At 38.4% G+C, this 288,358-nt stretch overlaps 1 protein-coding gene across 3 annotated transcripts; it reads left to right on the top strand.

Annotated features, from left to right (window-relative positions):
• The first annotated feature begins 61,180 nt into the window (after positions 1–61,180).
• PRDM5 (PR/SET domain 5) lies at positions 61,181–222,694 on the top strand. 3 transcript variants are annotated; one of them, XM_040966830.1, is made up of 16 exons: positions 61,181–61,364; positions 77,425–77,508; positions 114,891–115,013; positions 139,477–139,645; positions 142,044–142,218; positions 143,471–143,563; positions 143,810–143,931; positions 148,811–148,890; positions 153,876–153,960; positions 155,458–155,615; positions 165,184–165,277; positions 168,258–168,418; positions 172,024–172,117; positions 187,904–187,989; positions 218,669–218,773; positions 222,194–222,694. In XM_040966830.1, the coding sequence occupies exons 1-16, from the start codon at positions 61,272–61,274 to the stop codon at positions 222,356–222,358; spliced, it is 1,887 nt and encodes a 628-aa protein (XP_040822764.1). In that variant the 5' UTR covers positions 61,181–61,271; the 3' UTR covers positions 222,359–222,694. The 3 variants fall into 3 exon arrangements, with proteins under 3 accessions (XP_040822764.1, XP_040822765.1, XP_040822766.1); XM_040966831.1 differs by lacking the exon at positions 143,471–143,563 and having other exon boundaries at positions 61,227–61,364; XM_040966832.1 differs by lacking the exons at positions 143,471–143,563; positions 218,669–218,773 and having other exon boundaries at positions 61,272–61,364; positions 222,194–222,471.
• Positions 222,695–288,358: the final 65,664 nt, after the last annotated feature.

Here is a 288,358-nt window from a genome sequence, read left to right as displayed (position 1 = left end):
ATACCTTATAACCATTTTTTAGGTTTATAGCAGCCAATTTCGTATATACTAAAATTGAGATGTCAATGAAGTAGTTACAGGATGTGGTTAAGGAGAATTTTCTAACATATTGGTCACTCAATAACCATGTTAATTAACTTTATAATGTTATAAATTTCCATGTTTTTTCCTGTTGTTGAAGTTGTGTAGTGGCTTTTCATTGGAGGGGATGATATCCTGCCAGCTCTACTTTCAGACCAAGGATGGTCTCCCAATGAAACTGTTGAATTTACCTGGACAATAAGATGCTGGACTCTGCATGGTCCATGCCCGCAATGAAGGAATCATGACTAGATACGAACTGCACCACTGTAACAATATGGAGGAATTCAATGTAAGGGGAGGGCTTAGGAAAGGGTTGGGGGAATCCCAGAGATTATGAAACTGTGTCATAAAATGAAATACTAAAATTTTTTTAAAAATCCAACTTCAGAATGACTGATCTTTGTGCTCCAGGTGGGAAAGAAGTAAACATCCAGCAGGATGCACTTGCTACCACTGGGGTCTAGAAGTTAGCCAATATGACTTTTTGGATTAAACTTTCCTAGACAATTTTAAGAAGGGGTGTAGGTCTTGCTGCCTTTCTTGCCCTTCCCCTTGTTGAGTTTTTCTAACTGTTAAAGTAATGTGTGTGTGTGTGTGTGTGTGTGTGTGTGTGTGTGTGTGTGTGTGTGTGTTTATTCAGTCCTATATGTAAGGGGATTCAAGAACTATGAGAACAGAATTAACGGTAAAGTCATGGGGCAAGAATACTTTGCAATGCATATATTTTATTGTAATATTAATCTTCCAAGAGCTTTTTAGATTCCTTATACATATAATTGTCAAAATTTTTGCAGCAAAATAAAGTCATCCTTAATTCCATTTCCATTAAAAAAAATTGCTATTTTGGGGGCCAACTCCATGGTGTAGTAGGCTAAATATCTTCTGCAATACCAGCATCCTAACTGGACATCAGTTCCAGTTCTGGCTGTTCCATTTATAAACCATATCCCTGCTCATAACCTGGGAAAGCAGAGAAGAATGGCTCAACCTTGAAAAGGTAGTGGAAAACCCGGAAAGAAGTTCCTGGTTACTGGTTTCAGATGGGCTCAACTCTAAAAGCAGATAAAAGATTCTGTCTCTCTCTCTCTCTCTCTCTCTCTCTCTGTGTGTGTGTGTGTGTGTGTGTGTGTGTGTGTCTTTCTCTCTGGCTTTCAAAAAAGATTTTTTTTTATATGAAGGATAGATGAGAAGAGATTTTTCATCAACTGGTTAATTTCTTGAATGCATACAACAGCTAGCACTGGACCAGGCTGAAGCCCAGAGCCCAGAACTTTATCCTGCTCTCCCAGGAATACATGTACTTCAGCCATCACTTAATGCCTCCCAAAGTTCACATTATCAAGAAGCTGGGATTAGAAGCTGGACACTTGGATATGGGATGCAGCTGTCCCAAACAGCATCCTAGCCACTGTACCATATACCTGCCCCTGCATGAACATTTTTGAAGTGCCCTTGTGTGTAAATTACATTAAATACGTATCATGAAATTTGAAACCAAATTCCTTTTTCCAAAGAAAATATTTTTTAAAATTCTACTTATATTTTATTTTTTACTTCATTGTACACAGAATATTGCATTTCATTTTTATCAAATAAAGAATTTCAGTTTTACAACTGGCTCTTTTCAGTGAACTTGGCATTCTGGTGCATATTCTGTGCCAGCATGGTTTCATTTTTCTCCCAAAGTACCAGTTCTTCCCAGACATTCTCCCCAGGTGTGTAGTGCTGTGTATCCTGATAGTACATACTAAAGGTCTGTGCCAGTAACATGTAGGAGCATCACCTGCCTCTCAGGTGTTCACAGTTGCATGTGAGCCTCTTCTCTCAAAAGTAGAACATTTGTGCAAAGTATAGGAATTACCTTCATCTTCGTTCGCTCACATATCTCTCAGGGGGTCAGGCTGTTCCCAGACAATATAGAATATTGCTTAGGGGTTAATAAACTCATAATTCTATGACTTGAATGTAAGTTTAAAGAAAATGTTTTTAAAGCCTAGTCTAAGTGATTTTTATATTAACATTTATATTGAACATTTTACAAGGTGACCTAGTGTTTATGGTCTGCACCAATCATATTGACACTTGGCAGGTGGGACTAACACTTTGGATAGAAATATCCCTTCAGTGCAAGCAGTTAACTGCTTGAATTCTCTTTTACTCCCTTCTCACAGATCTCTACTTCTCAAACACCTATTGAGACCAAGAAATAAAACATTTTGTCTTTTAAATCATTATTGTACTGTGGTAAACACATACATGAGGTATGCTCTTAACAGCAGTTGAAGGGTATAATACATTTTTGGCTAAAGGCACAATGCTATACAGTAGATCTCTAAAACTTACCCCTTCATCCTTATTGACAAGTAACTACCCATTTCCTCACCTACAACTCCTAACAACTATTATTCTACTCTTTCATTCTATGAATCTTAACATTTGAAATACTTATGTAAGTGGAATCGTCCAGTGGTTGACTTTCTGAGATGGATTTATTTTCCTTCACATAATATTCTCCAGACTTATTAGTATTATTGTCTATCACAGAATTTATTTCTGTTTTAAGGTTGAACAGTTTTCCACTGAAAATATGAGGGCACTTCAAAAAATATCACAGAAAAATAGAATCAAAGTATGATTTTGTTAAGTACAAGTTGTTTCCAATACATGCAGTTTTATCATGATATATATTTTTCATAAACCACACAATTGTACATAGTACATGTAAAACACATCTATGCAGAAAAATCTCTAAAATGGATTCATAGTTTCAACCTGATTTTCCATGAACTTCTTTTTAAAGACTTATTTTGTAGATTTGAAAAGCAGAGCTACAGGGAGGGAAAACAGGTTTCCCTCTTCACCTGTCACCCATACCCTGCTCAGAACACCTGTGCTCATCCAGGGTGAGGCAGAGTGCTTCCCTCATTAGAGATGGGATCGTTTCTCAGGTCTAATCATTGATGCTCCCTTGATTTCATAGTTTGTAAGACTTGGTGAGTTAAGAGTTTCTGTTCTTGTGTCTTACAAGGGCACCCAATTATCCACCTACATCCCAGGCACTAACCTGGGTGTTCTCACTTTCTCAACTCTTCCCACAAGGCATGTGTTACAGGGCTGTTGAGGCGAAAGGCCCAGAGGTCTAGAAGGTAGCTCTGAAGGTGGTGCCCAAGCTAAGTAGGATCTAGGAGGAGGGTGGAGCAGGCTCAGTGGCTGTCACAGTACAAGCATGGTCAGGATGAAGTTAGCTATGAATTGGATCCAGGAGGACTATCAGGAGCACAGTGCTGACCACCAACAAGTGGGACACAAAGAGGCATGTGCTGTTGCCATGCTTCATGATGGCTGACATGAGCAGACTGCCTAGTGCCTGACTCAGCACCTTGCATGTTGCCTAACCTAGGAAGCCCTCCAGAAAACCTGGGCTGGAGTAGACTCAGGAGCACATAATAGTAGAGCAGAAGAGGAGCTGACATGCCAGGGGCAGCTGCTATTGTTTCCTAAGTAGCTCTGTGAAAACAGATGACAAGCTCAAGTTGACCCAGGACAGGACTAGGAACAATTGTCCCAAATGGGTGATATACAGGCACATGGAGTTGGCAGCAGCTGCCCCAAGGGGCTCAGGAAGTATGTTCTCAGGGTTTTAAAAGGATTCATGTCATGTTGAAGATAGATCACTGGCTTGCGATTATCACTACAGAGCAGGGTTGTTGCAAAGCTGAGGAGGGCCAGGAAGGCACAAGACCATTTACATTACATGGTGCCAGCATTGCAACATAGGCGTCACACATGGGCAGGAGCAGCATCAGAGATCAGAGGGCCTGCCTGGGACAGCTCAGGCCTGGCATATCCCTGTCCTCCACATTCATGCCCATATCAAACATTGTGTGGCCATCAGACTTTGAGAAGCCAGCAGAGAATAGAAGAGATTGCAATATGTTTAGGAGATATCAAGTCATGGCACTGACTTACAGTGGGTAACATTTCCAGGGAGAATACTGTGGCTTAGAATCAGCAGTAGACTCCACTTCGAGGGCTGGGAGATGAACAGAGTGGTAGCCCTTGAAGCCAAAGTCTTGGAGACAGTAATATAGAGTTTAAAAGGGGAGAAGGAGTACAGGGTAAAGGCAAAAAGCCACTACCCATCCTCTACAGAAAGGGAAGTAAAGGTGAAAATTCAGGAATGTTGGAAAGAGCCAACAGCAACAAGCAAAGAATCTAGACAAAGTGTCCGTGATTGAAAGACCTCCACATGCAGGCTCCAGCTGCTCATGTGGCCTCCTTGTGGGACCCAGAAAATTTCTGTGGTCCCTTGTGCAGGGACCAAAAATGTCTTTTGCACATTGGGTACAGTATATTCCTGAGCTGTGTAAGTGCCACTGCAGGTGCCCATATCAAAGCTCAATGCTGCTGATGCCTCCAATTTGGCCAGCCAGCAATTCCTTGAGGAATGAGGAGAACTGGAGTGAGCCATTCTGTCTCAAGTTTTGTTGACCTGCATGTATCACTGTAGGATTTCCAGCTGGTTATCAATGAATGCCAGGTACTTTCATGTGGGTGGCAAATCCTTGTCATCTGTCTTCTTCAACTTCATTTTTACTTTTTGAGGAATTCCCATACTGCCTAGTGGCTGCACTGTGACACTCTCCTTACCAGTAATGTGCTTGAGCTCCATTTTCTCTACAGCCTCAACAACACTTGTCTATTTTACTTGTTGGTTGGTTTTTCATAATAGCCTAGTTGATCAGAATTCAAAGGAGAAACGTGGTTGTTACAGAGATGTCATTGTCCCAGGAAAAAAATTAATTTCTTCAGGAAATAAAGTTGTCTTTTTGGCTAAGCTCTAAATAAAATTGTATGTGAATGAGATCTGAAAGTGTCTCAAGCTCCCTTTTGTTTGTCAGGGCTGTTCACAGGATCTGATTAGCAGGCGTACTTTCAATTCATACCTCCTGTACGCAGGCAAAACAACAACAATGACAATAAAGAACGTATCACAGAGAACAATTTTCCCAATGGAGGAAAATTTTCTTTGAAAGGATTACATAAGTTATCATATTCCTCTAAATAAATATCCAAAATGTTCTTTTTTTCTGAATTGGCAAATCACATTCATTAAAATATTGTAAAACCATGTTGTCATCATTTTCAAACTTGCCACTTGCTTAGAGATGCAGATGGGATTTGTGGCTGTGAGAAGCGATGGCTCATTGGTTGTGCAGTTATCATACATTTTATTTTCAAGGAAGCATTTTGTCCAAATAGATCTCTAGTGCATTAGAATTAGGAAGTTGTCGGGGTTTTCTTTTCTTTCTTATCACATTTTGTTACCAATGGTGATTTTTGGGAAAGAACTAGAAGTGATACCTCCATTCCTATTTGCTGAAAAAGTTCCCATATGTGACTTCAAGTCTGCATACAGGCATGAGTGCCTGAGTTCAAGTCTGAACTCCACTCACAGTTCCAGATTCCTGTTAAGGTGCACGATGGGAAGCTCAGATAGATTGAGCCTTACCACTCACATGGAAACTTGGATTGAGTCCCTGGCTCCCCATTTCAGTGTGACTCAGACCAACTAATGGTGGGCAATTAGGAAGTTAACCAACAAATAGGAGCCACCCAAAATAAAAAAAGTTGTGTTATAATCCAAATTATAAATATTTATACGCCCATGCCTACATAAAGATATACATTAGTAAGTGGGGAGAAAGAGACAAATATTGAAAAAAAATTCCAATCATGTGTGTACCCACATAATACACATGTACATGTTGACTTTCTTTCACAGGGCACTAAACAGAAAAGAAGGAAAAGAGTGTTCTACTGTGGATAGGCTTAACAATCCTTGTCTAACAAGTGTTGAAGATCAACACCAACACTGCAGAGCAATCTTGATGGCAGATGCTGACACAGCAAGGGATGAAGAAACTGGACTTTATTTCTGCAGCCTTCCTGGGATCCAAAAACCTGTTTCCTCAATTTTATCACCAAAAAAAAAAAAAATCATCCGATATCTTCTAATAGGAGGGCCAGATAAAAGTCATCAAAAACCAAGATTATCTGCGCAATCAACACAGCCAAGAAGAATGCAAGAAATGTTATTATGAAATGGGGATACCCTCAGTGGGATGTTGGAATAGGAAATGGGCATTAGGGAATAGGCATTTGACTTAGACGTTATAATGCTGCCTAGGAGGCCCACACCCCATATAGGACTGCATAGATCGAAGTGTCAGCTTTCCTCCTTTTGCCACTTTCCTGTAATGCACACCCTGCGAGGAAGAAGGTGATCAGCCAACTACTTAGGTCCCTTTCTCCCAAGTGAGAGATCTGGGCTGAGTTCTAGACCCTTGACTCAGCTATTGATGGTATGAAAGGAGTGACCCAGGAAATCAAAGATCTCAAACTCTTTCTATCTTTCTCTCTCTCTGTATTTTTTCCCCTCTTCATAATTCTCTTGCTCTCCTTCCCAAGTGAATACAAATTAAATACTAATTTAAAAAATTAAATAAAAATCTAGAAAACCTCAGTAAAAGCAGGGTTATTGTTAATAATAATGTATTAATATTGGCTCATTAATCATAGCAAATACATCATACCAATATGCGATGCCAGTCATAAGAGACAACTGGTTATCATGTCTTTATAAATCTTCCATACATCTAGAGCTATCATAAATATCAAATTTATTAAAAGGAAGTACATATTGTCTTATAATCCTAAAAGAGTCTGAGAAATGCTACCAGCGCATTTTTAACACTAAAAAACACATTTTTTTTTAGTGAATCCAGCAGAATATTACAGATGTAAATACATCCTAAATATCTAGACAAATGTAGACACTGTTTCAGGTTGCTGAATATGAAACAAATAGTCAAGACTTGTGCAATCAACTCTGAGTTTAGTTTTGCAGTAGTCTCTTTACTCATTGCTTTATTCAGCAAATATTTACTGAATTCTCTCCAAGAGCTAAGCACCATATTGGGAAATGAGCGCATAATAGGAAAAAAATCAGATAGGGTCTCGACATTGTCAAAAAGTTAAGTCCAGTGAAAAATATTCTTTGTGGCAATTGAGTGGAGGCAAACACCTGTTGAGGTGACTCTTGGCTTCAGAACCGATAATGCATTGCCTTCAGAGAGAGGCGCAGGCATTCTCTGAGATTTTAGCATGGAAGGGAAGGCAGCAGCAGAAGATATCTAAGTCTTCAGAAACACTTGCTATCATTAAGACACAAATTTCAAACAAAATAAGGAAAGAGTAGGAAAAATTGCTGGAAGATAGTCCTGCTTTTCACAGACCTGAAGACCAGGACCACTGATTCCTGTTAGAATGTTTGTCTTTCCCTCAGCAGTGCGCCCATCAGCATTGACAGAGATGCAGCACCTGCTTGGACTCAGGCCACCAGGATACAGCCTTAGGACACTGGGTTGGTACCTAGAGTCATAGTATCTCAGAGCAATGTTGTCCTGAAGTAAGCAGCAGCCAGAATCTTGCAAAGCCATCAGAAGAAAGAACTGTCTAATGATGTTACAGCTGTTTAATTCTATCTAGATTGGCTCCATGTTAGATGTACAGTTTTACCAAGAAAGCAGAAATAAAAATGAACATTTTTAAAGCCAGGCAGCCTTTTGAGTCTAAACTCTTACTCATCCACCTGCCAATAAGACCTTGGATATGAAGCTTGGTTAAGCAAATCAAGGCACAGAATGGTTAAACAAACTTCCCAGATCGTACAGCTCAGCTAAACTTTGAAGTCAAGTTGGATTCCAGTTATCAGTCTCATTTCCTCAAGCTGACTTCGTGGTGAAAGCCCCAGGGACAGAACTGTGTCACATCTCATGGTCACTTGTCTATCTGCTTGTTGTCACAAAGAGATTCTCCAGAGTAAGTGAAATTGCACCAAACTTTGCTACACTTCTTTTGTAACTAAAATGCATATTTTCTTCCCTCAACAAGAGTGACTCTCCTTTCTTTTGCCATGTGTAATAGAACACTCAAGTTGTGGGTCTAATGTATCACACTATGTGTGCATAAGAAGTAAAAGATCATGATTACTGTCAAGTCACAAAAGATGAAAATACCTTTTATTGCTCTGCAGATGCTGTATTATTTCACTGCTTTGAACTCATTTGACATTACCTCCTGGTTGATTATCAGTGACACACTAGTATCTCAGGTCTCCATGGGTATATTTAAACTCCTCACTAGTAAACCAGTTGAAAAGGGCATACTTCAGGTAACTTAAGTTTATCTATAACATTTACACCAGAAGAGGGTCATGAAGAAAGCAAGATATAAGCCCTCCTAATGTGAAAAAAAAGACATTTAACATAACTGCATAAGATAGGTTGTATAACAAGAAAGAAATAAAGCATACCATTTTATTCCGACAGTGAGTCATGATATCAAGAAAACACTTTCATAAGCAGGGAAAACAAACTACGGCTTAGGAAGTCCGGTGCTAGACATCATCTTACATTCCAAGATCTCAACAATTCCAGGGAATGCTTTTTTTTTCCCATTTAATCTGTAATCAAGTAGCTACAAAATCTTGAGAATTCATATGCCAGAGAGAAGTCTGGAATCAGCACACTTAACCAAATTAAAGGCTCCATGTTTTCCCTTATGTGTTGCTGTTGATTACTTAGAAAGCCAGTATTTCCACCCCATTTACTTCAAATTCATTCCACTCCAAGGTGTTATTTTGCATGGCCAGCCCTCCTGTGTTATCCTGGCACAGTTGTTGATGTCTCTGTAATTAAAATCCATGTGGGGAGAGCAGAAAGCTGGCCTTTCACATCGTTTTCTCATTAGTTTGGGTTTTCATTCATATTGGATCATTGTTTAGGCTTGTCACAGGCAAGCTTTCATTAGTCTTTTGGCTGCAGTGTTGTTTTAACAGAGCAAATGGAATTTAGGAACCCAAACATCTCTTGATCATTTTTCATGGATAAAAGAAAGACGTTACCAAACAAAGTTGCCTTTCAGGATATTATTTCAGCTGTAATTAATATTTGATCTTCAAATTTAGTTAAAGTATCATTGAAGAAATTTTCTGAATGTTCAGTCAAAAATTTAAGGGTATCTCCTAGGTGCTTAATCTAACTGCCAGAAACTCAAGAATTTGGAAACCAATTCTGTGTTGGTGACTTTCTATTGGTGTAATGACTGTTAGCCTTAATTTCAAACTCAAGGAAACAACTGAAAACTTCTATTTGGAAGTATTGTAATCAGTGTGAATTTTTTTGTTTTGTTTTGTTTTGACCTTAGCCATTTTATTTTAAAGTTAACTCACAGGGGCCATATTTGAAGACTTATTTAGAAATATATGTGAATGTCTGAAATATATAAGTCAATGTAACTCCCTCTAAATTTTCCTCTTTTGTATCTTCCCAGTTCTCATTCTAACTAGACATATTGTTGCTAAGTCATACTAAGGAGAGTGAAGATAGCTGCTTCCTCTTATAAATGCAATCTGGTCTGACCTTTATCATTATAGCATTTAGGGATGCCTGGCACAGGGCTTCTCCACTAGGCGAGATTATACCACAGAGCCATAAATAAACTCAAGGTTACTGACACCATTGCAGACAGTGGGATCAAAAGAGGAAACTACACTGAAACTAAACCTGATTTCAGATAAAACGAAGCCTTATCCTTTCATTTTTTTGTTGTTTTGTTGACCTTGGCTTCACTCAAGTTTCCTCTTAACAGTGTCTTTGCCCGCTTATAAATCAGACTGAAGTTCCTGATAAACATGGTTTTAACAGAGTTCTGGAAAGCACATGCATTTTGAAGCTAAAAATTCAATGACTTCTCTTTGACTACATCACAAAACTACTGTGAAGCATTTTAGCACTTCAATAAAAGAAGGAAAAGTGTGTGTGTCAATAAGAACCTCTGCATCAGGAGCTGGCATGCCCTGCCCTTTAAATGCTTTATCCAAATATTACACTCGGCCATGGGTCAACTGAAAATGACTGCTTGCAATAGAGTGCAAATGCCCCTCTCTTGGGTCTGCTCAATGTTCTGACTTGAAAATCTATGATTAGTTTATTCAACACGTACCTGTTCTGAGATGCTTATATAATGACCCTGCTGCTTCAGGCCTAACATACTAAAAACACCCTGTGACCCTCCACATTTGCAATATAGATAATGCGGATGCCTTGACATGTGGACTGTAAATCCACAATGTTGTGAAACAGATGGATTCAAGTGGTGAGAAATAAGCAATAATACCAATTTAGAAACAAAATAGAAACAATCTCATTCCTCCAAATTCACAAATTTCTAACAAGTGGAAAAAAAAACCCCACAGAAATATAGACTATTCTAGATAATTAATCCTGGAACATCTCTCTGGAACATATTCACTATTGAAGAGACAGGCTCAGAGTGGAAAGGTAGATTGCTAAGGGTCACACAGCCAGTTTCATAGGCTAGCCTTAGATTCTACTCATAAATCTTTTTCTGGCTTATTTCCTTGTTTGGTCACTTTATTCACTGACACAATTTCAAGGTTAGTTAGCCAACTTTAACCTGATGGTCATAAATGTCTTTTCCAAGTATTTCCAGTTATCAATATACATACAAACGTAACGTTCAGATTTAAATGGCATAAGTGATGTCAGCAGTATATTTTTTTATCTTTTGCCATTTTCCAGGTTGCAATAATATTGATCATTGAAATTATACATTGGCCCTGCATGGTGGCCTAGCAGCTACAGTCCTTATCTTGAACTCACCAGGATCCCATATGGGTGCCAATTCTAATCCTGGCGGCCCCACTTCCCATCTAGCTCCCTGTTTGTGGCCTGGGAAAGCAGTTGAGGATGGCCCAAAGCCTAGGGATCCTGCACCCACATGCGAGACCTGGAGGAGGTTCCAGGCTCCTGGCTTCGGGTCGGTGCAGCACTGGCCATTGTGGTCAGTTGGTGAATGAGTCATCGAACGAAAGATCTTCCTCTCTGTCTCACCTCCTCTCTGTACCTCTGACTTTCTAGTAAAAATAAATAAATCTTTAAAAAGTTATACATGAAGTTTTGCTTTAGAATAGTATTTACTAAAACCTTAAAAATGAGAGATAGACATATAGAATAATTCTCCAGTTATTTGCACTTAGTAAAAACCATATCTAATCAAAACTCATTTTCTTATGGTAACAAGCCCCGACCAACACTTACACCTGGAGGTGTGGAAGAGCAGTGTCAGTAATAACTGCTATGACCTTTAGGATGTATCTGTTGTCACAGGCTTCTGGATGGAACTGAAAGCACCTCTTGCCAGAGCCTAAGGCAACAAGGACAAATAAAATCCAGAAACGGCGCATGAATAGTTTAGTATCCTTATATCATACAAAGTCAGAACATGTATGTCACAAACACCAAAAAAGCAAAAGTGAGCTCACCAGAGCAGATGCAGCTGATGGGTTTTGTTTTGCGTGAAATAACGCAAAGGCCTGTAAGAACAGCTAGCCATTGTAGAGCAGAGACAGACTGCAGCCAGCACAGTGCTCTATCAGAGACTCTGATCCTCCTAACCTACAAAAAGTATTAGGGGATTGATGAGAGGGGCCAGGGTTGGAGATTTACATCACTGTCAACAGGCAGAGAGCAGACACATGGTTATGTTGCTTGATTTGTTTTTCTTCCTTAAAGAGAAAGATTCTTTGGGGATTTCAAATAAATATAGGAGTCAGGGGTGGTCATTTAGCATAGCAGCTAAGAGATTCGTTTTCTGCAAAGCATCCTGCTTCAGCTCCTGACTGTGGTTTCCAGCTAGTGCAGACTTTGGGGGCCAGTGTTGGCTATTCAAGTGATCTAGTTCCTGCCACACACTTGGGAGACCTGGACTGAGTTCTGGCTCCTGGCACCAGCCTAAGCTAGTTCCAGCCATTGCAAGGCATTCGGAACTGGACCAGTGATTTGCAACTATGTCTTTCTGGGATTCTCTGTCTAAAGAAAAGAACGGTGAGTCGTAACAGAATCTCAGGCAAAAGCTAGACAACTGTAAAAGGTTAAAGTACAAAAGATATCCTTTTGTTCGTTCATGAACCAACTTATAAATCTAACATGAGTGGAGAAATTGAGGGTAAAAATGATGTTTGACTGCTCTGCTGGTAAATCCCAGAGCTTGAGTGTTACAAGGGAAACATTTGGGTGACAATTAATGGAACTTGGACCAAGATAAAAGGGAAAGAACACATTCAACACAGAAAAATTTGAAAATATTTAGCCATAGAAAGGTCATTTTTCTATGGAAAAAATAACACTAATGTCACCTTGTAATGTAACAATTAAGTTTTCATCTGTTGCATTACTATATGCATGTGGAGGGTCCACCAGAGTTTTCAAAGCAGCAGAAATGGTGGAGAGGCCTGATTCATTGTAATGAACACTAACTAGACTGGAAGGAGTCAAAAGCCAAGGGGTGTTCCCCGGCCACTGACTTCACTAGCCAGGGGTAAACACCATTTAGCTTTTCAGGTACTCCATTCCACACCTGTACAATAGGGATCGAGTTTAGAAGCCCTCATGCTCCTTCTAATAATAAAACTCTATGATTTATAATGTAAATAACCTTACACACTCTTTGCTTGAGTGAGATCATCAAAAATAGTATTTGGTGAAAATGACATAACAGAACAAAAATGCAACTGCTCATGCATTCAACAATATTGAAATCAAGAAGATAGCTTGAAGTTAAAAAATTGTAACACATTATACACAATTTGCAAAATGCATTTTCAGCAGTAGCAATACATGGATACCTATCCGTAATAATAAAAATTTTCACTGTGAACATCACTCAAAGACTATTTTTAATGGTAAATAATAGAGATCCTAGAACTCTTTTTTTTTTTTTTGAGCTCTTGGAACTTTTAAAGTCTGATATGCTCCTGATGTAAAAACACACTTTGCATTCTGGTAGTATTCCCCAAGATTACACAAGTGCAACAGAAAGGATTTACATAAAGCATCCTTTAGTACTTTCTATAGAGCAAAGTTTGTCATAGAAAATAACTTCATGAGGCTGGTGTTGTGGAACAGAGCATTAAGCCACCACCTGCAACACTGCCATGTCTTTGGGGTGCTGGTTCAAGTCCCAGCTACTCCACTTCTGATCCAGCTCCTTGCTAATGTGCCTTGGAAAGCAATGGAAGATGGACCAAGTGCTTGGACCTCTGCCACCCAATGAAAGAGCAGGATGAATCTCCTGGCTCTTGCCTTTGGCCTGGCATAGCCCGTACCATTGCAATCATTTGAGAAGTAAGCTAGTAGATACAAGATTGATGTCCTCTCTCTCGCTCATTTTGCCTTTCATATAAATGAATAAATATTCTTTAAAAACATTATGATATTATTCTTAACTTTAAAAAGTTCATATTTAAAGTAATAATTTACTTTAAAAAACAGAGATAGTGAGAGAGCAGGTAACAGGTAGCCAGAGAACTCTCATTCACTGTTTATCTCCCCCCCAAATGCTCAAGATGACTGGAGCCTTTCTGAGCCAATTAATGATGACCTTTTTACATTTCTTCAAGTTTTTCCACTTGAGTGGTTGTGGGTACAACAGTCCTAGAAAATGATGTTTGTTTAGGATTAGTGAACAATTAGATTATTATCATGGAACTTTGTTGCATTAAGTTTTCAATGAGCTTCTACTTTTAATATTGCTAAGAGTTCATTTCAATTTTCCAAAAAAGTCTTAATAAAGGTTAGCAAACATCTCTGATTCTAAAAATTATTATATCTCAGAACCACCCCAAATAATTAAGTTATAAATCTTGTTACTTTGCTGTCAGAAAAGTGATAAATTCATTCCTTTGAGTTATTTAACTTCTGGTAGAACCTCACATCTAATGATGAATTTAGGTTTGAGATAATTTAACATGTATAACTCTTTGCATTTCTTTTTAAAAGATATGTTTTGATTTATGTGTGCCAGCGACACAGGTATCTAGACTGCCTTCATGCTACATCCTCCCATAACAGGAAGCAGAGAGCAAGAGAGCAAACTGAACAAGCAACCTAGCAGGTACGCTTTGTCTTTTATAAGAACCTTAGTTCTCTTAGTGAGTGAGCCACTCTATTGTCCTAATTTCCTAATATTGCCCCACCTCCTAATATTACCACATTGGTTAACACCTGGAATTTGGAAAGGACATATTCAAACCATAGCAGGGATTACAAATTAGCTTTATTCTTTGAGGCTACAGATGTAATTCTGTTCTTTCCCTCCTTAAGTTTCTACAGCTTGCTATTCAGTAACTAACGCTACTCAAGTGTGTAAGACCAAGTACAAAAAATCAATAGTCAACTCATTTGTGTTATAATAATCTGTGTCTCACCAAGATGCCACTTCTCATGAGGGCAACGGATGTTTCATTATTGCCAAGTCATGTGTATGTACTGTAACAACTGTTGACTTTTGACCTAGAAATCTCAAAAATGGTTGAAAAAAAATAAACAGAGTACTGGGAAAACTCGTAAAATAACATCCGCTTACTTTCATGTGTAGTGTTATTCTAAAATAAGGCAGAGTTGAATTTAAAAATAAGGGATTAAATAAATGCCTAACCCAGAAATAGCTTATCTACATTTCAGGGGCTGTTGAGGTCTTTGTCAATACCAAGAATTGTCATAAATAAAAATGTAGCTCTTGATTTGTGCTGTCTAGATAAGGAACACTGTGTGCCACGGTTAACACTTTTTGTCATGCCAAGTAGAAACCAAATATAGTTGAGGAAAATTCCACCCGTCTGTCCAGAACAAACTGAGTTGTTTCTACAGTTCCAAATTTATGACCTACAACAATAATGTAGTTCCTTGACTTCTCAGGCATTCATAATGAGCAACAGTTATCTTGTTTCTTGTAATTAGCTGCAATGCAGTTAACTGGTGTCACATTTTGGGAATCTTACGTGTATTGGACAGACATAAGCATCAGAAGACATAAAAGCTCATTCTACAACAAAAGGTAAGGAATAACCTTCCTCTTTGAAAGTAGTACGTACCAACCTTCTTCCTTACTATTTTTTGGTTAATAATTATCTTCAGTTTCTTAACATGGAATAATTGTACTTTGGAATCAACTGTCTACAACATGAAAGCTTTTATTTTTGAAGCTCTAGCTCTGGTAAAAAAAAAAATGTGGTTAGAATGTAACCTAGCATGTGTATACATTTTTACAAAACTGAAAAGGAGTGCTGTGTAATAATGTTTAGAGTTAATGCACGGTGCATAGGGTATTTTCTGATATTTTATTCTATATTTCACTTATTTTGTGAAGGGCATGACGCGGTAGTCTAGTGGTTAAAGTCTTTCCCTTGTCCATATGGGTGCTGGTTCTGATCCTGGCAGCCCCGCTTCCCATCTAGCCTCCTTCTTGTAGCCTGGGAAAGCAGTCGAGGATGGCCCAAAGCCTTGGGACCGTGTACCTCTGTGGGAGGCATGGAAGAGGCTCCTGGCTCCTGGCTTCGGATTGGTGCAGCCCTGGCCATTGCGGCCACTTGGGGAGTGAATCATTGGACAGAAGATCTTCCTCTCTGTCTCTCCTCCTGTCTGTATATACCTTTCCAATAGAAATAAATAAATATTTTTAAAAATACTGGATGCAGCACAATGAATTGGTACTTCACTAAAGCCAGTGTTTAAATTGCAACATATTACCCCATGTAAAAGCCTTAGTCACATGTATTTAATTGCGCAAGATCTTTGTTTTAGAAATTTCGACTTCTCTGCTTCAAGCTACTACTGTCCTGAAAGCAGATCATGTGATACTTTTACAGTTCTCAGTTAGTGAAAGTTTAGATAGAGTCACTTGTTTGGGAAAACATCTGCTATCACAGGGATTCCTACAAAACAGCTGAGTGAGTTTATATGCCACAATAAACATAACCCTTGGGCCAGGTGGCCCCTGTCGCTCCAAATTCACCCCTGAGATGTCAGTACTCATAGGTAGAATGAGTTTATGGGGCTGCTTGAGGTGTTTACACTCTTCCAGCTAGGCAGCTAGCTCTACTGTATTCTTCCGTGTTAACATTTAGTATATCTGAGGCAGCATTTCAAGCCTAAAATTCAGAAAGGGCACAAGATTCATCTATTCTCCAATATTCCATTTTCTCTTGATTTTTTTTCCCCTGAACTCTCCAGACTTTAGCCCAGGATGAGTTAGTTCATGCCAAGACTAACTCATCCCGCTTTACTTCTGTTAGTTTAAGCGGTGATTAAAGTTTAAGAGAAAGACTTTTGATTAGGCAGTTTTATTACAGGAGATAGTCTGACAGAATCCTCCCTGACGGGGGACTGCATGAGACCACTCCCACACAGTGGGGTGGCCACGTGAGGGAAATGGCTACTCAGGGCATACAGCACTGGGTTTGTACATTTTTTAGGCACAGGGGATGGGAGAAGGCAGCAGCTCCTCAATTTGTGCATGTGTGTGACATGTTGCTCGGATTATCCATCATGGCAGGTGCAGACCTTCTTCACAGAGCAAAGATTAAGGTGACTTGGCATTCCAAGCATTCCTGGATGGGATGATCTGCTTGACTACTGCAGGGTGGTGGAGTCACATCTGTTCTGCCCATCCTAACAACTTCCTATTACTTTTTGTCTCATCCTAGCACTAGGGTAATTTTTGTTTTTTTTCCCCCCCTTCTCTTTTATTTTTCATTTTATGATACAATTTGATAGGGTCTAGGATTTCTCTTAACCCCTCTCCAAATTCCCTCCCCACTCCCAACTAATTTCCTCCATATTATTACAATAGTATAAGCAATTATAAGTCTATCAATCTGCTTTTCAAGTGTGTCCTGACATTGCTAGTATAGACAACGGCAGAGAGTCCAGCCTCCTACTGTAAAGATACATCTGACAGTTTCATTGAGAGTCCTTTGATTTGGAAGCAGATTTACGTACTGTAAATCTTCATATCTTCACATATCTTCACATCTCGATATAAAAATCTCTACCGTTACAATACATTCCATTAAATGAGAAGCCAACCTGGTGCAGTAGCCTAGTGGCTGAAGTCCTCACTTTGCAAACACCAAATCCCATATGGGTGCTAGTTCCTTTCCAGTTCCCTGCTTGTGGCCTGGGAAGGTAGCAGAGGGGTGCCAAAGCCTTGGGACCCTGCACCCACAAGGGAGACGTGGAGGATGCTCCTTGCTTAGATTTCATCGGAGTGGGGGGATCTAAATTTTACTTATTCTTACCAGAATGAAAGTTCTGAAAATGTATTTTAAATGTTTTTTTCTTGGTAAGAGCAAAACTTTTTATGATTGATCTGAGAGAGTGGCACTTAACATCCTCTCTCCTAACTCTGCCAGGGAACTCTTCCTGTCCTGACCGTCTTATAAAAGGGGTGTGCGTGCTGGTTTGAAGTTGCGGCCATCAGAAAGAGTCATGCAGACTTTGAAGGCCAGTGGGTCAGAACATGTCTGTCTTCTGGTCACACTTTCCTCTGGGAAGCACACTGCACTCTGAGATCTGCTGAGATGGCACTGTGAGGGCGGCAGGTCCATGCCCTTAGCTCCGAGCTCATTTGCTGCAATGTGCTTATGAAGCTGCAGCTCCTACTGGCAGTTTTCTGATTCCAGTTTTCCAGATTATCACGAGCAGAAACTCCTTTGGTGGCCAGGTACGCAGTTGTTCTGAAACACTTCTCTGGTTTTTCTTAAGATTTTAAAACAAATAAATCACTTTCTCTTTGTAACAATGAGCACAGTTTTACTTTTCTGTGCTTCAACCCTTTCTCACCCAAGAGGCACTTTCAAAATTATTGCAATCAAATAAACCTTAAGTGTGGGAAATGAAATACAGCCATACAAGGAAAAAGACTTTTTTTTCTATGTAATAATCCTGAGGTCACCCAGAAGAAAAGGTTGTTGAAGGTCAGGTTTGAGCAGGCTGAGTGGCTTTTTAATAGCAAGAATGTGAAGTACATGAACTTGAAGGTCGGTTGACTTTGATTTTTTAAATATCTAAGAAAAAAGAAAGTATAAGGCTTAGGGTTTTGATCTTTTATTTCACTTAAGGCACAGCGCCAGAAATCTTCTCTCAAAACTTGTAGCGACTGGTACAACTGAAAATCAGACGAAGGCTACAACTTTATCATGAAAGTTGAATTCATAGTATCCTTTGTTTCCTATGTGAAAATTAAATTAATGGTTGGTGAAGTAGGGTACTGAGACTCTGTATGGAGACACAAAGAGGGAATTACATTCATCTTATCACCCCAAGCCAAATCTCCACCAAAACTTACCTTTTTAAAACAGGGGTTCGGGCCCAGTGCAATAAACTAGTGGCTTAAGTCCTTGCCTTGCATGAGCCGGGATCCTATAAGGGCACCGGTGTTAGTTTGTGTCCTGGCTGCTCCACTTCTCTTCCAACTTCCTGCTTGCTTCCTGGGAAAGCAGTTGAGGACAGCCCCGAAGCCTTGGGACCCTGCACCCACATGGCAGACCTGGAAGAGGCTCTTGGCTCCTGGCTTTGGATCAGCTCAGCTCTGCCCATTGTAGCTACTTAGGGAGTGAATCAGCAGACAGAAGATCTTCCTCTTTGTCTCTCCTCTCTGCATATCTGAATTTACAATATAAATAAATAAATAAACAAAACAAAAACGGGGATTCTCCCCTCTGTAAAAAATGGTGGTATAAAACACTGCTGCTGAGACTGATTTTTGGTTGCAATGCAGATGATGGTGGCAAAGCTGAAGGGCAGCCATCAATAATCAGAACTAAGATGTGTGAAACTGTCACTGCGGCAGAGGAATGGTTAAGAACGGCCACCAGAATGGCTTGATCCATGGGAAATTCAAGCAATGGAGATCGGGTGAATGGCATCTTCAACCTGAAACAGAAGGGAGTTCATTTCCAAGTCCAAGAGATTGGCAAACACAGTAACTTCACTGACAATACAGAGGCATGGTTTCGCATCCAGTTCCTAGAGGTCCATTGTTGAAGGTGTTTTGAGGAAGAGTTCTGTGACAAAATTTAGGTTTTTTTCCTGTGCGTATTTAGAATGCATTTTACGGGAAGGATTCATGATAATTTGCTCAAGTCCTTCTATAGCTAGTCTTTCCAGGGTTTTTCGGGTTCTACTTTGATGTTAAGATCTCTGTTTAAATATTATTCTCACGCACTAATTATGGTTGAAGGTTAAGAAGCTCATATGATAAATGTAATGTTGTTCCAAAGATGTTTTATTGGGGATACAGTGGCTCCATGAACATAGCCTCTGTATTTCCCTCACTCATAAATACTTATTTTAAGTCGAAGTATTTGGCAATAGACTAAATGCTCACTCTGGCTCCCTAACTTGCTGGGTAAATATGATTTTGATAAAAGCATCAAAAGGCAGAAGCTGAAGATTCCTTTCCCTACCAAAAGTGTTAACAATGGCCCATCTCAAGGAGTTACAGATATTAGTGCCATCTTCAATGAGAACCAGAGGTCACATTTGCTATCATATTCCCTTTTAACTTGGTGTTTGGTCTTGAAGAATAAAAATAATTTTTCTCCCTGAAATTAATAAGTGATGACTCAAATAACGGCTGTTCCAGATGTGCTAAATTATAAAAACAAATCAACACCACCCCTAGCATATGGAATGCAGTCATTGGTTTGGAAAATGCTTTCATTGAACCAGCTGGAAAACTCCCAAGCTCAAGGCCAATCAAGGATGGCAGCTTAATGGCTTATCTGGCAGAGCAAATGTCTCTCTCTCTCTCTCTCTCTCTCTCTCTCTCTCTCTCTCTCTCTCTCTCTCTCTCTCTCTCTCTCACACACACACACACACACACACAAATGCCTGTTCTTACTAGTGATGGTGAAGTGTTACCAGTTAGACTCTATTTGAATGTAATATTCTGATATGCTTCAGACTCCAGAAAACAGCAATGATTCAGGCGGATTCTGTACTTTCTCAGATTATATCTCTTTCTGGAATATAACTCCTTGGTTAAAATGTTTATGCTATTCACTACTTTCTGCTCATTATGGTCTATCATTGTGTTCTTGTAGCAATTTCCTATCTTGAATAAGAAAAAACACTTTCCAGAATAACAGCCAGAAGTGAATGGCAATAATATTACCTTGCATTTAATGCTTGGCTCAAGAAGGATACCTACCCTGAAGAAAGACGGTAAGTGGGGTGTCACACAGTCCTTGAAGTTGAAAACATCACTTTCATTTTTTTTTCCTGTTCATGAGAAGTGAATTATCACACACACTTCAAACTCAAAGGGAGTGAACCAAGCTCCTCTCTTAGGAGCAGTAAAATTTGTGTATCTGTTCTAAAGCCAATATAGACGCCATTAAGAATATAGACATAAGGGCTTGGCTTAGTGGCTCAGTGGCTAAATCTTTGCCTTACAAACACTGGAATCCCCTATGAGCACCGGTGTGTATCCCAGCTGCTCCATTTTCCATCTAGCTCCCTGCTTAGGGCCTGTTAAAGCAGTAGAGGATCGCCAGCACTAGCATGAGAGATCCGGAATAGGTTTCTGACTCTTGGCTTTGGATCAGGTCAGCTATGGCTATTGTGGCCATTTGGGGAATAAACCAGTGGATGGAAGCTTTTTCTCTCTTTCTCTTTGTAAATTTGTTCTGCCTTTCTAATAAAAATTAATAAATCTAAAAAAAGAAAAAAATATTGACATACAAGGGATAAACATTGTGAGGTGGCAGGTGAACTGCAATGCACACACTCCATACGGATTATAGTCTGTGCCTAGGTTGTACCACTTGTATTCTGACTCCTTGCCAATGAACTTGGAAAAGCAATGAAGAATGGTCCATAGACTTGGACCCCTGACACCCATGTGGGAGACGGGGATGAAGCTCCTGACTCTTGCCTTTACTCTGGTCTAGCCTGGCTGTTGCCCCACCTTGGAAGTAGACAAGTCAATGGAAAATCTCCAACTCTCTGTCTCCATTACCCTACTCTATGTAACCCTTGGATTCAGATACACAAATAAATAAATAAAACAGTTTTAAAATGATAAAATTATTAGCTCAAAATCCTAGACCAATCATGAAGAAGTAAGTCCACAAGCTCATTTATAGAATGATATGTAGCCATGAAATGCCACACTGCACAGGACCTTGGCTTTCACTTGAAGAAACCCATAGAAACCACATGTGGTGGGAAGGAGCATCCCTGCTGCTAAAGATGAAGGGATAGGAGAAGCCATCAGTACCAACAAGGCCTGCTAAGCGTTGCCCACTCTGCTACTGTAGTTCATAATCCTTCTGTCCTAACACATTCATTCCCCGTCAACTGCCACCCTGAATCAAACCCAGTCAAAAAGCAACAACAACAACAAAACAAAACAAGAATAGACAACACTTGGCTGCTTCTTTGCATCTTCATTTCTGGTTCCACTTAAAGCTTAGACTTAATAATATCCATGCTTGTTTCTTGTTGAACTATCTTTTGTTAGTCTAATTCACAGGGTTCAGTGAGAGAATGAGAGGCTAAGAGAGGAAAAAAGTTTTTTCTTTTCTTATGAAAGTTTATGGAAGTTTTTAATGCCTGAGTATACAGCTAATGCATTTCCAGCTAGTATACTTCTAAAACCAGTTAATGCATCTGTAAATATGTAATATCATAATAGACAATGCTAATATTAGGATGCTATTAGATCTTTGAGAGAACAATGGGTTCTGAATAGAGCTAGTAACATTATGCCTGTAGAATATGAATAAAAATAATAGGCTAGGGCCCAGTGTGCCCGCTTAGTGGGTAAACTCCTCACCTTGCACGTGCCGGGATCCCATATGGGTGCTGGTCCTAATCCCGGCTGCCTTGCTTCCCATCCAGATCCCTGCTTGTGGAATGGGAAAGCAGTTAAGGATGGCCCAAAGCCTAGGGATCCTGCACCCACGTGGGAGACCTGGAGGAGGTTCCAGGTTCCTGGCTTTGAATAGGTGCCGCACCGGCTGTCGTCAAGACAGCATCAAATTAGGAGACCTGCTTCAAGAGAGGAGAAATAAGGTGAAATTCATGCACTTCCCACTTTACTCTTTTATCTCCAGCAACATTTATAAATTAAATTATATTTTAAAAGAATGTGCAGTAGTGTCCAGGTTAGAAAAAGAAAAAATCAGCAAGACCTCAAAAGTGCAGCATGAGTTCCTCCTCTGCCAACCCCAGATGGTGCTAGCAGGACAAAGCCTGGCTCTCTGGGACCCTGTGCCTGTCACCCACATGGACATCAGCCCCTGAGCTCTGTTGTTGATGCCAGTACTCTCCTCGCCCACTCTCCACCCATGTGATGTCCTCCAGACTTCCATAACTGCAAAGGAAATGTGAGCCTTGACTTGTGCTCCAATTTATTAATCTTGCTTTGAGTGTCTGAGAAGAATCTCGAAGCTCTTCTTGAATGCCATGAAAAGAAAGCTGACTTTCTAGGACACGACATTGTTAACGCTCTTAGAACTGGGCTGAAATCATTGCTGCAACACTTTTAGAAATAGTTGATGTTTTGAATAAAAGTCAAAATGGCATTTTATTCTCAGGTTCTGAGTGGCTGAAATTTGGGTGTCAGCAAGGCACTTGTGAAAATACAGCATGTTATTTTTAAGTGTGAGTACTAGAAGGCATGGCTTCCCAAGAGGAACCAGTGTTTATCATCAGCTAACTGGCTTTTCCTAAGTCATGGCACCTTTTCCCCCAGTAATCTAAGAGAATTTATTGAACAGTGCAGGCGGTTTCACAGTCAAATCAGATTTTCTTATTTTTTAATTTTTAAAAATGTTTATTTTAAAATATAATCTTGTAACTAATATTTAACGGACTCTATGTTTTGTAAGTACAATTCTAAAAAGATTCTGATCTTGAATATCATTTTATGTGAAAGAAAAGCAGAGGATTTTGTTTATTTAATGTTGGTTTGATTTCCACCAAGGAAGATTTCCATTAACTGTATTTATTGAAAAGGCTATGTGGTGTACTTTTAAAAAATTCTATCTAATTATATATTGATATAATATAATTTTATTTGAGACAAAGGGAGAGTACACGATCATTTACTGTCCATTATGCAAATGCCTATAATGGTTACAGTTATGCCTAGACCAAAGCTGGGAGCCCAAAAATCAGTCAAAATCTCCTACATATGTGTCACGGGGACCATCAGCTCTGCCTTCCATCTTGCACTGCTGGGACACTGGAGTCAGAAGCCAGAGCCAAGAATTGAACACAGACTCTGTGATGTAGGGCGAGGACCTATCAGCCAGAGGCTAAATGCTTTCTGCCAGGATGGCTGCTCTAACATAAACAAGATCTTCTGGGAACACTAATTTGTTTGATCAGCTTGTCAGTGAAATGGTTTGTAGCAACTGTGAAAATCAGGTCCGGTTTCTCAGCCTAAAGTCATCTAAGCTCTGTAAATCCTGAGCTATAAAGCGGTTTCTGGACCCAGCTAGGAGGCTAGTGTACTGAAAAAAGTGGGAAGAACCAGTGGAAGAAGTATAAACCATCTGGAATCCTCCCAGAATATACAGATTTACTTCCTATGAGGACCTGAGGAATGAAGATATCAAAGTTTTTTTAATTGTTGTTTGTTTGTTTCCGCATGCTAGGTATTGGCCTCAGGGAGTATCAACTGAAATTAGGAAAATACAAGAGGAGCCCACGGAGTTCTGTTAGTTCCAAAATCCAACAAATTTTTGTTAAATACTTACAATGATAGTTTTTTGTTTGTGCTTATTATCTTTTCAAAATTACAATTTAGAATATTTTAAATACAGTTATCAAATAGTTCAAAAGCATAACAATTGGGGAACATAAAGGGAACATGTGTTAAAGACATTATTTATCTTGTTAATAAATGGGGAACCTATTATGTTATAATTAGTTCAAAGAATATTTATAAAATTGCGAGCATATCTTATTTTTCTGTCTTCTACCTAGTGTATCTGTCATTTTTAAAAAGTTTTAAGATAACATTACTTAATTAAATTCTAAGCTGATTAGCATTTTATAGTGACTAACTTTGCAGTTATGCAGGCCACCAGACAAACACAGTTTTATTTAAGAGAGACAAATATGTTAATTTGGAGCAGGAACGTAGCCTAGGCATCAATTTGTGGGATTAGATGTGGACATTCGACTCTCATCTGTTTCCTAATTCCAACTTCCTACTAATGTAGAACCTGGGACTGGTGGTGATGGGTCAGGTAGTTGGATCCCTGTCATCCATCTAAGAAATTTGCACTGAATGCCTAATTTTTGACATTGATTGTATTTGAAGATCAGAGAATGGCAGTACTTGCTTGCTGTCTTGGTCTCTTGCTCCTAGTACCCATCTCTTCCGCCAACAAACACAAAAAGCAAAAGCCTATAAGTTAACCTTCACTTTTTACAAAGTTGTTGTATAACTCAAACAAGCAAACATCAAGCCTACCGGTGCACTGAAAAAACACCCAATAATCTCTGTTGCCTGTTTCAAGTTTCATATAATTTTTCTGTGAGGTGGATCATGTATTCTACCAATGCAGTACAAGTGGTTGTTCATTTCAGCATAACACATATTTTAGAAAATTCCATTTCTGTTTTGATTTCTATCACTTTCAGACGCAAGTAAGAGATAAAAGATATTGTGGACATTTATTATCAAGTGGAAAGTGAGTTTGAAATAGAATAAGAGTTAGAATGCTTCTTTCAGATTTTTAGTGTAAGGTTTCCATTTCTGGAATAGTCACACAAAATATGTTTTAAAGCTAAAAACCCAGCTTTTAGTACATAAACTGAGATTTGTGACTAGAATAAAAATACTCTGCTTCTGGGCCCGGAGGCGTGGCTTAGCGGCTAAAGTCCTCGCCTTGAGCGCCCCAGGGATCCCATATGGGCACCGGTTCTAATCCCGGCAGCTCCATTTCCCATCCAGCTCCCTGCTTGTGGCCTGGGAAAGCAGTCGAGGATGGCCCAATGCTTTGGGAACCTGCACCCGTGTGGGAAACCCGGAAGAAGTTCCTGGATCCTGGCTTCGGATCGGTATAGCATTGACCATTGCACTCACTTGGGGAATGAATCATTGGATGGAAGATCTTCCTCTCTGTCTCTCCTCCTCTCTGTATATCTGACTTTCCAATAAATAAATAAGTATTTTTTAAAAATACTCTGCTTCTTAAAATTTAGAACAAAATTAATGATGCTCTGCTACAGCCAAGAACATGACTTAAGTCATTTTCTTAATTATTTCATATAATCTTAATTATTTCATATAATCATTTTCTTAATTATTTCATATAATTATTTTCATATAATCTTGATATGCCTGTTTGGTAGCTTCACAGTTTCAGCATAATTTGCCATGCATTGAAAAAATGACCAGAGGTTTTTGAAAGCAGCTGATAAGATTTTCTGCTTTTGCCACCAACAGTTTAGCTCGTGCACTTAAGTTCTCATCTCATGCAAAATACCACTTACGGACAGATCCTCTCAAGGCACAAATCATGAAACACATATCATTAAGTATTTTAATACAAGATATTGGCTTTAAACTTTTACATTTTCTCCAAACATACCTTTTTGGGCAATGAGTGATTTGTTCTCACTTGCCAGCAGGAAGTCTGAGCCATGAGAAGCAAGCACCATTCCTGCGATGTTCCACTGGGCCATTGGGACACGCTACAAATGTGCTTTCCGAGCGAGTTGAAGGAAGTAATCCATGAGGCTATAGCATTGGCCTGGACTTTGGATTCCTGAAAATATATTTTGGTTGTCAAAACTAAAAATACTGAGATGAATAATTTTATAGAAAAATTCTAAAGCTCTTTTTTAATAGGTGTTGCTCATGACTAATGGAGTGTTCTATTGTGAACTTGGAAAAGGTAATCCCCAAGGCACTTTCTTAAAACAGGATGGGAAGGAAGCCATATCACTCTGCAGTATCAGAAAGGGAACTGCTCCCTGTGCTTGGATTTATCTGGCATTTACTAGTAAGTAAGCATGAAGGTCCAATTTGCTTTCCCTTTTTTGGGAAAACTAGTTGAAAAAGAATAATAAAATGACCATTTCTTACTAAATTCACATAGTTCTAGAAATAATTCAAACCTTCAAATCATTTCTTTGGCTTTCAGAATGTATATTGGTTCTCCCACTATGTTCATTGGGTTATAGGCAAAATCCCCTCTTGTTTTCCACTTGCTTTTCATAGAAACAAAATGGTGCACAGTTGTAGAGAAACCGTCCTGGACCAAAAAGGCAAATTGTCCAACAGCTTGTTCCTAGTCTCCCGTGTGTCCAAGTGATTAGGGCATTTTTTCCTCTGTGTGCGGGGGGGGGGGCGGCATCCATATGACCAGAATGTGGGGTAAATTCAGGGAAGTCATGGAAAACTTCAGGCAAGTCAACAAGTTGCTGTAGACTGTAAAATGCTGCAGAGCAGTGAGGGCCAAGGGAGTTATTCCTCTCTTTGCTCAAATTCCAAAGTGCTATGTCTTGGGGAGTGTGACCTGAACCTTGTCACTGGTCAGAGAACATAAGCTGAACATAAAATGGAACACTTTAGGAGAAATCAGAAGAAAAATAACATACACGGCACATTATTTCTTCTCAGAGCCCAAGACAAACCTTGGCACATAACAAGATGAGGCTCTTGGAGATGATTTGGACTCTTGCATCTTCTTTTTTTTGAAACAAAAAATTCATCTTTGAAGGCAAAATAACTGAGCTACAGAGACAGAAGAGAACGAGAAAGAGAAACAGAGAGAGCAAGAAAGCTGATTCATTTCCCAAATGCCTGCAAGTGTCAGGACCCGATCAAGTAGAAACCAGGATCATATAACTCCATCAGGTCTCCCACATTGGTAGCAGAGACCTAAACATTTGAGTCTTACTGCCACCTAGGATCCATTAGCAGGAAGCTAGAATGGTATTGGAACAGCCAGTGTTCCAGCTGGCAATCTGATATGGAATACTAGTGTTGAAAGCAGTGGCTCAACACTGTGTGCTGCAATGGCAGCCCTCCTTCATCTTCTTGCTACAAGAAAACTCATAGTGATACAGGAGGCTTATTTGCTATGTTATATTACTGTTCCTTCTGAAATAAATATTTGGCAATTTCTAACAGTCCTTAGGATGTTTTTGAGAACGGTAATGTAGTAAGAGAAGTAGAGAGGGTGATCAACTGTAGCGACTTAGAATAAGTAGATCCCTACACATTCAGTATCAATGACTTCTCACAATAGCACAAGGACCTTTTAACAATGAGGACTAAGGGGCCAGCATGCCCGTGAACATGCTACATGTATAAGAGCTAGCATCCTATATGGGGTCAGCTCACGTTCTAGCTGTTCCTCTTCTGATGCAGCTCCCTGCTTGTGATCTGGAAAAGCAAAGGCTAGCTTAAGGCCTTAGAATCCAGATACCCTTGTAGAAGACCTGAAGAAGCCCTTGGTTCCCAGCTTTGGAAAAGCTCAGCTCTGGCCATTGCAGCCACCTGAAGAGAGAACCAACAGATGAAAGAGCTCTCTCTGTATGTCTCTCTTTCTCAGTAAAAAACTCTACCTTTCTAATAATAAATAAATACATCTTTTTTAAAATGACAACTATTATTGTCTATATGAATTAACCATATTCTGGGACATTCGTAGTATTCTAATGAGTTAAAATTTTGACCCATTACCATAGAGAGAACTGAGAGAACCTGTTAAGTCACTGGACCTGAGCTCCCAAAGCTAATATACCTAGATATGCAGATAGAGACTCTAATGGCCAGTAAAATGTTTATTGCACTGAGATATTTCCAGTTGCTAAGACAATGCACTGTAAACAGCAAGGGTCCTTTCTGTTGGTTCCTCATCCACCTTGTCAGGGGTCATGTGTTGCTCTGCACCTCCCGCAAGAATAGGTTCTGCATGATGCTCTAATCAGAATGTAGCCTAATTTCAAACCTATTGCACTCTGTTTAAACTGGCTAAATGCCCTCTCTTGTTAATCCCTGTCTGCCTATTTCTCCCATCTTAGGGTTTAAGCCTGCTGGCAGGCCCCAAATCACTAAAGGTGAGACAAATGGTGTTTTTGGCCTTCAGTAAGAGCCGGGAGTCTTCCTGCAAACCCCTCCATCTTGACCTTCCAGTCATATTTCACGTGTATTCTCCTTACCCTTCTAGCCATGCTGAAAGTCATGCTCCACATATAGGCTTGGAAGCTGGGCCTCAAGCCACAAAGAGCTAAGCCGTAAGCCATGCCCACCAGGTAGCAGGCAGACTCAGGAGCAATTGCCCGCACTCCCATCCAAGTACTAACCAAGCCCGACCCTGCTTAGCTTCTGAGATCAGACGAGATTGGACGTGTTCAGGTTAGTATGACCAAAGAGCTTATCTTCCTATTTCTAAAAATGAAGTCTTTTTTACTTTATCTGCCTCTTTGCCTTCTTTGAAAGCTAAAATTCTAAAACCCAACAGAGTTAATTTTGTATGACATTTCTCATCCTATAAAGAAGACGACTATGAGGCATGGCTTAATTTGTTTACATGAAGTACATTCTTGGCTTGTTTTTACAATATATTGTTAATTATGAAAACACCCAGAATGTGTCCATTTTTATGTCAACTCAAACATTGCCTCCTTGGCGGTTAAATTGCATAAGTCTTAGTAATAACAAGTATCCTACGTGGTTATTCACCATCTTTCAAATAAAATTTAGTGAATTGTGAAACAATCCAGATTCTTAACACTTCATGTTAAACATTAGTCCATTAAAATGATGCCATTACAGAAGTTTCAGATCTAAAATAGAACACTGCTTTTATTGCAGAAATCTCCAACACAGAATTTAGGCTTTGTGTCCTGTTCAAAGTGTTACAAATACTTCAAACTCTTTAAAAGTTAGTTATGATTTTATTGTATAAGCAGATTTCCAAATTTCCAAAGTTAACTATAGAGAAAGCAGTTCTAAATTAGAATCTAATTTATGGGGTTTTCCAAACGACAACCTCTATGCTAGAAAAACTAAGCCAAGGCTTCAAAACCACACAGGAACCACTGGATCACTTGGTCAACCTTTTATGAAGTGGCTGACTTCTGAGACCCCCCAAGTCTGTAGGGCTCTTTCTGTAACTTCTGTCTCCGGGCTTGCATGTGCATTTGTGTTGTCTTTGGATGACATAGCAGACATGACTGCATGAAATTTGGACTTCTCTTTGTTTTCTTTTCTACTCAGTTTTGTTTGGTTTCAGTGATCCAGATGTAAACTAATGCCAACTTAATGTACCTTATTAATTCTTGGTATAACTGAAATTATAAGCTACCCACATATCGCTTCTAAATATTGATTTAGAATTGGAGTTATTTTTGAATATTCTCATCATGCTTGGATTGCAATGGGGACTGTTGCAGATTCTGCTAGGATACTAGCTTTCACATTTAGCTTTTAAAATGTGTTTTCATCCATTCATCGTGCATTTATCAAGTACTTCTTTAGGTCCCTGTGGGTTAGTCATTATGGATTTTATCATGATATAGATCACTGAGGAGCGTGCAGCTCAGCGTTCAACAATTCAAGCCAACGAAATGTAAAAGATACATTATTTTATTTCAGGTCAAACTAAAAGAGTATTCCGTTTCAATCTTTGCTTGGCACCCCTACATAGTTGTGTAAAAATTCTACAGTTTTATTGAAGCTCCAAAACACCAGAGGTCTTTTGAGACACACTGATCATTTTGCACAGTGGGTTCTGATGAAACACATAAGGTTTTAGCCTAACATCAGGACCAGCAATACTGATCTTGCTATACTACCCTGGGCACAGGTAATTTTGCCAATCTTTAGTGATTCAAACTTGTTTCACCCAGTGTACCGAGGAGCTACCCTTCCAGAGGCTTCCCCTCTGTGTAGATAACAGAGTCTTATTTTCCCACACCCCATGCATTCCCATCTCTTTCCCAGCCTAGAGGATCACTTTCTTCTCTACCCATCCAGGAGATTCTTTTCTGGCTCAAGCTTTAGAAAAAGGAAGCATTGAACAGTTAATTTGTGATTTTCTTTTTTGTCTTATGACTTCAATAATGACTCCAAAAGGGGGAGAAGGAGATGCCAAAATTCCTAGAAAATATCTTAACTCCCATATCTATTAGAACATTGTGGAAATAAGAATGCAAAGTGTGCAATAGTGCTTCTGCTCATGGTAAACACTCAGCTCAGTGTTTTGGGCTTCCTATTCAGTCACTGAGGGTTAAACCACAGTTTCAGCTCTTGTTAGGTTAGTGACCTATGGCAGGTTGCTTGTGATTTTGTAGTTTATTTACATGGAGGTAAATCTAATAATCACCTTATAGTGGGAAAATAAACAAAGCGCGGGAGGATTTGCCTTAAAGCCAAAGAAGCTTAAGAGTCTGCACATTTGCATATAACCTTCCACAGGCTTCTTGCAAAATCGTGAGGGACCCTAAAAAAATACTTCTAGTAGTTGGGTGTTTCTTTTTTGTTGCTGTTGAAGCAGCAATGTCTGGAGGTGAAACAACTGTAGCAACATTATTTTTCATTAGAAGAAAGGTTATTCCTTTTGCCCTGTACAATGACTGAACGCACAACCTTGGTGTTGTTACCACCGTGCTGAGCTAAACAGCCCCCAGTGCCAGCAACACCCCTGTCACCGTCACCGTGTATTCCTAGCCGAGCTGAGGGACTAGGGTTGAAGACAACACACACTGGGTCATTCGTGTAAGGAGAATGCCACTTATTGAAACTCCAGGTTGCATTTTTATACTCTGCCTAGTTCCTCTCAGTGTTTTTCCAATGCTCAAGCAGCTCCTAAGATCCCCCCGGGGCATAACTTGACAAAGGGGAAGCAGGGAAGCAGGAACTTATGATTAAGCCAGGGGCTAAATGTATCAGGCAAGATTGTGCATTCTGTTACTTCTTGAGAAACAAGCTAAGCTGTGGAGTTAACCCTTGGGAGACCTGGCCATGCACCCCAGTTATGTACTTGCTTCTCTCTCTCTCTCTCTCTCTCAAACCTTTATTTCTCTGTTGGGAAAGAAAATCAGATTCAAGGGAAGGAGAGACAAAGAGAAAGATCTTCCATCCACCTATTCTTTTCCCAAAGGGCCGCATGACCAGAACTGATCAAAGCTGAAGCCAGGAGCTTCTGCCGGGTCTCCCATGGGGTGCAGAGACCCAAGGCATTTGATCATCCTCCACTGCTTTTCCTGAAGCCAAGCAGGGAGCTGGATGGAAAGTAGAGTGACCAGGACACAAAGTGGTATGCATATGAGATCCCTGCACTTGCGAGGCAAGAATTTAGTCATTGAGCCATCGTGCCAGGCCCTACTTATGTGTTCTTATACAAAATTTTAAGTAGTAAGGTATTTTATTCACATTTGATTAAATGTATCTCCAACTTTCCCCCTAGATTGTTTGATGTTGAAATGGCCTTGGCATTTTGGAACATAGCCAGGAGAAAGTTAAGTTAGAGATTCACTTAGTGAAGACTTAAATGGAAAATTTTTTCACATTCATACTACTTGCTTGAGTAAGCCATTGCAGCTAAAATTATTTTAGAATTCAGTTACCTCTGTCTGTGCCATGACAAAACATAGCAAGGACTGAAACTACAGTATGAGTGCATCCTATAGTGTGTAGCAATGAAGTGTGTGGACAATGATGGAGATCACACTAGACATGTACAGAACTAAGAGGTCATACATGGGAAATTCTTTCCTATCAAAGGTCTACTCCAGAAGTAGGCATTGTGTTGCAGCAGACTAAGTTGTAGCATCTAAAACTGGCATTTCATACCAGATGTCAGTTCAAGTTCCAGGCACTCTGCTTCTGAGCAAAGCTCTATGTATTTATTTAAAGTAAAAATCGCTTTGTGTGACAACTGGTTCTAGTTGTTTCTAAAGTCATTTATTTCTTCATTTAAAAGACAGAAAGAACAAGGGAGATAAAGGGCCATTTTATCTATTTATCTGCTGATTCATTCCCTGAATGTCCCAACATCTGGGACCGGCACAAAACATACCCAGGTGCTTTAAACTCAATATAGACCTTTCACGGAAATGAAAGAGACCCATGTACCTGAGCTGTAATTGTTGCCTCCCAGGATGTACCTTACCAGAAAGCAGAGCCGCAAGTGGAATCAATACTTAAATCAGAAAAGCAGGCTTCCCAAGGTGCAACTTAATTACTGTGCCAAGTGCTTGTCTACTGGTCAAGTTTCCTTTGTCCCGTATTAAAAGCCTTAATTTTTCTTATTCCAAAATGCCACTTACAAACATTTCCCAAAGTCCTTCAGTTGCATTCTTGTTTCAATTCTGCCTATTTTGACACTTTGCATTTGCTATCATTTAAAGAAAAAGTCTGCTGACAATAAAATGTATTCACACGCATATGTATTTGTTTATTCACCTATCTACGTACATACGTACATATTCAGTAATACATCTTTCAGTGAAAAAAAATCACCTTACAAATCACAACACATATTCTCAAATTTGGTAAAAAAAAATTTATATTAATTTTAATAATGGTTGTCTCAAAATGTGGTTATTCTTTCATTGTTCACCTATTTGTGTACATTTTAAGTGTTCTACAATAAATATATTCAGGGAAAAAAATAAATATCTTCCATGCACCTGTTCGTAACCCAAATGGCGACGACATAGACATGTTGTACAGACATGGCACAGACAGAGGTAGTTGCATTCTAAAATCACTTTAGTTAGCATGCTTACTCAAACAAGTGGTGTGAACATTAAACATTAAATTAGACTTCTCAATGGGCCAGTCTTATGAATGCAGTCTGCTAATTGGAGCTTACAGGCAGGAACCTGACAATCCTGTGATCTGCTCCCAGAACCGGTATTAACTCATTCAATGGTCTTAAGCTTTTCACTTAACCTTTTAGCTCACTCTTTACTGAGAGAGGATAATAGCCATTCTTGGAGAGTTTATAATGGCAAATTAGCTTATTTTCTAAAGCATTCTAAAGATGAGTCTACAGTACTAAGTGCTGTTGTAATTTTTGGTTTATTAAAGGAAATAATGAGAATGATAAATAATTACTATTAATTATGCCATTAGGGTACTAGGTATCTAGGCATACAAGACAGAAGAAAACAAAACTTGCTTATAATGAGTATGATAATCTCGGAATAAGGGCCTAAAAGCCCCACAAATGAGAGCCTGAATATCTGAAATGAGTTAGGTGAAAGCAAGCAGAATGTGTGTTCTTCTCCCGGAACTCATGCTGTTGATACCTTTACAACTTCTATTTATTTGTTAGCTTGTTTGTTTATATTTTAGTTGGCTGAAGACTGGGGATTCTGAAACGAAAGGAAAATCAATGTGAGTAATATGGGAGAAAACACACTAGGGAACTGGCCAAAAACAACGCCTCTTCTATTGGAGGTAGGGAGCTGACAATGTGATGACACATGAGCAAAAATCTTTCTGCTGATCAGAAATGACATTTTAAGACTTGGCAAAATCCAAATCTAACTTAGTTGCGAGACTTGGGTAGTGGTATGACTATAATTTCTGAACTTCAGGAAAATAATTAATGAAAACGAAATATTGATTGAACTAATAGTTTTGAAATAAGTTTTAGAGGCAAGTATGAACTTTTGCCTTTATAAATAATTTACTTGTAGCAGATCAAAATATACTGGGAATAAAATGTATTTTTAAAATCATCAGAAGTATAGACAAAAAATCATAATAGAACTGGAAGTGGGTAAGTGGTAGCATTTTCCCTAAGGGCAGAAGTTCCTTCTTTAATGCTGACAAAAGATCTTTCTTAATTGTTTAAGAAACTAGATTATGTTATTGATTTCTTTTGAAGAACACAAAGTTTGAAATCAGTAGTGAACATGTGGTTTATGTTGAGTTCATGTCAGTGCAATTTGTTCCAGGTTTTGCATCCCAAACTTCCCTGTTTCTACCAACACCAGAATGTGAAGAGTAAAGAGAGTTTAAAGATTTGCTCTTTCAGAAACACAATGTAGTGTAAAGGACATAGCATGACCTTGTCTATGTCCTGTGGTGATACCACGTCTTTTGCCTTAATCCTTATCCTTCCTAATGTCCCTCACACTGTGTAATTGCAGTGGAAGTCCAAGAGCTGTCAAAAGCACGTTTTACATAATGGAGTGTCACCTTCCTACATCTATGTCCTGAGACCCAGCCAAACACTGGCTCAGTCTTTTCATGCACTTCACACATGAAAACCTTGCTGTCCTTTATAAATGCTTAGAAGAGGTGTACCTTGAAACTGTTGACTCCTTTCAGCATCAGCTTACACTTTCCAAAAGTTCCTACCAGTTTTTAAATTTTCATGACCTTACTCTACTTGCAATGAGTAGAAAAAAAAAATAGATTGCTGTTAGGGAACACTGTTCACATAATAGCAATACCCTTTCCGGAACTCTTTTGGATTGTGTCAACAAAAGAAAGCTACAGTTTTTCACAAGCCACAGACTGAAAGCTTTCCTTATGTTGTAAAAGAATCACATATCTTAGAGCCTTTGTTTCAAGAACATAAATCTGATATTCCATGTTGAGGTCAGTTTTGCAGTACAGAAAGTAAAGCTACCACTTGCCATGCCTACATCTCTTATACCTCCAGTTTGCCTGCGGAGCGCTTCACTTCTGAACCATCTCTCTACTTCATGGGCCCAGAAAAACAGTAGGAGATGGCCCTAGTGCTTGGCCCTCTGTACCCGCAGGAGAAATCCAGATGAAGCTCCATGTTCCTGACTTTGGCCTGGTCCAACCCTAGCCATTGTGATCATTTAAGGACTGAATGGATGCAAGCTCTCTGTGTGTGTGTATGTGTGTGTGTGTGTGTGTGTCTTTCTCTATGACTGTGTCTTTCAAATAAATCAGCAAATCTTTAAAGAAGTAAAACTTTCCACCAAGGAAAATGCCTATAAATTTAGAAAAAAAATATTTTTTTTCCTTCTTGTCAGCATTGCTCAAATCAGTAAAATATAAGCAAAAAGAAAAATGTAGAAGAAAAATTTGATTCTCATTATTTGTTGCTTGACTCAGTAGAGATTTTGGGCAAGTCAGCCAATAGGAAGAAATTATAGATGCTGGTGCAATGCTGTAGTGGGTAAGGCCGTGGCCTGTGACCCAGGCATCCCAGCTACTCCACTTCCAAACCTCCTCCCCTCTCTGGCAATGGCCTGTAGAAGTAGTGGAAGATGGTCAAAGTGTTTCATTTGATGAAAAAATGTTTTATTTGTAGAAATAGGAGTTAAAAGATAAATATGATAGAAAGAATTTTAAAATTCATACATGAGATATCTTTAAAATACTGTTTACTTAATTCCACAATGTATATTTTGAGTTAGATTACAAATTAATAGTTGTTTCTTTAAATTTTCCTATTTACATGAGACAGAAAGACAGAAACAGATATGTAAAGGGCAATCCTGTCCAATCATTCATTCCCCCAGTGTCAGTCACTGCAGAGTCTAGGTACCACCATGTCCAAGAAACAGAAATTCACTTCAGTTTCATCAGTTTGGTGGCAGAAATCCAAAACTTCCATCCCCCTCACTGCCTCCCAGGCTCTGCCTTACTGAGAAGCTGGAATCAGAAGAATTGAGTATTTACTCCAAGTGCCCCAATGTGCAATACAAGCATCTTAATCTCTTAATCACTAGGGAAAGCATCTGCTCCAGAAAAATGCAAGTTTTATGTATGTATGTGTATGTATGTGTATACATATATATGTATATATATATAAGCTGTCTATACATTTTTAAAATTTTGGACAAAAGTAAAATTATGTTTTAATTCAAATGTCCATGAAATTTCAGTGCTGTGTGTCTAGAATGTTATGTGTCATAAGGCCTTTTTTTTTTTTTTTTTGCATGTGACAAGTGAGATTTCTGGAAGCAAAGAAAAACACAACTCTCCTTAAAATTACACATATTTATTCCTGAGACCACCACACTGATTCTATCTGGGAAAAAAGCTGGGAGGTGTGATTACCCGCAGAAAGCCAAGGACAAATATAAAACCAGAGTTTTGCAGAAATTATTTGGTGCCCATGGTCCATGTAAAGAGTGACATGAGTTGCGCCAAATTTTGGATCTACTTATTGCTAAAACAAGTGAACACTAAATTCATGAATGCTATATCCCTCCAGAATTTAAACCACCGAAAGATCAATAAATAAAAGGGGATTGTTCTCTTTTTAAAAACTCCTAATACATATAAAATATAAATACTATAATATACCAATAATTCTATTTCTGGCATTAGTAAGTAAAGAATCAAGTTCAGCTCAAAGTAAGCTTCTCTTCAGAATTATTCTAACAATATTTTTTATTCATGGAAGATTGTGCAACATTAATATGACTAAAAAAACTTGTAATTAAAACATTGTTTATTCCTGGAAATGATGATCTGTAGCAGAATTAGAGCAGTGATATGAAGTTCTCATCTTAGAAGCTGTTTTTAATACTGAAGGATACTTGTATGAAGAGGAGAAAATGTGGGCTAGGGAAGAAGGAAATGTTCAAGATTGGAGCTGCAAAAGACAAATCAAAACTTCTAACTGAAGTATTTAGGTGAGCAAAGACAAAATGAAAAAAAAAGTTGTTGTGACTTTCAGGACATGCATCTTGGAAGGAAAATGAGAAGGAAATGTCAAATGTGCTATCGGGAACCAATCATAGGAAGGCCTTGCATCTTATCATATTAATGTCTGAATTCTTCAACATTATTTTTATTTACCACTATCATTGTAATAATATGATTGAATAAGGGAAAAATGAATGCTTGCCATTTGTAACGTTAAAAATATGGACATCTGGGCACGATAGCTGAGTGGCTAAATCCTCGCTTTGCATGCACCGGGATCCCATGTGGATGCCTGTTCAAATCCCACTTGTTTCACTTTGCACCCAGCTCCCTGCGTATGGCCTGGAAAAGCAGTGGAGGATGGCCTAAAACCTTAGGATCCTGCAACAAGAGGGAGCTTGTGGTTCCTGGTTTTGGATCAAGTCACCGTTGGCCATTGCTGTCCCTTAGGGAGTGAACCAGTGGACAGATCTTTCTGTCTGTCTCTTCTTTCTCTGTAAATCTGCCTTTCCAATAAAAATAAGTAAATATGTTTTTAAAGTAGACAAAAATAACTGAAGATAAAGGAAGTAAATTGCTCATTAGTTTGGGTGACTTAAACCAAACCAGATTTGACCAATTTTTATCACGTTGAAGCTAAATTCTCACTTATTTTCCCTCCTAGAAATAGGGAGAAATTTCAATAACTTCACTGCTTAATATATTTGCTTTTAAAAATCCATCCCAAGGGTTGGTAAGCTAAGCCAGCTCCTGAAGGACTTGCAACCCATATGGGTGCTGATTCAGCTGCTGGCCACTCATCTTGGCCTATCTTTCTTTCAATGTACCAGGTGTGTAGCAGGAGATAGTCCAAGGGCTTGGCTTACTGTATACACAGGGGCAACCTGGATTGAACTAGTTGAGATCATTTGGGAAGTTAACCAGCAGATGAAAGGGGTGTGTGTGTGTGTGTGTGTGTGTGTGTGTAAGATGGTCAATGTTATTGTTAACATGGTAAGATGGTAACTTTTACGAGTGGTGGGATTTGTACAATTTATTAATGAAATAAAATCTAGTCAAAGTCAATGCAGTCTAATGCATTTTGGCCATTAAAATAGTGTTTTAATTTTTACACTTGAAAAATCTGTAAGTGCTTGTTAATGAAACTGAAGTGCTGGAATGTGTATTCAACTGATCGTGTGGAGTGTATATTTCATTTTTGATAAAATTCTTTGAACCCCAGAGTGAATCACTTGAAACATTCTGAAGGAATGTTCAGAATGGTTCTTAACCAACCATTTCAAAAAGAGGAAAGAACACTGCTTGCATGCAGTTTGGACACAAAGCACCTTTATTTTCTGATTGAAAGTGATCAGCTGGCATAACCATGGGGTATGATGTATGGTGGGGATTAAGATTCAAGAAAAGAACAACTGAGACACAGATAATATTATGGAGGTAAGACCAGTAAACATCAACTTCTCTCACCAATTTGATCTGCTTTCTTCAGCCCCTCAAAATTCTTACAGAAATTTATTTCCAGATTCGCCATGCAAATAATGCAAATTTTCCCACTAAAATACTGCCATGTGTCCAAGCTTCAGAAAGTGTTGCATACGACTTCCTGATTTTGACATCAAAATGTGCTTATGTCCTTACAAACACTATAGACATGAGCATGAGTCTTGGCTTATTACTCAAGGTTTAGATTTAATGTGGATTTATGAAACCCACAAGCTTAGGATGAGCTTGACTGATTTAGAATAAAGCTGAAAGAGCAAAATCAGAGTGTTCTGAAAATCAGTTTATTAAAATCTATCAATGTTACACTTATTACCTAAAAAATGTACCTTGTGTTTGGTTTAAATCCATTCTCAAATTTTCATTACCGGATTAGCTTCACAAAGATATTGCATTTTAGAAATTCCAAGAGATTAAGAGAGCAAGCGGATTGGAGAAAGAAATGCATTATGATCTAACATTTGCATTCCATAGAGGACCAAATTTTCAAAGAAATATTTTAGGTGAAATATCATTAAATACGAACTTAATATCAGGGCCCATATTACTAGCCAAATTGGTATGGCTTGAACAAGTTAATGTCTTTGAAATGTGAACAGCCTTATTTATTGGTAAGGCCTAATAAATGGCCCTTAAACTGCTTTAAATTCTTTGTTATTACTTTGTTCCCACTCCATTCTTTTGAAGCAGGTGATTATAGCCAGCTGTCAATTATATTTAATGATAGTAGGAAACTGAAATCTTATAAAGTAGGTAAGGCCCTCAACTTAGTTATCGTGGTCACTGTATACTTCTAAAGCAAGACCATCCCCACGTCTAGTTACATGATTCTGGTTTCCAACATCATTGTAGAAAAGTCTTTACAAGATTATTGGATTATTGTAGATTAGAAAAAAATATATTCTTTTTTTCTCTTTCACTGACAATGACACAAGTGCTTAGGAGTTTATTTCTCAATTTGAAAAGACTTCCAGAGACATATGGTAATGTTTGATGAAGCAACTGAAATCAAGAAATACTATGAGGGCCCGCGCGATGGCGCAGTGGTTAAGGTCCTCGCCTTGCACACGCCAGGATCCCATATGGTAGCGGTTCTAGCCCCAGCAGCTCCACTTCCCATCCAGCTCCCTGCTTGTGGCCTGGGAAAGCAGTCAAGGACGGCCCAAAGTCTTGGGACCCTGCACCCGTGTGGGAGACCTGGAGGAGGCTCCTGGCTTCGGATAGGCTTAGCACCAGCCATTGTGGCCGCCTGGGGAGTGAATCATCGGACGGAAGATCTTCCTCTCTGTCTCTCCTCTCTGTATATTTGCCTTTCCAATAAGAATTTAAAATAATAATAATAAATACTACGAATAAAATGGTCAAAATAGGTGAGTGTGTCTGATACTCAGAGTAGGTAATAAGGCAATTTTCTGAAGTGTTCAAGGAAAACTTGAAGAACATATGAAGAAGCCAGGCTCATATGTGTGCATGTGCGGGAGGGGTAAAATGGAGGAGTTCTCTGTGTTTCTTCATTTGTGAGTTCAAGGCCAAGTCAAATCGGTGGAGAGAGTGGTGACAGGAGGCCATTTTTGCTGGGAAAAACAGCAGCTGCATGCTGGGTGGTGCAGCAACCCACAAGGCATGTGTGGAAAAGGTGAGTGAGCAATGCTGTCAGAAGGGGTTCTTAAGGAAGTTTAAAGCTAAATAAAACTGAAAAGATGGCAAAGGCCAGGCTGCCAAGAGTTAAAGGGAAGAAGGGACCTGCTGAACGGGTAGCGACATTTCCTTTGATTTGGGGCCCAGGTGTCCCATCTGTCAGAATTCATTACTTTTCTTCCCTGCAGGAGGTCTATACCCATAAGTAATTCAGACCTGATTATAACAGCATCTGGGAACTCCGATAATTTTTTTGGCCTGCTTTTAATTCCTCAAACCTGTTTGAGTGAAGGCATGCATGTTTATGCACATATACACAAGAGAGACAGATCCCCCTGGCCAAACCCCAAATTATTACCCTTTGGTTCTAAAAGCGTCAGCCTATTCTAGTTGAACACAGGCATGTGGGGCTTTAGTGTACTATGGAAACCACGAGAAAGGGAACTGTGATTTTTAATGCCATATGTTTTTTTGAAGCACTGCATTTGTTGTAACTTCCACTATTCCTCAAGGGTAGAAGTGATTCTTGGAGGAGATTATGTCTGCTTTTCCTCATACATCTCTCAGGGGAAAAAAAATTTTTTTAAAGTTTTACATTTTGCAAGCACTCAACAACTGCCATTTTTATGACACATGCAATAAAATTCTTGCAATTACACATAAATTGTATTCTTTGTAGAGTGTCCTTGCCAGCTCTTAGTACAAGCCATTGAGATCATATGGCAACAACTGCAGAATGATGGTGAGTTACTTTGTGATACACACACACACACACACACACACACACACACACGAACAAGAAGTGAAATGTTAATGATTGAATAGTACCATGAGCTACTGTGTGAAGAAAGTGACTATTTTTCAAATCAAGAGGTGCTCAATCTCAAGGTAAGGCTGTTAGAATTTACGTTTGTAAAAACTGCCTGTCTTGCCTCTTCGCTGCCCATTCAAATAATTAAGGATTTTATAAACATTAACTTCTCATTATTTTCAGACTGCTTATTTTTTTTTGTAATGATTCAAATGTTTGTAATGCTACCAGCCACGGTGGCCACCACCACAGAAACACACACACAGTTCCTGTGTTGCAATCCTGATCCCCAAGGTGATGATACAAGAGGTAGTGCCTATGGGAAACAAGTTTATTATGAGAGATTTATGCTCTTACAAAAGAGGCCCACGCGTATGTGAGGCCCCAGGTAGATGATGCCAGTGTGAATCTGCCATCACCAGGATCCTGGGTATTTTCAGCCTCTAGAACTGTGAAAAATAAATGTATTCTACTTAAAAGCTATTGAATTTATTGCATTTGGTTATAGCACCCTAAATGAACCAATCTAGCAAATTCAAATGGGTTAATATAAACAAAATCTCCAGCTTACAACATTAACTGCACTGGAACGTATGCTGGTTCCCTTTTGGGTCATATTTTTTTTTACATGGCCTTCATTGATACATGTGTACCACTATATCGTATTTGATTACTCTGTGGAATTATGTTTCTCATGTACTTGTACCTAATTCAAATTAAAGCAGCTCACAAATAACTTAGAATAAACTTAGTCCCACGTGTTTATTCCCTAACTTACAGATGTTTTCTTTCCTCATTTTTCTGCCTTAGATGCATTAGATTCCTTTTCAACTTTATAATCTGAGTTAAATAAATAAATGCTTCCATTGGGAAAATCATGGGCTTTCACCAGCTGCAGCCTTCACTGCATTGGCAAATTTATATTTATCCTTCAGTAAAACAATAATGCATGGCCCTGGCCTGTATTCACAGCTAGAATTAAACCTGTTTGATTGGGAAAGTTCAGGCTGGGGCTCTTCTTTCCTTCATAAAACTGTGTTCTAACATTTTACGATTCTAACAAGACTCCAAGAGTGAGTTACGGTTGGTGCTCAAGCTCGGAATATCCATGGGATTATTCAGAAAGTAATATTACAACTGGGGGCACTTTATCTTTTTACAATGGGATATTTAATTTTGCTGTGCCTAGAAATATTTGTCAGAGACAAAAAAATGTTTTTTACATCTTTTCTTTAGTTCCTAAGGTAATTAGAGTAATAATATTCCAGTCCCTTTAAGTAGAACATCAAGTATTTTAAAACTGTCAGATGAGTTCTAAAGATAAATAAAGGCTATCTAAGGCTACAGGTTAATTTGTCATGTGTGAAGAAATAGTTGGGGTTCTTTCTCATCCTCTTGTTTAAGTGTTTGTCACAGAGATGGAAATTAGACAGTCAACACACAAATTAGGCACATCCTCATTTAAGAAAACTTTAAACACAAGCATGCTTGGTCGGTTTGGCTAACAGCAATTCATTCAAGTCCGTATATATACAGACCTGTCTGTACCTATTAACACGTACATAAATGTTTTCGTATTTTATGCACAAGCAAACTGGTAAACCGCTGCATTCACTATTTTAGCAATATAGAAAGGAAGCTTCACTTTAATTCTACAAAATTGGGTAAGTAACACAAAAATTTCTTTGCCTAGTGAAAACCTGAAACATTGTGGGTAAAGCCAAGATTCCTTTAAAAGCCACCTCTGATCCCGATGTCCTCCTCTCTCTCCCTCATATAAATATTTTTTTCAGATATTTAAATTTTTGATCACATGCATGTTCCACTAAAATGTATAGCATATTTTAAGACATTACTTTTTCATGTTGGTTATATGTTATACAGGTAACTGTAAATGTAAATTTTATCATGCAACATTTTACTTTTGAGACCTACCCGTGTTAACAAATGTAGATCTGGTTCATTCATTTTAGCGTTTCTGACCATTTGTGACTATATCATGTCTTGTTTTTGCATTCTTCTACCGGGGGAATTTGTAATTGCAATTAAAATGAACACATGGCAATATTCTTGAACATACATGCTAGTGTTTCTGTGAGAGTAAGAAATTTCAGTAGAACTGATGGCTCAACAGAATGTGAATATATAGGCTTTGTAGATACTACTCTATTTCTCTCCAAAACAGTGTTCCAGTGTTTACTTGCACAAACCGTACATGAGAGCACCCTATTTCTCACCCCTCAGCAACTTTTGAGAGGTGTCCATCTTTAGGATCTTTTTCCTCCAAATAATAGGATTCAAAATGCTATTTCACCGCAGCTTCAATTTATCTTCCTCTGTTTACCACCAACTTCACAATTTACCAACATTCTTTCCAACAGCCATTTGCTTTTTTACTTTATTGTTTTTTCATTTTTATAATTTTTTCTTTCTGATACACAAATGATGCAGATATTTTTCTCCATCCATGGCTTATCTTTCAACATGTTAATGATTCCTTCAGCAGTTCAGATTTTTGAATTTGATGGGCTCTCTCCTGTCAAGCTTTCACATGTTTAAAATTATTTTCACCTTTGAAAAGGTTTTCTCTTCTACAAGGCCATGGCAATAGTCTTCTTTACTTTGTCCTAGTAATTGTAGAGATTTTTACTATTACACATTTTGATGTCTGAAGTGTTAATGGAATTCTTTTCCTGTTCCTTGAGGTTATCAAACAGTGCAAGGAGAATAGCACACGCAGAACTCTGTACAGAATAAAGCTCCTAATTTGCTGTGGCTAAGTCCAAGAGACTGTTGATGGCCTAAGTTTTTTAGTCTGACCCCAAATGCCAGTGAGATCAACCTGTACTGGCATCTTTTATAAATAGATATATGAGAGAGAATTAGGAAAGGCTCAGCAGTTGCTAGAAAATGTTCTATGTGTTTACAAGTAGCATTTTCTCGAACTCAAAAGTTGGGGGCAGTGAAGTATATATCTGGAATAAGGACTACTGTATTTGCTGTGAATTCACCTGGAAGAGAAAGACCAAGGCTATAGAACTTCCCAGGTGGTCTTCAGTTAAACCATATTTCTAGCATGGAAATCGTTCTTGAAAGACAACTCCAAATGAGTGCTGCAAGGAGCAGGCTTGCCCCTCCAGGGTGAAGGTGGGGTTTTGCTTGTGCCAGAGGCACTTCTGGGAAAGCTGAATTATTCCTTAGGCAAACTACATTCAAATCAGGCAAGTTAGGGCACAATTAAATGAAGAGAAATCCTTTCGCTTCTTCGCTCTACTTGTTATGCATAGAAAGACTAGCATTAGGATTCGAGTTGGGGGAGGACAAGCCATAGTAAAGTGTAAGAACACAGATCACATTTACTTTTTAACTTCCAGATGCCAGAGTTACAAATCCAGGAGCAAAGCAGTAGAGTCACCAGATTCAAATCCAGGAAGTTAGGCTTCCAGAGCACTTAATTGTGGTGCAGTGGCTTAAGCCACCATTTGGGAGGACCGTATCCCATACTAGAGAATCTGGGTTCATGACACACCCCCGCTTACAATCCAAACTCTTAATGTGCACACCAGACGATGGCTCAAGTACTTGGGTCCCTGATGCCTATACGGGAAACCCAGTGGTATTCTAGGATCCTGGCTTCAGCCTGGCCAGCCTCAATTAGCACAGACATTTAGGAAGCAAACCTGAGCTAGAAAATTTGTTTCTCTGTTGCTCCATCATATTCACAAATAAGCCAGGGAGGCAGGGGTAAGGTTAATTGCTATTGAAGAAGTGAGAGTATTTAGATAATAACATGGCTTTTGTGATTAATTTATTAATAGAGAAAATTTAAATGGTAGAGTTGCTAATACTGAATCAGCCTTGTGGCCTAATTTAAATCTGACATGTGAGTATGCGTTTCATTTTCATATATTGCTTGATTATATTGGTAATGTATTTATATAATATTTAGTAGTTTCCTGTTCATGTTCAAAATAATAGAACTATAATTTCATTTTCTTTCAGTGCCATTGCCAGTCTTTGTTATTGGGATATTGTAAGGCATGAGTCTTATTATTATATTTAATATAACTTTTGGGCATATTAACACAAAAAGGGAACTGTCTGTCCTTGATCTTCAAGCTCTCCTAGGTATAATGAATTTAGCATAGGTAGGTTACTAACAGCCTATGGAACTTATTCTACTGTTATTCTGTTTGGCTTTCTACTATTTTCCTGAATCAGTTTCTGTTTTTCTGGAAAAAAAATTATGTTTTTGTAGATAATATGTCCAAATTAATTGTTACAAAGCTGCTGATGATGCTAAAGTAGTAAAAACTCATAAAATGCTTTGAATCGGTAATGCTCCCCATTTTTCATTCTTTTGATCCATTCACATCAATGTTTCTCTTGATTGTAATTGCCCTAAATTTGTCTCATTCATTAATTTTCCTTTTTCAGATGCCACCATTTATCTTGATCAATTCTACTCATTTTTATTGTTTTCTGGTTTACTAATGATCATTCTTTTTCATACAGTACTGCTGGTTTCATTATAACATTCCTTGTCCTTTGCTTCCTAAAATAACACACACTTCACTTTTTCTTTAATAGTAAAGGCTTTATAATTTTCTAATTAATTAGCAATCTTGCATCCACACTTATAAATTTTGCTTTGTAGTATTATCAAATAAATAAGAGATTATAACTGATTTTGAATTTTATTGCTGTGGTACAATTTCAGGTTTTGCTTACTTTATGGTTAGTACACTCTTTGTTTTACTTCTGGCTCTTGTGATAGGGACACTGTTTTGTTTGACATCATTGTTTTATTTGTTTGGTTTTTAGATTTATTTTATTCCTATTTGAAAGGCAGAGCTACCCAGAAAGGAGAGGCAGAGATCTTCCATCTGCTGTTTCACTCCCCAAATGACAACAACAGTTGGAGCTGAGTGATCTGAAGCCAGGAGCCAGGTCTCCCATATGGGTACCAGAGCCCAAGAACCTGGACCATTTGCTGCTATTTTCCCTGTAAGCATGCAGAATGTAATCAGGGAGTTAAATCAGAAGTGGAGTAGTTGGGATAGGAACCAGTGCCCTTAGGAGATGCCAGTGATGCAAGCAGATACTTACGTGCTACCTTAAATTGCTGGGCCTGAAACCAGCTTTTTAGAGGTCCATGCTTGTGCGTTTGTTAAGATTTACTTATTATCATAATAAGCAATGGCGGAGGAAATAAGAAAAAACAGAGGTCTTCCACATGCTATTGGTTCACTGCATAAATGGTACAGCCAGTTAGAGATGTACTAGTCAGAAGCCAGAAGCCTAGAACTCCATATGAATCTCCTAAGTGAATGGCAGAGGTGCAGATACTTGGGCCATCTTTTAATGATTTCCTGGGTGTGTTAGCAGGGGGCTGCACCCAAATAGAAAACCTGGAACTCAAATAGGCACTCTGATATGAGATGTCACTGTCATAAATGGCATTTTAAAAAAGATTTATTTATTTTTATTGCACAGTCAGATACACAGAGAAAAGGAGAGAGAGAGGAAGATCTTCCGTCCAATGATTCACTCTCCAAGTGAGCACAACGGTCAGTGCTGCGCTGACCCAAAGCCAGAAGGCAGGAACTTCCTCCAGGTCTCCCATGCGGGTGCAGGGTCAAAAGGCTTTGGGCCATCCTTTTCCCAGGCCACAAGCAGGGAGCTGGATGGGAAGTGGAGCTGCTGGGATTAGAACTGGTACGTATATGGGATCCCTGGTGTGTCCAAGGCAAGGACTTTAGCCTCTAAGCCATTGTGCCAGGCCCATTTTAAACACTACTCCACAGTGGCTCTTTTCAGCTTTCCTTTCTTTCCTTCCTTCCTTTTTTCTTTCCTTCCTTCCTTCCTTCTTTCCTTCCTTTCCGTGGTATGGTTACATAACCTCAGGGATCCCTCCCTCCTCTCATTTCCCACTCACGCTGTTTTGCCCCATGCTATTAGAATAGTATAGTCCTTTAGCAACAGTCTCAAATACAACATTCTGCTATTGAAGTATATCATGGCATTTATTGTCGATAATGATAGAAAAACTACTATCCTATTGTCAAGATATACTTAATAGTTTCTTTGGAAGTTCTCATTTTATTCAGGAGTACAGGTGCATCCTGAAATGTATCTCAATTTTGTTAAGCTAATCTCCATCACACAGTTCCTCTAGAAAAATAAGTGTGTATACATGTGTGCCTATATATATCTATCAATCTTATATTTTGCATGAAGTCTTCTTTATATCAGAGAAAATATAGTATTTGTCCTTTTGAGATTCACTTATTTCACTGAGCATAATGATCTGTAGTTGGGATCAGATTGTTGCCAATGGTAGAATTTCATTCTTTGTAATGGCTGAGATTCCATGGAGTAGATATATCACAATTTCTTTATCAATTGATTTTTAGATGGGCATCAGGCTTGTTTCCCTGTTTTCACTATTGTGAATGGTGCTGATGTATATATGGGAGAACAGCTCAATTTCTCATGAGCAGGTTTCATTTCCTTTGGATATATTCCCAGCAGTAGAGTAGCTGGGTCATACAGCTGGTTTATTTCCAGTTGTCTTAGCCCTCCATACTGACTCTACAGTGGCTGTGCTTTTCTACATTCACGCCAACAGTGAAGTAGGGTAGCTTTCTCCCCATATCCAAACCAAAAAATATTGTTAGTAGATTTCTAAATGTAGGCCAGTCACACTGGAGTTAAGTGAATCCGCAATGAGAATTGTATTTGTATTTCCCTAATACTTGAGAATTCTGAGCCTTGTTTCATATGTCTAGTGCCCATTTGAATTTGTTCTTTTGAAAAATGCCTGCTCATTTCCTTTGCAGGAATTGTTTTTTTCTGAAGTTCTTTGTAAATCCTTGGTATTAGTACCTTATATGTTGTGTAGTATCCAAAGATTTTCTACCATTATATCAGTTAGCTCTTTGCTTTGTTAATCATTTCCTTTGCTATACAGAAGTTTCTTAATTTGGTGTAGTCTCATTTGTTTATTTTAGCTGTGGCTGCCTGTGTGTTTGCTGACTTTTCTATAAAATCTTTAATAATACCTGTGTCTTGTGAATGCTTCCTATGTTTTTCCCTAGTGGTTTGATGGTTTCTTGCTACAAATTTAGATCCTTGATCCATTTAGAGATAATTTTTGTGTAAAATGACAAATAGAGGTCTTAGTTCTTCTGCTGTCCAACTTTTCAACAGCAGCTGTCGAAGAGACCAACCTTTTTTCCTGGATTATTTTCAGTTCTCTTGCTGGGGATTAGTTGGCTGTACATGTGTGCTCCCTTCTGGGGTTTCTATTCTGTCCCATTGATCTTCTCTGTTTCTATACCAACAGCCGTTTGTTATGGTGACCACTGCCCTGTATTATGGCTTGAGGTCAAGAATTGTGACTTCTCCAGCTTGATTTTTATTCTTCAAGATAGCTTTGGTTATTTGTGATTTTTTGTGTTTCCAGATGAATTTTTGCATTATCTTCTCTATTACCGAGAAGAATGGGTTTGACATTTTGATTGGGTTCGTATTGAATCTGTGTATTACTTTTGTTAATGTAGACATTTTGATGAAGTTGATTCTACTGATCCCAGAACATGGCAAATTCTTTCATCTTTTAATGTCTTCTTCTATTTCTTTCTAAACATTTTGTAATTTTCATCATAGAGGTCTTCCACATCTTTGGTTAGGTTTTTTCCAAGGTATTTAAGATTCTCTGTTTTAAAGTTGACTGTTTACACGTTCTTTTTCAGCCATGGAGTTGCTTGTGTATTAGAGCCATCAAGTTATGTTCATTGCGTTTGTATCCTGCTGCCTGGCCAGTCTCAGATGAGTTCCAATAGTTTACTCATTGAGTCTTCTGGTTCTCCTATCAATACAATCCTTTATTTTTAAAAATTTAATCACTGAGTCTAGCTTTTATAGACTGCTAAATGATATATGATAAAATTTAATCATAGAGAACAAGAAAACATAAAATTTATCATCTTGACTGTTTTTAACTGTTCAGGGCAATGACATTACTAATATACACATTGATATATGATTATATTTAAAATTTTTAAATATTGCAACAGGAAGCTTCATATACATCAAATAGTCAGTCCACACTTGCCACTTCTCCAAAGCCTGGGAACTACCATTCTACTTTTTGTTCCTCTGAATCCTAGATTCAGAGAATCCAACTACTTCAAATATCATAAGTAAGTAGAATCAGTAAGTAGAATCCTGTAACATTTCTCTGTACATAATATTTTCAAAGCTCACTCATGTGACAGGATTTCCTTATCTTTTTTTTTTAAGATTTTTTTTCCTAATTATTGGAAAGGCGGATATACAGAGAGGAGAGACAGAGAGGAAGATCTTCCATCTGATGATTCTTTCCCCAGGCGGCCACAATGGCTGGAGCTAAGCCAATCCGAAGCCAAGAGACTCTTCCGGGTCTCCCACACGGGTGCAGGGTCCCAAGGCTTTGGGCTGTCCTTGACTGCTTTCCCGGGCCACAGGCGGGGAGCTGGAAGGGAAGCGGGGCTGCCGGGCTAGAACCGGCGCCCATATGGGATTCCAGGCTTGCAAGGCGAGGACCTTAACCACTGCGCCATCGCACTGGGCCCAGGATTTCCTTATCTTTTATGGTAGCTGTTTATACAACTTGCTTATCCACTTATCTTTTGATGAATATTTGCATTGATTATATGCATTACAGAATCACAAATGTTGATTGTAACTACTTGTTTTGAGTTTTTCCTGATGCTGTGTTTTCTCATTATTTTCTTTCCAAATTCCTTTCCTCTGTTTTTCCTTTTACAGGTTTCTTAAAATTTTAATATACATACACGTAAACTTTTTTCCCTGATAATTTCTAGAGCTAATCAATCAAATTAAGCTCCTAAATTTAGCACAGTATTATACATCTGTTTCTCTTTACATTCTCCACATATATGTTTATCATATGATTATCATTAATATCTATACTGTACTATTATATAATATATACTATTAAATTTTATCATATGTGTATATGTATATATAATATATACTTTATGTACATATATGCTATATGTATATGCTACATACAATAATTATATATAGTTCAATGCACATAGTGTTGGAGATTAGTTGGCTATACATGCAGTATATGTAATATATCAGTCTAGACTATTCATAAAAAAATCTTTGGCTGGTTGGCATTTGGGTTACCATTGAAAACTTTGGTTTAGATGCCCATGTCCCACATTAAGATTATCTGTGCCTGATGTTTTTGGTTGCAGACTGTTGGGAGGCAGTGGTGATGGCTAGTGTAACTGGGATCCTGTCTCTCACGTGAGGGACACAGATGGAAATCCTAGATCCTGTCTTCAGTGAGATTCAGCGCTGACCATGTTAGGCATTTGAGGAAGGAATCTGTTCAAACCACAATTATGTAATTTTACTTGATTTTTGCTATTATAGTTTATTATATTAGTGTGTAATTACAGTTCTGTTTTTTTCTGTATTATACCTATCAATTTTCTTTTTTTTTTTTTGTAATAAATGTTGTGAAATCATGTACTGGATATTAAAGTTATGTCATTGGACTTTAGGATTGGATGATAGTTCAGTTGGACATCAAATTGTAGGTTCTTCTTTATTTTCCATTATTGCAGATTGGTGTTGAGATTTTACTTTATTAGTTTACTGTGTCTGGCTTGCTCACAAATGAATCGTGCAAATCTGATTCTCTTTCTTTGTATCCTGAATGTTCTGATGCTGTTTTAGTACTCAAAACCATGTGATAGCTACTGTTAACTGCCAAATAAATGAATAGTCAACGCAATTAAGGCTATGTAGAAGCAGTAAACAGGTTCATGGAAAATATGAAACAGATTCAATTGTAAACAATGGCCATAGCTAAGTAAGGAGAAAATAACAAATAGCACATTTCAGGCTGGGAAAAAATACGAAGGCATAACATTCAAGCAGGTACAATAAAAGGAAGAGAGAATTAATGAGTTGGATAGAAGAATTACTCTAAAAAAAGTAATGGGAATTAAAGCTGGAAGAATAGTATGAGACCAGATGTGGACAGTCTCTTGACTGAGAGTATCAAGTTAGTCTGCGGATTTGTTCAAGTTATAAGGGAAGGGTACGTTGAGATGACATGTCTAGCAGTGATGGCTGTACTAACTGCATTCAAGCAAAAAGAAGCAGGATGTAAGGGGGGCAGATAAGCATTGTAACATACTTGGGGCTTGGGGATACAGATTAGTGGCAGCAAAGTGGGAAGAAGTAAGGTAAGACCAAATCTGGAATCAATATTTCAAGCACAGGTACTAACTATTTTATAGTAGGAAAATCAAAATGATTGCAACTGTTTAAGTTGTGTCACTAATGGTCTCTTATACATTTTTGGTTCTTGAAATAAGTGGGAAAAGTAAGTCAAATCATCTTCTTCAGCTACTTGTCTTTATCTTAAAATCAATATAAAATTTTATTTTTAAAAATTAGTTAATTAATTAATTAATTAATTAATTTAGAAAGCCATAGCAATACAAAGAGAAGGAGAAATTTGACATCCACTGGTTCACTCCTAATTGACCCCAACACCTAGGGCTGGTCCAGGCAAAAGCCTAGAGTCATTAGTTCCTTCCAGGTTTCCTACATCAGTGGAAGGGGTCTAAGTATTTGGGTCATCATTTGTTGCCAAAACTTGGGCCATTTACATCACAAGTGAACTTGAACTGGCACTCTGATATGGTATGTCAGCAGTGCAAATTGTGCCACTGAGGCACAACGTGTGTGTGTCAGGGTTAAGATCCTGTACTGGCAGTTAAATAGATAACTGGTTCACAGGTAACTGTGCTTTCAAAAAACACTTGGAGCATTTTTGTTTGTTTGTTTATTGTTTTTATTAGAAAGGCAGGCTTACAGAGACAAAGAGACTGAGAGAAAGTTCCTCCATCCATGGTTCACTCCCAAATGGCCACAACGGCTAGAGATGAGCCTATCTGTAGCCAGGAGCTTCTTCTGGGTCTCCCCCACAGGGGCAGGGTCCCAAGGCCTTGGGCCATTCTCCATTGCTTTCCCAGGCCACAAGCAGGGAGCTGATTGGGAAGTGAAACAGCTGGGACATGAAACTGGTTACCCATATGGGATCCTGGCACTGGCAAGGCAAGGATTTAGCCATTGAATCATCACGTCCGGCCCAGAGCATTTTAGGATTTTATTTAGTTTTATTGTAAAGTCAGATGTAGAAAGAGGAGGAGAAGGAGAGAGTAAGGAGTTAGATCCTCTGTCCGTTGATTCACTCCCCAAGCGGCCACAATAGCTGGAATTGTGCCAATCCAAAGCCAGGAGCCAGGCGCCTTTTCCAGGTCTTCCATGTGAGTGCAGGGTCCCAAGGCTATGGGCTGTCCTTGACTGCTTTCCCAGGCCACAAGCAGGGAGCTGGATGGATGGAAAGCAGGGCTGCGGGATTAGAACTGGCGCCCACATGGGATCCTGGTGCACAAGGTGAGGACCTTCTTTTTTCGCTTGTGATTTTGAGAGACAGAGGGAGATGAAGCTATAGTTATACACAGATGAAGAGAGAAACAGCTCCCATCCACTGAGTCATGCCCCAAATTCTCATAATAGCTTCGGCTGGGCTGAGTTCAACTCTGAGGCCAGGAATTCAAGAACCAATTTCTTGAGCCGTCATTGCTGTCTTCCAGGTTCTACATTTTCAGGAATCTGGAATCAGAGGCAAGAAGTGGAAACTGAACCCAGGTACTCTGGTACAGAAGATGGGTTGGTCTCTAACTTAGAGTCTTCTACTGGGACACCTAACTTTTGCCCCCAGGTTCTATATTGGAATTAATAATCATGCAAAATACTACTGGAACATTATACTTATTATTTAATAAAACTGATGTTGATGAGAATAAACATTTTTGTATGTATGAGTTAGTAATTCTTTACTAAAAATAATCTTCAAAATAAGTTAAAACTCTAAATTTACAAGTTTTAAAATTGAATTTTGGTATATTATAACTTTTATAATGTGTTCCTTTTGAAGGTTTCATGGCTATTATACAATCACTAGCAGGAGAAATATTTTACATACCCTACCTACTGTACAATCATTTTAAATTTCATGGGCCAAACTGTCTCTTCAGATTTATATTTTATAATTCCCACTGAGAGTTAGTGGAAATTTAATTAGCCTATCTAAGGGTAAAATTTAGAATCCTATTTGCAAAGTTATTGACTTTTCCTGATTCACATTTTATTGAGAAATTGCACATTTAAGTTGGCAAGGATTATCTGTAATAAAATATTTGAACCTGATGCCACTTAGGTTTGTGGGGAAAAGAAGAAAAATAATATTTTACTGCAAGTTGTTACTTTCAGATTTCAAATTTCATTTCCCATGGAAAAATATAAAACCAGAGAACTAAACACCTCCACAATTTTCCCTACTGAGCTCAAAAGTTAGAAAGCATTGCAGTTGTATGAGTAAAATATTTTTTATAGCATGTAATAACACTGGCACTCCAGGAGATGAGCAGGAAAAAGGAAAGGAAACAGAAGTGTTGGATATGGGAATATGTGCGAAATACTGTAACTATTAACTCAAAGTAAGTTAAGAGAAACAGAGAGAGAGAGAAACAGACAAACAGAATGCGCCCATTTATCTGTTTGGTCTTCAAATGCTCACAATGACTGGGACTTGGTTGGGTCAAAGCTGGGAGCCAGGAACTCAGCTCTGGTTTCTCATGCAGGAGAAAGAAATCCAAATACTTGAGTCATCACTATTGCCTCCTAACGTCCACAACAGAAAGGAGGAAAGTCAGGAATTGGGAGAATACTGAATCCAGGTACTCTAACATGGGATACAGGCATCTTAACCAGTGTGAATAGCTAACCTGAATGCCTATGTCTGTCCATTTTAAATCATTTCATTTGTATTTTTACTATTGAGTTGGTTGAGGTCCTTACACATTGTTAATATTAATCTTCTGTCAGATATATAGCTTGCCAATAGGTTTTCCTACTCTGTAGGTTGTCTCTAGGCTGATTATTTCCTTTGCTATGAGGCAACTTATTAGTTTAAAATAATTCTGTCATTTTTGCTTTTATTGTCTTTGTTTTGGGAAATTATAGCAAAAAAAAAAAAAAATTCGTTCAAGTGGCCTGAAGTATGACCCCTATGTTATCTTCTCCTAGTTTCATAGATCCAGGTCTGTTATCTAAGTCTTGACTCAGTTTACATTTGTTTTTATGTGATAAGAGGTAGGTTATGGTGTTATACTTCTGTATATGGCTATCCAGTTTCCCTGGAACTATTTATTTATTTAAACACAGAGTTAATATGTATATCAGGCCATCTGGCCATGTGAGGGTGGGGGTTCATGGGAGGGACAATGTGGCTGCTGGATGACTGTTGGGCTGGTCATAGGCACAGATGGATAAGTGTGTGAAGGTTCTGGTTATTGTTCAGCTTCATTGCTCTTTGACTCTCCTAGTTCCTTGAGGTCTGGGAAACTATACTGGTTTGGATGTTGGAGTTTTGACCTCCCGGCTAGGAGTAGGCACTGAGCAGCCAGGAATGAGTTGCTTCAAGCACCCACATGGTCATAGGAACACAAAAGCAGTCTCAAGGAATAGAGCTAGGCTGTGGCTGCAAGTACGAAGTCTCTGAGCAAACAAGCTCTAGCTGTATGCAATCCAAGATGGTTTGACAAAGTGGATACTTCCTTAGCTTTGGAAGAATACTATTTTGGTATCCTTACTCGCCTTGAGAGAAATTTACAGTTGATTCCATGAAGACATGATTTGAATGTATAAAATATTACATACTGTACGGGCCAAATTGTGGAAATTGTTTCATGCTTCCCTACCCCTTCTTACACTTGTGTCTCCTTCTCTTTATCTGTTTCATCTATTCTGTTCCTCAGAATTGTTCTTCAGATTCAGCTATCATCTACCTTCTGAAATTGGCTGCTAAATCTGAGCCTTTCCTTTTCCGCTCAACACAGGATGATGCTGCTGAATATTATCAATTGGTGTTTACAAAAAGCTTTGCTTGTTCGCAGTGAAGGATGTTTGCATTGTTGTGCAGGAGAGGAGGGCAGTTGTGCTCAGATTATTCCATGTCTGTGTTCCCTTACTGTCAGTAAGAATGCTCTAGTGACTGAAATGCTGTTAGAGCCTCTATGTTAGATGACATCGCTTGCCAACTGCTGTCCAAATTCATCCTGTCTTCAGTTGAGAAGTAAAACAGACTGCATGAAATATTCCTTGTAACACATTAAACAGACTCTCCTGCCTCTTTCCCCCACTCCAAAATAGGGCCAATTATGGGACTGTTCTCATATATTCCTATGTTTATGAAGTCTTCTAACTAGTGTTGCTTGTTTGTCCTTAGTACATAATTAAGAATTCTATAAATACTCAAGGGTAAATGTTATGATGACAAATGGGTTGTTTTTATATCCATACTATATAATTTAAAATCGAAGAATTTCTTATACAAAGTCTTATGTAGATTGAGCATGTAATTAAGAATTTCAAAATGACCAAGTACACTTAGCGTAATTTAACCCCTGGCAAGCTTATTTTCTCTCTTTTTGTAGAGACAAGTGATCTATTAGCCCAAAGCGGGAAAAAAAATTCATTAGAAGTTTTCATTGGAAAATTGTAAAATCCTGGCTATCACTAGTGGAGTGTGATTTTACTACAGACAGCACTGTACAGATGTTAAAGACATCACCATTGCTCTGGAAGAACGCCTGAGGGCTGCCACATGCTACAGTGCAAATAGACTCATTTCTTGTAATTATAGAAAAACACAGGTGTTTCAGTGGAGTACAGCTTGAAAACTTGGTTCTAATCTATAACAATAATGTCCATTTATTGTGAACCCATTGCATGCCTGGGGTTTTGCAAAACAGCCATCACCGTGTTCATTGTCCAGAAACAGGACACAGATTAGAGCTGTCATGTGATTTTTAACCTTTCCCATGGTATTGTGTTAACAACCTCAGAACTGTGATTCAAACCTCAAACTTGCTGATTCTGAAATTCTGGCTCCCTGTGATTTCTCACCACACTAACAGAGACTGGGAAACACTCTTCATACAGTGGACATATTCATGGTACAACCAATTAGAGCACTTGGGAGGTATTTGTGTATATAATCGATACATCAGCTCTGACTTTAATATTGTTTTTTTTAAGAAACCTTTTTGCTCCTTTGTGGTGCACATTTTAATGGCAAAATTTTGCAGAAAACTTTAGGACGAATCTTTTTAGTGCTCTGCTTGAAGCCATTTTTTTCTTCATAGCTTTATGATTATCTTTAGTAGAGACGTAAAATAACTGAAATTCATACACAATCTCATGGAAGACTGCCTAGTTGCAATTTGTGGAGCAAACATTTGACTCAATGGTGTAAGAGAGTCTTATTTTTTATTGTAGTTGATTAATTAGTTATTTTTTTGTGTGAAGTATCTTCTGTTCCAGCTAAAACACCTATCGCATGGCCGGAAGTCTTCTAAATTTTGGCTTTGTATACACTAACAAGGTATTTATAACCAAGGCCTTGAATTATCTATGGAGAAAATAGTATAACTTTCAATTTTGGTTTTCAATTCACTTACTTGTAAAATTCGAGACTACATTTCATAAATTAAGATTGGGTATAAGACCTTCAAGATATAGACTTATTTCAGGAAAAGAAGCTTTGTCACTGTATTAGAAATAAGTGACATTAACATAATGTTGCTTAATAATAGAGTGCTATATCACAGGAAAGCAATGTTATTGGACATTGTCATCCTAAACTCACCTATGAAGAAAAGTAAACCAATAGTATTTTTCATTCACATGTAAAACCATGCTCATATAGTGTTCAGTTAGTCAGAAGCAAGAGAGAAATTCCAAAATGAATTATATTTAAACATTAATTTTTCATTAATTTATACTGAGCACAGCAGGAGAGAGTTGGGAGCTTATGTTTCTGTTAATGAAATGCTACCCAAAACTTCAAGCTGCCAAATGTAAGTAGAGAAAAGTAGTTGGTAGAGAGAGAAGACCTCATGCTGTCTTAATTTAGTGCGGAATCACATCATGGGCTGTGTATGTCACCTGTTTCATTGAAGGTTCACTGAGACAACAGCACTCAACTACGATAACTATTTGGAATAACATTTTCTAAGAAGCTGCTTTCTGCCTCCATAAAAATAATGATGTTATTAACATGGTTACTAGTTCATCTACATAGATTCAGAGCTACAAAAGAGTCATCGCTGAAACTAAGAGTCCTCCTTATTGATTTGGAGTAAAGAAGGTCGTTTTAGTTTATTTCAAGTAGTTTAACTCCGAAGTTAATAGTCTCTTTTTAATAACGGAAGTCATCAGAAAAAAATTGAAATGATTCTACAAATAAAACAGTACTGGTACTGCTTTTTATGTTTTTGGATTTATTTATTTGAAAGGCAGGATGGCAGTGAAGAAGGAGATCTTCCTGGTTCACTTCCCGAATGGCCACAGCAGCTGAGGCTGGAACAGGATGAAGCCAAGAACTAGGAACTCCACCCAGGTCCACCATGTGGATCGTGGGGAATCAAGATTATTAAGGCATTTTTACCACTTCTCAGGTGTACTTTAGCAGGAGCAAAACTCAAGCAGAGCCAAGACTGAAGCCCAGGAACTCGGAAGCATCTTGGCTGTTACACCGAAAGCTCAGGCCTCGGTGTGTTTTAATGTGATTTCTGTGGATTAACAATTTGTAAATGGGGAGTTGGTAAGTGCTTAGCTTAGTAATTAAGGCACAAGTTAAGATGGCAGCACCCCAGATGAGCGTGCCTGTGTTCAATAGCTGACTCTGACTCCTCAATCCAGCTTCCTGTTAACGCAGACTCTAGAAAGCACGACGCCACAAAACTAACTGGGCTCCAACCCAGTGGGAAGGAAGCTTAGATAGAGTTCTGGCTCATGGCCATGGTTATCAGCCCTGCATATCTGCTCAGTGAGCCAAAGGAGAACTCTCAGTATCTGTTTTTTGAATGGACTGTGAGTGGGCTTAGCTATAAAGAAGGTTTGCCTCAAAAATTTTTTATTATAATGATTTTAGATTATCTTTAAAAATTAATGTATACACACATATGTATATACATAAATATATAAATATAATGATCACAATATCTGCTAAGTTCAGAGATAATTTCTCAAATAATATTTCACCATTGAGGAAGAACTGTTAGATAAGACCATTGGGTCATCTTTTTAAAGTAACATTGTTCCTTTTGTTTCTAACACTCTCTCTTTTTTCCTAATTAAAGGGCTTAGGTCTCTTCATTGCCGTTTTATGTAAGTGTATGAGCCCATCCTCTAAAAGCAAGAGAATAGGGAAAATTGAATGTCTGGACTTTTTGAGGTATTGGTGCTTTTTTTTGTGCCTGAGGGCTTCTGTACAAAAACCCAGCACTTCTGCTCTGGATTCTGTTTTTTTTTTTTTTTTTAAGATTTATTTTATTTTTATTGGAAAGGTAGATATACAGAGAGGAGAGACAGAGAGGAAGATCTTCCATCTGATGGTTCACTCCCCAAGTGACCACAACAGCTGGAGCTGAGCCAATCTGAAGCCAGGATCCAGGAGCTTTTCCATGTCTCCCATGCAGGGTCCCAAGGCTTTGGGCCGTTTTTGACTGCTTTCCCAGACCACAAGAAGGGAGCTGCCGGGAAGTAGGACCACCAGGATTAGAACTGGCACCTCCATATGGGATCCCGGGCGTGCAAGGTGAAGACTTTAACCACTAGGCTATCGCGCTGGGCCCTAGATTCTATTTTTAAGATTTTTCTTCTTTTTCTTTACAGTTCATTGCATTTTTAATTCTTTTCTGTCATGAAAATTTGGCTTTATATTCCTTCACTACAAAATCCATCTAACTCTAGGGAAACTAAAGAAAAATAAACCTCAGTGGTTGTTTTCATTTTTTTCATCAGCTTTTATTCTATCACTTGGAAACAGTCATTAATAACAAAGATACAATCAATGCAATGGTATGTGTGATGAAATAATTAATATAGAGTTATAAATCAAGTGTGCTCAGAAATGAGAAAATAAGACCAACACAAGTATAGTATTATAGATTTTAATATGAAAAGTTGCTTCAGGCATATCAATGAAAAAAAAAAAGATTACTTTAAGAGCAAATTTGAAATTAAGGAGAAACTTGTTTGGAGTCATTGCTCTTATGTCATGATAACCAAATATATTTTATAATAAGTTGAGTCAGATGCAGGAGAGTACTTGAATATCATTTTCTTATTTTTCTTATTTATTGTCCTAAGACTGGATTTAAACTTCTGAGGTAAAGCAGACTTTTAATTTCCCGTTTTTCAAAGATAATATTGAAAGGTCATTTTCTAGCTTTTAAAATTTTAAGAAATGACTCATTATAGTGTTACTGACTTACAGGCTTCAAAATCAAATTTCCGGTCAGTATTGTACATTTTGATTTGGCAGACACTTGTCCTTTTTTTAGTATGCTGTAATGGAACTTCTTGTTAAGGGTTATTTGTTTTTTTATTGCTGGTTTTCATGTTTTAGTTAGCTTTTCAGAATAACCCATCAAATAGATACAAAGAACACTGTATACCTTAATGAAATACCCTGTTTTGTTCAACTGTAGCAAAAATGACCATGATTCACAAGAACATTTGGGAAAGTTTCTCATGGTAATGACTTCAGATTCTCTTTAAAAACTAATATGTATGCATGGAAGTGTATGCATAAATATATTTCTCATTTCCTTATTGGTAGATTGGGTCATTGGTGCGGGAAGGTTGTGGTCACTTCAGATGCGCAATCGATTCTTTTCTCTGTAAGTGAGGGACAGCTGCAGGAACCAGTGTGCCCAAGGAGCCAGAACTGCCTGTTTGCCTGAGCGCCCCCATGGCTCGGGCCTTGCTGCAGGATAGTATGTGACAAAGCAATGAATGGGCTGGAAGCATGCCAGGGACACGCAGGGACTCTGGTCTGACTAGGCTTGGTTTCAGCTACGTTCCAAGGAACACTAGACCATATCCTTGTTAGAACAGCAAGGAGCAAAACTAACTCTAAACTCAACATAGATTACTTTGAGAATCTCTGGTGGCCGTAGACATGTTTTACACCCAAGAAATATTTAATTGAAGCCCTAATGTGCCTCAAGCACATCTAATTTCAAACTTGACTCGGATGTCTTCTTGACTCAGTTTCCCTAGAGAGGTCCGTAGAATCTTCAAAGCTGGATAATCTTCTACGGAAAGCCAAAGAGAGCAAAATTCAAGCAACTGAGGTATTGCTCCTCCTTCCTGTGGCAAGCTGTCTTTAATTTCCTAGAAAAAGGTTCCTTTATTCAATTCTTCAAAAATTTGCCAATAGTGTGCTTGTGTGATCTTTAAAAAGATCTTTTGTATACTTAAAATCTGCACTTAGGATCTGTTTGTGTCCTCTGGCTTTCCTAAATCTTTAAGCGGTAGGAATCATTTTCAGGTGTATGTGTGCGCTATTTAATGTTCTCCAAATTAAGTGTATGCATTTTTAATGGTGATTAAGAAAGAACAATTGGGGATATCTAGTGGTTTCCCTGAAAACAACCTTGCGTAGAAAGTTACAAAAACTCGTGGGCACATGAATGGAAGATTTGGGGTTTGGCTTGAAGGCCGAAATCGGCTCAAAGGCTTCATCTGACTAACAAGGAACAAGCTGTACTTCCTGATGACACTGGTTTTTATCTCCATGGTTTTCTTTCACCTTTGGAAATCCTTAATGGGTCTGATAATTTCCACCAAGTCAAGACACAAGACATGGTGCAGGTCGTGAAGTTAACTTCCCCAAGGGTGCGTTATGCTAAGAGAATGTTTCTGTGGCTTTATTAAATTGCTTAATACATTCAACTTGAAATGGATTGACTTCAGACTGTACACCCTTTGCTCTTTGTGATCTGCATAATATCTGAATTCCAACCTCTGAATTGAAGTAAACCTTGAAACAGACGAAAAACAAAAACAAACAAAAAACAAAACAAAAAACTAAATATGCGCAGACTCCACTAGGGAAGCAGGGGGCATCTCCCAGACGACAGGGTTAGGGTTAGGGCAAAAGCTCTCTGGGTGAAAGTTTTTTTGAAGGAGGGAACTTTGATAAAGTTGCTTAGAAAGGATGCCTCCAGCTAGGTCAAGGCCCATTTCCGTCTTCACTTAACAAGAGAACTCCGGGAACGGGAATAATATTCCTGTTGTAAAAAAACAGAGCCAGACAAAGGCGGGAAGGCAAACGGCCGCGCCGGGCTAGGGGCTCGGGCTTTGAGGCCCCGAGGTCGGCTTGGCTCCGGGCTCGGCGCCCGGGCGCGAGCCCCCAACTTGGGGCCAATCAGCGCGCGGCGTGCCGGCGCCCCCTGCGCCCCGACCCGCGCCCCCTGCGCCCCCGCGGCAGCAATGGCAGCGGCCGCGGCTCGGGGCCCGGCCAGACCCTGCACTAGGAGGGGCTGAGCCGCGGGGGATCCTGGAATCGGCGGGGAGGTGGGGATTCTGGGAGGAAAACTCCATTTCCTCCTTTCCCGCCGGCCTCTCCCCCTCTACCCCCGCGGCACCCCAAATTTCCCCGGGCGTAAAGGGCCGCTGGTGCTGAGGGGAGGCGGCCGAAGCCGCCACAGCCAGGAAAATGCTGGGCATGTACGTGCCGGACAGGTTCTCCCTGAAGTCGTCCCGGGTGCAGGACGGGATGGGGCTCTACACGGCCCGCCGAGTGAGAAAGGTGGGTGACTGGGGGAAGGGGTGCTGCCCGCACGCCCCTGCTCCTCCCGCTCGCTTCCCGCCGCAGGGCGAGGGGCCTGCGGAGCGTTTATACCACGCTCGTCCCGTGCGCGGCGCCGGCCCTGGCGTCCGGCGGGAAGGCTGGGGGACCCCGGGGCGCGGCGGGGTGGCCTCTCCACCGCGCGCCTCCCGGAGCGGGCAGCGCCACGTAGGTGTGGGCAAGGCGCGCTCCGCGGCCGGCTGGTCCAGGGGCGGAAGTGCCGGCGGCCTCCCTGCGGCAAGATGTCTTTCCTCTCCCTGCAGGAAGTGGGTCCGGAGGGAGCCTCCCTCTTCCTAGGTTAAGGGTGTGAGCGGCGCCTTGGCGTTGGTGAGGCGGCACGCGTAGGCGGGGGTGTGCGCCTACCCGCCGGCTCGCGCGCTGCCAACCTTGCCTTCCTCACAGAGGAGGAATCAGCGTGGGCAGATACCGCCAAGAGGAAGGGGCGGTGGAGAGTTCACTGGACATAGGCCTTAGCATCCTCCTCCCACCTTAGTTTGGTGGGTTACCAGAGGTTCTTGCCAGATCATCTTTGATTTTATGATCTTTTTCTCTCTGTTCCCCCCAGTCTTTTGTGACTTAGGATCTTGGAGCTTTGCTTCCAGAAATTTAGGGGAATGAGATCAGGGCAAGTGTATTGCGCACTTCTTGTATAGAAGGGCCTGGAAATGTTGGAAGGTGAAGGCCAAGGTTAGCCCAAGGGGTTCCTGGAACATTCCAGATCTTGGAGTTGCAGCTTCCGTGGAAGAACTCTGTTGTAGTGCGAAGGTCCTTTCGCAAATGTGAAGTTGGAGCCACCAAGGGGGCGGTGAGCACTGCTCGCTGAGACAGTGTGGGTGGGCCTGTACTTGGTTGTAAACCCACAGTGGCTAACCCACTGATCGGCGTCAGACCTCATGTAACTGGAGAACACGATGTGCGGGTTTCCCTTTCCTGCCCAGTTGGGCTTCAGAATCGGAAGCTCAGGCTTTTCTGCGCCTGTGGAACAGTGTTAGGAGCCCCTGTCGGTCCCTTTTGGCGCCTGATCCTGTTAGTGAGTAGCTTGAAAAATGGAGGTGTAGACTAGAACAGGCGTGTTCTGGTCAGGTGTGCCAGCTGTAGGCAGGGTGCTTTTCTTGAGCGTCACTCCTGTTCTCCAGCCTCTGACCTGAGGTGCCGGTGACGAGGGTTGGACAGTGCTGGTTACTGCAGAGAGGCTTCCACGGACAGCATCCTCCAGAGCCAAAGCAAACACCCGAATGGGAGTTTGGGAGAATGTACAAAATGTGAAAAACTGAAATGAACAGTCTGTCTAATTTGGAGACATCGAGTAGATATTGCCAAACGCTGAAGCCAACATTATTCCAAAGCCAAATAAATGACTTCTGTAGAAAACTGAGATTTTGATTTTAATTCATTATCAGGGCCATGTGAAAACCTCTCAAATAAACTTATTGTGATGGTCTCTGCTGGCGTACATACAATCACTTAAAAAAGCTAAACACAGTTCATTTAATGTTATGAATATAATCTGCAAACAGCCCTACAAAGATCAGAATTTTATTTAATCTGTTTTGTATTCAGATTTTTTAGAAATGGTTGACAAATATACCTTTGTATTTTTATTTCAACTTCTTTTCTATGTATTTGATTATTTGGAATGCCTAGTTTGGAGGCATTGAATGGACAGCTTGCTCATATATGATTGCAACATTTTCATATACAATGATAGGCACCTATTTTTCTTCATTAGTGTAATGTATAAAACAGATTTCCATTCAGTTCGCATCTAAACAGATCACTGAAAAGGATCTAGATGATTTAGTTTTTAGTGAACTGACTGGGTAGGTCTTGGTGTCATTTGCTTACAAATGAGCTGCACCATATCAGAAACTCGTGTGCTACGTGTAGGCTGTGTTGGTGAAAGAACATCTAAAGTGAGTGATGGAAATAGGCTACCACATTAAGCAATATTAACCAAATGAGCTACTTTTTCTTTACTGTGGGACTTAAAAGTTGTGCTGAAAATGTTAACAAATTATTAGTTATATAAAAATGACCAAGTTCCTGTTATACAAATGGATTGATTCAGCCAGGCACTGTACATATTTGATTACAGATAGTAAGTTAATCTTATGAGCAGGATCTGTGATAACCATTTTTCCCATGAGCTTATAAGGCAAAGAAAGGTTGGCCTGGATGACACAGAGAGTCTGACCCTACGTTGTGCTCGTGGTCAGTGTGGCTGTGGCTGATTGGTCTATAGTTTGAGTAAACTGGAGCAGCCTTTGAAGGGCCAAGGCTGGTGACAAAGTAGTTGCGTCAACATTTCCACTGAAGTGCCCTCTAGGTGAGGAGTCTGGGGCAGTCTCGCAGTATCTTGGGCACACATTTTCAAGCCTGGGATTTCTATTTGAAACACTTGAACATGTTTGATTTTATCATCGAACGGTCTTAATCAGTTAATTATTATCCCCAATTTGCAGATGGCAAACTTTCTCAATTATTACTTCTTGCTGGAATCTGGAATTCTTATGCTGACTTTTGAAAAATGCCTCTCCTCTTTTTGATACACTCTCCAGTAATGTGTGTTCAGATCTTCTGAACTAGGCAGACACTTCAGAAAGTTCATGGAAAAACTGAACAAAATGTTTATTTAGGTGCAAAAACTTTTGACATACTTGCATACATTTTTCACCGTATGTGCTTTTCATGAACTTTTTAGTACCAATCTCCTGTTTTTTTTTTTTTTTTTAATCTGGATAGCTAGAAGTGCTTGAAACTTGCATAGCAGTCTTTTGCATAGCAGAGCTATTTCATAACTGGGTTGGGATATTTTTCTTAAAAGAGCTGAGGACTAAAAGAAGGCTAAAGAAAAAGTAACAAGGAAATAGCCCATAATTGAAATAAAATATAAGTTTCTATTGGATTTCTAAATCCCTGAATCCAGCAGCAAAGAAACACTAAGGAGTATTGTGAAGACCCAGGCTTTTTTTTTTAAGATTTATTTATTTATATTAGAAAGTCAGAGGTACAGAGAGGAGGTGAAACAGAGGAGGATATTCTGTTCTATGATTCACTCCCCAATTGACCACAATGGCCAGTGCTGTACCAATTCGAAGCCAGGAGCCTGGAACCTCCTCCAGGAATCCCATGTGGGTGCAGGGTCCCAAGGCTATGGGCTGTCCTTGACTGCTTTCCCAGGCCATAAGCAGGGAGCTGGATGGGAAGTGGGACTACCAGGATTAGAATTGGCACCCATGTGGAATCCTGCTGCATGCAAGGCGAGGACTTTAGCCACTAAGGCTACTGCGCACTGGTGTGGCCCAGGCTTTTAAAATTTAAGCAAACACTAGCCATAGTGAATTGACTCCCCTGGGATAATTCACTCCTAGTTAACCTTTTTAACAAACAGATGCAGCTTCCTAGTTCACATTCTGAAGATACTCTGTGGTCTTATCCACAGCTGCTTGGTAGGGAAAAGTTACTGACATCCTTGAGTTTTTGTTGCTTCTGCCATAAAGACTTGTCACACACTTAGAGCTTCGATAACATACATGTGTTACTTATGGTTTTGGAGGTCCATAGTCTACAAAAAGTGGTAGTGGCTGATTCCTTCCAGGAATTTCTTTACCTGTTTGCATTTCTTGGGCTGGGGTGGGGGACTGTTGGAAGTCCTTGGTTTAGGATCTTTCATTATTTTAACTTTGCTTCTGTTGTAGCATTGCCCTCTGTCTCTGATCTTGTTCTGCTCTTTTGAAGACCATGATGATGAGATTGGATTTACCTGTTAGACCAGGACAGTCTCCCCATATCGATGTTTTTTACATAATTACATTGCAGAGTGCCTTTTACAATGTGGAGTAGCGTGGGATTCTGGAAGTCAGGGTGTGGATTTATTTGCTTGGCTGTTTTCAACCTGCCAGAGGAGACTGGATGACCCTGGGCGTTTTACAGTGATTAAATGAGATGACCCTGGGCGTTTTACAGTGATTAAATGAGATGAGTCTTCTGTACGCACTGGTTCTGCTAAAATGTGCCTGTTGCCAGAATACTATACCGATTGTATTCAGCTTGTTGGCAATACTGAGTGTGGTATAGTTCTATAGGGCTAGTCTACATGCAGTGAAGTGGTTCCATCAGAAAGAGGAAGAGAAAGTGTGTACAGGAACGCTGGGCTGGAGAATAGATTGATACTGCCCTGAATGATACTGTTTAAAAGAACTTTGCAAAGGGTTGGCATCACGATGTAATGGACCGTACCACTGATCTCACTCCTGGCATCCCATATCAACACTGGTTCAAGTCCTATTTACTCCATGTCCCAATCCAGATTCCTGCTAATGCCCCTGGAAAAGTGGCAAAAAATGTTCCAAGTAGTGGGGGTTCCTCACCTGCATGGGAAACCTTGGATGAAATTCTGGGATTGTGGCTTTAGTCCTGGCCAATGTGGCCAATTAGGGAGTGAACCGGGAAATGGAAGATCGCTGTCTCTCCCTTTCTGTAAGTTTGCCTTTTAAATAAGTCAATAAATCTTTAAAGATATATATATATATATATATATATTAAAAACACTTAGAGAGTAATCTCCTTGACACCTGAGCATTACACAGAGAGGACACGGAAGCCTGGGAGTTGGTGAGGACACCTCACACTCCCAGCTGCTTCCCAGGTGCCCGGGCCTTGGTAATCCTGCTTTTTAGCACAAAGGAGACAACCGGGTTATCACTGAGGAATTTGTGTCAGACATTTAGTGAAGGAAAATTCCGAGGTAAAACAACAACAGCAACAAATTCAAATAAAAATGTAAAGCTGAGTTTATATATATAAAAAAACGATTAATAAAATACAAATTGTACAGGGTTAGAACAGGAAAAAAGCAAAGTAAATCTATAAACAGAGGAAAAACTTACATAACAGTTTTGATAGGAGAAGAGTGAATTTATCGAATGTGGGGTTCTGTTTGATCAGTTTGGAAGGTGACTCTCCTAAAGAAACAATGGCTTTTTATCTGAGTGCTCAAATTCTGTAAGTTGGCTGTTGATTTATTTTCTGGTGGTTTATGATAACTAATCTGGGGATGTAATCAAAGGACTACTAATCCCTCATGCCTGCCATCCAGGTTATCTCTTTGTGTTCCTACAGCCACCCTCCTGTTGTCTCAGAGTAGCTTTGAATTTCCTGGTGTTACTATAGAATTAAAACAGTAGATAATCTGATTAATGCTTTTGCAGAAACTTTACATTCTGGTTGTTTTTCAATAATAACAGCTACCTGAACAGATAGATATTCAGGGACCAACTATCTTTACGAGGCACTGGCAGAAGGGGGGATGACCTTTTAGTCAGTTTCTTTTCTTTTTTTTTTTTTGAGCATATACTTTCTTTTCATTGCATTTAATTTTATAACAACATTTCATAGTCTCTGATGTTTGAATCTAGGCAGCATAAGAAGGCTACAGGTGGCGTTATTATCCTGGCTCTGTGAATGTGGGGAGTGATGTTGAGGAAGGCTGAATCAACGATGAGTGGATTAAGCAGCATTTGAAATGAGGCCATTCCAGACACAGCCTGAGAGTCCAAAGTTAAAAATGCTCCAAAATTATGCCTTTGTGAGTGCTGGCATGATACTACAGGTAGAAAATTCTACCCTTGACTTCATATGATGGGTCATAGTGAAAACGCAGATGCTGTAAGTATATTTATAAAATTAGCTGTAGCCTGTATGTAAAAAAGTGCATTTGAAATATGAATGACTTTAGTAAACTTAAGTCAAATCCACAATCAAAAAAGTTCAAACTTCTGAAAATCTAATCATTTTTGGTAATGGATATGCAACATGTATTACTTTCTCTAAAATAATAATAATAAAGAAAAACAGAATAGAATTCCCACCAATTTCTGTACTCAGAAATTTAAAAAGTATACACATATTTCAGAAATTATTACAACATTGGCTGATGCGTTGGCCTTGTGGCTGAATCCTCATCTTGAACGCACCAGGATTACATGTTGGTGCTGGTTTGTGTCCGGGCTGCTCTGCTTCTCTTCCAGCTTCCTGCTTGTGGCCTGTAAGCAGTTGAGGCTGGCCTAAAGCTTTAGGACCCTGCACCCACGTGGAAGACACAGAGGAAGCTCGTGGCTCCTGGCTTTGGATCAGCTTGGCTCCAGTCATTGTGGACACTTGAGGAGTTAACCAGCGAGTGGAAGCTCTTTCTCTCTGTCTCTCCTTATCTCCATAAATCTGCCTTTCCAGTAAAAAAAAAATTTTAAAAATAAAAATATCATAAGAATAAACTCACTTTGGCATTTGACATTTAATTTTTTTAAAGGACTTATTCATTACTTGCAATGCAGAACTAAAGAGAAAGCACCGGCACATGCAGAGACTTTTCCCTCTGCTGGTTCACCTCACAAATGGCTGCAACAGTCAGGATTGGACCAGGCCAAAGCTGGGAGTTCTATCCCTGTCTCCCTGTGAGTTCAGGGACCCAAGTAATTGAGCTACCTTCGCTGATTTCCTACTTGCATTGGCAGAATGCTGGATGGGAAGTTGAGCAGCCAGGACTCCATGGGCACACATATGGGATGTTGGTGTGTGCATTTAGTGGTTTTGCTGTGCCACACTGTTTGCTTCCTTTCTCCACATCACCCTTTCTTTTTTATTATTTTAAATTTTACTTATTGTTATTATTAGCATTTAATGATACAGTTCCATAGGCTCTGGGATTTCCCTTATTCCTTCCCCGATTCCCTCCTCCCTCACTGAGTTCCCCTATATCATTACTGTAGTATAGTTCTTCATACACAGTCATATATATGTCCATCATTATGTGCATGCACAATGGCAGAGAACCAGCATCCTGTTGTCAAGATATAGTAAACAGTTTCATTGGGAGTCCATCTTTGTCTAGAAGTAGAGATGCATACTGCATTGTATCCTCACATCTGGTTATAATAGTCTCCATCATGCAGTTACTATGCATTCCCTTTAATGAAAAGCCACAAAACAAAATCAACAACAGGAAGAAAAATAGAAATTTAGAATGCCATCAAGTTAAATAACATGCTGCTAGATATGATAGTCTCTACTACACAGTTACTAAACATCTCTTTAAATTAAAAGCCACCAAACAACAACAGGGAGAAAAAAGAAATTAACAACACCGTGAAGTTAAATAACATGCTACTGAATGACTAATGTGTCACTGAAGCAATGTAAAAGAAAATCAAGAACCTTCTTGACGAAAATGCTGCTACTGTATGATCTATGAGTAATTGAAGAATTTAATCAGAAGAAAGTGTTTTGAAGAAATGTAACAAAAAAAATCAGAATGCATGAGGTATAGTTTTTGCTGATCTTTGTTGGTGAAATGTGTCTCCTGTAGGTAACGAATAGATGGGTTTTCTACTCCACTCCCCCGGACCCTAGGTAGATGTTTCTAGAGCTTAAACTAAGTTTATTTCTGATGTCATAGGTCAGCTGACAGCGATTCTTCTCATGTTTTGCTGTCTCCTGGCGATGCATGCGTCCTCTCTCTGCAGTAGATGCGTGTGGTGTTGCTGCTGGATGCTTGGTTGGTTGATGGTGAGGGATGTGCGGAGAGCGATTTTTGTGCTCTTGTGTCAGTGTCCTGTTCATTTCTGCTGACCTTCCTCAGGGGAAACCAATGTTTTGCCTTTATGAGTGGTTGGTATTTTGTGGGAGAACCTCTGTGTTCCTTCCCCAGTGGAAGGAGTGCCTTGGTGGTTGGATCTAAACTGCTGGGTAAGTACTCTTTCCTGTGCTTCTTCCAGGAGCAGTGGGTCTTTGCCTTTGCTCTCAGGTGGCACTATTTGCTGCCCCCCTACTCCCTCCCCGCATCTAGTGCCTTTGTCCTTGTGTCAGGGCAGTTGTGTAGGGCATAGTGCCGTACTTAGAGCTGCTGCTTTTTCCCTCCTGGGACTGTATCACTGAAGGAGTCTGTTCTGCTAGTTTTCTACCTTTCTCAGATGGGGAGACCTTTAGAAAAGGGTCTATGAGTATCTGTGAGTTCATCTTGGGTCTGGATCTTGTGGTGCATCTAACCCTGCATCTTACAAGTTGGTAGAATGTTAACCAATTTCTTACCTGCTCTCAAGGTGGCCAACAACTTCTGCTTCTCCTACTTGCCACAGAGAATGCAATGCTTTTTCCTTTGTTTGTATTTAAAGGTTTGTTTATTATTTTTATTAGAAAGGCAGATATGCAAAGAGAAGGAAGACAGAGAGAAAGATCTGTCTGCTGATTCGCTCCCCAGGAGGCTGCAATGGTCATAGCTTAGGCGATCCAAAGCTAGGAGCCAGGAGCTTCTTCTAGGTATCCCACACGGGTGCAGGGTCCCAAGGCTTTGGGCCATTGTCTACTGTTTTCTCAGGCCATAAGCAGGAAGCTGGATAGGAAGTGGAGCAGCTGAGATTCACTGGCCCCTAGTGGATGCTGGCATTGCCAGCAGCAGCTTAATGTGCTATGCCACAGTGCTGGCCCCTCTTCTTTTTCTTTAATGATATGCTTACACTTCCACTCTTGTACAGTGAGATATGTAGGTTTTTATTATTTGGTAGCTGAAGTTTGATTATTTCCTTTATAAAAACAGTTTATCCACATGTTTCCCAGTTCACCTTTGTTCTCTCTTTTCCTCCACTTCTATACCCGTGCAGCTTACAGAATACATTTGCCTGCCTGTTTTCCATCCCTAACACCTCCTGGTGTGTTAACTAAAAGGTATATTCCTGTAGTTTTAAGGATTTTTACCCAGCTTATATTTCCCACATACCCAGGTTGTTGTAGCATGTAAGTAATGTATGAATATGTGCCAGTTATACATCTTTGATTTTTCATTCACTAAGGTGCTTTTTAAAGTTCTTCCTCTCATTAAATCATGTGAGTAATGTTGTTTCTGAATCTGCATAGATCATCAAATGAATTTTTTCCCTGTGCCTGTAAAGGGTTTCTTGAGTGGGTAAATAGTTCAAATGCTGTACATTTTGTTTGTAGTTAGCAGATGTTTTCCCACAATTTTGGCAAGTGTGAATCTTAATATTTTGTGAGTACTGTCTTACCTGTTCTCATCAAATATCTTATTCCTACTTAACAATTATATTTATTTTATTTATTTGAATTATGTATACATATGCACACACATTGAGAGAGCTAAAGAGAGAGAGGGAGAATCTTAGACCCATTGTTCACTCCCCAGGTACTCATATGCAGAGCAGTGTCTGGCAGAAGCCAGGCACCCTGAGCTTTGGCTCACTTACACGGGAGGCAGGACTCAAAGCATTTTCACCAACAGCTATTGCCTCCTAGGGTTCTAACTGGTGAAGCTGGGATGGGGAGTGGAGTAGGCACTCAAATCCAGGCCTCATCTATCCAAGGTGCCATATGTCTACCCTGTCTTTATTTTTAGAGTTTGGGAATTTTACTCAAAGATGCCAAAGTCGTTTTATTATCTTGCATGCCCATTTAGTCTTCAGAAATAATTATCTTTGGTTTAAGAACTTATCTTTCTTTACTGATCTCTTGGACCTGTTTTCTAATTACCTTATTTTTATTTCCCTATATTTCCTTTTTTTGGGGGGGTAATATTTCTGAGATTTGATTCTTATCTCTTTTTTGTTTCGGTTCATCCTCTATATAATATTTTCATCTACCTGAAAGAGGAGAGGGGAAGGAGAGAGAGGCAATTGTCTTCCATCTGCTAGTTTAGTCTCTAAAGTCTGCAATAGCCAGGGCTGGACCAGGCCAAAGCCAGGAGCCAAGAAATCCATCTAAGTTTCTGCCCTGGATGTCAGGGGCCTAAGGCCATGTTTCCCAGAAAACCTGAGCCTGAGGCTGGATTGAAGCAGAGTGATTGGGACTGGTAGTGTGGGTCATAATGCCTTCCCTGCCCCTACCTTAAAGTATATAATTAGAAAGTTATGGTTTTTAACACTCAAAGAGATTTTTTTTTTCTTTGTGCTACAATTGAATCACCTTACGTTATCCAAACATTCTCATTAACTAAAGTATTCTATCTGTCTGCTATGGAGGTACTACTTTATTGACTGTGGGTCTCATTTTTCTGCCTGTTTTCCCATCCTGTGGCCACTGGGATACTTTATATAGGCTGCTTCTCTTAGTTGACTCATTGACTCTTCCTCGTGGAGAATCTATTGTGGTATTAGTGCTGCGAGGGTAGAAGAGAAAGGGGTCCCTGTTCCATGGGCCTGTCCTGGCAGATAGCCTGTCACTTCTCTGTTGGCCAACTCTCTTCTCTCTTTTTACTTGCCGGGCATCAGGATGTGGGGACATTGTGGGCTGTGCTCCTACCTACCACTTGAAGTTCTTGCTGGCATTCCCTGGTTTCTTGTTGTTAGTCCTGCTTCTTGCTGCTGTGTAGTTAATTACACAACATTACTAGTTCTCTGTCGGTTCCTCAGACCTCACTTACACCCATTTGCCCAGAGAGGCTGACAGCAGTTGTTTTGCTGTAACTGGCTTAGGGTTGGGGTGGAAGAGAAAGATGCTACATGTAGGATGCCAAGCATCCCGTATTCTCCTTCATCACAACTCGCCTGTTTCCCATTGCATCATTTTATAACTGATGGCTTGTGCACCACTGTATTTTGTGATATTACTGTAATCAGCTGGCAGCAAGGAAAGCAACTACGGTTGGAAACATTTGGTATTTATCTTGTCCTTGTACCAGAAAGTTGACAGATGGACATTTATTATCTTAGCTTCAGTGCCTCAAAATGCCTGGGTGAAAGCCTTTGCAATTCTTTTAGCCCCAAAATAGCTGTGTCAGCTCCTGCTGTCATGCTTATATTCCAGGTGGGGTAAAAAAACGGAGTAATCAAAGCACATACTTTTCCATTTGACTTAGCTTCGCCTGAAAACTTTCATGGCAGTTCTGTATTATGATTTCCGTTATAGATCATTAGCTCTCATCTCCTCCAGGTTTTCATAGTTTTTCTATCTTGGACCCATCAGTGTGTGTGTGTGTGTGTGTGTGTGTGTGTGTGTGTGTATACACACATTTATATATTTATATATATGTATATAATCTCTCTCTTTCTATATATATATATTTTTTTTTGAGTCAGTCTTCTAACACAAAGGATAATGGACAATGGGAGACAGAGTCTCTGCCCTGGAATTCACAGTAGGAAAAGAAGATTGGGCAGTTTTCATAGTGAATATTTTAGACGCACATTTAAGGCCTGATTGTTGAAGGTCTGATTGCATTGCAAGAGCACAGATATGCTTTATTATTTTAAAAATGAAACGCTATTAAGTGCCAAATGGGAACTCTAGGCTCCTTCTGTGAAAAAAAAATCATGATTTCAAATATAAATGATTGAATTACAGATTGATTCACTTTAATATCATTTATTTCATCTATATGTATGTAGTTTTATTTGCTGAACAATTGCAAAGTAAATTACTCCATTATGACAATTCATTCCCACTTTATGCCTCAGCATAAAGACATTCTCTTAAATGGCTGTTAAAGCATTTTAACAGTAATTGTGATTTCCTAATGTTTGCTATGACTAGTTTATTCACATTGGTTAACTTTCCCCAGAAAATGTTTTCATAGCTTTTTATTTTTGCACTGTGTTCTATTAAGGGCCACACTTTGCATCATTAGATGTCATTCAATCTTTTAGAAGTTTTTCCTTCTTTACTCCCCTTTTCTATACAATAGCTTATTGAGGACATCACACGGTTGTTCCTAGAGTACAAGGCATCTGGAATTATTTGTCTTTTGTTTTTCAGGGCTTTAAAATAAAAAGCTCTTCTTCTCTCTGGAAGTTAAATACAGATATTTTTGCAGAAATGCATCACAAAGTGTTTGCTGATTTACATGGTGTTCCATTGTAGCAATTGGCATGTGATGCTTGACTTTCGTATACTTAGTGATGCCTGTAGTAGGTTAAGGTAATTTTTCCATTGTACAGGTACTGTTTCTCCTTCAGGCTTAATGAGTAATCTATGAGCTATTCCTGGATGGTTATCTTTTTCACCATTAGCCTATTACCTAATAATGGCGTTAGCTACCATTGATATTTCTGATTTAAGTTAGTTGTATTTCTTGGGGATTTCAAATGGTGATTTGCTAATGCAGATGTCATCCTTGATGAGTGTGGAACTGAGCATTCAACTTTCTGCCATCTGTTGCTGCAGTTTGGTTGTCCTGATCTGAGATTATTATTGAAAAGGCAAGACAAAATAGTCATATGTTTCTTTTCACGAATTTTCATGAATTTAAAGAATTTATAACTTAATAATTTAAATGACATTTTTTTGGTGATTTTAATAGTAATGAACAATAAATTGTGCTTTTCTTAATTCTGTTTTTTTCTTTCTGACAATCCTAATGGATTTAGGAATTTGTGGCTGTGTTTCAATCAACAATGCTCTTGTTCTCTTTGCTTTTAAAATTGTTCTAAATTTGGCCTGTGAAAGCATTTTTAAATGGAAACAAAGAGTTGGAAGCCACATTAGAATCAGCTAACCCAAATTTCAAAGTTTTATAGTTTGGGAAACACAAGTTTGGAAGCTTTGGTACCTCATCTCATGTGTCTTAGCTGACTAAAAGCAGCACAAGAACTGTGGTCCAAGTCTTCTGAGGGTTTAGCTACTCCTCTAAGATATCTTACTCTCAATCCTTTACTAATGATATTAAGCAAAGAGAGAGAGAGAGAATGGCCCACATTTTGCAATCATACACTTTTTGTTTACTAAAAGTTACAGTCTAGTCTAGTGAGTGGCATATTATATGGATTCATTATCAGCTTCCTTGAGAAATGCTTTGAATGGAAACAAAGTCTCATTGTAGGCTGGTCATGAGATCTGTCAGATGTATGAGTTTGAGTCCTATAGTTTGTTATGTGGAAGTTCAATTTACTGTAATGTCACATTCAACTTATTCCCCAGAGTTTTGAAAACTTGGAATTCATCACTGTTGTAGAGAAGTAGTGATTTCACATACAAATGTGAATTGTGGGTTTCTCCAAAAGCCTTGCAGATCCCTAGCACAATTGGCCCCACAATGTGATATGGCAACAAGTGATTAGAATGGGAAAACTTTTTAGGTATGCATACTGTTTCCAGATCTGGGCCCTTTCCAAGTGTGTCTTTTAGATGCATATAATTGGATTTCTGGGAATGGGCTGCCTTTTTACCTAGCTTAGAAGCTTTTGAGATGCTAAATCTTGAGATACAAGTAAAATTCTAGGAAAGTTCTTGAGAAGAAATTCCAGTTTAAGGTAGTGTCAATATTGCAGACACACATAAGCAGCCAGAAATTGGGAAGCCCAGAGTTTTTCTGCTGCTACGACACGATCTTTAGTAACTTTATTTCGAAAGGGAAAAATCAATGACCAGATGTCAACTAGACATTTTCGAGGCTCCCGGAAAGATTGTTTGGAAACTATGGGTTTCCTTCCTGTCTTGAATTATGAACCTCATGTCAATTTCATGTAAGTTAACCTAAGGAAGAAATAATGATATGTATGTGGTGTGTGGGGCTCTGATTTTTCTTGATGAGTGTGCTGCCCAAGCAATCCATTCCCTATGGAGATTCTCACCTAAGTATTCTAATCTAACTAGTCTTAATATGAGTTAGAATCTTCATAGGAAATGGTAAATTAACAGGATTTTATAACCATAATTTTAAGGAAATGCCATTTTTATAACAGGGAAAACACTGAGTAAAGTTAGAGAAGGATGTTTCACTACTTAGGAGAAGGCTTCCTTGTGAGAGAAGATCTAATATGTCTAAAGGCCAGTTTAGATTGTGCTTCAAATATCTGTATTGTTTATCACCACCAGTAGTATTAGTAAATTGAGAATATAATGTTTGAATTTTTGTATCCGGTAGCCAAAGCGACTTAAATTTATTTGATGAAATAAAAATTGTTATTTTATTTTTATTGTTGTTTACATAGTTCAGAGGGCTGCACACCTGTGGGGACTCTGATTACTGAGAGGACAGTCAGGTATGGAGGAAGGTGGGTGGGACAAATGTTTCAAGTTTTTTTTCTTTTGTGTCCCCAGGGGAGCAGGGTGAACTGGTTACTACTTGCTGTCAAACTATGGTAGCACCCAGGGATGGGGGACAGTCCTTTGATGGCGCCTATGTTAGCACCCAGGGATGGGCATGGTCCTCCAATGGCACTATATTAGCACCCAGGGATGGGGGACAGTCCTTTGATGGCGCCTATGTTAGCACCCAGGGATGGGCATGGTCCTCCGATGGCACTATATTAGCACCCAGGGATGGGGGACAGTCCTTCAGTGGCGCCTTGGGGACCTTGATGAGATGAGTGTTCTGAGGGTGTTACTTGAGTGGTTTTAATAGTTCTGAGAAGTTGTTAGTTTGGTATCTCTGGAGTTGAGAAAATCTTTTCAAGGTCTGTTGGTTGAGTCCATCTTAGTGCATCCATAGACACAGACCCAGGTTTAGTGGTAAACCTTAGCCAGATGAATTGTCCAACCTGTTCTGCATTCCTTCCTCTGAGGAGGCAGTTGACGTTCGCTGCAGGGACCAGCTGGCTGTTATGTCCCCATGTGCATCTGGCCATGCTGTCCACTGCACAGGCATCAGCAACTGAGGAGTTCCAGTTCTAGAACACATCCTGTGATTTTTCTCATGGCCAAGGTCTGCTCCAGCAGTTGGCGTGTCTCCCAGGAAGCCAGGGTTTGAGTTTCCTATTGTTCATTCAGTAATTTGTATTTTTTGAAACATGGTAGTGGAGGTTTTTCTGCCCCACCTCTGCCTCCAGGGACATTCATCTACTATTCCTCCAGGGATTTGGGATTTTCTTCTTCCAAACCCATGCTAAGGGTATGAGAAATGGTCTCTGGCAGGTTAGACGAAGATTCGAAAGCATAAGTGGATCCATGTACCCTCTGCCCGTATTTCTGCAGACTCTGGCTGGGTTAAAACTTAGCACTCCCTGTGTTATCTCTAGCTCTTGCTTTTGTCACCTTACGGAGAAGTGTGTCTCTTGCATGTTGATATGTGGCCTCCCAAGTCCTCGCAGAACTGACTGAGGGGCTAGCTCCTCACAGTTAACACGTGCAGGGTCTACTTCAGTGAGTCTGAGGTAGTTGCTGTTCAAAATGCAGCTGTCCAGGCCTGGCTTTGTGGCTTAATGTTTTAAGCCATTGCCTTCAAAGGTGGCATCCTTATGAGCACCGATTCAAGTACCAAATGTCCTGTTTCTTATCCAGCTTCTTGCTGGTGTGCCTGGGAAAGCAGTGAAAGATGGCCCAAGTGCTTGGGTCTCTGCCACCCATGTGGGAGAGCTGGATGAAGCTCCTGTTTTCTGGTTTCCACCTGGCCTATGCCTGCATGCAGAGACAATTGGAAAATAAAACGGTGGAAGAAAATCTCTATCTCTGTCTTTGTGTAAATCTTTCTTCCAAGTAAATGAAATAAATCTTTTTAAAAAATGCAGCTCCCGGTTTCTTTATTTGAGGTTTCTCATGCAGGTGGGGTTCAAAGCAAACCCTTTGGGAGACCCTCCTGCGCAGCGTGCACTGTTCGTTGTTGCAAAGATTGGCAGGTGAATTTAAACTTTATTTATGATTAGTCCTCCTCTGAGAATGGCAACCATACTTCTTTCTTGTGTATAATAGGGATGGATTTATGATTTTTATGGAAACCAGGTGATGTTCTGCCTGGTGGGCTCGTCTCTCAAGTCAGACAAAACTCAGTGATTTTCATTTTAAGATTGCTTGCCTGAGGCAATGAAAAGAATTGAAACATGTGAGGGACTGTGTTCAGGGTCTTGTCAGGAGCTGGAAAGTTAAGCAGTTTAACCTCCTTAGATTGGTTTCATTTATGTGTATTCAGATTCTTGGGATAAAACCAGATTAAATTGGATTTTAAATATATGAATCTTTGTGAAGATTTTCAAAGTTTTTCAAACATTGTTCATGCAGATTTAAAGAAAAAAAATCTGGAAGATTAAACATGGTTTAATCTTGATCACTGTGTTAATTCTTTTTCCATATAATCATTGCCTCTTAGGGTGAAAAGTTTGGACCATTTGCAGGAGAGAAGAGAATGCCCGAAGATTTGGATGAAAATATGGATTACAGGCTCATGTGGGAGGTAGGATTGGGACTGTTAGTTGAAGCATTAAAAATATGCTCTTATTTATGCTATTTAATATGTTTTAAGGATTTGATCATTGAAATCAGCTCCAGTGGAGTATTTATGTTTTGAAATGTTTTAATTTTTAAGAACCTGAACAACATGAAAGTATACCATTTTTAAAACAGGATGTTGAAATATCTTAGTTAACAAGCTCTTTTTTTTATTATTTGGAGTATAGAACTAATTATTGAATGAGACTTTCCATATATATGGATGTTTGAATTTTAAAGTAAGAATTCCCAAGACTTAGAATTGAGTTTTATCAATGAAACTTCACTTCAACTTATTTTTCCCTTGAAGTTCTGATTGTATGGAACCAATTCTGAGTTCCCGGAGTTGGGCTTATAGTGCTAGTGGTTCCGGTGGACCAGACCTGGATTGCCCTTTCCCATCAAAGAGCTTGGAGGCACTAGTCAGGTCACACCTGCTCTGTGTGTGTGTGTGTGAGAGAGAGAGAGAGAGAGAAACACCTCCATTAGCTGAGGGCATGACAGCAGTGACAGCAGGGAAGAGTGCCTCCTGGCATCCAAGTCAGTGTGGTTTTCAGCAGAGCAGTTTAGAGCCTGCAGGTGGCCCATGTTTCAGAGCACTCACTGACCAGCACCTCTTTATTCTTGAACTGGCCAGCAGGTCTTGAGCTCTGTGTGCAGAATGACTGAGACTTGTCTGTCTTTCATACTTCTTGATAGCCTCAGGTTTTTCCTTTAACATTACTTATTTTATCTCTTTGAAAGGCAGAAAGAAAAGAGAGAGATTGGGAGAGACAGAGAAAGCTGTATCTTGTACCTGCTGGTTCATTCCCCAATGTGCACAAAGACGGAGCTTGTCCAGGCTGAGCCAAGAGCCAAGGGCTCAGTTCAGGTTTCCCAGATAGGTGATGGGACCCAGGTACTTGAACACCACTGCTTAGGATGTGAAATATTAGGAAACTGGACTCAGAAGCAGTTTACACTTGAACTGGGGTTCTTCTGTGTGGGATGTGAGTGTCCCAAAGTGGTAACCTAACCATTGCACCAAATATTCATTCCTAAAATGCCTAGTTTTAAATTTTCTTCTTAAAATTAAATATATTAACAGAATTCTGGATTTCTCAGAGCCCAGATCAGGTGTAGAGTTTGGGGCTGGGATCGCATCTGACTGTAATTGCCTCTCATTGACTGGTGAAATGGGTTCTTTGTTGCATTCTCTTCTTCCCTTAACTATTGCCTGCTCTGCCTGGTGTTTTGGGGCTGAGCTAGCCTTTTCTTCACCCTCTGCTCCCTCAGATTCTCTCAAAGGCCAAAATCCATTTAAATCCTGTTGGTAACACTCTCAGTAATCCTGTGTTTTAAAATCTCCAAGATCTTCCCTTTTTGTAGTAATTTTTCAGGTATGTCATGCCACAGTATAAATTCCTTGTTTCCAGCACTGGCATAAGGCTTCCAACACATCTTTTGTGATGTGGCACCTGCAATTTAGTCACCTGAAGAATGCCGCCTTCTGTGTGTTCTTCTTGCCACCTGCTGTGGCCGTTATGCAGGTGTTCTATAGCAGCTGCTGGGGAATCCCTTATCTTATTTCTCCAGGCAGCTCAGCCCTGTTGGCTGTGCCTGTTCTCCACCTTTTTCAAAGTGGTCCTCTGGCAATGTAGAAATTGGCCTGGTCAGTTCTGAGTGAATGGTGTCATCTTGAGTAGGTCATTCAGTCTTCAACTTTGCACCTACTTTGAGATCACCTGGATATCTGTCTTCTCTCTCTCTCTTTCATGCTGTGACTGTGAATGCCTCATACTGTGAACAGTTTATTGACACTGCTGGGTGTTCAGTAGTGTGATGCATTGTAAGTGGAGCAAAACGATATGTCACAGTCCAGTGATGCTGGGTTAGGCCCCTTTGCACAAAAACCTCTTATTGTATAGCAGTTAATGCAGAGTTCCAAAGAAGCAGATGAAAACTGGAGATTCAAATGAAATGTCCTAATTCTGAGTGACATTTTTATAGGAAAATTCAAATGATTTTACTTTGATATAGATCAATAACCTCCTATTATATTATCTTTAACTCATGTGATAAGTAATTTATCTTTTGGAAGGAAAATTGGTAAAACAAATGAAACACATAGACCATAAGGTCTCTTTGTTGGAGCTGCAGATGTAAAAGTGCAAAGCAAAAGAATACTGTGAAAACAATCTTTCTTATTTCACGAGCCTAATAATAATAAAATGTTTTACACTGATTTGTTTTCCTAAATCCATACCCTTTAGGATTGATGAAAAATTATTGTTATTATTATTACATCTAAAGACAGCTATGTTATGAGAACAGATGAGAACAGTTAGTTATTGTCATCTATTAAATAGCTATGTATTAAAAAATGCAGCATATCAAATTTTCTTAATTTTGTTTATTATGTCATTAGAAAATATTTTATTCTTTTGGATAAAACATATGCAAAATATAACAATCAAAATGTATATTTTTTAAAAAATAATTATTATTTTCTTCTTTTTTGATTTATTTATTTTTGTTGGAAAGTCAGATATCCATGAGAAGGAGAGACAGAGAGGAAGATATTCCATCCAATGATTCACTCCCCAAGTGGTTGCAATGGCTGCAGTTGAACCAATCCTAAGCCAGGAGCCAGGAGCGCTCCCACGTGGGTTCAGGGTCCCACGGCTTTGGGCTGTCCTCTACTGCTTTCCCAGGCCACAAGTAGGGAGCTGGATGGGAAGCAGGACCACTGGGATTATAACTGGCGCCCATATGGGATCCCGGGTGTGCAAGGATGGGGCTATGCCAGGTTGAAGCCAGGATCTTGGGACTCCATGCCATCACTCATGTGGGTAGCCATCGCTCACGTGGGTAGCCATCGCTCACGTGGGTAGCTAGGGCTCAAGCAGTTTTCCAGGCACATTAGAGAAAGTGGGATCCCAAGTGGAGCAGCTAAAACTTGAACCTGTGTCCCTTAGGGATGCTGGCATTACAAGCAGTAGCTTTACCCACTCTACCACAGCACTGGCCCTGACAGCTTATATTTTTGTTTTTGTTTTTTAATTGGTGCAGTCACTTTTTAGAAACACTTTTGTGATTATCAATGTGCTTTTACTATGCTTACAAACATGAATGAATTTCAAAAACATGGCATACAGTGAAGTAGCTGGAGACAAAGGAGTATGATTGATTGCATATACAGTTCCCAAAGAGGTAAAGCTAATCTAGGAGATTGTAAATCTGGGTTGTGTTTGCCTTGTTGTGAGGGCAGTGATTACAAGTGGGAACCTGGGAATGCTTTCGGGGTGGTTTTTTGATCTGTGTACTAGTTTACTTAGAGTGTTTATTTTATGGTAATATATTGCACTGTATCTTTTAAGTTTCTGCACCTTTCTGTGATTATGACACTTCCACAGAACATTGCCCTACAAAAATGAATCGGAACAGTGAGATGCAAGGCCCTGAGTTCTGCTGTAGCTGAGCTGTCAGTTTGACTTGGAGCCAGCATGTCAAGAACACTTGGAATACAATACCAGATTGCAGCCCAGATGGCAATGAATGTGGTCTGTTGAATGTAAACAGGATGGAAAGCAAGCCAGGGAGGCTATCAAGTGTAGTATGACTAGGGGTTAGTAAGTGGAAGGGGCAATAGTAGTGGGTAGGATTAGAGAGATCGTTGTGGGTCAGATCTGGAGATGTACTCTGATGGCAAGAGGAAATCATTGATGGGTATAAGCAAGACAATGAAGACACACTGATGCCTTGAGAAGGTCACTGTGTCTGCCTTGTGGAGAACAGGTTGTAGGAAGGCATTAACAGGCAGGGAGACCAGTCGAGAGACTGTTGATGTGTGTGATTTCAGGGTGACCTGGACGTGGGCTTCAGTGATGCAGAGAAATGATTGGCTGCTGGTAGTGTGTTGTATGTAGGTCACACACTAGGAAGGGCTTGCTGACGGCTTGACTCTTGAAAGAGAGGAGTCAAGTATGGCTTTTAAATATCCTTCCTGAACCATATACATCCTAGGTGGTGATGTTTCTGAGAGGGCAGTTGGAGACTGAGGTTGAGAGAAATGGAAGGATGGAGCGTGTGCCACATTATAGACTGCTGGAGGGAATCTGGGCTTTGCTATTGCCTTATTGTTATTGCACAGCATCATTGAATAACTTCTATTTCATATTTAATATTCAAATAATTCTTGCTTAATAATATATTGACTGTGTTAACTTTTTAATCATTGCTATTAGAAAACATGTGAGTTGACAGTTAGAAGCAGAAACGACTTGCTGACTCCTTTAGCCACTTACTAGCTTGGGTTTGCCTACTTGGCAAACATTTTGCTTTTATGTTTCTTGAAGATGCAGATTTGACTGAAAGACAGTTTTTAAAGGCGCTCATGGGTTGATTATTAAACTAGACATTTTGTTTACATGTTTTTTTTTCTTTTTCTTTGCAGTTATTTGGTGATTGCAGCTGCTCTGTTGTTGGGAACTTGACTGAGTACCAGGTTTCCAATGTGTTTTAGTTTTGGGAAAAAATGTTTTCAATTGTTGAAAATCTTTTATTTTTCTTTGTTGTTTATGGAAGTCCTTTTAGGTGTTTGGAACAAAAACTTTTCTTCTCCAAATGTTTTTCTTTTACAGATGATAACGTTTTGTGTTCGTTCCAAATGGAACCATTTAATGTAGACATTAGTGGAAAAATACCACCTAAGAAGCCCTCTAGAAGGATGCCTGGACTCCAAAAACAAATGTCATCATCCGTTCTTTCTGATGCTAGCTCTCCAGTTAGGGAAAAAACAAAGCAAGCAAATGTGACTTTGTGACTTGTCTTCTGGAAGTTCTGCCTTTTGTGTGTGTGTGTGTGTGTGTGTGTGTGACTGTTCTTTATCTCTTGTAGAGTGCTTCCTGTATAACTGTGTCAGCCAAGCCTAAGGTATGATTAGCAGAGTGCTAGGAATTGGTCAGATAGTTGGACTTAAAAACAATATTTTCTGTCTTGTGAGAGCACTGTTACTATCTTTTGGGTTCTGATCACAACTTGTAGCACTCTAGGAATTTTATCACATAATGCTTAGTTGCAGTCCCATGTTGCCTGAGCAATAAGGAAGGACATTATGTTAAATGAGAGGAAGTTCAGTAGCATGGGCTTTGGGAAGCATTGATCAATGAGCTTAATGTTACCTAAGTTCTATCCACCTTGATAGTGGCTTAATCTTCAACTTGGTAAGCAGAGAACAGGTAGGTTTCAGACAGGCTCATGCCCCTGAGGAACAAAGAGCACCTTTTCAAGGACATTGTCACTCTCACAGATCTACCCTCACAAGTCAGAGGAAGGTGGCATCTCTCTTCCCCATTTGGCACGAGTAATGTGATTGTTCTGATCCAGTGATCATAACTTGGAGTGGGGGTAGTCAGCTTTATTTCAGACTTCACCAGAGAAGGTAGACATGTGAGCAGATGTGGTTTTCTTAGAGGATGGAGGATGGGCGGAATATCTCTTAGGCAGTATCCTCCATGAGAGTGGCTCTTGCTTGTCTTTAGCAAACCTAAAAGCTGGCTGTGTCCCAAGTGAAACAGTAGATGCTGAGTTTACCTACGTAGGCAAAACTAACCTGGTAGAGAAGATAAAACTTAACGGCTAGTAGCTGAGTCCCCGTACTTATAGCTTGCATTATTTCCAAGTTACATGGATATTTTCATTAGGGAGTACTGATAACACACTTAATGAAAGTGTTTTAGGTTAAAGGAAGTATTAAAGTAAGGAGTGTTTTTACATATGGCTAGAGGGTATAGGAAATGTTTCAAGAAGAGGGAAAATGTAAATGAAGTCAGGAAAAGTGTAAATGAATGGAGATGCATATAGCTATCAGGTTGTTATGTTTTAGAGATGTTTTCACAGCACCAATCTCAAGTGGTGTCCTAGCACCAAGTAATCACCTTAGTCCATTTTCTGTTGCTGTTACAGAATAGTTGGGCTTGGGAATTTAGGATGAAAGAGACTTTGTTTTTGGTTCTTGGTTCTGAAGGCTGGTAATGATGCTATGGCCAAAGAGCAGAAAGGAAATGAGAACTCACTCCCGCAAAGCACATGATGCTGTTAGACTGTTTCCTGAAGGCTCTGAATACTGCCCATGTGGCCACATCTCCCCGCACTACCGCATTGAGGAAATGAGCCTCCTTGTCTTACCTATGACAGGGATAAACCATATTTAAATTATGGAGCAATATCCAGGAAGTGAAAGCTGCAAATTGTTGTTGTCTGTAATGCCACTCTGATAATGTCTCTGTGCATTTTTGTGCATATGTAAAATGAAAGGGAATTTTATGAATTTTTTAAAGTATGCTTATCTGATATGCAATGGTGTCATTATTTGCTTATCTGATGAGGTCCTGGAGAAAGTTTGGACATAATTGCCAGAGACATTTGTGAATTTTTAATAGCAGCAATATCAGATAATATTCATATCCCGTAAAGCATACCCTTTTAAATGGACAGTGAGATAGTTTTCATTATAATCATATTATATGCAGTCATGACCACCATCTAATTTTAAGATATTTCATTACTCTAAAAAGAAAATTCTATAGCAATTAGCCATTATCTTTGAATGTTTTATATATCCATTAGTACAATGTACCCAATTTCATATGAAGAACAGTGTTTCTCAGAATAATTTTCTAAGCATGTTGTTTTAGTAAAAATTCAATCAACTCCTATTTAGGACCTATTGCTGAGACTCTATTGCAGATCCTCAGAAAGGAACTTTTTTTGGAAAGAAAAATAGCAGTGCAGGGAATTTTAATATGAATTGTTATTAGCTTTAGTATTTGCTGTATAAATAAAAATGAAAAGTAGTAATCAGGTTTTCTTTATTGGTAGATTTCTAATGCCCTGCTAGAAAATGAAAACAAAAGAAAATACATTTTTCAGAAAGTGCAGTGCTAGTGTAATTAGACTAACATTATTAATGGACCTTCTAATCCTGTCATAATTTTTAATTATATTCTATTTACACTGAGAGCATAAAAAAGGAAGACTGCTGGGGAGATTTGAAGTAATTCATTTGCACTCGAACATTCTGTTCTCTTTTGTAATAACGCTTTAGAAGGACTCCACTTGAACAAAATGCAGATAGCAGGAGTAATGTGGAGTGTTTCACAGCAATGCATTTTGTTATCTTCCAGAGAACTGGATGAGAGGAGTTGAGAATGTTCAGATATAGAGTAATGGTAAGGGAAGGCAAGTGCCGATTGCCCTGATTTGGTCTGTTTGTTATATTCTTATGTTGAAATACATCACATTGTATCCCACAAATATATATAATTATTACGTCTTAGTCAAAGTAATTGCATTTGAGGCTGGAACATCCTGTTTCGATGTGCCCGTTTGTGTTTGAGCTGCTCTGCTGCTGATCCACTCCCAGCTGCTGTGAGGCTGGGATGGATTTCTTGATCTTTGGCTTCAGCCTGGCGTAGGGCTGGCTGTTGGAGGCATTTGGAAAAGTTTTCTTCTTCATGTTTCTTCTGCTCTGTCATTCTTTTTCAAATGAATAAATAACTCTAAAAGAAAATCACCGTAATTGAATTTTGAGATGTTGTCATACCATATTATGTACAAAATGAACAAATATCACGTTTGTTGGAAAAACCCATTCAACCTAAGTGTACAGTTTATCACCATCTGGTAGGGTAGCAACTGGCTACTTGAGGTTCTTGAGTACTTGAAATTTTCTTAATAGTGAATTTAAATTTTACTTAGTTTTAATTACTCTCAGGGCATAAGCCCAGCTACTTGAACCATCACTACTGATTTCCAGGGTCTGCATTAGTAGGAAGTTGAAGTCAGAAGTTGGAGATGGGGAAGCAAACCCAGGCATTCCAAGATGTAATATAGGCATATTACTTGCTAAATGCCATCCCCTGCATTGTTTTTAATGCTGTAAAGTATCATAGAACTGGGTCAGTTGCTGTCAATAGGGTAATTCTACACACCGTGCAACACTGTCATACTTTTGATTTTTTAAAAATTAAAATAATGAGACTTTATTTGAAAGTGTTACAGAGTCAGGAGCAGAAATTTTTAAAATATTTTATGCAGGAAGCATTATTAGCAATGATACCTTTGTAGGTTTTACTTAGTAATTACATAGAAGTATCTGCTATAAATGTGCCTTCATAGTTAGTGTGTATTTTATGTATTATATGTTTCTTTCATTTTTCATTTTTAATTTTGCAAGGCTGAGAGAGTGAGAGAGGTAGAGGGACAGGTAGAGAGAGCTCTCATCTGCTACTTTCTAAAAGGTTTGCAGTAGCAAGGACTTGCTATGCTGAAACCAGAACGTGGACACTTAGTCTGAGTCTCCTGTACTGGTGGCAGGGATCCAAGCACTTGAGCAGTCCTGTGGCTTTGAAGGTGCATTTAGCAGGAAGCTGGAATCAGGAGCAGAGCTTGGGCTCGGGTCCAGGCCCTCTGATGTGGAATATAGGCATCCAAGCCATGTCTTAACTGCTGCGGCAAACGCCAGATTGTATGAAGAAAACGCATGTCTGATGCACAGTTAAGTAACGATGAGAAGTTGGTACAACAGGACAAGATGAACATAGAACTAGTTATGCCACATAGGTCACAACAATGTTTTCTGTGACAAAGTAAAACGAAGTGATATTTTTCTTATAACAATATAAAAAGGTGAGAATTTAAAGAGATACTTTATCTGAAAAAATGTGAAATTGGCCTCTGATAGGGAATAGAATATAATTATATTAAATTAAATGTGATTAATTTTAGTTATTTGCAATGCATTTATAAAAAGGAAATGCTTTATAAAAGCTACATTGCATGGGCATAGCATGGTAGCCTAGTGGCTAAAGTCCTTACTTGGGATGTACCAGGATCCCATATGGGCACCGGTTTGTGCCCTGGCAGCCCTGCTTCCCATCCAGCTCCCTGATTTTGGCTTGGGAAAACATTTGAGGATGGATCAAGGTCTTGGGACTCTGCACCCACATGTGAGGCCCGGAAGAGGCTCCTGGCTTTGGATCGGCTCAGCTTGGGCTGTTTTGGCCATTTGGGCAGTGAAATCAGCTGATGGAAGACTTTTCTATCTGTCTCTGTTTCTCTCTAAATATGACTTTCCAATAAAAATTAAACAAATCTTTAAAAAAGATATATTGCACAAAGTCAAAATACACTAACATTTAGTTTTATTAAAGGTCGAATTTACAATGTGTTTAGTTATCAGTCACTGTGCTCTTACTATCAAAGCAGTGAACAATTTTCATTACAATAAGAAAGATTTTTTGGTAGTTTATTTTAAACCCTCCTATTTGCTTTTGCCTAACAGTGAATTAAAAAGTTTTCATACTCATGAGACAGGGTGGCATAACTACAACTGCTAGAGGATAGAGGGCAGCAGGAAAGACTTTTCTTTTCAGGGTTTACCCCCTTACATTGTTACAGTTTTGCATCTTGTACAACTTTGTCCAATAATTAAACAATTAAAAACATTGCAGAGAGAAGGAGCTAAAACATATTTCAGTTTAAGATCAATGCCAGACTTCTAAATGGAAGCATACTAATCTGTATTTTTCACAACGCTTTTAAGAGATAATCAAATTAGCATGAATACAGAGAAATGTAGATTCACTCTTAAATGAAAATGCATTGCTTGCAACTGTGTGAGGAATAAAAAGACCATGGTATCTGTTTTTTTTATGTATGCTTACAATATCCGTGCTGAAAGCTATAGATCAAAATGTTGAAAGCAAATTGTCTGTGAAATAAGCATGTTCAGATTTGGTTTTTTTTTGTAATTATTCCCTGCATTATGAGTAATCTAGAGAGGATTTAAAGTATCCAGGATGATATACGCAGCATATATGTACATAGTACATCATTTTATACGAGGAAGTGGAGCATAGGGTTTTGTTTTCCCTGGAGGCTGTTAGCACCTGTTCCTCATGGGTCCGTCGGTCATCAGTGTGGAGAAGATAACTACGCTATGATAATGGAAGATACAGAGTTCATCTGAGTTAGAACTTCATCCAAAACACGCAGGGGCCACAAAGATGAGTCTTTTATTGTTATTATTATTATTGATTAACACACAACACTGTATATTCTCATCAATTTCAGGAAATGAGCTCATTTCAACCCATCATTTCAGCCAAACCGTCAACCAGAGGGCAGTTCATTCCCACAGGTTCTGTACAGTTTCTGTCTGAATGCGGGATGAACCTAAATAGGAATCACCAAGTTGTGTTTGTGACAGATGGGGAAAAAGGACTGCAGTACACATCTCACAACTAAAATATACAATAGAAACATAAGTCTGTGGGGGCAAATAGGGCTTTGAGTCTCCATCAGAATCAATTCTCTTTATGGGTACCAAGATGAGTCTCCACCTAGCATGGTGTGCCGGCAGATTCTCCATAGTGGTTGACAAAACTCACTCAACTGGTGTTTGGTGAGCAGACACTACCTCAAGCCTGTGCTTGCCAGATAGAGCCAGAAGCTGGGTAAATTCTTGATGGTGCTAGAACTTGAGGCAGTAGTTGCTGAGACTCTGACGGTGACGGGATGAAAGCAGTGATGACCTGTGCATTGCCTCCTGTGTACCATCACTCAAGACATTCCACTAACATCTCTTCCCTGACATTGTTACTTAATTCATGATAGACAGCTGAACACTTATGTTAAAGTTTATCCTTGGGAATGGGTTGAAGATCTCTGCAGGTAGCCTGGGACCTTGTCTGAGGATTTGAATTGCTTGTATCTGTGGGTGTGAATGTCAATCGTACCCATCTAATTATTGGAAGCACACAGACGGTGTGTATATTGGTTTCGGGGCTGGAATGGAGCTTCTGGCTGATGGCTTGCCTGGAGCTGGGATCCATGCCTTTGGCAGGGAATGGAGTATTTTTGGCTGTAATGGATAAAAGTGTTGTTGGACTGGTAGAAGGAAACTGGAAAGATGGGTTTTCTTGGTGTTTGTGATTCATTGTGGCTTAGTTTTCTAAGTAGAATGCTGCATTGCAGAGGGAGTTCTTCATAATGAGGTACAAATACTGCAGATAAAACCTGGTGCTATACTGTTAGTGGGATGAGTTGATATAACTTCTTTTTTGCTAAGATCCAAAAAAGAAATTTACAGATGTCTCATGGCTTTAACTCCTGATGACTGCCAAGTCAGGCTGACATCAAACACCACCTTAAGTCTCAACTGTGTGAAACTTGCAGGTGTCCATCTAACGACCTGGGAAAAGTGACACGTTTGTTTTGCTGCTTACAGATTACTCCACTTCCTACCTGGCATGTTTTTTTTTTCCCCTTTAGCTTTTTCACCAAACACCAACTGCCTTTTCTGCTCATATCTCCTGTTACCATCTTGTCTCCAGTTTAACATTCCCTTTACCCTGAAGGAGGGTAAGAACAAGCTGGCTATAGATGCTATTTGATACAAATCTTCAGAGGCTTTCCTGAAACTCAAAAGCCAGTGACTGTTGAGAAGAGATCATGGGTGAAAAGTCAGGTACAGGTTGTAAGCCAACAACACTAAAGGGAGAAATGATGGTTATCTTTGCACTTGCTACACGCTTCTGTTACTGGTTCCAGTCTGAAGGGTTGTGTGGGCAGGTTTTACTGATGCAGTTATTGAAAGTTCTCCTTAGTGCAACTTCATTAACAGCTCCTGTGCTGGACAAATGAATGGTGAGCTGAATGAGGGAGGATGTATGGGCCTGGAAACATGCCCAATGGGTTTTGTTCATGTCCACAAGGGACTCAAACTAAAAATGTGTCCAGAGTATAAGTGTGTAATTTTGGCCAGCTTGGTTTTTACTCCAAGAAAAATGCACTTTTTTGAATGGAGAGTTTATAAATTGATTATTGGAATTTTGTAGGAAAATTATAAGAAGACTGAAAGTAGAAGATCTAGCAATTGCCCATTCAATGCAGGACCTTTTGTGTTTTTTAAACAAAGCTCAGTTAAGTAAATTTTTCTCTGCTTTTTGTTGAGTTACATGACATGAGCCACCACTTAAGTAATTTCTTCCATACAATTAGTTTCAAAATTTTCTAAATGGACAAAGAAATGTTAATGCATGGCCCCAGCAAATGAATTTATAGTGTAGATTTTCAAAGAACTACTTACATGGTTAGTTTCTTCATTAAAGATTGTCTCCAATTATGCTAGGTTAAAAAAATCCAGATTTATGAAATTTTCAGAGTGTGAGATTGTTTCCTATATTGATTAGTTCCACTTTATGTACACATTGAAAATATCTGTGTTCAATTTTCTGAAGTAGACTCTTTGAAAAGTGCCATGGGTTCAGTTGTTAACTTCATTTATTTATGTACAAGTGACTTTAATCACTGCCAGTTTATTAAACTATTGAAAGTAATAGATGACAGTAAATTTAATGAATCTTATGCTCTGCCAGTTTTTCACAGTTGAGTTGTAGGAATTTTTTGTTTGTTTTTGTTTGTTTTTAAAGATTTTACTACATTGCTAACACCAAGAATTTCTTGACAAAGGAGTGCTTGGCAAATATTAATTCACATTTCTTCAGTAATATCACAGTGAATATAAATGAGGTAAATTCGACATTCTCAGGAAAGGAAAAACATTTTTATAAGTTGGTTTCTTGTTAAAATTTTTGGTAAAAATTTATGTCATACACATAAAAATGAGTAATATATAGTTGGTTTGAAGTGTAGTACATATTGCTAAACTAAGATTGAATATCCATATGAACAATTTGCTGACTACTTTGATGATAGTAAGTTTAGAGTTGCTTTTAAATTTATGTAATATCTCTTTGAATTTAACTTTATTAATAATTTGTTGACACTATAGTTAAAGAATTCATTTAACATGCATTGGTATAGTTTTGAAATTGATATGCATTTAAAGACAGGTCAGTTCTACAATGGATGAACCAATTTTGTCAGTGTACACATAGTCAAGAACCCTGGTTTTTTGACTCTTGAGTTAGTTAATGGGAAGTTATAGATGGCCTTGGAATAGTGTGACTTTATGAATTCTTTTTAATTGTGACTTTCATGAAAGCTAAAATGAGGTTAAAAATGTCTATAAAAATGGGCTGCCTGAATTGGTATATTATTAAATGCAGCATGATTTCAAGGATTATTAATTGATAACTTTTCTATTGGTTACATACTGGAGTGATATTTTTGTGAATATGTTTGGCTAAATGTATTATTAAAATCAGTATTATCTGTTTCTTTTTAACTCTGTTTAAGATTACTCTTGTAAGATTTCAGTTGTAGTTGACATCACATGTCTGACACACTGCTGATATGAACGGTTTTCAGGGCAGTTGAGTCCCACGTTGGTAACTAACTCATGACAGAATTTTAGAGAAAATAATGGAAAACACTTACGGAGAAAATGAACTTTTGTAATTTATCTTGTGTTTCTTTTACTTTTGTTTATGCTTTGGTTTATTTCTGTGTGTGTGCTGTGCTTTAGGTAAATACTCCTCCGAGTATTTTAGGTTTGCAGAGAAGTTGAACAGACATTAAAGAGAATTCCTGTGTCTGTCTTCGCCACTGTTTATATTTTCATTATCTTGCTTTAATATGGTACTTTTCTTAATCTTCCAACCCTCATCCCCCTCTACTATATTATAGTTTAGTCCCTTAACAAGAGTTACAAGTGTGTCATTCTACTAGTTAAGTGTATCTTGACATTGTATGTAGAGAGAATGGTATAAATGCCAGCATTCTAGTGACAAGATACATTTGACAGTTTCTTTGGGAGTCCATCTTTTACTCAGAAGTAGAGATTCACAGTGCAGTGTGGCACATTTGTGAACAACTGGTGGGCCAATGTTGACCCATTTTTACTGCAGAACCGGTGCCCAAATGGGATCTTGGCTCCTGCAAGGTGAGAGCTTTAGCCACTAGGCTACCATGCTGGGCCCGAGTTTTGACTTTAATAAAGCCCACTTGTCACTTTTTATTTCATGAATTGGTAATTACAGTGTTTAATCTAAAAAAGTCATTATCAAATCCAAGATTAAATTTCTCCTATTTTATGTTCTAGAAGTATAATAGTTTTGCAGTTTATATTTAGGTCTGTGCTTTATTTTGATGTTAATTTTAGGTCTCTGTCTATTTCTACAGTTTTTTTTTTTCTTGCATGTGAATGTTATGTTCATTTGTTCCAGCACTGCCTTTTTTCCCCATAGAATTGTTTTTGATTCTCTGCTAGCCAGCTTATTCTTTTTGCAGATTGGATTTTTTAGTCAGGTGGTAACCTCAAACTTCGCGGCAGTCTAGTGGCTGAAGTCATCTCCTTGCACGCGCCAGGATCTCATAGGAGCACTAGTTCTTGTCCAGGCAACACCTCTTCCCATCCAGCCCCCTGCCTGTGGCCTCTGAAAGCAGTAGAGGACGCCCAAAGCCTTGGGACCCTGAACCCATGTGGGAGACCCAAAAGATGCTTCTGGCTCCTGGCTTCGGATCAACTCAGCTCTAGCTGTTGCAGCCACTTGGGGAGTGAATCAGCAGATGCAAGATCTTCCTCTCTGTCTCTCCTCCTCATGGTATATCTGACTTTCCAATAACAAATAAGTAAATCTTAAAAATAAAAATGAAGACCGTATGGAAATTAAGGCTGTAGTCCTATTTATCGTTATGAACACACAATATTTCTTTGAGATTTTAAGTTTATTTGAATGAGTTAGTTAACATCCAATCTGAATCAAAATAGTCTGTTTTTTAATAGTCAAAAAAATTTGTTCTTTATTTTTACTCTTTTGCTTTGTTGTGGGGCCAGAAAACAAGAGATTGATTCTTACCACATTTTATGATTTCCTGGGTAGTAAACACTAAATTGGTCTAAAGATAAGTTCATTCTAATTGAAGTCATTCTTCAAATAGCCTGGAGTTAAAAATTGGTACCAGGAGTGGAAAAGCCACTGAATTATTAAAGTGGAAGATTAGTCCAGCAACATAATGTGGTTATCACAGCAGCTGGCCACATAAATGACTGCTATGCTAAACAAATGTTACCTTGATTAGCCACTTGAAATTCCAGCTTGAGTGATGTGGTACATGAAAGGGAGCTATGGTCAGAAATACAGTGTTTGAGGAGGAGGCCATTTGCTATTTGTAAAGGTCACTTGTATTTCAGGCACAAAGTCTAGTATTTATCCAAGACTGTAAAAACATATCTGAACTCCCCCTGTGTTGCTGTGTTGCTTGTTTAGCTATGATTTTGAACTGTGGCTTATTGAACCTACCTTGTGTCAAAATTACCACTGGGGTCCTTTTTTTTTTTTAATTCAGCAAGCTAATAATTCTCATCATGCAAAAGGCATCTTTCACATATAATAAATTATGGTTGAGGTTTCCCAAATTATATTTTTCTAGATAGGTTTTGGTGAGACAACTGATTTTCCAAGTAGATGGTTTCTAATAGTTTATTTTTGTTTGGGATTTTCCTTGATTTCATATGGTGTCATAATTTGTGTCAGCATTTGCTAAAGTTATATAAAACTTAACCCCCACACCCCGTTCTTACAACCATACAGAATGAAGGCAATTTGTATTTAAAAATATTTTTTTTTTTTGCATGGGTGTCATGGGGATTCCAGATACTGATTGTAAATGAACTCATCGTATTTTTCACTAAAGTATTTCCTATAAATAAAGCTGACAAAAGTTGTACTTTCACCCAGGAATGTACATCAGGTTTGGAATTAATTTCATGGTGTTAAATCTTTTCAACTTTTTAAATTTATAAGCTCTTTACGCTTTTAGATCTAATTTTCTTTAGCTGGTTGCACAGTCAGTTCTGTAGTAACATCATATCCATTTCTGAAAAATCATTGTGCTGTGTATAATTGTTCAATAAAAACAAGAATACTGATGGAAGAATAAGACTAGGAACAGAAGACAGCAAGCCTTCATTACTGACACGTAGGAAAAGATAGGAATCTACTGAAAATAATAGCACAGGTTTGCCTATGTGGAATGCTTAAGAAAATGACACTACTACAATCAATAGGCAATCTACTTTATTTTTTATTGTTTTTTGATACAATTTAGTTAGCCCTGGGTTCTCTCCTCCCCTCCCTTTGTTCTCCCCTCTAGGTTCACAATGAGTGTCCTTCGTGAATTTTCCCAAGTCCATCATGCTTCCACTGAAGTGTCTCCCAGCCATGTAGGAGATGGAGACTGTCATTTTGTTGTGGGTTCATTCTTGTATCCTGGGGCCAGTGAGGATTAAGTCTTCATTGTTTATGGGTAGTACCAATATCAATGATAAAGGGGACATTGACCATCTCAGGTGATTATAAACAATCAGCCTCTTATGGATGGTTGATTAATGAATTACATCACAAGTTCTTGTTACAGAAGGTACAGCTATGTTTGAAGTGACATAGAGTAAGATTCACGTATAGTATCTCTAGATTTGACATCATATTATCTTATATTAGAGCAAACATATGATATATGACCTTTTGTGATTGGCTCATTTCCCTTAGCATACTGGTTTCTAGTTTGACCCATTTGGCCACAATGTAAAGTATTTCGTTTTTTTTTAATTACTGAGTAGTATTCCATAGTGTAGATAAGCCACATTTTCTTTATCCATTCCTTGTTGATGGGTATTTTGGTTGCTTCCATGTTCTTGCGATTGTTGATTGTGCTGCAGTGAACATTGGGGTGCATATTGCTTTCTCATGTAACAGGTCTCTGGGATATATTACTAGAAGTGATATTGCTGGTCATATGGTAGGTGAATTTGTAATTGCCTAAGTGTTCTCCATGCTGACTTCCATAGTGGCTGCACTAGCCTGCATTCCCACCAGCGGTGCAGTAGGGGTTCCCTTTTCTCCTCAACCTCACCAGCAGGTGTTGTTGGTAGTTTTCTGTATATGGGCAATTCTTTCTGGTGTTAAGGGAACCTCAGTGTTTTTATTTGAATGGCCCTTATTAGGCAGTTTACTTTTAAAGAGAGTGTAGGTTTACTTGTTGAGGTGTTAATTTGAAGAGATGGGGTTTTTGTTTGTGAAATGGTGGAAGGAAGGTTATCTAAAGTGGGTGATAAGCCCTGCCTTGGATGTGCATGTCTCATAACATGTGGTGATCTGAAGAAGGTGGCAGATAGCTGAGATGTCTTTTTTTTTTGATTTTTTTGTTTTTCTTTTTGTATATTTCTGTGGCTCATCTCAGCTCTGTGAATTCATTCCCTATTTTGGGAAGACAAAGTTGGGCAGGGGTAAATAGCAGTTTGCAAGATCTCAAGTTCTCAACAAGATCAGTCATATGGGGACCAACTGTCATTTTGAAAATAAGCATTATAAAAGTAAACAAACTGCATACACTTTTGAAATACTGATGGCTGCATGGTTTTATAAACTAATGTTTTAAAAATGACTAGGCTTAAATTAGTTTTCTGCTCCAACGTGGTACCTAAGATTTAAGCATCTGTTCTCTGTGAAAATGAACTGTATGGAAGCAGTTTTCTCATTTAAGGGGTAGCTACCAAAATGTTGAAGATTTGTCTTTGGTCTTGTTCTTTCTACATGGTCAGTTTGCTTTTGGACACTTGGGTGATGCCCTTTCTAACTGGACTTGGCCAGCAAAAACAATTTGCTTTCCCAGCTTGCTCTGCCTCCTGGACACATAAGAACTACACTTTGGCAGTTACTCATCCTGTGAGGTTATTTGAATTTCTGTCACTGGCTGACGCTGGCTTCAAAAAAGAATGCTGCCTTATGCCTCAACGGGGTTATTGGTGCAGGTGCAGGGGCTGCGGGTTCCTGCTGCAGTCTCAGCCTCATCTCAGTACAGTGCTCTAGGTACACCACTCAGTCACATTTTGTGTGATCTGGGCTTATGGCTTTTAGGGTGGCATGGCCCAGGGCTCAGCATTAGTTAACAGTGTGCCTTGGATTATAAGATTTGGCCTGGTGGTCTGCTTCAGATATCATAGGAGGGCCAGGCCAATCTCTGTTTGGCATCACCACACATAGAAAACACTTTACACCTCATAGAGAAAGAAACTTGTTCCCAACCCAGAGCTATGGACAGCCAGGCAGCCCACACCTCAGAACTCACTGAGAAATGGGGCTTTCTCGCTGCGTCCTACAGGCACTGCCGTTTCTTCGGTGAGCCGTCAACTCTGGCCCTCGGAAGTACCTGCTTTTCCTCTCTGGATCAGAAATCCAGGTGCTTCAGAAAGACAGATGGAAGCCTGCCACCAGGTGCCAGCGTGCAAGGGCATGCAGTGCCAGTCAGTACCAGGCCGGAAGAAAAAGCTCCACTCCTCCCCCTCCCAACCCCTTTGGCTAGAACTTTTTAAAATAGTGTTAAATAATAATGGTAATAATTAGTAGTCTTCATTCATCCTGATATTAATGCCAGTGTTTCTACATTTCACCATTATGTTGGCTTTGATTTATACTGGCTGCTGTTTTCGTGTTAAAATGACCTTTGATTGCTAGTGAACTAAGACTTTTTATTCAGACTGTTGTGAGAAATTTTAGCCAGGCAAATGGAGTGAAGTCAGAGGATCTTTGATTTTCTTTAATCTTCTCTTGTGATTCTGAAGCAGAAATTCCATTTTAAATTCTATATTTTTAATTTAAAGTTTTTCATCTAGTAAGTAAACATATGAAAGAAAGAAAATAGTTTACTTTTCCTGCTTGCTCTTCCCATTCCTCCATGCCTTGCTAATCTGTGATTAAAATCATTATTACGGACTTCACATATTAATTTTCTTTCTTAGTAATACATTTTTTTCTGTTGAATTTTTGAGTTCCTGATTTTGATTACTTGGGCAATTGCATCTGAACAATTTTATTAATGAGAGTAATCTTCAAACTGCGTAAACATTTTATAAAGTGTACATAATGGTCCAAGATGCATAAGGAGCAAATGAAAAGCCCTTATTATGGTTAGCTTATGTCTCCAGTCCAGAAAAAATTAGACACTTATGTTGAAAGAAAATGATTGTTCTTACGGAAACTGCATTCTTTTTTTTTTTCTGGAAAAATTACTGCAACAAAGGCAAATACATTCTTACTGGAAGAAAAGATCGATTTTGGAAATCACTAAATTCTTCAGCGATACGATTTTGAAATGAAATATACACTTGGACAGTATTTAGGACAGTGGCAAACACTGGACGCCTGGATGGGGCACAGAATTCAGAGCAGGCTGGCCATGTTACTTAGTGCTTATGTAAGTCCACCAGAAGCCAAAAGACATCATGGCTTTAATTAGACTGCAAAGTTGGACTATGGCTATCCTGGTAGTTTTTGTGAGAGATTAAGAAATGTGACCTGTTTTGATGGTGTACTTAGAAGGACTGATGATGGATAGATGACTGCTTGGGTCAGAGCTGGTGAATTTCAATTCAGATGCAGGCTCTGCAGCTGGAGGTTTGGTGCAGCAGCTTAAGCTGTTCCCTGCAATACTGGTTGATGTGAATTGGAGCTCCTGGCTTTGATTTGGCCCAAATGTGGGCATTTGAAATCTGAATCAGTTTATGTAAGTTCTTTGTTTCTCTGTCTCTCCCTCTGTATCAACTGCCTTTCAAATCAGATCAAGTCAAGTCAAATTTTAAAAAAAAATCAAAAAAGCCAGCTCTGCTTGGCTCTTCCTGTTCAAAATTATGTGGGGGGAAAATGAAAATTAAAATTTACTATCTTAACTGCACTCACTCCACTTTAAGCACATAATTTTGTGATATTAGTATTTAAAGAAGTTTTTGAAAATAGAATGAGAAGACTTTATTAGTGCAAATATTGTTTGTTGGTACAGAATTTTTTTGAAATATGTAGATAATTTTACACATTTGCTGCAATCTTTTTTGAAACATTCTGTATTTGTACTTTTGTCAAGAGAGCAATCTCTTTTTCCACAACTTCTAGTAACTACAGTTCTACTTTCAAATTCTAAAAAATTGACTGCTTTTGATAATGTTAAAGGAACCTTTCTTGTGACCTGCCGAGTATATGTCGTAAGCTTCCACTGTGTTGTACCGTGTGGCATAATTTTCCTCCCTGATTCTATTGACAGTTGCAAGTAGTATAGTGAATGTGGTTCTGCAATTATCACTTCAAGATCCTGCTTCAGTTCTGTTGGGTTTCTACCCACATGGGGCGTTGCTGGATGATAAGGATAACATTTTTAAATTTTCAAGGAATCGCCACAGTGATTTCAATAGCAATCACACTGTTTCGTAATCCTTCCTACAGTGCATTGAAGTTTTAGCTCCTCTGCATGTTTATCCAACACTTACTATTTACGTACTTACTTATTATTTTACAAAGATTTATTTATTTTAAAATTCAGAGTTAAGGAAAGATATGTAGAGAGGTTTTTACTCTGCTGGTTCACACTCCGTATGGCTACAATGGTTCATACTCCATTTGGCCAGGCGAAAGCCAGGAAACAAGAATTTCTTCCCACATATTTAGCAGGGCCCAAATGCTTGCCCCATCTTCTGCTGCCTTTGCTGGGCTACTAACAGTGGGCTGAATCAGAATGGGAGCAGCCAGGGTGTGAGCTAGAACTCATAAAGGGTGCTGGTATTTCAGGCCATTTCTTTACACACTGTGATACGATGCCAGGCCTGATGCTTTATTATTTAATGGTATGCGCTATATCCCAAACTGAAACATTTTAGTCACTAGAGTGATATCTTAAATGTTTATTGACTTTAAAGGCAGAGTTCAGAGCGAGAAAAGAGAAAGAGAAAAAACATCTTTGATCAGTTAGTTCACTCCCCAAATGCCTGTGGTTCCAGGATAGGCTCTGAGTCTTACGTGGGTGACAGACCAAATTTTGAACTGCATTCCACTGGCTCCCAAGATGCATCAGCAGAAAGCGACATTGGAAGCCAAGTAACCAGGACACAAACCAGCACTTTGAGCTGGGATATGACCATCTGAAATGGCACCTTAACCCAACACATCATAATGCTGACCTCAGTCACTGGGTAATGGACAAAATGCAAATGTGATGAAAGCAAGGGTAGATGTCAATGTTGAGGTTACAGTGGGGGGTGTGACACTTGTTATGGACCCCTAATGCAAATATGTTAAGAGTTGACCTGCTCTGTATGGACACTTTGAGCAGCATATTATTTAGCAACTAGAACAAAAACTCAGGTTACAATAGAAAACAGTGATGTGTTTAGATTATTGGAGAACATGGTGTGACTTTATAGGTTAGACCAGGGCAGGGGTGTCCTGATGAAGGACTGGATGTGAGCCGCAGACCTGGGAAGCAGGAGCAATCCTCCCCAGAGTGGCTGCAGAAGCTGTGGGCTGTCTCTCAGTGAGCCAAGGACTCCTCCCCTGAAGGGCAGACATAGAGGTAGGAGTGGTCTTGCTGTGAGTGAAAAGTGTTGTCCTGTGGATGAGGGCTAAGGCTTTGCTTTGTTGTTTGAGGGAAACTAAGAAGGGGTGGAAAAATATGTGGAACTAGAGGGAAGCATATTTCTAATCAGTATGGGGAAAAGCTGGCAGGTACTTGGAAGGATCCTGCTGTGAAGCCTGCCACTTGAGATTCCAGAGCTCCCAGTGTGGGTGGCTAGGGTGGGGTCAGCATCCTCAAGATCTTCCTCACTGAATGGGAAACCTGGCCAGAAAAGCCCATGCAAAAGCTACCCTGCTGCTTCTTGGTGCGAGATGGTGTGAGAAGAAAGTCAAAAGGCAGTTCGGTCCACAGACAGCCTGAACTTTAGGGCTAGGGCCAATTTTTCCTGCCAGGATTAACCCTGTCCAATCTCAATCAATCCTCTCTCCCCCTTTAGGATGGTTCTGCAACTGTCTGAGACCTGACTCTCAGGACCCACTCAAACCAACACCAAGTGTCGTGGACAGCCCAAGGCTGCTGACCCTTCTCTGTACTCCTTCCTTATTCTTTCCTGATCAACTCTCCACTCTTTCATAGCTTTATGTTTAATTTACCCCTCCAAAGGGGCCTTGACCTTGTATTCTCCATTGTTGCCCCATCCTCTCCTCACTCCTCGCAGGCTGATCTGGGGCTGCTGCTTGCTGCCAGCTGAGAGCCGGGGCAGGTAAGGCAGGTCAGGTGGGCCACTGGGACCCCGCTTACTGTGCTGAAAGGGATGGGCCCCCTCTTTACTGGACTGTGAGCTCTTTCATAGCAATGCCAATGTGCATTGACTGGAAGGAAATGTGATTGTGGCCTTGTGCCTGGTACTTGAGCCCCGGATGCCAAGTGATTTTTGGAAAAAATGTGCAGGAGTTGAATGTACGTGTTTCTGTTTAGGTCATGAAATCATCATGGTTCTTAGAAACCCCAGGAAGTTTGGGATGTGCAACAGCCGGCCATCCTCTTTCTGCCTCACTACTTCTTCTCTCCTACTTTTCTTTGCTGTCTTCTGCCTTCCTCTCGTTTATCGTTTTCTTCCTTTCTGCCTCCTGTCTCTTGCTTATCTTCCTATTACTTCTGATTGTTCCCTCTTCCTCTGTCTTCCTCCCTTCTTCCTTTTTCTGCTCCTCTCCCCTCCACACTCTCCCTTCCTCTCACCTTCCCTCTTCTTTTTTCCCCTCCCCTCCTCTTGTCTCCTTTCATCTAATGAAATTTCCTTATGCCATGCTCTATAGAATTTGTAAGGCTTTTAAAGAGTCTGTAAGCCATGCATCAGTTAATGGAGATTGATTATTTCCTAGGCTCTCATCTGCGTCGGTCCTAACAGATTCAGATTCACCTCTGCAAAGAAGATCCAAAAACAACTTGTTTAATTTCTGTATATTTGCCTTTCTTATTGATTTGTCTTCTCATTTTTTGTGTGTGCCAGTCTTCTGATGTCCAGCCATCTGTTGATTCTTTAATGTTATAGTGAGCCAGGCTCTGCTTGTATTCAGGGTATTTTACATTTTTATACTGCCAAGGCATTCTCTTGTTTCTATGTAATAAAATAAATGTGAGAATAACAAAAAAGCTCGAGAGCTTTTCATGAGCTGCTTGATCTATTTGTATCTGAATATGTGAAGTGCTGTGATGCGATGTTACTTACTTTTTGGTTTGTTTTAGCAGTAAGTTGTGCTGTTCGTTTATGCTTCACATAAAAAAGTGAATTTAATAATTTTTTATTTAATGTCAGCGGTCATGTCTTCTGCAAGTCGGTAACACTAGTATACTTTGCACACAATGAAAGCTCTCCAAATAATGCTGGAAACTTGCATAAAATTCTGCTTCAAACGTTCTGTTTTCTTTTTATATAAAGAAGGTTAATGTTTGTTGACTTAAATAAATTCCCTTAATGACTTTGATTATAATTTCCTTGCTGTATGACAAATGACTGTACTCCAAACTAGTTTGTTCTCTGAAGAACTTTTAGGAGTGCTTAGAAAATGTTTTGTTGCAAATATTTGTTGCGTTTTAACTTTTGATTTATTGAATACTTTTTTTAAAAAAAAGTTTCCTTCTAGCATGCCCTTGAGATAAATTGAAATATATGTACATTCTGTTGTCTGCATTTAAGGTACTAGTTTTTTTTTTAAGATTTATTTATTTTTATTGGAAAGTCAGTTATGCATAGAGGAGAAAAAGAGAAGAAGATCTTCTGTCCGCCTATTCACTCTCCAAGTGGCTACAACAGCCAGAGCTTGGAGCCAGGAGCTTCCTCTGGATCTTCCATGTTGGTGCAGGGTCCCCAGGTTTTGGGTCATCCTGGACTGCTTTCCTAAGCCACAACATGGAGCTGGATGGGAAGTGGGGCCACAGGTACATGAACCAGCATCCATATGGGATCCTGGCACATACAAGGAGAAGACTTTAACCACTAGGCTGTTGTGTACTCTGGGCCCAAGATATTAGTTTTGCATTTTGTAAATCTCAAATATTTCAAAACCCAAAGCAGGGCTATGTTGACATTTGGCCCAGAGGGCAAATTATTTTCAATTTGCATATTAATAAGAAAATGCAGGCTACCTGAAAAAGAGTATGTTCTTAGGAATAGATCTTTAGATCTTGGTAGCCAATGTTTGTTTTTTTTAGCAGTAGTCCTCACTTCTAGGTAATGAGAGGGCGGGATTTGTTCTCTGCAAGAATGTTATCTCCTTTGTCCTGCATGGCAGTGCTATGAAGTACTCTGTTGCAGAGTTTCTGATAGTTTTGTCACCTTTACAGAGTTAGCCCATGGTGTTAGTTAGCGTTTTCTTACCATAATAGTTAAAAGTAGGTAGTTAGGAAGGAGAGAGGTTCATTTTAGTTCATAGATTTGTAGGTTCGCATAGCAAGATTGGACAAACCCCCTTTGTTCTGCTGTCTGATGAGGCCAGAGGAAGGCAATGACAGAGCACTTGTGAAAAAATGGTCCCTGGTGAACCTGCAAGCAGAGAGCAGCTAGAGCTTACATACTAACCCTGTTTGGAGAGCTGCCTTCCGTGGGTACACCCTGAGTGACCTAAAGACCCCTTCTGTCAGGGCCACTTGCCTACACCTTAATTGATTAAGTTGTCACCTTCTTAGAACCCTTAACTTGCGACTTGCACAGCTGAAAGTCTTCATGAATCTGGCAACCACATCCTATTCAAACTATAACAGAATCTTTGTTCCCAGGTAAGCCTTTTTTTTTTTTTTTTTGAGTTTTTGACTTTACCTTTTCCTCGGTGTCATTGCCATAACACCCATCATCATTCTGATAGTATATTTTCTTTCTGGAAAAAAAGGACTGTAAATAAATTCCAAGCACTCTGAACATTGGATTTTGGTTTTTTGAAAATTGCTTGCTCATTTGATGGCAAACTTTACTTGAACTCCTGTAAAGCTGTTTGCTATTTGTTATCTTTTGTTTTTACTTTCTTTGCGTTATGCTGTATGCATTCAGTTAGAGAAATATGGCTATGCTTAATTATTGGGTGGTATTATAAATGCTGCAAAAGTATTATATGAACTCAGTGTACCTATTTAAAATTGTTTTTAAGATCAGCTTTCCAAAACATCTGGTGAAGGAATTGTCTGGAATAGAATAGGAACATTTCCAATACTTATTTAGATTAGAAGACACAAGAATTATATATATTTCTGTAAGAGAGAACATTTAAAGACAAGCATAATAATATAATGGTAGTGAACAAATAAGACTTTAAGTCTATAAGGGATTGCTTATTAAGCAAAGTAAATACATAGTGCAATTTGTATAATAGAGTAGGATATTAACCATTGTGTATACAGAGAAAAGGAGAGACAAAGAGAAAGATGATCTGTCCAATGGTTCACTCACCAAGTGGCTGCAATGGCCTGAGCTGAGCCTAACCAAAGCCAGGAGCCGGGAGATTCCTCCAGGTCTATAGGCAAGTGCAGGGTCCTGAGGCCTTGGGCCATTCTAGACTGCTTTCCCAGACCAGAGTTAGGGATCTGGATGGGAATTGGAGCATTTGAGACACCCATATGGGATCCTGTACCCCTATAAGATCCTGCCGCATTCAAGGCGAGAACTTTAGCCACTAGGCTACCACATGGGGAATGGTAATAACCATTCTTCAAAGTTGTTCTGACTTGGAAGAGTTCATAGATAGCACCCCAAATTTTTTTCCATTTTAACCTGCTAAATGAACATGCTTGGAATGTGAAATTGTGGATCCAGTTTATTTATCATTAGAATTTAAGATTAGGGCCTTTGTAAGAGCATCTAGCTTTCTCTCTGTACATATATATGTATATACACATATGTGTGTATATATGTACTTTTTTGTGTATACATAAAATATATACATGTATGTATATTATATAAATAATGTATATATGTATATACAGTATATACAAGAGTATATATACACATACATATAAATATTGCTAAATATTGCAAGGTATTATGGGACAAGGAAGGTGTTTCTGACATGTTGCCATTGTAGATGAATTAGTTAAAGAGTAGTGTGCTAGAAAATTTTAAATAGTTTCTTGATAAAACCCTGGATTTGTAGGTTTTTCTAGATTTTATAAAACCTGAACTGAAATTATGTGGTGCATTTTAAGCGTCAGTTTTCCTGACTGACTCTCTTTATTATGTTCTAAATCTGTATTTTTAATGGCTTATTGTGTCTTTATGAGGTGAAAAAGCTATAGAAAATATTTATGGCCAATAGTTTCCTTATGCATTAAATTCTTGATACAAATTTGATATAGCTGTTTAATACACTGGTGAAAATATGCTCAGGCAAGTCTGTAACAAATTAAAGAGCAACCAGCGACACTTTAAGGCTTAGGGTTTAGAGCACATGAGGAAATGTGAAATATAAGAACATATAGAATAAACATTAACAATTAGAAGGAAGGTATAATTTTTTCTGTTCTTCCCCCTTCTGGCATTCAATGTAAAACTAAACTCCTTATATTAAGCAATGTTTATAATCATATTGAATGGCTTTTGCACCCTCTTTATATAACTAACAGTATCTGGAGGTTCTAGAACATCACTTACTATCTCCTTTAAAATGAAAGAAGTTAGGAAATGAGAAGCTGAGTCCTGCCTGGGTTTCCAAAGCCCGGCTGAACTGGGAAGCAGCGTGTTCCAGAGAAGCTTGTAGTCCCTGTGACCGCCAGGCTGAAGTCAGGAGTGGGTAGTGTTGAAGCTGCTGCGTTTGTACTAGTGCATTGTGTGAAATGGATGGCAGCAGTAGGAACCTACGAGCCAACTTGGGTATTGGCAACAGGCATTGTTTTTCTGTTGTTGCCTTACTAGTTGCCACACGTGTAGTCGCATAAAAGAGCACTTAAAACAATGATAGCTCTGTAAAGGTGGTAATAAGCGAGTACTTTGCTTCAGAGTCTTAGAGGTGTCAGCAGGGCTGGGTTCTTACCTGGATGCTTTGAGCATCAACAATCTTGGAAGGCCGTTTAGCTGCAGTCTGAGTTGTGTTCTCTGTGTGGTTTTCTTTCTTTTTAAAATTTATTTTTATTGCAAAGTCAGATATACAGAGAGGAGGTGAGACAGAGAGGAAGATCTTCTATCCAATGATTCACTCTCCAAGTGACCACAATGGCCGGTGCTGTGCCGATCCAAAGCCGGTAGCCAGCAACTTCCTCCAGGTCTCCCACGTGAGTGCAGAGTCCCAAGGCTTTGGGCCGTCCTTGACTGCCCTCCCAGGCCAAAGCTGGGAGCTGGATGGGAAGCAAGGTTGCCAGTATTAGAATTGGTGTCCTTATGGGATCTTGGCACATTCAAGGCGAAGACTTTAGCCACTAGGCCACCGTGCTGGGCCCTCTGTGTGGGTTTTCTTGCTGACTGATGTCTCAGAGACTGTGCTCTGTTCCTGGATCTCTCATTGCCTATTCTCTGGCCTCCTGGGGGCCTACTGATGTCAACATTGAAGGATCTTCCTCATGGCAGATCCCTTCCATGTTTCCAACTTTGTGACTTCTCTGTTCATCAGCACGAGAAAATTCTGCTTGCAAACAGCTCATGTGATTAGATTAGGCTCCGCCCATAAAGGTGCCATCCTTTTGATGATATAACTTGGTCATTGGAGTACTGCCTCATCATATAAACAGGAGCCACCCATACTCCTCTTCCTCCTTCTTGTTTAGTAAGTGGGAAAGGTGGGGAACTCCAGGCAGGAATATGCTACCCAGGCTTCCAGGTGGTGGTGTGGTGGGGGCGGGGTACGGCTTTCAAATAAATAAAAATAAATCAGTAGGGCCCAGCGTGGCAGCCTAGTGGCTAAAGTCCTTGCCATGAACATGCACCAGGATCCCGTATGGGTGCCTGTTCTAGTCCCGGCGGCCTGGCTTCCCATCCAGCTCCCTGCTTGTGTCCTGGGAAAGCAGTCGAGGACGGCCCAAAGCCTTGGGACTCTGCACCTGCATGGGAGACCTGGAAGAGGCTCCTGGCTTTGGATTGGTTCAGCTCAGGCCATTGTGGCTGCTTTGGGAGTGACTCATTGGACAGAAGATCTTCCTCTCTGTCTCTCCTCCTCTCTGTATATCTGTCATTCCAAGAGAAATAAATAAATCTTTTAAAAAGTAGATAATTAAAAATAACTATGAGCTGCCTTTATTGCTGTTGTTTGTTCTTTAGAGCAGAGTCCTTTTTATGTTTTGGTTTTCGTAGTATGAACTTGACTACAAAATGTAAAGCATGTGTTTAGAAGTAATGTGATGTTGACTGAGATAGGATCTTTCATTGCTATTAAATCTGAGTCACATAAAAATCTCTCAGAGGAAAATGCATGAAGCAGACTCCTCCTGCAGGCAGAGGTTGTGTGTTTTTACATGGCATGGGCCGTACTGTCTGTATGTGGGTATGCACCTGTGTTGCAGTGAAGTGTGAGAAGGTAGAGTGACCTGAGCTGAAATGACAAATCAGCGTGAGACGTCATCTTTGTTATATATGGGATTTGAACCATTGGCAAGCAGTGAGTGACTCTGAAATAGTCATTGTATGAAGAATCAGATGAATTACAAAGAAAACTGACAACATGGTTTAAAGAAATATTTTGAATAAGTGTAGGATATTGAATTATGAAAATGCTATTTATATTCCTGTGGTGGAATTTACTGGTTTTATAAATATAGAAATATGCCTACATATTTGTATGTTTACATATAAATATATAAAAATACTTGTAATTTATTTATATTCTAGTTGTCAGAACATGTCCCAAGTCCAAGAGCTTTTCTTGACATTGTCTTAAAAAAAAAACTGATGGAGATGCAGCCAGGTGAAACTGGGGGGAATTTAGGCCAAGAAATTTTGGCAGATATTCTTCATCAGAAAGATGTAGAGGATCTGAGTGACAAGCAGAACAAGGTGTGATGAGATTCGAGCTCGCAGGCAGCTGCCAATGTAGGAGATCAGTCTGTATGATCCATTCTGATTGCCTAAATCAGTGGACTCTCCTGCTGGTGGGTGGACCCAGCAGCACTGGCAGGCATTCAGCCCCAGGCAATTCCAGCTGCCCTTGACAGTGAGTCAGGCAGGATTGAGGAAATGGAATTCATAGAGTGACTACCATGATTTTAAAGAAAGCCATGCAGTAATCCAGTCACTTAAAGGTTGTGTTGGGAATGAGATGTCAGTTTGTTGCATGAGGAGAAGAAATGGAAAATGGAAGATGCCAGGGTTGGTGCAGGAGTGAGAGCAGGGCTGCCTCAGCAGCAGTCGAGACTGAATAATCTCAGCTGTCTGTCCATATTCTTAAACAGACAGTAGATTGGTTTCAGAGAGAGATTTGACAGTGAGCAATAAGTGTTCTGAACTGTGCAGTCAGGGTCCCCAGGCAGACTACTTAAGTGCCAGATCTCTGGAAAGGAAAACATTCTTAAGGATCCCACCGCAAATTAGAGTGGTCCAGATTCTTTTCTGAAAGGCTTCCCTGCAGAAGTTCTCATTTTCAATAGGTCCCTGAACTCAGGCATGTAAATGTCTACTGCAATAAAATCAGGTCTTGGGAGAAGCCCCAGTTTTCTTTATCAGAAAACATCCTCTGTGGCAATATTGGTATTCCAGGATTGGCTGGTATGCCTTGCTTTAGTTGCCAGAGTGGTTATTGATGCCAGACACAGTTCTGTTTGTGGCAGGAAGATAGTGCCATTGTGGGGATCCTTTCTCTTAGCAGCACAAGCCTTTTCACCACGTTAGGATGTGAACCACATAGAGAGGCGTCTGGTCATGGGGTGTGTGGCTTCTTCTGAGCTAGTCCTTGTGTTCTTATGAGGTTAGTAGGAAAAAGGCCTTAGTGGAATTTTGTATGAGGAACTCAAATCCTTTAGAGCAAGTAGAGATCAACTTCTTGGAGAGACTTCTCTTTCAAGTCATTTCTGAACTTGTGGATATTCTATAGATTTCTTTTTCTGAATGGTTTTGTGGCACTCAGGAGCCACTACATGATATGTGAAAGTTGTATGTCATCATCTTTCCACTTTATCCATTCACTGTTAGGATATGGAGAGTTAGGAACAATTGGCATATGTAACTGATGTGCTATATGTGTGGGAAGGGGATTTAGTAAGGATTTTATATTTGCATATTTATGTCATAGCTTTCATGTTCACTTTTATGATAACCTTTCATGTTCCTATCCTAATTTCATTTGCCTTGGGCACAAAATTTCTAAAGGATTGGTCTGTTTGATTTTCTTATTCAACAATGTACTTTTTGGGTATTGTTTTCCTGGCAAGTGGTATTACATTTTAGAATGCACAGAACTATGGTTCTTGGCTAGTGATGAAAAGTACCTTAGCAACGTGGACAACTTTTGGTACATTCTTATTCCAATATCATTGATTTGTTTCTGTTTAGTTAAACATACATGAAGATTTAAATGATGAAAATATAGTTGGATAAAAAGGTGCTGCATGGATTCAGTTTAACTAGCTGTTGAAACCTATGAGTTAAGGTGTCAACACTAACTGTGAGAACACTGAGAAAACACTAGCTGTGGCAGTGGAATCTGGGTAAAGAGGTCAGGGTCAGAGGGGACTTTTTTCTCCTTGAAGGCTATTTGTTGCTTTTTGTTGTTCAAGGTCCCCATAGCTTTAATTCTCTTCCCTGCCACCACCTTTATCTATCTATCTATCTATCTATCTATCTACCTATCTATCTATCTACCTATCTATATCTATTTTTGACAGGAAAAGGGAGTGAGAACCAGAATGCGTGCGTGTGTGTGTGTGTATGTGTGTGTGTGTGAGAGAGAGAGAGACAGAGACAGAGACAGAAAGAGAGAAAGAGAGAGAGAGAGAGAGAGAGAGAGAGAGAGAGAGAGAGAGAGAGAGAGAGAAGCAAAGGGCCAGGCTGAAGCAAGAACCAGGAGTTCCCTCCTGGTCTCCCATGTGGGTGACGGAGGCCCAGGACATACTATGCTGCCTTCCTAGGTGCATTAGCAGGGCGGTGGATCAGATGTGGAGCAATTGGCGTTTGAACTAGCACCCATATGGGGGGCTGGCATTAAAGGGTACAGCCTAATCCACTAAGCCACAGTACTATCCCCACCCGCCTTCATAACTTTTGCACAGAACTTTTGGATACAGAGCATTTTTAAAAAATCTCATTATGCTGTAATCTCCAGTTCATTTTTTAAAAATGTGGTTACTAACTCTTTCAAAGGATTTCCATCTGGTGATTAGAATTTAACCTCCGCAAATTGTTTCTTATCTTTGGTGCGTGATTGTTATGTTTGTAAGCTTTTAGTATGCCACAGGGAAAATGTTCAAAAGCTAGATGTCTGTAAAAATCTCAAACTTTCGTAAAAATTGAATGACACAAAGACCTTTGAAAACATTAGCTGGATTTGAAGTTTTGTGAATCTTTTCTGATGGATCCAGTAGATGCTGCCAAGCTGTCAAAATACTCACTGACTCTAATATAGTTTTCCAGTTCCTTTGGCAAAATAACACTTCACTTACTGAGAATTTACCCACGCTAGCATATTGCATTAAAAACTGAACAAAAATGTACAGGTGGCAAAAATAGAGGCAGCAGCACCCAAGCCCAAGAACCGGTATTTTCTGTACAGAAAACCCTAAAACTGCTGCTTTAATAAGATAATGTCAGCCACATACACTCTACTTATTATGCAGTTAAGAAAAAAAAAATACAAACTTGTGCCTTCAGAAATGTCACTGAAGCCTGAAGAGCTGGACACGTATGTAAAACTAAGGGAAGGAATAATGACTTTACTTTTAAGGCATTTGCATAAATGAGCTGTGGAAACTGATGCATTTCTTTGCAGTTCCCATCAGTGGTTTCATTGTTTTTTTTTTTAATTAGTCCAATTTATAAGTTCTTTGAAAGAACACAGAATACTTTCAAATCTCCCTTACTTCTTGTGAAAACATTTTGAATTTTTTAAAAGAAGTAGACAATGGCAATTAAATATGAACCCGTTCCCTGAGCTTTTAGGGAATAAGTAAGTATTGAGGCCACAATAAATAAAAGGATTCTGTCTCTCATGTTCAGTTGTCAAAGTATAAGATTTGTATAACAAATCTGATTGTATCAACATGATAAAGTTCCTTAGTTAAGTTTGTGTTTATGTGTCTGACAATATCGTAAATCCTCCTTTAAAACAGTTGAATTGATTATAAAAGCTACCTTTGCTAAATGTGAGATTTAGAAACTAAAACAGACAGGGCCAGATAAGGAGGTGCTTCATCTGTAATCTGCTGGTACACAATGGCTGGAGGTGGGTTGTGGCCATAGCCAGGTAGCCAGTAGCAGGGAACTCGATCCAGGTCTGTCACATTGGTGGTGGGAACCCAATTATTTGATCATGTCTGTCACCTTCCATGTTCTGTGTCAACAGGAAAACAGAGTCTAGAGATGGGGTCAGGAGCTACTCAAAAGTGTCACACATTAAATACCTGCTCTGCTGTGGTGACTTTTAGACTGCAGCAATAGCAATAGTCCCCCAATCATGTGTGCTGTGATCTGTGTGCTGTATCAGATCCTGTATGCTGTACTGGCTTCCATGTTAAGAGAATGTGGGCAAACTAGTGTATACTCAGAGGGGTACCGCTAGGCTAGAGAGGGGATTTAAAGTCACACTGGACAAACAAGGCACTACATGGCATCTGGATGTGCTGCTGCCTTACAAAGGTGGCATCACTGTTGCTTCCCATCTTCAGGCAGAGTTTGTGTGAATATGTGTTGGAATTTGAATCCTGCAGTAGTGTAAAGATATCATTTATGCTTTTTCCTTGAAAAAGCTGAGCTGACATGGCAGAAAAATGTTGCCTGTGGTTTTGGCTGAACCATTGAACAGAATGTTTGTCTTCAGACATCTCCTGGCCACGGTGGGCCTGGTGTCCTCATGTCATTGATGCCTTGTGATTGCAGAATACCCACTGATGGAACAGATGGTCTGCGTCCTACTCCATGTAAGGCTTGTACAGTTTGGATATTATTTCCCTATGTAGATAAAGAACTTTAACAGCCTGTGTTTTGTCGGTTTTCTCGTAATCAGGATTATCAGATGCTGATTGGTCGGGTGAGGGAGAAGGAGGGACATGTAAGTAGATAAGAGTGGCAGCGGTGGTGGTCTGTGTATGTATGTGTGTATTTATAAATATCAAAGCAAACATGAACTTTTTACAGAACCCTATGAAAAATTAATAAAAAAGTTCCTTTGCTTGGAAGTTGTAACTCATCACAGTTTCCTAGTGATGATGTTTGCTGATTTCTGAAAGTGTGTGTCTCTTGGTTTAAATCTGACAACATTGTGCTGTCCGAATTGATTACTCTCCTTGAACTGTGTGTGTGTGTGTGTGTGTGTACTCTTAAAGATATCTTGAAGTCTTGTTAAACACTGAAGGCAAGGCATATGGTGTTACTGCAGTTGAAAGCAATTGCAGGAAGAATGCCAGTCACTTAAGTATAAAAAGATGATGCTGTAAAACTGTCCATACTCTCAAATATTAGCTCAGAGTGAGATCTTTGATTTAAAAATTGCTAAATCAAAGTGAAATATAGTTTCAATAAATAAATCACATAACCTAACATATCGTAACTTCTCATTAAGGTCATTGTTGCTGTCTTTTTTGGAAACTGACTGTGTCTCACCACTGTACCATATGTGAAATAAAAATCTATCTCAGTTGCATTTTGTCACTTATGGGGGACAAATTTGGGAGTTACTTTGCCCTTTTGTCACCTATGGCTTGTATGTAGTGAGTAAAAAAAGAGGAAAAAAATCCTTTCAGACATTTATAATGATTGAAGCAGAATAAGAGAATAAGATAGTGGAGTAAGTTAGGTTGTGGAGCCCTGCCCTTTAAAAATCAGCCATTCAGATAATCAATGAGCCTTCCTGTCTGCAGCTGACCCTATTTAACAAAGGAAATACGTATATTTATGGAATGGAGATTTGTAGTCACTGCTTATTTCCAATATTTCTTTTGCATACACGTTGGGATTTTTTTTTTCTAATCAAGTCGGGCATTTTTGTGGTTTCTCCTGTGTTGTCCTGAGTTGGCAGACAAAGGCCATTTGGATTTTATATTCATGCTGATGTTTAACTTGGATCACGGTGCAGATTTCTGGTGGCAAAGACCAGCACTCTTGCTCACAGATACTTGAAAAGTGATGTCAGTAGCAGTTGATGGATGCCAGAACATGCCAAGTTCCCACACAGGAATACATTTCATTTAATGTAAAATGGTAAAATCCTAGCGATGTGAGCAGCTATACTGGAAGCATGAAGTTTTCATTTTTACATGAGAGTTTCTTTCCCTTTCCTGCTTAAACAAGTTTTTGTGTAACTTACATAGGAAGCTTGCTCATATGAAATAAATTTTGGAATTGAGATGGTTTTTACCATGAGAACATTGGCTTCATTATGTGCTGCAGGTATGCATAAAATGATCCCAAAGCTGGAAAGTAACCAATGTGCTTCATTTCTATGGACATTCCAATAAAAGAAGATGATATTTGGGAGACTCATTTTGGCAGAGAAAAATGTACATGTTGGGTGCAAAGGTTACCAAGATGCTGGAACGTGAACTGAGAGGAATTTTCATTCTTTATTCATCAGACTTCAAAAATGTTTGATGTATTACCTCAGGGCTCCATATCAAATTAAAATAGATAAATGAAGACTATAATAGTAGCCATCTGTCTGAAATTATTTTGCTGGCAAGAGGATGGATGGCTCAAGTTACCATTGGATGTCTCTGCTAGGTGACACAGTGTGGAGAAGACTGTGTGGAAGCTAGGAAGATGAGTCCTACGAGTAGGTTGTTCAAGAGCATTAGGGAAGTGATGTTGGTGGTAGAAAATGACAAGAAGTTGGAGAAAAACAGGCCATTGGGTGCAAAATTGTACCGGAACTGAACCATTGTTGCGTAAAAATGTTTGGAAAGTTAATGGAGTAAAATTATTTCCAGTGTGAGTATGTGAATAACATGTAACTAACTGCTGGCTGTAATAGTGTAGGTATGGTGATGTAATAATCAGTAAGTCAGAATTTGCTTGAATTGAAAGTGTCACATTTTAGAATAATTAATAGTAAATAATTAAACAGTGCATTTCTTTTTGCACGGTATATCATGTGAGAAGGTAAGGAATAATTAGAAAATGCATACATCTAATGACCTGAAAAGAAAAATGTGTTCCTAAGACTAATTGAACATGGTTGGAACCATAAGCCCTGGGAAAAAGGTGCAATACACAAAGAATGAAAAATACCTCGGGTAAAAACTCTAATGTTTGAGTAGAACCCTTTGTTATGTTTCACATCTTTGAAGAAAGAATTGCAGTTGGCAAATACAGCTGATATAGATTGTGCTTAATACTGGGTAACAAAATGTAGATCAAGAAGGGCCATGAATTGAGCAGTACTACCCCTTCAACTTGAAGCATGCCGTGGACAAACCCATTGGTGAGTTGGGTCATGTGGAGTTCAAGGATGACTTGTGACTTTGCATTTCTGTTCTCATTGTTACCTACTGAGGCTTCCTTTAGCTGTTTGTCAATGTAAACAGTTTTGCTACCTGCAGCTGTGCAAGTGGGTACCTGAAAGGAAAGGCTTTACAAATCTTTGAAATTGTTCACCCCTGGTGGGTGAGATACTCCATCATAGCAGTGTCTCTGGGTTTTTTTGTAGTTCTCGTGGATGGGAGTGGGGGTAGGGACTGTTCTCAGTCCAGGGTAAGCAGCGAGGCAAGGAGATTTGCAGTTGCTTCCCAAAGAGGATCTTTGCAGTGTGAGTTTGTTATTTGGTGGATGTGTTACAAATGCCCATAGCCTCACACCTAAGTGTATACAATTAAAATTTTGAAAATTAAACTGCTGCTTATTTGTGAGATGCTGGCATTTCTTTGGCGAGATTTTCAAAGGTTTGTTGGAGTTCTTGGGAACTTAAGAAAACAAAAATTGTTTGAGAGACAAGCAGCATGTGACATAGTAGGAACATGATAACTGAATTCTTTTTCCTGGACATTGTTGGGATTTTGAAATATCACTTTGTGGAGTCTAAGTGGCGGATGTTTTCTTAATAAGGTTTTACATAAAAATAACCACACAACGTTTAAATAGCTTCCTGGTCTGGGTGTCAGTACATGATCTGGTGTCTGTCACTCAGCTGTGTCACTTCCTCTTATTGCTCCTTGTGATGGAGTCCCATGACCTTCACCGTGTTATACAACACATCTGATTTGTTTTCTGCCTGCCTTTATTTGCCATTGCTTGTGCTCCTTTCCCAGTGCTTCACTGACCTATCCCTTCCTTCCCTTCAGAATTCTGGTTTGATCAAACCTATCAAAGAGGTTGTACCTGACCACCACATCAAGCTTAGCTCTCCTTGTTTTCTCCTACTCTGCTATAGTTGTCTTCACAGCACTCATCTTCACTTGCAATTGTATTCTCTGTTGGTTTCCTTTTAAGTGCTGTGAAGTTAAGTGCTATGTCAGCCTTGTTCATTGATATAATTCCAGTGCCTTCAGCACTCAGTTGAATGTATGAATGATTGTTCAAATGTATCGTTAAGATACGTGGTTTGTTAGACTGGAATTGGAAATCTACATTTTTTCCATCCTGAGTCTGCAAAGGTGCATTTTCAGTTATTATATTTGTTCCTCTGTGTTGGAATACTAATTCCTCATTTCTTGCCATTCTGTCTGAATCCCAACAGAATATAAACTGGAGTTGAAAGGCAGGTACCTGTAACTAATAATGCAGAAGTTTTCAATAAACTAGATTCTAAGCCAGTTAGATTAAAAAAATGTCTAATACACTGTTCACTCTGTTAGCAGTTGCTTCTCCTCTCTCCATCAGAATGTAGAGCTCAAACCAGCAAGGACTTGTGACATGAGACTAGATGCCAGAGATCACTCTTTTATGCCACCTCTGTGAGCAAGCCTTGAAAAGACTAAATGGAACTTGTTTTGTTCACCTATGAGTAAAGAATCGAAATTGTGTCCCATTGGATGTCACATTCCTACTAGCTTGATGTTCAAGTTCTCCCTTTATGCAGGTGATTCAGTAAAAAGAAGCAAAGAGAAATTGAAAGGATTTTTCCAGCCCCATATCCTCCCATTACCCAAATTGGGAATTATCTATTTCCTTGATGAAAATGCTGAAATATTGCATTTATGTTCAGCTGTTGAACACTTTTCTTGTGACACATACATTATAGTATACCTAAAAAGAAACACTTTGGCTAGAAAATGGCTATTAACACAGAATGTTTCTGAGAGTTGACTCTAATTGTGAACCATTTAGACATCCAGCAAATGAAATAGACTGTGTTTTCTGATATTTAAAGGAAAAACACGTTAGCCCAGAATCTATTAAATAGTTACCTTTAGAAAAATGTATACTTATAAAAAAATCATGACCTCCCATTGATATATTCAGTATGGCTCAGAGTGGCTTCCAGTATAACTCTGCAACCTTTTGCATTTCAGGTTCGTGGGAGTAAGGGAGAAGTTCTGTACATTTTGGATGCTACCAACCCACGGCACTCCAACTGGCTTCGCTTTGTCCATGAGGCACCGTCTCAAGAGCAGAAGAACTTGGCTGCCATTCAAGTGAGCTTCTTTGCTGCTTATTTGTACTGTGCACTGTGAGGGGAATGAATTAATTTATGACTCTGCTCGCTGTTTTAAAATTATTTTTCTGTGACTTGCTTCAAATGACAGTAACTAACTCATAAAAGCAGAGAAATCTCAACCAGTCATCATAGGCATGAAAGAGCAAGCCTAACTGCAAACTCACACCAGATCACTCACTTTATGAGAATTCTTCAGGGCAAGAATACTGCTATCAAATAATGTCTGTAGTGGATCTTGCTTTGAAGTCTTTTTGATTCTTTCAGTGGAACTTTGTTGATTGTTTTTCTAGATAGTTTCTTCAGTTCATAGTCATGTACTCCATGCTAATGTTAGGGAAAGGTATAGGAAGTTTGCTTCTGTAAATTCCCTATGAACAGATCTGGAACCTCTTCAGGATGGTGTGTCCGTGAGGGATTTCTGGGGAAAGGTAACCATGTGTGTGAGGTGATAGCAGGGCTGATTATAAGGAATCTATTTGTGTAATGATAGAGGCTGCTGAGTCCCAAATCTACAGAGCTGGTGTCCCTGTTTCAGTCCAGAGATTTGAAGCCTTTGTAGAACCTGGAAGAACTGAGTGCCATTTTGAAGTCCATCAGGCAGAAAGAGTGGATGTTCTGGTTTGAAGGCTGTGCAGAGGAATGCTGTCATATTTAGTGTGGGGTGTGTGTGGGGTGTCAGACTTGTGTTCTCCTCAGGCATTCACTGAATGGAGCAAACTCATCTTCAGTATGGGGAGGAGTCTGCTTTACCAAATCACTGTTTGAAATGTTAATGTTTCTGCTGAACTCCTCACAGAAACACCAAACATGATGTTTGATCAACTGTCTCGCAGGCCATGGCGCCCCAACAACTTGACATACAATTAAGCATTATAGGTGGAGCTGTATCTTATTGAATTCTGTTTCTCTGGATCACAGAATATCGCTTCACATGACACTGGGTTATGATCCTGGTGCCAGTTGATTACATGAGCCCTCAGTGGAAATTAAAGTAAGAGAAAAATGCAGGTTTCTGAGGGATCTCATAAGTCAAACTCATTAATCAGAGAATAAGGAGACATTTTGTGGCAGAGAATTGAATCCCTCCTGGATCCTAAACTATAAAAGAGAAGTAGACCTCAGGCTGGCAAAAACAAGAGGGAAAGCTAAAAGGATAGAGGAGCAAGCGGTGTTTGAGTGTCTAGTATGTACACTGTTCTAGAAGCCCACATGTATACCTTTGTTTATAGAGAATCTATTATTGGCAATTAGGCTGGTTTTTGCTTTGTCCTTAGTTTAACATCTATATTTGTAATGGAAATACATTCAAATTAATTTTTCAAGTAAACGCAACGGCCGATACTATGCCAATCCGAAGCCAGGAGCCTCTTCCGGGTCTCCCACGCGGGTGCAGGGTCCCAAAGCTTTGGGCCGTCCTCAACTGCTTTCCCGGGCCACAGGCAGGGAGCTGGAAGGGAAGCGGGGCTGCTGGGATAGAACCAGCGCCAGTATGGGATCCCGGGCGTGCAAGGCGAGGACCTCAACCACTGCGCCAACGCGCTGGCCCCGAATCAGTGTTTTCTTATCCTCCTTTCTTCTAACATTTGTTTATTTATTTGAAAAGCAGAGAAAGGGAAGAAGGGGAGGAGTAAAAGAGACAGAGAGGAGAGAGAGATCTTCCATCTGTTAGTTAGCTACTCAAATGGCCACAACAGCCAGGGCAGGCCCAGCCCAAAGCAAGGAGCCATAAACCCCATATGGGCCTCCCACAGGTTAGCAAGGACACAAGCACTTGGGCTGTCTTTCACATTGTTTTCTCATGACCAAAGAGCTGGATTGTAAATAGGGTAGCTAGTTCTCAAAATGGTACCCACATGGCCTGCTGATGTTGTAGGCAAAAGATTAATGCACCGTGTCACCACACCATTCCTATAACTGCGGTCTCTTTTTATATGATGCTTGGAAGATGACTGTTTCAAAACAGTTGAGTTGGAAAATAGACTCCAAAGATATTCAAGCTACTTTTCAGATTACTCATGACATGCATTGATCCGGTCATAAATTTAAACTGAGTTTTTATTTGTAGTCATTAATTTGGTTTTTGCTTTTGTTTTTCAAGTGTAATTTAATGACTTCCTAAAGCAAATTCATCTTAAAAGATTTTAGGTTATGTTATAACTTTAATTTATAGACTCCATTTGTTTTTTTGTCTGTGTTGCTACTATCATTTTAGGATTGCCTATAGAACCATAAAATTTGTTTAGTGGGAGTTCCCCTCAACTACCCGTTTGCCAATAAAGAGCCTTTCAATTAGTAGAAAGGTGTATTAGTAAGTGTTAATCTTGATGTCTTCCCTTCATGTTAGTTCTCTGCTGTGCTCTGTGTTTTATCATATCGTAGTCTGTTTGCTGTTTAGCAGCGATGGATTTGGTGCACATGGAGCCTATAATAACTTGTGTGGACTATCTACTGATGGTCAGTAGCCCACGTTTATTAGCAGCATCAGACTTCTAAAAAGAAGTTGTCATGTATGCATCAGGAAGAGGGGTTTGGAGAATTTACATTTCAACAGCAAGAGAATACGCAATTTGTTCCGCTAGCAGGTTCCTTTCCTCAGTCTGTTCATTCCTGTTCCCCTGCCTGGGGAAGGAAGCACCTCTCTTTGATCTATTATCTAAACCTGTGGACTAGGGAATTTCCTGACTATTCATTTCCATATTAATTGCTCCTGATAGCTCTGGCTCCAAATTGGCAAAGATTCAAAGTGTCTTCCCAACAGTAGTCACTAAGGCATTCTTCCCTTGTTTTTAGTGATTTTCCAAGACTTATACAGCTGCTGTCTGTTATACTCAGGATAATACTCTTCTTCTATGTCAGTTGTGTTTCTCGCATTGAGAGAAAGTAGAATCTGGGGCTAGTGCCAAGGTATAGCAGGTAAAGTCTATGTCTGTAGAATTGGCATCCCAAATAGTTGCTGAGTCTAGTTGTTGAGAATTGGCTGTTCTATTTCTGATTGCGCTCCCTTCTAATGGTCTGGTAAAGCAGAGGAGGGTGGCCCTAAGAGACCTGGAAGAAACACATGATTCCTGGCTTTGTACCTGCCCAGCTGTTACTGTTGAGTTCTTTGGGGAGTGAACCAGCAGATGGAAAATCTTTTCTCCATCTCTTCACTTTGTAACTCTGCCGTTCAAATAGAAATAAATAAACTTAATTTATTAAAAGATAAAAAAAAAGAAGGTAGGAAAATGAAAGAGTTGACAGTCCTTACTTTGGCTAAGATGTAATTACTGACTTGACAAGAGGGAAGCATGGGCTTAGATGGGGACTCACATGTCTAAGAGGCCCTGCCCAATTTCACTCTTGACTTTGGTTAGAATCTGTCCAGAGGCCCCTGGGGGGAGTGCTTCTGCTGCAGAAGCCTTGGCAGTAGCTTTCATTTCTTTGAGCACTGTTCTGCCCTTTCTAAACAAGGGAATTGAGTGTACACTTACCATGTTTTTTTTGTCAAGGAACACAAGGGATCTTTATTGACTCCCTTGAGGTAACATCTTTCTAACTGAAACTCAGCAGTAGCTGGAGTAGTGGATTGCTAAATGTTCAAAATCGCATCTAGGCTGGGGGAAGAGATCCTGGTAGTTGGGTCATGTGGCTGAGTGGGATGTCAGCCATCTAATTGGTTGGGGTGATCTCCTGAGGCTTGCATTCCAGAAGCATTAACTTAGTAAGAGAAGATCATAATGTTTCATACATAGCATGATTCCCAGCCCTGTCACTTGCATTCCAAATTGTATCTGAAATTTGGAGTATTCAGGAAATTATTTATTTCAGTTGTATGTCCTGGGAGTGGAGAAAATGAGAAACATTTGTGGCTATGTGGCTTGCTTGGTGGGAGACGTCAGTTCTTGGTCCAATGTTTTTCTGGCCAGGGGATTAAGAATTTGAAGTCTGTTTTGGCAGAGGGTTGGAACTCCTTCTTGGAGACTTGATTGTGTTCCTAGATTTGTAATTTATATGATTTTTGGAAAATGTGCTTTGGAAATAACGATTTAATTATATAAATTATTAAAGAAGCATCTAGTAGGCAATCGATTCTTCCCACTTGCATACTCCCTGGAGTGATCCTTGAAAAGTACAATCAAACTTCTGAAAGACACCCAGCTATGACTATAAAATTCTAAATATGAAAGCAATAGTCTAAAATGAAATATTTATAACTTCATAAGGAGGATGACTCTTGCTAAATGTCAGCTTTATTGCATTAATAAAAATGTATATGTAATACTTGAAAAAATATTTGATCTAGCCATTGCTTTTCAGATTTCTTAAATAGTCCAATCTTTTGATTGAAAACTAATTGTTTAAATAATAGATGTTGCCAAGTAAAGTTGAAAATTCATGAGAAATTCAGAGATACTGTTATATCTCATATTCTTCAGACTACATTTCCTGGCATCTGTTTCCAGGATAATAATTTATGTTATTTTATCAACATAAGAAGTGGGTTGGTGTTCTAAGAAACAGGAGTGTGTGGAAACACATTTGGGTGCTGGCCCAGGTCTTGTAGGTGTTAGCTTTGGGGCTGGTGTGAAGTCGTGCAGAGGCCCTGGGTGTTGAGCTGAGCTGTCAGCACAGCTCCACCCCCGTTCTGCTGTCAGTTAAGATTTCCCAGCACCAGAAGAGTTTTTTTTCTCTCCAATAATTTCCTTCCCCTCTTTTTGCCTTCCGCAAGGAATAGTGGTCATAAGCAGCGTAAGCAGTTTATTCCCAGGTGTTCTCTCTCTCTTTAAAGATTTATTTGTATTTTTATTGCCAAATCAGAAATACAGAGAGGAGCAGAGACAGAGAGGAAGATCTTCTGTCCGATGAGTCACTCCTCAAGTGACCACAATGGCCGGTGCTGAGCCTATCCAAAGCCAGGAGCCAGAAACTTCCTCCAGGTCTCCAACACGGGTGCAGGGTCCCAAGGCTTTGGGCTGTGCTGGACTACTTTCCCAGGCCACAAGCAGGGAGCTGGATGACAAGTGGAGCTGCCAGGGTTAGAACCATTGCCCATATGGGATCCTGGTGTATTCAAGGTGAGGAATTTTAGCCACTGTATGTAATACCTTGGAATGGAAGGATTTGAAAAAACCTTTCATGTTTTTGAATGTGCTATTAGAATTTTTGTTTAATTTATTGAAAAATGTGCGGGACATTTTAATTAAAGCAAAAAGAATTTCCAAGTTATTTATATTATGACTTTCTTGATCTTTTAAATTCCCAATTGCAGCTCCTTTCCGTAGCAGTCACACCTGGGCCGAGTTGACCCTGTCTATTCATTTAGTTCTAACTAATGTGTTAAAAGTGTTATAAAGTTAACATGTCGGTAGAGCTCCTAAAATTAGTAAGTGCAGAATTTCAGAGTCAGAGCATACAAAGCTGAGGATAAGGAGAATATTTGGATAGATGGGACTTTGTCCACTTACCCTCCTCCATTGTAGACAACCCTGCTTCCTAGTGTGCACATCCCAGCCAACAGTGGAACAGAATGTGTTCCAGTCCAGTCATGTATGAGTCCTGTGAATCCCCTTGATTTATAACCTGGCTTTTGGGTTATTTTTCAGAACCATGTTGATCAGTCTGGTCGTGACTGTGTGTCCATTTTTTGTGTGTGTGATTGTGTTCGTTCCGTATTGCTATGCTGCAGATTTAAGTTAAAATTCAACAGCTGTATTAGCAGCCATTTATCATTTCATATTGTTTCTAAGGGTTAGAAATTCAGAGTAGCCTTACTGGGTGGGTCTGACGTTCTGACCCAGGGGCACAAGCTGTAAGTAGTCAAGCAGTCAGCAGGGGCACAGTTGGCTGTGAAGACCAGGTTAGGCCTCCCAGGCTCACTGGTAATACTAGTGGCTTTAATTCTTCCTATGTGACTCTTAGAGCTGTTTCAGGACATGACATCTTGCTTCTGGCTGAGAGGTGATGAGAGAGTTTAAGAGTGAGAGAAGGAAGGATGTGGAAAGAGGGTGGAGAGAAAGACTCGTGCTGAAATCATTCCTAGCCTCACTTGTCTCTGCTGCTACTGGTCACGCAGCTGAGTCTCGTATAGTGCAACTGAGGACTGTAGTGGGATGGGATGTGAATATATCAGGAAGCAAGGCGTGCCTGTGTGCTGTTTTCAAGGTGAGCTAATGTCAGTGGTCATCAAGGAAAGTTTGCTTTATGGAAAGATGTGATAAGATAGACAGGTGGTAGAGAAAGCTAACACTTGGCATAGAAACAGAATAAATGCAGAAAGCAGTCTAGTTTGGGTATTGTTAGCAAAGTGGATTTTAAGAAGCGGAGAGAGCATGTGCTTTGTTGTTTGAAGTGCTTGAGGAGGTGCGTTCCAGGCTCTTACCTTCTCTGGCTGAGCAGTTTGCTTATGCATTCAACTTTTAGGTGCCGGGTATCCGCCACTGGAAATACCGAGCCCACCCCACCTCAATTTTCTGCTGCTGAGGTGTGTGTTTTGGCAAAGTGAGTTAAAGCATTGTTTGTTATGACTCTGTCCCAAGTCAGTGTGTGTGGTTGGAGTCCTGGCTGCACTTTTGAATGCAGCTTCATGCTGTTGTGCATGCCGGGACGTAGTAGGTGACTCAGCCTGGGAGTCCCCGACACTGACATGAGAGGCCTGAGTGGAGGAGGGCTTGTCTCCTGACTTTGGCCAGGTGCAGCCCAGGAAATTGGGAGCGTTTGGGGAATAAATTAACAAAAGGAAAGATTTTTCTCTTTCTAGTTTTCCTAGCAAATAAAATAAAATAATGAATAAACAATGAAAAGTTGATTAAGAGTTTCTTACCGAGTTTGTGAGAATTCAGTTAATTGTGATAACTTATGTTAAGCATCTGGTCCCTATATATGCCAATATATCTTAGCTATCATATTTATTTTCACTCTCAGTGGTAACTTTGTAGTTTTTCTCTTGATAGCTTTATATCGACATAAAGCAGAGTAAAATTTCGGGTCTTCCCAATGTATCCAGTATAATTGTGTATAGGTTAGTGACTTATCAATAAATATCATACAATTCAAGGCAACTATTTTGTGAAGTGACCAAATCCCCTCAAGTCTGCCCCAACTGTGGCCACAGCAACCTGTGTTCCTGTGTGGGGTTCCTCCCTTTACATGTGCAGGGAGGCAATAGTCTGGGCCACCCACCTGCTGTTTCCCATGAGACTGCATTTGCCTTGGCTGGGTGATCTGTCTTTGAAAAGATAATCAGGACTTCAAAAAGCTTGTGGAAAAAATGGAATTCAAAGATGTTTATTTTGCTGCAAAAACATTTTTGAAATGATACTTATGAAGACTCTTTGGAAAATATGCATTATGCAAAAACTATGTGTGGTTTCAAACTTTTTTGCATCAAAACAAATTTTTTTTTTTTTACTAAATTTCATTTTGAGACAGTTTTTGAAGTCTAGGAAAGAAGTGCCACATTTAAAATTTAATTTATTGATTTTAGATTCAATTACATTTAAATTTAAATCTTAAAATATTTAACATTGTTTAAAGTGCTCACAAGACTTGTGGAATAGAAGCTCAGACTACCTAAAGTATCTATTATTATCTTTGCTTAGCTATTTACTTCTTTTTTCACTAGTTTCTCAAGGACATTTGTGTCTGTCATGTTTGTTTTCCTGCTGTTCTGCCAAGAGGGCTCCGTGAGTACTTGTGGAAGCAGCTCTCTTTTTAGACTCTTGTCTCTTTCATGATGTAGCAATTTGAGAAAACTTATAACTGTTTCCTTTAAAATAAGAGAAAGCAAATGCTTGCACTTAAACTCTGACCTGTGGGCTATGTGCATGAGTGTTTGGTCTGGCACAGTATTACGTTTTTGCTTTGTGAGTGCCGACTCTGTAGTTGTGTGCATTCCTGCTTTTTAGTCTATTGTGTGCACATTTTAATTTCTTGGCCAGACTGCTCTGTAGCCAGTAGCACCTTATTGTCAGTGTGAAAGGTCTTTTTATAAGTATAACCACAGACAAGCACGGCATTTAATTCAGATAATCTGCTGTTAACAGTTAGAGTCCTGCCTCAACTAACTCAGGAAACTGGGGCAAACAATAATAAAATTGTGAAGTTTTTTAAATTATTATTTTGTGATAATTCTGTAGGCTCTGGGATTTCTTCCCCCCCTCCCCAATTCCAACCCCCCCATACAACTGATTTCCCCCCCATCATTACAATGCATAGTCCTTCATGAACAGCCATAGTCCATCATTCCACAAAATAGCAAAGTTGAATGGTTTACAGTGATGTGGGAGTGTACTTCCAACTCATTTGTGACTAATGTAATAATGAAGGATTTATTGAGAATTAATCAGCATTGCATTGAGTTTACTGAGATGGGACATAGCAATACAAATTTTTAAAAGAGGAATGGTAGATACCAAAAAGAATTTTTAAAGTATTTAGTTGTTAGAAAATACAATGAAAAGATGAAGAATTTATTTTTTAGATACAGTGAAGCAAACAATACCTTATTTACTGGAGGAGGAAATTAAAGTAATAACTGTGTATATTTGTGTTTATTATATATGTATATGTACACACATATATGCATATACATATGTGATATGCATATACATACACACAAACATATAAATATATTTATGTATATGTATGTATATGCATATTAGTTAAAACAACAATATAGAAATCAATAGTTATCCATGAATAATACTACTTGCTTCCAGGCAAAATTTTGTTGAAGAAAATATCCTTTGTTTTTCAAATGTTGGAGAGATACAGTTTATGGCGAATTTTGAATATTTTTCTAGCATTGAAGTGATCAATAAATTTCAAAATGAACTGAATATGATAGACATAACACAGAAAACCAGAATGGCTACATTTAGTTTTGTATCAGTGGAAGTTGAATTTTCGGGGCAGTTTTTGTTCAAACTAACTTGCTATATTCAGTGTATGAATAGACTTTGACAATGGGTTTGGCCACTGCTAAGCAAAGTAAAATGTGAAGTTCCACACTTCATCAATAAATTAGTAAAATATTCATAAGAATGTTCTATAATTTGTATTTTGCCATCAATATAGCTTGCAGCTTTATGCAGTACATTATTCTGAGGCTTTTGAAAAGTTTGAGTCACAAAAGCATAGAGGAAAATGCTATTTAGAAGGTCATCTGCTTGCCTTGATTGTGTCTCAGTCATCAGGAAAAATTTGTATTCTGTTTTTTAAAGGCAGCTTAAGGAAAGGAGTGTAATTGTTGAGTGAGTTGTGGTTATTGTCTGTGGTGTGTTGTTGCTTAAGGGAAAGGAGTTTTAAGATTTGGATGTGGGCTTTCCTCTTCTTTGGCACCTTTGTTTAACAGAAATCTTGAAAGTAATTAAATGATTACCATGGCTGATTTAGGCCCACACTGTACATATTGTTGTTTTATTATGCCCAATTAAATGGATATATGTATGACTGTGATTTCTTAAGTTGGTATTTAATGTTCATATTATTTAATTCACCTGAGTGAGCAGATGTTAAAACAGCAATATTTCCTAATTTTTTTTCAGGTGGTTAATTAAGTCCTTTAAGATACAGCTGTGTACACTTTATGGTGCTTTACACATCTGTCTATTTTATTAGTTTTGCAAACAGGAGACAGGACCTATTCTTGGCCAGACTTAGCTCTACCCAGTTATCAGCAACAATGTGCACCCCACATCAGCATTTGGGCACTTTATTTCTGTGTCTTCATTTTATGCCCATTTCTACACTTGGCAGTGTAGTATGCCTTTATATGGCTTGCTTTTTGCCTTATGAAATTCATGGTGTGACTATCAAGCACTTAGAATTTTCTTTTAGACTTCCTTAAATATAGTTTCTGTTTGGATTAATAGTTAGGCCAGTGTTGTACATATATGTATAATCCTTTGAAATACTTCACCTGTAAGAAACTGGCAAACTTTGCAATTTTTAACTTTGTTGACATCATCTAAATGCCCAGAGAATCACAGAATAGTGCCTTACTTCTTGCAAATCAGTAAGTAAAAATAGAGTAAATACAAAGAAATGGATTATCTGTGTTTGTATGATTTTTTATCTGTCACTTTGGGCCCAAATGAAAAACTTCTCAAATTGTCAAATTCTTCCATCAACGCATTTCAAAGATAAAATATGCCCTTTTAATAGTAGTGGTAAAGAAGCTAAGTATTGGGGCCCGGCGCGGTGGCGCAAGTGGTTAAGTCCTCGCCTTGCACGCCCGGGATCCCATATGGGCGCCGGTTCTAATCCCGGCAGCCCCGCTTCCCTTCCAGCTCCCTGCCTGTGGCCCGGGAAAGCAGTTGAGGACGGCCCAAAGCTTTGGGACCCTGCACCCGCGTGGGAGACCCGGAAGAGGCTCCTGGCTTCGGATCGGCATAGTATCATCGGACGGAAGATCTTCCTCTCTGTCTCTCCTCTCTGTATATCCGCCTTTAAAAATAATAAAAAATAAATCTTTAAAAAAAAAAACAAAAAAAAAAAGAAGCTAAGTATTAAATTGGTCAAAAGACTTCTCTGAGGCTATAATGTAAGGTGTCCTTTGAGTTCAGGACAAAATGAGGATATAATTTTTGCCTGTTAACCAACAGTTTTGCCATGCGTAATATGTCTTGGCTCCAAGTAATGCGTGATATATTGTCTCTCCTTTCATTGGGATGCTTTAATTCCACAAATAACAGATTTGTTTTTTGTTAGGATGTTTATTCTCTCCAACCTCTAACAGCAAAGTAGCTACAGTAACTGGTTCCTTTAGATCTAAGGTTGGAATGAACATAGGCAGGGCAGTTGAAGAGCATGATGGTGGGAGATTGGTGGGGATTGTACTGAAGGTTTCCTACAGAAAGGAAATTTGAAGAGCAAGTGGGAAGGCTAACCTCAAAACTTTTGATTGTCATTCCATCACAATTTTGTGGCGATTTCATTTTGGTTTTAATAATGATAGTTACGTTAAAAAGAAAGAATGTCTGCTACGTAATAGGCACTGAACTTAGCATGCTGTATATATTATCTTGTTTCATTATAAAAGTGCCCCCTAAAGTGTCTGTAGTTTTCCATTTTTCCAATGAAATAACTGAGTTTAAGTTAATAAAACTTGGAATGGTAGAACAGAGCCTTTTGCCCCAGGCAGTCTTATATTCAATTTTGAAATTTTCCCACAAAGAGAGGGATCTTGAACGCAAGAATTTATTTTTGTCAAGAAGACTAAGTGGAATACTTGTATACTTTTACAGAAATGATGAATTTATGTTTTTAAAGGATTTTTTTATTTGAAAGGCAGATTTTATGAAGAGACGGAGAGACAGAGGAGAGAAATTTTCCATTTGCTAGTTCGCTCCCTAGCTGACTGCAAGGGCCAGAATTGTCCTGATCCAAAGCCAGGAGCTAGGAGCCAGGAAGTTCTCGCAGCAAAGTTGGGTGTGAACAAGTAGATGGACAATTTCTCTGTCCATCTTTTCTTCTCTCTGGCTTTCTGTCATTCTTTCATTCAGATATATAAATAATCTTAAGAAAGTTGATACAAGTTATTGTTATAAGTTGTTGATATCAAGTACTCATACTTCATTATGAGTGGTTCAGTTTTCACTGTTTTCTCTTGGTATAAATATTCCCTCCTCTTTGTTAAGAAAAATCGTACACCCGTGTCTTTCTTGTGATGCAGGTAATTGCAACTTACCTCTCTCCATTGGGTGCTCACTCTCCCTGCAGTAGTCTATTTGCTTTGTCTTTGTCATCTTCCACCCACACTCACCTGCCTTCAGCCTCTCTTTGGCCTTCTGGTGGTTCTGGCTGTAGTTGCGCAGGCCTCATTATCATGAAGCCACAGGATTCTTTCGGATTTTTTTCCTACTGGACTTCACAGCATCATTGAATGTGCTGGACAGCACCCTCCATTTTGAAACAGTGGCTTCCTTTGGGTTCTCAGACGCTTCCTACCTTCTTGAGCACTTTTCTCCCATTGATATCATCCACTCTGTTAACCAGCCATGAAATGTGTTAATCCCTTCCATTTGATTTATCTTTTCGAATATGGCTTTGTGAATGCATGCTCACGCCACAGTCTCACACACACACATTTTCTGTCTATAGATGTCTTTTAAATCCAGCCAAGTCCTCACTTTGCTGTAAGCCATTCTGGAACCCTGTCCAAGTTAACATCTTTCCTTTAACAAGTTTTTTCAAATGTGCTTTGACTTTTTAAAAAGATAGTAGTATTATAATATCTTAAATTTCAGGTTTGATTGTGTTTGGGGTTCTCCCTGGCAGCAGAACTTATGGGAGGTACATGTGTACTCAAAGGAATTTATTATAAAAAATAATTACTTCCCATGGTTATGGAGACTGACATGTCCCAAAGTCTACAGAGTGAGTTAGCAGATTAGAACCTGGAAGATCCCGTGGATGGTTCTAGTTTAATTCTGAAGGCCTGAGATCCAGCAGAAATTGTGGTGTACTTCCAAAACAAATGATAATCTGATGTGTAGTATGAAGGTAGTGAAAATTACAGTCCAGTCGGAAAGCAATTCTGTTACTTAGAAGAGGACCTGTACCTATGTTATATTTAGGCCCCCAAGTAATTGGAGGGCAATCTTGGTTTCTGAGTCTATCCAATTAAATGTTGCTAACATTGAAGACACTTTCAGAAAAACACACAGGGTGATGTTGGAACAACTGTCCAGACAACAGAGGCCAGTCAGTTGATGTATCCCCTTAATCTGTTGGGCTGTTTTGTTTTTTGTAAGATTATCTTACTTTGTTTTTTTTATTTGAAAGGGAGATTCACAGAGAAAAAGATCTTCTTTCTGCTGTTTCACTTCCCAAGTGGCTGCAATGGCCATAACTGAAGCCAGGAGCCAGGAGCTTCTTCCAGGTCTCCCACCTGGGTGCAGGGGTCCAAGTCTTTGGGACATCCGTTACTGCTTTCCCAGACCACAAGCAGGCAGCTGAATGGGAAGCAGAGGAGCAGAAATATCCATTTGGAATCCTGGCAGTTACAAGGCAAGGATTTAGCCACTGGACTTTCATGTTGGGGTCTAATCTGTCAGGCTGTTGTTACAAAATGCCATATACAGGGTAATTTCTGATTAACAGGAATAACTTCGTATGGACTGGAACATCATGATCAAGACCTAGCAATTTAGTTGTCTGGTTAAAACCTGCCTGTGTTTCATAATGGTTGCCTATTTGCTGTAACTTTGTGGCAAAAGGAAGCTTTGAATCCTCCTTTTAAGGATACTAATCTCTTTCATGGGGGCTCTGTCCTCGTGATCAAATGTTCTACCCTCAAATGCCATCACTTTGAAAATTAGGTCTTTAAAAGAAAGAAAAAAAAATATATATATATAGAGAGATAGGCGATAGTTCTTCTATCTACCAATTCACTGCCAAAATAGCTGTAGTTGGCAGGGCTGGATCATAACAAAGCCAGGAGGCCAAACCTTTGAATGGGTCCCCCACACTGATGTAGTCCTCCACTGCTTTCTTAGCAGGGAGTTGGTTTGGAAGTGGAGCATTCAGGGCTAGAATTGGTGTCCATATGAGTTGCTGCCACATCACTTATTGTCAGAATTAACCTATCTGGAATATGCACAAAATTAACCATGACATTAATCAAACACGAAATTCTTGCAAGCTTCTACTTTCAATCTTTTTCTGTTAGTATGATGTCATTGCTATGTATATCCTCAGATACAAAATCCATATCATCTGTCTTTTCAGTTCTTCTACACCTTAAAGCTACACTTGCAGTTTCCTGCATATGCCAACGTTCTACTCTAGTTCATTTCCATAGCATGAATCTACATTTGGTGCTCTGGGCCTGCTATTTTTTTTGTTCTAATTCAATACTTCTATTTTCTGTTGGTCTTAATCTTGTCCAGAACTTACCTACTCCTTCAGGTTTCACAGTGAATTTCAAAGGTTATCATGAAACAAACTTCAAAAGCTCTGCAGCTGCTATTTTGTCTGTGAGTATCTTGGTTCTTTCATCTGTTGCTGTTATCCATTTGTTCACTTTCCAATATGGGACAGGGACCATCCTCACATGTGGACATTACATATTGTAGTGAATGAGTTAGTTGAATGTTAATTCACTTAGGGAGTTTAGAATTAATTTTGGTACATCAAATGGATTGTACTTAGCCCAGTTTTGATCTCCTTTCTAGGGATCACAATTACATATGTCATCTGTTCTCCTAGTTATATTTGACTAAAACACTTCTGCTAACTGATTCTTAAATGCTAAAAAATGTGCCAGAATTAGGGGATGAATTCTGCAATCCATTTTGTAGCCCATTCCACTTTCCCAAAGGATTAATGTGTGTGTCTGCATCTCTCTCTCTCTCTTTCTCTCTCTCTCTCTCATAAAGCCAGCAGGATTCTTTTATGGGTGCTCTATCCTAATCCTTTCTAAACATTCACCAAAGGATTCATTTCTAAAGACCATATTTGGATTAATATTATACATTCTTAATACCATTAGTGTCACACATTTGGGAATGATCTTCCACATTCAGACTCAAGCCCTGTCAGTGGCAAACATGCTCACTGTTAGGAAAGCAGCATACCAGTCACATGGTGGCAATGGAACAACATTAGACTTTGGCCTCCTAAGACGACATCCCTGTGTTCATTCAGCAGATTTTAGGATCTGAAGATTGACAGTTAAATTAGAAATTGTCTGAGTAGAAATCAGTTGAGAGGCTCCTCATGTCTAATAAAGCAGATTTGCTGGGTAATACTGTGCTCTATTCACCACCCTATCCACCTTAACACTATCTTATTCTCACATTCCTTGGTTTGTCACTATTGATAGCTTTTTTTTTTTAAAGAAAAAAAATGCAGTGCATAATGTTTCCTTCTCAAGAGCCACTGATCACTTTGCTTTTTGTTTTAATATTCTATTTTTCTCATTTTTCTCATCTTCTTGTAGGCTCCTTCCTTTATGGAATTGTTTCATGAGACTCTTCAAAATGTATCATAAATCCCTCAGAGAAAGATATATATGCCATTGATATTCTTTGTTGTAAGCTTAATGTTATGTTTCATATAATATCTCATGTTTTTGTATCTTTTGAGACTGTTTCCTTGATGTGTGGTACATGATGAGATTTGGTTAGAAAAGAGAGAGTTTTACGTGTGTATGTTCTTTTTCCTGGGGGTCTAGATTGAAGCACTCCAAACTTGTAAATTAACTCTTCTATTAATTTTTTCGGTCTACATTGTTTTCCTTCTTTTTAGGATATTTTCTTTTTACTTTCAAATAAAAGATTTTGTTTGCTTAAATTATCACATCATTCTGTCTCTGCTAAGAAAGTTTCTGGCAAATAAACCCAAACTCTTGGTGTTGATTGCAACAAAGGTTTATTACTGTTGCAGATTAGGCTCTGGGAATTTGTGATTGGGTTCACAGTTCCCTGCCACATGGTATCTAAAAGAACAGCCCTTTCTGGGATATGTTCCTCTGTGGTGGAGGACAACAAACACAGTGGATATCACATGTAATAACCTTTTTTCCCCCTAAGATTTGTTCATTTGTATTGGAAAGGCAGATTTGCAGAGAATAGAAACAAAGATCTTCCATCTGCTGGTTCACTAAGTAGGCACAACAGCCAGAGCTGAGCCGATCTGAAGCCAGGATCCAAGAGCTTCTTTTGGTCTCACACATGGGTGCAGGGTCCCAAGACTTTGGACTGTCCTTAACTGATATCCCAGGTTGCAAGCAGGGAGCTGTGTGGGAAGTGGGGCAGCCAGGATACAAACCACTGTCCACATTGTATCCCCAGGGTTGCAGGATGAGGACTTGAGTCACTAGGCTAATGCAAGTGGCCCGTATGTGATTAATTTCTGTTTGCTATTATTTCTTTTTAATTATTTTCATTATTGTTTTATGATACAGTTCCATAGGCTCTTGGATTTCCTGTCCCCTTTTCCAATTTGCTTCCCCCCTTATTGATTTTCCCTCAAGTATTACAATGGTTGGTCCTTCATGAACAGTCATGCGTCCATCATTTTGCTATTGAAGTGTTTCCCGACATTATAAGCATGGGGTGAGATTCCAACATTCTACTGTCAGGATATATGAGTCCATTTTTGGTCTGGAGGTGGAGAAGCATACACATCTCCACATCTGGAAATGTCTCCACATCTGGAAATGTCAGTCTCCAGTACACTTACATTATATATCCCCTTAAATACAGAGCTGGAAAACACAGGCCACAACAGGGAAAAACAACCAGAAATTTTTTATCAATGTGAAATTAAACGGCATGTTACAGAATGAGCACTGTATCACTAAGGTGATGAAAAAAATCAAGAACCTTCTTGTAGAAATTGATGCTACTGCATGACCCATGTGGTGCTGAAGAAATGACAGTGAGAACAGAACATCATTACCCACCACATGTGATAAAAAGCTCTCACTGAGACATGGTTCATTTTGCTTCCATTGCCACTTTATGGGTCTGAGCAGGTCTCCTGGTGAAAGTTGATAAGGTACTCACCCTCTCAGGAAGCCCTCCGAGTCACAGGGCAACTTGGTATAGCCCTGTGAGACTTGGTATAGCCCTAGGAGGAGAACAAGCAAATTTGGGTGTGATACTGTGTTGCCATCAGGCTTCATTTGAAAGATTTTTGGTTTTAGTTCTAGATTGATATAGTTTTGTGAATTCTGTGGAATAGTTTTTCTAGTGATGTTTGTGTGTCTATAGAAATTATATAAAATTTGAGACTAATTCTAGGTGTTTGTAAAGAACAGTTAAGTGAGAGGATATGGGAAAATTCTTGACTTTTATTTTCAGTTTTCACTTTTTTCACTTCTGTTGGTTACTGCATAGCAGTCACTCCTGTCCCTTCTTGCTAACTTCTGGTGGTATGGGTTGATAATTTGTAAACTCAGGATTTGTTTTGGAGGTGATTTCCTTTTGCATGGATTACCTGTTAGTCATTTTAACTGGATAGTGTGGTTTTTCACAGCTCCCTACCTTTCCAATACAATGAATTGTGTCTGCCAATTTTGAAATCATGGTTTCTTCTTACATCCTCCACATGTGGATAGCAGCCTGCCAACAAGTAAACAAAAATGAAGTTAAGTTTTAGATAGATGCAGCTGAAATACCAAGTTACCCACGGCCTTTTCTGGAGGTATATTTATTGGCACACAGTGGGGATTAGTATTCCTTGTGAAACAAGAGACAGTTATTTTTACAGTTTGGAAATAACGGAGTCTCAAATGTGTGAGTTCATGAAATCTAGTGAGGTGTGGTACATGAATAAGGACAATGGGCAAGTTGTCAGAGAAAGCTGAGATTTCTAAGTAATGCTGGATGTGAAAGATGATGGGAAATTTGAAAAGTAGCGTTCTCCTTGATATCCCAGAGTGAATGTCTTGTACAATGTTAGAAACAAAATTAGATGGTCTTAACTGATGGGTCCCAACAATGGCCATAATACTGAAGTAGTCATGTTAATAAAATCTTATCAAATATAAATGTTGGCTTACCTTACTCTGTATAATGCTTGAGAAGTCCCTTTCTTGCCAATATTAGGAGATTGTTTATCCCAATTTCCTTTTGCAATATAGTGAAGTACTTTTTCTTACGTTTCTTACAAACCTTGTTTCAGTACTTTTGAAGGGTGAGCAATGAATGGATGATAAGATCAGCCTATACAAATATATGCATATTTTTGTACATTTTATATGCTCTACTAGACATGAACTGATTTTACTAATAATGGAATCCAATTCTAATCAGGTCCAACTTCACCATTTAATGGATGGAATAAAAGGTTTTGGAGTAAGAGGTTCTCCCATGCTGTCATAGGCCAGGACTGGCAAAGTGCAATCAAAAGAGTAGTTTTTGACTCTTAGTTGATTTTTTGTCTCATGTATGCCATTTGTAATTTGATACCTTAAGAATGTATTCATGTCAGCTCTAAATAGTTACTGGATTGTAAGTTTGTCCTGTGTATGAAACTGAGATCAAGATCAAAGAAGTCAAAAATAGTTTTGAAGACAGTGACTGAAAAAATGAAATTATTTTAAGTCATTATAAAGGAAGAAGAGTAAAAAAATATGGGGCCAAATTCCCTTCAGTTCTTAAACACATTGCGATATTTTCAACTCATTTGGAAAATAGTTTATCCAGTTCTGTTTCATTCATTGATTCATTCATGTCCTGATAATCCTAGTTGTTTTCAGGGTGCTAGGCCTAGGGTCGACTTGTACACTGAATGTAGAATTTATTATTTATGTGATTCTGATGATTTATGTATTATCACTGAGGCTCAGTTTTCTCGTATGTAAAATTCAGGTGGATTGCTGGAGAAGGTAGACCTGTATGCTGTTTCAAGTATGGCCACTACTTACCAGTGACGGTGCATACTCCAGAGTATTTTATCTCAAAGCAAATTTTAAAGTATTATTATTTAATCCATTTTGTAGACAAGGAAAATGAGACTAAAGTTAACCTTTCTTAGGGTTCATTGCCAGCTAGATTGTTTCCTAGGAGCCGAATTTAAATCTATCTGAAGTATATGTTCACTGTACTTGACATTTCCATCCATAAACATTTCAATGTAAAGGTGGCAACCCTGTCTCAAGAGAATGTCCTATGTGGCCCTACTATAAGGACGCTATCTCTGATTTTTCTTCCAGATTTATTATCTTCATCACATGGGCTGGTTTTGAAAACCCTGACTGCCAGATGTTAAGAGAAGCTCTTGTATTGTTAGTTTACTTGCAAATCTGATTCTACATTATGTGATGTGATCAAAAATCAAAAAGACTAATGTAATAAAATCTAAAGCACTACTGTTTTTTTTCAACTTCATTTAAAGAAACAGAATTTGACTGTCCGCTGTTCTTGTTGAAATGCTATGAGTGTCCAAAGAAAAAGCTTTGCAATGAATGACAGTCTTTTTGTTTGTTTGCTTTCAGAGGGAGATTATGGGTGACTTACTTTGCAGATTGCTGAAGGATTAGTAATCTATTTCATAAAATGGCTGAATTGACTGATATTCTTTGTACTCAAGTGAAGTACCATGTGAAATTATATATACTGAGAAATAAGTAGGTTGAAGGCAGAAATTCATGGTTTTTCTTCTGAGTTATTAAAAAGAATTATTATTAAATAGAGTAACATCTGTGAATGCTTGTGGGAAAACTGCCTCGATTTGGATTTATTCTTGCCCTTTTTTTCTCACACTCCATATACAATCTGCCCGGAAATGGCATCTGCTTTCCCTTCAAAACATAATTCAGACTGATGAGTCCTCATGGCCTCCACTGACCTGGCTGAAGGCCTCATGAAGTCACCACTCTGTTTGGTGTAGATTTTTGTAATAACTTCCTAGCTGCGAATAAGTATTCATAGTAAAGTTTTCACTAATAAGTGTTTTTCTCCTGCGGGCACAGGATTTTGTGATTTATTATTTGTAAAATATAGTTTTTAAAAAAACTTTTATTTGCTTATTTTAAAAAGAGCTATCAGGAGGAGAGAATAAAAAATAATATTTCATCCACTGAATCACTCCCCAAAATACACACAACGGCAGGGAGTGGTCCAGGCTAAAGTCCAGAAGCCAGAACTCAGTCTGGGTCTCCTCACATGAGTGGTAATAAGCCAGCTACTTGGCCACTGTCTGCTGCCTTTTAAGGACACTAGTAGGAAAACGGAATTGAAGCAGAGGTGGATCCTGGTCTCAGACACTCCAATAAGTGAGGTATGTACACTCAGATGCGTACAACGCGCAAGGTTTGGTATCCTCTCTTCCTGGCATCCACAAATCAAAGTCCTGTGGAGAAAGGGAGGCAGGTGCTTTATAGTTCAAACAAGTGATTGGTGTTGGAGATTACAGGTGAACAGAGCATGACAACAGAAATGTAGGTATGAACATTTGGAAGCTCTAGTGAGCAGGAAGTGGAGCTGTATCTTATCTAACAGCAGATTGGCCGCCTAAAATTTAATCAAAAGCAGGATTGTCAAAGTGACTTTGTGCCATAATTTGGATGAAGCCAAGTTTGAAAAAACTTAATTTGAAAAAACACAGGCAAAGAGCATCACCCAAAGCAAGTAAGGACTCACATAATGAAGATTTCTGAAATCATAAATCATATTGCATATCTGATCAATTTTCAAGAAACTTCACTGAAATGGCTTTCTACATGGTACTCACTAAATTTGTGATAGTTTTCCATATCAACAAAGATAATTTTAATTTTAAAAGGTGATATTAAATAAAACTAATCATAAAGCATAGCATGTTTATTTGGGGTGGTGGTAATAAAATAATACTATATCAACCCAAAATAATTTAGTAAGAGTAATAACAGCATGACAAACTTAGAAAAATACAATATGAGGAGGAATACTAGCAAGGTGTTGTTCTGATCTATGTATTTAACATGGATGTCCAGATATATTTCTACGTACACGCCCCACCACTACCCACAGTCTGTTCTTTCTCGTTTGCTATTACGGTTAATATTAGGCAGTATCTTGTTTAACTGTGTCTTAGCTTACACTGCACTGCTTTTCAATCACTCTACAATTCCTACAACTCTTGTTTTTCTCGGTTTTCCAAACCTCTGATGGTTAGAATCTACCACCTGCCTGCCCTTTGCAGCCCCCCTGAAGCCATCTCCCCATCCTTAACCTCAGTCGAGTCCCAAGAAAGGATTTAATGTGACTCCAATGCCCAGGGTCTCCCTTATTGTCATTAACCAGACCACAACCTTGTGCTGCGGCTCTGATAGCTCGTTTATTATTCTGATCCTTAAGTTCACTTCTCCTTATTACATCTTCCATCTCTAGCCCTGGGGTTTGTGGCTTAATGTCTGACCACGGTCCGTATGTGACAACAACACTGCTTCCATTTAAATCTTAGGAATGCCTTCCTGTGACTATGAAAGGAATAAATAGTTTGTTTTTGTTTCTTGCTTGTGGCTCCAGGTGATTTTGCAAAATTTTAGAAAGCTGTTCAATATCAAACTTTTAAAAATAAAATATTTCTCAATCCTTGGTTTTTACACTACTGTAATCTATACAGATTTTATAATGTATCTTAGTATTATTCCATTTTTGTTTTTTTAAAAGATTTATTTTTCTTATTTTTTTTTTATTGGAAAGGCGGATATACAGAGAGGAGAGACAGAGAGGAAGATCTTCCGTCCGATGATTCACTCCCCATGTGAGCAAAACGGCCGATACTATGCCGATCCAAAGCCAGGAGCCTCTTCCGGGTCTCCCACGCGGGTGCAGGTTCCCAAAGCTTTGGGCCGTCCTCGACTGCTTTCCCAGGCCACAGGCAGGGAGCTGGAAGGGAAGCGGGGCTGCCGGGATTAGAACCGGTGCCCATATGGGATCCCGGGCGTGCAAGGCGAGGACCTTTAACCACTTGCGCCACCGCGCCGGGCCCAGTATTATTCCATTTTCCTTTATTTTATTTGCATATCATTTTGACTATTCCTTATGCCATAGGAATTTGCAGTGTCAAAAAGTCACAACAGTCTGCATGACTGAAAATATAACTTGGAGAGAGTTAAATGTCTAATATTTTTTTAAATGGATCAAATACTACTTTATAGAAAAAAAACAGATAAATAAATGTGCTTCCTAAATAAAATTATATATAAGCATATGTATAAATAAGTCTTGTTCTCTAATTGGGGGAATTGGGAATTATTTTTTAATATCATCGTTTACTAGTCCATTTTCCATAATTCTATTGGTGTATGCCTATATGGCTTTTGTTTTGTTTTTGTTACAACAAGAGTAAAGTGTCATATTGGAGCTCATTCAGGGTTCTTATTTATAAATAGCTTATGTTTCATGTGGCATAAAATCCAAAACTTCCAAGAGTGTACTGAATATTATAGGGTATCCTTTAATCAGCTGCCACTAATGATCCAATTTATTTAAAGGCTTTGAACTTTTGAGTTCCTTTCTTTCAAAGTGTTGGATGAATATGATCTATTGTCGTTCCATTGAACTTAAAAGTCTGTGAAAAAAAAATATATATATATATAATTAGAATGCAGTCATTGTTAAAAAAAAACAAGCTATATTGAATTAGAATAGCTTCTTTTGTAAAATCAGCACATTTGCATGAACAGTTGTATGTGTTTAACTTTCCATGAGTGTCCTCTTTTGTGCACACAGACATGCATACATGTGCCCTCTTCATCCTCCGCTTCTTATTTCTTCCACTTTGCCCTCTTCCTCATTAAGATGAATCAGTCTGATATGACAAGGGAGAAGGTTTTGCTCTATGTTCTATGCGTTACTGAGTGCCTCAAATCTTCCGCTATGTGAAAGAGAGCAATTCTGGGTGTTATCTCCTAGGAGACAGGCAGGTAAGCATTCCCAATCTGGCTTCTCTAGTATTAGCTCAACAGCCAGAGGGACGTTTCTTTTCTACCAGTTGATTCCTAGTGTAATTTCTTCCAGTTCCTTGAAAAGTTGCTATTTTGTTGCTGCGTTTCTCTTCTGCATGTGCTTTAAAGACAAGAGCTTTAGTTGCCTATGATCTTGATCATGTTTGGTTTGTATCTTCAAGAATTTTGATTTATAGTGAACCTCCTTTCCTTGTCTTTTTTGTTCTGTCATTTCAGTGTGATGCAGGATTACACAATGGCTTAGCCAATGGCTTGAGTCTCCCAGATGTCTCTTCTTCTATTTCTGGCCCAGTTTTTAGAAATTCTTTCAGGGAAAGAATTGTTTGAGGTTTCTCTGACTTGTGTTGGAATGTGAAAGTTTCTTCCCCCCACTTTTGCATTTAGGGTTAACCATTATGAAATCATTGGTATCTCATTGCTCTCCTGGATGCTTGCACTGACACCTTTGCTTGACAGCTTGCATTGATGGACCTTCACAAGGTGTTGTCATACACAAGACCAATTACTAATATAAAACTGAAATATTTTTATGTATTTATAACTTCATTTATAGATGTATTTTTATAAGATATATTTTTATATTAGAGAGTCAAAGTTACAAATGGAATAGCAGAGAGAGAGAGAACGAGAGAGAAAGAACAGAGAGAGAGAGAGAGAGAGAGAGATCCTCCGTCCACTGGTTCACTCCCCTGCAATAGCTAAGGTCAGGTCAGCCTGAGGCCAGGAACTTTGTGTCTCACATGAGAGTGGCAGGGGTCCCACCCAGTACTTGGGCCATCTTGTGCTGCTTTTTCAGGCCATTACAGGGAGATATGTGACATCAACTAGGACCCATATGGGATACCACCATCACAGGTGCTGATTTTTATAAACTGTACTGGCCCCCATGTCAGTGTCTGAAGATATATGTGTTTCAGGGGCAGAAAGGTAGGGAATGGGAGCTCCATCGACTAGCGTGCTCCTTAAATGCTCACAGTTACCTCTTACTGGGTCCACCATCAGGCCTCAGTCCAGATCTTTCACATGCCTAGCTGGAAGCCAACCAATTAAGTGATAACCTGCTGCCTTCCATCATCTGCACCCTCACTTGGAGAACTGTGGACAAAGTTGGGCTCTCTGAGATGGGATATGCCAACCAGTATCTTAAATGTCAGTCCAGATGCCTGTTCCCAGTATTTTTAAAGCAATTATAAAGTTTTACTGTTTTGTTTTAAAAGGGAGTTGGGAATGGAAAAAGAAAAAAAAAAGTGTGGCTGAGGTCTCTTCATCCTATATGAGCACCTGTTTGTGTCCTGGCTGCTCTATCTCTGATTGAGCTCTCTGCTTATGGCCTGGGAAAGCAGCAGAATATGAATCAAGTAATTTGGCACCTGCCAACCTCATGGGAGACCCACAAGAAGCTCCTGATTTTGCTTTAGCCCAGTGCTGACTGTTGTAGCCATTTAGGGAGTGAAATCAGCAGAAGGAAAATGTCTCTGTCTGTCTGTTCCTATCTCTGTGATGTTGATGTTCAAACTAAATAAGTAAACATTAAACTATTATTTATTTTCATTTTTCTCTGAAAGGCAAAGAGACAGAGACAGAGAAACTGAGACCTTCTCCCTAAATCTCCATGACAGCCAAGACTAGACCAGGCTGCAGCCAGGAGTTGGGAACTCATCTGTGTCTGTCATGTGGGTGGCAGGTATCCAAGTACTTGAGTGAATGTCAGTTGATGTCTCATGTGTTTATTACTAGAAAGATAGATTGGAAGCAGAGCCAGAACTTACACAAGCACTCTAATGTGGGAGAGAGTTGTCTTAAGCAACATCTTAACTGATATGCCATTCCTCAGTTTTTTTTTTTTAAAAATCGTATTTTTATTTTTATATACAGAGTGACTGAATGTTGCCAATTTTGTTTTTCAGCATGTGGATCGATTGAGGATATAGGCAGAAACTCAATGTTTGGACAGATAGTACTTCATTATTGAATCCTAAAATGATTTATTAATTACTATCAGAAGCAAATGAAATTGTTAAGCACTTACTTTTTGTTTGTTTGCTTGCTTCAGGAAGGAGAAAACATTTTCTATTTGGCAGTTGAAGATATAGAAACAGACACAGAGCTTCTGATTGGCTACCTGGACAGTGACATGGAGGCGGATGAAGAACAGCAGATGACAGTGATCCGAGAAGGGGAAGTGGAAAATCCTAAACGACAATCAGTAGCTGGCAGAAAAGGTATTGCATTTTTAACATAGAACCTGAGAGAGTATAACTTGTACAAGAAATGTGGTGTGCCTTATTTGAATTAGGGTTGTATTGTCATACACTGTTATCCAAATAGTTTTGTTCAAAACTTTGCTCAGGATATCCAGCCTTGTGCTCATTTTTCTTACAACTGGACAGGGATGCTTGGAATGGGTGATGGATGTGCCCAGTAGGACTGCCAGGGTGAGAAGCCCATGCTGCATTTTGGGGGCAGGCTTTGGCTTTTGTGGCTCTTGCTGGTGCTTTGTGATTACAAATAGAATTTCTGCACTCCTGCCTTGGCTCTACCACTCGTGAGTCTTTTCACATCAGACAAGCCGGTGACTTTCTGAGCCTTTTCTTCTTCATCTGCACATGGGAGAGGGTGAGTGCAAGCTGAGGTGCTCCAGAGGACTGTGTTGGAACCTGGGGATTGGTTCCTGGACATTGCTCACTTTAGATTTCATTGGGAATTCAGCGCTTCTGGGAATATTTTCCCAGTTCTGATCATGGACTCCCAGCAGTATCACTGGGTTGTCATAGTTTGGTGACGAAAAGTCTACAATAACCATAGGTTAGATCTGCCTAAGTCACTTCTGCAGTCCAGGTGACAAACACCACTTGCTTGCCACCTGCAGAGGAATAACATCGTTTCTGTTGTTTTATATTTTCTTTTTGGTGATAATTGAGGGGGAAATGAATGATGGTTTAGTTCACGTTTTTAATAGGCTTTGTCTTAGTCCGTTCTGGCTGCCACAAGGAACTGATGCTAGGCGAGGTGAATTATACACAACAGAAATCTATTGCCCATAGTTCTACATCACAGGAAGTCCTAGTCTGAGACAGGTGCCAGCAGATGTGGTGCTTGAGGAGGGCTCCTTGGTCACAGACATTACCTTCTCCCTGTGTGATCACCTAACAGTTGTGGGAAGCAAGTTTTCTGGGCCTCTTTTGTAAAAAGCCTAGAAGCTCATCCAGGAGATGGCCAAGGCCTCTGACTCAGTGTCCATGGGGGGTTCTGGCTTTAGCTTAGGAACCCTGCAGGCTGTTCCTTGCAACTTTTCCATTTTGTGTAGCACAGCCACTCCGGAGGGGACTCTGGGTTCATTAGAGTGAAAATACTTCTCATATGATGTTCCTGTCCTGCTTGTTTGTTATTGGCTGAAAAAGTCTGAGAATTCTCCCATTGCCAGCTGGTGCTTCTGTTTCTTAATTTCACTCAGATCATTGAAGGGGACGGTGAGAACAGACTCGAACTGTTTTGTTTCTATGGTGTGCTATTTGGAATGTCAAATTTGTGGTGATAGAATTATTTCTGTTTTATTCTGTGTTTGCCTGTTATTTTTTTCTCTGTTGCCATAGGGTTTTGTTATTATCATATCCATTATTTTCATTTAAAGTAAGTTGCCCATTTGTCTTCTGTTGCCCTGATTTCTGCTTTAGTTAAAAAAAAACACTAGCTTCCTTTGTCTTTGTAAAATGAGTCAAAAGAAACACAGAACAAAATTTCAATGTTTGAATCAGATACCAATTTGTCTTATTTAGAATTCTTAGTGTCTTCTGTGTAAAAGCAAAGAAAATAAAAACAAAAAGGACCTCAAACTCAGAAAGAAATTACTCAAATATGTAACAATGAAGTGTGCGGTTCAATAAATGACAGTGATTTATGTTTAAAAATTTTTTTGACTTGAGATGATGTTATATGGCAAAAAGAACAACATAAAATAATGGAAAGAGTATGATCATAAAGGTAACAGAATCTACCCTCTGCATAAGATATATGTGTCACAGACTTAGAAATAGCATAGTTGCCTCTTGGTCATATTTATTTCTCTCATTGTTTTTCTACTTTCTAAATCTGCTTTTATTTGCTAATCAGAAGAAAATTTATATAATTTAAATAGCACACTGAGAGTGGGGCAGAGCTGTATCAGTCCATGTGGGATAGTGGAACCTCACTATAGCCCTGTTTTTATGACCATATATATTTTTTTCACACAAATGTGAGAATCCCCTGGGTAATTTAAACATAGCTTGCCTCAGATTTTGTTTTATGTAAAAGCTATAAGTGAACTAGAGATGACCCATTTAGGGAAAAACCATGTTTTACAATACAGCATATAAAATCCATTTTTATTCTGAAGAGTTGACATTAAAGCATAAGTTAAAAATTGAGAATTTGATTTTGCATCACGAGGAGAAAACGTAAGTAAAATGTTTTTTAAAATGATGCATTTCTCTCTAACAATACTTCTTCATGTAATTTTCTGTAGGCAAACACTGTGGGCACGCATTAAGCACAGTTCATTTTTATAACGTGAGGGCAGCCATGGCAGTTCTTGGCTCTGAGTTTTTTTGTAATAAACATGCTGCCTTTATAAATGTGCAGATGGCCTGGACTCTACAGATGACTATACCTGTCCTCATTGCGAATCAAGCTTTACCAGTGAGGACATTCTCACTGAGCATCTTCAGACATTGCACCAGAAGCCCTCGGAGGAGAAAGAGTATAAGTGCAAGAATTGTGGGAAGAAGTTCCCAGTAAAGCAGGCTTTGCAAAGACAGTGAGTATCTTGAAGATTACATATCCGTAAACTTACAGCCTCACATTTTTGTTTATGCCACTTGGCTTCACTCCTGTTTTAACATGTGTTGTGTGTGTGTGTGTCCATGTATCCATGTGACAGAAAGGGACTGAACATTTTACATTGGCACTGTCATTGACTCGGCCTTTTACAGGATAAAATATTGATTTTTGAAATGTCCTGTTCATGATATCTAACAAGGAAACCTTGTTTATAGTAAAGCCTCTTTGTCTATTTACGTACTTGCTATTCAGAATCAAGCTCACTGTTTTTTTTTTTTTAATCTAAAATGCAGATATCATAATGTAGCTATGGCTTGGAGGTGACAGGTCAAGTTTCAGTTGTCTGCATTTGATATCCCCTGTGGAGTTTGTTAAAGAAAAGTTTACGAATTGGAGAGTTCTTAACATAAAGAACACAGGGCATTGTAGGAAGTGCTTTTTATTTCATAGCAACTTTAGAGGAGTAATTTCGAGAACAATAGATCAGGATTTGGCAATATGATGAATTCAGTGTCCTCATCCACTCCCATGTATCCTTTCACACATTATGTAACATATTAAATTATGTTTTATTGAAATATTTTACAGAATAATGAGCTAAAATCTGTGTTGAAAGCATGAATTTATTTTTGTGGATATGTTTTATGGGATCCTGAATTATTAAATGAGAGAAAAGTTACACATATTTATAACTAATTTTTAATGAAATGTCACCTTACATGTGAGTAAGAAATCTTTGGCATATGGCATGTTACCTTCTATGTTTCATTAAATTAAAATTCTAATGTAGGCTGTTTCATATTATAACTGTTCCCATGTATTGCATGCATCAAATTTTGGTAACAGAATTTGAAAAGACACATTTCTGTTTGAAAGTTAAACTGAATGAGCTTAAAATTTAAAACTTTTCTAGTAACAGATTGATAGTTAGGTATTCTGCACAGATTCTTAAAAACAGCAAGAGCTATATACGTTTCAGTGTATGTATTTTAAAACTGCATTCTAGTGGACTCTTCGTAATTTATCACTGCATAGGCCATACCAATGATACCCTTGCTTAGCTGCTGGTTTTAGTTAAATCAGGTGCTATTTAAAACTTTAAAAGGCATAAAACTGAGTGACAAGAGTGTGAACATGACTTTATTCGAATTTCATATATTCCTTAAGTTTTTGTCTTAGACCTTCAGCATTTGTTTCTCTCTCCCTCCTTCTTCCTGTTTCCCCCTCAGCATTCTTCACTGCACAGCGAAAAGCAGCCTGAAGGATTCCTCACGAAGTTTTCAGTGTTCAGTTTGCAATTCCTCCTTCAGTTCAGCGTCGAGGTTTTGTGTCTGAGTTACCAGATGGCTGTTGGCTAACTCTGGGTCATTTTGTTGCATGCATACTTTTATGCTTGTTAGGGGTTCAGTACCTATGCCTAAGAGCCTAGCTGCCTTTGTTATCTGCCTAGGTAATGCATGAAATGACTGCAGACTCAACTAGGGAGCATGTGCCACGGAAGCCTGCTGTGATATTTAAGTTTTGTGTGTTTGTTTTCTCCCCGTTCTCACTTGTTGATTGTCTTTTAGTTTTGAGCAGCACCAGGAAACATGCCGGGGGGATGCCAGGTTTGTGTGCAAGGCTGACAGCTGTGGGAAGAGGCTGAAGAGCAAAGATGCCCTGAAGAGACACCAGGAAAACGTCCATACCGGTGAGGAGTCGCTGGAGGGTCATGTTGAAAGGGGTTTCCTCTCTGTGGGCCACAGTGGTCTGTTCTTAATTCTCGCTCTGGAGGAAAAAGCTGGCTTTTCCATTGTGTTTCACACAGATGTGGCTTTCTGGCAGTGGGGCCTTTTTCTTTCCGTGAACACTATTTTTCAAGTTGATTTTAGCAGCATTTATTATTTTTCTCATCTCCAAATAAATCAGAACTGTAACTGTAATCTGGGATCTGATGGTGCTTGGTGGTCAGGTGCATTAGGGATTGCTGTTTGTAACAGTTGGCATGTTTCAGTATGTGAAATTTTAGCTTTCATCACTTGTTAATATTTATGATTGTAAATATATTTTGAAATTACTAAGTTAAACCTATCTGTTTTAATCCTTCTACAATAAAATTGAATTTTTTTCAGTGTTTATAATTCTCCCTCTATCCTGCAAAAATTTCCTAATGCATTTTGACATGGCAGTTGGATTAGTTTGAAATAGTAAAGTAATGTTGTTTGCATTTTACCTAATGGTTAATTAAACAATAGGAATAAGACAAAATTTAACTATCACTTAGAGTTTGTCTGCCTCGTTTATGAGAGGTAGGAAATATGCTATGACTTACAGAAAACATCTGTTACACTCAGGTGACCAAAGTTTTTCCTGATTGGAAGCTGAACCACAAGGAACTTTCTGGAATTAGGCAGAATTGTGTCCATTGATGTGGAGAGAAGTGAATTTCTTAGGATGCTTGGAACCCATCATGTTCAAATCAACTTCAAAAAAGTTTACAGAACATGAAATTCAAAGTTTATTTTGTTGGAAAAATCTCTTGAAAATTTGAACATACCTTCTGGCGAAAGGAATTTTTCATGAGCTATTTTTGATGACCCTTCATTTAGGGACGTTCAGACTTTTTTTCTTTCACCCAAATAAACTTTCCAATTCCATTTTCATTGAACATTGTAAAGTGCCCTGAAATGTCTTATGTTTGCTTACTATTCATGACACACCTGCATTAGTAATAATAAAACTACTGAGGCTGACTGCTCATTCCCACCTCGCACGGTAGGCTTGGACTGAACATGTTTGCTGTTCGTGAGTGGTCTGGTGGGCAGAAGGTAGAACTTTGCACGGTGTACCCTCAGGCTCAGGCTCATCACTTCAGGACTTCACTGTCTTCAGGTTTCACTCTTGTCTTTTGAAGAACCTGGGAAGCATGAATTGTTTTTTGTTGTTTTCTTTTTTTTTTCCTGAATTCTATACTGCGTCCTTCTCTATGATTGCAAAAAGCATAACTTTTTCATAGACTTGTCCCCATAGTTTTCAGGAAAAAATACTGGTCTGGTTAAAATGCTGTTCTTAATTTTCTCCATCTATGTCTGCAGTATATTGTAACAAAACTTTCATGTCAGTTTTAAAGTTAACTTAACTGAACTAAGTGAAAAAACAGATGCAGACTGAAACTGGAAATTTTTCCTTTCTTGTTACTGGGCATGTGGTCTTCAGGCGACCCTGTAAGAGTGACTTCTTTGAAGCTTCTTGTCATTGGCCTTGGATATTACAATACTATTGGTTCTGGAAATTCTTTGGTTTTTAATAGGAAATAATTCATAGGAGAAAATTTTATTTTCTATATTGTGGATGCTATGCAAAAGAAAATGTTGTGTTTCTTTTGGCTGGGGTTAATACGAGAGCTCAGTTTGTCATTCATTGTTTCTCCCCTTTGCTTTGTAAGCCACATAGACATTTGGCTAACGAATATTGCTTTTCTGAGAGTAGCAAGTAAAACAATATTCACAGATCTGGAGGTAGAATCTTGTGCTATAGAAAGGTAAAGATATCAAAGAAAAAAAGAAAAAAATAACGGGTCTTGTTATGTCTTCTTACATTGGTCGCTGTTTCTTGCTTAGCATTGTGAATGGAGATTACTGAAGACAGGGAAGCTGACTTTTAAATATGAAACTATTTTTTTTTTCCATAGAAGTTGTAAATGTGCTGATAGGTTCTTGGGTTGTCTGTTAGCATACTTAAAGCACAGTATGTTGAAACTTGCAATACTAAGTGAATATATGCTTATTGCAATGCTGTTAATTTCATTCACAATTTGCCTATTGCTACAATAATGTGTTTTTGGATGTTTTTTAAAAGTAAAATTTGAAAGTCAATATCAGACTTACCTGTACATAATAAAACTAAACTAGGATAAAGTCTAGACAGGTTTACTGCTTTGCTTTCCTTGAACCTGGGGAAGTTGGTTGGCTGGTAGGAACCTTCAGTTATTGAAGAAGAGGCAGAGTAAAGGTACTGTGTTCCTTAATCCAGTTACCGTTTTTCTTCTTTGCTTTAAGTCTGTGCCTGCTAGCAGGAGACTTCGTATTTATGGAAGGGAACATTTCTTTGCATTTGCAGATGCAGTTGTAAGCTTTTCCTGTGTTTATTTGCAAAGTAGGTGAGACTTGAGTTCATAACGAGGAAGAGAAAATCTGAAGAATAGCGATGGGGAGTTGGTGTACTACATGTTCCCTTGGGGCGTGGTGTGCTCCTCAGATTTGATGTGGTGTCTGTGATTCTGGAGTGCAGAGAGTGCAAACACAAAGTGAGGGGTTGGTTGAAGATATTCAGTCTTTCTTCCAACTTAACTCGCTGAGAAACCCTTGAGCCTATTCTCAAGGAGCAGCAACCACGAATAATTGTATGTTGGGAACTGTATGTTCTTCCTAACAGCATGGTAGGTTTCTGCGGCTTCAGAAGATGTGTGGGTTTCTCACCATGAGCAAGTAATCAATCAAAACTACAGTGAATGCAAACTGGGTCTCCTCTAGCTTCCGTTCTGAAATCATCTCCCTGGAGATAGCATTGATTCTCACAGGTTGGGGACTTAGTCTACATGATTGCCCTCTGTAGATGCCAGTCACCAGCCCTAGGCTATTCTGTCTGTCTTTCTGATCCACCCCTATAAATCTGCACTTCTTCAGATGGAACGACTCCCAGAACTCAAGGAAGCACTTAGGCTATGATTTATTAAGAAGGATATTACACAAGAAAGAGATGAAGAGAGGCATAGGCACATGATGGGGGGAATGACACAGTAGAGTCCTTACTTTCTGTAGGTACCATTCTCCATGAGCCTGCACATGTTCAGCTTTCCAGGTGCTCAGGAGTCCTGAGCTTAGGTGATGGAGAGACCCAGCAATACCTGTCCACTGTCTGCAGTGTGCTTCCTTGAAGATGTGGCAACAGAACCCTGTGGAGTGAAGAGGATGTTCACCTGCTTTCTGAGTTGTTATGGGATGCATTGGGGTGGGTGTTAACTGCCAGGAAACCATGAATCAATCCAGTAAATACACATTATAATATTACAGATGCAATAGGGCAATGAAAGATTGTGAATGAAAGGTGGCCATTACAAACTAGAAGGAACCTGATAAAGAGATCATATCCTTTTTCATTGGCCCCTCACATCTAAGAGATACATATATTTGCATGAAATTGATGTTGCATTGTTATTTTCACATGGCAGAATTTTCTCCTTTATTATTTGGTAGTCTCCGAGAAAAAAAAAAACAGTGCATAAAATGAAATAATCATCTTGAAAATTAGTCAGTTCAGTATTTTCATTTTCTAAAAGCGTGTTTCTTTTTTTAAAAAAATATTTCTATTTGAAATTGTATTATTGAGTAATTTTGTTTTTGACTCTTTCGGATTTGCTTTGGAATATCAGGGAAGTGGATGTGTGTGGCTGGGGTAGGAATGCATGAATCAGTCATTGTTGAGTTCAGGTGGTGTCCACCTGATGGATGTTATGGTTTGCATTATCGGCTTGCATTTTCTGTATTTGAAGCCAATAAATTACAAGTTGGCAAGACCATTTTTTGATGGTTCAGAGGGTGCTATTGTTATGTCACATTTTAAAGTGTATCTTGTTGAGTCTTTTGTTGCTTTTTAAATAGATTTATTTATTTACTTGAAAGCAGAGTTAGAGAGGTAAAGACATTCCAACTGTCCCATCTGCTATTTCATTCCCCAGATGGATGTAAAAGTTGGGCCTGAGCCAGGCCAAAGCCATGAATCAGGAACCTAGATTGGTTTTCCCACCTGGGTGGCTGAGGCCTGAACACAAAGCCATCTTTGAACACCTTCCCACACTGTCAACAGGGAGTTGGAATGGAAATAGAGCAGGTGGAACATGAACTGGAGCCCATATAGGGTGTTTGTCACAGGCAGTGGCTTTACTCACTACTTGTCAAAGCCAGTCCTTTGTATTTCTGTAATCATTAGGAAATTTGAAATGTGAAATGAGTTACTAGAAACATAACCATTGTGACAAAATGATGAAACGGGGCTTTGTTTTGATTTGGATAACCATTAATCACCAGTATGTTTTATTGTACTTGATTGTACTTTATTCTGTTTCTTGGTACTAATTGGATAAAGCAAATGCTCATAAATTTTGTGAATCTAGTACTGGCAAGAAGAAATTATAGCCAAATTTAAAATCTCAGTAGATGAAGTAGACTATTCTGTTGGAATATAAGGGCAATAATAAGACATATGAATGAATGAATGTTTTCTTATACAAACACATTTTGTTAATTTTATTGTTGATCTGAACCTTCTTATGGAAATGTCCTTCACTGTTTTAATATTCTATCAGTACACAGAAAAGTGAAAAACCTAAGAAAATGATTTATTGCGCTGAGAATTTCTCATTTTTTTATGTGAAAAGGTTTAAAATACAGCTTGCTCTTTATCTGAGTTTAATGCCTTTAACAGTTTAAGATTGTAAATGATAACAGTCAAGTTGTGTGTCACTTGCCCACACCCAGTCTGTTTCCCCTCTTATTTCTACCTAATTCATAAGCACTTTGTTTCTATTTTAGGTGATCCAAAGAAAAAGCTCGTATGTTCAGTGTGCAATAAAAAGTGTTCTTCAGCATCTAGCCTACAGGAACATAGAAAGGTCAGTAAGATAAAGAATTGCTTCATCAAAATACAGGGATCTTTCCATATTATAGTGTCTGCTTTATAGCTTTTTGTTGATTTTTAAAGTCAAGGTTATTTATTCATTCAACTATTGACTCACTCCTTAGATGGTTGTAAAAGCCAGGGCTGACTAGGTTGAAGGCGGGAACCAGGAACTCCATCCTGGCCTCCCGTGTGGATGCAGGAGCCAAATGTTTGGAACATCTTCCGCTGTTTTCCCCGACACATTAACAGAAGGCTGAGATGTGGAGCAGCCAGGACTCACTCAAAATGGCATGCTTTAATCTGCTACCGTGCCGTTGGTTTAGGATTGTTATGTACTGTTAGGACAGATGACCAAAGATGCCATTTAAAATTGTCTATCTATCTTTTGAGTGACAGTTTATACACACACACACACACAGAGCTCTTCCATCTGCTTGTTCACTCCCTAAATGGACACAGCCTGCACTGTTTTCCCATTCCATAAGTCAGGAACAGCCAGGACTACAACAAGTGACCATGTGGGAAGATGGCTCATGTAGGCTGAAATTTGACCAATTAAGTTGCCATGATGGCCCCTAAAAAAGTTGTTCTGTATTTTATTTTTGTTTCCTAAGGATTTATTTATTTTTATTGGAAAGGCAGATATACAGAGAGAAGGGGATACAGAGAAAGATCTGTATAAAGTTTCATTTTTACATATGTTTGAAAGTCTGAGTAAAAGAGATGGGGACACACACACAGTGTGGGGTGGGAGAGAGAGAGGGAGAAAATGTGAATGGATGAGTTAGGCTGAGGCCAGAAAGCAGGAACTGCAACCTGGTCTGGAGCATGTGGTGGTGGCCCGGGTGCTTGGGACACCATCTACTGCCTCCCAGAGTATGTAGGAAGCTGTGTCAGAAGTGTTTGTAGCTGGAACTGAAGTCACCCCTCCGATACAGGATGGCAGCACCTCAAGTGGTGACTTAGCTTGCCATGCCACAGTCCTGTCCCCTAGTCCATTTATAGCCCCTTTCTTCCAGGCTGATTCAGTTGCTGTGTCTGAGGAGGGATGTCAATGGGGGAGCCACATGCGTTTCATGTGCTTATAGTATGTTGGCATCATTTGACTAATGGAGTAGTGTGTGTCATAGTCAGTTTAACCCATCAGACAAGTGGTGCATTATATATATATTTAATTTTCAAAATAATATATATATACACCAGTAATATGATCAAGTAATTATAGCATGAATTACCAATACATGTTTTATTGAACTTGATTTTACTTTACTGTACTTTTAATTAACATAAAATATGTATTCAGATTTATGTGTCCAATTGATGTTACAAAAATAAATAATTATTGGGAACAATAAATTTAGCATTTATTATAAATATATATTTATTATTATTTTGATATAAAAATAACCTGAAAATAAATGATAACCGTTAAGTCTATTGATTTTAACAAGCAGTTAATAGAATTTTTAATAAAATTAAAGTAGGATTTTGATTTTAGTTTGCATTATGACTGGATCTAAAATATTTTGTTGATAGCAAAGGTGTAAATGATCATCTCGTAATTTAATACGTTGTTTTTAGCTTATCTAGGGGACTTCGAAAATTTTCTTTTAGTGATGGAATACCCAAGTAGAGTGGAAGTGCTGCTAGTGAAAGCAAAATGTTACTTTTGTTGAGGTTTGTGAAATGAAATTCTATCTCTTTGTATGTATAAAGATGTAATTCAAAGTAATTTGACAGGACTTAAAAAATTCATATGATTTTTATAATACAGAAGCTGCAGCCATGTGCTGTGGATTTAACTTCTGACATGTGAGATCCTTAATTTATGGTGTTGACATGTTTGAGGTTATATCCTATATGTTGAGTGATTCTGATTCTTGGGGAGAAATAACAGAACAACCACAGGCCAGTGAATCAGGACAATGGGGCTCTTCTTTTCCTGCCATTAACCCTCCGTTCAAACATTTAATCTATTTTTTTCATTTCTGAAATGAGACATTGAACTGCTTAGCATTTTTTCTTCCCAATTTTCAAAGCAAAGCATTTTTAGACATATCCTGGTGATGCTTTTTAATTAGTTATAAAGTTTTTTGTTGTTGTTTGTTTCGGCTTGTGTTTTTTGTTTGTTTGTTTTTGTTTTCTGTTTTTTTTTCCCCCCCCAGAGGGAGAGCAAAATGCAGACAAAAGAGAGAGATGTCCTGTGTGCTGGTTTACTCCCTACACGTCCTCAAGCTTTAGGACTGTGCCAGGCTGAAGCCAGGAGCCAGGAACTCAATCCAGGTGTCTCAGAGGGGCGATAGGGACACAGGAACTTAGAGCATCACCTGCTATCTCTCAGTGTACGCATTAGCAGGAAACTAGAGATGTGAGTAGAAGCAGAACTTGTTCATGGACGCTCTGGTTTAGGATGTGGTCATTCCCAGCACTGTTTTAACCAATAAGCAAGATGCCTAACCTGCTGGTTTTGTTGTTGTCATTTGTTCTCTGAGTCACATGATATTGTGTTGTAGATCACATTTTTCAAGTGATGATTTTATTAGATTCTTAAAAAAATGTGAAACACTTTATGGATTTTTGTATGATTTATACATGCTAATCTTATCTGTATCCTAACAGTTTAATGTGTACACTGAGATCAGTTTTGTAAGAGTAGTCACAGATGACACTTGCCTTTTTTATTTGAAAAATATTACTTTTTTTTAAAGATTTATTTATTTTTATTACAAAGTCAGATATATAGAGAGGAGGAGATATAGAAAGGAAGATCTTCCATCCAATGAATCACTCCCCAAGTGAGCGCAACAGCCGGTGTTGCACCGAACCGAAGCCAGGATCCAGGAACTTCCTCCAGGTCTCCCACACGGATGCAGGATCCCAAGGCTTTGGGCCGTCTTCGACTGCTTTCCCAGGCCACTAGCAGGGAGCTGGATGGGAAGTGGAGCTGCCAGGATTAGAACCAGCGCCCATATGGGATCCCGGGGCGTTCAAGGCGAGGGCTTTAGCCAATAGGCCAATAGTCCACGCCATCAGCCCCAAAATATTGTATTTTTAAAAGATCTGTTTATTTATTAGAAAGAGTTGCAAAGACAGAGATGTTTCGCCCATTGTTTTACTTCTCGGATTGTTACAACTACTGGGGCTGTGCCAGGCCAAAGCCAGGTGCTAGGGGCTTCATCTGTGTCTCCCTTGTTGGTGCCAGGTGTTCTAATACTCAGACCATTTTTCAGTGCTTTTCTCAGCCCGTCAGCAGAGGCTGATTCACATGGGATGACAGCATCAGAGGCCATGGCTTTTCGTGTTATGCCAGAATGCCAGTCCCCACATGCCACTTTTTTTGTAGAGCTCTTTAACTGACTCATTATCCTTATGGCTTCAGAACAGAATAGTAGTCTTCGAAAAGGATTAAACCCACTGGAATAGTGTCATAACATTCTCTTATATAACTCTTACAATTCTTATTTCCCTGGTCTATTTAAATTATTACAGATTAGAAAAATATTTTGTTAAATATAGTAGTTTGATAATGCTGCCTGTGGAGTATATTTCTGAATACTGTCTTCTTTTTCACGCACATTCTTCATAATTAAGACCCTTTTTCCCCCTGAAAGGAAAAACTAGGTAAGAGGATAACTTAACCCCACTTGCCCTGCTGTTTCACTCTTTTTACCCTCCTTGCCCTGGCTCCTTCGGTGCTCGCTTGGATCAAGGGAGCCATTTGCTGGAGGACAGCGCACGTACTGCGCCTATCCAGAGTCCTCTGCCGTGATCTTCCACTCTGGAGTATCTCTGTTTATTCTTCAGTGACAGCCAGTCACCTAACTTCCTCTAAAGAACATTTTCTTATCTAGTTTGATAATGTGAGCGATGAGTTTAATTAGATAGTAACAAAAAACGTGACTTCCCATAAACCATTTTTTTTTTAATATCCGGTAAAGGAGTGTGATGCTTTCACTTGCTATGGTGATTAATAATTCTGATACAAGATTTTCTTCAACTCTTTCATTTAGTTTAAATATTTATTTATTTATTTGAGAAGCAGAGAGCAAGAACAAGAGGGCAAGGGAGTGAGAGAAAGAAATAATTCCTCTTTGCCAGTTCACTCCACTAATGCCCACAAGGGCTGGGAGTGGACACAAAGGTGGCAACACAATCCAGCTCTCCTACAGGAACCCAGTCACCTGAATCCTCAGCACTGCCTCCCAGGGTCTCTGTTAGCAGGAAGCTTGGAATTGAATCGAGGTTGTGTAATGCGGGATGCCGTTGTTCCAGCCAGGGCGTCAAACACCCAACCTAGTATGTTCCTTTCACATTTGAGTACATGGTCTCTTTTGATACAGTGAACATATACTTTCTTTACTGCTTTTCCAGTTTCTCTGATTTAGTGTCTGGGAGAGAAAGAAGCACTTTAATAATCATTTGTAATATTTATATTAAATAGTTGTTTATAAGCTATGTCTGTCATTATTAGCTATGATTTTAAATCTTATTGTAATCTTTGTACCATGTGAGTCTTTCACTGTGAGCTGCATGCTTTTTAAAATCAGGTATATTTTGGTATTTCACTGTTACAAATGTTTTACTTTGTTCTGAATTCATTTATGTTTAAAATATTGTTGCTTGCTATAAAGGGAATATTATATCCACAGGTTACGTAGTTCCAGTTCTAAATTTGTGCATATCAACAAGAGCTAACGTACGTTAGCTGTAATTTCTACAGTATTTATTTCCTGTGTTCTATATGAGTCAGTTGTATTACATATTTGAGTAGGATGAATCTTATATTTTATTTTAATATCATCCTTCTGGTAACATATGCTCATTGCCTTTCTATTTTATGTGGGACAGTATGAGCATATGAAGGCTAAATTAAAATTTTTATATCATAATAGCAACTGTCCATGTGTTTGTATCTCTGCTCGTGTGTTTTTATTAGACTTTGTTGGTTTATTTACCTGTCAATTGAACCTTTCACAGACTCATGAAATATTTGATTGTCAAGAATGTAGGAAAAAATTTATTTCAGCTAATCAGCTAAAACGCCACATGATCACTCACTCAGGTAAAGTATCTTCTTTTTCATTTGTTTTGGATTGCCTTTATGAGAGACACTTTACTCAGTGGTTTTGAAGATCTCTAGGGTGGTACTAAGGAACCCTGGTTAAAAGTTCCAGCTCTGCCATTAATTCGTCTTCCCTAGATCTCACTTTTACAAGGCCAAAGTGATAAAAGTATGGAATGATGTTAAAGCTCTTCAGTGACACCATTTACTTTGCCACCTGTCCTGTTCCTGAAAGAGCTTCAATTTCTTTATTCCTCGTGTGTGAGTGGGGTCTGCCTTACCTATGCAAAACGCTATGGAGGCTGAAGGAGACCATCTATGTACTGTTCTAGCATAATATTGGACATTTCACAGAAACCCAATAATTGCAACTCTTCTATTTCTAGATATTTTTGCATTCTAAATGATGTACTAATAACTGTTAGTGATAAATTGTAAATACATTTTGAGAATATGTCTTTAACACCATGTTTTCATTTTTAGTGAGTTTGTCAGTCTGTTCTAGTCATAGAATTGCAAAACAAAAACCATCCCTAAAATATATTTTTGCTTCAAGGAGTCTCTAAAGTTTAGGATGTCTATAACTCTAGGCCTTTGATTTAGAACTTTTTTTGAATATGCCATTGCAAACAGACACATATGCTTTGATAAATTAAAATCAGAAATCTGAAGCTGGTAGCTTTTAAGTTACATGTATATATATATATATATGCATACATATATAATTTAGCTGTCTGCAGTATAATAATATGTGCATATTCCATAAGTTTGGATTCCACATACTAGCTTCAATGTGTAACTCCTACTGAGAATCATAAGCTTGGTACCTGGGGCTGGTGTGTCCCAACAGGGAGCAGCTGGGTCCGTTTATCGCTTCACCATGAGCCCACCCTTAGCCTTGAATTTTGGAACCCTGATTTGAAACATAAACGTCAGCATAGCTTATGTCTGCAGATAGAATTTGCTCACTGTTTTTATATACGCAAAATAGGGAGCAGGTGTTTAACCACCTAGTTAACACATGTTTCCTATATCACGTGCCTGTGTTTGATGATTGCCTCTGTCTCCAGCGTCCCAGTTATGTAGACCCTGGGAGGAGGGGAATGGCGATGGCTCAAGTAACTGAGTTACTGCCACTCACTGGGCGACTGGATTGAATACTTGGTTCCCAGCGTTGACCTAGCACAATCCTGGCTACCGTAGGAACCCGAGTGAACCAGAAAATTGAGTTCTGTCTCTTTGTCTCTTGTTTTTTTTTTCTCTCTCTTCTTCTCAAATATGTTTCTCCATAATTTATAGAATAGGTGTTTAAAAGAATGAGCCTGTATTTCATTTGTGAATAGACACTTATCTACTGTAGATGCATTAAATGGCATATTCCTTGTTATGTTGGTTGACCATGCCTTGCTTGTGCATAAGAAGTAATTTAAGAAGAAGATGCTTTCCGTTTATCCTCTACTCTGTAAATATGAAATTGTCTTCACTCATTTTTCGCAGAAAAGCGACCCTATAATTGCGACATCTGTAATAAGTCTTTCAAGAGGCTGGATCAAGTGGGTGCTCACAAGGTTATACACAGCGAGGATAAACCCTACACCTGCAAACTCTGTGGGAAGGGGTTTGCCCACAGAAATGTTTACAAGAATCACAAGAAGGTAAATATTTATTAATATTATTTTTCTGCAAATTTACCTGTACAGTTTTCTTTAATCATTTATAAAATTTTTAAGTAACTGCAGCAACTGGGGGAGATCTTGACTTTAAGCACTCATAACCCTTGCTGTCTCATCCAGTCTGGCATCCTCTATTAAAAATGGTTTTCATGGTGATGTAGCATGGTAGTCCTCCACCTGTAGCACAGACATCACATATGGGTATCGGCTCATGTCCTAGCTGCTCCATTTCTGATCCAGCTCCTTGCTCATGAGCTGCCAAAGCAGCAGAGGCTGGCTGCAGTCATTGGATCCCTGCACTCACAACAGAGACCTAGAAGAAGCTCCTGGCTTCACATCAGCTTAGTTTTGGCCATTTTGACCATTTGGGGAGAGAATCATTGAATGGAAGACCTTTCTCTCTCTCTCTCTGCCTTTACTTCTCTCTGTAAAATCTGCCTTTCAAATAAAAATGAAGAAATCTTAAAATAGTCTCAGAGGCAAAGTGTCATCAAATATATGTGCATTCTCATATATTAAATAATTTGGAGGGGAAGGGCTAGAGTTGCAACAATTCTGAAGTCTTTTTTCTGTTCCTTCTTTCCCAACAGTTGATTTTTTTATGTTACTATTTTGAAAGTTCTCTTCATTTTTGTTGTCTTTGTAGTAGATAGAGCTCCTCTTTGAGTTTTTCTGGATACTTCTTTGATTTTCCTTTGGTCCCAGCGATAATCCTGATGCTTTGGGTGAGGATCTCCATTGTATTCTCTTTTTCCTAACACGTGTCCACTACATCAGTGGCTTGTGTTATCAGTGCTATGGTGATGAATTCCAAATAATTCATTTTTCCTGGATCCCAAACCTCAGGCTCACATTTTTAACCACTTACTTCATATATTGCTGAGCCTGCTTTTGATGTAATGAATTCAACATGCCTCAGAATGACTTTCTCATTCTCTTTCCCTACATGATGTGCCTTGGAAGTTTCTTCTTTTTGTGGTTCAAAAAAGCACAAACAAGTGTCTCTACTTTAGTCATGATCCCTTTGTATCATTAGAGCCAAGTCGCATGGCTTTACTGTGCATCATCTTGTCACCTAAATACATTTCCAGTGCCTACACGATTATGGTACATATACCTCTGTCCTGTAGAGTTCTCCGCACTGCGATCCCAGCCTTCTTCTGCAGTGTTTTATCTTGCTGTTCTGGACATTAACTACATCACAAACATTTGCCTTCATTCTGTGTGTCTTTTCTAATCTTTCTCTTCAAGTTATAGTTACTCAGTTTCTTCTGATTTTTATTTTTGTGTATTTTCCTTGCCTTTTTCTTAAAATTCTCATTTCAGAAGGTGTTAGGATTACATTTACTACGCTGTGTATAAAATAAGTAATGCTTAAATTGAATTCAAGAGGTTTACTCAAGGATATTCAAAATCTTGAAGATGCGTATGCGTGTAAAATACATTTGTGATGCAGCAATTATCTGCGTATTGATTCGGATTAGTAGGTTTTAGTACATTATCAAATGAGTCTACAATGTTTTAAAATAACTTATTACTCATTTTCTTCAATTGCAGTATTCCAAATGAAAGTAATAGTTAAATTTTAGTATTGTATCTTTTAAAATAGCTTGTTATTTATTTTTTCCAATTACAGTATTTTATGAGGATAATAGCTCATTTCAGGACAAAGATCTCACGGTCTGCTTTTTGGAATTATTCAGAAAATTATGACATTAATTCCAGCTTCAGTCTACAAGGCGTAAGAAAATTTCAAGCTACCGAAGAATGAACAGGGTTGATTGATAGCGCCCCAGATTGCCTCTGCCAGACTCCGTGCTTCCCACCTTCATGTTACGTGTAAAGATTATATGTTGAGGGGTGGCAGGATTGCATTCAGTGCTGTTGCTTTGGAATTGTATGGCTGTAAAAAATTATCTGGATAGTTTCCTGTTCAGTCTCTGGAACCCTGTTGTTCCTTGCTTTGATGAAACTGATCTACCCACATTTATGGGTTTTTCACAGTTTGACGTAGATTATATGCCTCTTGGGAATTTGGCACAGGATCTTTGCACCATCACTCAGACTTTGAGTCATAAATCATGTGAAAGTAATAATGATGTCTTGGGAAGGATAGAAACCGTGGTGCTCGTAATTTCCAACGTGGAAAGCACATTCAATCCTTCTTTCCTGAACAAATGTACTTCTCACTCTGGGATGATCCCAGCATATGCGTGGTATAGTTATATGAAAATATTTGAGATATTCTGGAAGGTTTATATTTAAAAAAAGCAAATCGTCCCTTTTTTACAGTTATTCTTTAATGATCCATTTGGTTTTTTGAATGTGTAACCTATATGTTTTTATTTTATTTATTCACTTGTGTTATTTTAACCATTTTCTCATACTTATAAATGGAATATTTTTCATTGTGATTATGATAATATAGAGTGAAATTTCAGAGGGGTAATTTATGTTTCTTAAAAACTTTTGTGAATCATCCCATCGTCTTGTGAGGCTTGTGAGCGCAAGTGATCAAAATTAATCATTTATTTCTTTCACCCCAATAATCATATGATTAAATTTGTAACACCTCCTTAGGATCCAGCAAAAGTAGCAATGCTTTGGACCCGATGTACTTAACTCTTTAGATCGCAAATGCACAGATGTTTCAGTGCCACAGGACACAGAACCTGATACATCATCTGTACCCTGTCTTCCACTTCCTGTCAGAATAGTCCCAACAAAATTTGGATTAGGTACCAGTGCTTTTCTGCTTCTGAAGGATGAATGGATACACTGCACCATCTTGCATCCTGCATCCAGCAATACTTCCTTGATGGTGAAAATGAACAGGGAGGGCTTTTGCCTGGAGGAAACATAACCAAACTCCTTAGGGACTCCTGTGTGGCTGGAGGGCCTGTGTGTAGTTTCAGGATGTACTTTAGAGGCTCTGAGGAAATCTAATTCCCAATTCCTCCTAGAAATGAGAAATGATTCCATTGGCCTCTCGGAGTAATGTCTCACACTCTGGTTCATGGCCTCTTCATGCCTTTACACACACACACACACACACATACACACGCTTGCGTGCACACATTTACATAAATATTTTTGAAATAAGGGACATTAAGGAGAGAGTGCTTTTAAAAGTTTTTTTTTAAAGGTTTATTTACTTTTATTGCAAAGTCAGATATACACAGAGGAAGAGAGATAGAGAGGCAGATCTTCCGTCCAATGATTCACTCCCCAAGTGAGTGCAATGGCTGGTGCTGCGCCAATCCGAAGCCAGGAACCAAGAAGCTCCTCCAGGTCTCCCACACGGGTGCAGGGTCCCAAGGCTTTGGGCCATCTTCGACTGCTTTTCCAGGGAGCTGGATGGGAAGTGGAGCTGCCGGGATTAGAACCAGCGCCCATATGGGATCCCGGGGCGTTCAAGGCGAGGACTTTAGCTGCTAGGCTACGTCGCCAGGCCCTAAAAGTTTTTTTATTGAAGGAATTTATTGATAATATTGGATGATTAGGATCTACCACATGTATGATAATTACTACAACAGAAGTCTTATTGGTTCTGTTTAATATGATATTAAAACACTGCCAGTGGGAATGGTTTGTCACAGTAAGAGAAAATGTAAACTTTAAAAAGAATGCATAAAGTGTTTTGGAACATCTCCTGTGTTACATTGGCAGATGTTTGTATCATCAGCGATTTGACATTTAAAACAAGAGATGTTATGTAGCACGAGGGTCATTTGATTAATAAGTCACAGGGTATTTTGGCATTCTTCACTGTTGAACAAATGCAGGATAAAACATTTTCAAAAGCTTCATTTAATCCGTTATTTGTAAAACATTTTATATCTTGGACACAGAAATCCACTATCCACAGCATACATTCTACTTACGTAACACGTCTTGTTAGGGCTTTCTGTTGAGTACATTTGTGATCTGCTAAGGTTTCTTTCTAAGTCGGGGCCAACACTGTGGCATGTTTTTGTTTTTTTTTTTAATTTTATTAGTGACGATGTTTACATAGTTGATGGGGTCGAAAGGGTCGAGGATCAAGGGATGGTGGGTGAGACCACTGTTTACACATTTTGTTTTTCTTCTCGTATATTAACGTGAGGGGGATACAAAAGGAGAAACTATGCCGAGCTTCCCAACCGCCACATTACCTGGGAGATTGGGTCACTGCCACGCGATGTCATCCCAAGGTCCCCGTTGTGGAGCATTTTCTGAGGGTTCCGTTTATGTGTTCTCGGTAGTTCTGAGATGATGCTGGTATTTGCTGCTCCATGGATGAGCAAATCTTTCCGAGGTCATAGTCCACCTCTATGTGTCAAGCCCAGAAATTTGCTGTCAAGTTTCACTGGGGTAGTTGAATAATTTTATCTGCCCTCTTTCCTCAGCCCTGTGTTGCAGCCGAACCCAGCCCTGTCCAACACATGCTTGGTCGTTTTGTACCACAGGGGGAGCTGCAGCCCACTCAGAGTTGGGATTTTTGTTTGTTTGTTTTGTTTTTTTAGGATTTTTTTCTTTTTAGACTTGAAGAAAGATGAAATTTTATATAGTCACCGTTTATTTCATGAAAACTGAAGTTACGCTGAGGGTTGAGCAGCTCTGGTTTCTGTGCCTGCCAATATGTGCAATGGACTGGTCTGGTCGGCCTCACATCCCATGCGATCTCACATACATCATTGAGCATTGAAGCCTAACTCTACTGAGCTGACTCCAACCTCCAACCCACACTCATGCCAGCGAGTGCCACCACCTGTTGAGCCAGGTCCACCTCCAGTCCTAGTTCTCATGCTCATTAGTGGCAATTGCAGCCCATCGGAGAGGTGCCCACAACCCTCCCCTGAACCCACTCCTCACCCCGGATCTCAGACTCTCCAGGTGGTTTTGCGGTCTAGCTTGACAGACCTTGTCCCCAGTCCCAGCACTTGGCAGCTGATGCTGAAGCAAAGCCCAACCTGACTGTCCTTATTCTGGCTCATGCCTGTACCAGTGGATGCAATTGGCTACCCCAGCCTGGCTTTCCCCAACCCAGTTCACATGTAGGCCAACAGGTGTTGTAGCCCTGTCTAAACTGCTGCCCCCAGTTCCAGCTCTTATGCTCGCCCGCATGAGTGATGGACCAGCATTGGAGTCCCCAATACTCCCCTACCAGGCTCACACCTCTGTCCCAGTCTCATGTGTGCTGGTGGATGTTGGGGTCCAGCCTGTCGTGGCCTGTGCCACCTGGGCATTTGTCAGTGGATGCTGCAGTTTGGTCCTGCCCGGCCTGCTCCCATTCCATCTTGCACTGGTTGGAACCGCCGTTCAACTTGTCACAGTCAGTCCCCAGTCTTTGCCCTAATGTGAAACTGGGTGGTGATGTGGCCAGACCCAGCCCATTCTGCATCCCATTCTGATTCTCATATCTGCCAGTGGGTGTTATGAACTGGCCCAGCCTGGTCCATTCCCGTATCTGAACCACACTTATGCTGGCAGGTACTGTAACTTGGTCTGCTCTGGGCTGCTCCTTGCTTTGATTCTTGTACTCACCTCCAGGGACTGTACCCCAACAAAGGAGTTCCCCAAGCTCCTCTCTTGGGTCTTTTCTCAGTGGCAAATCTTGCTCACGTGGGCTTACTCAATCCACCTCTTGTCATGGCAGAACAGTAGCCTTGCCCTTCTGGCCCATACCTATTCTGGTTCTTACTGTTTGGTGCTATAGCCCAGCCACTCCTAGTCTGTGCCCCAACACAGCTCTCATGTGGTCCAGTCGGGTTGGAAATCAAGCCCAACCTGTTCTAAACCCACTCTGGCTTTCACAAGCACCAGTGGATGCTGCAGTCTAGCCTGGCAGACTAGCTTAGCCTAGTCTGGCACACATGCTGAGGCACACTGCAGCCATGTCCAGCCCAGACCAACAGGCATGGTGGTTTAAACTAAAGCTTAGGATGCCACATGCCTTTTTAGAGCTCTGGTTTGAATCCAAACTGTTCTGCTTCTGATTCAGCTCCTTGGCTGATCCACCTTGGAGAACAGCAGAAGATAGCCTGTGTTCTGGGCCCTTCTTCTCTGTAGGAGACCAGTATGGAGTTCCTGACTCCCTGGCTTGTTCCAGGCCTAGCCAGGACATTGTGACCATTTGGGGAATGAACTAGTGGATGAAAGTTCTCTTCTGCTCTCTGTGTTTTGCTGGCTTTCAATGAAAAATTGAATGAAGCTCTAGCAAAACAGATTGCTATCCCAATTCAGATGGCGGTGCTGGGATCTTTGTTAATAGAACTATTTATTCAACTGTTTATACCTTCATAACATCTTAAATTATGATACTGCTATTTAAAAAATATGACACCAGTGTCACCTGTTGTAGCTTGGAGTTAACATACTTGAAAGACAGTGCAGTGTTCCAAGTCAATCCATAATCAAACTGCTAAGTCATTTCTATTTTAAAAATTCTAGGTTTCGGAAAAAGAAGCAATAAATGTTAGGGTGGAGTATAGTGTTTTTGAAAAGGCTGAAGTTATGCTGTGTGTCAGTCATGGTGCTCCACACATTTTTTATGATAATATTATTTATTTATTGTAGAAATTGTAAACAGTAAAAAGAGGTATGAATAGGAAAGCAAACATTGTGTCAAATATCACTCCCCATTTTCCTCTTTTGTCTTCCTCAGCGTTTTCTAGAACACCTTCTTAGGTTCTACCCTTTGTGAAATTCCTAGATTCACTCTATGTGAAAGTGTGTAAATAACTTAAATAGTTTTGGGAATGATGTTTTCCACATTTTTGACAATCAGAATAAATTATGAATAGTTTTCCATTCCAAAGAAAAAAGGTACATAAGTGTAGTATTCACTATAATTTTGTTTATGTCTTTTTATGGATAGTTAGAAGTTTTCCTTTTTATATGTATAAATAAACATGTGTTAATTAAAAAAAACTTGTCAGATGTATTTTTATAAAGGGAATTATTAGTCAAGGGACATGCATATTTGTTGTTTTGTTGCAGTAGCCACATCAGAACTCAGAAAATTTTCATTCCCTCATGGTGTATGAGACTGCCTGAAAAAAGCTAAGTAATACAAAGAGTCCCCATAAGCTCCACACACAGCTTTTCCAGTGTTTACATATTAGGTTGTATCTGTCACAATCTATAAACCATACTCAACTTCTCGTATTTTTTTAATTCCAATTTCTTCCATCCCACCTTGCCCTCCCTGCCTCTAGTATTTATTCTTACTTTTACTTAATGTTGAATGATACACATTTTCTCTTTTTAGCAATTTGACATCATAGGGTCATATCTTTGTTTTAAATTTTCATTCTTTCATTGTACTCATGGATTCAAATATTATTAGCATGAGTAATTTTGCATTTATTCATGTCTGCAGCTTCCATTGTGGCCTAAGCCTTTTTCATTTTTTGCTTGATTGTTACTATTTTTCTTGTTTCAGTTGTTCCTCATATCTTGTTCTCCACAAAGTCATCGTTAGCATCTTGTTGAATGTCCAGTGAATCATGCCAGGCACCTGCTCCAAAGCCTTGGGATCTTAACATCCTGCAATAGTGCCCTGGCCCATAGCTGGTTGGCTTCTTCTCTCTATTCTCTTTCCTGTATCACACTGCTGGCTCCAGCCACGTTGGCTTCCATGTCTGTGTCTCTAGTTGCCTTTGCTCCTTCGTATGTATCACATCTTCTCTCAAGTGGTTTGCCTGTCAGATACTATTTTTACAACCTCCTTAATGGATGTGTCACTCTCTGAAACTCTCTTCTTTTTTCCCCATAGTAGGTATTCTTACCTAATATGGTACTTACCTCTCCATGTACTAATTGTCTTCTCCCTGGTGGAGCACGAACTCCAGGGCAGCAGAGATATTGCTGTATTCCCAGCATCAGAATAGCCTAGCATGTGGGGACATAAAGATTACAACGCAGATAGAACTGCCAAAACCTAACCTGATGAGTTAAATTTTAGCATGGCTGATTGAAAAGGGATTCTTTTTCTGCATTTTTATTGGAGTTGTTATCTTACTATATCTGTAAGATGATTGCTGTATCAAATTTATCCTTTTTTCATCTAAATGTCTGGTTTCAGACATTTTATCTGGCAGTATTCTAGTTCTAAGAGGTGAGTAGTCTGAATAATTTGACTATTGCCTCACTGTGGCATATTATACTTCCTGTCTTACAGTTTGCAATGCCATGTTTTCCTATATTTTAGTATATTTTATCCAGTGAGAGAAACCTACTTTTTTCTGGTTTATTGATTTATGTTAAATAGTACTTTGGAAATTCCATGGTTTACTCTGACTTTTAAGCATGTAAATCAGTATACCACAAAGTGACTTTGAATTATGCCCTTCAATTGTATACCACATATGTAATGAAAACTCATCAGTTATTTGTTTTGCTGGATTTGGAGAGCATAGTCCACTTTTAGTTATTTTTCTTTGTATTTGTGATCCTCATTATCTTGACATCCATGGTAGAACAAGATATACTGATTGGTGCCAAATGCTTTTATATTGATGCATAAGAAAAAAAGTGACTTGAATCAGCTTTTGCAGATGTTACTGGGGTTTTTGTTTTATTTTCTCTGTTTTTCTTTATTGTTCCATCTAGCTGGGCTTTTCCAGTGTTCCTTTTAATGAGTATATTGTTAGTTGTGACGTATCATGATGTTCACGAATGCTTGCTGCGTCCCTGCTACTTCATCGTTGGCAAATTCCTGAAACCTTTTCCATCTTAGTTTTTCCTTTGGGAAATGGTTCAGCAATAATGTTTAATTGGATTATTGTTAAAATTAAGTGAAATAAGCATGTACAGTATAGTGTTTGACATAAAATTATGAATTTTCTCAGGGGTTAATTTTTAAGTAAATATTCAGTTTTAATTAGGCGGGGGGAGAGTCAGCATTCAGGACTCTATTATTTGGTGCTACTTGGTAAAGTTGTCTTTTAACTCTCATCCTTGTCTATATCACAAAAGTTGTGTCAGCATTGTTGAAGCTTGGCCAGTGATAGAGGATGTTGGTCTTGATAATTTTCAGTGGGTTTTCAGATCAGTATTTTGAGATAATAGAAACAATTTCCTTTGCTATTTATCAAACACTCAATTAATATGGTGCTTTGACAGCACAATAATTTTTCTTCTGTGAATACAGAATACTACAATGGTGAAATAATCTCAGCAGAAGAAGCAAGATATTAATTAACCATCCTTCTTTGCTTTTTTGAAAAAAAAAAAGTTTATTTCTTTTTACTTTATGATAGAGGGACAGAGACAGAGAATGAGATGGAGACAGAGATTGTTCAACATGCCGGGTCAGTCAAGAGTCCAGAATCAAATTTAGGCCTCCCATTTGGATGGCAGCACCTGAACTTCTGAAGCCATCTGCAATTGTCAGGGAACAGAAATAGAGCCAGGTCTCTAAGCCAGGCATCCACCTAGTGTCTTAGTCATTGCACCAAATGCCACCCCCCAACACCTTTTGCATTTAAACATTGTGAACATGAGCTCCAGTAATTGCAGTGCCCAGCTGATTTTTGATCCTCCCGATTTAATGCTGCTTTTGCAGACCCACTCTGAAGAGAGACCTTTCCAGTGTGAAGAATGTAAAGCTTTGTTCCGGACTCCATTTTCCTTGCAGAGACACCTGCTAATACACAACAGTAAGTCGCAATTCCTGTGGATGAAACAGAAATATCACTCTTTGTTCATGATGATGCTTGACAATGTAGACATTTGAGAAGTGTACCTATAAGTGGTTATGTAAAGTATTTTTAAGTGTAAAAAGGACCAATAATTGTTTTTCAATTTTTTTTGCTTTATTTTTCCACACTAAGATAACTCATTTTATGAGACATGTCATTTCATATTATTTATTCATATTATTTAAAATTATTTTTTAAAACATTTCCAATATTTAGTAAGATATCTCCGAACTTTGTTTTGAAACAAATGTTTTGTTCCCTCTTATTTGCATTGTTTTGTTCCCTTTTTACTGCACTGATTAAGGAAACATGTCTGAGTCTTTAAAACTTGCACCTAGCTGCCGTAATTTTATTAGCTTACACACCTTTAATGTCGGAAAGGATCAGAGTGCACACCTCATTTCATGGTTTAATTTGAGGGGAATTGAGAACACTGAGTCTCCAAGAAGCCCAGAGCCTTCTGCGGGCCATGTCAGTGCTGCTGAGCAGCCTCTGATTCTCTGCGAGGCACTGTCCTACTTATCCTGTTTGCTCGTTTCATACTTCTTTTGTCAGAATTCTTTTCTTTCTTTTGGTTGAAGTTCTACCGAAGCATATATGACCATGTAACAGTTAAACAGAGATCTTTCTTTTCTTTTAAATAGAATTTATAGTCGCATACTGAAAGATACCACTTTATTGTGAACAAAAAGTTATGGCTGTGCTGAGTGATAAAATGAGGTCTCTGTTCAGAAGTTGAAGTAACCAGAGATTTACTATAGTATCATTATCTAGAATTAAAGACAAAAACATATAGATCCATAATACGTATATATTATATATATAATAACATATATAATTAATGGGGTTTTTTTACGTTTGAGTTACTTAATCAGTTGAAATCTTTTTCATAAATGAAACTTATGCTGCTGCTTAAAATTTTAATATTTCTGAAGGAAGCAAAGTGATTTATCAAGTTTGACAGTTGGCTGGACAGAGCAGTATCTTAGAAGAAATTTTCTCTCGTTGAGATGCAGTGTCTAACATGCAAAATAAGGCAGATATTAAGTTTTTCATAAACGCTGAGTGGTAGTGATGAAGATGAAATGCAGTCTGCTTCAGTAAAGAAAGATAGTGCTATGTGCACTTGCAATGTCACACTCACAGTCCTGGAGAGGCTGTTAGCACAGCTTTCCACTTTCCTATGGAGAGCAACTGTAGTTAAGAAATAAAATATGCTGTACAATAGCAGGAATTTTCATCCTATTTTGCTATCAATTTGATAAGGAAAAATAGCTCTTATGAAATGAATATATTCTAGGAAAAGAATTGCAAAGGTACTTCTGTCATACTATCAAAATATATGTAATTAAATCTTTACTTGGTAGTTTAATGGAAGGATTTGATGGGGGCAAATTTAGGTTTTTAAACAAAATGCTTTTCAGTATCTGAATAGATTGGGTATTATAAGCATTAACATTTACATTAATATATTAATGAATAACTTCACATATAGTTTCACTGATTATACATTTGTACAAATGTTTAAATATGTCTATAATAATATATATGTACTTTTTTGTATTCTCTAAAGACAAATTAGTTTATAAGAACAATACCCTACAATACAAATACTCAAAAATAAGAAATAAACAAAGGTCATAGAATTCACACAGTTCATACATGGTTTGTTGTGACTTTGTTTTAGACATGAAATGTCAACAATCCTCTCAGAGACTTTAAATCACAGCCATAAGTCTGCTACAAAATATAAAGGGAAAATAATTGCTCTTTCTCATTTATTCTCTTTCTTTAATCTGTCTCCTCCAGTTACCTCCCTCTGTCCTTTCCTCGCTTCTTTCCTTATTCAATATGGAAGGAGGAAATAATAGAATCTCCACATTTCTAAATTTATTTCAAGCTATAGTGAAAGGATGTTAGAAGAGCTTGTTTGACATTGAGATACTCTTACTCAGTTTAATATTTCGGTCTTCCTGTATTTTTGCCTACTAGTACCTTAAAATGTAAATCTTTGTTAATATGTTATTGTCCTCTAAAAAGGGAAAATTGTTTCAATACTAATTTTAATCACATAGCCAAGCACTGCATGTGTTTTATATGGACCTGGTATGATACACTGTCTCCTGATTGTGCAAGCTGTACTTAAAGCAGAAGACCGAGTTAGGCCTATGTGTTAGTAGCTAAAAGGATCATATTATGGGAAAGTTACAACTGAGCCTTGGGATGCAAAGTCACAGTCCCTGAAGTTACTTTCCCCTCAGGACCAGGCTATGGAATGAAAGGTCAACACTGGCACAGTTACTCAGGGGTTTTTGTTCTAGGTTGGAAAACAGAGGTGAGCATGTTTCTTTCCTCTGCCCCAAACGCCGCAGCCATCTCAGCACAGCCTGTAATCCATTTTTTGTGATAAAATGAAAAGTTGTTATCCAGCAGCCCAAAGGCTAAGTCAGAAGCCTGCAGGCAGGTTCCTCAAGTAATGCTGGGTCCCTCCTCCTCGGGCTTGTCCTGTATCCCCTGGCGGCTGTTGGACAGGATTTGAGGCCAGTGCTGAGTGCTGAAGGCACCCAAAGGAGGTTCATTTTCTTCATGGAGGCCTGTGACATTGCAAGATTCTAGTCACCCATAAGCCCGGCTCCTGCCCTTGAAATACACACTCCAAAATGCTCACGGGACCGTTAGAACATTACCAGACTCGATCTGTACATTTTAGACTGAGAATGTGGGATGGTTTAAGGTCTTGCCCCTGGTGACACAGTGTAGTAACAAAAATGGAACTGAAATTTGTTGGAAAAGATTAGTTTTATAACTGTGACAGATTGTTCGAACTGCAAAGCTAATTTTTTCACACAGTGTTCGATCTGGGTATGTGATGGGGGGGGGGGTTTAGATGAGCCTGCTTTAAAACTGATGCTTCTCTTACGGGAATTTCTGTTTGAAGGTGAGAGGACGTTCAAGTGCCCTCACTGTGATGCCACCTTTAAAAGGAAGGATACGTTAAATGTCCATGTTCAGGTGGTCCATGAAAGACATAAGAAATACAGATGTGAACTGTGCAATAAGGCATTTGTTACACCTTCAGTGCTTAGAAGTCATAAGAAAGTAAGTAGAGCCTTCTGCTAGTCTAAATGGATTATATATTTAACATATGGATATACATTTAATACATAATAATTTTATATACTCAGTGTGATAAATGCATGGTTTACATAATCTTGAGAACATGTCTATTTTCTCCATTTTTCAGTGAACTTTGTTTTTTTCCTTAGCTGTGATGATACCTGAGTCAATCAAAGTATGTTTATCAATTTTTTAAAAAAGGATTTATTTATTTTATTAGAAGTCAGATTTACAAAGAGGACAGACAGAGAGAATGATCTTCTGTCTGCTGGTTCACTCCCCAGGTGGCCACAACAGCCAGAGAGGAGTAATCTGAAGCCAAAAACTTTTTGGGGTCTCCCACATGGATAAAGGGTTCCAAGGCTTTGGGCCACCCACTACTGCTTTCCCAGGCCACAAGCAGGGAGCTGGATATGAAGTGCAGCAGCTGGGATCTGAACAGTCCATATGAGTTTATGGCGCATGCAGTGCTAGGATTTAGCCAGCAGGCTATTGCACTGGCCCATGTTTATCAATTTTAAGACATTTTGTGTTAAGGTTTTCTTCAAATGAAACATGAGAAATACCTTAACACCTTGGTTTTTTCACAGCTTGTCTGATGTTTATTACCAAGTTCTGAGTTTAAACCCTTCTAGAGTTGGAATACCTGTCACCTTTGCATCCTTAAGGCAAAAGGAAATTCTTGACGCAGAACAGAGACCTAAGTTTTTGTTTCGCTCTAATAAAATGAATCTACTTTTGCCATATGCTTGTAGGAACTCTCTCTTTTTTGCATATGCTAGTTGGGATAACTAGAGCAAATTAACAACTTATTTGTTACTTATTGAATAAGTGAACTCTAAGCACAATTTTGTAATACCAAAATATGATACTTTAAAAATGCAATTAGAGATTTTAATGTTACCTTTGAAAAGGAACTATGTCGTGTGATAACTTTCTGCCCTTTAGTGTGTGCTGTTGAATGTGTGCACACTGGTGACCCCTTCAATAGGACTTTTACTTTGGAAACTGTCCTTGATGTATGTTTCAAAAGAACTGTGTCTGAATACTTTTCTTGCATTTTGATGGTGGGTAATAATGATATTGTTCCCCTTTTAAACATTTTGAAAAGGATCATCTTTCAACAGTCTTCTTTTGGGTTACTTTTAAATGTCACTTCAGTGATTTTTTTTATTGTTTTTCAATAAATGAAGGGAAAACATCCTGAGTTTTCAAGAAAGATGTCGTTGTTCTCAGCACCTGACTGTTACGGAATATATTTGCATTACATTGTTCATTTCTCTCTCCTGTGTATATCCAAGTTGTCTTTTTACAGTGAGCTGTTGTCATACTTCTTGTTCTTGCTAAAAATAGTTTAGTCTTGTTCTTTGGTTGCTTTATTATATCTTAACAAATTATTTGCTTATAGGATGCACATTTTTGAGTTAACAGAAAGGGGCAGTTTAGCTGTTTTGATCATATTGTGTTAATATATAAGAAACTTGTATCACTGACAAGTATCTAAAGCAGTGGAAGTGAGCACTGAAATACTGTTTTAGTAAATAAAGAAAATCCCGTGGAGTGCAGATAAATTGGTAGTTCATTGTTTGGAGTAATTCATAGGTCTCTAAATCTCTAACCAGTCTTATACTAGTCAAGACACAATTGCTGTGTCAGAAAAAAAGATAGGTATATGTTAAAATATTAAGTCTTGTGGCCCGGGAAAGCAGTTGAGGATGCCCCAAAGCGTTGGGATCCTGCACCTGCGTGGGAGACCTGGAAGAAGCTCCTGACTCCTGGTATCAGATGGGCGCAGCTCCAGCCGTTGCGACCGCTTGGGGAGTGAATCAATGGACGGAAGCTCTTCCTCTCTCTCTGTCCTCCTCTCTACATATCTGAGTTTCCAATAAAAAATAAATAATTATTATAAATTATTATGAAGATTTGTATCTTTAAAAATATTAGGTCTTTTGCTGTGTATTGAACCATAATATGGGCCATGGGAGTAAAAGCACTGACTGGGGACTAAAGGTATATGTTGACTCTGCTATGTCAGAACTTAAAGTGAGAACACGAAGGTGAATGCCTGCCAAGTACAAACTCAGGGGAGTGTCTGTGGAGACCGCATTGGAGTGAAACATAGCAACTGATTAGATTGTGTTTTTCAGACTTGAAGTAAATCCTTTCTAGGGAGAGAAATTTTTAAGACCACTGTGGACAGTGTGTTTAGTTTATCAATTTAAAAAATTACAATATCATAGTATAGCCACAAGTTTGGATTATGCTACAAACACAGAATTTACAAATTAAATGTTATAAAGGCTTAACCCAGCTATACCTAAGTTAGCAATATGGAAACTAATACGGTAGATGGCAATTGTTTCTATGTTAGTGATTCTTAAAAGTTATTAGGTGGTAATGCAACAAGGTGGAGAAATCCACCATGGGGAGAGAGTTCGGGGAGGGTGGGGGGAATCCCAGTGCCTATAACACTGTGTCACATAACACAATACAATTAATTAAAAAAAGTTATTAGGTGACAAGATAACTGCTCTATGCCTTTTGCTCTATCCCAGTTTTTCCTTTCTAAGAGCATCCTAATTTTCCATATCAATTCACATGACACAGTTATTTCTCAGTTAAATGTATGAGTATAAATTATACACAGGAACTTGGAATTCAGTTCTGTGACATTTCAGGTGTCACACTTGGTGGTGTTATTCACTTTTGGGTTGTCATTGAAAATAATTCTAAGAAGAGATTCATAGTGAGTGTGCAGACACCCGAAGGAAGTGCCTTTTTCCAATCTTTTTCCCTCTGGTTTTGAGAAAGGGTGACACATGAAAATCTCTGCAACACTTCATTTATTGGCATAATCGCCTTTGATATTGATAGAAAACTGGTTTCCTCATGAGAGTGTGAAGCCACCTCTCTCCATGCCTTCTGGGGTGGCAACTGTTATTCCTCTGAACTCTCTGACAGTCAGTGAACTCACTGTTGATGATTCTTGCTCCCCTTTCCTGGTTTGATTGTTTATGCCTAGATTTGAGGTAAGTAGAGGGTAGAAATATTCTTTTACACTGCTCAGTTTACACCTGCTGATTTTAAAGATTAGTTCAGATTTATAATCCTTTTTGCTTTGCAGTAAAATCAGTCCAGACAGTCAAAACACAAGTAACAGATGACTTTATTAAGATTAATTCTGTCTTCAAGAGTTAAATACACACAAAGAATGTGAAAAATGCTTCAAAGGAAGTGTTTCTTGGCAGCCGTCAAGGGCAGCTGTAGACCCAGTTTGATTACGCGGTTTTGCTAACATACACTGGTTTTGTGTAACTTAATCATTTTTAGGTGGGAGCTCCATAAAGGCTTAAAAATAAACTGCAGAATTGTTTTCAAATTAACACTAATGCACTATTCTGAAGGTTTTTCGGGGGGAGCCAGTGGGAGTATTCATGATAAATTGTTTAAACTCTCATTGTGATATTAAATCATCTTGATGAAACATAATCCTGGAAAATAAGGATTTACTATTGTCAGAGGCACTTAATCATCTTTACTGGATTCTGTGCATTTAGCCTCAACTCTTTTTATTCCTTTCCATTTAGACACACACAGGAGAAAAGGAGAAAGTCTGCCCGTATTGTGGCCAGAAATTTGCCAGCAGCGGTACACTGAGAGTTCACATTCGGAGCCACACAGGTATGGGGACTGAAAATGACAATGAAAATAATGAACTAAAATTATGTTTTTCCAAGACGGGGGATACTGTAATGTTACAAAGTCATTCTCCAAGTTAGCAACTGGTCTTTGCTCCCTATCATTTAAAGTATTGTAAAACACAGCTGGTCCTTACTACAGAAGAAATGCAATGATGCTATTTTTTCCAAACTAAGGATAATATCCAAAATAGAAGTTATGTTTTGATTGTCTGTTTTGAAAAAGCAGTGGCTATCCTTTCATACAATTTTGGCGAGTGGAGGTGACACTTTCACTTTGTTTTGCTGGCGACAAGCCTTGCCATGAAGGCCTCCCCATAGCTCCTATCATATGCGGCCTCTAATATTTAAGGTCTGCAGAATGTGATTTGAATCCTGCAGGATTTTTTTTTAGACCTAAGAGTGGTATGAATGCAGTATCTGTCAGAGCATGAATGGCTTCCCAAAGACTCCCTTCCTTTTCTTGCTAGTTTCCATGTAAGTTCTCCAATGAAAGAGGCTGTGTGAACAACTCAATATTTTTGAAACAACCTAGTGTGAAGTTTATGTATCGTGTAGATAAGTAATTGGGAAGCCTTGGATGAACGCTCTTAATTATGATAACCAGATGATTTTTGCATTAGTCTGAAATGTTGTTTCACATTTGCTGGAACGTACTTGTATGATTAACTCTCTAACTGAATTATTCGATCTGAAGCTTACTGGTCAAAGACTGATGATTTTATTTATCATAGTAACCCCAGCACCTACTGCGGTGTCTACCATAATAACTTTGTTGTGAATGAAAGAAAAAAAAAATTTGGATTCTGTTCTAAGTAGATCAGAGAATCAGTTAAAAGAGGAAGAGCAAGAGTCAGGCATAGTTTTTTTTGAGTTTTTCTATCCAAAGCTCAGAAGAAAAAACACTCAGCTAATAGAGTTTATCTATTTGTTTTAGTTTTTATTTTTCATGTTACAGTTCCTTAGGCTCAGAGATTCCCCCTTTCATCCTCTCATCTCCCTCCCCCATCTCTTCCCCTATATTAGAGCAGTAGCCCTTCAACAGTCACACATCCATCATTCCTCAGTTAAAGTGTATCAGGGAATTGTAGGTATAGACAATGATAGAAAGTCCAGCATCCTTTTGTCAAGACATATTTAACAATTTCAGTAGGGGTCCATCTTTTGTGCAGAAGTGGAGGTGCATAACCAGTTAAACGTCTAAAAGTTAAATGCACATGTGATGACTATGGAATAATGAATGCTCTGAAAGAGGACAAAATGTCTTACTTAGAAGTTTTCTAGAGAGAGAGGCTATCAGGCTGCCTTCTAGAATGCAGCCAAAAGAACAGTAGAGAAGCAAAAGGAAGTGAGCAGCTGAGATCCATCTTAGAAGTACATTGCTCATGGCTGCTAACATGTGCTCATTGCACACAAGCAGCAAGTAATTGATGAAGAGGGGGATAGACAGATCTTTAGTCTGAGACCAGCTGCTGCAATATTTTGATGTTGCTATCATCTAATATCTCTTTTTTATGGGCTGGAAGGAGCTGGGGTGTGGGAAGGGCAGTTGGGATGGCATAAAGGCCATCAACAGTATTCAATTCTATATCAGCGATTCTCAGATTAATAATGCCAGACTGAAAATGTTACTTAGAGTTGTCTGCTTGTGTATATAATTTGTATACAGGAAAATAGCAAGACATGGAATAGGGAAAATAACTATCTGCATATCAAGTAATAGGTTAATAATAATGCTGTGATTTGTCATGATATAATTCAATTATATTCGATGTAATATGTCTCCAAAAGTCCATGTTAAAGCATAGGTTCCAAACGTATGAACCTAATCAAGTAAAGCACTTAATTATTGGAACATTTGCAACCTTGAGAATTCTGTGTGCTTTCCTTTTATTTGCCTCATGGACAGGATGGGCAGTTGGGAAGAGCTAGTAATCAGTCCCAAAATTTTTAGTTATTGTTGCCCTTTATAAAGTTACAATAAGGGGTTGTAAAAAAAATCTTTCTGATAAAAGCTATAAACATTTGTTTACATCATTTTGTATTATGCATAATCTGAAACATATGAAAACCAGATCATTCTGCATAAAATTCGTTTATTTATTGTGATGCTGAATCTCTTCGATATGTATGGTTCTGGCCTATGTTATATGCTTTCTGTTCAAGGGAACTAGCTGACCATCCACATACATACTGCCATGCCCAAACATTTTCAAATGGGAGTGGGATCCAATGCAATGGGGACTCTTAGATGCAATTGAGGATCCTGCAAAGCTTTGTATGTTATTTGTATCTACATCTGTTTACCATATTAGAAATTAAACTTGTTATAAAACTTATAAATATTTAGCTGTTAATTTGTTTAAAAAATAAGCATAATAAACCCACCACATGGCAAACTACTGCTATTTTTCAAACTAGGAGTCATTTAATAATAAACTAATTATATATAAAAATTTTTATGGACGATAATTGCATTTTTCAAGCCAGAAATCACTTGGAAGATGGAGACATCGTCGTATTTCTGAATGCCTTTACTGTCTGGGACAGGAAGAGACACCTGGATTCTAGTGTCTGTTTTCATTCATTCTGATGCAATGTGTTCTTTTGGTTGCAGATATGTGGGTAAAAGAGAAAGCAAGTTTACAATCCTTGTAAAATTGGATATTTGTTTGTACACTAAAGGTTAAAGAATTTTTTAAGGTCTGTTGTTTGGGAACCACAGTGGCTTGAGCTTTTTTCTATTGTGCCACATTAAAATCAGTTGTTCTGCGTTGCCCTTTCAGTGTTACCCACAAATGAATCTGTGACACAGTGCACAGGTAATTAGGAAAACAATGGTTCAATGGGTTCTATGGAGCTTCCACAAGCTTTGCTTAGCTCGTTACACAGCCCGTACGTAGAGAAGCTGGCGAGTATGTGATAGCAAAGATAGATCTTCCACAATTGGAAATTCTGCCCTTCTTGTATATACTGGGAAATACTGTCATTTCTTTATTTGTTTTAGAAGCTACCAAGTACCTGGTAGCAGGTAAAGTCTTTAAAATTCTAACTCTTGTCCAATTGTTTTAATTTTGTATTTGTTTTTTGAAAATGCTGTCATTTCTTCCTTTTTCTAAATGACAAGTTCATTGTCTGAAAAATAACCATATACCCAGTTTTAGCGACCATGCTTGATCATTTTGTTTGATGTAAAAACGATGTTTCATGAAAAAATCTGCCACTTCAGCTCAAAACTCAACTAAATAAGTCCTTTTCATACTTCACTGTATTACAGATGCTTCATATCATTGCCTATTTTATTAAAAGAAAATTTAAAAGATGGTATCTAGGCATTAGGGTTTAGTAAAGCTAATAATTTTTACTTTATCACAGATGTTCTTGAACGAAACTTCTGTGAGTGCATGGCCGTGAAGCCTGAATGATGAGTATTACAGTTTGCCAAAAAGAAGTAGCAAACAACAAAACTTGACAACAGTGATTTTACTGTTACTTTGTGCTGGTAGAGTGAGTATTATTATGACAGTAATTTGACCTTGTAGACCTTCTGAATGAGTCTTGAGCATGCCCTGGAGTACACAAACCATAGTTTGATCTAGAAAAAGATTCTGTCCCCAACCTTCCCCGTGTGTGTGTGTCTCTATGTGTGTGTGCACACACATTTGGTGGTGGACCTGGTGGATGAGCCAGAGAGGAATGTGTTGGGCAATATAAAGAAGTACCCGTTTGCCAGAGGCATTCTATTTATTTGGAGCCATTTTTCTCCATGGAGCGCTCAGATGGACAGGTTTTCAAAACAGTTCCTAGCTATGACTTTGTTCACAATAATTCCTTGAAGTTTTGCCAATGTTAATGATGAAGTATGTTAGTGTCCAGTGTCACTGTGTTTTGCTGGAATGTAAATTTCAAAACGCCAGTTGGCAATTACAAAGTTTGGCCATTCTGACTACTTTTATTTAAGAAAAACATTATTGCATTATTGGGCTGATAATGATCTCTTCATTACTGTGTTTAGAAACAACAGACTTTTAAAATTTGGACACATTTGGATTATACTACAGGACATGCCCTTAAAATTTATTTGCAGATAGCCAAAGATAGAAATTTTCGAAAGAAGCATTCTGTTCTTAAGCCATTTACTGATAGTTTTAAACTATTTAGTCAGAAATAAGGGGACTGAGCTATAATCAGATTGAATAACTTTCCTCACCAATAGAGTTGCCTGTTTTGCAGAGGTAGGCCCCAGTATGTTTCCTTCTCTGCATGCCTCTGCCACAGGAGTGAGCCTTGTACTGATGGAGAGAGCAGGAGCTTTGGACAAAACTCAGTTGAGTTCATATCTCTGTCCCCACCACTCACTGGCTGTAAACCTTTGGGTGAATTATTACTTCTGTAAGCCCTCTTTTATCTTTTGCAAGTTCTTTGAGAAGAATGAATTATGTCTGTAAAATATTTACTGCTGTTTCATCATGGATGGTCAATTACTTCTCAGTTAATTTCTAAAATCGTTCTGTAGTATCACTGCTTGTTGAGACTACTTTGCCAAGTTAAATGAATTTTGTTCATGAATATTGTGTAACAAGGCTTTAAGTCATTTCTTATGTGCTAGTTTTCCTTGGATGATTTATTGATTTATTTATTTTAGGATATAGGACTGAGAATTTTCATTTTTCATGCCTTCCTTTTTCCCCAACTTGATCAAGATCTCAAACTGTGAAATAGCTACACTTTTCTTGAATCAATATTATAAGCAAGGTCTTACTGGATCATTGGTAAAAAATTGATTTAATTCCACAGTATTTATCAAAGTTATGATCATGGAATTGTTTATTCACTTGGTAGATGGCTATGTTCTTGAGTAATTGCCTTATTTTAAAAAAGAAGAGCTTAGTTGAAAAATCATTTTGGATGGTGTTTTGAATTGTGAACTATGTGTGTCACACTAATTTATTTCTTGAAATTAAATATGGTGACCTGTAAAAAAACTTTCATAAATTTGATTTGCTTTGTTAGATCAGAAATTTTCCTTGAGTTTAAGGCTTGTAAGTTTGATAACTGCTTGATTTCTAAATCCAAAGCACTATGAGCAATAAAATTTGCTTTCTACAAAGAGTATTGTCTTCTTCCTAGAACTGTTTATAATAGCAGAAACTTAAAATCAAAATTGATAATCCAACATTGAGTGAATTAGTTAAATAAATTTTGAGTTATATTCATAAATTGGATTATTTATGTAAGATACTCAAATGATACTAATATAAATCAATTAGCATGATACGAAATGAGAAAGGGGCTGATACAATGGAGTAAACCACAGCCTACTCTACTTCTGATCCAGCTGTCAGTTTATATACATGGGACCCAGTGGAAGATGGTCCATGTCCTTGGGCCCCTGCACTCATGTGGAAAACCAGACAACGGGCCTGGCTACTGGGCTTGATCTGGCACTGCCCACCACTGGCAGCCATTTGAGGAATGATCCAGCAGAACCAGCCGATGGAACATCTTTTTCTCTATGTCTCTTCCTCTCTGTTTTCAATATTCTTTCATGTAAATGAAAGTAAATCTTAAAAATGAGGAAGATGGGTTACAAAAACTGAAATATATATTTGCTAAGAATTAAAGATCTTTATATTAGTCTTAAGGGCTCTAAGTGAATTAGTACTATATTATGTTTTAGTGTATCAGTTGTACTTAATGCATTGATTATAGTCAGTATATAGGAACTGCACTGAATTGTTAAATGATAACGTCTTTATTGTACACATATGACATTTTCCATTTATGTTTTCTATAATTTTATTCTGATGAAATATTTAATGTACGGTAAGCTTATATTTTGATTATGTGCATAACTTTCACCATTAGGTATGAAATCTGTCTGTATCTTATACTCTAGTTGGTCAGGAAAAAGAAATGCCTATGAAAGAGTATGTTGGGAAACAAAATGAGGAGGCAAATATGTTGCAATATTAGTCTTATAAGGGACTCTTCAAAGATTATGGGAAGTGTGCATTATGTATTAATTCTGTGCTCCTGACATAGCTTGTGAGTGAATGTATGTGGTTTTCAGTGTACTATTGTCTCCTGTTTCCTTACATCTGAGTGTTTGTAATTGAGAGTAAGCAAGGCTGTTTATTCCAAAGACATCAACTGAGAGTAGCAATGCCAATGAAGTGCAGCTGAGAAAGTTTTCCCAGACATCCTGGTCATAGCTGGGGCTTCCCAAGCTTCTCAGTATAAAATGGGAAATGAAATTCTAAAAGTCTTATTTCAGTCCTGAAAGTTTTATATTTTAGAATCAAATGAAAGGTACTTGGATTTTGTTTGCTTATTTTTTTTAACATTCACATATTCATTTAGTCGAGTCATCTTTGTAATGGGCATTAACATGCAAAGAAAATGATGACTGGCTTCAGTTTGTAAGGGTCTTTGTTGTTTGTTTCTGGGAAGTTATTATTGATTGGTATTTAGAACTTAAATGTGATGAGATTTTTTATGGTATTACTAGTTTTTTAATGTTTTCCCTGGTTTGTTGGAGTCTGTTTCATTTTTTTTTTTATGCATTCAAACTGTTCAGCAGTAATTTAGAGACCAGTTTTCTTCTTTTAGGACATCAAATAACAGTCTTGTGATTCCAGTTTATGTTTCTTATTTACTTACTGTCTGTACAGTTTGCTTGTTATCATTCAGCATTTCCTGTCTCGTATAGCAACAGCATGTCTGTTTCCTTCATTTCAATTTTCATAATATAGGTAATATTTTGTAATTCACTGAAGACTAAGACAAAAATACACACCTGATTGTTAGTTCTAGGAGGAATCTTAGTATTTGTTTCTGTATGGAGGTTTGCTAATGATGGTCCAATTCCTTGACGTTTTGATGGGTTTATCCTTCGGTGGCCAACTTGACGCATCTTAGCCTCCTTCTGTTGCTGCAATGTCCTTGGTGTCCCTTGCCTCTGTTCTCTGAGGCTCATGGGAAGTCTGCAAAAATTTGATTTTTTTTCCCATTGACTTTGAAGCTGTTATTTCTTAAAAACACCATACCCACCTTCTAAACTCTCCTCATTCTTCATAATTCTGTGATTAGAATGAGAACCTGACCTCTGCTTTCGTCAATTTGAAAAATAATAAAAATATTTTGGCTTTTAGAATAGAAAGGAATTTCTGAGATTATCTAGTCAAAGCCTTTATTTGAACAATTGTCCTGCTAAAATGCAGTGATTTGTGGGGCCACCCTGTGGCATAACTGGCCAATCCAACCTCTATGGCACTGGCATCCCATAGGGTGCCAATTTGAGTTCCAGCTACTCCACTTCTTTTTTTTTAAAGATTTAATTATTTTTATTGCAAAGTCAGATATATAGAGAGGAGGAGAGACAGAGAGAAAGATCTTCCTTCTGATGATTCACTCCCCAAGTGAGCGCAATGGCCGGTACAATGCCAATCCGAAGCCAGGAGCCAGGAGCTCTTCCAGGTCTCCCACGCGGGTGCAGGGTCCCAAGCCTTTGGGCTGCTCTTGAATGCTTTCCCAGGCCACAGGCAAGGAGCTGGATGGAAAAGTGTGGCCACCAGGATTAGAAACGGCAACCATGTGGGATCCCAATGCATTCAAGGTGAGGACTTTAGCTACTAGGCCACCACGCTGGGCCCAGCTACCCCTCTTCTGACCAAACTCCCTGCTTATGACTTTCAGAATCGCATGCTTTCCTCCCATAATGTTTGATAAGACGTTCTTGTTAGCGCTTCAGCCGATAGAGGACATTAATCCGAATTTCAGGCTTGAAGATGTGCATGTGGCTTGTTAACCTGTGTTCTGTGAACTTAATTTGGTTATGGAGAAGTGTTTCCTCCACAAAATTAACTACCCAGCATACTATACTACCACCTGTCAGGTTCAGATAGAGAGTTGAGATCCTGGAGTCAGATTATAAGTTTTAGTTCTCAATGTATTTATATTGCCTTCCTGCTTTCTTAAGCAATTAAAAACTTAGTTTTCTCATTAAAAAAAAAACCCACAAAGATATCAATAGTGCCAGCTACACAATGTTGTATTGAGAGAAACTTTGCTTAGTGCGTAGCACAGTGCAAACGTGTGATGACCATATAAGCTCCAGCCACTGACTCACTCATGCCTTGCGCTTGTATTTCTACCTATGCTGAATCCCAGGTGCTCACACTGCCCTGATACACTTTCTGACCTTCTACTCTCAATGTGAGCACACTAGTTTCTTTTTTTTCCATAAACTTGAGATTGAGTGCCAGTCATCTGTAAAATGTAGATGAATTTTTACTGTCATCCAGTGCCTGTTTGGCATGAATGAAGGTGTGTGCGCAACGTGCTGCTCTCATCTTCGGGGAGGTGAATGTTTAGGGCTGTGTCTGGTCAGCAGCTCTGTCATTTATCATCTGGTTTCCTAGGCTAGAACGGTAGGGGTGTCACTGTGTGGGTCAGCTGCAAGAGCGAGCACATCTCTCCTGTGGCTTTATAGCTTCGTGGGGTCAGCGAGAACGGGACTCATTCAGTGAGGGAATCCACAGACGGTGACAGGAATTCCATCGGTTGCTCATAAATTATGAAAGAAATTCTAGGAACTGCTTTTGGGGTTTTAAAGCGCTGGGCCAGAAGGTTAATTACTTGCCTACAGTTCCAACCAACTTTCTGCGTTAATAGATACCGGCTGTGTTGGCCCTTCTGTTCAGGCTTCCTTGCACAATGCAGTTTGAATGTAGTAATAAATCACTGTCTTCAGAAATATTTAATTTTTTTAGCTAATCCTTGTGATAAGCTTAAAAATAAAGGATTGGCTTGTTACAATGTGATGATACCTAGGTTTTTAGCCACTGTTTTTCTTCTCTAAGGAGTTCATTCTTTTGAAAATGCTAGTTCATCTTCATAGACAGTAGCTATATGTATAAATAATTTTAAGTAATTAATAAGTTACTGTTAATAGACCAAAATAAAAAAATATATCAATTGTACATTTAAGCATTTTTCACGTTTTTATAGGAATTAAGTGACCTTTATAGGTTGAGAGAGCATTTGTTCAGTTATCTGTTTTATTCTAAATGGCTCATTATTAATAGTAGGCCAAATCATATATTCTGTCACCTGCACATATTCTAAGAGGAAATAGCATCACTGAGTGCAGGAACTGTAAAGAAATGAATTATAGGGCCCAGCGCGATAGTGTAGCGGTTGAAGTCCTCACCTTGAATGCACCAGGATCCCACATGAGCACCAGTTCCATTCCCTGCTGCCCCACTTCCCATCCAGCTCCCTACCTGTGGCCTGGGAAAGCAGTGGAGGACAGCCCAAAGCCTTGGGACTCTGCACCTGCATAGGAGACCCAGGAAGAGGTTCCTGGCTTCAGATTGGCTCAACTGCAGCAGTTGCCTCTTGGGGAGTAAACCATTGGATGGAAGATTTTCCTCTCTGTCTCTCTTCCTCTCTGTGTAGCTGCCTTTCTAATAAAAAAAAAAAAAAATGAGTTGCTCTTGAGCATCATATTTAGTGTGATTATTTACTTTTTTTTCAAGGGTGTGGAAATCCCCAATATTCTACTGCAGAAATTACCTTGCTGATGTCAAGATTTGTTATAGGTTAGAGTAAGAGAGACAGAAAGAAGCAGGGCTAACAAATCTATCCAGAAACATACTCCTGTAAACAATCACCTAGTGAATGTATAATATAATCATCGAAACTCTAAATGGATCACTTGAAATAGGATACTATTTTGGAAACTAATATTTTTATTATTTGTTCAGTTTTCTGTTACATTGGGATTTTCAAAGGTGGAAATAGCCAAGTCAGCAATTTTCATCAACTTTGTTTCAATAGCTTTGTCTGTTGAGTTTGATGTTTTTGAGAATATATCTCTGTTAAATTTGAAACCATTAAGATTTTTCTTTAGTTTAGGAGAGCTAAAGGGGATTTAATTTCCTTTAGTAAGTATTTTCTTCTTCCTTTGCCACCATCTTTCCCCCCAAGATCAATTTTCCATGATTTTTTTCTGCAGTTCTGCATTGTGCTTTAGGGCTGGGGAAGGTTATATAAAGTATTTTTCCAGATTTCTTACTGCTCAGAGGTGTATATTCTTGGCTTATGCTTTGCTGGCTCAAAGTACCGGAAAGTCTTAGATTCCAGCAGCTAAGTTTTAACTGCTTGATCACTGCATAGACACTGTTCACTAAGTGCAAGAATACCAGGTTAAATGAAATTTCTGGTAGAAATTCCAAAACTGCTGGTTGAAAGTGCTAGTAATTTGCTCACCAAAATACGAACTACAAAACAAGATTAGTAATTAAGGACACTTACCTCCTTTTATAGTTGCGTGGAGCATTCAGGGATGAGTTTTTGTTTCTTGTTCGGAACCTTTAAACTTTGGCCATGTCTGTGTGGTCCAGGTCTTTATCCTTGAACTAATCCCCTTTGATTTTGCCAGTGCTCCCAAGGAGAATGTCATGAAGGCACCTTGCTGCTTTCAGACAAATCAGATGTATTGGGACTCATTTATACACCTGATTAGCCAAAATGAGAACATCTTATACTTTCTCTTCCTAGGTAATTGTAGGGGATCCTACTCTTTCTCTTCCTGGCTTTGTGTAGTTTTAAATTATTCATTAGTTCGTATCAGTTTTTATGTGTTTTGCATCTCATATGTATTTTTTTTGTTAGTAAAATTAAATTTTTATATAGCCCTCAAGCAATCTAGCTCTTTGTTGTTTCAAATTGGAAAGTTGGTGAGCACACAGCTCTACACTTTCTCGCTTCTTTCCAGTGAACTTCACCTAGTTTGATCTGACAACTTGGCTGAAGTGAGGGAAGGAAGGGTACTACAACCTTAGAATGTTGTAAGAGAAAGCATCCGTCCTTTAAGGAAAAGGATGAGTTTTTAAAATTTTTTTCAAGGAAAAATATGTGTGTTTGAAATGGCAGAAATATTTTGAGAAGGAAGCATCCCCTTATTTGACTTTCATATTTGAGTGCTCACTTACTTAAACTTGTACACTCTGTAAACTTTTAAAAATACAGTATCTGTAAATACTCAGGGCATGAATGTCAAGTTCAGGATTTCATTGTTTTTGTATTAAAGGTGGTGTCCTTGGGTTTAACCTCTTTAGACCCAGTGAGATTCTTTGGGATTTGATTAATGGGGACATTCTAAGAGCAACAGGGTGGGGTTCAGGAAGGTCAGTGGGGTTTTGTGGCTCTCTTGGCTGCAGGGGGGAAAACGTATTTCAATTCTTAGGAAGGTGCCAAGAATGAACTTGAACTACTCCCATTTGTCAGTGTAGCATTTCACTCCTCTCAGCGGAGTACTTCTAATTTATGAGTGTCTCCGTTAGGTAAATGTTGGGATGGTGAAATTGGAAAAGGGTTTGGGTGGGACTTTTGTAATTACAGTTTTTCTTTCAATTTTCATTTAAAATAATCTGGTTAGCTGTTTTATAATGATTCCCTTATTTCAGAAAAGCAAAAATAGGCCAGTCCCCTGATAGCTGAGGAAAACAAATGTAACATTCTCCCATCCAAATACTAACCAGGCCCGACCCTACTTTGTTTTCGAGATCAGATGAGATTGATTGCGTTCAGGGTGGTGTGGCCATAGACAAATGTGACATTCTTATGAACAATTCCCATATAGTACATTTTAATGTACATATGGCACCTTCTAGCATTTCTCATGAAGTAAATGCACACTTTTATTTTTTGAAAATGGTACTGTCTCTAGAATTGTTTTCTGTTAGGAAACTCAAAGTAAAAAGTAAAACTTTGATATTAAATTCTGTAGACCTGTGTTTTTTTTTTACTTTATTTCATCTTAAGTGATATTTTCTCTTTGTGTGCATCTGTTGCAGTAATTATGAAAAGTCTCTGAACTCTATAGGTTTTGTGAGATAAACTGAGTTACAAAAGAATAGTTAAAATTATGGTGTTTTTCATAAATGATGTTTCTATTGTGATCAAATCTCTTGAATTTTGAATAAGTGCATTGCTCACTAAGTTCTTCTACTTGTTTATATAAATTCTTGAGTGCATGCTGCAATTATGATTTGTAATTGTGATAAAATATGTACTCATCATCTTAATCATTTTGTGTGTTCTTTAGTCCTGAAGGCTGATTATAGTCACTATTAGCAAATCTGTTATTTCAGTGGATTTAATACTGTGCATAAAAACTAACCTGAGCTTTCTGATGACTGGTCAGATTCGATTGTTTAGTTCATGTTCTCGGTGTTTGTTTGTTTGTTTTTAATGATTTAATTTACTTGAATTTCAGTTACAGAGAGAGAAGGAGAGACAGAGAATCCCTGTCTATTTTTTATTACCTAAATGTCCCCAACAACCAGAGGTTGACTGGTCCAAAGAAAGGAGCCAAGAACTTCCTTTGGGTCTTTCATGTGGGTGCAGGTGTATGAGGCCTTGGGCCATCCTCTGCTGCTTTCCCAGGTCATTAGCAGGGAACTGGGAAAAATGATGCCATTGTGTAATTCATGAGCCTGCGATGAATTCAACTAGAGAAAAGAGATTATTTGGAATGAACCAAACTGAAATAAAAAACATCAAAACACATGGGATACAGCCAGAAAAGCAAACAAACAATCAAAAAACAGTATAGACTATTGGAGTTAAACTTTCCATGTTGGTTTCCTTATATAAAAGAGAATATATAGTATTTGTTCTTTTGTGATTGGCTCATTTCACTGAGCATAATGGTCTCTACTTGGGACCACCTGGTTGTAAATAGAACAAGTTAATTCTTCTTAATAGCTGAATAATATTCCATGGAGTAGATGTACCACACTTTCTTTAACCACTCTTCCTTGGATGCACATCTGGATTGTTTCCATGTCTGCTATTGTAGATTGTGCTGCTGCAAATATAGGATTACAGATCCCCTTCTCACATATAGATTTCACTTCTATTGGATATATTCCTAGGAGCGGGATAGCTGGATCATATGGCAGGTTTATTTGCAATTTTCCAAGCTCTCTCCATACTGATTTCTACAGTGGTTGTACTAGCCTACACTCCCACCAGCAGTGAAGAAGGGTGCTTTTCTCCCCACATCCACGCCAGCAGGTATTATTAGTTGAATTTTAAATGTAGGCCAGTCTCACTAGAGTTAGGTGGTACCTCAATGTGGTTTTCATTTGTATCTCTCTTATGGCAAGGGAGCCTGAGCATCTTTTCATATGTCTGTTAGCCATTTGAATCTGTTCTTTTGAGAAATGTCTGTTCATTTCTTTTGCCCATTCTGTTACAGGGTTGTTTTCTGTTTGTTTGTTTGCTTTTTGTTGTTATTGTTTTTGTTGTTTTGCTGTTCCTGGGTTTCTGAAGCTCTTTGTAAATCCTGGATATTAGTCCCCTATCACTTGTGTAGTATGCAAAATTTTTCTCTCATTCTGTTGGTTGTTTTTTCAATTTGTTAATTGTTTCTTTTGCTGTAAGAAGCTTTTTAGTTTGATGTAGTCCCATTTGTTCATTTTGGATATGATTGCCTTTGCTTTGAAGTCTTTTCTAAGAAGTCTTTCCCTGTTCCTATATCTTGGAGTGTGCTTTATATGTATTTATACGTATTTAAACGTAATAATTATTACATTTAAGTTAATTTTAAAGGGTGAGTCCAAGTGGACACTCCATGAAGTTAATTTATTCACTCAGTAAAGAGAATCTTTTCAGCATACGTATAAATAATTCATAATTAGCTATTGCATTCCTTCTTATTCCTCAGTGCCTTTTGCTGTGTTTTCTGTTTGCCCTTCCCTCATGCGTATGGACAGTTAAAGGTTCAATAATAATTGCTGTAGTCTTACTACTGCAGTTGCTAATATTATCAGTTTATTTTTATCATGATTTTTAGGGAGGAAATTTTAGAACTATCAAGCAAATGAATTTGGTATTACTTAGAAACTAGATAAAAGGAAAAATGGCTAAAGCTGTGTATTTTGGATGGGTCCCAAGATTTTTCTGTTAATAACTAAATGCACGAATTTAATATGAGTCCCATATTTAATTCGGTCTTGTTACCAACTTTCTTTTTGTGTGACTTTGGTACACCTTATCAGGTCTGAAGATGCAGAACACACAGGATCAGATATAAGGACCATAAGTTGATATTAAAACATTGAACATGAGCTGTTTATGAGATACATTTGTGGGGAAATTGAGTGGGCATGGATGTTTGGAGATGGTGTTAACATAGATGCAGGATTAAAATAAGGTTGATTAATAATTTAAGTTTAAAATATAGAAGTCTGTTTTCCCAGATGCTACTAAGCCTTTTTTCTGTTGCCTTTAAAGAAGACCACAACTTCCTAAAATGATAACTACAAGGCCAAGAATTTCAAATTGAATTACCTAGTGCAAAGATTGTAGACATTAGCAAGGCGGGCACTTCATCCCAGGCGTGAGTTCCTATTTGTGGTGCCATTACCATGTTTAGGTGTTTTTTGTTGTTTTTTTTGGAGGGGCTTGGGTTCTGTCCCCATTTAACAATGTGGAATCCAAAGGAGTGTCCTGGGTAGTTTTCATTCAGAAGAGCTGGAAAGTGAAACTCTGCCAGGGACATCACTGCAGTTTTTTTTAAGCAGATGTTACAAGTGAGGGTCAAGAGACCAGTACAAGAAACTTGACACTGGGTTGCTCTTAAGACGCAGGGAAGGAATGGTTCGTTTCATGAAGTGATGGTCGTAGACAGGAAAACGACAAGAAAAGGCTTGGTGAAAAGTGGTTACAGGAGGAGCTCACTGTTGACCCAATAAGAGAATTCACTGTGCTAAAGAGCAACTCAGTGAGGTCTACAATCACATGGGACAAGGGAAAGCAGAAGAGTACACACCACCAGTCAGAAGGACTGGTTCTGAAGGGAGGAAAGACACAAAGCTTACACTTACTAAAAGCAAGCATTTTGTTGCATTGCTTTTTGAATGCAAAACATCTTTGCTGTTTTCTAAAATGGAATGTTTTCTAAAATGTATTTGGTTGTATCAGAAATTATGAATCTTTTTTCACTTAGTTTAAGTACCAGTAGTTCTGTTGAACCAATTTTATAGAATTAGTTTGAAACTCCTTGAGTTTCTGTAAATGGAATCTATTTTGCAAAACAAGTGAGCATGGGGTAGGCATTTACCCTAGTGATTAAGACAACTGTGTCATGTTGGAATACTTGGGCTTCATACTTGTCTCCACTTCTTATCCCAGCTTCCTGCCCATACAGATCCTACTGCAGCAACCCAACTAGATGGGTTTCGTCCCATCATCTGAGAGACCTGAAATGAGTTATTTGCTGCTCCTTGTGGCCCCACCCAGTTCTAGTCATTGTGAGCCTTGAGGAAGACCAACTGGGTGGGACTGGGAAAACGGTTTCTGTATCTGTCACTCTGCCTCTCAAGTAAATGAATAAATAAATAAATAAATAAATAAATCCAAAGAAAGCTGTCGATCAACTGCATAAATAAAGACTCCATACAGTGAGTAGTAGTGATAGAACAACTTGATGAGTGTAATATATTTCTAACAAATCCTTAAATTTAGGAGGTCTAACCTAGGTTCAGATAGCAAAAGGAATTTCCAGCAAAACTCCTGCTGACGAATATGGTGTACTCCGAGTACTCTGTTAGGAATGCTCTCTCTGCCCGCTCTACAGGCGAATGCTACTGTGGGTGCGCACTGCTGCCTGTGTTGGAATGTGTAAGGAGTGATGGCACAGGACCTGCTGTTTTACACAACTTTCTTACACAGAAACTTCTTTTGTTTCTAGGTGAGCGTCCGTATCAGTGCCCTTACTGTGAAAAAGGATTCAGTAAAAATGATGGACTGAAGATGCATATTCGTACCCACACCAGGGTAAGATTATCTTGATCATGAAAACATTACTATGCTTAAAAGAAATCGTTTTGTTTTACATGAGACAATGAAAGTGATGTGCCTAAACTTAAATATGTTTATATTTGAGGATAACTTTAAAAAGACAATGGTAAGTAAAGCCAAACACCCAAAGGGTTCCCATTCTTTCAGTTGTGAACCAATTGTAAGCCAATTTGAGTTTTTTAAAATTGTGAATCATTTTGAATTGCGAACCAACTTTTGACATCTCGTTACCAGTGACAAACCATCCAACAAGTGGATTTTACTATTTCAATGATAGAAAATGTAAGGCTATTATCTTTTTGATTATTTATCAGTAACAGGACTATTTCTTAAATATAGTCAAGCCTGTCAGCATTTGGCCATTAAACAATGCTTTTGAGCCAGTCTGTTTGCAAAGTAGATGTGTAAACATCTTAGTTCTCGGGTAGAACATGGCCAGTACTCTCCAGGCATGCCTAGTGCTGTTTCATCTTTTCTCTGAGGATGGCCCGTGTCCTCTGCGGCCAGCGCCCCTCACCGCACCATTGTTGCCATGTGCTAGGTGACCTTTCCACAGGGAAGCTTCTCGAAGGCTTTTAAGATTGATGAGCAATGTACCCTCTGCCCACCTACATCTTAACTCTGCAGTTTAGGGAACAACTGACATTCTATGTACACTTTGCACAGGAGAAACGTATGTGCTTTTCATTTCAGGTTAGCATTTTTAAAGATCTTATAGTCTGTCTTTATTGTTTTTTCCAAATTTAAGAGACATGCCTAATTCCTTTCAAAGAGATTCTGAATTTGTCCTCTCTTGGCTTTTATTTTATTTTTTTTTTAACTTGGTTGTGAAATAAAAGCTTGAAAGGAAACATAATCTTCCCAGTGTAGTAGTATTCTAGCACTCCACTATGGTTCTGTAGTGAATAAAAGCTACCATTCAGGTCCTGTTGAGAAAATGATGTGCTGTTCTTGGTGAGGGAGAGAGGAAGCCTTTTCACTGGCAAACCAGCTGAGCAGAGGTTTCTGTTTCTTACATCATATTCAGGCTCTACAAATGATAGGAACTGGAATCTTTGCTAATTCAAACATACCTAATCAGTTATAAAATAGACTATTTGTAGCACATGGTTTAAAGGTCTAAAAGTATTTCACAAATAGTGTTATTCAAGAGGTGTTTATTAGATTCGTTCAGGAAGTGACCATTTTATGTGAACAGTTGCCACAAAGTTGTCCATAAGGTTGATTAGAAGGTTCCATCAAATCTTCACTGATTCTTCGCTTCGCTATGCTCTGTATTTTGAGTGATTTTCATTTGTAACATTTTCATTGACTTTTAAAACTGGATTCCCATGTATCTACTGAAACTGCCTATTTGTTCAAGTCTACTGTTTTCACTAGATTTTTCATGATACTTCTCTTAATCTCTTCTTTTGACTTTTCTACCCTCAAAACCATCTTTGGTTGTGACTTTATTGACTCTTTTGTCTCTTGATAATGGCTGTATAGGGACTTTGTTTTTAATTTACCACATAATTTTTATAGGATGCCTATTATTAAATATAAAGAAGCATATAGAATGAGGTCAATACTATTTATGCCCAGAAATAAGTTTACCTCTTCTGCAGTGAGGCTGTTCATGTGAGAGTCGTCAGTCTGGTCAGTGGTGCAAGTAACACCTGAGCTGTGGGCCTGCAGCTTTCCCAGCATTCCTGCTGACACCCCACTGGTGGGCTACACCTACTGCTCGCTTGATGAGCAACCTGGAGTTGCAATGTCTTTCCCACATCTGACTGTATAAAATTTAATCTTAAATTAAATTTATACTTTGAGATTAAATTTTATAATTTTGATCGTTCAGCTACCATAGTCACTTGAGTGGTACATCAACACAGGTGTCTATGCCTTCAATATGGCACAGTTCAGATATTTAATATTTCCAGCACCACAGAGAGATCCTTAGGACAGCACAGGTCAAGAGGACATGGGTTTCCTGGCCCTCCCTGCTTAAGAACTGAGCACCAGTGACAGGTTTGGGGCATAAGACATGTTTCTGGTCATCAGCAACTCAGATCTCTATTGGGGATCCTGGGGAATCTTTGCAAATTCTGCCCCTTTCTTAGGGTCATTGCAGGCAGTTCTGTCCCATCCTAAACTGAGGAACTTTGACCAACATCAGGTTGCCAAGAGTTTCCTGATTCACCCGTTAGAGTTGGTGGCTTGGTCTTCCTGGTTTAGCAATAGAAGGTTAAGAAGGCTTGTATTGTGAGCAAAGAAGGCTCTTGCCCGGTGGTTGTTCTCTTCCCAGAAGTGACTGACTGCTGCCTGTACTCATTGAGGAAGAGGACAGATGGGCTGCTCCTCCCTCGGATCATGCCCGTGTCAGCTTAAGAGAACTCGGGGGTATTCTGCTCTATCCCTATTCATTAGAGCTATTTTTTATCTCAATTGTCTAGGGTTTGGGAATGTTACTTCTTTTTTTTTTTAAGATTTATGTATTTTTACTGGAAAGTCAGATATACAAAGAGGAAGATCTTCCAATCTTCTATCCACTGATTCACTCCCCAAGTTGCCTACATGGCCAGAGCAAAACCAATCTGAAGCCAGGAACCAGGAACTTCTTCCAGGTCTCCCATGTGGGTGCAGGGTCCCAAAGCTTTGGGCTGTTCTCGACTGCTTTCCCAGACCATAAGCAGGGATCTGGAAGGGAAAGGAGGTGGCTGGGATCAGAACCAGTGGTCATATGGGATTCCGGTGTATGCAAGACAAGGACTTTGGCCACTAGGCTACTGCGCCAGACCCAGGAGTGTTACTTCTTAGTTTCAACGTCTCTAGTTTAATACTGTGTCCTGTTGATTCCTTCAGTTAATCAAGGACTCTGTCTGGGGATTCAGATTGATCCAAGCTATTTTGGTATGAGTTTTACAGAGGTTTGATTTCCCAGAATGCAAAGCCTTATAATCCTGTCAGCCTCAGGCACTCAGCTGGGGGACTCCTAGGTCATTGGAATCTCGAGCCATTCCTCATGTCCAAAGACATTTTTGTTTTTTGAAATCGAGAGAGAGAGAGAGAAGAGACAGAGAGCTAGTTCGTTTGCCAGATGATTATAGTAGCTGGGAAGGAGTCAATCCAAAAGCAGGAGTAAGGGGCTTCTTTCTGGTCTCCCACATGGATCCAGGGGCCTAAAATCTTAGGCCTTCTTCTGCTGCTTTCCCCAAGCCATTAGCAGAAAGCTGGGTCAGAAGTAAAACAGCCAGGATAGGAACCATTACCCATGTGGCATGCCAGCACTGCAGGTGACAGCTTACACCACCACACTGCAAATTGGCCTCCGTTTCTCATTCTATAGATGTCTACTTCACCCTTCCTCTTCCCAGACTTTTTCCCTTGCTATGGAGGGAGTGTGTCCTCTTTAGATAAGATTTTAGTTGCATTTTGGTCCCTGAAACCAATGCTTTTTTAAACAGCTTCAAGTGGACAGGCAAGATCTCTGAAAGTTACTAGACTTGGGGATATTCTAGGCATGTTTTCTCTAGATTCTTCTCAGAGTTCTCCGTAGCGATGGAGCCAATGGATGTGTATGTAGATGCAGGAGATTTATTAGGGGAACTGGTTCAGCTGATTACAAAGGCTGAGAAATCCCACAGTAGATCTGCCAGCTGGAGATCTCACAGTGCCGATGGCATGGCTCAGTCAGAAACCAAGGACCTGGGGCACTGGGATGTAAGAGCTGGGGACCAAAGGTCAAGTGTCTAATGTGCAGTGCAAGGACAGGGGACAAGGACTGTGTCTGGCTCTAAGACAGAGAGCAATTTTGCCTTTTCTCTCCTTTTGTGCTTCCTGGGCCTAGCGCATCTATGCTTCATGAAATATGGATTCTTATTTCTTTTCATTTGTAAAGGAGAAATTCAGACCACTTGAAACTTTTTTTTTAAGGAATGATAATGCCATTTCACTCTTTTCTTTTTCTGTTTGTAAAAGAAATCATTTTGATGATTGCCAACGCACTTGGCACGATGCCCTCCATTCTACTCCTCTCTGTAACCACACTCAGGAGCTAGTCAGCTCTAAAATCACCAGCAAAGAAAATTGTAAGTTCCTTCATTAGCAACACTTTGTTGATGTGCCAAATGATGTTCCTAAAATAAAATCTTATGGCTGAGGCATTCTAGAATACGATGATTGGTTCTCTTGATTTTCATGGGCTTTGAGAATAAGAGGTGAAAATTTAAAAATAAATTGAATTTCATCCTCTTGGCAAGTTTATGGGATAGGTTAATTATCCCATAGGAGAACAGAAAAAAACCTCTTGTGGAATTAATTTCTGTTCCACTATATTTGAGTTACAAGAGTAGGATTACACTGATGTGAGGAATTTAACTGGCCTCAGGCATCAAATCTGATTTTTCTGCAGATTTTTGTAATGGCACTTACATTCTTATTCATTATGTCTCTTGCTAACACTGGTGTTTTGGAGTGAGGAAGCTACTATTACTACCCACCTAAAATGAGCATGAGTTGGATTAATCTATAAAAAGCAGTCTCAAAGCAGTGCAATCAATTTTTTCCTATTTCCATGTGAATCATGACATTTTATGACAATACAGAACATCTGATTTGCTTTCCTGTGTTTATGAGCTGGTCGTCATCACTCGCCTGACCCAGAGAGTACAGCAGAAATGGTAGTCCGTAAAGACTGATACTAGCTTATGACAAGTCTTGCAGCATTTGCTCACCGATCTTGGGACCAGGCAACATGTGAAGACCCCAAGGAGCAGGAGTAGGCTGGAGGGCACTGCACGCAAGCAGCCAACGTGAAGTGCCAGACATTTGAGGAAGGCACTGTGCATTTCTATTTCTGGCCCATGTGTGACTTCAGATCACTTTTGCTGAAGCCACTTTCCTGCAACTACAAGACTCCAAGCAAGGACTTTTGCAAGTCTCAGTTTTTCCACAGAACTTTGCAAGATTAGTTATTTCAGGTGTTCAAATAAATAAAATCTAACAATCAACACATATGAAACAATAAACAAAATCATATATTAAATTTTTGGAATGATTTATTATGCAATAATAGATAACAAGAACATTGCTGAATACAATTTAATTTTTTTTCTTGTTTGTCTGAGAGAGAAACAGGCCCATCTGCTGATTCACTCCTCAGATGCTCGCGGTGGCCAGGACTGAGTTAGGAAAGAGCCCAGATTCTCCATATGTGAGAGACAGAAATCCAATGACTTGTGCCATAAACCCTGCTTTCCTGGCTCTGCGGTGTCAGGAAGCTAGAGTAAGCAGTTGGATCTGGAAGTCAAAGCCAGGCACTCCAATGGGGGCCATGGAAGTCTTTAAGCACTAAACTCAATATCTACTGTCATGAGTAAGTCCAATTTTAATTGTAAAATAGGATTCTCTATAATTAAAAATGATTGACATCTCTGGATAATATTGAGGTGAATTACTCCCCAAACATTCCAGAATAGAAGTTAGCTGTTGAAAGACCATATCCCCACTTACCAAAGGAAGCAAGATTTTATTAGAAAAATATACTTAGTAAGATTCATTTGTTTTAGATACTAAGAATTATCAAGGTATATTTAGCAGTTTCATTGGGAGTCCTCCTTTAATTCAGGAATACAGCTGTATACTGCAACATATCTTCTCTTCCAGTATGCTGCTCTCCATTATAGAGTTCATCTATGAGTACATTAAGATTATCTGCCATGATACACTAAATAACAGAATGTTGGGTTTGTAACTGTTGTTGAAAGACTATACTACTTTAGTAGTATAAGAGAAAATAGTTTGGGGGAGGGAAATGGAGGGGACAATCCCTGTACCTATGGAAACTTATTATGAATAATAATAATAAATAATAAAGCACTAGTAATTGTTTTTGAAAGGGTATACTGTTCTGAAAGAAGGGAGAAGCTCAGAAATGTATAAACTGCAAGGCTTTAATTATATTTTTGTGGTATGTACAGATTCAAAACCTGATGATCAATACACTTATATAACACTAAAGTTTGTAAAGGGAAATTGAATTAACTTTTCATTTTTTTTTAAGATTTTTTTAAAAAAAATTTTTTTTGTTGGAAAGTCAGATATACAGACAGGAAGAGAGAAAGAGAGAGAGAAAGATCTTCCATCCATTGATTCACTCCCCCAAGTAACTGCAATGGCCAGAGCCAAGCTGATCTGAAGCGGGATCCTGGAACCAAAAGTCTCTTCTGGGTCTCCCACATGTGTGCAGGGGTCCCAAGGCCTTGGACCATCCTCAACTGCTTTCTCTGGCTACAAGCAGGGAGCTATATTGAAAGCAGGGCCGCTGGGATTAGAATCAGCACCAATATGGGATCCTGGCATATGCAAGGCAAGAACTTTAGCCACTAGGCTACCATGCCAAGCCCAAGAATGTTCATTTTTTTTTTTAAAGTACACATTATCATTACTGTGACTTTGGGGTGGTGTAACATTTTCTCTTAGATACTACATAGGTTGTTAGTAGCAGTGCAAGAATCTAAAACAGGCTGCAGAGCAGTATTAAATCCACACAGTGCATGTTTGGGGCTGTCAGATGTGTCTTTCTTGCAGTTGGGACCAGCAGGGATCTAGCAAAGTCAGTCCTAAGTGGTGCTTCCTCAACGAGAATTTGGGGATGTTTTTTTATTTAGGACTTTGTGCTTTAACACTTCCTGGATGAAGTTGTTTAAAATGCACAAATGTGTGCTTTGGAACTTAGCAGACTTATTAGTACAATTTGTCTATAATTTTCTGCTTAGATCATGATTTCCATGTGGACAGAAGCTGTATCCTTCACCTCTTCTTCAGTAAGTCTGTGTGTCTGGCACCATAGTGAGATTTGTTGGATGAATAAAGTGAAGCGATAACAGAAGGAACCCCTATTATGTGTATCAAATTAACTGATCAGATATGTAGTTAAGATATCTTACACACCCACTCACTCTCTTTCAAGAGATGTTTGTTCAATGTGTATTATACATTTAATCTGCAATGTCTCCTCCCTGAGGACTTTATGAGAAGAGTGTGTGCATTCAGCAAATCTGAATGTGTGAAGCTGTGATGTCACAGATCTTGCCTTGCTAAAGCCAGTCAGGAATGAGGAATACCGAGCACATTACATTAAGTAAAAAATAGTGTCAGAGGAAATTCCCACATCCCACTTTAAGCCTCACCTGAGATGGTGGGCTCCGAGCTGGCTCTTCCTGGCTCAGGACGGTCCCACTTTGAGCCTCACCTGAGATGGTGGGCTCCGAGCTGGCTCTTCCTGGTTCAGGACGGTGCCTCCTTGGAGCACTGATAGTCTTCCTCTGTCACAGCTTCTGCTTTGCATTTCTCCTCTTATGGGTGATGGCTGAAATTCTGTCTGTCTCAGCCAATCTTGTCATCTGGCCATGAAGACTTTGCTGTTTGGGGAGCCAAAGGTCTGCGGTCCTCTGATGAAGCCCTTTTCATTCTCTATCCATCCTGATACACCCGACAGGAACACTTCACATAGGCGGTACCTCACAGGCCACAGCATGGGCCATGGATTATTCTCCCAAATCTAAATGAAGCGTCTTGCTTATTCCCCTTTTAGAATAGCATGTTGGGGTGGAAATGACTGATAATGATGTTATTTAGAGGTAATATTAAATCTTCTTTCATTTATTTAAAAGGATATAAATCACTTGAAAATCAAAATATTCTATGATTAAAGAGAAATAACTATAAAACTAGTCCCTATCCCTGTTTCAAGACTTAAAAATTTTGACCATGAAGGGCTGACCCATCTGAACTCTTGGATAATTCATTTATTCTGCAAATGTTTGTGAAGTCTACTGAATTCCAGGACTGTGACAAGCATGAGGGATAAATGATTAAATAATACAGGACATGATTCCTGTGAGTTTCAATAAATTTCATTTGGATGGATGATTGTGTATAGTTTGTGGTAGGAAATGGGCTTCTGGAGTTAACAGAGAACGGCTTGTAAAGAACTTTGGATCCTAGATGGAAGTGTTTGGACTCAGGGATGTTGAGATGCTCACGAAGGCCTGTGACTCCCAAGTTTGGGTCTTTTCAGATCCTCTCGGTTAATTTTGTCTCAAGCTGAGTACTGGCCAGAACTGACTTTCTTGTGAAATCTGGGGCGGTACTCAGAACTGGTTGGTCTTTCAGAGTCTCCTCAACCTGCTGCTGATTTTCAGTTATCCTTTTCCGTTGGTTGGGAGCATGGTAAGGATGTTTCAACAGATGCCCAAGGGGAGGAAATAAAACAACCACCTTACTCTTGCAGAAATGTAGGAGCCTTTGTCTGTGTTATGTTTGGTGATCTTTTTCTCCTTCTGCTTAAGAATAAGGGATAAAACAACTTTGCCTGAAACCAGAAAGCTCTCCCTCCCCCTCCACCCTGCAGATCCGGCAGGAGAGTCCTGGTTTCACTGAACAAGCTTCCCTGCTGCAGTGGGGCACTGTAGGGCAAAGGGATATGTCCCGTATGTACACATCACTCTCAGGGGCCGCCAGCCCAGCTGGAATTGGCCCTGCATTTTAAGAAGCTGCTTGAAGCTCTGGAACTCACTGTCTTTTAGTATATGCATCATGTAAAATTAGCAAAAAAAAAAAATTTGAAAGCACTATTTACAGAATATTGAAGTAACCAATGTCTATTGCTATTATTCTGAACAATAGGAATCAACATCAAATCCCTGTGGTGTAACTTGGAAATACTTAAGAGGACACATGGTCTTTCTTGATTATCTCATGTAATGTCTCAAAAATTAGAAGCAAAAGAATTTATCTTAGAGAACTCTGTGGCAGTTTCCATTTAACTCTGTTCAATAATAACTTCAAAGAGCTGCTGCATATATAAAGAACTCCTGATTAAAGAAACTTTCTTGGATTAATGTGGTATGTTTCTAATTGTAACTCTTTAAGATTTAGAAGAGCATGCATTTAGTCTCAGTTGGCCAACTAAATTCTGTTGAGTCAGCTTCTATGTTGTGTGTTGTGCATTGAGGGGACAGTGATGACAAAGGTGAAGCCCTTTCAGGATCAAAAGAGGGGACACAGTCAAATGGATCATGGCAGACAGCAAAATAGAAGGATCCCATGGGTGCTTTAAGGATGCCTGAGAGTAGTTGGAAGGTGCAAGCAAGATTTTGCAGACAGATTAGAAAAGTATAGTTCAATTACTAAGGCTTTAGTTATTGCCTAAATGTGAGGGCAAGATGTAGTGGAGAACATTTTTGAAGTTTATTTCTATCTTGTGACCTATATGGGGTGCATTGTTCAGTCATAGCATCATGGATAGAAAAATCACTTCACTTGAGAGTAAGTAAGTTTCAGTAAACAATGATAAAAACTTGATATTGTTAATTTTACAGGAACCTTTCTCTTGCATGTTTTGTTGATGTTATCTTCTCTCTTTTGTATGAAATTCAAAGGAAATTAAGTAATACTTTAGCTCAGTTTCATAGTCCTTTTCCTGTCACTATCACAAAATACTCAAAGCAAGTCAATTTATAACTTGAGAGATTTTCTTAGCTCTCAGTTGTGGAGCTATTCAAGGGCAAGACACCAGCATCTGTTCAACTCTATTGAGGGCCTTCGTACTATCTGATAACATGGATGGGAATAAGTGCATGGAGAACAGGGAGAATTGGAACATTTTTCCTTATTGCCAGCCTTCCTACCAATGACAAAAAATAAATAAATAAATAAAAAGAAATAAAAAGAAAAGCAAATTTAAAGGCTTCCAGTTAGTTAAATTACCTCCTCTGTTATCTCTTCCAACTCATCCCCTAGCTAGATCATAGACCGCTTGTGTGTTTTGTCATTGTATGTTGTACATTGTATCACATTGACCTACAAAGACCTAACTTTTTATCTCACATTGTACATTCCTTGAGAAAATGTCTTGTTCCTTGGTGGAACTGAAGGCCCCAGCTGGCTTCTAGCACATATTCAGCCATCAGCTATTTGGTTAAATGACTATACAGGGTCATGGTCATAGGACTTTAAGCCAGAGGTATTTAAATGTAGCTGTTCATCAAGGGAAACTGTAGTGGTTCAGTCCAATTGACACCTGTTCTTGTGAGGCTCCGGGCATCTTGGTATCAGAGAACCTTCTGGCTTGGATAGTCGCATTTCTAATAATAATATAGTTCTTTAAGATATATATATACTAAAGTCTTTCATGAGCTTATTATACATAACAACAAAGAGTATCCAAAGAGCATTTTGCAGATTTAGCTAAAATAAAAGCTATAAATATTTAACATTTAGGCTGATTGCTGTTTCACCACCAGTATATTATCTTTAGACTTTAATAATATACTTCAGCACTTTAAGGAATGTACATGTTGTCTGAAATATACGTGGAGAGTTTTTCTTTGTTTTTAAGATAGGCAATATACAATTAATTTTAAAAAGAAATGGGACCATTATTCTTAGAAAAATAACACATTTTCCTATACTATTGTGTGTCTACAACATAATTTATGTTCATCTTCCACTCTATTCACAGAATTTTAATCACTAAAGCATCATAAGTATTTTGAGATAAAGGGCTATATATTTATGTGAAAGGCACATTAATGGGTTTTAAGAACAGAGATAAATTGAGTTGCACAGATGCCTTTTTTCTTCACAGAGTAATCAGTTGTATTTTCGTAGTTTGTATTTCAAGTTTTAAATTACGCTATTTCTGGTATATTGTGATAATAAGTAGAAGAAAGGTTAATAGAATGCATAAAATATCGCTGTGAAGTTCATAATGTGTTTCTAGAATTATAATAAACAAAATCCTATGAAATGGGCTTAACAGCTTATATGGCAAAAGAAAGAAGTGAGACTTTGAGGTGTTGCTTTTCCAGAGGTACCAGATTGACCAGTAATGATTGCAAGTTTGATGTCTTCATCTCTAACAGTGATATTCTTTAATAATACGTACATAGCCATCATAATATTCTCATGTGTAATGTAAATGAACCAAACTTGTAGAAAAATGTTCAATTCTGAAGCGTCATCCAGTTTAATAGAAACTCCTTACAGTAAGAGTATCCCTGGGGTGCTGTGAGCTCTCCCTGTGTGCTTCATGCTTTAGAGTTTCTTTTTGCACAGTGCTAGAACATGATTGCTCTGGAGATACCACTCATGGGGAACTCTGCCTTGGGTCAGTCTCACCTCCAGAGATGTGTCCAGCTACTTGCAATCTATCAGCTGTTTTCTGTAAAAACGTTGTTACATCATGGAAGCCAACAAGGAAGAGTATTTCTGTTCCGTCCAGCCCATTACAGTAAGTTGGATTTCAGTACTGAGAAATTTATATTCCGCATTGTACCTAAATTCCTCATACTGTAGTCATAGTAAATCAAAATACTATTTAGATATGAGAGCCTTGCACATTTTTTAAAGTGGCCATTTTTATTATTATATTTTTGCGAGACAACCTGTCTAGGGCAATAAAGACAGTGAGTAAAGTAATTTCAAAGTTTATGATCTAGCAACATGAATTACTGCTTTAGCCTCTAAGTAGCATTGTTTTATCAAGAGAATTATGCCATTTAACTTTTTAAAGTTTATTTATTTATTTGAAAGACAAAGTTACAGAGAGAAAGGAAGAAGGAGAGAAAATCTTCCATCCACTCATTTACTCCTCAGATGGCAGCAGTGCCTAGTGTTGGGCCAGGTGACAACATCATGTCAGGAACTCACATGGGTGGCATGAGCCCAAGCACTTAAGACCTCAAGGAAGTTAAGACTAAAAAAAAAAAACACTTTGATTTCACTGTTTCTGGGTTTATGTGATGTAATTCTTAAATTCATCAAAGGATTGGCATGGTTGCTCAAATTGTTAATCCTCTACCTTTATGTGCCAGGATCGTGTATAGGTACCAGTTCTAATCCCAGCAGCCCCACTTCCCATCCAGCTCCCTGCTTGTAGCCTGGGAAAACAGTCATGGATGGCCCAAACCCTTGGGACCCTGCACCCGCATGGGAGACCTAGAGAAGATTCCTGGAAGATGAGAATGAGTATATTAGGGACAATGGGATCAGTTGTTGAATGGTAGAAAAGTGGAATGTCAGAATTTAAACAACAAAATCAATCCCACTTTGTCACATCCTTGCAAAATAAAAACAGACATTCATGTAAAGAAGAAATACATTGGTTTTCTTATCTTCATGATTATTTGCATACTGTTAAAAATAAATGTTCCCTGAAATCATCACTTTGTAGAATCAGATTCAGAAAGAATATGTATACACATACATACACATACATGTGTGTGTGTTTGATTTCATTTCCCGTGTCATTAGATGTTGAAGACTATAAATGGACATAATAGGAACCAGAGTTGAATGCAGTTTCTGAAATACGTTTTCATCACCAAATGTTATTTATTTATACTCTAATGACACATCAGGCAGAGAGATTGTTTTCCTAAGTTTTGCGTTGTATAGAACTGACTTACAATGATTATTATAGTGCTGTTTGCCTGTAGCCTTAGTGCTGGATCGTAGTAGATGAATGAGATGGGTTGCTCATTTGAAATTCAATGTTCTGGAGATTGTGAGGCAGCGGGAATGGGCAAGAGGCTCTGGGGACTGCAACTCATATCTGAAGCCTTTCCTCCAAGGGTCAGTGTTTGATCTGGAGCAAGATGTGAGTGACACAAACCATTCATCCAAAGAGCAGTCGTTACTATGATAAAAAAAAAAACCTGACAGTGCTGTGTGATTCTTAACTGATATGTCCAGAGTGTAAAGTTCTTTGCCTTTCAACTTATGCAAGAAGTGACAGGCATTTGGAAACCCCCATCACCTTTAAGACTACTCTTGGGAATCACTGAGTGCCTGGATGCCTGGTCCTGCAGCTTGTGGCACTATACTTGACCCAGACCTCTAAAGCCTTTTATATTCTTGATAGAAGCCAGTTGGAACCAGTACAGAAGCTCAATACTTAAGGAAATTCTAGGAGCTTTCAGATGACTAGTCACACACATTATGCGTGCACGTCATGTGTTAACATACATAAACAGCAACAGCTTTCTTGGATTCTGCTGTGGTTTTGTGTTGGAGTCACTCCTTCTATTCAGTGAGTGGACGTATTTGATTCACTTTGCCAGTATACATTGAAATGAACATTTTGCAGGACTGAGATGTGCTTGACTGATTTGGTTCTATTGTGTGTATTTGGTTTCATAGAGGCAACAGTTAAGGGACAGAAACTAACATGTGTTTTTGGACAAGAAAGCAGTGTACCATGCGATTGCCAGAAAAATGACATTCTACCTAGAATATAGTCTTTAACATGCGGGACAGTTTATCACCAAGTAATGTATTACTCAGTGACTGAATTGTGAATTTTTTAAATGTTAAATTCTCTTTCTGTTTCCCCATGGGCAGCACATTAGTTCTCCAACATCTGTCTCGTTAAAAGCCATTGCCAGTGCTGTGGCTGCTGCATGCAAAATGTCAACCTTTTCCTGCAACACTGGGCTTGAAGCCCCTGAGGCCTTACTCTCCATCCCTCCCCTAATCTGTGTCTTTAATGGCTCTTGGTCTGTAGAGAGGTCATTTAGATATTGGTTGTATTGTTTGATTGGTTGTATTGTTTGATTGGTATGAAATATGTACTCATTGAATTCTTTCCAAGTGTTTGGATCTCTTTGTGGTTTAGTTCTTTTATGTCCAGTATAAGGATTCTTTTGTCTAAATCTTATGCCAAGTGTAATCTTTAGGTTGACTTGACATACAGACTACCTGGCATCTAGTAGAAAAATGTTGGCAATTGTAATTGTACAGGGAGAAAGGAATCCATCAAGATATTTTATTTATAACTCTGTTCTTACATGTCAGCATGCCCGCTGAAGGTTCCATTATGTCTAAACCTAAGACCAAACAGTGAAAATCAAACCAAAATCAAATTATTTCAGCGCACAAAGAGATGATTAAAATTGAGATAGATCACTCTGTGAGGTTCTGTGTGTCTTAGAATTTAAGAGAAACAAGGAAGGTTCCTCATACTCTTTTTCTTTCATATATTGGAATTGGAAGATTTCTGAGTAACCTGGATGGCTCATACATTGTTCTGTCTGTCCAAATGTCCTTTAAAGCTAACCAAAAAGCAATCTATATAAAAAGCAAAAACAACAACAAAAACATTTTGTTTGGCTCATGCCAGAACCCATCACTTCAGTCTAGGATGTTCTTTCTGACAAGGGGCCTCTGCCCTCCTACGCCCCCAGCTGATCATCCACTCTTTTTCCTGGTACCTCCAGGTTGCTGACCTGGGACAAGCTTGGATGGGAACCTGTTTTCCAAAGAAGGCAGGGGGCATCTGTCCAAGCACAAAGTCTCATTGAAAATCTCAACTGCACTTATCCTGTTAACCAAGTTCCTTCTGGAACTGAAGTTCTAGGTATGGAATGAGAGAGACTGTGTTAGCAAAATTCTTCCTATTTAGTGCATTGTCCTATTCAAGGACAGCTGAATCAACCTACAGGGATGAAGGAAATGATACTTTGGGTGTTTCCTAAGTGGGCTTTTGCGGTGACTGTCATTCTGGAATTCAGCTAAGCTATTGAATATAGAAGCTGACCTGACACTGTATTGCTGTAAAATGATTACCCTGTTGAACTTTAAGGGCTCAAATCAGGCAATTCTGGAGCAATTGGTCATTTTTGTGATAGTTCTTAAAATAAGCTAACCAGAGATTTCTTCTTAAGGAACTCTGAACCTGAAGCAACCAAAGGAAAATTTGTTTAAAGCCACACAGTTGATAGATAGGTAGAAAAATGGATGGATGGATGGATAGATGGATAGATATATAGATAGATAGACAGACAGATAGAGATGTGAGTAAATAGAGAAGGAGAGAGAACAAGAGAGATGTGTATTTGTGTATATGTTTAGTTTGTAAAAATAAGATTTGATTATTGTTGATGACAGTGTGTTATTTGGTTTTGGAGACAAGAATGGAGTTTCGCAGAGCTGTGACTTCTGTAACTGCTTCCTGGTGTCTGTGTCCCAACAGCAGAGATTACAAAACTTTTGTGAAGCACTCATTTGTGAAAGAGAATTGAGCTCACATCTGCTGACCAAAAAAACCTATATCAGATGAAAAGGGTGAAATGTGAAGACAGTAATTTCCTGAAACAAAAAATGCTCTGTTACCTTTGGAATTGATCTTTGGAATTTAAAAAATGTTAATAACAATTAAACTTGCAAGATAAAATATATTGTCAAATACTACAGTGTTCCTATCGTGTTACTTTTCTTCTTTTTGAAAAAGCTTATAGCCTAACTGTCAAAATATTAGTTTTTATTTTTGAGCAAATTCAAATCTAGCAAGATCTCTGAGGGGTCCTCTAAGGCATCCTTACCTTTGCAGTTAGACAATTTTTTCAGTGTTGTTCAGATACGAAGGAGGCATGCTTATGCTGCCAGCTCCCCGCCATCTGTGCAGTGTACATCAGAGACATAGTTTTATGTTGATGATATGATTCCCTCTGCTTCTGCCATTCCTTGATGGTTTTCTTTCACCTGTTGACATCAATGATGTCTGGGCCTTGCCTGTATGATAGCACCTTTCTGCTGCATTCTTGAGATGTCCAAAATTGTGTAATACATACTTATGTATGTTATTTTTTATTATTAAATATGTATTTCCTAAGGCTCTACATTTATATAATTCCTTTATCCTGCAGACCTCTGAACAAACTTAATGGTTTTATTCATAGGCAGGTTATAGTTGCCACTCTCACATGTCAGAAAGCATGCTTGATATGCTTTTAGGTAAATTGAATGAATTCAGTTCTCTTTGGATTGGTTGCATCTGGTTTTTTAAATTTAAGACCCTGTGACTTTGTCAGTTTCACTTTGCATCATTCTTTGAATCCTTATATAATGCTTCCCTTTCCCCAACTCCCAATTTGAAAAGAATATTTAGCGTTTGCTGCATGCCATCTTTTGGACTATGTGGAGACTAAAGGTGAAACTTGATGGACAAGTACCATTCCATTTACTACATCTGTCCTGTCTTTGCTGATCTTTTCTATCTTCCAGATGATAAGGGACACATCTTAAATTTTTTTATGTCTTCCAACAGTGTGTCACTCAGTGCCTCATGGGGAATTTTTCAGGTGGATTTATTCTCTCCAACACAAAGTCCAGAATTTACCTAGATTGCTGTCAAATCCTTTGCAAACAGAGATTGGAATATTTTGATTAATTGGTGTGTAGATCTTTGCAGAGGAAGTAGGTATCAGTGTTGTTGCGTAAGTCAGTCTTTGGTGGTGCCTAGCTTTCTATGTTTAGGACTCAGCCTTTGCAGAGAGCTTTCTGTTGGTGAGGATACTCCCTGCAACTTGATATTTATATATAGATATATAGATCATTGATATGTATGGATATAGATATATAGAGAGAGGGAGAGAGAGAGGCTGTCTTAAATTTGTAAGAATTACACCTCTGCTTCCACAACTCTGACAGTTGTATTTTTCATGTTTGACTTCCATTCTGTTATTTGAAGCTTAACCTTTTTGCCTTCTACGCTTAATATGCTATTTATTTGTAAAAACATTTTTATTTTTTATGTTTTTACCTTATTTACTTTTATTATTTCACTTTCTCTTCCCCTTATATGTCCTTATATTTTCATTGTGTTTTGTTTTTATGTATCAAACTTTAGATTCATAGTTTTTAATAGTAAGCACAGCTTTCTCCTTAAAATAAAAAAAATTTCTATTTTTGTAATTAGTCCTTTTTTGATAAGAATTCTGAAAAAGAAAGCACATCTAAGCAGTAATGATGCAGGAAAAGAAGTAGTTTCTCTACATAATTTGAGTCATGACACTTTGTCACTTCACCAGCACTTTTGCTTTTCTAAGGATTATAGAGTGTTCTTTATAGCGTACAGCTCTCACACTTTTCGCAGAATTTTTACCAACAGATATATTTTCCATTCCTTTTGAAGCTTTCTTCATGTGCGTAAGAAAATATTGCTGTCCAGAATGCTGACTCCCATTTTTTTACAAGGGTTTTCAGACTTTGAATGCTTTTTATGTTTATTGTTTTCTTATTTTCTTATTGCCATAATATTATGCCTCTATGTGAGCCGGAATGATTTTCTATCACTAGAATAGGCCAACTAGAATAATTTAATGATTGACAAACTGCAGATGGTGGGATGATTCCATCCCTAGCCAAACAGCCAGCAGAAAAGGCATTACACATAAAGTCGCTTCTTATGGCATGTAAGAGTTTCTGAGCAAAGGCCCTTGTGCGGTTGCTTTATATAATGGCTCAAAAAGTCTTTTAGTTAAGCAGTTCCCTCTTTCATCTCCTGCCGTTGTTAGCCAAAGCTTCAGTGAACATGGCTTCAGAAGTTCCAGAAACACTGCTGGCACACTCTGCATCTGCGTATTAGAAGAGATTTTTTCCAAAATCCCCTACAGGCTTATCCCTCTCAGAAACCACAGACTGTCACTTGCTTCTGTCCACACCACCATGGAATCGCCACCATGACTTGGTTTATCAGGTCTTATGTAAGTCTGCAAATTAGAGTCGCTTGGGGTCTGGACTCTGGGATGAGTGTTTAGCCTGGTAGCTAACGCATCACATCCTAGAGTGATCCAGGTTAGCTTGCACATCCACTTCTTCAGCATCCCATCAGTGCGCACCTGAGAAGCAGCATGCACATTAGAGTCACTAGGGTTCTTTGCAAATGTCAACACTGAAGTGTTTAGCCTAACAATTAAGACATTGCATCTAGTGGCAGAGTAATTGGAGCTATCTTGCAGTTCCAGCTCCTCACTTCGTCTTCCCGTCAATGCAGACCTGAGAGGCAGTGGTGGTTCCTTACTGCTTGCATTTCTAACACCTGCATAGAAGCCTTGATTGCCTTTCCTGCTCCTAACCTTGACTCTGTTACAATTTGCCAGTTCTTGACTTGCAGGCGTTGGGGAGTGAACCAGTGAATGTCAGTGTCTGCTCTCTGTTGCTTTCTCAGAAGATTGTGTATGTGTATGAGTGTGTCTCTGTGTGTAATATAAACTGTGCATATTGCATAGCATGTTATCTATATATGTATATAATATAGATGTATTTGTTCATATGCCTTTCAAATGAATAAAGCAAAGAAAAAAAGAGAGCCAAAGCTCAGGCTGCAGCCGAGAATACAAAGTCAGTTTCTAAGGATAGCTCACAAGTATCCTCATAAAGCGCATCAGATTCCAAGGAGCAGCAAGTTGGAAACCCCACCAGCCCAATCGAGTCATCCTGCCAGTGAGGCTAGGGAAGTGTGCTGTGTACCCCAGAGTGCTTGCCCTGAAGCAAGGTGACCAGGGTCCTGCTCCAGGACAAAGAAAAAGGAGAAAGGGCTGAGAAATGAACCTGGCAGAGCCACTCCAGATGTTGGATTGGAGTAAGAGCTCTTTGAGTTTTCATTTCAACCCAATTGGGAAACCTTGATCTTATTTTCATATGAATGTTTATTCATCTATGAAGTGAGAATAGCCATAGCAAATTTGCAGTCCAGCTTTGCAGTGAAATAGAAAATTAAAAAGATCCTGACAGTCCATACCATTTTGCTAGCATTCTGCCAGCTAGCACAAAGCAGGCAGTCTCTGGTCAATGGGGCAGTGGCAGCAGAGTTTCAGTAATAGGAGGAGTTGGAGCAAAAGTGGGAGTCGTTACTGTTGATGTTGTAATTGCTGTCATTAGTGTAGTGACTGCCTTAGAGACCAGTGGTCCGGATCTGGAGTCCTTGTCTCTGACTACTCATTATGAGCTCCTGGAGGGCTTTGGAAATGTGAGTTGCTGACTCTGCCTGAAAGGGCAAAATCAGGTACCAAGCAGCAGTGGATTCGGGAGAGATTTTATCATGGTTGGAATGGCGAGATTTGCAGCAATTCAGAACTGTTGAAATACTGAAACCACTTGAGCAGAGGACTCTCAGAGCATACCCAACAACAGGGACCCTGGGATGGTTGGGAGGCTGGGTGTGACTTCTCCCTTTACCTTCCCTCTTCCCTCAGATACAGGAAGGAAAAGAGAATATGGAAACAGTGGTCTTACCCACTTTCTGGTAGCCCTTGACCCTTTGTTCCCCAATCAACTATGTAAAGATCATCAAAATAAAATAATAACAAAAAATAAAAATGTTCCCGTAGAATGTGAACATGGAGGCAGGCTTAAAATCTAGTGGGCCAAAAATTAGGAGACTATTCGAGAAAAACTGCTTGGTCTAAATGACCACTATTGTAAATGGATTGGCTTGAGAGACACCTGCAGCCCCAGGAGAAGAAGGCATTTGGACCAGTTTGAAAGGTTTTTTTTGTTTGTTTGTTTTGCCACCTTGATGTCTGACACTCCCTTCTGTCTGCAAACACTGGAGTGTCCCTGGCTGCCTAACCCTCTTGCTTTAACGTTTCATTCTGTGGGACTCGAGTGGATTAATGGATTAATGAATAAGGGACCCGTGGCCTCCTTGTTCCTATTCAAAGACTGTGTGTAACACTTTAATACAAAAATTCTATTCTATTTACAGTGGTTATTTTTAGTTTTCTATATGTGGATTGTGCGATTCATTTTCCCAGTGTACAGGAAGTGTGTTTTCCATTAGCTGCAATGCAGAACCGATTATCGATGTGTTATGTGGAAACCTGCTTTAAATATTCTCCTAGCTCTCTGTGGGCTTCCCCAAAAGTTATAATTTTTAGGTGCATTGTTTATTGAGTCATGGGTATGTTCTGTCATATGTTGAAAGATCACACTGGCTGTATGAAAAAAAAAAGAACAGTGAATAAAAGGCCACAAAAACTGTAAACATCTGTAAAAGAAGTTTGCTAGACGAGGCTGCTTTTTAGAGAACTCAGCACACACTGATTGTGTGCAGCTGCTGGCACACGCACTGTGAGATTCAAGGCCATTGTGAGAGATATGGCAGTGAGGGCTGCAGCTCCATCCTCTTAGCTGTGTGTTCTGAAACCCCAGGCTCAACACTCACAGACTAGCCTGTGAATCTCACCTGTGATACTGTTGCAAGTCTGATGTCTTCTAGAACCCACTGGTCCTCTTTGGTAGGAGCTGTTCCTGCCAAGGTGATTACTTGTGCCCCAGGAAGGTGGAGGAATCCGGAAATAGCAACAAATTCACAATCTCCATCTGGCTGCAGCGGATCATTGCCTGTCCCTGTTGCATGTTTGGAGGATCTGCGGCATGCAGAACTGAATAAGCTACCAATGCCGGCCCCTGGATATGGACACCCCACCATACAAAAATACAGGCAACCTCTTTGGACACATGTGCTCCACCTGGACATGCTGGGCTGGGGGAACAGGCGTCGAGTGTTGGAAACCTGCAGCTGATCAGGGCACAGGGTTGTGACTGGCAACAGGGCAATCACTGCATCACTGGCCAGACAGCATTGCTGATTTCCAAGAGAGCTTAGTGTTCACATGATCCTTCTTTCTCATATCAGGATGGATTATCTAGATAAGCCACTGCGGGATGTTTATAAGCCACTGTGATGTTTATTGTTTCAGAATACCTTGAAAGCAGCTTTTTAAAGGTTTTATTTTAAACTTTGAATTGTTATTCATTCATTTGAAATTTTTTGTTTATACAAGAGAGAGATGGGGAGGGGAGGGAGAGCTTTTATCCTCTGGTTCACTCCCCATATGCCCACAGCAGCTTGAGATTGGCATAGGCCAAATCCAGGAGGTCGGAGCTCAGTGCAGGTCATCCTACATGGTGGGGATGAACCAGTTACTCAGGCTGTCAGGGTCACCTCACAGGTGAGCAGGAAGCCAGCATTGGGAGTGTGAGCCAGGAACTCAGGCATTCAGATACAATACCCCTGGCACTGCAACCAGCATCTTAACTGCCAGGCCTTACACTTGCTGCTCTTACCTTTTTTATGAGGAGAATGTCAAACCTACAAAAGCAGAGAGAATAGAAAAATGAATCCTCAATGTTTCCTCAGCCAAGTTTAACTATTCTTTTTCCAAAGACTCCATAGATAACTCCCGAAGTGCCCCCAAGCCACAAATCTTGAATTTTGTGTAAAACTCAATGATATTGAATCCAAGTGTGGGTATATTTCTGGTAGTAGTATTCTGTAAAAGTTGTTGACCTAAATGATGATAACATTATAACATTTTTTAGATTAGTGCTTTTCATAACTGTGGTTCCAAACTGTGGTTGTTGCTGTAAGGTGAATAAAGAAATTGTGAAGAACCTTTTAGAATTCTGACAGAATTTTGGCAATGTTGTGATATTCAAGTACATGATTTTTCTAGTAATTTCTTTTTTATTGTATTTCATAAAAATACAGGCTCAGGAAGTACCATCTTTCACTATATTGTTTGAGAAATGTTATCTCTACAGTATTTCAGTAAGTTTTGTCTCCTAAGGAACATTAAGCAACACCCGGAATATCTGGAGTTGTCACAACTGGCATGTGTGGTGGGAGATGTGCCAGGATGAGGTGTTGTGTTAATATCTAGTGAGTACCTAGGACGGTGCTCCCCAAGAAACAAGGGTTTGTCACTGGAGTCAGTGCTGCTCAGGATGGGGATCCCTGGGGCAATGTCATGGTGGTGTTAGGCTGCTTTGCAGCATGTCCCAGGAAGATTTGACAGACAGCTCTCACTGGGGTACAGGCTAAGAGTCTTGATTGTAAGTGATCATCTTTTCCTAAGACCCCATGCTCCACACTTGGAAATTAGCAAGACTTCCCATTGCTTCCTTTAGAGTGAAATAAAACTGCTCCAAATCTTTTAAAACGAAATGGCAGCCCTTTTGTTCACATGTTCCCAATTTCATCTCTGTCGCAGCTGGCGATATGTCCAACAGAAAAGCAGCCATTTCTTGTAGCACCTGAGAAAACGGCAATGTGTGCTGAGACATTTCCTAATTAAGAAAGTCACACCGAATTCGTGGTTCGTGTGATTTTCATTAAGACATAAAAAATATCATCTGGTAAATTCTGTATTTTTGTTTTCTTTTCTGAACTCTATTAGGCTATGCATTAGTAGCTATAAAATACTTTCATCTCAGGAAAGCAATCAAGTGAAAATTTTGTGGGCCAAAGATCATTTTAGGTCTTGACATACTTTTGTACATGTGTGAGGGAGAGCCAAACGCTGACTTCCACATCGGATTCCCCTGTGGTCAGTTTTTTCTCTTTTTGCTATCCAAATTGCTCACGTGGAAATCATTTCAATAAGCACAGACACTGCGTCTTTGTTAAAACTTTGAGCAAGATGTAGAGAAAAGGTGTGTCTGAGATACAGCCATAGCAAAGTTCATGTTTTACTCACTGGTTGAATCCTCTCTTGAGCAAACTTGTTCTTACACATTTTCAAAATCCACAGGCTCTCACATCTTCACCGTATTACTGAGTTTCTTTCTTAATTCCATGCTAATTTGCTTGTTTTTATTGTGGTCAGGTTACCTGTGCCATAGAAGAGCATGCATTGAGTATCACTCTATGTTTTCCTGAACCTAGTCCCCAACTATAATGGAAAGAACTCACTTGTTGGATGGTTTCTGTCTGTTGGTAGAAAATGTGAAAAGATCCACAGGAAATCTAGATTATGTACCTCCTGCTTGTGGATTGTCTACCCATGTTCTGTTGTTGGTGGGTCCATCCAAAGATGCAAAGCTGATCCTTCCTTGTCTTTGGTAGCCTGGGGATGGGCCATGCTGCTTAGTCTCCCCGCAAGCAGTTCTTTGCTGAACTCATAACGTATGTGCGATACATTCTCTCTCTCAAACAACAACAACAACAACAGCAAACCAACTTCACATTCAGGTCACTTCAAACTTTATCAAGAGCGAAGTTTTCTTTCTACAGTCTTCTCAAATTACACTGAGATTTCTTATTTCAGTGCATATTAGCAAAAAAATGTAACATTTGCAACTACCATTCTTTTGTGTCAGTGGACATTTGCAACATAAAGTACAATATTTTATTAGCTGTTTCAGATGATGCATGGGAAAAAAAAAAACCTGTAAACTCTGCCTCCTTAATGAATTCTGTCAAGTGTTCTTTAGTAAAGCTTGACTAATTAGGTTCATGATTAATTTTGTTTTTGGGAGATTGCAATTTAGCTGATAATCGACTGCCTCCATTTCATGCTGGCTCCCAAGTTATGATAAAGGAAATACTGCGTGTCAATTAATTAATCATTAAAAGGCAGAGAAATCAAGAACCTAAACATTTTGTCTCCAGTTAAACCCAGCTGATGAGTTAAAATGTGTAACTTACACTGTATATTCCATTCTGATTGTGTTAGAAACAGCAATTCTACGGTGCTTTATTGAGTCTTGTTTTGTACTCACATAAAAAAATTTTATAATGATAGGGGAAAATGTAATGGAATTAGGGTAGGATTTCCCCAATTGTAAGAAGTAAGAGAATACGCAGGATTTTTCTGTGAGGGATGGTTGAGGAGGTAAGTCCTTCGGAAATCAAACAAATATACACACTGGCTTCCACACTGCGGCCACAGGTGTCCAAGAGTTGGTTCCTGTGTGTCACTGGAAAAGTAGCACAAAGCTCATGCTTGGCACTGTTGCCCAGCCTGACAGTAAGATGTCAGAACCAACTATTCCTTCCTAAGCTTGCTTACTCGAAAGGCCCCTTGCTGTGTCTACAGTTGTAATTACCTGAACCATTGGTGATATTCAGTTAGCCTTATGGTAAGGATGGACAGTGAAGATTATAAACTAAATTCTGATGTACCCTTGCTCATATGCATCAGTCCCTTTGCACTACTTAGGACTAAATATATTCATGGAATATTCTAGTGGCAAGGAGAATTTTTCCCTCAATTTTGGGGAAAGGGACAGCAACAGTAATAGATATCTCCTTAATATCATACCCAGTACCATGCAGCCTGCTTTCTATGTCGCCTTCTTTCTGCCCATCTCTAATTCCCATGTGAGAATTGGTATTTCTGTGACATGGCCTATTAGAGGTAATGAGAAGAAATTGGTAAGGAGGGTGAGTGAGTTTCCTTTGCTTGTATCTGAGTTCATTGACCCTCTTTACTTTTGGGGTGAATGACCGATGACCTTTTGGCTCTGCCGCTATACTAGAGCTGTTTACCAGAGCCGGAGCTCTCTGACAATTGCTTTGACCTCCTTCACCATGGATTGGAATTCCCTTTAAGGGTGAACTATAGAAGCTCGTTCAAGGAGCATGATAGGCAGGTTGACTCGTATTTGTTAGAAATCCTATCCCTCATTGTGACATGTGCAGGAACAGTATAGACTCATGGTGTAAGATCTGGGACTGAAGAAGAGAGACAGGAGTGAATTGAAAGGCCAGCAAGGCTGCTTCTTACTGTGCCTAGGCTGCTGAAGGACTCAGATTTTTTTTTTTAGACTGATGTAGAAATAAGATCATGAGGGCTTTAGGAAGCATCTCTTAGAGCAAAGCCCTAGAGACTCTCAAACTTCAAGTGGTTCCAGATAGAAAAGGTGGAGTCTAAACAGATTAAAAAAAAAACACCTACTTCTTATAACTGGGCCCTCTGAACTGCCGTTCTCCGTCTCTTCGAACTGGAGGAATCTTTAACGTTATCATTTATGCGCCCTATTCTCACACCAATAGATGATGGTGGCTGTATGTCCAGGTTTGTTTGTTGAGGGGGAAAATACATAATTAAAGTAGCATAATTTCTGTGTCATCTGTAAGTATGTTTAATTAATTATCAAAAGCCTGCATAAAATTTGGAAAATATCAATATGTGAATAAGTGAATATGTATGTAAAAGGCATCATTTTTTCAATTTTAGCTAAATGCTCGAAATACATGTGAGTTGTTAAACCTCTTTTGATAATTACCAATCCCCGTGCTGCGTCAGAATTTCAAGATATTGGATAGGAATCTCTCAGATTCTTCAGGGCAATGTTCAGAATGCCCATCTAGATGGTCCTTCGTAGGATGAAGATAGGGAAAGAGCAAAGGAGTTAGGGAGCTGCTCTCAGTGGGGGTGCAGACACCTTGATTTTGGTTGCCTTCCCCTCCCTGAAGCCTCCTCTCATTCTCTTAGGATGATTTTTGTCAGTGTTTATATATTTGTGGGTTCTTTTTTCAGAATGTAATTTTAAGCAAAGCATCTGAATATAATAAAAGCCACAATTAGAAACCAATCTCAGCAACTCCCAGGAGTTCACCAGTTAAATACTTACATTGTTTGCTTACCTCAAGAGTTTTGAATAAATAGGTACCACAGGTTATGTAATATGTGAAAACATATTTTATTTATTCAGGATTTTAAAAAGTACAAAGACACATCATTTTGGGGCGAGTACTACAGAGAAAAACTCAATAACTTTTCCTGATTGTTTTGAACATTCATCTAAAACACAGAGCTTTACGTCTTCAAAGTAATGCATGTAGTTTCTTCTATCTCTGGCTATTTGCTGGGCAACTCATACCCTAGGAGAAAAACCCTATTCAGAACACGCAGGAAGGCCAGCAACAATCATCTGAACCTTTTAAAACTAATAATGATTCCCTGGATCTTCCAAGTGCAGTAATAACCTCACGGTGAGGATGCAGCGCCTGCACAGCATTTGCCAAGGTTGCAGTCTCAAGACTCTGTTTTTAACGGATTCAGGAAAAAGGAGATAAGCTCTATGGTCAGGCAAGAGGGTAAGGAGTGTCCAACCATAATGGTGGACACTAGCAAAGTTGTACTCAACATGCAACTGGGGACTAGACAGAATCTACCTTTGGCAAACTATTTTGGAATCACTGCAGGTTGAGGAAAGTGATCTTAGAATTGGTAAGCACAGCCCTTCCTTTTCAGTGTGTTTGGAGTTCAGATTTAAAATACTTGGCCTACCAGAAAACCGTATGGCAAGAAATAAATGTGAAACAGTCTTTGATCGATAAAGCCAGAGGTTTCCTGGCAAGAGGAAATGCAAATGCAGTCTGGAGGGACTTAACCTCAACGTAGGGGTCACAAGATTTGAATAGATAAAGACCACCAAACATGAGCTCAAGCTTTCAAATTCCAGAAATACACACAGAAACAAGAGCCAAGAGCAGGAGACAAGAGGAACCACAGATAGCAGAACAAGACTTTCAAAGAACTTTGAAGATAATGATTTATCAGACAAAGAGGATTATGCAAATACCTAGAGTATTTTTAAGTAGATCTAAGCAACATAAGTAAAAAAAATCATATTGCATCAAAATATTAATTGTAATTGGAAGAGAAGTAAATAAAACTTCCAGAAATCAAAAACATAGACGTGTTTTAAAGTTTACTTGGTCCTACTAACGACTAAAAATTGATCATTGGTTCTAATAATTTGCATAAAGTGCAGCACAAAATGGAAATGGCAGTAAGGTTAAAAGACATATAAAGATTGGAGAATCTTTTATGCATCTAATTGCAATTAGAGGCTTTCACTCAATAAAAAATGAGAAGTAAAATTAGTTTCCACTACCAAATGAGTTTATAACAGACCCTGAAAGGTCAGATATGTGGAAAAGCATAAAAAATAATAAATGATTAGTTTTCCATCTGTAAAACTAGGCTATGCGAGCTATATGAAACAATAATGATTCCATAGTAGGCATAACAACGAATTGAATGTTTGTGTTCTCAGATTCTCATGTTGAGGTCCTAACTTCCAACGTGATAGTAGAATGAAACCCTAATACATAGGCTTAGTGCGTTTATGAGGCACCAAACAGACCCGAGTTGTTTTCTCTCATTTGTTTGAAGACACAAAGTCTGCAGCCCAGAAAAGAGCCCTAACCATAACAGTCATGCTGGGACCTTGGTTTTGGACATTGGCCTTCAGCATTGAAAAACACTGAGTTTGGATCATTGATGAGCCACCCAGTCCATGATATTTTATTAGAGTTGCTCAAGCTTAAAAAAAAAGTAAAATAGGGACCACTATTGTGTCATAACAAATAAAGATACCACCTGTGAAGCCGCAGTCCGCCATGGACACCAGTATCCTAAAAAGCACTGGTTTAAATCTGGGCTGCGGTACTTCCAGTCTAGCTCCCTGTCAACAGCTTGGGAAAGGCAGCAGAGATTGTCCTGTCACTAATGACAGACCCAGAAGCAGCTCCAGCTGCTTCCTTCTGCCTGGCCCAACACACATTTGTGGCCGTTTGGGGACTGAAACAGCAGATGTCTCTATCTCTCTGTAACTCTGACATTCAGACAAGAAAATAAGTCTTGAAATTAAAACTAGAAAGATGATTAAGACCAAGATACATAATAAATATTGCTACACACTTACAAGTAGAACAGGAGACCTGAACCGAGTTCAGGGCTCCTAGCTTCAGCTGGGTCTAATCCCAGCTGTTTTAGGCAATTAGGGGAGTCGACCAGTTGATGGACAGTATCTGAGGGGCTGTTTCTCCCTTCCTTTCACATACAGATGTAATTAATTATATGCTAACTATAAGAAATAGTTTATTATATATAAAAATATTTAAAAGCAAATCTGTGGCTATCCCCCCAAAATGCTTGTAGCTGTATTACAAACATATTAATCCTAGATAAAAATGATACTTATGCAAAAAGGGTCATTTCAAAATGATGAAAGTTCCTATTTCTAGTAACAGGAGACAGATGGTTTTGATTTAATAACATCCAACTTAATGGTGCTCAACTTTACTTTGATCGAAAACAACAAATTTGTTAGAAGCTGTGGATGGCATTTTGAGTTCATTTCTCTTGTCAAAAATTTGTGGGATTATAGATACTTGAATTCATTTCTGGGATTTCTATCCTGTTCCATTAATCTGTATCTCTAGTTTTTGTACAAGTACCAATATGTTTTGATTATAGCTTCCCTGGAGGAGGTTTTGAAATCTAGTATTGTGAGGACTGCAATACTAGAGAGAGAGAGTAGATATTGTGTACATATTGTATGTATTGTACATATATATGTATTGCATATATTGTATGTATTGCATATGTATGTATAATATATATGTGTATATACATATATGTATTTCTTTAGCTATTCAGGTCTATTGTGTTTCCATTTGAATTTTTAGCAACATATTTTCTTTATCTGAGTATACTGAGGGTATTTTGATTGAGATAACATTGAAACTATAAATTGATTTCAATAATATGAGCATTTTATTGATTTTTAGTTCAACCAATTCACAAATATGGAAGATTATTTGCATTGTTTTTAGTATCTTCTCTTTTTCAAATTTTGTGATTTTCATTATAGAAGTCTCTCACATACTTAGCTATATTTATTCCAAGCTGTGTATAGTTTTTTGCAGTTGTTGTGAATGGAACTGATTTGACAGCTTCCTTCTCAGTCATAGAATTGTTTCTGGAAAAAAAGACAATTGAGTTTTGCATGTGGATTTTATATTCTGAGACCTTACTGAAATCTCTTATGGGTTCTCAATAGGATCCTTTGATTCCTGCATAAGTAGAATCATGTCATCTGCAAACAGTGATAACTTGACCTACCCCCTTTCATTTCTTTGTCTTGCCTAATAGCTCTGGATAAAACTTGAGGACTATGATGAAGAGCAGTGCTGATAGTGGGCATTATTGTTCCAGATCTTAGTAGGCCTTGCTTCAGGCTTTCCCCGCAGTCAGTATGATGCTGGCTGTTGGTTTTTATGTATTGCACTGATTGTGTTGAGGGATGTTCTTTCTATACCCAGATTGCTTGATATTTTTATCCTAAAAGAATGTTGCATTTTATCCAATGTTTTATCTAAGTCCTTCAATATAATTATATGAGTTTTATGTTTTAGTTTGTGTATGTGATATATCATATTTATTGATTTATATATGTTGAACCATCTGCATATCAGTGATTAATCCTACTTAGTCTGGGTGAATGAATCAATTTTCTGATGTGTTGTATTAAATTAGCTAATATGTTGTTTATCCTTTTTTTTATTTGTTTGCATGCTTGTTTTATTTTTCATCTGTATTTATACAAGATATTAGTTTACAGTTTTCTTTCTTTGTCATACAATTTTTGTTTGTTTGTTTGAGGATTAAGGTGATTTGGGCTTCACAGAAAGAGTTTGGGAAGATTTATTCCCTTGCAATGGTTTTGAATAGTTGAGAGCAGTGGGAATTAGAGCTTTTTGAAGAGTTTGGTAGAATTCAGCAGCGAATTCTTTTTTTCAAAAAAAAAAAAAAAGGCAGCTCTTGAATTAGCTTATCTCACTGATCTTTTGTAACATTTTCTTGGTTAATTTTGTTTATTTTTTCTCTAGCTTTGATTATTTTCTTCTGCTAATTTGCTGTTTGATTTATCCTAGTAAATTATTTATTTCATCAATTTTCAATTTCTTGTTATAGGAACTATATGTTTTTAAAAACTCCCATTTAACAGTGCCTTGTCTGTGGTTCATAAATTTTGATGCATTATGTGACTATCTTCATTTATATCTAGGAATTTTTGGATTTCCCTTATGGATTTTGTCTGTGGTCTACTGTTCATTGAATAAATAGCCCAATAATTTGTCTCCGTGTGTTTCCTAAGTTGTCAATTTCCAGCTTCATTCCATTGTGATCAGAAAAGATACATGGTATGATTTCAGGTGCTTTGATTAATTTGTTAAAGCTTCCTTTATGGCCTAACATATGGTCTGTCCATTGTGCTGGGAAATGGGCTGTAGATATCAGTTTTTTCTATTTGTTTCTTTGTTATATTTTTTGTCTAGTCATTGATAAAAACGAGGTGTTGAATCCACAACTAATATTTTTTGGTAGTCTATGTCTCCCTTCAGGTCTATTACAAATACATTTTCTTTATAAATAACTTGGTGGCTTGGCTCCATATGCATTTATTATTGTTACTTTTTCATGTTGAAATGATGCTTTAGGCATTACGTAATGTCTTTATTCATCACTTTTAATAATTTTTGCATTAAATGTATTTTCTCTGATATTAGAACTCTTGCTCCATTTTCCTTTCTCTTCTATTCTTTCGTTAAACTCTTTCTGCATCTTTGTTGTTGAAGTGTGTTTCTTATAGATAGCAAGTAGCTGGGTCATTTTTTTTTTTTGTATATTTTGCCTGGAGAATTTAAGCCATTTGCATTTAAGGTTATTATTGAAAAATAACAACTTGGTCTCAGCATTTTTTCATATATTATTATTGTTTGCTTTGGATTTCCTTTGCACACTACTAGGCAATGTTATACCTCTCATGTTACTACAATATCTGATAAATTTGGTTTAAAGGGTTTTTTTATTCCCAGGAAACGCTATGAAACAGTCATTTGTACCATACTGTTCAAGGATTCCCACACATTCTTGGTTCATGATATGCTTGATATCTTAGTGCATTTTTATGACACGTAGGCCAGAAGACGCAACCTGAAGGTTCAGTTTAAGTTGTTAGATCACAGCAACTACCAGTGCCTAGCTCTGCTGAGGTAAGGCATCATCAAAAAGAATGTAGTGACAAAAACACTTAACCTGAACTGCCTGGAGTAAGTGTTTGCATGGTGTCTCATAACAGTGACTATTGCTGCATCTTCTGAGAATGTAGCTCACAGCCCTGTGCATTGGCGACAACACCCTGCACACTTAAGTCAACCCCTGCACCGCTGTCCCAATGAACACGTGACAAGTAGGGCTCTGCCTTCACTCTTTATTGTGGTCTCTTTCACTGACTACAGGAGAAGCCGTACAAGTGCTCAGACTGCAGCAAAGCCTTCAGCCAGAAGCGAGGCCTCGATGAGCACAAGAGGACCCACACTGGAGAAAAGCCTTTCCAGTGTGATGTGAGTTGGCATTTTCTTTTCTTTCTCCAGCGTTTTCCAATATCGTGTGTAAATATGTGCGTACCTGTATGCATGTATAGATCTGTGTGTGTATATCGACTTTTCATTAAATATGATTTACAGAAAGCAAATACACACTGATTTCCTTTTAAAAATTTCTGTGCCATTCTAACGGCATCAGATTGAAGTTGTTCTTCCAATGTGTAATATATAATTGATTGGTATGAGGAATTTTTCATGTATCTGCCTAAATATTTGGCACGTTGGGATAATGATACATGAAATGGTACAATTGACATTCCATTAGTTGTACTAACTGCTAAATCCAAAGAATTGCTAAAATAAGCTATTTTGGGTTTAACAATAGTAAATTATTTAGAATTTCTAAATTCATAATTTCTGCTTCTTATTTTAATTTAAATGGTATTATTACAAGTATCTGTTCAGATTGCTTAATAAAAGAAAAACACTGTTGTCGATAAAATGTATTGTTTGGGAATATTAGTTTAGGAATTGAAATGTCCTATCCGCCAGTAGTGTATGAGGTTGATAATTGACAGAGATTTGACACAGGTGTTAGGAAAAGTTCTGGGATGCATATTTCTGATACAGAAATGAAGATACGAATGTGGCTGACTCTCAGAGCACACATCAGCAGCAAGCAGAAGCAGAGTAGCAAAGTAGGAGTCAACCCATATAGTATGCACGTGGCGTTTAAGTGGAAACCTCGCCACTGGGTCTCATGCCTTTACCCTGTGTTGAATACTTTTGTTTAATATAATATTAAAAGCATATGTTTTGTCTCCAACTGTATTCTTTACTTCTGTGTGTTCAAAATTTGCCAGTTTTTAGTTGTAACCCAGTTGGCTCTACTGGGTAAATTCATCTTTCCAGATTCTGAAAGATAACCTGCTAAATATAGAACTGGCTGTATTTGCTGCAAAATTACTTTATTAATCTACTCATTCTAGCTAGATACAAGCTATCCTTTCTTACCTCACATCTAAACTCTCCCCTCATGAAGAGCCCCTCCCCAGACTCATTACATCCTCTGTCTCCATCCTCATACCAGAATTTTGGCTCAGCACCATATCTTACATCCAAGCTCCCATGTATGTATTTTCCACCTTATGGCTACACCAAAGTGGTTTGTTTGGCTTATTAAATTGAGGTGAAAATTACTTAAATAAAAGTAATAACTTTGAAGTGTTGCCTAACTAGCACTTCTTTCTAAATTTTGACATGTTATCGTCCCGGAATGAACCAACCTACCCGATAAACAGTTACTTTCCAATCCCACGGACCCAGGAAGCCACCAGTCTATTTTCACTACTGTAGATTAACCCATCCCAGGCATTTCATGTGAGGGAATCATACAACATCTGACCTTTCTGTGATTGCGTTTCACTAATACTGGAATAGGGAATTCCAAGATCACTGGTCTTATGAGACCCTCAAAATCATTTGTTCTGGCTCTGTCAATGCAACCGAGATTATACAGTAACTCTGTAACAGGCTAACTTTTTACATTGATAATTTTGTAAGACCCACAGATGATTTTTTTTAAATACTCAAATGGCCCTTGACAGAATAAAAAAGATTCCTCACTCCTAGGATTCATTCTGCGTCTTCCACAAGGATGTCAGGAATCCAAATGCAGGTGCCATCATGTGCTGCCTCCGGGGTGTGAACTGGAAGGAAGCTGGATTAGAAGCTGAGCCAGAACTTGAGCACAGGCACTCTAATTTGGTGTACAGATATCTCAAGTGGCATCTTTATGCCCACACCATGGTATCAGTTATTGATCTCAATGTTGGGCTTGTAATGGGCCAGATAATTAAACCTGTTTCTGATCCCATCACTGAGAACTCCTGGTCATATTAGAGCTATCTTTCCAATCTACTGATATGTCTTCCTAAAAAAGTGTATTCAGTATAACACCCATGTGCACAAAGTATGTTAATAATTCTGTGAAGCAAGTCTAAAGTTAAGGGAAATGTAATCTTTTTGTAACTGATACAGTCAAATTCCAATCCAGGCTAGCGTTTTGGCAAATATCTGTTGAAACATGCTCTGTAGATACTGTCTTTTCCGTTAAGATACAGAGTACAGAGTGAATGGAACTTAAATGGGTGTTTGTCTCAAAGAGCTGAGACTCTGGTGAATGGAGACAGACAATAAATGCTAAATTAGGAAGATTATCTTCCATGGACCACAAGGTGACAAATGCTGTCGGATCCGTAAATCTCAGTGGAGAGAAAGGGGATCCAAGAGGGTGACAGGTTTCAGGTTTAAAGAGTGAGGTCAGGGACTTTTACTTGGAGAGAGAGAGATCTGCTTCCAAAGCTTACTTTCTTTTTGTCTCGTATTACTGCTACTTATTTGCAAATCCGAATGCATGAGTTCTAGACTCTTCTCCCTCGTTGCCTGTGACTTTCTGAGTTTCTTGTTGCTGTGGATGTCCATTGTCTTTCCCACGTAACAGAGAGCACAAACTTTTGTCTGCCTGAGGACTTTTCCCGTGCCTTCCCTTATTCAGTACCCCAGCCTACTGTCAAGTATTTTTATAAGCTGTTTCTTCTATCATTGTTTTCACTATGTTTTTCATGGTATTTTGCATAATTTGATATGCCTGTTTTACAGTAGGTGTGCTTTTGAGGAGTTTCATCTTATTGAAAGTTTTGTGACTAACACAAAGCGTACATTTTCTTTCTACAACTGGACTAATTATGCCTTATATCTTCTGGTTTTGATCTTTTAAATTATCATAGTGTTTAACATTTGTCGAGCCAACTGGCAGTGTGGAAATTATAGGAAGTCAAGTTATTCTGTGCCTCCATTAAGCATGCAGCATGCATTGCCTTTGTGTTCTCTGCACCCCAGTCACCTTCCTCTCCTCCCAACTCTGCATCTGCGTATATATGTGAAGTAAAGAAATGCGATAGTGAGATGAATTTCCACATGATGCTTACAATAAAGCTAACCTTTTGCTTTACAAATGGCACTAAATTGAAACAATGTTCTGTGCCATTTATGCCTTGCAAAGAAATTAGAGTTCATCTAAACTATAAAATGTCTTTTTTTAGAATGTGCAATAAGAAATTGTTAATTTACTTCCTTCTGGTAAGGGTTTTGTTCTCCAGGTGCTATTTCTGAAGAGATACTTAAATCCTTCAGCTGGGGGGGAGAAAAGGATGATTGAGGCGCAGAAAACACAGACTCAGTGCAAATGATTCTTGAGAACTATAATTTTGTTGTCTTTTAGCTTGGTTATTAGATTTCATTTATTCCAGGATCGTCTTAGAGCCGTTAGAGTTTTACTTGATAGTAAGTTTGCACGATCTGTATTGTATGTGTGATATGTTAGTATGCCTTCACTCTTTCAGTATAATCTGTTTGGTGTCTTTGGATCTTTTCTAGGTCTGTGACTTGGCCTTCAGCCTGAAGAAAATGCTGATCCGACACAAGATGACTCATAATCCCAATCGCCCACTGGCAGAATGCCAGTTTTGCCATAAGAAGTTTACAAGGAATGACTACCTCAAAGTGCACATGGACAATATCCATGGTGTAGCTGACAGCTAATGGTAGCTGTAAAGGAATTAAACCATTCAGAAGGGCTCTTAATAAGAATCCCAGGTTTTCTCACCTGAACAGCATAGCAGAAATAACCAAGAGTAACTTACCACTCTCTCAGTTCTATTCGCTTACTTTTAGATTTGTAGAGGCATAATTAAAAACAAAACAAAATAAAAATCTTACTTTTGTTATGAAATGGTACCAATAAGCAGGGAATAACCCTCTATAAATTACAAAGTGCTACTTGTCTTTTAAAAGTGGAGAAAGGGAGTTGTAGCTTTCTGTCTTGAACATCTGCCGGTATCGAAGGTTATTAACATGCTTCCTCACCAAGCCTTTTTATTTTGTTCTCATCCTTTCAGTGTGAGTGTGTGTCTGTGTGTTTTGTGTGTGACCGTGGACTTGTGAATACTGGCAAGTACAGCTGGTTCTTAATTCAGACAGAAAGAAACCAAATCTCCAAATATTTCTTTAAACAAACAAACAAAAAGCAATAGTTTTCAAAATCTCAAACCTGTTAACAAAACAAATACTCGCTATTTTATGAAGTGGAGTGGGGCTTTACTTAATAGCTTCATATGACAAATAAATTTGAAATGAAATGTTTCAGAACTGAAACATCTATTTAAAAATGGCTCATTTTAGTGAATTCTCATGAAACATTACATCCTATCCTCTTCAATTGCAGACGTACATGGTCTGGAATATTTGTATAAGCTGTACAAAAAAAAAACATTTAACTCTTCATCAGGCTGGCCCTCCCTCCTGAGTTTGTGCTAGTTACCTTTAGAAATTATACATATGCATACACATATGCTAACAGAAACATAATGGATCCCCTATATTTGATGAATAACAGAGTGAAGGAACAATGATGGCCTGACATTTGCACATTGGTGATGATTAGCATGGCCCTTTACCCTCTCATTCCATAAAAATTCACACACCGTGTTTAGTGCACATGTTTTGGGGTCCTCAGAGCATTAACATTCTCTTTTGCAAAAGACGTTTTCCAGAATCTTGGCAGTAGGTGATTCTGAAACACTTTTGAATTGCCCTCAATCATCCCATATAATTAGGAATCCAGAATAAAAATGCAAACTTGGCTATTGTTATGATTTAAATTGTCACTGATGCTTAAGGGAAATTGAAGCAAGAAGCGTAATTTCTTCCTTTAGGTTTTATTTCAGTAAGACAGTTGACAGCAACACACAATGAACGGTTTGTTGGAAGAGACAATATGATACAGTATAATAGTTATGTCAGAATAACCGAGAGGAATCCAAAAGCCAGCAAATAAAAAAAAATTAAAATGAAGCCCAAACTACTAGTCTCTCTGATTGGAACCCACACCATAGAGGGATAATATAATGTAAGAGGTTATTTAGTTCTAATGAGTCAAGAAGAAATACTCTCTGAAGACAGCTTTTATTTTTATGTCAAGACTCCATATAGAATTATATCCATGCCCATTTCCAGTTATAAAAAGAGACATAAAGGAATCAGTATTGGCATTTAAACTCTAAGAATGCTAAGTTGCAATCTCATCAGATATAATTGTCAAAAGTATAAATTCTAGAATAATAATTTAGGAAAAGCTAAGTGTAGTTATGTATTTGTAGCATTTTGTATTTGGAATTACTGTATTTTATGAAAATAAATCTTGATCTTGTTTCTTACTATGTCATTTGCTTCAACAATTTATTTTTAGATTGAAAAAATTTTCAGTTTAACATAATCATGTGCTTAATCACATTTGAATATATTAAAAAAACTAGCTGAAAATGTATAATGTGTATCATTTAAACATACCCTGCCTATTCCTCAAGATGCCACCTTCTCAAGGAGACGCCACATAAACAACCATGTGAACTTGAAAGGGTCTCACAGGCAAAGTATTTTTGATTATTGAATTTACTTTCATTTACATGAAATACAGATAGACTCGGGGACAGAGAGAATTCTTGCATCCACTAGTTCATTTCCCAGTGTCTGGAACAATGCCACGGAGGCCAGAAACTCAATCAGGTTCCATATCGGTGGCCTGGATTCAAATTCTTAAGCCTTTACCCACTGCTTCTTCGGATGTACTTTAGCAGAAAGCTGGAACCAGATGTGCGACTGGCACTTCTCAGCCCATACATCCCAAGCTGTGTCTGCTGCAATGGAAATCCAACACCTGCCCCCTCCCTTCCCATCACCAACTTTTGCCAGTAGGTACAGTTCACTGGAATAGCAGGGATAGTGCCCTGGCAATTGTGATGTGACAATGCTGTGTAACAACCTGTTAAGGAAAACTTTCCTGGCTCCAGACAAAATTGATGTAGAAGGACCTAGCAGCACCCACTCTTTCTTCTCCAAGCACTGAAACCAGAACAATTTGTTAGTGACTGTTTGCACACAGTAAGGCAATTTACCTTTTCAGATGCTTATCAGTAGCAAAATAAGCTTTTTAAAAAGATTATTTATTTGAAGGCGAGTTACATAGAGTGAGGTAGAGACAGAGAGATCTCTCATCTGCTGGTTTACTCCCTAAAGGGTTGGAATGGCTGGGCCTGGAGCTAGGCAAATCAAAGCCACAAGCTACATTGGGTCTCCTACTAGGGTGTAGTGGTCCAAACCCTTGGGCATTTTTCTGCTGCTTCCGTAGGGAAATTAAAGTTGGACAGGAAATGGAGCAGCTAAGACTTGAACCATCTGGTACCAGTATTACAGGTGGCTTCCTAACGTGTTATGCTATAAGATGAACCTCAAAGGACCTTTTTAGACATGCATGCATGAGAAAATAAAAGCGTGAATATGTAATGATAGAAGAAAAGGTTTACAGGCAAGCTGGGGCACAAGTTAGAACTTTAAAATATCTCTGCAGGGCAAGCGTTGTGCAGTGAGCTAAGCTGCCATTTTGGGGCAACCATATGTCATTTCAAAGTGCTAGTTCATGGGCCTAGGGAATCTAGAAGTTTTACCACACTAAAATCTGGACTTCCAATCCAACTAACACATGTGGGAAGGTAGCAGATGATGACCCAAGTACTTGGACTCAAATATTTGGGGACCTGTATGTTGATTCTTGGCTTAACTATGGACCAGAGCCTGTTGTTGACAGCATCTGGGGACTGAGATGGAATGGAAGGCACCACTGTCTGTCTCCTTTCACTCCATCATCCTGCCTTTCTAATGCATAAAATAAATGACAGTTTCTTCTTATAAAAATGTGTTTTTTTTCTTCTTTCTTACAGCAGATTTGACTTGTGCACAGTTTTTGGTCTCAAATTCTCAGTTATCTGAAGTCCTGGCTACGTAACTTTTAAGAAGTGTTCAGGAATGAAATTAGATTCAGATATTTCTTTGTAATCTTTGTCTTCTGTGTGTTAACATTTAGACATTTGCGTGATTTTTATTTCTTGTTTTATAAGCCATGATGGATAGCTTTGTGAATGGATGAATGGATGAATAGCTAGACAGCTAGATATTTATTTTTCTTTTGGTTTTTGCTTTGGTTATTGCCTCTTGGTTATGTGCAAGTGGAAGCTTTTATTGATTGACAATAATAAGCTATCACAGCATGAAAGTATTCATTGGTGAGTCATTCTTGGGATCACATAATTAAAATGCAACTTTCAAGCAACAGTTCTTCCAAAGTGTGTGTGTGTGTGTGTGTGTGTGTGTGTGTGTGTGTTTCTGCCTTTCTGAAGAGGATTGTGCATGCAGTGCTTATACATGCAAGATGTTATTTTGCTTAAAGTTTTGCTGATTTGTTGCAGCCATGTCAATGATGAATGTGGGTGTAGATTACAGATGTCCTACAACCTTAGTTGGTATATTTGTTCTTATGTATGCTGGCTCTCTCAAAATGGAAAGAAAGGAGCATACACAGCAGGAATGCTCCATTTTTCTTCAAGTCTTCAAATGTCACTTTATGCCTCATTTTGACTTTGTGACTATAGAGAGCTTCTCTACTTCCCATCCGGACACCAGTGTGTCTCCCAGCTGCTCCATGTCCCATCCAGCTGTGCTTGTGGCCTTGGAAAGCAGCAGAGGACAGCCCAAAGCCTTGGTACCCTGCATCCACGTGGGAGACCCGGAAGAAGCTCCTGGCTTTGGATCAGCTCAGCTCACTTAAAGAGTGAACCAGTGAATGGATGATCTTCTCTATGTGTCTCCTTTCTGTAAATCTTAAAAACAAAACAAAAAAAATCTAACAGTTCTGTACAAACCAGTATCATACTTGGTGTTAACATGAGTAGTATAGCCTATAACAAAGCCAAGTGAAAGTTTTAAAATTGTTTGGAGCGAAAAGGAAATGCGATTGCAATTGCCCTTAGTGTTTTCATAGCCTGTACATCCAAGTGTTTCTACATCTTGAAAGTATTTCTAAAATTGTACAACGAGGTAGCCATTTTATGCTACAAGGTGCTATTGAAGCTTGCAGTGTGCATTTTCTTTTTTTCCTTTAAAAATGTTTTAACATTTTCAAGTAAATGTTCTTTAGTTATACAAAATAGTGACATAGATATTCATTAGCCTACTTAAGCTTCTTAGTTATACAAGCATTTAGGCACTTGTAATTCACTTTCTAAACACATAGCACTTTGCCATATCACATGGCAGGAAAAAGGCAAGATTAAAGTCATGTTAATGATTCATATGCTGAACAGCAAGAAAGTGAGACAACTGAAACTTGATCCTCCAAATGAATTCAAAAGCATGCCTATAAAATAATGTTTCTGACAAAAAAAGAGCAGTGTATTTGCTAGGAATTAATTAAATTTAGAGAATCCAAAAGTGTTATTTCCTTTACTAACACAATAAGTTAAGGAAAAGAGCCCAAGCTCACAATGGATACTAGGATCATCCCATTATTTTCTGAATTTGTCTGACAGTGATTTTTACCAAAAAATTTTGTCTGGTATCTTTTTCCTTAATATTTGACTGGCTTGTTTTATAGAAAACTTTTCTGTGGTTCTATAAAACGTGTAGTCCAATTGTTATATTTAGTAAATTACGGAGGTATTGACATTTCTCATTTCTCATCCTAGCAGGACTGAATCGAGTGTTTTCCAGTTCCTGATGGTGAACTTGTCCTGCTCTTTTCACAGTCTCATCTAACCTCATCTGAATGGCTGGCTGGGCTTGTAATGGTGTCTGTACTGGGAGAGATGCATTGCCTCAAACCTAGCATATGAAATTCATCAGCAGCAGTGCGTAAATCTGATAAAAGCCTGGCATTTCAGACATACACTAAGGCCCTCCTCTGTATAATTCTAGCTGACCGAGGGTAGCTGCTGAAGCACGATATAAAGCCAGAGATGCTTTCAGATGCTTTCCAAAGGCTTACACACTAGGCATGTAAGAATAACTCTTGAAAGCTATGTGACTCTATTATTAGAATTAGTTGTTGAAACAATATAGCTTATGGTTAGTTAAAGTTTGATGAAAACAGTCCATAGAAACATGTACAATGACCCCAACTCTGTATGTATTTTTTTTCTATTCTAAAGTAAATATTAGCATGAGGACAGCTAAAATAGCCACTTTTGATAGAAGAAAAAAGGCTTGAAATGCAAACAAATTTTGTTTCCTATCCTAAAATGGAACATAAAGATCACAGACATAGGGGACAGTATCACATTTGATTGAATATAATACTTTTATGTAAATTGTCAAACTGATTATTCTTTCATATAATACCAATTGTAGTAATTACAAATTCCAAACTATTAAACTTCATATAAATTAGCCAATCGTGACTTTGGACAGAAATGTAGTTTTATTTCTGAAGGTAGGAAGGAAGTCTTCCCGGAGCCCTTACTTTCTGATGAGAGTGTTTGTCAACTAAGTAAAAGCAGATCTTTGCAGCTCACTTCCCACTTAACAATGCAATACACAATTTTTTTTCCAGAAACATTAAGGTAAAATAAAGCAGTGTCAAGTGAAACTCAAGTTGTAGCTTTCAGCCTTTCCAGCTCTTTCTTTCCATGTGGAATTCTTTTGTTCCACGTTAGCTGCTGTATAACTGTGGACAGTTCTCTAGTTTCACCATGGCTAAATTTTAGAAAGATGAGTTAGCTCCTCTTATTTCAGAACTCTAGGATCTGAATTTTATCCCTTGAAGTCTAACTATGGCATTGTAGGAGGTGAATTTCATTGTTTATGTATTTATAGACTCAGTATTTCAAATAAGCCAGTTGGCTTTATATAGATTGTAAACTCTGACACTTTCTTTTAAGATTTATTTTTACTTGTCAGAAAAAACTATACCGAATGGAATTTCAGGGAAAGAAACAAAGAGATCTATCCACTGGTTTATTTCCCAGAATGGTACAACAGCCAAAGCTGTACTATGGCAAAGCCAGGAGCAGGAATTTCTTTGGAGTCTTCCATGTATGTTTAGAAGCTCAGCACTTGGGTGATCTGTTGCTTTCCCATTTGCAATAGCAGAGAGTTGGATCAGAACTGGAGGAACTGAGTCTCAAACCAGCGCCCATGTAGGATGTCGGCCCTGTGGTCAGTGGCTTAACTTCTTGTGTCACAGTGCCATCCCCTATTCTATAGATTTTTATGATTCTCATTTACCCTGAATTCTTCCCCTGATGGGTTACTGCTTACTATCGATTCTGAGAGGAATATTTGGAGAGCTCAGCATCATTAAGATGTGAAGAAAAATTCAAAATGTATGTTCTATAAGCCACAACATCCTAAAAACAATACCAAAGGCTATTGCAATTCAGACTTCAAAATATATTACAGAGTGAAGTAGTCAAGGGAATATGCTTACATTAAGAATACGATTCAATCCATATAATAAAACAGGTGACCAATAAATAAAGCCTTTACGCACATACCAATGAGATCTGCAACCAAGAATATCAGTGAGAAAATAGATCATTTTTCAGCAAATACTAATAGAAAAATCGATGTTTATCTGCTAAGGGGTGGAATTGGATTTTTGCTTATCTTACACCGTAGAGTGGCCCCTACTCCTGTCTGTTGTTTTAAATTCTTTTAGTTTCAGTTCCTTATGGTGAGCTAGGGTCCAAAAATATTAAGTGGAAAATTGTAGAAATTAACAATTCATAAGTTTTAAGTTACATGCTATTTTAAGCAACCTGGTTCAATTTTGAACTGTCCTCTATCCCACCTAGAATTTGATCCATTCTTTTTCTGGTCTGCACTGTATGTGCTACCATCTCACTAGTAGCTTAGTAATTATCAGATTGATAGAACCGTAGCTGTTATGTGGAGCTGTGTCCACATAGCTCATTTCAAAGCACAGAAGCAGTGATGTTGCCATCGAGTTTTGCCAGAGAGGAGCTGTAGAGAGCCTTTCGTTTATACTTGATCTTATCCAAAAGGCTAAGAAGCAAGATTGCTTCTCTTAAGTGAAAAGATGAGAGTTCTCTGTTTAGCAATAGCAATGTCAATCTACAGTAAGAAGGAAACAATACATATGAGGAAATTTCAAAAAGTTTGTGGAAGATGAAATGAATAGGGCCACCGTTATGGTGTAACTGTATGTGTACACAGCATCATGGTATAATAGCATTGTGGGCTACGCTGCTGCCTGTGATGCTTGCATTCCTGTAAACACTGGTTCAAATACAAAGGTTATAAAAATTTCCTCTTTTCTTCTGACTTTACAGTCTCATGTCTTAGAATTTCATCTTTAATCTTTTTTGTCAGTTTTGTATGCAGCAATTTCCCTTATCAGAAAATCTCTGATTAGCTCTATTTCTCACTCTCTGTCTACATTTTGAAGAAATGTTTAAAGGAGAAAGGAAACAAACTAAGAATAATAATCTAAAAAATAACAAATGGGGTGAGGATGCAAACTGGTGTGTCAATAGTGAAAAACAGAATTGTAAAAAAAATTTTTAGAAATAGAATTACCATATGATTTGGCAATCACATCTCTTGATGTGCATTAAGATATGAAAAGTCTTCTTTGTTACGCTGTAACAGAATTCCTAAGATTGGGTATTGAGTGTGAAAAGGAATTTTTCTCATAGAGGTTGAGAAGTTCAAGATCAACTTAAACCTTTTGACAAAGGCTTTTTGCTCCATCATCCTAGGCTGGAAAGCAAAAGAGGGAGACAAAGATTAAGAAAATGTGAGAGAGGAAAGCCAAGCTCACTCTTACGCAATAATGAGCTTATGCAATAATGTCATCGGTTCATTCATGAAGGAGGACCCCTCAAGGTCTAATTGCTCTTGATGATCCTAGCTCTTAATATTTGGTGTTAAATGAAGGCAGTTTTGTCATATGTTACAACATGGATGAGGTGTGAAGACATCACACTAACAGAAATAAAGGCAGTTACAAAAGGCAATATAAGTGAAATAATTAGAAAATGTAATTCCAGTTATATGAGTATTCATGGTAGTCAACTCAAGAAAACAGAAAGTAAATGTAATTACCAAGAGATGGGGATAAAGCAAAATGGAGTAATTCAATTTCAAGTTTGTAAGATGATAGCATTCTAGAAAGAGGTTTCAGAACAATGTGTAATAAGTAACATTCCTGTGCTATACTGTATACTTAAAATGGTTCAGATGGTTTTTTTTTAAAAAAAAAGAATACTTCAAGAATACTTCAGTGTCCTTCAAATAATAGCTTAAGTTAAAATTTGAGACAGAAACATTGCAATTTCAGAATTCCAAAGTGTAGAGCTACTGTTGTGGCCCAGGGGATTAAATCATCACTTGCTACACTAACATGCCATCCTGAAGTGCTGGTTTGTCTCCTGGCATCTCTGATTCAGATTCCGTTTCCCATTTGATGCAATTCAGAAAGCAGAAACCCGTGAGAGACCCTTTGTGAAGTTTCTGGCTCCCAGCCCAGCCTGTCTGTTTTAAGTGTTTGGGGTGTGAACCAGGGAATGAAGTTCTGTCCCCTCTTATCTATCATGTTTTGAAATAAATAAGTTTTAAAATATTTTTCAAAAATCAGGTTTTTTCGCCCTAAGGATTATGAAATTAAAAATACAACTTTTGACTTCTATCTCCTTTTTTGCTAGAGAATATATTACATAATATGTATTTCCAATATGAGTTTCATACATGTATGTTTGTGTATTTATATATATATGCACACGTGTATAACTAAACATGTACCATTCTAAATTTCATGCAAATTAAGTATTATTTTAAAGAATATTTTGTTACTTACATGTAAGAAATACATATAATATTTAAATAAACAAGTTTTCATAAAAAGAAAAGTATCATTCCTTTTTAGATTTTTAAAAATTTTTAATGGAAACACAGATATACAGAGAGGAGGAGAGATAGAGAGGAAGATCTTCAATCTGGTGGTTCACTCCCAAGGTGGCAGCAATGGCTGGAGCTGAGCAAATTGGAAACCAGGAGCCTGGAGCCTCTTCCGGGTCTCGCACGCAGGTGTCAGGTCCCAAGGTCCTGGGCTGTCCTCTACTGCTATCCCAGGCCACAGGCAGGCAGCTGGATGGGAACTGGTGCTGCCAGGATTAGAACCGGTGCCCATATCAGATCCCGGCACTTTCAAGGCGAGGACTTTAGCCGCTAGGCTAAAACAAAAGTAACATTCTAAACAATTTCATCTGTCGTTGTCCAGGCTCGCAATGATGAACATATGACTGTATGAAGAATTATACTATAGTAATAATATAGGAGAACTCAATGAAGGGGAAGGAAGATAGGGAGAGGATAAGGGAAATCCCAGGACCTATGGAAATGTATAAAATGATAATAATAATAATAATAAAAAGAAGTAGATTTTTTTTTATAAAAAAAGTAACATTCTTTAAAAAGAGGGAATTAAATGGTCATTTGTTAGCAACATTGGCCAAAGTTGCTGATATAACATGAAGGCTAATATTCAGTTACTATTTAGAGGCAAATACTTAAAGAATTATCTAAACTTCAGCATAGCAAGACATTTTAACACTTTTTGCATATTTCCTATTCCTGTTAATGGAGTTAAATGGAGACATAGACTGCAAAACATAATGAAGGAGAGACTTTAATATCCTGGTTTCATCACTGGACATATCAACTGGACAAAAAAATTAATAAAGAGACAACAGAGCTAATCTACACTATTGGCTAACTCAGTTCAATTAATACCTATACAACATTTCATCATAGAGCTACAGAATACATATTGTTTTCATCAGTGCATGGAAATTTCTGTGGGATGGACAATATGCTAGACCATAAAGCAAACACAACAATTCAAAAATTTTTGAAATTATGCCGTGGATCTTTTCCAACCACAGTGGAATGAAGCTTGAGATTAGCAACCTAAGAAACTCTAAAAATATGTATGCACATGAAGACTGAATAATACGCCTCTGAATGAACACTGAATAACAGCAGGAATCATAACAAGTTTAAAAAAATCTGGAAGCAAATTAAAATGACAGCACAACATGTAAAACTTTGGGGATGCAGCAAGCACCATGCTGAGAGGAAATTTTTACCTAAAGAATTAGACAAGGCAGCAAATAAACCTAGCAGTGCATCTCCATGACCTAAGAAAGCAACAAACCGAACTAAATCAAAAATTAGTAAATAAACAATAAAAATTAGAGAGTATGCAAAATTGAAACAAAAAAAAATCTCACAAAACTTCAGTGAAATGAAAAACTGGGACTTTTGGCAAAGTAAACAAAATTGGTACATATTGGCACAACTAACCGAAAGGGGGAGGCAACCTGTGAATAAAATCAGAGATGAAAATATGTTACAATGGGACATCACAGAACTAAAAGGACTCATCAAGAATTTCTACGAACAGCTATGCAAACAACACACTTGGAATGTCTAGAAGAAAATGGATAGATGTTTGCACACATACTTCTATCTGAATTAACTCAAAATGACAGAAAATCTAAATAGATCAATTTTAAGGACAGAGATATAATCGATAATAAAGACCTCCCAACAAAGAAAAAGGCCAAGAGTGGATGGCTTCACTGATAAATTCCACAAAATTTTTCAAGAACTAATTCAAATTATTTTCAGACTATTCAAAACAATAGAATGGAAGAAAATCCTCCCAAACTACTTCTATGAGGCCAGTATTACATTATCCCCCAAACCAATATATATATGTGCATGTGCATGTTTATGTGCATATGCTTATATGTGTGTATGTATGTATACATATATATATACAAATATAAAACAAAAAAGATCTATATTCCAATGTTGCTAATTAGCACAGAAGAAAAAGCCTGGAAAATAGATGCTAATTAAATCCAAGAGCACCTCAAAAAGATTATTCACCCAGACCAAGTTGTATTTATCTCAAATTTATGCAGGGATAGTTCAATATATGCAAATCAATAAATGGGATATGTCACATTAACAAACTGAATAAGATCCACATGATAATCTCAACAATGCAGAGAAAACATTTGGTAAAATAGAATACACTTTAGTGATAAAAAAAATTTCTGGATATAGAAAGAACATGTCTAAACACAATCAAGGCAGTATACAACAAACCCACATCCAGTGGAATGATGAAAAACTAGATGCATTTCTACCAATCTCTGAGTGAGTAAGGATGCCCACTCTTACCATTGCTATTCAGTACAGTTCTGAGAGTTGTAGCCATAGAAGCTATAAAATCAAAGGGATAAATTGGGATAAGAGGAAGTCAAATTATTCCTTTCAGGCAATATGATCCTACACAAACGAGAAGCTGAAGACCATACTAAGACTATGCTATGTTGGAATTCATAAAAGAACTTACAAATTTGCAGGTTACAAAATTAACACATAGAAGTTAATAGATTTTTACACACACAAACAAATGCCATGTCTGAGGAAGAACTTGGAAAATCATTGCGTTCACAATAACTACCATTTTCAGTAAGTTGTAACATATCTGTACAATGGAAATTATAAACCATTAAGGAAATAAGACCAAAAATGGAAAAATCTTCCATGTTCATGAATTTGAATCATTAACATCATCAAAATGTTCACAGTGCCCAAAACAATTTACAGATTCAATGTGATCCCAATCAAAATTCCAAAGACATTCTTCTCAAATCTGGAAAAAATTAACCTATAATTCGTACGGAATCACAAGAGTGCCTAAGTAGCTAAAGTAATCCAAAACAATAAAAATAAAGCTGCAGGCATCACAATACCAGATTTCAAGACATATTACAGGGCAGCTATAATAAAAACAGTGTGGTACTGGCACAAGAATAGACATGTGGGCTATTGGAATAGATTAGAGATCTGAGAAATTAATCCATGCATGTACAACCAACTAATCTTTGACAAATGAGCTAAAATCACTCCCTGTAATAAGGACAGTCTTTAACAAATTGTGTTGGACTAATTGAGTCTCTGCATGCAGAAGTATGAAATAAGACCCCTACCTTACACTTTTTACAAAAACCAACTCAGAATGGATCATGGTCCTAAATCTAAGATCTAAGATCTTTCATTTGCTAGAGAAAGCACAGGGGGAATTTTCCAAATCATTGGCATAGGTAAAGATTTATTGGATTAGATCTCAGAAGTACAAGCAATGAAGGCCAAAAACAGTCATTTTAATGATCAAAATGAAGATTTTGAGACTTGATTATTGGTTTTTGTGTGTGTGTGTGCTTGTGTATACTCCTGAGAACAAGTGTTTTCTGCCTACTGCCTGTTAAATTCTTTATTTACTGCAGGGCAAAGCTTGTGGTTACAAAGTGAATTGAAATATGTCATTGGAAAAGTTAACGAGAAAAATAAGAAAGGAAGGAAGAGGAAGAGCAACAATGAGATGAGGTAGGGTGAGAAGTATTATTATGTACTTAAATCTCTGTATATAAAATACATGAAACTTGTAGCTTTGATACACATAAAAAGAAATACTATATTACTGAATGGTGCCATAACTCTGCTAACTAATGTCCACCCATGAAAATCACCTAATGGCATATTATCCCAACTGTTAATCAAGAAATGACTGTAGCTAGCATTTGTTATAATAAGTAAATCATAACTAACACTTAAAATCTTCAAATATTTTAGAGGTAAAACAAGTGTTCAGAAAATGGTATCATTCTTAGTGTTTCCCAAATAATTCCCTCAACATATGTAACTCAGCAGCTTCCCACCATACCAGCTCAGAAAGTGAAGTAATTTTCTCATCAGCCAATTTAGACGATATCTCCATTTGTCTATCACACAATTACATTTCATTTTAAAATTCTGCCTGTAGTATATATTTGTTATTAAATATTAATATTTAATGTATCACACTACCTCAAAGACACATATACCTTTTTAATTTTATTTTTAATAATGATTATGTACTTATCTGGGTGGGAAGGATCGGGGTTTAGGGAAACTTGCATCAACTCATTTCTTCCAAATTTACTCTTTCTTGTTGTTCCTGGGAGAGACAAAGGGGAAAACCACTCATGAACTATCCAAACCACTTGGACAGAACTCTCGGAATATGTACACATTGGAGCTCTGGATTGATACAATGTGGTGGTTCCTCATCCCTAGGTATTATAACGTGTGGGAAGACACATAAAATAACTTTTGTTACTGCCTAGACACTCAGGTGTTTTTTACTGGGCTCAAAATAGGTCTTACTTTGGTCTTGCATCTAATCCAACTAACAATTTTGATTTCATAAAATAGTCACTGGAAGCTGGCAGTATGCAACAGCACAAGCATGTTTATCAGTTGCCTATGCCTATGACACCTGCATCCTGTACGGGAGCACCAGGTTGAATCACAGCTGTCATGGCTGTTCCACTTTCCATCAAACTCCCGATTAGTGCTTGGGAAGCCAGTGGAATGTGATCCAATTGCATGAACTCCTTTGACCAACATGGGAGATCCAGGCTGAACTCCTAGTCCCACTTTTACTCTTCAAAGAAACCAAGAAGTCCTTTAAAAATTTCTTTCAATACCCTAATATTCAATCAAGTATTTACACATAAATAAAAATCTATCTTTCCTTTTCACCTACATTGAAAGAGAAGCAAGGAATTATTTCAGAATATTTTAAAAAATCAGAAATTTGCCAAGTTTTCATTATAGCTAACAGTAGCCAGTATTTTTGGGAAAAAAAATGAACAAATTCATATCTTTTAATACCAACATGGGCCCAGGGCAATGGCTCAATTGGCTAATACTACTTGCCTTGCATGTCCCAGGATCCCATATGAATGCCACTTCATGCTCCAGCTGCCCCATTTCCTATCCAGCTCTCTGCTTGTGGCCTGAAACAGCAGTGAAGACTAACCCAAATTCTTGGAACCCTGCACCCCCCATAGAAGACTTGGAAGAAGCTTCTGGCTCCTGGCTTCAGACTGGCTCAGGCCTAGCCATTGTGTTCATCTGGGCAATGAGCCAGCAGATGGAAGATCTTTGTCTCTTCCCTCTTTAAATCTGTCTTTCCAATAAAAAAGAAAGAAGAAAGAAAGAAAGACAGAAAGAGAGAAAGAAAGAAAAAGGAAAGAAAGAAAGAAAGAAAGAAAGAAAGAAAGAAAGAAAAGCAAAACTAATATAAAACAGCTATTTAAATCAGAGATTTTTTTAGATGTTTGAACACTTTTTCTCTTCAGCAAATGGAAAGTAGTGAAAAATCCTAAAACTTAAGTTTTATAACATAAAATCAGTAACATATATAAAGAAATTATTGCAAACGATTTTGAAATTCACTGGTAAAATTTTTTTAAAGTTATGTATTTTATTGTTTTAGCTTCCTTCACTTATTTTTGAAGCTCACACCACAGATGTATTTAGATCTTGAAGATTTAAATTCACAGTATGTTTGTCATATGTGAATACTGTTGTAAATTAGACAATCCACAGAATGATGCATTAACGAGAAAGCTCCCAATGTGGTTGAGACAAGACGCCTAAACAGCCTGAAATGATGAAGAACATGGATCTTAAAGACCAGGGTATCTTCTTAAGTTTTGCATTTATGGTAGATGGCCTCTGTGAGCCAGGAATCACAGGATACATTAGGGACTGTGAAAAAGTTTGGAATTTCCTTTTCTCTTTGGTCTTGCTGTCGTGTAAGGCTGCAGGAGCAATGAATTTGTTTCCAAATAGATCTGATCATCTAACTGGTTAGAATATTCTCCATTTTTTCTACTGACAAGGTGGTTATGGAAAGGAGAATATTTCATCATCTAAAATAGCTCATTTTCTCTAAAGGGACATATTGGCTGCTTTGACGTAAAAGGACTCACTTGGATCTACTTGTTAAATGTTGAGTTTCCCTCTTATCAGTGCTTTGGTTGTTTTTAATTATTGTGATTGATTTTTAGAAGTAATTTTCTGGCCCAAAGTGCCTGACATTAAGTGCTGTTTATTCACACAACATTGGTGTGGTAGGTGGTTACATTCGTGACGCCCAAGGAAGCATGACTGCCGCCATTGAGTGAACACAGGCAAGAGCAGTAGAACAATTTCCCACCCACCTTATGGAACACAAAAAATAATTCATTGTTGTAATTTTGAGCCTATAAGTGATAGGTTGAATGTCTCAAAGTAATTGATAGATGAATTTAGTTCACTGAAAAGACTTTACAATTTAACAAACACTTGCAGCATTGCCATTGGACTGGGGACCTGGTAACTGGGCTCTAACAATCTATGAATAGGAAGAATATGAAAGTATTTCAGAATATTCAATCAAGCCATTTCTTAGGAAAAACGATGGACCTCTGTAAGGATGGAACCAACAGGAACAAAGGTGGAAAACCACTCCTATAGAACAGAACTTGGCCCTGTTCAAAGAATATTCTCTGGCCTTGGAAGACAAGTCCAGTTTGAATCCAAAACTTCCAGGGACCTGCTAGTTGTCTGTCACTTGCTCTTGCCATCTGTAACTCAAGCCAGTTTTATTTGCCTGTTCAGGTTATCCATTATATCTAGAGTTGCTGATCATTTGATCATGTAAATTGTCAAGTTTATGAGCGTAGTTATCGGTAGTAGCATTCATTCAGTGTGGTTTTAATGTCTTGGAATATTGGGGGTTACGAGGTGAATGGTTGGGTACCAAGCGATATCTTCTCTTTCACTTCCAGAACAGATTCATTTTCTCTTAATCTTGTTAAAGTTTACCAATTTTATACAGGAAACAACTTTTGGCTTTCTTGATACTTAGTATTCTATACTGTATACTCTATGCTCTACACTCTTAGTTTTATTATTCCCTTCCCTTTGCTTGATGTGACTAATTTTGCTCTTCTAATTTTGGTGTCTTAATTGTAGAAGCTTAAATTACTTACTCAAGACTTTGCTCCTCATGGAAGTATTTATCTCCTATTATTGCTACAAGCACATTCCATAGTGTTTAAATTTTTATTCAGCTGAAAATATTTGTTAATTTTAAAAAATTAGCTTTTGGCCTATGGATTCCTTAGAATTATGCTATTTATTTACAAGTATTTGATGACATCCTGGTAATATTATGTTGTTGATTTCTTGTTTAATTTCAGTGTAATTAGAAAGCACACATTGAATAATTCCAATTATTTAAAGTTTGGGATATTTGTTTTGTGCTCCAAGGTATAGTATATTTTGAAGATAAAATTATGTGCACTTGGAAGATCACGGTTCATGTTGTTTTGCTTGGTTGAAATATTTTACAAATGTCAGTCCTGATTGATGCTGCTTTTATAGCTTTTATTATTTTTATAGTCAGTTTTACTTATATCCTGTCTATTACTGAAAGAAGAGCTCTAAATTATCCAATTATACTGTAGTTATGTCTTTGAATCTCCATTTCTGTCACTTTTGATCATGGTTGGATCAAATTTTTGTTAGAAGGCAACCATATTTTGAATAAGACAATGTGCACTGGTGGCTGTGGCAGCCATGAAAATGTGCGGCTCAGAACCTCTGCTACTGTGCAGGTAAGAGTTAAGAGATAGGTCTAGCATAGCCCTTCTGCAGTCGCCACTGCTTCATATGAGGCCAGGCTCCTTATCCCAACAACAGAGAGTCCCATCCCACTGAGCCACAGGGTGCCTTGAGTGGGCTGAATGGACAACTTTGGGATCAAAGTTTCCCCATTGGCTCTAATGAACCTTTGCTGGACCTGCTCTGCATTCTGGAATTCCTCTTCCTTGTTGTTCCTTCTTCTCACTTCTTCCATGGGTGTAGGAGTTGGATCATAGTCTGAAACTCCCCATCGCTCCTTGGCTTCCTGCTATCCGCTTTTCACAGGCATTTTCCTTAAGTTATACTGCCTGTCTATCCCTTTTGTGGAAACTCCTTCTCAGAGTACAAGCAATAATACATTGCCCAAAGATAAACTGTATACTGTTACTCTGATGACTTCAGGGTATTATGGCTCTCAGCATCCATTCCCTCATGCATCTCCCCACTGTGCCAGTCATCATTTCTGAGATGGAACAGAACATGCATTAACCTATTCATTTTAAGAAGTTGGCTCATGCACTTGTGACAGCTGGCAAGATTGAAAAAGCAGGAGGGAGTTGATGGTACAGCTCAAGGAAAAATTTCTTCTCCAGGATACTTGTTTTTCCTTGAAGCCCTTTAATTTCACTGGATGAGTTCCACATATATGCTGTCAAGGACAAGTTTTTTTTTAACCCATAGTCCATTAATTGTTAACCACATCATAAAACTCATTTTAGTACTGTTTGATTAGATGACTGAGTCATATAACCTGAGTAAATTGACATATAATTCTGATTGTTGCATTCATAATTGATTTTGGACTTAGCCATGTGGCTTTATTTGTCCCTATGTGTTAGCAACAGTCATTTGACAATCATTTTCACATTAGAACTTGCTTTCTTGGAACACTCATATTACCAGACAGTGATTTAAACTTCTTAGATATTGAAGACAATAGTATTTTGCATGAATAAAAACAAATAGGTATGTAGGTAAACACACACACACACACACATATATATTCTCATAGATAACTGTATGTAGGGAACTGAATACATTGCAATATGCATCTCTACTCACAAATAAAAGAACTCCCAATGAAACTGTTAAAAATACCTTGACAATATGAAACTACATTTTCCACCATTGCCAATACCTGTACAACTATGATACACATAAGTATCAGAATGTTGGACTTGTGACTGTTGCTGAAGGAATATGTTATTATGATAATATGGGGGAAATCGTCATGGCAGTAGAATGAGGAAGAAGGTGGGGAGGTGAAGGAAGGAATACTAGTACTTACAAAACTGTATCATGAAAAATGATAACAGCGATAAAAATATGAAAGAAAAATAAAACACAACAGAGAAATTCAACTATTCCAGCAACACCCAACCTCAAGCACTTCATCTGCCTATGTAGTCACATGGTTGAGCTCACATGAATCAAATAGAAGAACCGTCTTAGGCTAAATGCAAAACCATGGAATAACAATAAACTTTACTGTTTTCAGATATGATTCTGAAGAATGTACTATGCACAAAGTGATCACCAGTAACAATCCACTTGACAACCTCGAGAAGAACTACAAACATAAAATAAGGCAACATATTATGCATTTTGACAAATGTTTATTCCAGGGTGAATACTAAAGATTGTCTCCTATTTTGGATTTACAAAGGTGAATGCACAGCTACACTGTACTTTAGAAGTGTGTAGTCTAAACATACATGTTACTGAACACATGAATTCTATGTAAAACTGACTTATGTTTTTAGTAACTGAATATATTTTCTAGACTATTTTCCCTGTAAAAATATGACATTCTCAATATAAATTTCATTTGCTGTATTTTAGACAGAGAACTATGAGTTTAAAAGCAACTTTTAAGCAACTCACAATATCCAATCTAAAGAGATTCAACCAAATGATTTTATATCCTTCTCATATGGTGTAGATTTTTAACTTGTAAGAATATGGATAAGAATTTGCAATATTTAAAAGAAATGTTTAACTACTCCTTGATAAGAAATTTCTGATTGCTAAGTTTTGTAAAATGATATAAAAGGTATGTAATTTGCCTCTGAGTCATTAATTTCTAAATTAATTTCCAAAGAAAATACACTGATTTCTAAAGCAGCTAACATGATGTAGTTCATCTTGCTTGTGAGTTGAGCAGCTGTGGCTCTTTGTAACCCACTTTTTGAGAAGATAACCCAACATCCAATACCAAACTTTCAACAGTTGCTACAAAATCAACAAATTAGACACACACCACACACACACACACACACACACACACACACACACACACTAAAATGTTAATGTGTTAGTCTTTGTGATAGGTTTTGAAGATTTTGGATAATAGCCATTTAATCAATGTGGACCAAATGAATGATACTTGCAAATATATTTTAATGAAGTCTAGGGGATAATACACATTTTAAAGAGTCTAAAATTTTTTGTCAACATCAGAGTAGGAGGCATCTGCAGTAAAACTGCAGTGGTGGTGTTTCCGTTGCTTCCCATATGATCATGCCATTTAGCTCTAAAAATAAAAAGTTTGATAAGTGGAATTTAAACTAGCCTTTCTTTCTTTCTTTCTTTCTTTCTTTCTTTCTTTCTTTCTTTCTTTCTTTCTTTCTTTCTTTCTTAAGATTTTTTTTATCTTTATTGCAAAGTAAGATATACAGAGTGGAGGACAAAGAAGATTTTCCTTCCACTTTGTTCTTTCCTCAAGTATCCATAATGGCCAGAGCCGAGCTGATTCAAAGTCAGGAGCCAGGAGCCTCCTCTAAGTCTCCCATGTAAGTGCAGGGTCCCAAGGCCTTGGGCTGTCCTCGACTGCTTTACTAGACCACCAGCTTGAGGCAGCGGGACAGGAACAGGTGCTCATATGGTGTTGTGGGCTAAGGAGTTGATTAGCTCTTATTTACCCGGGCGGGAACAGATAGTGGTCTTGTGGATAAAAACACCTAGACTAATTGGATTAATCTGTATCCAATATCCTGCTAAATGAGGATGGGGGGGGGAGTAGAAGAGTAGATAAGGAGAGGTGAAAGAGCAATAAAGCTAGACTTCTTAGAAACTTCTACCATCACTGGTCTAATGTCGGTGCTTCATCCTCAGACCCTCTCCCTGTCCACGTTACTGGCTCTGCTGGCTAGAGCAACATCGCATCTTGGCAATTTGCAAGGCGAGGACTTTAGCCATTAGGCTACTGTGCCAGGCTCTATTCTTTTTTGTTATATTAGATCCTCAAGTGTGAATTAAATCTCTATGATTATAAGCACTAATCAGCATAATTATAGTATTGTGGTCACATAATCATCATGAGTTAGCAATGGAAAAGTCAGTCATTGATTTTCCAAATATACAGTAATACAAAAACCTTTATATCTCATAGTGTAATTTCTATGTTGGAATGTATTGAATATAACACAGTTAACTTCAGTGAAAATGGACAATAGTAGGTCAACTCAGTAATATGAGAAATTGGTAGTGGGAAGGGAAGGGAAAAGAATGGAGCAGAGAAGTTTCCAAATGATAGGGTTTTCTCATGTTGTGGTGCATGTGGGTAGCAGACTGAGTGCCAGCAATGTTTTCTTGCAGATATATACACAGGGGAGAATGGGAATACAGGAACAGACTGTGAATTTATGCTGTCAAGCTTCAGATCCCCAGACTCCAAGTTAAGGTTTATGAGTAAAATATCAGCAATTCAGATAGCAAACATTGGTTGAGGGTGATAAAGATAGCTTCCTGCCAAAACAACACAAGACCAAAAGTTTAATATTTCAGAATCAACAAATAGCATGTTAGACTGAGTTGAGTTGCTGTGACTGCCTATAGTCAAAGCCATAACAAATATCACGATCTCCAGGGTCTACTTCACCATAAGGACCTGAGCATACAGACTTTGGAGTGTCTGCACTGCTCCGTGCAAGCAGCCATCAAATGCTGGATATACTGCTTTTCCAGAAACCAACATGTTCCAGGAACATTGCTCTGCCTCCAGGGATCCCAGTATGCCATCCAAGTCTGCTGCTGCTCGTCATGATTTCATTTGTTTCTTGATTTTTCCATTTTTTTTAAGATGTGTTTATTTTGACTGAAAAGGTAGATTTATGGAGAAAAAGAGCAACAAAGGTCTTCCATCCACTGGTTCACTCCTTAAATGGCCACAAAGGCCATAGATGAGCCAATCTGAATCCAGGAGTCAGGAGCTTCTTCCAGGTCTCCCATTGCAAGTGCAAGGTCCCAGAGCTTTGGACCATCCACCACTGCGTTTCCAGGCTCTAAATCTGGAGCTCGATGGGGAGTGGAGCAATTCGAACATGAACCAACATCCAGATTCCAGTGCTTGCAAGGTGGAAGATCAGCCAATTGAGCCATAGTGACAGGCCCCTGCCCCCAATTTCCAATTAATCTTAGCATTACATTCCCCAAGTGGTTGAATTGTCTGTCATATTTTCATCCCCATAATTTTCTGAATGTTTTCAATATCCACTCTCCTGCTCTATGTATTCTGAAGTCACGTGTTTATAATCAGGATATTTTCACTTATCTTTCACTTGCTTTTGGTATACGTATCACTGTTGAGCTTAGCTGACACATCTCAAATGGTGAATATGATTTCTCTCAAAATGCACAAACCTCATGGTCCAGAAGTGGAATTGGTGCTAAGGAAGTCAAGATTTATTTGATTTGAAATAGTGTAATTCACCATATTAACAATGTTTTAAAAAGAAGATAAAATTGTATGATTATCCTAATAAAGCATTTGACAAGCTTGAAATTATTTTTTATAAATGTTTACAATCTAGTAATAGAGAATGAATTTTTCTAACATACAAAAACAAAAGCAAGAATCTAGGATTAACTTAACACTTCGCAGTGATAAAACAAACTACTTTTTCCATTAGCTCAGCAATAAGAAAGTATTAACAATTTTTCATTGTCTCATTTTGTGTTTGGTTATTTCCACAATTAATTCTGAATTTTATGGTACAATTTCATAGGCTCTTAGAATTGAATTGGAGGTTCTGTATGTGTTGTTGACAAATGTCATGGTCACCCCATATAGAAAATCTAAAGGATTTTGCAGATTGCAGCTCACTGATAAATTATTTTCCAAGACTGTAAAATATAGATTAAGTATATAAAACTGAACAATATTTCCATGAAACAGGAATAAATAACCAGAAGTCAAAACGTAAAAAAAAAAAGGATTATTTAAGATAGCCTCTAAGGGACAAAAAAATATTTGGGATAAGTCTAATAAAAGGTTTGTGAGATCTGAAAACTGCAAAATGTTGCTGAAAAAAAGAAAGCTTGGAGACCTAAATAAATGATTTATTTACAGGTTAATTCATGGTTTTGTCCTAGGTTGGAAAGCTCATTATTGCTAAAATGTAAATTCTTCCAAAATTGTTCTGTAAAGTCAATATAATCCAAATAACAAATTTGATGGACTGCTTTTTCAGGAAATAAAAATGCTGACTCTAAAGTTCTTGTAGATGTATGAATTATCAAGAATAGCCAGCACCATGTCAAAGAAGAATAAAATGAAAGATTAACACTATTCAGTTTCATTCTGAGATCATCACAATGTTATAGCATAGATGCAAGTGTTAGGTAAGTATATCAACAGAGAATGAAATAGAAAATCTTGATGCAGATCTGATTTTCAATGAATGTGTAATCAAATTAATTGATAGGAGATTGTCATTCCATTTGATTTTTCAGAACAGCTGAATATCCACATAGAATTACATGAATGAGACAGCATTCAAATGGGAACTCATCTAGGTGGGCTGTGAGAAACATCACCCACATCATTAACATGATTGGATAAGTAGTAAGCAATTGAAAGCTTCCAGACAACAGCAACGATCCTCTCTCAGAACGGTAGTTAAGGTCCCCAAGAACTCAACATGTACTAAAACTATGTCAGCTTATTTATGTTTACATAAAAAGTGTCATTAGTTTCCAATAGTTACTAAATGAATTAAATACAAACATGGTTCTGATTTTCCATACCCCTTTGTCTATTACCATAATCCTGCTTTTAGCTTAAACAAGCACAAAAGCTGTAAAAGGAAAGGGTATGTTACTCCAAATAGGTATCATTTAATCAGGAGTATATTTTATTCTGGAAAATTCAACTAAACATTCAGAGCTGTCCAGCTCTTATCTTTCCTCTAATGCACAAACTGTGGGAGGAAATGATTACTCATCCTGAGTCACAGCACAGAGTAAATTACCACCTGCAAGGAAACCTACCCTTGACTCTGGAGGGAGTCATTTCTTTCCTCCACTTATAGAAAGCACATTCCAAATAATAGGGGTCTTAAGATTTAGTGATAGAGTCTTATGAAACTTGATTTATTCTTTTTTAAAGATTCAATTTATTTTAATTGAAAAGACAGATGTACACAGAAAACGAGATACAGAGAAAGATCCTCCATCTGCTGGTCCTCTCCCCTAAGTAGCCATAATAGCTGGAACTGATCTGAAACCAGGAGCCAGGAGCCAAGAGCCTGGAGCCAGGAACGAGGAGCCAGGAGCCTCTGGCTCTCCCACAGGGGTTCAGGAACCCAAGGCTTTGGGCTGTCCTCCACTTCTGTCCTATACCATAAGCAGAGAGGTGGATGGGAAGTGAAGCAGCAGAAATTAGAACTGGCACCCATATAAGATCCTGCTGTGTGCAAGGCAAAGACTTTAGCCACTAGGCTACCATGCGGGGCGCGATTTATTAATTTTCACTATGGCTTATTCAAATAATCTCCAGAGTTGGTCCCACTCTTTTTTTTTTTTTTAAGATTTATTTTTATTATTTTTTCATTGGAAAGGCGGATATACAGAGAGGAGAGACAGAGAGGAAGATCTTCCGTCCGATGATTCACTCCCCAAGTGAGCGCAACGGGCCGATACTATGCCGATCCGAAGCCAGGAGCCTCTTCTGGGTCTCCCACGCGGGTGCAGGTTCCCAAAGCTTTGGGCCGTCCTCGACTGCTTTCCCAGGCCACAGGCAGGGAGCTGGAAGGGAAGCGGGGCTGCCGGGATTAGAACCGGCGCCCATATGGGATCCCGGGCGTGCAAGGCGAGGACCTTTAACCACTTGCGCCACCGCGCCGGGCCCGGTCCCACTCTTGATTCTATAAACCCAAGATCTATTGTAATTTTCTCATCCTTCCATGGCAGAAAATTCAGAATTAAAAAAAAAAGCCTCACTGTACTTTTATACTTTTAATAAAATCCTTTTTGGGTAGCAATGGTGTGGACTTATATTGATATTAAATTGAGTTGGATGATTATTTTCAATGTTGAATAATCTTCGAGGATAATTTCATTATTTCTATTTCAGTTAAATTAAGAAAAATCTTAAATTTGCTCAAGCAAAAAGCACAGAATTCCTGAGAATGAAGGTGTTTTTTTTTTTCCCCCTTGAGAACTACATGCATTGTGTATTGTGGGGTCACCAGGAATTCTGAGCCTACCACATACACTAATCCAAAGCTTGAAACATCCCACAGGACCAAATCCTCCACACAGAAATCTGGGCTTGGGACCCAACTGTCCTACAGACACACACACTACGGCAGCATAAACATGGATATAGGACTGCAAAGCATCACATCTTTATTTAGTTTTTATAAACCTTCCCTTTTCCAAAAAGGATTTAGGTGGCTTAGAATGGATTTCAGTTGTGGAAATGTTTGATGGAGGTTAGTTAAGAGTATTAGGTGACTGGAAGCCTCCAAAAGCTGGGGATGGATGGTAATTCTCTTGCATTATCTGCTGGATATTATAAGACTGTGTTCTCGTTTCAAAATAAAAAAAAAAAATCAAAAAGGTGCTTTTCTTCTAAGAGGCTTCTTCTCATTAGATATTCAATGTCCATTATTCCATATTTTGATGTTTCATTTCCATACCTGTTTTTACAATATTCGGTGAAACAGCTGCCAATTTCAGTGAAAGGTGAAGTCATTAGCATGTTTTAGCCTGGTGACTAGGAGACACAACATCTCCACCTAAATTGTAAGAGCTAGTATAAGTTCTTTCAATTTTATGCATTAATGAGGACAGTAGAATTTAATTAACTCTCCCTTTTGCACACTTCAAAGCTTGCCTCTTTGCTGAATCATAGTTTTTGCCAGTTGCTTATTTGTCATTATTTCCACAGTCTTTAGGATTTCTCTCCAACCCACGATGAGACATTTATCCTAGTTTTGACAGGATATACAGAGTGGAACTTGTTGGTCACCGCTTTGGACAAAACAGATGGGAAGCAAAGATGTATGTGACATAAAACATGAAGAAATTTGGATCTCACCAATTAATCATGGCTCACAGCTGACAAAAAGATGTGACAATAATTTATGTAACCCTTTGAGAAACAATCTGGAACTATAGCATCTTGGGAAAAGCTTGTTCATTTTTGCTCAGCTACTAGTGAATTAATATATGTTATAAATTGCTTACCAAGAAGGGTGTTTCATAAAGTCACTCTCAGGGATATATTCTGCAGTATGAGATATCCCAGAAATTATCCATTTTATGATTTCTCACCACGCACTGTTGCATAGTGTATTACCCACTGTAGTAAGCACACTTCCTCCTGCTTTACGACACAAAAATGAGTGCCAATTGATCTGCAATGCATTTTTCTAATATAGATGGTTTCCATAATGCAATTAGATCCCTAGGAAAATTATTTGTTAGTTTCAAACATCTACACTAGATGTCTGTTTTTGTAAAATGCCATGATGTACACATGTCCTTAAATAGCTTGGAGAATATGCAGCACTAGGCTACCACTCTGGGCCCACATATATCAATTTTTTTGGATATACTCCTAGGAGAGGGATTGCTAGGTCATATGGTAAGAGGATTTTCTGTTGCCTAAGTATTCTCCATACCAACTTTCCTAGTGACTGCACGAGTCTATAGTCTCACCAGCAGTGGAATAAGGTATCTTTTACTCCACATCCTCACCAGCAGGTGTTATTGGTACTTCACTGTATGTAGGCCATTCTCACTGGGGTTAAATGGAACCTTGATGGTGTTGTTATTTAAATTTCCCTTATTGACAGGGAGCATAAGCATTTTTTCATGTGTGTTGACCATTTGGATTTGTTCCTTTGAAAAATATTTGCTGATTTCCTTTGCCCATTTCTTAACTTGTTTGTTTTGTTCTTATTGTGTTTCTGGAGTTCTTTGTATATCCTGGATATTATCCCTCTATCTGTTGTGTAGTATGTGAAGATTTTCTCCCACTCTGTTGGTTGCTTCTTTATTTTGTTGATTGTTTCCTTTGCTGTACAGAAGCTCCTTAATTTAATGAAGTCCCATTTGTGTATTTTTGGTCTTGTCTCTGTACTTTTGATTTTTCTAGGAAGTGTCCCAGCCTGCAGGACACAACGCTCAAACCCTGAGGGTGGACTGGGAATGCCGGGCTGCTGGCCCCTCGGCTGCTGGCCCAAGAAACACATGGACACATGTACTTGGAGGAAAAGAGTGCCTCCTACTCTTTATTTTACTCCTCATATACATACCTTCTTCTCTAGGGGAGGAGAAGAAGAGGAAGGGTTTCCTGGAAGTAATTATCTTCTTTGAAACAGGGAAGGAACTAATCATCTATATCAAAACAGGTGAGGAACTAATCATCTGAACAGGAACAAGGGTGGCGGTTCTGTTCTGCTTGCTTTACCCAGGATGTATTGGCCTAATATCCTGCTTTTTGTGGCCCTGCTTGCCCAAGGCAGGTTTTGCAATGCAACAGGTTGTCAGGCATGCCAAGTCTAAGGCCCATAAGTCTGTGGCTCCTAACAGGAAGTATTTGCATATGCCTATATCTTCTAGAGTATTTCCTTCATTTTCTTCTGATATTTCAATGGTTTGGGGGTATAGCTTTAGATTCTTCATCCATTTAGCTTTGATCTTCGTGTATGGTGGAAGGTGAGAGACTTGTTCTTACTTTTGCAGGCTGTTATCCAATTGTCCGAACAACATTTTGCTGAAGAGAGAAACTTTTTTCCTGGGGTTGTTTTCTGTTTTTTAGTTGTTTGTTTGTTTGGTCAAAGATTAGATGAATGTACATGTTTGGGCTCTCTTCTGATGTTTCTACTCTGCTCCATTGCTCTTCCTTTTTTTTCTGTACCAGTATCAAGTTGTTTTAATTGCTACTACCCTATAATATGTCCTAAGTTCTGAGATTTTGGTCCCGCCACTAGATTCTTATTCTTAAAAATAGTTCTGGTTATTCACTTCCATATGAATTTTGTATTGTTTTTTCCAGCTCTGTGAAGAGTTTTCTTGGGATTTTGATGAGGATTGCGTCAAATCTTTTTATTACTTTTGGCAATAGGACATTTTGATGATGTTGACTCTGCCTATGCAGAAACATGCTGAATTTCTCCATTTTCAACATGTCTTCTATTTCTTTTTTCAAGGTTTTGTAATTTTCCTCATAGACATCTTCCACATCTTCAGTTAAGTTTATTCCAATGTATTTAAGTGTCTTCTCTGTTATTTTGAAAGGGACTGCTGTGGAAATGCTTTATTTCATTTTCAAACACAAGTGAGAGCCTTACTGGATATATTATTCTGGGTTGATAGTTTTTATCAGAAAATGTGACTCTATTGTCTTTGTGCTTGAAGGGTCTCTTCTGAGAAGTTGGCAGTGCGTGTGACTGATGAATTTATGTATACATATATGCTATCTGAAACTTTCTATGTGCTTGTTCAGTTAAGTGGGGCTTGACAATGATTTGTCTATGTGAGGACTTTTTTGGATAGAATCTGTTTGGGGTTCTCTGCCTTTCCTGCATTTGGCTTCCCCTTATGTTCCCAATGCTTAGTAAGTTTTCTTTTGTAATTTCATGGAATACTTCTTGAAATTCTGTCTTTTCACATCTTCAGAATTTCCTATCATATTGATATTCAATTTTTGATGGTGTTACTCAGTTCTCCTATTTTGTATGTCTGATTAATTGTGTGTCCTTGAATAGGTTATCTTTTATTTCTGATATTCTTTCTTCTGCCTCATTCATTCTACTCGTGAGGTTTTCTGTCACTTTTTTATTTTGCTGTATTGTATTCTTTAAGTATTTCAATTTGGTTCTGTTTTATAGTTTGTATATCTGTTGTGATATATTCCTTAAATTCCTTGAATTCTTGCCTTTATTTGTCACTGTCTCTGAAGAGTTCATAAGGATTTTTTTTACTCCTTTTCTGGGAGATTCTCAGTGTCTTCATCCTGTAAGTCTAAGATTCAGTTGGTATTTTGCTCATTTTCCAGATAAACATTGGTTTTCTCATTCATGTTTTTCTATTCCCCTTCCTATTGGCATTGCAAATCTGTGGGCTTTCTCTTCAAGCAGATTTTGCCTTTATGTTGTGTTTGTTGCTTCAAAATTTGTTGGTAGGGCGGCTTTGGCCTCAGTCTCTGCAGACAATACCGCCCCAGCAGCTTCCCTTAGCCACAAGTGCTCCCAGATCATCGTCAGTTTGTCTGCATAATTTTTCTCTCATTTGTGTTTTCTGTGGTGTCTGGGGTCAAGCAGCTTACTGTAGCAAAGAGCCTAGCGTTGCATGCCCACTTGGGCAATGGTCCTCTCTTTCTTGAGGCTCTTTTGTGAGGCTGTGAAGTGGAACAGGCCAGCGATTTTATTTCTGGTATCTTTCCATGGCTGCCCCAACTGTCAGCTCATCAACAACTCTCGTTGCAGTTTTCTGATTACAGGGGTTGCTCAAACCTTCTACCAGTTAATTCCTGCTGCTGATGTGCACACTCCTGTAGGTCTTCTCTTCACTAGTGTTTTCTGCAGCATCTGGGACAGGGAGGTTCCTGCAGCTCAGGGACACATACTGCGTGCCTGCTTGAGCAGTGCCCATCTCTGTCTCACCCCACCCACAGCTCTTGGAGCTGTGAAGTGGAGCAGGCCATGCTTCTATTGTCAGCTCTTCTGCCAAGAGTGCTCTGAAGGTTCGTTTGCTATTTAAGCTTGCCACTAGGTAATTTCTGCCGCTGATATACATGTCACCACAGGTCTTCACCCTTCTCATTTGTTTTGCTATTGGTGCTCCTGGTGTTGGCGACTGAGCCCCTGGGTCTTAGTGCTAGTGGACGTGAATGCCTCTGAGCTTTTGTTGTGGTTTACTCTGGAATTCAAGCAAGTGATCTCAACCTATGCCCTGCCCTTTAGGTATCCAATGTCTCCTTTGTGTGGTTCTGGTATCTCTCCTGTGAGGGGAGGCGGGAAAGGGGCAGTTAGGATACAAGCTTTCTGGTTGTGAGGTAGAAGTAGACTCTGCTTTGGTTTCACAAGTCCCTCCCTCAACTGGTCTAATCCCCAGAAATTCACTCCCCAATGGCTTGCTCCCCAATGGTGTGACTGCCCCTATCTGGGTGACAATCATTTGGGAACCTGTGGAAATCCACTCAGCTTTGCCTCCCTTCGCTAGTGTCTTATCCTGTGACTTTTTGCCTGTCTCTTTGGGAAGACTCTCGCTGGGACTCTACCCGTTCTTGTTTCCTTTGTATTGGCTCTGAATTCACCAGGCTTTTGTCAGGGGGTTGGTATGCGTTCCCAAAGCTCCCTGTGCTTAGCTTCCTCTTGGGCTGCTGGCTGCAACCTCCGGCATTTTCATCAGTTTCCTTTATTCGCTCAGCTCCTCTTTCTCTCTGTTCGGCTCCAGGGAGCTTCACTGACCACATCTGGTGATTTTCCCTCGCCAGCTCTGCACTCCACTGGATTTTCTCTCTGCCCTCTTGGCTACACCTTTCTACCCTGATCGGCATTCTTGTATTTCATTATACTACTTGATAACGGATTCTATATTAGAAATTTGTTTCCATTGGGTAGCATAATCAAGTGTCAAATTCTGAAACATGAAATTCTTTCACTATGAAAAATAATTCAGAAGAATTTGTTCTGTTGAATATTTGGATGGGCACTTTTAGAGAGTGTTTTTTTTTAATAGATAGTAATGGAGTACTTGGGAAACAAATATTTATTGATTTTATACCTGGAAATTCAGATATTGGATAGCACCTGTCCACAAATGTTTCACATTCCCCTATTACACCATGTTTTTATTTTGCAAAAGTTTTTTTAGATGTTTCAAAGTATTCTGAGTGGAGGCCATGTGGGAAATCTAGATAAAGTTCTTGACTTCAGCCTGACTCAGCTCCTCCTGTTTAGGCAATCAAGGAAGTGAATCAGTAGATACAAGCTGTCTCTTACCCTTTATCTCTCCTCCTCTTTTTGTAACTTTGACTTTAAAGTTAACAAATGTTTTGTAAAGGGCAAGTGACACTTACAAATGTAATCATTTATTAAAGATGAACCTTGGACTTGGGAAACCCACATGATTTTTTAATGCGCAGTAAGTCTGTCGACCATAGTTCAATGGAACTGTTAAATATACCTTGACAATAGGATGCTGGATTTTCTACCATTAGCTGTGCCTATAGTGCCATGATACACTTAATATCAAAGTGATGGACTTTTAGCTGATGTTGAAGGTTTATAATAATGTAATAACTTAGGGGAAAACAGTGTGGAGGGGTATAGTGTAGGGGAATGGGGATGGTGGAAAGGAAAGTCCCTGGGCCTATGGAACTGTAAATAAAACATAAAAATTAAAAAAAGAAGAAAAATTGTTTTTGTTATCATGGATGATAAATTAAACCTGTCCATATTTCTTTCCACAAAAGCTGTTTGTTCAAGTAGTATTCTTCAAACAGTGTTCTTGAACAGAGGGAGTTCGTGTCTCTATTCCTATGGCAAGCAGAAATGCAAAAGTATGGTTTTCCAATACCACCAGAACTCTTCACTGTCTACATTTGGTTTGAAAAGGAGCACATAACACGGTTTTTGTGCAAATCATCTGGAATTTGATTCCCTAATGGCCAAACACTAAGACATGTCTAACGTATGGACTTCCACATGATGACTCCTGGAAAGCACACCTCTTCAGGAGGTCACCCTGACACGCTCTGCCTCTCTTAGCACTGGAGAGCATGAAGACTGGACTTGCATCTGCATCTCTGGCACCCTGGGAGCTCTTCTGCCAACCTGGCTTCTTGGCTCCCTCAGAAGGCTGAGTAATGCAACATTAAATATCAACAATCTGGCTATCGCAAGGTCTTAATTGCTCTGAGCCCCACAGGGATCTGGATGAGCATCACAATAAGCACACCAAATGCCACGTTAGTTGACTCTGGGCAGGAAAGGACCAGTGAGAGTGTATGAGGCTCAGGACAATTTTTCTTATAAACAGCAAATTAAGATACCTTCCTCTAAGGCAGCAATGTGGGGAAATCAACGCCAGACTTCCCATTGAGCTGTTGTGCATTCACTCAGGGCAGCAGCAAGAAAAATTCACTGAAAACAGTGTTTAAGAATCTCACATTCAAATTTTTTCAGGACCTCACACTGGAGATCTGCAATAATGTTGTTTTTCATTTGGGATAATTCTGGGTTTTTTTTATATATATAATTTTACTTTCAGTTACGCCTTGGAGAAGGGATTGGGTGCTGCGGGTGCATGATTCTTTAAAAAAGTTTATTTATGTTTTTATTTGAATAGTACAATGACAGAGGGAGAAAGAAATATTCTAACCATTGGTTCACTCATCAAATGGCTGCAACAACCTGGATTGGATCAATCCACACTCAAGTGTCTAGACCTTCATCTGTATCATCAATGTAGGTGGTGGGGTTCTAAGCATTTGGACCATCTTCTGTGGTTTTCCAGGTGCAACTGGTGCTTACATGGGATGCTGCAGTCACACACACACAGTGGCTCAACCTGCTGTGTGGCAATGCTGGCATCTTTTTCTTTTGCTTTGCTTTTAATGCTTTGTGCCTTGAAAATATCTGAGTCTGTTGGAGATAGTGGAAGTTCTGGACTGTCCAGAGTTTGTGTCCTGATTCGATGCAAGCTGCATGATCTTCCCAAGCCCCTGTTTTCTTGTTTACAAGTCCAGATGAGCATTTCTGTCATAGGATTCTTGAGAAGGCTAATGGAAAAGGCACACAGAAAACATTTAGCATAACAGAGTGTAGCACATATAAGTTACTTCAAATAACCTTGCAGCATGGCCCAACACACTCGGTCTGCCTTCTGTGTGAGCTCTGGCCACTGTTGTATCAGAGCCATAAGATTTTTAATTTATGGGCAAACTCAGATTGAGCTCAGGGAGAAAAAAAATAAGTTAAAAAATTACAAGAAAAAGAAAAGCAAAAGCAAACATAAATAAAGAAACCTGGTAGACTTTGTTCTTCTTCTGGAACCCTAAACTTCTGAGTCTGTGCTGTGTTTAGGTGATAATCTTCTGAACTGTGCATGAAGGGGGAAGGGGAGTAATATGAGAAGAGCTGCCGCAGCCCCTGCAGTAGGAGATACACACGCAGAGCAATGAATGTGTTGATGAGCCCCAATCTGTGAGGGCTTCCCCAGTGTCAGATGTCTCCCATCAGCAGCAAGCATGTGTGATTAGCCAAAAGACTTTAATGTCAATATAATTACCATATGCCCTGTGGATGAAATAATGTTTCTAACCCACATTATCTGCCCACACTTACAGGATAAACTAAACAGTGCTAAGTAATGTGGTTTGTTTCATCATCACAGACCCTTCTTTCCTTCGCTCAGAGCCAGCTCAGGCTCTTTGCTAGGGGAATAGTTTGCAAACTTGTTGTATGGTCCCACGCAACCTTCAACCTTAACAATCTGGCTTTGTTTGCACAATTACTATTCTTTGCATTTTATTCTAAATCCTCATGTGGAAAAAATATGCGTAGATACAGCGTATTGGACATATTTTCTAAAGATGCCTTAGTAAAACAAATGTGTCATTGTCAGCTTATTTGGAACATGGTTCTTATTAAGCACAATGCCCTACGTGTGTTATGTGGCATGAGAATGTATTCCATCATTTTGTTCTGAGTGTTGCTCACTTTTGCTAATTTATGAAGGTAAAATATTTGAGATGAATGGTAAACATCATAAATTTTACATTTCTTCAAAAAACATCAGTAAAAACATATTTAAATTATTGTTATTAAGTTCATTGATCCACATTTCACCTAAAACAACTAAAACAACTGAATTGACATAGAGAATACTTTCTCTGTTTTCTTTGTCTATACATATTTCAATTCTTAAACCGTTTCCACCTAGGACGGGGTGTAACACCGTGCTTCTAAATATGCATTGTGAAATTTGTTCACTTAATATAGATAACTAAAAACAAGGAAAACATTCTGACTTCAATACTCTAAGTTTTCAGCTATTTTCATCTCTGTCTTTGTTACCTAGATCATTCCTTGACTCATTTTTGTTAAGCTAAAAAGATTTAAATTTTGACTGATACACATCTAATTTGTTTTTAATAATTTAATTTTTAGTTAGCATTATATGTCTTCCTATCTTTCAAATTACATTTGCAATTGATCACGTTAAGATAATAACATTTTTAAGTTGTCCAATGTTTGAAAAATATGTATTATGAAAAACTGAATAAATTTAAAATTAACTTCTTTTATTCTGTTTACCTTGAGAAAAGCTAATGAATATATACACCATTTTTCTCCTTCTTATTTCCTCACTGAATTTTTTCGGAGTATTTTGATGCTTTCATAGCTTCAAATGCTCTCTCTTGCTTTTCTTTTTCTCTGCTAGTTCATGGGGTTTCATCCCTCAGTTGTTCTCTCTTTATCTTAACTTCATGATTTTTTTCAGGACAGGAAATTGTAATTAAGCAAAAAGTATATTTAATTGCTTGTGAGGCAGATAGAGTGAGAGAGAGAGAGAGATTCCATTCACGTGTTCATTTCACAAATGACTGCCGTAACCAGGAATTGGCTGGTGGTTTGAAGGCAGGAGCCAGAAGCTTTTTCTGGACGCTAAGCACTTGGGCCATCTTCCACTGCTTTCCTGTGCACATTAGCAGGCAGCTGGATTAAAGTTGAAAAGCCCTTGTGGGTTACTAATTACCATGCAACAATGTCAACCCCAGGGAATGATAATTAAAGAATATCCAAGAGCTCTTACTATATTTGCTGATAAAACTAAAGCTGGTGGTTTTGTATTTTCCCATGATTCCATTAGTTTCCTTCATCCTAAGCATTAAAAGATTAAGAAAATGTTATTTGAATTTTTATGTTCTTACAAAAAAATCTACTAAGTGATACAATCTCTTGCTATTATCAAATCAATAAACAACATTGCCTCATTTAGACTAAAATATGAAATAAAGTATTACAAGATCAATGACTGTCTAATCAGTCTATTCGGTGGAATACACTGAAATGTTAGTTACAAATAGCTCTTTATAATCTGGAAAATAGAAAACATAATCAATAGACTTAAAATACACTATGTAAAGAAGTAAAAAAATAAATGGCTGCATGAACATCTCATCTGTCCAACATTTAGGAGGAAATTATAGAAGTAAACATGTAAGGAAAAGAATGTATCTTTTCTGAAGTAACTGTGAAAATTTTAACTATTTGGTATTTATTTTTCATCACTCATTAACAGTACACTACATTTTAATATAACTTAATTCTCTTGTCACAGATAATGTTCTGTGACAGTGTGACAACCTAAGACTGGGAAGTAAGGGTATTATACAATATGTTTTCTACTCCCAAATAAAAGTAGACTCCCAGGGAAGCTTATAAATACACCTCTGCATTATGATATTCAAAACATAGGCAGAATATTACATATCTGACATATTTTCCATTTCCCTGTTACTTGTAGTGATAATTTCCTGCATATAAATAGATTTTATTGTTAAATGGATGCAAGAATTTCAGATTTCATAATTGTTTGCCTTGCTATTAATATACTATCCCTGATTCATAGATTTTCTACCTTTGCCTATACCACATCATGATACATTTAAATATCAGATAGTTAAATTTGCAGCTTGTACTAAGGGACTGTACTATTGAGAAAACATGGGATGAATGTGGACGGGGAAAATAGAGAGGGAGCAAGGGCAGGAGGAAGGACCTTCAGTACTTACAAAACTGTATCATGGAAAACAATAAAAAAGATATTTAAAGATGAACTTTTGATTATTCTAATTTTCTGTTGAAAATTGAAATTGAGAAATAAAATATTTCAATATTGCTGGAAATTAATGTGTTTTGAATGGTAGCCTCATTGCTCATGTTGGAGAAGGGAGCATCAAGGATAACATTGAATGTACTGAAATACAAGAAGTCCTCATAGTTTTGAGAAAATGTGTACCACTATGAAAAAAAATCTGGGATCTCAAAAGATTTTATGTGAATTTATCATTTAGTACCATTGCTGTGAAGTTTTTAAGGTGCATTTATACATATCGTTTGATTTACATTCACTCTACACAACTTACTATTTTGATTTAGTTTTCGTTTATTTGAAAGGCAGAGTTACAGAGAGAGGAGGAGAGACAGCGAGAGACAGAGAGAGACAAAGAGAGAACATCTACCCTCTGCTGCTTCACTCTCCCAAATGGCTGCCAACGGCAAAGGCTGGGGCAGGCCAAAGTCGGGCGCCAGGAGCTTTGTCTGGGTCTCCCATATGGGTGCAGGGGCCAAGGTACTTGGATCATTTTTCACTGTGTTCCCAGGTGCGATCGTGGGGAGGTGGTTGGAGGTGGTGGAGCTGGGACTGAATCCAGAACCCATATGTGATGGTGATGTTGGAAGGGAAGCTTAGCATTCTATGGCACAATACTGGCTTCTTAAATTCTTGTCTTCCTGCCTGTTGAATCAGAGGTGTTCTCTGTCCTGTTTTTCTTTATTGTTTTTTTTTTTGGGGGGGGGGTGACTGTTTTCTGCATTTGGCAAATCTTTTAGACAACTAGTCTTTGTCCGTGTGTATGCATCGGTATGTGTCACAAGTGTATATATTATTAAGTGAGCTGCTCTATGTGCTTATGTGTTCTTTGAGCTGTTGACAAGGATGGTTGTTAATCCATTAAACTATTTAAATTTACCAATTTATAGCAAGTTACTCTAGCAAATATATGAGTTTTTTCTATTACTTCTCAAAAAAATGCAATGTTATGACACATACATTCTAAACTTTGGCAAGTTGTTTGCGTGGGGGGTGGTGTTGAAATCTAGTGTTCTAAATCTTAAACATGACAGAAACTTTAAAGCAGCTCAGCTTGGTTGGAGAAGGCAAGGGCATAGCTAAGGATATTACGTGTTTTATGTTACTCTTTAAGTAACAGGCTGGCTGCATTAACAGCTAAAACACTTGACTCTGCTATACATCACACTAAGACTAAGTAATTAAGGGTGAAGGGAACTGACCCTGGAAATAGCAGAAACGAATTGGACAGAACATATTGATTTCTGATATAGCAGATGGTAACCCAAAGGGACTGTGTTTATTTATAGAAAGTGAAGCTAAAATGCTTTATTTTATACAGGTACCTTTTACCAACCCAACTATTAGATGAATAAAATTTGTAATATTCCAAAGCAAATGTTACTAATCATTTGGAGTTTTGACATCCTGGTTCATAGGGATTTTATTTCTTATAAGGTTTATGTGTTTTAGGGTTTTTTTAAAAAAGGAATATATAGTGATAGAAATAGAGGCATCTTGTGATATTCAAAACATAGGCGGAATATTAAGCATCTAACATATTTTCCATTTTCCTGTTACTTGTAGTTATAATTTTCCACATATAAATAGAGATTTTATTGTTAAAGGGACACAAGAATTGCAGATTTCATAAATGTTTGTCTTGCTGTTAATATACTATCCCTGATTCATAGATTTTACAGTATTTCTTTGGCCAAACAAAATCCATCTTTGGGTTGGATGTAGCCTGTGACCTAACAATTTATAACTATTTTTAAGAAGTTCGTATTAGGCTATATAAATAAGCCTACTGCAGTCATCTAATCTGCCATTGAATAATTAAAAAAAAACATTTTAAATGGCTTTGTGATTATAGACAGAGGCGACAGGCAACAAGAACAGTCTAGAGCTTTAGAGTTATTCCTAAGCTATAAATTAGCCCAGGAATGTAATCTTTATCACTAAGCTTTGAGAAGTAGAAAAGGTCACTTAGGAAGTTTCAAGCTTCCTATGGAATTGTTTGAAAAATAAATGAGATAATGTGTAATGTTCCAATACCTAGCACAAGTAACTAAATATGTATTAGTATTTTAGCTATCAAAATAATAAGAAGCAGTTTGGCAAGCATACTAAAAAGCCTGCCTCCCCCCCAATTCCAATTTAACAAATATGTTGAGATTTGAATGCAAAGTAAAAGAATAAAAAGATCTGTGTGTTCTATTCTGCCGTGGATGGTTGTCAAGCATGGTTTCTCATTGCAAGCTAAATTCTGTACAATGATATTGCAAAATGGCATGGAGGGAAGGTTTCTTCAAACTGATTTACTGAAAATTTAGCAGCAAAAAGCAATATAAAGGAAAATCCACATAGCCATGCTCAGAAAACTGATATTGTTTTAGAGGTAAAAAAGAAAAAAGATAAAGAAAACTATATTGCAGCAGACTTTGGCCTAACAGTTCAAACACTGGTTCCACATCCTGTACTGGAATGCCTGGATTCATTTCCCAGCTCCAAATTCTGACTCTACTTCCTGCTAAGGCACACCCAGAGGAAGCCAGTGTTGAGGTGCCATTCATGTGGTAGATTTGGGTTAAGTGCTTTGTTTCCAGCCTTAACCAGCCCAGCCTTCCTGATTATGGGCATTTAGGAATTTCCTCCAGGAGATTGAAGTTCTACATCTCTCTCTTCTTTTCCTTTTTCTCCTCCTTTTGCTCCATCTCACTCTGTGAATCCCTATTTCTCAAACAAGTAAAAAGTTTGGGGAAAACAGGCTTGTCTATCCAGCTGATTGGTTCAGTGATTCTGAGCAAAGACAAAATAATACTAGGATCCAGAAATAAAGGTTGACATGAAAAATGAGTGGATGGAAAACTTGTTTCAATTATTTTCAACTTGTTTGCTGTTCTATTTCAATTTGTGTGACTGAGGAAATTGACTTAAATATGCCTTACTCTTTTTTTTTGTATATAAAAAACAGACAATGTAATTTAATTCCTTAAGGTGGTGTATAAGTCGACTGAGTTAACCCAACAGTTTCCCCGATTATCCTGTGAATTTAGCTTTTCATCAGAACAAGATAAAAGTGTACATTCACATAGGAAATCACTCCAAAAACAAGGCCTAATATGAAAACAGATTCACACATGTGTTTGGAATCTGAACACAAAATAGACTAAGCACAACCTTGGAAAACTCACATTTCTTCAGGGAAACATTGCTTCCAAATTTGATAAAACTTTTTACAACTTGCTACCAGAATACACATATTTAAGATCGATAGTATTACTGCCTCTAGAAAGGCTTGATTGTTGGTTATTTTTAGAACTAGAGTATTATCAAGCTGGTGCTTTGGATGAACAAATGAACAAAAAGATATCGTATGTTTGTGGTTGTTTAATTATGGTGAGTAACCATAGGCTGTATTTCAGATAAAAATGTAAGTGAAGGCCTGGGACGATGCAAGAACAATAAAAGACGAAATCCATGGCCATCATTTCATGGTTTCATGTAAAGATAACTTATTTACAGATTGTGTAAATTTTGCTATGGACATATTTTAGGGACTAATGATCAGGCTAGCACAGGTAGAAAAGGTCCTGTTGCTTTTGTTAGGTTTTCTTAATGCTCTCATATAACTAGTATGAATACGCTGGTTCAGAGAAATAACTTCTTAGCTCATGTTGCTTTGTCCATTTTCAAGTGTATCACTCCAACTTTTGGATCCACCGTGTTATCTCTTTGTCCATGTTTGAACTCTTGTTCTCCTCTTTTAAACATCCTTGTGCTAACATTTATCACTCATCAGGATAATCCAAGGTAATTCCAGATGTCATCTTCCTTAAACAATCTCCTTTGTTACGTTCAGCTGATGTATTTGCAGATCGTGGGGATTAGGATGTGACTGGCCATCTTTCAGAGGCGATTGTTCAGCCACCCACAGGTGGAAAGGTTTATGTAGCTTTTTACAAGGTCTTTCTTCTGTTATCACAAAAGAACCGCAACAGCCATGTTTGGAAAGTCACCTGTGGGTGCTGCAGACCACAAATTGTCTGTGGTCTGAGATGAATGCCAGCACAGTTGCCAATCATGTGAGGCAGCCGGCTGGAATATCCAGGCCCAGTAACGCTCTAAGATAACTGCATCCTCAGCCAACATCTGACTCACACTGCCTGTTCTTAAGAGGATTAAATGAATTTTTACAAGTGATAGGCTTTGAACGTAATGTGATTTTGGATGCTAGCTCATAAAGAGGGACACAACATCTGCCTGTTTCTCTTTGGACTCTCGCTCTTGGAATTTTGTTACTAGGCTGTGATACAGCCCCAGCTAACCCACATGCAGAGAACACATGAAGTTGTGCGTAAGTGTTTTCGTTGTCAGCCCAGCTGGATTCTCAACTGACAGACAGTGTCAACGACCCGAGAAGACAGTGAAGACACTTCCACATGATTCTAGCCATCAGGTCACCAGCAGCTTTCGAGTCTTTCCAGCTGAGTCCCAGATATTGTGGAAACTCACAAATCAGCCCTTATGGTCCCTGTCTAAACTGCTGCCCACAGAATCCAGGGAGGCTCATAACATAGTTGGTTGATGTTACTAAGTCTGAAGGTGTTTCTTTCACAAACAGTTGTTATTATATGGAAAATAAACTCAGAGAGACAATCTATTTTTCCCCATTCAGCTATTTCCCCACGAGCCTAAAAGAATATTTGAAAAGCAAAGGTAAATAAAATAATAGATTGCTAAATGTTTGAATATAAAATCCCTTTCATTGTGTCACTAAATGCATAATCTCCACTATTTACTGCATTATATATTGAATGTTATAAAATGTCAGTGTTTGCAAATAGTTTGCAGTTAAAATTTATAGTTGCTATTTGTATACAAGAACAATTACATCAGCTAGATTTCTGATAGTCAGTATGAACATATTTGGAACAGATAGCTTTATTCCCATCTTTGTTGTGCTCAACGCAGAGAATGTGACATTGTTTTCCAGAGATTGTATTCCTTTTATGCATCATTATTAATGTTTTAAGAAGTTAGGAGCTAAAGGGAGTAGAAAATCGTCAATGCTACTTTTTGTTTTCCCTCTATAATAACATATACATTAAATTTTCATTCTTCCTAATTCATCTGAGTTTTAAAAACATTTTCCATGCTCTCTTGAAAAAAAAACCCACATGTTTTTAAAAATATGTATTTGGAAGACAAGAAGAGAAAGAGAGGACAGAGAGGAGAAGGGAGGAAAGAGAGACAAGGCAAGATGAAGATGAGATGAAGAGAGGCGAGGCAAGATCATCCACCTGTTGGTTCACTCTCCAACTGTACTTAATAGCAGATCTGGGCCAGGCTGATGCCAGGAGCCAGGGGCTCAATCTCCCAAACAAGTGTCAAAGAATGAAGGACATGGCCATCAGTTACTACATCCCAAGGCATGGATTATCAGGAAAGTGTATCAGAAGCAAAGGCTGGACTCAAAGTGAGGCGATGCAGTATAGGATATGGGTATTGCAGGGGCGTACTAACTATGGAGCCAAACATTTGCCCTTCATAGTTCCTTTTGAGCTTAAGAAGAGAAATGGAAGACACAGATGGACTACTCTTTCTTCTTTTGAATTCCTCAGGTAACTTTTAATATCTTCAAATAGTTTTCTAAAAGCTATATTGTTAGTGTACATTAGTGATTACTTGGTACTAATAGAATTAATATATAATACTAGCATTTTTTTCATAAATTGTTTTCTCTCAACATTGGGGTAGGGGGAGCAAATGGTAATAACAGTACATACGATTGTGCTTAAATATTACCACAATCTAATAATTTGGCATACTTGAGATTCACAGGGGAATATATGCTAAGACTGTAATGATGATCCTTACAATTAAACTATTCCAGAGGTTGAACTATATGTAACAGTATGTCCCCCACATTAATAATGATAAGGAAAATGTCTTTATCTTACTTAATATTGCTTGGTTCAGAATTATCTTTATTTGTTAAATTCCAAGATGGCTGAACAGGGAAATGACATGCCTGGTTTTACCAGGGGAAGAAAACAGAAAAAAAAAAAAAAGTGGAAGAACTGCTTTCCCAAGGGAGAGTTGGGAAAAAGTTTGCAGTGGAAATATTACAGAAAGAAGACAAATGCTGTGGGTCAATGTTACAGTACAATTATCAGCAATGAAGTGGGACCCTACTCCTGATCAATACAGCTAGAGACTGGAGGAGATGCCAGCTTCTGAGAGAGAGGTGAGAACAGATGGCAATAGCCCATGCCACTGGTGATATTGCCTGAAGGAGAACCTAGCCAACCATGCTGATTTTGATTACAGCCTGGAGCTTTAGTGTGGAGCAGGGTATCCACTTAATCCCGTGAACATTAAGGGTACCTGGCTACCAGCAAGAAGACACCATCTTAATGCCAATATGGACTTGAAGAGACTCTCACAGGTGAACATGGCCAGAGGAGTTTTTCAGAGGGGCAAACTGACATTCCTCATTGACTTGAGTCTGTTTTGGGTGGTTGGCAGGTTGCTGTGCAACAACTTAAGACTGTGAAGCAATCCCATCCCTCACCCTATTGGCTAAGAGGCTCAAACATCCAAGATGGAGCACCTACCAGCAGCTACCCTTGGGAATGTGTTTTTCTCTCCACAAACTGAGTAGGCCCATGGAGTTTGAGTGTGAGAAACTTGCATGCAATGAATATGAGAATTCCATGACTGCATTGTAGGAAATGGGGTATAGCTGTGTCTATATGCAATCACCATGTCTGCCTTCAGTCTCAAAGCCCCCTGACCACCAAGATGGGTCATAGCTGAGGACTCCATGCTCACATTGAAGACCACACAGAACCCTTGTGTGGTTCATGCGCTGCATGCCTGGGGGTTCTCACTCTGGGTTACCCCCAGGCATTCGTCACCTTGGAAGAGAAGAGTTGAGCCCGGCATTATGACAACAGGCATGATCACATTTCTCCCCTTTCTGGCAATAGAGGAAATAAACCATACCCATCTTGGGTATCACCCTAAATTCTCACACTGTTCTTGAACACTGACCAGCACACAGCCTGGCCCCACCCAGCACACACCTCTGCACAACCACTGGAGAAGCAGACACTTTCCTAAGCTACAAATGCCTTGAAATAAATGCACACCTACCAGAAAGAAGAACAGGAACGACAACAGCTAGTTAAAAGGAATACAACGCTTTAATGTTAGAAAACAAAGACATCAATGAAATGTTCAAGAAACTCAACAACAACATTTCAGTGAAGAAACGGGAAAAGGACATAAACAAGTCATTTTCGAATAATGAGAGGTCAGCAGATATATTAAAAAAATCCTCAGTCACTTATCAACAGGGAAGTGTCAATTGAAATCACAGTGAGGTTAGAATGGCAAGCATCAAAAAGAAAAGCACAATTAATGCAGAAGATATGGCGACAATATAGCCTAATCCTCTATTGATTCATTTCAAGCTACTACTATATGGTAAAATTTGTAAAAAATTCAGAAACTTACTCATAAATGTGGAAAGTGATGGAGGAGTTTAACAGCACCTCAAAAGTAGCAACAACTAATGTCAAACATGTTGCCCAAAATGCAGGTGTTGAGAGGCCACCAATACTGGAGAACAAAAGTGGACAGAAAGTTACTGAGCACTCACAAAACACTCATTCTTTGAGCTAAAATATTTCTTATTAGATATGGAGAGAAGTACTCTCAAGAAATAATGGGCTGACAAGATTTACATAGTTAATGATGGTAAACTGTCTGTAAAGAGAGCATGTTGCTTTAGTTACCAGATTAATATTAGGACATAAATACACAATTACATTGATTTGTAATCTTGGTTTAGGCTGCCATAGCAAAATAAAAGAGTAAAAGTGGTTGAACAATGGGAATTTGCTTCTCATAGTTTGGGAGACTAGGAGTCTGATAATGTGGCATCGGTATGCTCAGGTTCTGAGGACTCCTCCTCCTTGATACCGCCTTGCATGTTGGTTTGCCCTCCTATGGTCCAAAGAGTAAGCTCTGGTTTTTCCCTCATGACGTGTTCTAAATCTAACTATGTTCCAAAAGCCTCTCTCCAGATATAAGCCCATCAGGTGTTAGGGCTTCAGCACAACACGTTGGACAGAAGAACATTCAATCCAGAACAACTTTTCATGTGATGTCTTCAAAAAGTCAGAAATTGCATATTCTGGAGCTGCTTCTGGATTTCACTCTTTTTTTTTCACCAGAATAAGTTTTTATTCTATTTCCTCCATTTCCACAAGGTTTGTTGTTGTTGTTGTTGTTGTTGTGTGTGTGTGTGTGTTTTTCTTGTGGAACTCATATAAGAGTAACCTCTCATATGACTCATATAATGATTACCTTTTATTAAATAACTATTATGTCTTTCTGTTCTAATTTGCATTTATCATACATTTTTAGCTAAACATTGATTAAAAACCTCACCATTTCTATTACATAAAACACACAGTTAATTTTTAGATTAGTAAGGTGTTGATTAGAATAAAGAATGGGAGTGTATTTCATGTCTTTTTTTTTTTTCCTTTCTGTCTTTGGCTATTTTCAAATATCAACGATCATGTGATTGACAGGGCAGATGAACACTATTTCTGTTTCCAGAGACCACAGAAATGAGGATAATTAGCTGTTTATTCACAGGCCATCTATGAGTAATACTAGAGTTAGTTGAAGGTAGGAACTTGTTAACTTGGATTTGGCTTCTCTGATGTCTGGCCATAGATTCAGAGCCCTTAAACTCACACGCGATCCTTGTTTCTTAGTTCAGGGTCACTGTATGACTCACCAGTCCTTTAGAGTCATGTTGTTGCTGAAGGAAATGACAGAGTGTGTAGGGAAAATGTGTTAAAGTTCCCATGACTTCATTTGAAGGTTTTAGTGAATCTACTCCATGGAATGTATTCAGGACCGATTACTGAACAGTCAGCTGATTATCACATTTTGGCATTACTATTTTTTTTTAATACCAGGTCTTATTTTGTAATGTTTCCCAGCCAGTGACAAAATTTTCTTCTCTTTTACTACCCTGTCTAACTTCTGTCCATTATAGTGTGACTCTATCTATAAGTTCATTTCAGCAATGATGAGTATCAGCGCTAAGGCAAAAAAAAAAATCAAATCCATTTCTGTATTAGCAATGGGCCACTGTATTTATGTTATTTCGTGAGCAGCTTTCACAAGTAATTTTGAAAAAAGACAATTAGGATGCTCTGCAAAACCCATCTTTAAGCATTAACAATTTCATCCAACCTTTTATTTGAGTTGTTATTTGATTATTTTTAATGCAAAGGGACATTTATAGATGCTTCTAGTAGAATGAGAATACTTCAGTAAAATGTTGGTTTACTCAATCAATAATTGTAATATAAGAATAGATAGCATTTAGAATGTTCTTATGTAGATAACCATGTTACTGACAATTAAATGGATTATATCTACAGCAAAAATTACAGTTTTTGCATGATTGTTCATAAATAGATCTTACATGTATGTACTTTTCCCTTAGCTATAAGATGTATCTTGCCAATAACAGTATGTGAAAAATATAATTACAATTTGGAAATAATTTTATATTATGGAAAATCAAATAATAACTTGAGAAATGAAAGGAATAAAGAGAAAAAAAGAAATGAGAAATAAAAGATATTTATAACTCAAACAGAAAATTACTACTGGGAATTTTTATTTATATCTCCTTAGATGCAGACACATCCTAGATCTTAATAATGGTAATTCCTTCGCTTTTTACTTTGTTAACCATATCTTTTCCAAAGTGATTGATCTCTTCATTTTGAAAACTTGTATTGATTGAATAAACATTCAGATTTCTTAAATTTTAATTTTCTCAACATAATGTGTTTTAAACAGGTCCCTGTTATTTCCTGAAGTGAATGTTCATTTATCATTACCAGATAATAGTCCATTATATGAGTATTGCTAATTTAATATGCATTTGACTGTTAATAAAATTGGAAGTATTTGAATTTTAGGCTCATTCAGAAATTGATGCTAAAGATAATTGTGAATATCCATTAGGGGAAATATAAATACATATTTGTCTATACCAGTGGTTATCAAAATTGTATTTAAAAATTATTTCCATGATACATTTTTGTAGATAAAAAGATTCCTCCCTCGCCCTTCTCTTTCTTCTACTGTTATCCCTCCCACAATTCCCCCCCATATTATTATAGTAGTGTAGCCACTTAGTAACAGTTACATGTTTGACATTCTGATATTTAAGTACATCATGGAATTGCAGGTATTGATAGTGATCAAAAAGCTAATATTATATTGTGAAGTTATATTTAACTGTTTTCCCTGGGAGCTCTCCTTTTATTTGGGAGTAGAGATGCCTACTGTGCCATATCTTTACTTGCCAGTATGCTAGTCTTCATTGCACAGTTCATCTGTGAGAATGTATGTACGCCTTTGTTCACCTATGTTTCTGTTTTTGTACTTTGCATAGATGCTGCCTTCCATGAGAGGGAACATATGCTTGTCCTGTTGAGATTGGCGTATTTCGCTGAGCGTAGGGACCACTTTGGTGCAGATGGGAGGATTTCAGTCTTTCTGATGGCTGTTGTAGTATTCCACGGCATAGATGTGCCACAGCTTCTTTATTCACTTCTCCTTGGATGTACATCTCTGTTAATGAGGTCAAGTACATTTGAACATATTTGTAGGTTACATGAGTTTATCTGCATTATGCTCCTGCTTGTATCTTTTCCTCAGTGTTTCTATGTGTACTCTTTTTTTTTTCTTATTGTCTCGTAAGAGCTCTGTGTGCATTTGCAGTGATAACCATTTTTCTCTTTTAGATTTATCTATCTTTATTGCAAAGTCAGATATATAGAGAGGAGGAGAGACAGAGAGGAAGATCTTCCGTCCGAAGATTAACTCCCCAAGTGAGCGCAACAGCCGGTGCTGTGCCGATCGAAGCCATGAGCCAGACACTTCTCTGGGTCTCCCACGGGCGTTCAGGATTCTAAGGCTTTAGGCTGTCCTCAACTGCTTTCCCAGACCACATTTTGATTAGGTCTTTAATTCACTTCATAATATACTTTGATATTGAAGTGCAAATTTTAATACTATAATCTAATTAGTATTTTCATTATAATTAGTGCTTTTTGTATCTTAAGAAGTTGTGTTTTTTTTGGAGAGATGTTTCACTTGGGGCTCAAATGCCGCTTAGAAAGTCTACATCACATACTGGAGAGTGCCTTAAGTCCATTTTTGGTTCCTACTCTTAATGTTTAGCTTTCTCCTAATGCTGCCCCTAGGAGGCAACACTGGTGACTCTGCCAATTTGGTCCCTGCCCCACACACAGGAGACCTAGACTGAGTTCTGAGTTCCTTGCTTTGGCCCCTGTCAGTTGTGCTTGGCATCTGGAAAGTGAAATAGTAGATAAGAATTCTCTCTGACTCTTAAGTATAAATGTTAAAAGTTTATTTGTTTTTCTTTACTTAAAGGGCAGAGAGAGAGGAAGAGAGTAAGATCTTCAATTCAGCATTTCATTCCCCCAATATATGGAATGGCTAGGGATAAACCAGGACAAAGCTAAGAGCCAGGAACTGCATTCAGGTCTCACAAGTGGGAGCGTGTTAGTAGAAAACTTGATCAGAAGCGCCTCAATCCCCAGGTAGTCCAATTTGGGATGTGGTCATCTTACACAATGGTTGTTACTCTTTCTGCCGCACCGTCCACTGATAAAAAATATTTTCTTGAATTGTTACTTGTGGTTGGGAGGGTGTTTCTTTTTTTTTTTTAACATTTTATTTTAACAGCATATAGTTTTATCAGAAGTTACATACAAATTGTTCTGTTTTTCCATTTCTTTTTTTTTTATTAGCAGCCAATTATTGGGAATAATTTACACACAGATAAAGATACCAAGATATCAAAATACCAAGATCTGTGTATAAGTTATTCCCAGTAATTGGTTGCCAATAGGAAAAAAGAAATGGAAAAACAGAACAATTGGTTCCAAAAGAAATTAAAACAGCATATGAGAAGTGAATCTGTGATCCTGTATTTACAGCAGCACAGCAAAGACATGGAAACAATCCAGATGCGCATCCAAAGCGGGGTGGTTAAAAAAACCATGGTACATCTACCCTATGGAATATTACTCAGCTATTAAAAACAATAGCTCCAACTAGAGACCATTATGCTCAGTGTAATAAGTCAGTCCCAAAAAAAACAAATACCATATGTTCTCTCTAATATAATAAAGCCATCATGTAAATTGTAACTTCAGTAACCCATTCCATACTGTTTTTTGGGTGCATCCCATGTTTTTATGTTTTTTAATTAATTTTCACCATTTTCATCTCTTCCAAATACTTTCTTTTCTCTTGTCAAATTCATCACTGGCTCATTTTACCCAAGAAACTTTTGTGTTTTCTTTTTGTCACCCATCCATCCATTGGTTATTCAGTGGCACTTTTTTTCACTCCATGGTGCTGTAATTTTGTTGTTGTTGTTCTAATCCACACCAGTTGTTGACACTATTTTGTGGCTTCTCATTTATGGGAATGTACAGTGATATTGTAGTGGAGACTACCATATCCAGATGTGGGGATACAATGCAATATGCATCCCTGCTTCCAAATCAAAGATGGACTCCCAATAAAACTGTTGGAAATGTGTAGACAGTGGGATGCTGGACTGTCTGACCTTGTCTGTATCAACAATGTTGGGGCACACTTAAATAATAGACCGATAGAATCCGGACTCCTTATGAAGGGCTATATATTGCAGCAAAGTAGGGAAAATCTGGGTGTTATTTGGGGGGAAATCCCAGTCTCTACAAAATTGTACCACATAATTCAAAAATTCAAAATAAAATTTTGACACAAAAAAAGGCAATGAAACAAATTTGGCCTTTAGTCAAATGTTGCTAAACTTTGCTAAGTTTTTATATGTATATCACTTAAACCACTGTGAAACCACAATTTAAAATGACCAGTGGGTCAAAATATTTGGTACCTTTTTTTTTTTCATGAAACTCTAAGTCAAAACAGAGTCTCTACAGTAGGTTGGCTAGACAAATTATTGATTCAGTGTCCATTGATATTAGGTTGTTTGATGTGACTTCAGGTAAAACAAGCACATGTGACTTCATGTGACTCCTGTAAGGCTGTCCAGAGTTAGTTCATGGGGCAGCCATACGCTCCCAAGAAACAGGGAAATGTACACACTGCTTCACATCTCTACTTAGAAGCAGAACATTGTCCTGCAATCTATTTAACAAAGTAAGTCACAAATTGAGCTCAAATCCGAGAAGTGAGGATATAAACCACTACTCTGCCAAGTCACTGCAAAGGGTGAGACTCCAGAATGGATTCAAATAATCTACTAACATATATCACAGATAAAGTTCTTCTATCTTGGCCCTTGTTCTCATTATGGAAGTTGAGTTGAATATAAAAACATGAATAATAAATTGTCATGCAAGATAAAAGGAAAAATAATTTTAATAGATAGGACAACAGTTCCAAGTCACACAAGCATTAAAGGACTTTGATCTGAAAGAGCTGACAAATAGTTCATTGGACTGTCAAGATTTCAAGGTGCATATTGACCAAAAATTAATTTGGAAAGGGAGATGGGTGGAATTTCAGGAGCTTACATTCCATAAACAATGAGAAATATCAGGGTCTTTGTTTAAAGTTTTGGTTCTTAATGACAAATAATGCACGAATACCACTGATTAGAAACTTTTTCAGAGAGTGAGATAAGTAATTAAATTCTATATAAGCAGATTGGGTGAGAAATAATGGAAGACTGAACTAATACAACAGCTTTTAAAAAATAAAGGAGAGAGATATTCAAGAATATTCTGACTGTTCAGTGAAACAGAAGTGAAGTTTCAAATGCAGAAGATATGGAGAAGGAAGAACCCGTGGTAAAGCCCAAGTGTTCTTACACAAGATTTGTTAGTGGCACAACAATTCACCAACATAGGGAACGTAAGTGGAGAAAAATTAAGCCTAAACAACAAGATTATTTATTATACATTTAGGTGAACATCAGATGTACTTTTATCAGATAAAAGTTCATGAGGCAATCTACTGATTAAATACATAGATTTATTGGTGTGATCTATGCCACTCTGATTAGTAGGCTGGGAGATTTTACAAAGATCAGTTCCAAGGGATCATGACATTATTATATCATGGTGGCATATTTCGAGATAACATTTTATTACTCAAGTCTTGTTGTTCAGAATTCTCTTTACAATTTGGAATTCCCATGTAAAGATTTGTAGAGTCAGAACAGCACTTGAATTTTAATATCTCTGGTATAAGCTGGAAATCCTGTTAAGCTGCAGTTTCCAATTCCATTTGAGACAGTATTGCTATGTCAGTTTGAGGGTCAAATTCAGAATGCATTTCTAGTTCACGATATTTTGAATATAGTGACGTAACTGTCCAAAGTGAATAATACCTAAGATAAAGAGGCTATACACACGTGCACAGGCACATCCTTTAAAATAAACCTCCTGTATTGTAATAACATTCAGGGTATACACCCTAAAGGAAAGGGGAAGAAATAAGTTCTGAGTAGCCTTGGCCCTTGATCCTTGTCTGATGGCAAAATTAGAGATTGTGAAATCCCTGAAATATGCCCAGGTGTGTGTGCCTGTTTGTGTTATGTGCCTCTAAAACAACAATTTACACTGTGTAATCAAATACTCAGCAGTCAACAAAGCTGAAAATTAGAAGTAGATACAGAAATTGATGTAGAGTGATTTCAGGCACTATAACTTCAAGTTGCTATGTGTTCCTTCTCTTTAATAAGAAGCAGTTTCACAGCCATTTGCACCATAAATGTGGCTTGTTCATTTTGTAGTTTAGTAGCAAGTGTCCTTTAGGTGAAAACTTCATTTCCCAGCATATCTTTAGGAATCTCCATTAGACTGGTAATAGATTATCACCATCTGCTGGTGATTATTTCTACCAAGTTGCAGCCTGAATGAAGGGACAGATTTCCTTTTACCAGCAAGGTAACACCTAGAGAGAAACAGCTCATTTCAAGAGAAGGTGCAAGGATCACAGCTGAGTGGAATAAATGGTACTAAAACAGACTGCAGGCTTCAACATTTAGTCCACATGTTGTTTTGCAAGTAGAGCACTACAAAGTCTTTTTCATATTTTTATTTTTCAGAATCTGAAATAAATTCAAGAAAAACAACAAAAATCCCATGAGAAATCCATTATTTTATGAAAGAAACAAGAACCAACTCATTTATTGTGTTTCCATTTTAACACCACCATATTTTATACAGATGATATATTTGTTGTTTCATTAAGCTTATAATTAATGGAAATTCATAAAGACAAATATAAACATGTTGTAGATATAAAATATGCATTCCTAAGCTTTCAAATTGCAGTTTAGGAATATATATACATATATATATTTCAATGTTCATATATATATGAAAATTTGGACACCTGACATAATACTACTTCTATGCAACAGCTAAACAACTGAGGCAGAACCATCTATACATATTCACTCATTCAACTAAGTAAACTGATTTTCAAGTAACAAGCCTGTTGTAGGTGTGGAGAAGAGTCTAGGTGTGAAGAAAAATCATGAAAACACCTTCACTCACTATTTTGTGTTATAACTGTGGGAAGTCAGCAAATTACACGAGCAAAATATGAAATATGTTGGTGATAAACAGTATGACAAGCGCACTTAAAAAAAGATTCATTTATTTGAAGAGAGAGATCTTTCATCTGTTGGTCCATTCCTCAGATGGCCACCAGGACCATGACTGAGCCAGATGGCAACCAGGAGCCTGGAGCTTCATTTTGAGCCTGCCTAGTGGGTGGCAGAGGCCCAAACACTCACTACATCCTCTGATGTTTTTTCCAAGCCATTAGCGGGGCACTGGATCAGAAATGGATCAGCTGGAACATGCATGGGCACTCAACGTATGACGTCAGTGTGCAGCTGGCGGCTCTACCGGTGTGCCACAATGCTGGCCCTTAAGGGAGGTGTTGTAAGAAGTGCTGATGGAGAAGAACTTCTAACTTTAAAAAGTTCCAAAGTCATCTCAGATATGGAAAAGATAACTGCCCAGACATTGGTGCTAATATCCTTTTCTCGGTGGAAGAAGGGGAAAGAATCTTGTTTTTCAGTCCCTAGTATAATGAGCACATACACAGTGACATAAAGTACACGGCGCTAGGCGTCAAGGAGACGTCCAAAATTCTGAGCTTAAGGCAGCTCTGGCAGGGGCAGCCTGCAGATGCTCCTTGTCAATCAACCAGCACAAGTTGGCAGCTTCTAGAAAGCATCTAGAAAAACAAGTTAAACATTTTTAAGCACAGTTATACATTTACAAAGCTACCTAACATTTTTAAAGCATATTTATACATTTACAAAGCTAATATTTTTCTTTCAGTTTTTCTTACTTTATTGAAAATATAATACTGTAGCTCCCGCCAATATTCTCAACTTTCTGAAGTTCTAGGTGGCGTTCAAAATGAGGTAAGGCTGGACTCATATGCTGATTACATCATTTAGTGGGTAGGTGATTTTGGAAGTTCACAGTGTCTAATATGTAAACTATAATGTGTATTTCATATGATGTGAAGACTTAACCTGATAATGTATGTACAGTATTTCCCACTGCATGTTGGCTGTAATTATTCCCAATTTTTAATGTGTTTCATTTTCTCTGCTATTGAGGAACAATTCTCTATGAATTTCTTATGTTTCTGCATATCTGGTCAGCATTGGCAATGAGGAACTTTATTTTGAATTACCTTTTAGAGGATCTCTTTATATTGCACGGTATTGGACATTCTTCCCAAACAAAAGGAAGGTCACACACCATGCAGTGCAAATGACATGCTGGTTTTCTCTCAGAGGGCAGGGCTGAGCAGCTTGCTTTCAACCTTTCTCGAAATGAGGTTTTTCTCAGTTTGTTTTCTAACAGTGTCACTGGGGCCTTGGGACCTTGTGATGCCTTTTGGGAACTGAGATTCAGGAAAGCTATGAAGAAAACAATGAAAAAAAAAGAGAGAGAACAATGACACTCTGACTTCCACTGTTGTAAATAATACACTCCTCTTTGAACACAACCCACGACGTTAACTTCTGCTAACACTCATGGTACTGTGGAAGGCTGATTTGTTAGCTTCCAAGTAAGGAAAAAATGTTGACAGACCTGTTATAGTTCTTGACATCTATACTTCTCCATTCCATATGTTTCCTTCAGTTTTTTCTTTCAGTTTTTAAATTTGTGCTGTTTCTTATTTATAATAACTCCTTTTAAAAAATATCATTTCCCATGACACAGTTTTGTAGGTCTAGGGATTCCCCGTTCTCCCTCCCCATTTTCCATTCATACTATCACAGTAGTATAGTCCTTTCGACTGCAAAATATTTTTCTTTCTTTGACTGGTTTATTTCATCTTGTGTGATGTGCTCCAGGTTAAACCATGCTGTGATAAATAACATAGTCTTGCTCCTTCTTTTTTGTTTTAATAAATGATCGCATATTATTTTAAATATGAGTTTAACTATCCAGTCACTTTCGGTGTGCTTCTTTTTTTTAAGATTTATTTATTTTATTGAGAAGACAGGTTCACAGAAAGAAGGAGAGACAGAGAGAAAGATCTTACATCTGCTGGTTCATTCCCCAAGTGGCCGAAACAACTGGGCCTGGGCCAATCTGAAGCAAAGATCCAGGAGCTTCCTCTGGGTCTCCCACATGGGTGCAGCGTCCCAAGACTTTGAGCCATCCTTCCCTGCCCTCCCAGTCCACCAGCAGGGAGCTGGTTGAGAGGTGGAGCTGCTGTGGCATGAACTGGTGTCCAGATGGGATCACGGTTCTTGCAAGGTGAGGATTTAGCCATTAAACTGCTGCACTGCCTCCTGTTTAATGTTCTTAATAGGATATTTTCAATGTTTTGACTTACTATGTTTGCCTGCTTTGCCATTTTTCCTGCCCTTGTGTTTAGATGAGTAAGAGATTAATTCTTAACTTGCTTATAGAAGATGAAAAACCTTGTGGGGTTTTTTTGTCTTATAAAATGCCTATCTATTTTTTTTATTCCATTGTGCAGTCCCATAGGCTGCAGGATTTCTCTTCCCCCTCCCTAAATTCCTGCCCCCCGACACTAATTTCCATGTCATTACAATCCTGCATGTTTTTACAGCAAATTAGACTGTTGGCTGTCTTTTGTTCATAGTCTCAATCTTTGTGTATTGCTTTTTGTTGTTTTATTCTGGTTATTTTGTATGGTAAATATATATATTTTTTGCTGTGGTACATTGGGGTATCTTTTGATTTAGCTAATTAAAATAGTTTTTGTAATTTGATTTTGATTTTGTAAGACTGATACAAAAATTTTGTTTTAAAAATGAATTTATATCCCATTAAAAATAAAGAATTATCAATTGAAAAGTGCAGTGCTAGCAATGAACATTTTTTGGGCAAGCTTCATATTCTCAAATTTGTTTCAATATTAAGAGTAAAACTTACTTCAGAATGTATTTATATTATAAGAGACATTTATACTACAATAAAAATATCTAATTTCAACTGAAGAAAAGCACTGACTTCATTAGTAGTGAAACAATCTCTCCATAGAAGGTCTTACAAAAATAAGCAACTTGAAATTTTTGCTAAATTTATTATTACTATAAAAAAAGAAGTCTTGCTAAGGAAATCAGGAAAGTAGATTTCCATTTCCCTTTCAATATTTTTGAATTAACTTTATTTGAAAGGTTTTAAGGTATGTTTATAGAAATCACATTTAGAATAATTTCAGAAAAGTGTTCTTAAAGTACACATTTCTCTTTCTGTAAATCATACAAAAAAATGACAGTGCTGACTTGTGAAGAATCAGTAAAACATGAGCTTTAGTATACACCTGCTTTTAAAAATGGGGGGATAGTGGCATCAGCATCCCATACGGGCTTCGGTTCTAGTCCCAGTTGCTCCACTTTCAATTCAGCTCTGTACTGGTGGCCTGAGAGATCCGTGGAGTGTGGACAAGGCCTCAGGTACCCATATAGATTCTGGAAGAAACTCCTGGCTCCTGGCCTATGATTGGCTCAGCTCTGGTCATTCTAGACATTTGGGGAGTGAACAAGTGGATGGAAGATCTCTCTCGCTGTTCCCTCTTTTTCTGTAACTGTGACTTCTAAGTAAAAATAAATAAATGAATTGGGGAATACTGGGTAAGTGGGAAATAAAAGCATAACTTGTCCTTATAGAAGAAATATGCTGTGACTGTGTACTTTTAAGGAGGAAGACACCGGTTTGGAAAGTGAAACACTCAAGCACTCTTTCATCTTTAAAATACCCAGGTTTTGCAAAATGAAATTTAATTGCAGTAAAAAGTTAGCATTGATTTTACAGATACACACATATTATATAATAATATATATATAATTGATTTAAATCACTATATAATATACAATTCAGCTTATTTATTCTTACTGCGTGATGTTCTGGTTGGTTTCTAATATCTGAGTCTTGTTAAACTGTGCTTATTTTTAAGAGTATCCATTGTCACCTACATGAACTTTGAAGATTCTGGAGTGTTAATGGGCTAGTTTAATGTCAGCCATGCATATGACAGCTCCCTATCCTGTATTGTCAAAGGACCTAAAATTTAGAGCTGATTCATCTACATATGGATGCATAAAGCATTAAGTTGTGGAGGTCTTGGTCAATCTATATAGCTCATCATTGAAAAAAAAATCTGCCTACCTAGACAGTGGTGCATTGTCATTCCGACTTATGACTAATGGGAATGTGCCAGGAATGACCTAAAGAATGCTACAGAGAAGTATCCAAGATAGGTTAAAAGAAAAGAATACGTAACTTTGAAAGTTGATGTATTGTAGCTTGACTTTATTTGAAGATGTAGATTAAATTCTTAGCACAAACAAAAATCAAGCAAGCAATACTTGTATTTGGAGTCTCATTACTGGGAATTTGATCCAGAATTTATGTTAAAGCATTGAAGTAATCAAATAACTTAAAGGCCAAATAAGATTTACCTTTCCAAATACAAACTTAGAGATGGAGGATAATTTTTTAACTTTTATACTTGACGGGAAAAATAATTTTCCTGGAGGAAAATCAAAGTACTTAATATAATTTGACTAAGAAAATGTCAGAGGCGGGCTTTTGGCAGAGTGCGTGAGATATTCTTTGGAATGCCACTGTACCTGAGTTCCTGTGTTTGAGTGTGAATGAGTTCATGGTTCCATTTCCTGACTAATCCGCACCTTGGGAAGCAGCAGATGACAGCTCAGGCATTTGGGTTGCTGCCGAACTGAGCTTTTGGCTTCTAGCTTTGGCCTGGTTCAGCACTGGTTTGTGTGTGCATTTGGGGAGTGAACTAGCACATGGGAGATCTCTCTGTCTGTCTGCTTTTCATGTGGGTAAAATTTAAAAATTAAAAACAACAAAAATTAATGTGATAGAGCAGCACCAGGAGTTGTTCATGGCTAGAAGAAGCTTCAGTGCCTCTGATCTGAACCATCGGGCCTAATAGGAAATCTCACATCCCTGTAGAATTCACAGGCTGAAGGAAATGTGAAAGGTTTGACATTTTTACTTTGGTGTTTTCACACATAAAAGAGACACCTTTCAAGGGTAAGTAGCAAATTTTCTTTTCCTGTGGAAAACTAGGGAAAATGCTGCTTTAAAGTATTCTGAGTTTCTGCTAGTCACATGCAATGTTACTGTCAGTACATGTGTCTGCACACAGTCCCAAATCAGAATCACAGTTGTTAAACTGCTGAGATTCAGTCCCTTTTTTGCCTTTCTACTATGTGTGTGAAAACGAGAAACAGTGTAAAAATTTTGCTTCAACAATGTGAAATTCTTTCAATCTTAATTGCGCATTTAGTTGTCACATAGGTTTTAATTGGCTAAAATAGACTCCAGATTTTCAAAGAAACTAAGCAGTTTCAATTGTGCAGCAATTTCTTTGTTCACTTTGGTCGTAGCCCCTGTGAAATAGGAGTCAATGAGATTTTGGGGTATGTGTATTGTTATCTTTTGAAGATTAAATCAAAGATTAAGATGAGACTGCAATTTTGCTTTCTATAGGATGTCAAAGTTGGAAAATCTACTACATCTATAAGGATGAGTGAAGTCCTGTGGGAACGTGAAGGCTCTTAGAATCAATGCGAAATACTAGAAAATTCTAGCTCACAGGTACTAAAGAAAGTGGTACATATTTAGAGCATGAGTCCGCAGGAAATAAGTGCAAGAATTCAGGACAGAGCTTTTAGGGAATTTAGGATTCATGTTTCAGGTCAGGTGGAACATTCTGGCAGCAATGGGGAGAGCAGAATGTGAAGGAGAATAGCAAGGACAGAGAGACCATGATGCTGTGTAGGGCTTGAATGATGCACAGTTTTGGAAACATGTGGATTAGAAACTCAAACTATGTAAGTCTGGGTTCCAAGTTCCTGCTCCTTTCAGGTCTGAGGCAGGAATCATATCACAGCCATATTCAGCAGAGCAGCACTTGAGCAATGGTCTATGACATTCAACGGCAAGGCATGACTTCACAAAATTTTCAGTTTATAATAATGCAAAAGTATACCCACATTAGCATCCTGTTATTCCCGTACAGCTCAGAATCCCATAATTCACAGTGTATATTCAACACTGCATTACATAATAGGCTTTATGTCAGATGATACTGCCCATTTGTAGGTTCATTTAAGTATTCCATGAACATTTAAGCTATGTTATTTGATAGTAAGATGTACCAAAACTGACATTTTCAATTTATAGTGGGTTTACTAGAAAGAAAATCAAGAAACAATTGTAACAAATATTAACTTTTTATGTGTGGATATCTTCGCTCAAAACCATTATGAATAAGGCTTGTTTTCCCATAATGTGATATATATAAACAAATACAGACATTTTAGAATAGATGATTCAAGAATTTGAATCCATAGGCAAAAAATGCTCACTAAAATATGTGATTTCTCAGGCACCGTTCTTGGCACTGCTAAAGAGGAACCACGTGACCAGCTCAGTATCTCCTGAAGTTACCAGGTGAATTTCATTGTTTCATACGCAACACAGTGGGTAGTGAACCACGCCTTTCAGAAAAAAAAATGTTTTCAGAATGTATGAAAAGGGGAGGGGACAGATCACTGAGTGCAGGTTCCACAAAGCTTTACTTCATCCAGGGTCAGACAAGTCGTGGGTGATGTCCTACTGCCAGCCGTGTTTGGTCTGCAGATTTTTCTGTATGAGTGACAATACTTCCCTTACTATCCTTAGACTATTTAATTAATTGATTAACTGATTCATTAATTACTTAGTTTATATTTGAAAGGCTGAGAGAGAGAGCATATACACACAAGAAATTGAATGAACAAGTTTTTATTTGCTGGTCCATTCTCCAATCTGATCTCCCATGTAGGTGGCAAATACCCAAATACTTGCTGCCTCCTGGAGCACACATTACGGGGAAGCAGGAATCAAGAATAGGGGATTCAGACATTGAACCAGACATGCCAGTGTGAGCTGCAGGTATTCCCAGCTGTGTCCCAACTGCTGCCCCAAATCCCACCCTGCTCTACATCTTGCATAGCACAAGACTGAGAATGCACAGTGTGTGTCTTGGACAAACACAGATCTTTTAGATCCTTGAAAAGATGGAGAGAAATTTTGTTTATCTGGTCTCTTTGGACTACTGTTTTAGAAGCAACGTTTTAAGCAAAGTTCTCCCAACACACTCATTCACCACTGTGAGATGCTCCACAGGATGCTGTGTAACATCCACAATGACCTCATTTGATCATTGGCTTCCCACTTGGGGACTGGGATCAGTTTATAAAAGAGACAAGAAGGAAATTTTCCTTGTTGTATGAGTTTTATATCATTTTCTTTTAGATTTCCCCCTGAAAATGTGGTTAGGAAAATAAGATGTTCAGTAAAACTCAATGACTTCGAAATATATTTGCCATTTCATTGTAACTCAGTAACTCAGGGTAAATACCATCTTTGTAGCAAAACAGGAATTTCTCCAATGTCTACTGCAGAATGATTGTCACAGTGTAGAAAAGAAAAAAGATCTCTAAATTTATTCAATATTCAAACAACACATAGTTGGAGAAAAAAACACAGAATGCCAACTAATGTTTTAATTTCATCAACTATGTATTTGTTTTGTTACCCAGAGTCAGACAAAAACATGAAAACTGAAAGTTCTGCCTGAATATATGGTGAATATCAGGGTCCTTTGTTAAGAAAAATGGTCTAAGATCCCTGAGATCCCAGCCTTTCCTCTGTAAGTGTCAGTGTCTCACATTCTAGCAACTCATGGTGAAAACATGTGAATACAACTGTGGTGCCACAGAGAACTAGGAACATGCAGGACTTCAGTTAAAACCCATCGCATAGGGCGACCCAGAAATCCACGGGCAGAGAGACAAACCTTTTCGTGTGAGTTTTCATGTAGCAGATCTTGTTCTAGCATTTCGGTTACCTCTGTTTTCTGACATTTGTCCTTATAAGACATGTTATTCATCGTATTGACTTTGTATTGAAGAAATACATTTGAAGCAAATATTTTGTTCCAGCAGAGGTTTGATATTCATAATTGGTTTTCTGAGATGCAAGATAGCTAATCAGTCATGGAGACATTAACAAGTTATTCAGGAATTTTTTGCTTTTGCTGTGAAATAAATAAAAAGAGATCCTTGACTGAGTTGTCATTTGATATTATACTGATACAAGGCTGATGATAATTTCTTCTGGGGAAATGTAATAGCTGTCTTTCATCTGATATACAATCTTCCCTTAGTTTGTTTCTTCCTGAGTATTGATTTGAAAGTTAATTAGAAACATAGAAAATATGGTCATGAATATCACACAGCTTGAGAATACTTTATGAAGAATCAGAATGACTATTTTGGTGGATAGATTTAGCAAAAAATATTCCCTATTGCAGCAACATACTTTCTTTTTTTGTATATTTCCCTTCTTCCTTCCCAGAAAATTGAATTCATATACTGACCATTGCAATTGTCTAGTGGTGAAAACACGTTTGAGAGATATTTTTGGTCTTCAGTGTTGGCGGTATTCATTTGCTGTTTATATAATTCTTAACAATAAGGAGAGCCTCCTACTAGGAAGTGCTTACTCAATGATCCATCATCTGAGTGTGCTAATCAACCAAAGTTTATCCTTCCATGAACCTAGTTCCTTCTAGTCAGAAGCATTAGGCATTGGATCAACACATCTTTTTGCATGCTTGTTTCTTCCATAGACCTGCAGGTATCTCTGAAGCCACAGGCCAGAGGAGCAGCTGAACAGGTGGAGACGTTACAGAGGCCAAGGAAGTCAAGGGCCAGTGAACTGTGTCAATCTGATTTTACGGGGTGTTCAACCTCAACATTTTTTTAGAGGCCAAGTCTTTTGAGTATCTTGTTAAGGCTAAGTAGTCTTTTGAATAAAGGCAAATATGCACATACAGAAAATGATACATTAAATTTCTTTGTTTTAGATACCAGGGATTCTCAGGGTAGCAGCTCCCACCATGAGAAAAGGATTAAGGATTTCAGAATTGGGGAAAAAAGAAGCTGATGCTATTAAATTAGTGAGAAATAAGCTCTAAGAAAAATGCTAATGAGATTGTAATGATAGGAGAAAGTGGATGAGTTCATAAAAACAAAATAATGAAATTGAATCCTTAAAAGCAAGATTTAAAGCAAAATAGAACTCCAGAGAAATGATCTGGAAGTTTTGTTACTTTATTAGAAACAGCTGCAAAAAATTGTTCAGAAACTGGAGCATTCTTAGAACTCATTTGGACAAATCCTGAGCATGCTCATCAAACACTGAGAAGGCCCCAGGATTCTGGGATGGGTGAGTACAGCAAAATCAGAGGGGCATGCTTGCACCTGAAAAGGTGGAGTTCACACAGTTATGACTGTCACATCACCATGACCCTGTGCCTTACTGAAAGAGTAGAAGTAGATGAAGAACTCAAAAGAATAGGGAAGTGTGCTTGGGATGGGAATGAAAACCAGCAATTTCAGACTTATTTGGGCTTTTCAGCGTACAGGTCATTGTTATGCTAAGGGATGGAGCCTTCAACTGAATTAGTGTCTGGAAAGACTTTGGTAGACAGGCCCTAGGACTGGTTCTGTGAGAAACTATACACTCAAGTTCCAAATCTGGAGTCACAATGGGTTTTGTTAAGTTTATTTCATTATTTTATCCTGCTGGTCCTCTTTCCTGTTCAGAAGAGTGCTGCGGGAAGCCTCAATGGTCTCTAATATGTTTTTCATTTCCAGACCTTCATCCTGAAAAGAATTGAAATGAATGAAAGAAGTAACACAATGCAATAACAGCATTTTACTTATTTTCAAACGAGATCCCTCTCTGTATGGGTGGTGCTGTGGCATAGGAGTTAATGTCACTACCCACAGTACCAGGATCCCATATGGGCGCCAGATAGAGACCCGGCTGCTCCAATTCCAACGCAGCTGTCTCTGATAATATACCTGGGAAAGCACTGGAGGAGTGTCCAAGTACTTGGTACTCATATCCATGTGGAAGATCCTAAAGAAGCTCCTAGCTCTTGTCTCTGGGCTTTGGACAAGTCCAGTTCCTTTTGGTGTGATCATTTGGGAAGTGAATTAGTGGATGGAAGGTCTATCTATCTATCTATCTATCTATCTATCTATCTATCTATCTATGTATCTATCTATCATCTATCATATATCATTTCTCCCTTTTTTCTTTCTCCATAACTCTGGGTTTGGAATAAATGTCAATAAATAATTTTTTTAAAAAAAGATCATCTCTTTAACACTAGTTCTGATTGATATTTTTAAGTATATGAATATCATCACTTTCCTGAAACAGAAGAATAAAAATTATCAAAGGGAATTTTTGACAGCTCTGTGTTTCTACTAGAAGTTGAAAGTCAGCATGTGAATTAATTTTTGGAAAAGCAAATACTCTTTATTTACCCCATTTGCCATGTGGAAACTTAGCACTGCCAGATTCAGCCACAGGACATTCTATAAGAAGCAGTTGTGGTTTCCGGATGAAGGCAAATGCGTAGTGTTTGCTGAGGTTGCTTCAGGGAGCATCTGAGGTATTTCAGTGCATTTTTCATCTTGGTGCAGTGAAGCCTTTATGAACTTTCTGGGCCTATCTGTCTCCTAGCTCAATTATGGTGTTATTTTTGGTAGACTGAAGCAACTGGGAACATGTGTGGGGTGAAAATGTGGTTCCAGTGATCCCAGCAATGTCTCTTGACTTCCATTGGGCAAATTCTTGCTGAATGAGGCTGCAAAGACTCCAACCTCTACAAGTAAGTGAAAATCACATTCCTTTTGTTCCACAACTGGAGTCTGATGTTTAAGATTTACTTATTTTTATTTGAAAGGCAGCCTTACTGAGACAAAGAGAGAAAGAGATCTTCCATCTGCCTGGTTCACTCCCCAAATAGCTGTGATGGCCAGAACTGAACTGATGCGAAACTAGGAACCAGGGGCTTTTGGATCTCCCACGTGGGTAGAGAGGCTCAAGGACTTAAGCCATCCTTTGCTGCCTTCCCAGGCTATAAGCAGGAAGCTGGATAGAGGGTGGAGTAGCTGGGATATGAACAGGAACCTACATGGGATACTGGCACTGGCAGGTGGAGAATTAACCAATTGAGCAATTGCCTGTGCCCTAAAAATTATATTTGCTTAACTGAAGTGAAGAATCCACAAAAAGTGAAGAATTTTCATTTCACATATATTTACAATTGACTTATATTTTGTCCTTACATGTTCTGTGTAATAGGACATTGCTCAACAAATTGTATAACAAATTGTGTACTTCGTTATACACAAACCTATGAATCCATGGTTCCTGTGTAAAATTTCCTAGGTAATTGTCCCATATTTTAAATTAAAAAAAATTGCAATTCATGATTATTTTAAAGTTTACTATATATGAGTAAAGTTGAGCACCTTTTTCACTTAATTATTATTTATAGTCCTTGCCTACCATTAATGCTGATCTGTTTTTTTTTTCAGCTTGTTGAACCCTTTATTTAATGGAGCATTACATCTTTGACTAAATGTAAGTTAAAATGTTATCTCAAATACAAAAAATAAAATATTAATCAAGGATAGTTATTTTAACATATTTACTGAAAAAAGTTTTGTTGGTTTTAATAAATGATATGGGAAAACCTTCTGGTGTGATGTGGAAACAATCTTTATCCTCCTTAGGTTCCAGTCAGGCTCCTCTAGGTGCAGCCCCCTACTCACACCACGTGACTCATCAGCCTGGCCAGGCTGCCTTCCCACATGAATTCTGTGATCTCTGTGTGACCTAACACCTTACATGGAAAGCCTTCTGATAGGGATACTTCAGATACTTCCCACCAGCTTCTTGGGATCTGATATTCTCTATTCCACTAGTCTGTTTTGAGTCAGTTCACCTCCACTCACTGCCAGGACAATTACATAGTGCGGTTGGTAGAACAATGCTCCCCAAAGTCACCTGTGTCTGAAATCCTGAAACTTGCTATGTTAGGTCACATACATGGGAGAATCTTAGTTGGAGAAATAATTGAGATGATTGATACAGAGTCCTTAAAGTGGGGTCATCCTAGATTGCCTCAATGGGCTGAATCTAATAAGCAGGGTTCTTGTAAGTAGGAGAGACGAGAGGAAGAAAGAGAGAGCAGCTTGAAAGAGACATGGCCCAGTGTTGATAGGTTTGAATAAAGCAGGAGACCAAGACAGAAGATGTGTAAGCAGCCCCTGGAATCTGAAAATGTAAAAAGAACAAAAAAAGGATTTCTTTTAAAAGTCTGGAAGATGGAATGCAGATCTGTGGACCCTTGAATTCAGTCCAGTTAGACTAATTTCGGAATTTTGAATTCCAGAAAAAGTAAGACAATAAATGTATGCTGTTTTATGGGATCACCAGGAAATGGCTTTAGGACCTAGCTATTTGGGAAGGTAATAAGCAAGACAAAATAAATGAAACTATAACCCAGATGAGCAATTTTTGCTGTTGAATTTTTAAGCAACAGCAGAACAATTTCTGTGATTTTTCGGTGGTATGAGGTATCTTGCAGCATTATGTAATGCTGTTTCCTAAGCCATGGTTTTGCTGTTGCCCATCAAGCATATTGCTGCTGAAAGTGGAGCACTGTCATGGACAGAGCCTCGTCTACACGTGCAGAGCACCAATCTCCAGGCACATAAAGGGAGAGAAAGCCCCTCACACACAAAAACGTAACTGTTGTATTTTTTTTCAGGTTTATTTATTTTCATTGGAAAGGCAGATTTAGGGAAAGGAGAGATGGAGAAAAATATCTTCCATCCACAGTTTCACTTCCAAAATGGCTGCAATAGCCAAGGCTGAGCTGATCTAAAATCAAAGGTCCCAAGGTTTTGGGCCCTCTCTCACTGTTTCCCCAGGCTACAGGCAGGGAGTTAGATGGGAATTGGAATAGCTAACAAATGAACTTGAGCCCATCTGGGATCCCAGCACTTGGAGGTGGAGGATTAGCCAATTGAGCCATTGTGCTGTATCCGAAAAGCAATTGTTCTTTGCACAGCAAAATGTTTCTGTGTTAGCTTAATCACTTTCTCATAATGAATTCTCTTTATTTTATTTTCTTATTAGCTCCTGAGGTTCAGGGATAATTAAACCCATTATGCCCCACTGTCCTATATATATAGGGATATCCATAAAACTTGAGTACACCAATGAGTATACCACTTGTCACGACTTTGAAATAAATGTTATGCCATTGAAATATTTGCAAAATTGGAATTGAAAACTTAACAGGTTAAGAATTTTGTAGTAGGGCTTATATCTTACTAAAACTGATGAGCAGAACTAGTGTTCACTTTAAGGTCAGAGCTGTTTGGCTTTGTTAACTCAGTACTCTTCGTCCTATTTCTCAGGATTTGCCGATCTTGCAGATCTTGCAATTCACTCCGTCTTGTTTCCTACATTGTTTCTTTTACTTATAACATTGGATTGATCCAAATATTTGAAATATTTACTGTTTCACTTAAAACTTGTACTCGTTCACATTCTGAGCTACGATAACAAAGCCAAAAGGACTTAGACAGTATAAATATGGGGGCTGGCATGGTGTTAAGCCAATTTGGGGGGGGCATTGGGTTTTGGAGAACTTGGTCCCAGTTTCAGCTCCTCCAACTCCACTCCTAATCTTTCTTCCTGCTAATGCATTCTGGGAGGCAAAAGATAATATCTTAAATCCTTGGGCCTCTATCACCCACGGGGAGAGTGAGATGGTTCCTGGCTAGTGTCTCCAGCCTGGCCCGGTTAGGCCCTAGCTGTGCTAGGCATTGGGGTATAAACCACCTGCTTGAAGCCTCTCTCTCTCTATCACACACACATGCACATACACATACACACACATTCACTTTCACTCTCTCCTTTTACTTCTCTCCTTCACCTTGACTTCTCAAATAATTACATTTGTATTAAAAGAAAGCAAAAACATGATTCTTACCAGGAATTTTGCTTTTTCTGAAACTAAAATAATCCTCATCACTTAGGTACAGTCTCATTTCCCATGCTCAGAAGAGAATACAGAGCACATTACATCTTTAAAGTCTGCTGAAGGGAGAGAACTATAATTTTGTAATGGAAATGCATGGCCACCCTGTGGCTTTTTCATTAAAACACTATTCTGAAAGGCAATTTAGTCCTGTTTAGCTGCAGTTGAGCAACTTAATAGTTGCATTAAAATAAGTCATAAGGATGCTCATTGTCTTTGCATAAATTCAACTACTCCCTGCAGAATTTCAGAGAAAATGCTTAGCTATTTGCTTCCAAAATTTCTTTTGCAGAGGGTCGTTGAATTGAAATATATATCTATAACTTTTAGGAAACTTATTTTATATAATAAGGATTTGCTTTGTAGAAATAAATAGGTTCCTATTCATATATGTAAATTTCTTTTTTATTTTCATAGAATTTTTATAGAAATTTATTTTTAAGAAAAATAAGCTATACTAGTGCAAAATGGGATCAGAGATAAGAGTCCAAATTCAATGAAAAGCAGTATAATGAACATTTAAAAAAATATTTATTTACTTTTGTTGGAAAGGCAGATTTACAGAGAGAAGGAGATAGAGAAAGATGTGTCCACTGGCTCACTCCCCAAGTGGCTGCTGTAGTTGGAGCTGAGCTGATCCGGGGCCAGGAGCTTCTTTCGAGTCTCCCAGGTGTGTGAAGGGTTCCAAGGGTTTGGGCCATGCTCCACTATTTTCCTAGGCCACAAGCAGGGAATTGGATGAGAAGCAGAGCAGCTGGGACATGCACTAGCATGCATATAGGATCCTGGTGCTTGCAAGGTGAGGATTTAACCGCTGAGCCATTGTGCAAGGCTCCATAATTAACATTTTACCACAAGGTTACTTCTTTAACCAATTACCTGTAATGAAACTTTATTGCTGATATGGGAACTATAGTTTCTGTTTGAAATAGAAATTAATTATAAAAAGATGTCATTTTTACTCAAATTAGTTTTGAAGCAATTTCATGAAAATGAAAAATTTTAGTACCATTTATTTGTACAAAATATTAATAAAAATAAGGCCACATCAAGCTCCATAATTGGAACTTTTTAGTTTTGGTTTGCATTGAAAATATTTATTCTTGAGTCCAGATAATACCCATCAGTCACATGAACCTTGTATCTTGATGATCAATCTATCTTGAGTGGCTCAGAAAGGCAAATTCAAATGATTATGATGTCTAGCAGACAAAACATTCAGCTTTAAAAAGTTTTATTTAATGTATTTGAAATGCAAAGAAACAGAGAGGGATCCCACATCTCCTGGTTTACTTTTGAAATGTGTGCAGCAGTAAGTGCTGGGCCAAGCTTAAATGCATAGTAGAAACTGCCACAGATCATCTCTGTGGGAGTCAAAGA

This window comes from Ochotona curzoniae, unplaced genomic scaffold (assembly GCF_017591425.1).
Source record: "Ochotona curzoniae isolate NIBS_2020 unplaced genomic scaffold, NIBS_Ocur_1.0 scaffold_4506, whole genome shotgun sequence".
NCBI lineage: Eukaryota > Metazoa > Chordata > Mammalia > Lagomorpha > Ochotonidae > Ochotona > Ochotona curzoniae.
The sequence above is the reverse complement of the archived record's forward strand: the minus strand, read 5'-3'. Positions and strand labels throughout refer to the sequence as shown.

Bases quoted from the DNA above. Each gene is read 5' to 3' on its own strand.
- PRDM5 (XM_040966830.1), top strand. From the start codon at position 61,272: ATGCTGGGCATGTACGTGCCGGACAGGTTCTCCCTGAAGTCGTCCCGG. The intron at 61,365-77,424 runs GTGGGTGACTGG...ATTGCCTCTTAG, and splicing joins CGGCCCGCCGAGTGAGAAAG to GGTGAAAAGTTTGGACCATT. The intron at 187,990-218,668 runs GTAAGATTATCT...CACTGACTACAG, and splicing joins ATATTCGTACCCACACCAGG to GAGAAGCCGTACAAGTGCTC.